At 41.3% G+C, this 250,821-nt stretch overlaps 3 protein-coding genes and 1 non-coding gene across 8 annotated transcripts; 2 read left to right on the forward strand and 2 right to left on the reverse strand.

Annotated features, from left to right (window-relative positions):
• Positions 1-18,580: 18,580 nt before the first annotated feature.
• On the forward strand, positions 18,581-118,368 carry LOC126209776 (U11/U12 small nuclear ribonucleoprotein 35 kDa protein-like). Of its 4 annotated transcripts, none has more exons than XM_049938907.1 (6): positions 18,581-18,784; positions 18,872-18,944; positions 27,935-28,147; positions 36,484-36,697; positions 39,753-39,877; positions 117,489-118,368. In XM_049938907.1, exons 1-5 carry the CDS (start codon positions 18,699-18,701, stop codon positions 39,845-39,847), a joined length of 681 nt encoding a protein of 226 aa, XP_049794864.1. In that variant the 5' UTR covers positions 18,581-18,698; the 3' UTR covers positions 39,848-39,877; positions 117,489-118,368. The 4 variants fall into 4 exon arrangements, with proteins under 4 accessions (XP_049794864.1, XP_049794863.1, XP_049794862.1 ...); XM_049938906.1 differs by lacking the exon at positions 117,489-118,368 and adding an exon at positions 97,263-97,393; XM_049938905.1 differs by lacking the exon at positions 117,489-118,368 and adding an exon at positions 88,700-88,833.
• LOC126209775 (gastrula zinc finger protein XlCGF57.1-like) lies at positions 88,544-195,550 on the reverse strand. Of its 2 annotated transcripts, none has more exons than XM_049938902.1 (12): positions 195,462-195,550; positions 194,978-195,070; positions 160,346-160,450; positions 154,983-155,101; positions 143,212-143,267; positions 129,748-129,965; positions 123,751-124,006; positions 112,947-113,151; positions 102,204-102,392; positions 97,560-97,679; positions 95,863-96,084; positions 88,544-91,497 (listed from the first exon to the last, which is right to left on the reverse strand). In XM_049938902.1, the coding sequence occupies exons 2-12, from the start codon at positions 195,065-195,067 to the stop codon at positions 91,146-91,148; spliced, it is 1,932 nt and encodes a 643-aa protein (XP_049794859.1). In that variant the 5' UTR covers positions 195,068-195,070; positions 195,462-195,550; the 3' UTR covers positions 88,544-91,145. The 2 variants fall into 2 exon arrangements, with proteins under 2 accessions (XP_049794859.1, XP_049794858.1); XM_049938901.1 differs by having other exon boundaries at positions 195,280-195,535.
• Trnat-ugu (transfer RNA threonine (anticodon UGU)) lies at positions 125,174-125,248 on the reverse strand. Its single transcript has one exon. It is a non-coding gene; the product is annotated as a tRNA-Thr (tRNA).
• A 33-nt stretch (positions 195,551-195,583) lies between the features above and the next one.
• Positions 195,584-214,737, forward strand: LOC126209778 (39S ribosomal protein L17, mitochondrial). Its single transcript, XM_049938908.1, has 3 exons — positions 195,584-195,922; positions 196,016-196,226; positions 214,174-214,737. The coding sequence occupies exons 1-3, from the start codon at positions 195,725-195,727 to the stop codon at positions 214,419-214,421; spliced, it is 657 nt and encodes a 218-aa protein (XP_049794865.1). The 5' UTR covers positions 195,584-195,724; the 3' UTR covers positions 214,422-214,737.
• The last annotated feature ends 36,084 nt before the right edge of the window (positions 214,738-250,821 follow it).

Here is a 250,821-nt window from a genome sequence, read left to right on the forward strand (position 1 = left end):
CCGCTGTCAACTGCTGCCCACTGGTGCATGTTTGTTCATAGTTCAGTACTCAAAGAAGAACAGCTCATTGTTGTATTTTTCCCATATTTGTGTTTTAACCATATATGTGTTTGTTCACAATACACAGATATGAGAAAAACATAATACCGCGATGGCCCAGCTCAGGTATCAAACCTCAAACTGACAGGTGCCCTGCGCGTAATTGGAAAGTGGAAGGGCCAACATATGCCAAACAAAGCCACTTATGAGAAAATGACATGGCAAAGTGACAAATGTATGGCAGATGACCAAGACAAGCATACCGTGGATGGCAAAGTGAAGCATGCACTGCAGATGCTAAGCAACGCATGTACGGCAGATGGCTAAGTGACACACATACACCAAATGATGCACATATACCACATGGCTAAGTAGCATGCATATGGTGGATGACTCAGTGACACACATACAGCTCATGGCAAAGCAATGCACATACGGAAGATGGCTAAGTGGTGCATGTACGGGCAAATGGCTCAGTGCTGCACGTGGCTAAGTGATACATGTATGGCAGATAGTTAACACCCAAACCTCCAGATATCAGACACTCAGATCGGTACCAAACATTGTATGTTGATAGGGTATCAACCTAACCTCCGATTTAGCTTGTACTATGTGCTGTTGTCCAGCAGAACACGAGTAAAAGTTGGTTGAAAGTAACACCACTTCTACGGAGTCCATCAAATAACTAACATAAGTAGCTTCTGTGGGGAAGTTAGTAGTGTTACGTTTTTGTATCGATGAACCTGGGTTCAAACCACAATTATGACAAACATTTTTACAATATTATGCATGAAAGTGTTGCGTGGTACAACATATTTATGGTATGTTAAAGGGCTGTTTGGAGTTTACAGCAACATTCTCTTGGCAGTCTGCATTCACTTCATTTTTTTGAAAGCAGTAAACCTGTAGAGTACATCTGCAGTTTCATAGAAAATACAATTAGAACAGAAGAAAAGAATCAACTGCATCACACATGTGAAAATAATAGTAATAATAACAATTAATAATAAACAAAATAATAATATCAATAATAAGTACATAATGTTCAACTAACGAAGCGAAACCAGACTGCCAAAAGAACATTGCTACAAACTCCAAAAAGTCCTTTTACATGTCAGGAAAATGTTCTCCCATATAACAGTTTCACACACAAACAGTTAAAAAATATTGTCATCAGTGGGATTTGAATGCTCTGGCTTCTCACCCATGCATGTTCTGCAATACAATCACTCACAGATAGGCTACACTTTTCCTGTGTTCTGTAGCTCTGGTGATACTTTTCATAACAACTTACACAAGTTTTACTGGATTATAGCACAGAATGCGACCTAAATCAGTGTTTTCATTGATACTCTATTGACATACAACATTTGGTAATGATCTGAGCGTCTCACATATGGAGTTCTGGATGTAAGTGATGCACAAATGGTAGGTGATTAAGCAACAAATTTATGCCAGATGACTAAGTGGTACACGTACAGCAGATGGCCAAGTGACACATACATGGCAGATGGGTAAGCAAGGCACACACAACTGATGGCTGTGTGATGAACACACAGCACTTGGCTATGTGACACACTTACGGCAGATGGTAAAACAATGGACATATTGTGGATGACTGGCTGACACACTTACTTATAAACATCACTGGGAAAAACTGGGAAGGTGTATCAGTGCAGAGTACTTCTTGACCATGCCTCACAAAATGATATCATGTCTAGGAACTTAGTAGATAGGATGGGACTATGGCTCAGCTGACATCACATTTGCAAGAATGTACATCACCTCCACAGTTGCTGACACCCCGCAAGTTGTCTGGGTGTTATTGCCACATATAAAAGGACTGTACCCAACATCACTCTTTTGACATCTCCACCTGGCAACTTCCTATGGAAATGTTAGAAGTTTCTTCATTTGATTAGCATGATGAGATATTGTCTCAGCAAGATACCACATCAGTAAATCAAGTTCAACATGCAAAGGGTACTATCATACATCACATGTAACAACTACTTAAGCATTTAGGTTGATACATTCTGGCAGCTAGAAGATGGCAAGTCTGTTTCTCTGTAAACACAGATCAATCGTGGATGAACAGTAAGTGAAAACCATTCCTGGAACCAGCCAGTAGATTCATGAGGAACAACCATGCAGGAGTGTGAAATTCCATAAATAATGCTAAATGCTGCTTGCAGTGCAGTGATTAAGATGATTATAAACCAATATCTTTCAATGTCCACCTTACTGCCACATAAATGAATGTGGCAAAGTAACTGCTCAAACTGCAAGACAAGCAGAGAGTAACTCTGACTGAATGAACTGAAATTGGTCTTTGTGTTGGATTACAAGTCACAGCATTAAACACCACTGATACTTTTCACACAAAATATGCCCCACATGTCTAACAATAATTGTTGTGTGTGTACTATAGTGATCTGCTACTGGCCTGTCAATAGAAACCTGTAGATATTTCTATTATGTATCTCCCATTTTGTATTTTCAATAATATCCAGTCCTCTCATTCCCCTGAACTCTTGGGTCTCAGGGTTAAACCAATGTCATTCAGCACCATACTGAATCAGAATTTGACAAAAACTGAGATGTCGAGCTATGTTAGTAATGTTTAAACACACACAATCAAAATGAGCAGTATTGGTGGCTAAGGCTACTTTGGCCTAGCTATGATTTCATAAATACAAGATGAATGCAAGCAGCAACTGAAATATGAATGACAAGCCACTACTCATTCAATGAACTGACAGGTGGACATGGGCGGAATTGCCAGTGGATGAGTCCCTTGTTGTAGGTGGAATTCCTGAATAGTCATTTTTCTGTAGTAGGTTCATAAATATGGAGCTTCTTTCTCTAAATGTCTCAAGATCTCACAGTTAGCCTTTGTGTTCATTTAATGCTTCATCTCAGTGCTGGAAACAACTACTGTGTAATTTTTGGTTCTTTCATTTCTATCAAATGCCTTTCATTTTATGTGAATTCACTCTCTCATATGCGCTTTTAAAACACACAATTGTTTGCTTCTCTTTTTCTGAAGTTTGCCAATTCTTTGGACTCAGCAGTGGCAATTCACGCATCCAGCCTACTATGGAACAACTGCTGCACGCATTTCAGTGGAGATGTCTGAGCAGGCTGCAGTAATAAGTAATTATATATCATTGGGTGTAACTAGTAGAGCCATCAAATCTGGGGACTGGGCCGACCAAGATACAGATCCCCTGCATCTAATGCAATGATTTGGAAACAAATTGTTAAGACATGCTGTAATATTTCATGTACCATGGGCTGGACAGCCATGATGTAGGTATCATTGGGTTCCTTCTAGTCTGCAGAGGAATGTCTTCTAGCATCAGTGGAAGATGGTCTGTTAAGAGGCTGCGATACATATGCATGTCCATGTTCCATCTATGAAAACGGGCCTATGAGCTGATGGTTCACTATCTCCACCACATGTTTACACTCCTTGGACATTTGACATTCCACATGACAAAGCCAATGGGGATTGTCAATGGGTCAATAGTACATATTTACCTGGCCATGATTGGTAAATGTGACTTCATCACTAAACAAGGCACATGACACATCTGGAGTATCCTGTCTTAATGCCCTTGTACAGAAGTTAACATGATTTTCATAATCATATCCATGCAGCTCTTGATGGAGAAAGATGTGATAGGGATGGAACCTATGTCAATGGAGAATGCGTAAGACTTTTGTCTGACTCATGCCACTACCTTTCGCAATCGTGCGGGAGCTAACATGCAGATTAACTGCAGCAGCAGAAAGAACATTAATTCCCCCCTCTAATGTCATCACATCTTCACTTCTTTTGTTCTGTTACATTGTGTAGGTGTTATAGTACCAATTTTATGCAACCAGTTGAAGAGGGTGATAAATAATCACTGAAATGGTTGATGTCTATTGGGATATCTTGCTGCACACACTGTACAAAAATGAATTGCACCCTTCCTACACTCTCCATACACAGTGAGCAGGTTGACTTTTTCTGCATTGGTAAATCCCATCATCTACTCACAACCTATTGCTTGGACTGTCACACACTAACTGAATAGCAAGTTGCAGTGCATTCAATGAACACACAAGCACAGAGTAAGCAAACATAATGATGTACCTAGCAACTACACAGGCTCAATAGCACAAACAAGTGATGGTGTGAGTTGCACAAAAATCTCGCAAGAAGCACTGCTGATGTTCTAATATACCCTACTTTTAGCTAGTTAATGTCAATAGGCATTGTTCCATTTAAAAAAGTGTATGTTTGCATGAAAAATACCCTTTTCTCAGTATTATTACACTATGTTTATTGGCTAACAGTATGAGTCCCTAACAATCAATCTAGTCTGTGAAAACTGCAAATCAATAGCACTTTCCATTTCAGCAGTCTTTACGGTGCAAGTTTTAGGTGATTCATCCTGTGTGTGTTTGTCCATAAATAACGCTTTCTCCTTATATTTGTGGTTAATAACAAGAGTGAAATTAAGGTGAACACAGCAATTCACATCCTAGATTATGCATTCCTCTCTGGAATTCAGAACTGAGTTCTGTATTCTGGTGCAAAAGTCTATAATAAACTGGCAGTAGACATCAGGCAGGAAAGTGAAAATAAAATTAAAAGAGTACCACATTAGTCTTTCCTTCTATAATTTATCTGAACACTTGGTCTCAGGAATATAAACTCTGCCTAACTCTAATATTTGTACTTGTCTGATCCTGATTTTGCCAGAATACAGACAGCTAATAACAGTCTGTGTAAAGCTAAAACACTTTGTTTGAAGTATAACAACATGAGCCAAGTAGTATAGAAGGTGGATCAGTGGGTTTTTTCAAGGTAGCTATTCTTCTCCTATCTAGAAGTAACTACTTAATGTATGAGGTTGTTCTAAATTATTTATTTAAAAGTAACAACAAATAATTTTGAAACCATTGACTGATTATTCTCTGTAAGGTCTTCAAACCTCATGCTGTGTTCTCAGGTTTCAGTCCACCAACTCCAGATGTTGCTCATTGTGCAGAAAAAATGCATGGTCACAATAACAATGCAGACATCTAGTGGTGTGGGATGTGTCGCTTGTGGTACCATGAAATGCAGTCACCAACTGTTGTAGGAACATGCTTCAGAATGGAGTATCACAAAGTTCTGCCTCAGGCAAAGACTACTAAAGCACTGTGTGATCAGTTTGTGAAAACAGGTTGTGTGGTACATCAAGAGAAAAGTCCAGGTCATCCAGACCAAACTGTCAAAGCCATGAGTGGAATGTACGCATGGAGTCCAAGGTAGTCCACAGGGAGAGCAAGTTTGGAGTTAAATGTTCCTCAGCCTCCAGTACAGATGACTACAGTGTAGACCACACAAGTTGCAACTACTGCAGGTGATATGTGACAATGAGAACCAGAGAGAGTGTAACATATGTGTGGAGATGATGAACAGGGTGGAAAATTAGGATAATTTTTTTGACAAGATAGTATTCAGTAATGAGGCCAAGCTCCACCTTAGTCGTAACATTGACCACCACACTGTGTGGATTTGGGGTGCAGAGAAACTTACTGAGATATTGGAAAATACACAAAACTCGTCAAAAGTGAATGTATTTTGAGCATTGACTTCTATCTAGATTGCAGAAGTACCTGATGCCACAATTTCCAGAGGACAAGGGTGTTTTCATTTACCAGCAAGATGCTCCCCCCCCCTCCCCCTCCCCCCAACACACACATTACTACTGAGAGGTCACAGTGTACCTATCTTGCATTATTTCCATTTTATTATTATTACTTTATTACTAGATCTGTGTCGTTTACCGGTCATGACTGGACAGACTGCGTCAAGATTAATTACATATATACAGGGCTATTACAAATGATTGAAGTAGCTCCATTCATTGACATATGGTCACGACACACTACAGATATGTAGAAAAACTCATAAAGTTTTGTTCTGCTGAAGCCGCACTTCAGGTTTCTGCGCTCGAGAGCGCAGTGAGACAAAATGGCGACAGGAGCCGAGAAAGCGTATGTCGTGCTTGAAATGCACTCACATCAGTCAGTCATAACAGTGCAACGACACTTCAGGACGAAATTCAACAAAGATCCACCAACTGCTAACTCCATTCGGCGATGGTATGCGCAGTTTAAAGCTTCTGGATGTCTCTGTAAGGGGAAATCAACGGGTCGGCCTGCAGTGAGCGAAGAAACGGTTGAACGCGTGTGGGCAAGTTTCACGCGTAGCCCGCGGAAGTCGACGAATAAAGCAAGCAGGCAGCTAAACGTACCACAGCCGACGGTTTGGAAAATCTTATGGAAAAGGCTAAAGCAGAAGCCTTACCGTTTACAATTGCTACAAGCCCTGACACCCGATGACAAAGTCAAACGCTTTGAATTTTCGGCGCGGTTGCAACAGCTCATGGAAGAGGATGCGTTCAGTGCGAAACTTGTTTTCAGTGATGAAGCAACATTTTTTCTTAATGGTGAAGTGAACAGACACAATGTGCAAATCTGGGCGGTAGAGAATCCTCACGCATTCGTGCAGCAAATTCGCAATTCACCAAAAGTTAACGTGTTTTGTGCAATCTCACGGTTTAAAGTTTACGGCCCCTTTTTCTTCTGCGAAAAAAACATTACAGGACACGTGTATCGGGACATGCTGGAAAATTGGCTCATGCCACAACTGGAGACCGACAGCACTGACTTCATCTTTCAACAGGATGGTGCTTCACCGCACTTCCATCATGATGTTCGGCATTTCTTAAACAGGAGATTGGAAAACCGATGGATCGGTCATGGTGGAGATCATGATCAGCAATTCATGTCATGGCCTCCACGCTCTCCCGACTTAACCCCATGTGATTTCTTTCTGTGGGGTTATGTGAAATATTCAGTGTTTAAACCTCCTCTACCAAGAAACGTACCAGAACTGCGAGCTCGCATCAACGATGCTTTCGAACTCATTGATGGGGACATGCTATGCTGAGTATGGGAGGTACTTGATTATCGGCTTGATGTCTGCCGAATCACTAAAGGGGCACATATCGAACATTTGTGAATGCCTAAAAAAACTTTTTGAGTTTTTGTATGTGTGTGCAAAGCATTGTGGAAATATCTCAAATAATAAAGTTATTGTAGAGCTGTGAAATCGCTTCAATCATTTGTAATAACCCTGTACATTTAAAAAAATATTCACAAAATTAAGATATTTATACTTAATAGAAACAATATTTGTTTGTCCATTCACTTTGATCACTATTAAAGAATTCACCAATGGAGTACAATGGGCGTTCTTTCAAGTCCTGTGCTACTCTCCTTCTGAATGTTCCTAGCGGCAGGGATTGCACTTCTTGAGGCAGTGAGTTGAACGTCTTTAGGGCAACCACTGGAAAGCTGTCTTGTGTTCCCGTCAGCCGACACCTGGGTATTTCGATGCTCCTCTTGTTATGGGTATTGTGATTGTGTATACCTTGCCTCATGCTGAAGACTCCTTGGTATTCCTCCACGCTGATGAGACATAAAAACACATACTGGCTGAAGACTGTCATAATTCCTAACTGCTTGAATATAGGCCAGCAGTGCTCCTGTCTTCTACTTGATGTGATTATTCTGAGAGCTTTTTTCTGTAGGATTAGCACATCCTTACAACCTGCAGAATGTCCCCATAACAGTAGGCCATAATTGATGTGGCTATGGAATAGGGCATAATATACTGTTATGAAATATTGGTCACTCAATACACCTTTTAACCTCCTCAGAAGGTATATTACATGGGAGAGCTTGGAGCACACGTACACTGTGTGTTCGTTCATTGATAGTTTCCTGTCTATCATGAAGCCCAACAGTTTGACAGCCTCCATATTATCATGACATCCGATGTTGTTAAGGGTGCATATCAGATGTTGTGTTTTTTCTTCATTCATTTTCATTTTATTTTTGATGAACCATTCTTTGTTTTGGAAGAGTACATCTGTTTCTTGGAGTGATCCTGCAGCAGTTCTTCCCTTGGCAAAAAGGGTGGTGTCATCAGCAAACTGTAACATATTGTTGTTATAACCCATATAATTGGCATAAATAAGGAACAGGAGAGGCCCTATGATGGACCCTTGGGGTACTCCATATTCCAGCTTTTGTTCTTGTGATGTTGCTCCATGAATTGATACCACTTGTCTCCGGTTTTCCAGACAAAGTGGGGACATAGCTTTGCCACTGCGATCTCCTAGTCTGACACCTAAGACTTTTGCGTGTGAGGATATTTTAAAGACAAATTGTACATTCCTTCACTTCCTGCAACTATTGATAAGCTTTACAAACAGATCAGTGGTGTGCTGGTTGAGGTAGATGCTGGCATGCTCTCACACACATGGCAAGATATTTCTTACAGATGGGGTATCTGTCGTGTGACAAGAGGAAGCCACATGAACATCTCCAGAAAGAAACTTTATTTACTGTCAATTTCAGAAGTAAAAATTCATCATTTCAAGTAAGTAAATCTCCCGCATTGTCTAATGCTACTTTTAGGTAACTAATTTACAATCACCCGGTATAACTTCATTCTTTCCACATCCTTAAAGGCTTTCTTTCAGGATGGGGTTTACGGAACGCAATGTGTGAATGAATGTATGAATGAACTGCAGTAGCAGCCAAGTTCTCCTGCTTTTGTTGTGTCCAGATGAAACTACTTTCTTCTCTGGGTTCTTCAATTTCTCTGGGTGAAGGTTAATCGAATTAGAACACATCAAATAGTAGTTCACTTTATTACATAAATGAATATAAGAATTACTTAACATTGATACAGTTCTTTGCCAAGGGTGGGGGAGGACTAAAGGAGGAAGAGATAGTGACTGCTACTGAAGGCACCTCCCTGTCTGCATCCCAGTGTCCACCATGCGGGCATCCAGGAATACCAGCCGAAAAACCAAAAGCATGGTGCATCCCCGCATCCAGAGAGGCAGATGCTATTGACCATAGGGGAGCGGATCTTCCGTGGAAGCATGAAGACCTTCTGGGGGTGGCACCTCCATGGACATCAGTTGAGGCAGCTGGGTGAGAACCAGTGCTGGTTATGACAGTGGCACGTTCATCTCCATGTAAACCACAGAGGAAGGTACTGACTGCGACTGGTAGAGAGAGAACTTTAGGTGTGGACTCCAGTGACATGCTGGGCCTGTGGATAAACATTCTATGGAAGAATCAGTAACTTGATTGGCGCAGTTGGTTTTGGTGGCACTGCAGTAGCCTAGCAGAACCGTGCTCAACATATGATAAACTTCTGATTGCTTTTGTCATGACTCCATGCTTTCACCACTATTGCTTGTCAAAGGCTTTGTGAAAGACTTCATCATATGGCTGAAATTCGGTCTGACCTTATGGAATCAATTGTGTGTACAGTTGCTGCAGAATATGTAACAGGGTACGGTGCCTTCGAAAGTGAAACAATTCTGATGGTGACATCCCGTCATGTGGAAAGGAGCAGTAGGAGGACCAAAAAATTTTCAATGCATGCTCCCATGTGTGGGGGCAATGTTGAATGTTCAAACAAGCCATTCCGCCTCATTGTTTGAATGGAGGTGAAAATAAGCTGTGGTCACATGGTGTATGCCATTGGTGGCACAAAATTGTTGGAAAACGGCTGACCTGAATTGTGAACCCTTGTCTGAGACAGTGACCTCAGGAAGGTCATCTTACAAGGGAACCTCCCCATCACACCCTCCTCAGATTTAGTTATAAGTTGGCACAGTGGATAGGCCTTGAAAAACTGAACACAGATAAATTGAGAAAAACAGGAAGAAGTTGTGTGGAACTATGAAAAAAATAAGCAAAATATACAAACTGGGTAGCCCATGCGCAAGATAGGCAGCATCAAGGATAGTGTGAGCTCAGGAGCGCCGTGGTCCCGTAGTTAGCGTGAGCAGTTGTGGAACGAGAGTTACTGCATTCAAGTCTTCCCTCGATGTTTTTAAAAATGAAAAGAATGAAAGGAAACCTATCAAATGGACAGCATGTCCTATCAACTAAAAATAAATAAATAAATAAGAGTAAGAAGTACCATAAGCACTCAACAAAAAGTAATATGAAAACTTGTAATTCACAAGCATAAAGATGATTTATTTCTTGTTTTTTTTTCTCAAATAAATATATGGTTACAAAAAAAAAAGTGAAAAGTATACTTTCTTTATTTTCACAAAGTTATGATCTGTCTGTTCGTTTACTGGCGTGTCTCTGTTCACTGTAATACGTTTAGTGTCTGTGTTTTGTGACCGCACCGCAAAACCGTGTGATTAGTAGATGAAAGGATGTGCTTATCCAATGGGAACCTAAAACATTTGATTGCAAGGTCATAGGTCAACTGATTCCTCCACAGGAAAACACGTCTGATATATTCTATATGACACTGGTGACGGCATGTGCGTCACATGACAGGAATATGTTGTCGACCCACCTAACTTGTACACTTGGCGAATGGGTAAAAAGATTCTTCTACCTCGACAATTTAGGTTTTCTTGTGGATGTGATAATCACTCCAAAAAAAGTGATGAAAACATAAGAGTTTGTCACATAAACTGAAAATAAAAAATTAAACTTTTGACTCGAGGGAAGACTTGAACCAAGGACCTCTCATTCCGCAGCTACTCAACACTAACCACGGGACCAGAGCGTTCCTGAGCTGACATTGCCCTAGATGTTGCCTATTGCCTATCTTGCACATGGACTACTCAGTTTGTATATTTTGCTTATTTTTTTCATAGTTCCACACAACTTCTTCCGTTTTCTCGATTGATCTGTGTTCAGTTTTTCAAGGCCTATCCACTGTGCCAACTTATAATTCAATCTGACGGGGGGGGGGGGGGGGATGGGGAAGTACCCTTGTTAGCAAATAATAGAAGATAAATCTGAAACTGTACTTCCAGCAGTGGTGGATGTCAAGGGGACAACTAAAGCAAACTTACTGTAAGCATCTACACTAACGACAGTCAAATGTTCCAGAATGGATCCATGAAATCAATATGAATGACAGTCATGGCCACTCAAAAAAGCATTGCAGGGGAGCTGACTGATTTTCTGCACAAACTTTTGAATGAGTGGTCATTTGCTCAAACTGAGCGTCCATGCCCTGCCAAGTAAAATGATGGTGGGCAAGTTGCTTCGCGCAAACTATGTCCCAGTGATCTTGGTGAAATAAAGACAGAACTGCCTGCTGTAGAAACTGAGGAATCATAATGCATGCATCATCGGTCTCACTATTTAATAGCAGAACACCTGATCTTTGTGACGAAAAGAAACAATGTCACGCCACTGTGACCTGTCTGGCCACCAGTGACTCACAGCTGCATCAGAAGCAACTGCTGCAGCAACACGCCAAAAGTTGAGAGGAAAATTTTGAAGACATTCGATATCCTGAGAATCAATATGAAAACATGATTTCTCAGACGAATCAACCTCTGTCTCATTACTGACCGGTAATCGAGACTACACGTCAACGTTAGAATGTTGGGCAGTGGGCCTGTACAACAACTCATACTGGTAATTAGACAATATCAGAGCCCAACGTTGCAACTTTCACACTGTCCAAGGTAGGACAGGGTTGGCAGTATTGATCAACGTCGTCGAAGGTCGATGGTCTGTCAGCATATAGAACTTCCGACAGTACAAATACTGGCGGAATTTTGTAACACCATAGATAACGGTGAGCGCCTTTTTTTTCATTCTGACTGTAGTTACCCTGCACTTTGTTAAGTCAAGTGAAACCATGAAATCACTAAGTTTAAAGTTAAAAACATGTCATGATCAGCAGTTTGTTGAGTATGTGAGGACATACAAAAAGACTTACCGCAAAGTATTAGCAAAAGCAAAATTATTAAGTAATGATAGATTAATAAGGCAAGCTAGTAACAAGTCCAGAATGATGTGGAAAATGGTAAAAAAAGAAACTGGGGGTCAAACTAAAGAACAGGAAATCAATCTTAAAAATAATGAAAATATTCCCATAGAAAAAGATGCCATGGCAAACTATGTAAACAATTATTTTGTAAATATTCCCCTTACTTTAAGTAGTAAATTTATGCAACAACCAACAGTGACAACTCCAATGGTAAATACCAGCATGATGGCAATGCCAACAAATGAGCATGAAGTTCTAAAAGTCATTAAATGCTTGAAATCCAAAATGTCCTCTGGTTTGGATGATGTACCTGTATCAATAATTAAGAAAATTGCTCCATGTGTTGTCAAACCTATAGTGCACATAGCAAACTTGTCCCTTAGTGAAGGGATATTTCCGGACAAACTTAAAATCTCCAAAGTGATACCTCTATACAAAAATGGTGACAGACATAAAATAGAAAATTACCGACCTATATCTCTCCTTCCAGCCTTCTCCAAAATAATTGAGGAATTAATGAAAATCAGGGTTACAAAATATCTAGAAAAATATAAACTAATAAATAACAATCAACATGGCTTTCGAGCAGGGCACAGTACAGAAACAGCCATATTGGACTACACAACAGAAATAGTAAGAAATTTGGAGTCAAATAAACAGGTTGTTGGAATTAATCTAGATTTATCCAAAGCATTTGATACTGTGAACCATGTAATATTACTAGAGAAACTTGAAGCAATAGGCATCAGGGGTACTGTTAAAAAATGGTTTGAATCTTATCTGCAAAACAGGTCACAAGTTGTTGAGCTGAGGTCATCCAACAATCTTCACAATTTTAAACTCGTATCTGAACCAAAACAAATTGAAATAGGTGTTCCACAGGGCAGCTTTCTGGGCCCATTGTTATTTCTAATTTATATCAATGATATACAGGCTCCAGACAGCTCAGCCAAAATTCTACTATTTGCAGATGACACGAGTATCATAATTAGTGATATAAAAGAATCATTGTGTACTACAGCAGAGAAAACGCTCTCATACATCCAGTCATGGTTTTATTCAAATAAGCTGACATTAAATACAAAGAAAACAAACTTTATACAGTATGGAAGCAAGTGTCAAGGGGAAAATATGTGCCTTATGCTGGATAGCAAACAAATAGAAAAAGTGTGCACTACAAAGTTTCTGGGAATGCGAATTGACCAAGATTTAAACTGGAATGAACACAGTGTGTATCTTACCCAGAAACTTAGCTCAGCATGTTTTGCCTTAAGAATAATATCCAAGGTATGCAGCAAAGAATGTATTAGAGCAGTGTATTTCAGTTATTTCCAATCAGTTGCAAGCTATGGCATAAGTTTTTGGGGAAAAACCAGGTCAAGACTAAATGACATTTTTATTATGCAAAAAAGAGCTATTCGTATCATGACACACAGCCCACCACAAACTCACTGTAGACCCTTATTCAGACAACTAAAGATACTTACAATACCATCAATATATATTTCTAAATGCCTGGAAATGATAAGTAAAAATAACTGCGATCTCCAAACCAACTCAAGCTACCATGATCACAATACAAGGCATTGTAAAGACTTCCACATTCCATATGTAGCAAAAACTAGAAGTCAGAAACATGTTAGCCACTTAGGAATAAAGCTTTTAAATGCACTTCCATCTCAAATTAAAGAATTGAAAGGCAAAAATAATTTCAAGCATGAAGTAAAAAAATACTTGATGGAAAAATGCTTCTACAGTGTAAATGAATACCTGTCTCAGACTGTGAATTGAAACCTGTAGCCTACTTATTTTTTTTTTTTTTTTTTTTTTTTTTTTAAATTCAGACTAATTAAATGATGTTTTCAACTTTGTAATTATGAAATTTAGGAAAAATCTGTTAACTATCCGTAATACATTTTTGTGTATATCCGTAACAAGTTTTGTGTATAAGGCATAGTTCATTATCTAAAAATTTTCATTGTGAGCATGTACTTTTGTTTTTTGGGTAATATGTTGTTGTACACTACTTTTGTACTATGTGTATGTAATTTGTTTGCTGTTTGTATATGTTTGTCAATTTATTATGTGTATGTGTTGTTATGTGTTACGTGTAATCAAATGACAAATCCTATATCACATGTGTGATCTACTGGATGCTAAATAAATAAATAAATAAATAAATAAAGAGATTTCGAGGTAAAAGCAATAGGTCTATCAGAATAACCAATCTTACAGAAGAGCACCGCTCCAATTCCAAAAGAAGATGCTTACAAGGCCAACACGACAGGCTTAGCAAGGTCAGCGTGAATCAAACATCTACGACTTTACAGTGCCTCTTTCAATAGCTGAAATGCATTCTGGCATTCTTTGGACCAAGTCCAAAGCATTGGATGCGTACACTGTACATGTACTACGTGACCTAAATAGTTCAGTTCTACATGGAAAAAGGGTCACTTTCCTTTGTTGCATTTTAAACCAGATGCAGAAAGAAAATGACACAAACAATCTAAATTTGCTAAATTTTCTGCAGGCATTCGACCTGCGACAACAATATCATCCAGATAGGTAGCAAAAGTAGGGACTTTCGCTGTTAACTGTTCCAGGAACCGCTGAAAAATTACAGGAGCTGAAGTACTTCCAAACGGTGATCTTTGAAACTGGAAAAAACCTAAGTGAGTGTTTATCGCAAAGTATTGCTTGGAATGTTTCCCCAGCGGTAACTGTATATACGCCTCTCTCAAATCTATCTTCGGAAAGCATCTGCCCTGTCCCAGTCAGACTGTTAGTACCTCCAGGAACAGGAAAAGAATCCTTTACAGTTTGTGGCTTTACTGTTACCCCAATGTCACAATACAAACATGAACCTACTGAAGACTTCTTCAGAATGACCAAGGATGATGCCCATTAGCTTGCAGAAACGGGTTTGATACATCCACTGTCTTGCTATCTTTGCTCAATGTATTGTAAGGTGGACAGGACGTGCGCGAAACAATAGCAGCTGTGCGTTGTCCTTCACAGTGATGTGCACTTTAAAGTCTTCTGCCTTTCCTTCATCTTGTTCAGATAGTTCTTTGTAACTACTACACAAGTAATGGGAATCCGTTGTCAGAATATCAGTGGTTTGTAGTACCAGTAGTATTTACTTATGATCGACAGAGTTTTGAGTACGACAAGCATAGAGAAGAAGGACATAAAGGTGGTCAACACGATGCCTTTTTTATCTGTTCGCTTGCGCTATTTCCAACAGTGCAAGCACGCATGCATTTTTGTGCATTCAAAAAGTGTTCGACTTGGATGTAGTCATAATGCATTGTTTCCCAGCTTTGGTGGAAATCTCTTGCGTACTTACACTGTTTATCAGACGACAAGGCAGTTAAAGATTACTTCAAATTTTTATTTATATTTAGATTTTTTTTAATTTATTATTTGAATAAAAGTTTGAAATATGTCTATGGTGCACTGCCGCTAAGTATTAGTTTGACTTGGTGGAAACTAAAAATAAGATAAAACGTCTCCGATACTATTACTAAAACAATAAGATGAGCCTTGAAGTAGAAAAACAGAGAACTAGCAAGCAGCAAATCTATTAAAAGTGCGTATGGCAACTGTTAACGAATATTGATGACATGACGACTTTTAATACAACAACTGAAGAACCAAATTCTGAACGAAAGAAAAAAGATTGGACAATCAGAAATTAGAATGAAGGATGTGCAGGAAGAAGTACCAATTTGGAAAACACGATCTTCATTATAGTGGATTCTGGAGTTGATGATATTTTACATTGTGTTGAATCTGGTGATATTAAATCTACAATTATAAAATTATAAACAGCCGACTAGTTGCAATGGATAAAGAAATTCTTTACCTAGGTTTCGACAAATATAAATTTGTCTTCTTCGGAAGGTAGCCTAAGGACAATGATCATCATAGCTTACATTCGAAAAGGTTGAAGCCAAGAATAAATTTCAACACAAATTAGAGAACTCTTGCATTACAGAAGTGTGATAATGATAACTGGTACTTACAATTTTACGTTAGTAAGGACTAATGTATCATCGCCATTTTTACAATTGTCGGCATAGATCCATGTGTCAAAAATAAAATATAGCCCTAGAATTAGGGTTTGTCACGTAAATATAAAATAGCTCATGGATCTTGCAGAGCTCACAACCGACTGAGTGTAATCGGCGAGCGTAGTTACTCTGAAAACAGGGCAGGTGGCGTTCGTGCCGAGAAACATGTGCCAATTGGCATACAAAGGCAACGTGTAAATTATCAATATTAATAACGTCCTTAGGTAGAATAACAATAAAAAAGGAAGGAAATTATGACTCCCATATAACAGTATGGGAGCATTGGTACAAATAATGTAGTTATACACCAAATAAGGCAGGTGGCGCTTACGCCAAGAAACTTACGCCCAGTGACATATACAGCCAAAATATAAAAAATCACATTACTATATTAGTGAAGCCCACAAAAGGTATCAGACCCAGGCAATCATAGTAGGTCGTACCAAACGCTCCTTCCGGCCCCTGGATTTCTCCCTTACCATCTGCACCCGTCCTGTCCACCTCACCCAACCCTCACCTACCTTGGCCTCACCATTGACCGTCACCTCACCTGGATCCCTCATCTCTGCTCCATCCAATCAAAAGCCCACAACCACCTCCGACTCCTCAAACTCCTCTCTGGCCGGACATGGGGGTTGCACCCCTCTACCATCCTCCACACCTACAAATCGTTAATCCGTCCCATGCTCTGTTATGCCAGTCCCGCCTGGATATCTGCCCCCCCCCCATATTCTATAAGTTCCTAAGTTCCTCCAGATCCTTGAGTGTCATGCACTCCGCCTCGCCTTCCGTATACGCCACCTGTCCCCCACACGGATCCTCTACGACCTCATTTCTTTCCCCCATCTGCTCCTATTCCTCGAACATATCCGCATACTCTACACCTCCCACCGCCTTGATCCCCCTTACCCCCTGGTTGCACCTCTCCTCTCCTCTCTCATCCCCGCCCCCTGCCATGTCTTCACTGTTGTGTCCCCCCTACCCTCCATCTCTACACCCTTCATCTCCTTTCCTAAGGTGGCTTCCGTCAACTCCCCCTTCCGGGATGATGCCCTCTCTCCCTCCATTTATCCCTCTGATCAACCTGATCCTCATCCCCCCTCCTTTCCCTGGGCTCCCTCTTCCATCCTGTGTTTTCTTCCCGCCTAACCTCTCCCTGCCACCCTTCCCCCCCACCCCCACCCCCGAATCCTTTTGTATTCCCCTCCCTTGCCTTCCCCACTCCCTGTCGTGTCTGCTCAGCACCCCTCACCCCTCTTATGGGACCTCATCCTGCATTGGCTCCTTTCCCTCCTCCCCCCTCCCCCTTCGCTTTTCCTCTTCTTCCCCCCTTTTTTATTTTCGCCATCATCTGTCCAGTTTCCCCCCACCTGCTCTCGGCTGTGGTATGTCATATGTGTGGCACCTTTTTAGTGCAGTGTTTAAATGAGTGTTCAATGTTGTGCGGCTTTCCAAAGTGTTGCGAACAGAAAACAGACTCTCACCGTGTTTTTTAATTGTCTGTCTATTATTTTCCTGCTTCCTGTGTATTTTATTAGCATCATCAATCCTTTGTTTTATGTTAAGTTCCACAATTTTCCGCCATTTTATTGAGTTTCGATTCCCTCTGAAGGGGGCGGGCTGGCAGCAGCTTAGTACCCCGCTCTTCAGCCTATAGAATTTGTTTTAAAAATATGAAGATAATAAATAATTCTTTTAATTTGTTTTTAAATATTGGTTGCCTATCTGTCAGATTTTGGTTTTCCCTGTGAATGTGTATTAACAGGATCGTGTACCAGTGTTCGTAATGCTTTCTTGACAAGAGCCATTATTGTCAGTTTTAAAGTTCTGACATGTATATCGTTTTTTTTTTTTTTTTTTTTTTTTTTTTTTTTTATATTGAGCAGACTGGCATAAGAGGATGGAACGGATTAAGGATTTGTAGGTGTGCAGGATGGTAGAGGGGTCTGTCTTTCTCGGCACGAGCGCCACCTGCCCTGTTTCCAGAGTAACTACGCTTGCCGATTACACAACCACCTCCGACTCCTCAAACTCCTCTCTGGCCGGACATGGGGGTTGCACCCCTCTACCAAAATCTTATAGCCAGGCAAAATGACATAAGGACCGATGTAGTAGCAAACATACATCGTGACAAAACCACCATTACATAAGGCCGGTATTACACTATCAAATTTCTTTGTAAAAAATATTTGATGGTGTAATAGGAACTTTGTCAAATGTCGTCCAATATTTGATCAAATCTAGGGCCTCGCTGTAGATTTGATCAAAGAAAGGGGTAGTGATCTTAAAGCACTGAAGGTGCATCATAGCTTCCTGAGGAAATAAACAAATTAATATTGAGTGATTTGTTAATTCATCTTGGGTGAACGAGATGATTAGCAGAACGAGACGTTGGTTTGTGGAAAGATGTCACAGCAGCTCGAATTTCTAGGGCAGTTTAAACGTAATAAAATAATAACCAATTTTTTAAAACAGAGCTACGTGCCAGAGAATTGTATGCATATTTTGAAAATTAAAATGCTGGTGTTTCGATTCGGTAGCCATAATCGATTAGTTCGCAAAATATCGATATGGGCCTGCACATGTATTTCCAAAAAAGCAAAATATTGCGGCAAAAGTGTAATGTGTTGTATAGCGTAAAATGTGTTTAGATGTGACTAAATATTTTTGCTACTGTGAAGTAATTTAGGATGGAGAGTAGCGTACACATTCGGAAAGGAAAGCGTGAAAGAGAGATCTCAAGTGAAAAATACAGCAGAGAATACCGGAAAAGAGAGTAAGAGTTTAATTTGTTTACTTAAATTGTTTCTGGACATTGACATGTCTTCACGTAAGAACCCCATGCCCTTCAACCATGTTTTAGGGCTGTAGGCGAATGTTCACGGCCTGCAGAAGGACACAAAAGAGTGATTTCGAGAGACAAGTCTAAACTAGCGGTGAGCCAACATCTGGTTGTTTGTCATTAGATTTATTTATTATATAATCGTAATCATCATGAATGTAAAAATGTTTCAAAGATCTGAGTAGCTTAATAAGGAGAGGTGACACGGTAATTTATTAGGCCTATGTTTTTGTATGTCTGTCTGGTGAAATAATCTCTTTAACCAGCTAATCTTCATTGGAGGAAATACACTTCTGAGATTTCAACGGCAGTGCCCATGTTAATAGCTTGTTACTTCCCTCATTGTCTGTAATGATTTGGGTGTATGTATTTGTAGTTTCGAGGAAAATGTAAGTAATACATTAATTACATGTACACAGGTTACCCACATTTTACATGTGTACAGTAGGTCCAAAATTTAAGGATATCAGAAGTTTAAAATGTGTTAGATTATTGAAACACATATGCCCTTAAAGAATCATACTGTTACAATTTTATATAATCTGGCATTAAATCAATCAGTAGCCTGTACTCTTCCACTGTGCAGTGCACCCACGTTGTCCATAAATTACTTGCCATGTTTCCAATAGGCAGATTGGATTTCAGATGGGGTTACATAATATATCATGGGCTTGAGCGTGGAGAGTTATGCTGATCACCCCAAAAATTCATAGCCTGATATTTAATCAATCACGGAAAAGCCTGACAACTTAAGAACAGAAAACATTTTTTTACCATTTTCTGAATGAATAATGTTATTCTAAAGTTCACAGCAATCTTTGTAATTTACACACACACACACACACACACACACACACACACACAAACACACACAAGCTTAATATCGTTAGATTGTATCTCATAAAACTTGCAGTGTAGGAAGTCAGGAACTTGTGCCAGTAACTACAAACTCATATGTATTTTTATGAAGTTTATCAAAAGAGCTTAGGTGAGAGATAAACAATCATGTTACAGAGTTCTGAGAAAACAGGGTGTGTAGGAGTTCAGCATATGGAAAGAGAGGCAGATAAATGAGACTGGAAAATGTTAGCTCAGGACCATCCACGTGCCGCACTTTGGTGCAGTAGCTGTACAGCAAATGACACACACACACACACACACACACACACACACACACACACACACACACACACACACACCTACTACTTCATATCCAAAAATTCATCTAGAAGGATTTGTCATTCAGAAATTCTTTTAATTTGTTTTTAAATATTGGTTGCCTATCTGTCAGTTTCTATTTGGCAAATGTCCAAAGATTTTTGTGGCAGCATAACTACCCCATTCTGTGCCAAAGTTAGATTTAACCCAAAACTGTGAAGATCATTCTTTCTTTTAGTATTGTAGCTATGTGCTTCCCTATTATTTTTTAATTGGAATGGGCTATTAACAACAAATTTCATAAGTGTGAATATGTATTGCGAAGGTACTGTCAATATCCTGAGCTCCCAAGGTAATCTTGAATGGGCTCCAGCTATTACTCTCAACACTTTTTCTCTTAATGATGAATTACCCCAAAATATGCCATAAAAAAGCAGTGAATGAAAATAGGCATAGTAAGCTAATTTAATGATATGCTTATCACCAAATTTTGCAGTAACCCTGATCCATAATCAGCTAAACATAACTGTTTCAGCTGATCATCAATGTATTTCTTCCAGTTTAGTTTCTCATCAGTGCCCACACCCAGAAATTTTGAATATTCTGCCTTAGCAACAGACTACTGTTCAAAGTCTCTATTTGTCAATGGTGTTATGTCATTTGTATATACCATGTTTTCTCCAAATTTAGTGAGAGTCCATTTGCAGAGAACCACTTAAGAATTTTCTGAAAGAAATTATTTACAATTTCCTCAACTAAGTCGTGCGTGTTGGGTGTGATTACTAAACTTATATCATCAGAAAAAAGAAATAGCTTTGCATCTTCATGAATAAGGAGTGGCAAGTCATTTATATATATTAAGAACAATAGGGGACCCAAGACTGAACCCTGTGGGACACCACACTTGATACCTTTCCAGTATAGGGTTCTGCCGATTTTTGCAGACTACCTGTACTGTTAATTTCAATCTTCTTCATTATTCCAGGTAAATATGAATTAAACCATTTTCGCACCATCCCACTCATACCACAATACTTAAACTTATCTAGAAGAATTTCATGATTCACATAGTCACAAGCCTTTGAGAGATCACAAAATATCCCAATGGGTGATGTTCGGTTATTCAGAGGATTTAATATTTGATCAGAGAAAGCATATATACCATTTTCTGTGGAAAAGCCTTTCTGAAAACCAAATTGACTTTTGTTAATACTTCATTTTTACAAATACGTGAAGTTACTCTTGAATACATTACTTTTTCAAGAATTTTGGATATAGCTGTCAGAAGTGAGATTGGGTGGTAGTTGTTAGCATAAGACCTATCTCCTTTTTTATGCAATGGTTTAACAATGATGTATTTTAGTCTATCTGGAAAAATGCCCTGTTGCAGTGAGCTACCACATGTGAAGCTGAGAATCTTACTTATCTGTTGGTAACAAGCTTTTAGTATGCAACAGCTGTTGGGCTGTCCATCTCACCTTCTCTGTATGCAGACGACTTCTGCATTTCATACTGCTCCACCAGTACTGGTGTTGCTGAGCAGTGCGTACAGGGAGCCATCCACAAGGCGCAGTCATTGGCTCTAGCTCACGGTTTCCAGTTTTCGGTCGCAGAGTCATGTGTTATGCACTTCTGTCGGCGTTGTACCGTTCATCCAGAACCGGAACTTTACCTTAATGATGATCCACTCACTGTAGTGGAGACATATCGATTCTTAGGACTGGTTTTCAACGCCCGATTGACTACGCTTCCTCACCTTCGTCAGCTTAAGTGGGAGTGCTGGCAGCACCTAAATGCCCCCCGTCACCTGAGCAACACCAACTGGGGTGCAGATAGCTCTATGCTGCTACAGCTCTATAGAGCCCTTGTTCAATCCCTCCTCGACCATGGGAGTCTCATTTATGGCTCAGCGGCGCACTCAGTGTTGCGTTTACTCGACCCAGTGTACCACTGTGGCATTCACCTGGTGACAGGAGCTTGTAGGACGAGTCCGGTGACCAGTGTCCTCGTAGAGGCCAGAGTCCCTCCATTGCAGGTTAGGTGTGCACAACTGCTGGCCAGTTACATTGCACATGTTAGTAGTTCTCCTGCGCGTCCAAATTCCCGTCTCATTTTCTCACCCACAGCGGCTCATCTCCCGTATCGGCAGCCCAGGTCAGGGCTTCCAATTTCAGTTCATGTGCGATCCCTTGTTTCCGAACTGGAGTTCTTGCCTTTAACACCTATACTTGAGGTCCATTCGTGTAGACCTCCATGGTGTATATTTAGGCCACGGCTTCGCCTGGACCTTACACATGGCCCTAAAGACTCAGTTAACCCCGCGGCTCTCCGCTGCCACTTCGTCTAGATTCTTGACATGTACCGAGGCCACAAAGTGGTTTATACGGATGGCTTGATGACTGATGCTCACATTGGCTTCGCATATGTCCACGGAGGACAAATTGAACAGCATTCCTTGCCTGATCGCTGCAGTGTTTTCGCTGTCAAGCTGATGGCTATATCTCATGTTCATAAGCACATCCGTTCATGCCCTGGGGAGTCGTTTCTTCTGTGTACTGACTCCCTGTGCAGCCTATAAGCTATTGACCAGTGCTACCCTCGTCATCCTTTGGTAGCTACCATCCAGGAGTCCATCTATGCCCTGGAACGGTCCATTCATTCAGTGGTGCTTGTATGGACCCCAGGTCACGTTGGAATCCCAGGCGATGAACTTGCCGACAGGCTGGCCAAACAGGCTATGTGGAAACCGCTTATGGAGATTGCCTTCTCTGCAACTGAGCTGCATTCAGTACTATGCTGCCAGGTTTTGCGGCTTTGGGCGATGAAATGTCATAACCTCATCACACACAACGAACTGTGTGCCATTAAGGAGCTTACGAATGTGTGGCAGTCCTCCATGCGGGCCTCTCACAAGGACTCTGTGGTTCTCTGCCAGCTCCGCATTGACCACACTTGGATGACACACGGCTCCCTCCTGCGCCGTGATGGCCCACCTCAGTGTCGGTGCCCGGCTGGCAGTGGCCCATATCTTGGTGAGCTGTTCTTCTTTGGCTGCCCTGCTACAGATTCTTCAGTTACTGGACTCATTGCCATTAATTTTAGCTGACAGTGCCTCATCGGCTAATTTAGTTTCACATTTTATACATGACAGTGGGTTTTATCATTCTATGTAAGTTTTAGCATATGTCCTTTGTCCCTTTGTGTTATGCACTTTAATGCTTTTGGGTGGATGTTTTAATGTGTCGCAGAGTGGCTGGCTTTTCCTTTTTATTCTCATGGTCGGCCAGCCACGGTCATCTGCTCTCTTGTTTTTACCCCTTCTACCTGTTTCTGGCTTTTCTCTGTGGTTTTCTTTTCCTGTTTTGTTCATAGTAGTGTTGGTTGTCCTTCTGCCATTCTTCTGGTTCTTCCTTTCTCCTGTTATTGTGCTATGCGTCTCCTTTCCCTTGTGTAATTATTTTACCGGGAACAAGGGACCAATGACTTCGCAGTTTGGTCTCTCCCCCCCCCCCCCCCCCCCTCTTTTAAACCAACCAATCACTGCATAGATGAGACACACAAATAAGGCTGAAAACATTGCTAAGCTTACAGATGGTGTCCTTCTTTGGAGCCACTTGCAGTGCATTTACGTGTTTGTTTATTCTGCATAGTAACAGCCTTTGATCTTGAATCCTAATTGTTGTTTATAATTAAAAGTGTAGGTAATGATTATTTATATGGGGGGACTTCAAAAAGTAAGTTACGGGTTACTACCCACGTCTGGTGCAGTCTTGGTCAAATTGTTGACACTATTTCTCTGTGGCTGGATACGACACTGCATTTGGTCCATATACCTCAAGAATCTCATTTTGGGTCTGTGTGCAATTTAGGTATTGTGTGCATAGGAATCGTATTATCTCGCATATTCTGAGGTACATGCACAGTTGCCACGTGCCATTTCATTCCCACACTGTGATGCACGTGTTATCCATAATCACAGCAGAACTGTGTCTGTGGGAAACCTGGCACATATAGCCTCTTCCGAAAATCTGCTACTCTCATTGGGCGATGGTCTTAGTGCGCAGTTACATATGAACTTACTTCCCATACCTGGTACTTGCACAAAAAAAGAGAGAGATTACCCAACTACTAATACTACTGTTGATACTACACATTCTATGAGTAAAATCAGTAAACATCTGTTTTTTTCATTCCTTTAGGGTACATCTAAATTGTAGATGGTTGTTCCCACTACTGGAGCTACCTTCAAACTATCCCAATCGACAGTTATAGTCTGCTGAATTCCATGGGTATATGGCAGAACATAACCAGCATTTCCACTATGACAATAGATTCCATGATTCACTGTAACATTGTAAAATCAACATGCATTTGCAACAGCCTATCTGAAAGTCTTGAAGACTGTTTCATTCATTGGTCGCTGACCTCAGTTGCCTACTCTCCACCAATGCAGAATGTTGTCTTACCAATATGGGAGCAAGCTGACTTGTGGCTGAATGCCTCATGAAGGACTTTCTCAGCCATTCTTGATTCTACAGCTGTAGTATCATCTGAGATGAGCCACAATGACTCATTCCTGAGTGCTTGTTTGGGATCCATTGTACCCAATACCTGACCACGATTATTTGCTGCATCTTGGTAGACCAAGCAGTCCCACGACCTGTTCTTTGGAATGCCCAAAATGCCACAGGTGCAACTATCATTCATTTGTCTTGATTTTGTAAAGATACAAAACATATGGGCCATGACTGGTCAGGCGACATATCAGTCCACGTGATGGATGAAGTAGTTTCATTTTTATTCTTGTCTTGATGATAAGGAGAAATTCATGTTTTCTTGCCTGTGTCTGAAGTGCCACATTTTGCTGCAGTTGGAATATACAATCTCGTATTAACTTGTTCGTATTGAATATAGTTCCAAGTGTCCTTCATATTTCTGTTTGATTTTCTTGCTTTAACCAATGAAGAATAAATATAAGTGTGCACATTCGTGGATACATTGCACTGGCGGGTTTAGTTCAACTTTCTGCAGTGCCCGTACAACGTAGTTGGCCAGGACATGTGGATACTAGTTAGCACTGAAGAATAATTTCATCGAAAAGCTTCGACATTTTCTTGTTTGTGTGCTTACAGATCACTCAGTGCCTCAGCTATAAGGTGAGTTGTTCTCTCATCTTCTTCCATTATTTATAAATTTGAGTTATTTTATTCCATCTGTAGCTCCATTTTTGATACTTTAAATGTTCTTATGTGTCACTGATAATTCATCAGCAGGTAGCATCCTTATCTATCCTTGATTTAACCTGTTGTTTTCACACTCCATTTTCCATTAGCATAACATATTTGTGAAACAGTTTGTTTTATATCTCATCATTTGAGCATTTTCATTATTTTCAAAAAAAAAGTTTGCTATTGTTAAACCTGTTATTCTAGTGAGGTATTTACACATGATCAGTGACTATATGAAGGACACAAAAGCTATTTCTATAAATTGCATTATCTTGTGGTTTAAAACATGTTAAGAATGAACTCCTTAGAAAAATAAAAATGCTGCTGTTGTATGGCAGAAGAGGGAATTGCTTACATATACATCTACATGTATACTCTGCAAACCTCCGAGAGGCGCAAGGCAGAGAGTACATCCCATTGTACTAGTTATTTGGTTTTCTTCCTATTCCATTCACACGTGGAGTGCTGGACGAATGATTGAATGCCTTTGAGCAGGCAGTAATTATTCTAATCTTATCTTCATGGTCCCTATGTGAGCAGTACATAGGGGGTTGAGGTATACTCGTAGAGTAATCATTTAAACCGGTTCTTGAAACTTTGTTAATAGACTTTCTCGGGATAGTTTATGTCTATCTTCAAGAGCCTTCCAGTTCAGTTCCTTCAGTTTCTCTGCGACACTCTCCCACAGGTTAAACAAACGTGACCATTCGTGCTGCCCTTCTCTGTATATATTCAACATCCCCTGTTAGTCCTATCTGGTACAGGACCCACACATTTGAGCAATATTCTAGAATCGACCACACAAGTGATTTTTGTAAGCAATCTCCCTTGTAGAGTGATTGCATTTCTTAGTATTCTAGTAGTAAACTGAAGTCTACCACTTGCTATAACACGACTGAACCTGTGTGGTCATTCCATTCCATTTCATATCCCTACAAATTGTTACAACCAGATATTTGTATTAGTTGGCCGGTTCCAACAGCAGTTTATTGATATTATAGTCTTAGGATACTATGTTTTTTTGTTTTTGTTTTGTGAATTGCACAGTTTTACATTTCCGAACATTTAAAGCAAGATGCCAGTCTCTGCACCACTTTAAAATTTCATTGAGATTCAGCTGACTATGTATGCAGCTTTATTCGTATAATACTTATTATAGATAACTGTATCATCTACAAAAAGCCTGATTGTACTATTAATATTGTCTGCAAGGTCATTAATATACAACATGAACAGCAAGGGTCCAAACACATTCCTCTGTGGCACGCCCGATGTTACTTCTACATCCGACTACTCTCCATCCTAGGTAACATGTTACGTCCTTCCTACCAAAAAGTCACTTGATATCCCATATGATTGTCTTTTTAAAAATAAGTGTAGGTGTAGTACTGAGTCAGTTGCTTTTCAGAAATCGAGAAATACTGCATCTATGTGATTGCCTTGATCCAAAGCTTTCAGTATGTCTATGTCATGCTAGAAAAGTGGGAGATGCTGGTTGGCATTGAGGATGTCATTACAAGTGATGGTCTTCAATAACATAGGTTAATGTTTTCTGCGTATGTATATTTTTGCTTTCAACTAATTTTACCTTTTTTATGTCTTCAATTAGGTTGATGTAATTGGGATTTTCTGAGATTTCTTCATAATTTTCACCACTTTGTATAATTGGTGTGTGTGTGTGTGTGTGTGTGTGTGTGTGTGTGTGTGTGTGTGTGTGTGTGTGTGTGTGTGTGTGTGTGTTTATCAAATCGTAATCGTCAGTGTGATATGCTGATATCCTTAATTAAAAGCATGCAGTAGAACTGGCAAATCCATATCAGTAACCTATGTTTTATTTTTACTGAAGACTCTGGAACTCTATGAATGTCACTTCAAAGCATCCTGGTACTTGCTCCTTGCTTATAATTAGCTGTTAAGATACAATGGGTAACAGGATTGTGATGATTTTGTTGTATGAAATATTCTAGCTGAACTTTTCGTGTCAGAAAAACTCCAGGCATTTGATAATTTCCACTATTGTATTCACTATGAGAACTACTGACTGTCACAGAGATGGTAGAAATTGACAGAGCTAAATACTTCCTTCAAACAGAAATTACAGCAGTGCCAACAGTGATGTAATGCTGACAGTGTCATTGTTGTCATCACATTGTATAATAAGTTGCATACCCCTCTGTAGTCTTATCTATCAAACCCATGAACATGCACAGACCTTATGTGAATTTAAAAAAACTTTTTAACACAAATTCTGATTTCGATGGCTTCCTTGATGTCTGAGACCCATTGATATGAAGTGAAAACAACTATGGCGTATCTGCTAAAATATGACATACTCTGCAAACCATCGTATCTTCCTCCATCTTTACATTTCTATTGACAACCATGGTCAATACTGTTATAATGACCTTACAATCACAGATTCTCATCTCTATGTTGGTTAAAAAATTTGGACCTTTTTGTAGCAAAGAGATCAAAGTTGGTACCCTCATGATTCGGTTCTCTGATTAACTGCCCAAGGTAGTTTTCAGATAAGACATTTAGAGTAATTTCACATGATAAACCATCACAACTACCAACCGTAATAAAGTCTGAAATTCGTAGTGGTATACTGTCTGTGATTTTAATTCAGTTTTGTTGTGGTGTGAAAAATGAAGAGATATCAAAATTTAGCCTCAAGTTTTTCTCCTTACTGTTGCAGGAAGCTGAACGATGGTCTCCATATGCTTGGAAATTCTACAACCCACTGGCTGTCGGCAGCATAGATGGCACAGACACGGAACCACACGACCGGGGCATTGCACGTGCCATGGAGGCTGAGTACCACGCTAATGCTCGGGTAGTTGGTAATCCCCGCGCAACTCTGTTTCTTGCCCGGTTACCACCTCACACTGATAAGGAAGAAATTCTAAAGGTATCCTATTAACTCAGCTTTCATTTGTGCATTTATCGTGATAATTTTGAGTTACTTGTCTGGAACATTAGGTATTGTATTGGGATCATATTTGCAAACACAATCATGTTTAGATGGATGCACAGCCATGTCATCACGAGTGGTGTCTGCTCTGTCAGATATGCCCGAGACAACACACACTGCTTAAATATATATATGGCTCCTTGACATTTATTTCAGTGCGGACACAGTAATGTTGTACGAACTCGTAACGGGAATCGGTCATTTGCGAGTAGAGGGTTAATGGATGAGTGATGGTGCATCTCAGTGTGCGACAAATTGAAAGTTTGAGTCGGTCGTGGACTGTTGTCCAGTTGATGAAGTGGTTGGGGCAGCTGTTCTTGAGAAGTGTTAAATCTGGTTTTGATGCTGGTAGCCACAAATTTCCACCCATCCCATCCCTTTCTTTACTTATTCTCTATTTCATATAATTATTTCAAATGCTTTTACAGAAATGTCGGAAGCTCATTAGTCCTCTCACACTTAGTATCCACTTCAGTGGATGCCAACTTTACTGTTTAATAAGCTCCTGTTATTGCTCTTTCCAACGCCTCTGTCCTTTTGGGCGAACATTAGCTACTCACTTGTGTTAATTAGCAGCCAGTGGTGCTAGTACTTGGGCTTTTGTTGGTCTGAGAACTGGCCCATGTCAGAGAGACGGTGCCTGGGAAGAAGTCTTCACATGCGTTCACATTTGAAGGCAACTCGTTGTACAGAACGCATTTAAAGGTGGTAAGAAAACTATATTTTATAATATATTTGCGTGCTTTGCAACATCATATTATTGCAGAGAATGTTGTTGTTGTTGTTGTGGTCTTCAGTCCTGAGACTGGTTTGATGCAGCTCTCCATGCTACTCTATCCTGTGCAAGCTTCTTCATCTCCCAGTACCTACTGCAACCTACATCCTTCTGAATCTGCTTAGTGTATTCATCTCTTGTCTCCCCCTACGATTTTTACCCTCCACGCTGCCCTCGAATACTAAATTGGTGATCCCTTGATGCCTCAGAACATGTCCTACCAACCGATCCCTTCTTCTGGTCAAGTTGTGCCACAAACTCCTCTTCTCCCCAATCCTATTCAGTACCTCCTCATTAGTTATGTGATCTACCCATCTAATCTTCAGCATTCTTCTGTAGCACCACATTTCGAAAGCTTCTATTCTCTTCTTGTCCAAACTATTTACCGTCCATGTTTCACTTCCATACATGGCTACACTCCATACAAATACTTTCAGAAATGACTTCCTGACACTTAAATCTATACTCGATGTTAACAAATTTCTCTTCTTCAGAAACGCTTTCCTTGCCATTGCCAGTCTACATTTTATATCCTCTCTACTTCGACCATCATCAGTTATTTTGCTCCCCAAATAGCAAAACTCCTTTACTACTTTAAGTGTCTCATTTCCTAATCTAATACCCTCAACATCACCCGACTTAATTCGACTACATTCCATTATCCTCGTTTGCAGAGAATGAACTTCTTTAAATGTCCACTGCATTGGACTCTGTGCATGTGTGTTGTATTGTGGTGAATTGCTAGTTAGCACTTGACTCCACTTCAAGACATGCTTCAAGACCTACCAGAAGGCTCAGACTGTTCATTGCATGATGATAGTGAAGAACCTGAGGACCGGGAGGTTATGTCACAGGAGGCTAAAATTGTACGCCAGTCAGTTGATTTGAAGTAGCCATGTGAGACTTCTTCATTTTGCTTATAACAGTGAACAAGCACCGATCAGCTGTACAAGATTCTCCCAGTTTTAGATTCACTTCGGAAATCAATTGTGCAAGCAGGTGACCAAGAAGAAAATTGGGTCTGTTGATGAGCAAATTATACCTGTTAAGGATCAAATTACACTGAAGCAACAGGCAGCAAAGAAATGTAAAAGGTGTGGATTTGTGCAGGTAGCTCAGGAGATTTGCACAGATTTGTTCACCAGGGAGGCAGTGGTGGAAGAGAAATATTGAATGCATTAAGTGCCTCTGTAGGTGTCATCCTGAGATTCTGCGATGACATATAACACAAAAACAGTAAAATGTTTTTCGATAATTTGTTCACTAGTGTTCCTCTATTCGAGGAACTGAAGAAATGTGAAATATACACAGGAAAGCACCGAGGAATAGGTTCCTAGGAGCTCGATCTGGGTTTCTTCTGGAGAAGCAATTGAAGAAAAAAGGCTGCATGACATTTTCAGCAGTAGGAATGAAAACAATGTTACAGTGCACACATGGGTGTCATTGATCTAATGGACCAAGGTTTGGCATGGTACGCACGCCACTACCGTGACAAATGGTTGGTACCTTGCGAGCATTTTTTCATTTTCGTGATATGTGTGTAGTAAGTTGCTGGTTCGTACACAGGGCAAAGAAACATACTTTGACTCTTTTTGATTTCAAATTGTCATTAGCAAGAGCACTAAGAAATTTGGGTCACACGATGGAAGCAGTGTATAAGGAAGCAGGCCAGGCCTAACTCTGCCTAAAGTAAAATGACGCCCAGTAACCATATCTGAAGTAAAATGACGCCCAGTAACCAGAACACCAGATGAAATTATCATTGTGCAGGGAACCATTGGCCAAAACTGACAGATGTCAAAAATGCAAATTTCTGTCCTTATTAAATTTGCAAAAGGAAAACAAAATACGTATGTATTAAATGCAAAGAAAGTTTGTGCCCTGTTTGTTTTGAAAATGTTCACACCCAAAAATTTATTTAGCCATCTTTATGAAAGTACTCCATTGTTGCATTGTTCCCACTATAGTCGACATCATACAATTTGATATAATCACCTAAAAATTATCAATAAATGATGTTTGATTACTTGTAACTATTATTTGTTAAAATTAATCATTCATGAAATTGTATTTAATTTAAAATAAAATCATACATGAAAGGGTTGTGGCAGAACCTCCCAGTCCTCATCTGCTACATTATCATTAGCCAGTGAATAGCCTGCGTCCTGTAGTAGGTCTTTTAGTTTGTCCTAAAGTAGAGGTAAATGCCAACTAGCGATTTTCACAACTCACCACAGTCATGACACACGTGGATGGAGTCTACGGTAGTGGACACACATTTTTATTGGGCAGATATATTTTAAGTACAAGCATTTTTTATTTTTATTTTATTTATTTTTTAATTTTTATTTTATTATTTATATATTTATTTATTTTTTGATTTTTTTGTCACTTTTAAACACCTTCCGTAGAACAAATTGTCTTCAGTTGTGGACACGTTTCATACTTCTCTTTGTATTTACGCATGGGTCCAGGCCTAGGGCATCAATTTTTCTAGCAAGAAAAAAAAGGGGAAGAGCAGTAATGGTTGTGGAAATTCTTATTAGTGAGAGGGAAATCGTAGGAAGACGGATGGAGGTGTGCGCATTATGCAACTATCAATGCTGCCTCTGCAATGTTTTTTCGTGGCAAGGATGCATCTGATGCGGAAACAGAAGCTTTGATGTAGCTTGGTATCTTTATTATTGTTTGTATGTATTTCCTCCTGTTTTATTAATTTGGTGAAGTTCTGGTATAAAGTAAACGTGAGTATGTACTGTTGGAAATGTCTCAGTTGCACAGGTTATAGGAAATTAGTTGAGCAAAAGGGGAGGAGGGAAAAGGAAGTGTTCGATCAAATACCAGTGGTAAACACAATTTTCGTTAACAAAGGACTAGATTCTGTAGCTGCAAGTCCTTCCTTCGAGTTCTTCCTTTCCTGACATCTTGAAACCTAGAAATGATACTCAGTGCACGGCAGTTGTGGATGAAAAGCTCAACATTAGTGTTGATAACCAACATATGAAATATTCCACAGCAAGTGAACCAAATTAGGTCTAGGGCTGTTTACAATTGATGACGAGCCCTTCTTTTGGGAAGAAAAGAACCAAAAGATTACATAGTACAAAACGGAATTAATAAGAATAGAATCTTGGATTTTGCAAAGCCGGAACAAAGATATCGTGATAAATGAAGATTTATTTCCAAAGATTTGTTTGAAAGGAAATTGTTGAACGGAGATGTGGTGCAACATGATTACTTGATTTACTCTTCCAGTCTGGGGTCCCTGTACTGTGCACCATGTAAACTGTTTGGGATTTAACCCCAATTTGGTACAAGTGGCCTTAGTGGTTGGAAACACACTAATCAAAGGGTAATTGGGCATAGAAATTCCTGTGCACATCACGAGTGTGTTAAGTTTCAAAGAAAGGAGAAATACTGTATGTTGTGTTGATAAACAATTTATTACTCAGTTGCAAGAAGTAGTAAAGTATTTGTGAAATGTACTTCAGAGGGTGTTGGCTATAGCGGAAAAACTTTCTTCTAGGGCATTGCTGTTTTACGGAGATGAAGTACAGACTGCTTCTTTAAGGACAGGTAATTTTATGATGTGTTTAGAACTGATAGCTGAATCTGATCCATTCTTAGCTGGTCATACAGCTAAATAAGGAAACCCGTGTAAAAGAAACACCTCATATGTATCATTTAGGACTCGTGAAGAAAATATAAATACTATAGGGAAGACTGTCACAGAAGAGATCTTGCAGGAGATAGTCGATGCAAAGTATTTCTTCATTATTTTCTTGTCTACCACTGGTGTTCCACACTGTCATCAGTTAAATTTCATTATATAATATCTGTATAGATGCTGTATACCACAGGAGCGTTTTGTAGAAAAAAATCGAAACAAAGCTTTTTCAGCTGCTTTACAAGATGCCGCAAAGTGCAAGCATCAGTTGTCTATAAAGGACATGAAACCACCATACAAATTGATGACCATTATCACTGGTGAATATAGTGTGACCATTCCAATTCATTAATTTTTGAAATGTCTGCATGCTAAATTTGTGGATGTTAATTTCTACATCTATTTCCATACTCCGCAAGCCACCTGACGGTGTGTGGCTGAGGGTACCTTGAGTACCTCTATTGGTTCTCCCTTCTATTTCAGTCTCGTATTGTTTGTGGAGAGAAAGATTGTCGGTATGCCTCTGTGTCGGCTCTAATTTCTCTGATTTTATCCTCATGGTCTCTTCGCGAGATATACGTATGCGGGAGCAATATGCTGCTTGACTCCTCGATGAAGGTATGTTCTTGAAACTTCAACAAAAGCTCGTACCGAGCTGCTGAGCGTCCCTCTTGCAGTCTTCCACTGGAGTTTATTAGCTCCTTAACGCTTTCGCAATTAGTAAATGATCCTGTAACGAAGCGCGCTGCTCTCCGTTGGATCTTCTCTCTCTCTTCTACCAACCCTATCTGGTACAGATCCCACGCTGGTGAGCAGTATTCAACCAGTGGGCGAATAAGTGTAATCTAACCTATTTCCTTTGTTTTCGGACTGTGTTTCCTTAGAATTCTTCCAATGAATCTCAGTCTGGCATCTGCTTTACTGACAATTAATTTATATGGTCATTCCATTTTAAATCACTCCTAATGCCTACTTCCAGATAATTTATGGAATTAACTGCTTCCAGTTGCTGACCTGCTACATTGTAGCTAAATGATAAAGGATCTTTCTTTCTATGTATTCACAGCACATTACACTTGTCTACATTGAGATTCAGTTGCCATTCCCATCACCATGCGTCAATTCATTGCAGAGCCTCCTGCATTTCAGTACAATTTTCCATTGTTAAAACCTCTCAATATACTACAGCATCATCCGCAAAAAGGCTCAGTGAACTTACAATGTTATCCACAAGGTCATTTATATATATTGTGAATAGCAACGGTCCTACGACACTCCCCTGCGGCACACCTGAAATCACTCTTACTTTGGAAGACTTCTCTCCATTGAGAATGACGTGCTGCATTCTGTTATCTAGGAACTCTTCAATCCAACCACACAATTGGTCTGATAGTCCATATGCTCTTACTTTGTTCATTACGTGTCTGTGGGGAACTGTATCAAATGCCTTGCGAAAGTCAAGAAACATGGCATCTACCTGGGAACCTCTTGTCTATGACCCTCTGAGTCTCGTGGACGAATAGCGCGAGCTGGGTTTCACACGATTGTCTTTTTCGAAACCCATGCCGATTCCTAGTCTCCAGAAAAGTTATTATACTCAAACATAATACGTGTTCCAAAATTCGATAACTGATCGACGTTAGAGATATAGGTCTATAGTTCTGCACATCTGTTCGACGTCCGTTCTTGTAAAATGGGAATGACTGGTGCCCATTTCCAATCATTTGGAGCACTACACTCTTGTAGAGACCTATGGTAGACCGCTGCATGAAGGGGGGCAAGTTCCTTCGTGCACTCTATGTAAAATCGAACTGGTATTCCATCAGGTCCAGCAGCCTTTCCTCTTTTGAGCAATTTTAATTGTTTTTCTATCCCTCTGTCATCTATTTTGATATCTATCATTTTGTCACATCTGGATATTTTGTTTTGATCCACCTACCGCTTTGACGTGAGACCAAAATTTCTTAGGATTTTCTGCCAAGTCAGTACATAGAACTTTACTTTCAAATTCGTTGAATGCCTCTCTCGTAGCCCCCTCACACTACATTTCGCTTCATGTAATTTTTGTTTGTCTGCAAGGCTTTGCCTGTGTTTATGTTTGCTGTGAAGTTCCCTTTGCTTCTGTAGCAGTTTTCTAACTCGGTTGTTGCACCACGGTGGCTCTTTTCCATCTCTTACGATCTTGCTTGGCACATACTCATTGAATGCTTATTGCAATTTGAGTTTCGGTTGACAAGTCCAGTTGGATATAACACCACATGATGCACAGATTGTAATATAAGGTAGTAAGGTAGGCTGCCTCGCGAAACAGCATGTCATGGTCCAAATGTGCAGGTAAATTGAGGAGATACAGTGTATCAAGGTTTTTAAATGTGCTATGTCTTCATTTTGTTCTATAAATGTATTATTGTTTTAATGGTAGAAATATTACTTCTCATCTGTTCTGTTTATCTGATGATTCTGGGGATGGCTGAGGCTGAAACACATTAAGGCGTATATGAAGTCTCCATGGGTTGTCAGCCGAGTAGCGTCGTCATCTCGTAGCAACGTTTCGATGGAATGCGTCTCCATCATCTTGAGGCCTGAAGATGATGGAGACGCATTCCATTGAAACGTTGCTACGAGACGACGATGCTACTCTGCTGACAACCCGTGGAGACTTCATATATGAAATTTGTCGTGAAAGCCTGCACTCACATATAACAAAGGTACTTGAATAATCACAAAATCATATAAATATCATGATAGTCACTTATTTTGGTTAAATCTACAGTCGAGATTACAATAACATTTCAGTATTATGACCAGTTTCGGCTTATTTTGAAGTCATCCTCAGATTTTTTGGCCCCCCTATGGCTGGTGCTTGCAGCTCCACAGTTTTTCATGTGATACCACGATGATGCACTGTAACAGCGTGTGATCTTCGTACCATGTGAAAAACTGGGGACCTGCCAGCACCAGCCATAGGGGGTACAAAAAAACCTGAAGATGGCTTTAAAATAATCCGAAACCGGTCATAATAAACAGATGTTATTGCGATATCGAGTATTAATTTGACCAAAGTATAGCACCAGATTGTTGCACTCCAAGGACAATGTTGTCTAAATTTATGAGTCACATATTTCTTAGTTCACACAGTCCCACTTGTCAGTTGGGAAACTAATGTGATATATGTTCATTGTGGAAACAATTGCAAATCTGAATCATTAAAATGCAAGAAATATGTTACTCTCATGTTTTCTACTTCAAAATTGGACCCATGATGCATAAGATTATTGTATCCCCTCTCTGTCCATGAAGAGGGAACTACTAGTTCTGAAAGATGAGTGTAGTTATCTTCTGCTTTTCAGTATGTATATTGACAGGACTTGCAACTTAACATCGTACAGGGAGGTAAATTCCAGACACCCATTCTGTTTTCTTGTAATTTTACAGTTTTGTTAAGCAAATTTTCCTTTTAATTTAATTAATATGACCTTTCTTTTCTTTTACCATGGCAAAGATATTATGTAAGTTAACAAAAGGGGGAGGGTGGGAGTGTGTTTTCAGCTTTTTAAAAAATTTAATTTATGTTCATGTTAGCATAACTTGTACCATCTTTTTTTTCCCCCGATGGTTCTTTGTACTGAAAGCGTGCTTTCCAAACTGCAGCTGTTAGATTTTTTTCTTTTGGAACTTGATGGGCTTACCCCACTAAATTTCATTGTTATTTTGTGAGGCCTCGGTGCTCTGAAATTAGTCAATTGAACAGGTATTAATATTTGAATGTAATGGACAGTACTGCACTTTGTTTTTCTTCCCATAACTAATACTCTGTTTTTTCTTTCCTAGAAATTTTCAAAGTTTGGAACGATTCGGAATTGCCGACTTGTTAATGACATTGTCACAGGAGCTTTCAAGGGTTATGCATTTATCGAGTTCAAGCACGAGAGAGATGCTGTGTATGCATATGGCAAAGCAAAGGGTCTTCTTATCCAGGGGAAGGAGGTCCTTGTTGATTATGAGCAGGAGAGAATTCTTCCAGGATGGGTTCCACGACGTTTGGGTAAGTAGGCAGCGTAGTACGGTCTTTCACTAATTTGTTGTCTAAATGGGAACAGTCTCACTGGTGATGGTTTTATCTTTGTACTTAACCTTCTGCAGGTGTGGTGTTCTCCCCACCAAGATTGGGTGCAGTGTATCAAATTGATCACATCCCTTTTTCACTTTCTTTTTTTAATTTCAATAATTGAAACCCTTATTAATGGCAAATATCTTTACAGAAAGACAAAGGTGACATTAAGAGCACAACAACAACAGAAATATTAGTCATCACTGTTGGACTGTGGTAATAAACAAGGAATTTTACTGCAGTCAGAGCAAAAAGTTTAATGTGTATTGAACCAAATGGCTTATGACACATTTTGTGACAATAATATATGTCAGTCTTTTCTTTATTGTGCAAGTATTTCACCTTTTATTCATGACCACAGTTCTATTTTCTTCATTTCTTCTTCCTTCTTCTCTTCTTCTTCTTCTTCTTCTTCTTCTTCTTCTTCTTCGTCACATGTTGGCCTATAATGCTTTAGCCTCTGCTGAAGATCCATATGAATTCTTGAGCTGTCCAGACTTTTTCCATCTAAATGAAGCAAAGCTAATGCATTGGATAATCATTTCAGGAATCCTTTTCTTCTGAAAAAATTTTGTGGTTGCAAAAATAAATTACTTGTGTATTGGTTCTACTCGTATTGATTGTTGCCAAAAATTTAATGGTGAGCCAACGGTGAACATTTCTTGCAACATTGCATGAAATGGTCAACTTATCTGTACTCTCAGCTCCACCTTTGCTGATATTGTATAATGTTGCTATGGATGACTTCTGATTATCTTCTATGGCAGCATTTGTTGACTTATTCTCATGCAGGTGTGATGCCAGAATTACACGTCACTTTTTTTAACAACATATGAGGGTTGCCCAGAAAGTAATGTACTGCATTTTTTTTTCTCAGCCTTAAACAATGCTATGAATGTGAAATGTTGTGTATGCATTATTCGAAGTCTCCTGAGGGAGCGTGCCAAGTTTCCATCACTTCTAACAGGTAGCGTAGCTGTAGAAGAGTTTCAAAATGGTGTTTGTATGTGATGTATGTTACAAGCAACATGCTGTCATTGAATATATCACTGCAGAGAAAGAAACTCTGGGGAATATTCATAAACGCTTGTGCAAATTCTGTGGAGCATCTGCTGTCAACAGAAGCACAGTTAGTCACTGGGCACGGATGAGGTCATCAGAAGGTGGTTCGGCAGAGCTCCACGATTTGCAGTGGTCAGGCAGCATTGCAACATATTTGCCCCTCTGTGCTGCACGTAACATAATGTCCTGGCAAGCTAGGGGCAGCAGGTGTATTGTCCACATTTTTAAAGTTATTTAGCTACATTTAGGGGATGGCCACACACCCGTATCATCACCCAGTCAATCGACATACTGACAACACAGAAATTTAAATAATTGCTGGTAGGATTGTGAATGGTGATAAATTTAAATACAATTCACATCTCAGACGAATTGTATTTAAAAATAAATAAAGGTTATTAAATAGTTTAAGTTCCTGAATTCAATTGTTTACAGAACAAAATGCTTTACATCAGATCGCTAAGAACAGCACACCATGTTAAGTTTGATAGCTATCAAAAATATAATGAGTCCACAGCTTCAATTCAGATGTCAAGGTCCTAACCAGGGTAATTGGCAAAAAATTTACAAGTCCCACTCAGGTTAACTCGCAGAAATTATAAGTCCAACTCTAGTTAAGTGAAGAGAAGCAGAAGCTCAGCATTTGCTCCAGAGAATCAGAGGCCCTCCTATGTTAATTATCAAAAATTTGCTAGCTCAACCCTTGCTCACACGAGAAGATTAAAGTTTTTTTGTGAGCTGACGAAAATATTCTAAGTTCAGTGCTGGCATTCAGGAAATCTGTCTGGCTCTGACTAGTGAAAACTTCTCAGTGAATATCACAAGCCCACAGTGCTGTATTGTGAAATATTACATGCCCCCTGACTGTTCTAAGAATAATTCTAAGTTCGCAGTGCTGTTGCTGAAAGCCGACCGGAGTGGCCGAGCGGTTCTATGCGCTACAGTCTGGAACCGCGCGACCACTATGGTCGCAGGTTCGAATCCTGCCTCGGGCATGGATGTGTGTGATGTCCTTAGGTTAGTTAGGTTTAAGTAGTTCTAAGTTCTAGGGGACTGATGATGACCTCAGAAGTTAAGTCCCATAGTGCTCAGAGCCACTTTGTTGCTGAAAATTACTGTAAGTCCATGAAGTGGAACTCTGAAATTTTAATTAACACTTATATGAAGCTACTGATTCATCGCGAATTCAAGAGTAGGTCTGTCCCATGCGGCGACAAACAACAGTGTCCTGAGCCAAGATGGCGGTGGCCATTTTATAGATTGCAATGTAGATTGGAAAACTAGCTCCATAGATGTAATGAAGTGCCTTAGTTCAGGAAGACATTGGACCTTAGGTGCTAGCAATTTAATGTTATAAATTGTAGTTTGATTTTTGGTTGGCCTAAAGTGTAGTTACAGTGGACCTGGCTCTCTCATTGTGTGCTACTATTAACAATTTTTTATCATTGGTCACAGCCCATCGGGTGACAGTATTCAATAGCCAGATCACTTGAGCTTGTAATCTTGGTTGTCATAAATATTTAACTGTTTCTTCTGAATGTTTCTCTGTTTCTAAGGCAGCCTAATACCACAGCTTAAATTGGGGTGGTATAATGAGAGCAATAAAATTTATAATTTAATACTTGGCTGTTTTTTTTTCTGAGAATGTCATGATTTCTGAGGTTGTGGTTAGATTTGGAGTTAACAGAACAGCTTAAACAAATTACCAGCTAACTTCATTTATGAAGGAAAGGAAATTACAAATGGGCAAGGTCACTGGTTACCCAGGTCTTGCCTGATTCATCGTGTTAATTTCGTATCATTCTTTGCACAAACAGTAATCAACTGCAGCATACAACAGAAAATCTGGGTACATAGTGAGTGCAGTTTTATCTCCATTTGTACTGTCACTGCAAATACTCTACAGAAGATGTATATTATCTCCAAGGTGGAGGTTTTGGTGGCAAGAAGGAATCTGGGCAGCTGAGGTTCGGCTGTCGAGATCGTCCATTCCGAAAGCCCTACACATTGTTGGATGTCTAACATTTTGTTGGTTAACCTTCAGACTGCCAGGTAAGTGCTCTGCAAAAGTGACATGTGATATAATCTTTGCTTTGCCATTTTTTAAATGTTACTGATTCGCATTTATGGTCCACATTTCTGGTTATTCACGTGGCCAAAATTGCTTAACATCACAGGGCACAGGTAACTAGCCCCTATGTTTGAAGGACCATTTCTCACATTTTGAACTTCAAAAGAAAGAAAGAAAGAAAGAAAAAGCTCAAAGAATACTTAATTTACAAAAAAGCAGTAAAATGCATCATAGATTCAACTATTGTATTCCATAGAGTTTTTCATACAGGAGAAATTTTAGGGATGTGTAACAAGGCAAGGTACACATAAACTAACTAAAGCACCTGTTGGTGTAACCATTTTGAAGACGCTCATGAATACATTAAAGGAGATGAGCACCATTGATGTTCAAGCACATAATCTACTAATGAAATTGTGGAAAAAGCTGAAAGCAGTGATTACAAATGATCACAAAATCACAATGAGAGAAGTTACTGATGATATTGGCATATCAGTTGGCTCATACACAACAAAATTTGTTACAAAATTGTTGAATTTTGAACAAAACAGTAGCGAATGCAGGTTGCTCAGGTGTCAGCAGTGGTGGAAAAACTGCAGAAACATGTCATAATATGATGACACTAGGGCTGAACATCATGTTCCTAACTGAATTAACAGCATAACCAAAGGAATGTTCATTCCTCAACTAGCTGGTTTTCAACCTGGAGATAGTGCTACAGTCGGATACTGAATCTCACTCAACAAACTAAGAATGGTTCCGAACTTTGCTAGATAGCTGGAGTTGTGTTTGTTGACTTAACAGTTGCCTGTAAGACTAGCAGCCAAAGAAAGTTGCTGAAGAAAATTTACCAGCTCGCCAGTGATTGCCAAGTAATATCCCTCATAGGCTCTCTCCTCCGGAGAAGAAGATTCCAGATCTTCCCACAGGTTAAGAAGGGCTGATGACCCATACAAAAGAACAGCCTACCTCAAGGTAGTATGCTCACTCCTCTGCTTCTTAATATTTACACAAATGTTCAGTCCTCTATGGAACTCTACAGGCATTTCAGCTGTGCTGCTGATACAGCAGTGGCTGTCCAAGGGAAGACATTTGAAGACACGGAAGATAAGTTGATGTTGTTATTGGATATACTTAGCCTTCACTCTGAGGTCAATCGTGTAAGGCCAAATCCCAATGAGACTCATGCGTGTATATTTCACTTCACGAATAGACGAGCTCGGTTTGAAATGGATATCACGTGGCATGGGAAAGGACTTCAACATTGTCCACCATCTGTATGCCTGAGTGTTACTCTTGACCATACACTGTTCTTCAAGAAACATTACTGTAACACCAGGCTGAAGGTCAGTGGAAGGAACAATATTTTGTGGAAGCTCACAGCCACCACCTGGGGAACTAGTCCTCTCATCCTGTGAACCTGTGCTCTTCCTTTATGTGTGTGAGCTGTAGAGGAGTGTCTGGAGTGTGCATGTAGCCACACCAAGCTAGTCAACACTGCAGTCAGTGAGATTGTCCAGATCTTGTCGGGGTGTGTGTTGCCGACACCAGTTGGCAAGCTTTACACAGTTGTTGGAATAGCTTGTGCCCACCCCCTACTCCCATCCCTCCCTGCTGTCAGAAGGGCCACATCTGCTGTTGCTGACAGAATGAAACAGATAAATGAATCCTGTCGTCCACTACATGATCATCAAGTTGCAGTCTGTTGATCGAAATCTAGAAAGAGCTTCTTCTCTAAGGCTCACCACTGGTGGGAACTCTGGAATCTTAACCGCATCACCAGATGGAAAAGTATGCTGCCCATGGATATCCCTGCAAAAGAAGAGGTAGCCCCAGGACACAGTCTGCCCTATCCTGTTCAGAGATCACAAAGTGGTCGTGCCCCTTTGCAAGACCAACATACAAAAATGGGGGGATCCTCCCAACTGATGCAGACCTTTCCTTTGAGGTGGAACAATGCGAGATGCAGCCACTTGCTTATATGCTCTCTACTGGAACAATCTTGCACAACATACAACCTGATTGAGGCAAATAACAAGACCATCAGAGTTGCTGTGTTCTGGAAGTGCTGACCATATACAGAAATGAATGAATGAACAGCTTAATGCATCTTGCGTTATTGCTGCAAGGTTGAACAATCGGTAAGGAGCACTACTTGTAAGTTCAGCACCATATGCTTGAAGCAGTCTGAAAATTCTGTGATTTGTGGTGGAACAATTACTGGCTTTTGTACCATAATAACGCACATGCTCACAGTTCATTGCCAGTTCCTAAATTTTTGAGTAAAAACAATACTGTAATAATGCCCAGCTTCCATATTCACCAGACACAGCCTTATATGACTATTTTTGTTCACAAAAATAAAGAAAACGTGAAAAAATAACTTCTCTAAGCAAGCTAAAAGCTATCTCAAAGATCAAGTTTCCAAGCACTGTAGTATTGTTTGCATAAAAAAAATTATATTTGTAGAAATAAGATGTTTTTATTTTGCAGGTGATTTGTTTGGAACATAAATCTAATTTGCTTCACCCATAATCAAAATTTGATCAGGCAGTGTTAAAACTTAACTTGATGTCCAGGGTTCTTTGTCATAAATATAACCTGACAAATTTCAATGTGACTTTTGATTTATTCTTCATAGATGTGTCAAAAATACTTACAAATTATGTACAACCATTGCTTCATTCCGGTCGTCTAGATTGCCTTATAACAAATTATGTGACTCGTGACTTTAAACAACTTAAACTGAACTGCACTTGTGCCAAAAACTGTACTGTGCAGACTGTCTCATGTGGACGCAACAATTGTTGAATATATAAAGACATAACAGTCCAAAATTACAAATGTGTTATTAAAACAGTTACATTAGTTAACTTACAGTTTACCTATTCACAAATTTTAAGATGTGGCATTATGCCTTAGAGAAAGAAGGAAAATGTTTAACATAAGCTGAATTTGAATGAGATTTTATTTTTTCACTAAATTTTATAAATTATGATTTGTAAACAGTTAGTTATAAAGAATAGATTCCTTCTTAATTACATAGTTAAGTTTACTAACATTTACACCAGATCTTGTTCAGGAGTTGAATATTTTAGTTAATGTTGTTCTGCAATAAGTTGTGGTGTAGTTAGTTACGTGTTCCATAGTTCATGGAATGGTGGTAAGGAATGAAAGAAGAAGCTGCCTGGTAGAATTGTGCACAGAGCATAACTTAATCACAGCTAACACTTGGTCCCAGAATCATGAAAGAATGCTGTGTACGTCGAAGAGGCCTGGAAACTCTGGAAGGTTTCATATAGATTACATAATGGTAAGACAGAGATTTAGGAACCAGGTTTTAAATTGTAAGACATTTCCAGGGGCAGATGTGTATTCTGACCACAATATATTGGTTATGAACTGTAGATAAAACTGAAGAAACTGCAAAAAGGTGGGAATTTAAGGAGATGGGACCTGGATAAACTGAAAGAACCAGAGGTTGTAGAGAGTTAAAAAGAGAGCATTAGGGAATGATTGACAAGAATGGGGAAAATAAATCCACTAGAAAAAGAATGGGTAGCTTTGAGAGATGAAATAGTGAAGGCAGCAGAGAATCAAGCAGGTTAAAAGACGAGGGCTACTAGAAATCATTGGGTAACAAAGAGATATTGAATTTAATAAAGGATAAAATATAAAAATGCAGGAAATGAAGCAGGCAAAAAGGAATACAAATGTCTCAAAAATGAGTTCGACAGGAAGTGCAAAATGGTTAAGCAGGGATGGCTAGAAGACAAATGGAAGGATGTAGAGGCAGGGGTAAGGTAGATACTGCATACAGGAAAATTAAAGAGACCTGTGGAGAAAAGAGAACCACTTGTATGAATATCAAGGGCTCAATGGAAAACCAGTTCTAAGCAAAGAAGGGAAAGCGTAAAGGTGGAAGGAGTGCATAGAGGGTCAGTACAGGGGCGATATACTTGAGGGCAATATTATGGAAATGGAAGAAGACCTAGATGAAGATGAAATGGGAGATAGGGTACTGCATGAAAAGTTTGACAGAGCACTAAAAGACCCAAGTCGAAACAAGGCCCCGGGAGTAGACAACATTCCATTAGAACTACTGATAGCCTTGGGAGAGCTAGCCCTGACAATACCCGCTGCGGGTCTGGGGTAAGAATAGGCCTGAGGTATTCCTGCCTGTCGTAAGAGGTGACTGAAAGGAGTTTCAACCATTTCGGCCTTCAATGTAATGGTCCCCATTGGAGTTTGACCTCTATTTTTCAAAATTCTACAGAAGTACGAGCCTTTTGGGGAAGGGCACCTTACGTAGTGTACCATCGGTCCTCAGTGCACTAAGACCTTGGCACTCATCATCGTAACGGCGTCGTAACTGCACCCACTGTTCATCAATTTGGGCCTAAACACCTGATGGGTTGCACAAGTTACGGCCATAGTGCGTCCCCATCTGCACCTACGATCATGATGGATTTCCATGGCACCCGAAATCCAGCATGGTAGCCAGTCCGTTGTGGTGGGGTCATCATGTACCCTCTAGGTTGTAGCCCCCTCATAACACAGGGATTGTACTGCCGATACTGCACCCTCCCCACGTCAGCCAAGGAGTAGATGCCTGTCTACCTGGGGCATCAGGACTCCTGGCAATGGTCATCCTGCCAGGTGGCCCTTGCTGAGGCTGGGTGGCGCCTGTGGGGAGAGCCCCTGGTCGGAGTGGGTGGTATCGGGGTGGACGTTTCGCAGATAAAATGTCAACATGCATCAGGTCACTCTGCGGCCGCGTCTTCCAACAGGAAAGGTTCTGTCTCTGGTTCTGGTACTTCTGCCTTTTCCCCCCTTGGCCACTCCCTGGGAGGAAGGACAGGCCCGCCGGCTTGGGGCGAAATACTTCCTCCACTATTTAGTCTGTTCTCGGACCGATGGGAGGGCGTTCGCCACCTCCAAGCCCATGTTCTTTGTACAGCATATTGAGGATATCTTCGGAGAAATCAAGGCTCTTAGTAAAATTCCCCTACACAGTCGGCGGCGCTCCAGGCATGCGACCGACTAGGGGACATTGCAGTGTCCATTGTCCCACATCTGGCACTCAATAGGACGCAGGGGATTATTTTCCATCGGGACCTCCGGCTGCAATCTGATGAGGAGCTCAGGGCCAACCTGGAGTGCCGTGGCGTGCATTTTGTCCAGCGAGTCCAGTGCGGCCCCAAAGACCGTCGTGTCGACACTGGGGCCTTTATCCTCGCCTTCGAGGGGGATGTTCTCCCGGAGAAGGTAAAGGTGATGTGCTACCGGTGCGACATGCGACCTTACGTCCCGCCTCGTATGCGATGCTTTCGATGTAAGCGGAAGAAGATAAAAGAATTGAAAACCTTGGACCGTCTGTCTTATTCTTAGGCCAGGAAGAAATATGACCGCCTCCATCCCGTGATGTTGACAATGACATTTGCTTCAGTCATGTCCACTCCTTCCGCAGTATCCTCACCCCTATCCTGTCCCCCCTCTACCTCCTCACCCCATCCGGGGTCTATGCCTCCGCCTCCCAAATCCCTCCCTTCCAAATCCTACTCCCTCGTGGCCCCTGTCCCCTCTGCCCCAGGGTCCACCCTTCCTCCTCCTCCTCCTCCTCCTCCTCAGCTGCCGCCTGAGATGCGATCCTCTTCTCAGGTGTCCATCGGGGAAATGTTACGGACCCCGGCTTCCGAGGTCCAGCGTTCCAAAAAGGACCCAGAGTGTGAGGACTTTCTTCGGGTCCAGCCCCACAGCCCACCATCCCTGTGACTCATCAGTCTTCCAAGAAGGCCTCAAAGAAGAAGTCTTTATCCCCCTCTCCACCCCGGCGCGTTTCGTCTGATGCTCCATCCGACAGTCACTGCTCTCAGCCGTCCTCAGTTTCGCCGGGACGCTCTGCTGCCAGGTGCTCAGCTGGCCTGTCGTCGGCGGACAGTGCTGCCCCTCCTGCGCAACCCAGGAATGTGACCGCAGCTGGTGACGACTCGATGGAACAGGATCCGCCTCCCGACGGTTGTAGTGATGTTCCCTCGAAACCTGGCCCTCCGCGGCTGTCGAGGTGACCAGCTCTTCACCCGTTTTGTTCCCCCTTTCTCTGATTCGCGATGGATCTGTTACATTGGAACATAAGAGGTATTCGATCTAATCGGGAGGAATTACAACTGCTCCTCTGCCTGCACCTTCCGCTCGTCATAGGTCTCCAGGAAACGAAGTTACGCCCAACTGACCGTATTGCTTTTACCCACTATACCTCCGAGTGATCTGACCTAGCCCCTGTGGACGGTATTCCAGCTCATGGTGGGGTCATGTTGCCCGTTCGGGACGATGTCTATTACCATCCCATCCCATTGACCACCCCACTCCAAGCAATAGCTGTCCGTATTACTCTTTCTGCCTTTACTTTTTCTGTTTGTACTGTCTACACTCCATCGTCATCCGCAGTTAGTCGGACTGACATGATGCACCTCATTGCTCAGCTTCCTCCGCTGTTTTTATTGTTTGGCGACTTCAATGCCCATCATCCCCTTTGGGGTTCTCCTGCATCCTGTCAGAGAGGCTCCCTCTTGGTGGATGTTTTCAACCATCTAAATCTTGTCTGCCTCAATACTGGTTCCCCGACTTTCCCCTCGGACTCTACTCATACCTACTCCCACTTGGACCTCTCGATCTGTTCTACCACTCTTACCTGTCGGTTTGAGTGGTATGTCCTTTCTGACACCTGTTCGGGCGACCATTTCCACTGTGTCGTTCGTCTCCTGCACCACACCCCATCCCCACGTCCCTCGAGCTGGAACATACCGAAAGCTGACTGGGGACTTTACTCCTCCCTGGTGACCTTTCTGGACCAAGATTTTCTCAGTAGTGACAGTCAGATCGAATACCTCACGGCTGTTATCATCAATGCTGCCGAACATTCCATTCCTCGTACTACCTCTTCTTCACGTCATGTTTCAGTCCCCTGGTGGAATGAGGCTTGCAGAGACGCTATCCGTGCTCGACAATGTGCTTTACGCACCTTTCGCCGCCATCCTACACTGCCGAATTGTATTGATTACAAATGACTCCGAGTGCAATGTCATCGAGTCATCAAAGACAGCAAAAAAGCTTGTTGGGCCTCTTTCACAAGCTCCTTTAACAGTTTTACTCCCTCTTCTGTTGTCTGGGGTGGCCTACGCCGGCTGTCGGGCATTGAGGCCCACTCCTCGATACCTGGCCTGACTTCAGGTAATGAGGTACTTGTGGACCCTGTGGATGTCTCCAACGCCTTCGGCCGCTTTTTCGCGGAGGTTTCAAGCTCCGCCCATTACCACCCTGCCTTTCTTCCCAGAAAAGAGGCAGAAGAGGCTCGGCGACCTTCCTTCCACTCGCTGAATCTGGAAGATTATAATGCCCCCTTTACCATGCGGGAACTTGAACGTGCACTTGCACTGTCCCAGTCCTCTGCTCCGGGGCCAGATGCCATTCACGTTCAGATGCTGACACACCTTTCTCCGGCAGGCAAATGCTTTCATCTTCATACCTATAATCGCGTCTGGACCGAAGGTCAGGTCCCCATGCATTGGCGTGAGGCTGTCGTTGTTCCCATACCCAAACCCGGGAAGGATAGACACCTTCCTTCTAGTTACCGCCCCATTTCTCTTACAAGCTGTGTCTGTAAGGTGATGGAGCGCATAGTTAACACTCGGTTGGTTTGTATTCTTGAATCTCGACGGCTACTTACCAATGTTCAAAGCGGCTTTTGTTGACGCTGCTCCGCTGTTGATCACCTTGTGACCTTGTCGACGTTCATCATGAACAACTTTTTGCGAAATTGCCAAACGGTAGCTGTGTTCTTCGATTTGGAGAAGGCTTACGATACCTGTTGGAGAGGAGGTATCCTCCGCACTGTGCACAGGTGGGGCCTACGTGGTCGCCTGCCCCTTTTTGTTGATTCATTTTTAACAGATTGAATGTTTAGGGTACGTGTGGGTTCCGTATTGTCCGACGTCTTCCTCCAGGAGAATGGAGTGCCTCAGTGCTCCATTTTGAGTGTAGCCCTTTTTGCCATAGCGATCAATCCAATTATGGATTGCATTCCACCTAACGTCTCAGGCTCTCTTTCTGTTGATGACTTCGCGATCTACTCCAGTGCCCAGAGAACATGCCTCCTGGAGCACTGCCTTCAGCATTGTCTTCACAGCCGATACTCATGGAGTGTGGCTAATGGCTTCCAGTTCTCTGAAGAGAAGACGGTTTGCATCAACTTTTGGCGATATAAAGCATTCCTTCCACCATCCTTACATCTCGGTCCCATTGTTCTCCCGTTCGTGGAGACAACGAAGTTTTTAGGGCTCACACTGGACAGGAAACTTTGTTGGTCTCCGCATGTCTCTTATTTGGCTGCCCGTTGTACACGTTCCCTTAATGTCCTCAGAGTTCTTAGTGGTTCATCTTGGGGAGCGGATCGCACTGTCCTGCTTCGCAGTATAGTCCAATCAAAGCTGTATTATGGGAGCCTTGTCTACTCGTCTGCTCAGCCATCCCTCTTACGCCGTCTCAACTCCATCCATCATCGGGGGCTACATCTTGTGACCGGAGCATTCTACACTAGTCCCGTCGAGAGTCTTTATGCTGAAGCTGCCGAATTACCATTGACGTACCGGCGCGACGTACTGCTTTGTCGGTATGCCTGCCGGCTGTTGTCAGTGCCCGACCACCCCTCCTATCAGTCCTTCTTCACCGATTCTCTTGACCGTTAGTATGGGTTGTATGTGTCTGCCCTGCTGCCCCCTGGAGTCCGCTTTCGTCGCCTGCTTCGACAATTGGATTTTGCCCTCCCTACCACCTTCAGAGAGGGTGAGAGCCCGACTCCATCCTGGCTCCAGGCTCCAGTTCACATTCATCTTGACCTCAGCTCGCTCCCAAAGTAGGGTACTCCGGGTGCAGTGTATTGCTCACGGTTTGTCGAACTTCGTGCGCAGCTTGCCAGTAACACCTTTATTTATGCTGATGGCTCCAAAACTGACGATGGTGTTGGCTGTGACTTTGTCGTCGGGGACGTCACCTTTAAATACCAGTTCCTCGACCAGTGTTCCAGCTTTACGGCCGAGCATTTTGCTCTCAATCAGGCCATTCAGTATGTCCACCACCACTGCCATTCTCCGTATGTACTCTGCTCTGATTCACTCAGAGCTCTTCAGAGCCTTGGAGCTCCAGATCTGGTCCATCCCTTGGTGCAATGGGTCCAGCAATCCCTCCATTCTTTTGCTGATGATGGCTCTCTTGTTAGATTTATGTGGGTTCCAGGCCATGTAGGAGTGCCTGGGTTTGAGGCTGCTGATGCTGCGGCCAAGGCTGCAGTTCTCCTGCCTCGGCCAGCCTCCCTTTGTGTCCCATCGTCTGACATTAGTGGGGTTGTTTGTAAGAGGCTTGTGTCATTATGGTGGGATACTTGGTCGTCACTTCGAGAAAATAAGCTCCGGGCCATAAAACTGTTCCCAACAGCTTGGACAACCTCTTCCTGACCATCTCGGGGAGAGGAGGTCCTTTTGACCAGGTTGCGGATTGGGCATTGCCGGTTTAGCCACCGCTACCTGCTAACCGGTGACCCCGCCCCGCAGTGCCCTTGTGGTCATGCATTGACAGTGCGCCTTCAAAAGGCCAGACATACCAACAATTAAAGGGAACAGCCATGGGTACCAGGATGGCCCCCTCGTACGCCAACCTATTCATGGGTCGCTTAGAGGAAGCCTTCTTGGTTACCCAGGCCTGCCAACCCAAAGTTTGGTACAGATTTATTGATGACATCTTCATGATCTGGACTCACAGTGAAGAAGAACTCCAGAATTTCCTCTCCAACCTCAACTCCTTTGGTTCCATCAGATTCACCTAGTCCTACTCCAAATCCCATGCCACTTTCCTTGACGTTGACTTCCACCTGTCCAATGGCCAGCTTCACACGTCCGTCCACATCAAACCCACCAACAAGCAACAGTACCTCCATTATGACAGCTGCCACCCATTCCTCATCAAACGGTCCCTTCCCTACAGCCTAGGTCTTCATGGCAAACGAATCTGCTCCAGTCGGGAATCCCTGAACCATTACACCCACAACCTGACAACAACTTTCGCATCTCGCAACTACCCTCCCGACCTGGTACAGAAGCAAATAACCAGAGCCACTTCCTCATCCCCTCGAACCCAGAATCCCCCACGGAAGAACCACAAAAGTGCCCCACTTGTGACAGGATACTTTCCGGAACTGGACCAGACTCTAAATGTGGCTCTCCAGCAGGGATATGACTTCCTCAAATCCTGCCCTGAAATGAGATCCATCCTTCATGAAATCCTCCCACTCCACCAAGAGCGTCTTTCCGCCGTCCACCTAACCTTCGTAACCTGTTAGTTCATCCCTATCAAATCCCCAAACCACCTTCCCTACCCTCTGGCTCCTATCCTTGTAACCGCCCCCGGTGTAAAACCTGTCCCATGCACCCTCCCACCACCACCTACTCCATTCCTGTAACCCGGAAGGTGTACACAATCAAAGGCAGAGCCACATGTGAAAGCACCCACGTGATTTACCAACTGACCTGCCTACACTGTGATGCATTCTATGTGGGAATGACCAGCAACAAACTGTCCATTCGCATGAATGGACACAGGCAGACAGTGTTTGTTGGTAATGAGGATCACCCTGTGGCTAAACATGCCTTGGTGCACGGCCAGCACATCTTGGCACAGTGTTACACCGTCCGGGTTAACTGGATACTTCCCACCAACACCAACCTATCCGAACTCCGGAGATGGGAACTTGCTCTTCAATATATCCTCTCTTCCCGTTACCCACCAGGCCTCAATCTCCGCTAATTTCGAGTTGCCGCCACTCATACCTCACCTGTCATTATATATATATAGTGAAAAAAGATGGATACTACTAAAAAGGTGTAATATTACTTTACTAGAAGTTTCAAAATGATAACCCCCTTTACAGGAACATAGATGCACTACAAAATTGAAATAATAAACTTTTAAATTAGTGTTTCAGCCAGACACAGTCTCATGATAAATTATTAACATTTTGTGAAACTGACAAAGTCACATGGTATTTAATATAGGTGAGCATACAATTCATAATTCTTTCATACAATATTAAAAGTAAATGTGGAATGTAGTCACGTAATAACAACATAAACATCACAATAAAGCGTATAAGAGTTCTTCCCTGAACAGATGTATAATTTGTGTTAAATGAGTCTTAATCTGTTACATTATAAACTTCAGAAGAGTTTCATGGACTGAAAAAACTGCTGGCATAAGTGTATAAACAGCTTTCTGCATAGATTGTGAATTAGCACATAACTCTAAGGCTGTTCATGTAAACACTTAATTGATTACTTCTGTTATTTATTTTCGGCTCACAGGAAGAAGTCTGTGGAAGGATTGTGTCTACATTGAAGAGTGTACATGATCTCTCTTGTTCCCATTAATATTGGGGAACTTGGAAATTTTTGTTGAATTTTGTGAAGCAGCTGTAAAGGTGATAGTTTTGTAGTATTTGCACAAGGAGTTGTTACTAAATTGGTGCCAGTATAGTGAAACATTATAAAAACACATCACCCAGTTAAGTAGTCATGTTTTGGAAATCGTAACGCCAAGAAGAAGAAAAAAAATGATGATGATGATGATGATTCTATTCAGTTTTTAAACATCTTATAAGTGATGAGTTGTGCTCTTTGAGCACTATGTCACATTATAACTTCAGTTAAAACACAGTCGCCGCATTGACAGAAGTGATGGAAAAAGTTGGTTGTAGGATTAGTATGTAGAAGTAGTGAAATGTGTTGTGGTAGAATGACAGTGTTGGTGATGTTTTATTGTGTGCCTGGGGGGGGGGGGGGGGGGGAAGAAGGGGTTACATCAGATGTTCTACAGAAACTACCCAAAATTTTATCAGGGCATCTGCTCATCATCTTCAGGTAATGATACTTTGGTGTGCCTGCTGGTGGATGGCTCCAAGACAGCACTTCAATGTTACTGCTAAACACACATTGCAAAAAGAAAAATGGGGGAACATGTACATAGTGATGGTTTTTAGCACATACATAACAGCACATTTTGTTGAAAGTAATGGAAATAGTCTGTCATGCGAGAGATTGCAGAGTATTGGACTTCCTGTTCCTTTTGTTAATTTACAAGCCACTGTTGATACAATATCAACAGGTGCAAGGTCATTTACCATGTCTTTTAGTTAAACTATGTGTAGGGCGTTGTGTGGCCAGCGTTATTGCTTTGATAATGCTGTCCCGGAAAGACGTAGCAGTAGCGAGGGTCAAGGGCCTTGCTGCATTTGTGTGTTCAGCACTTTTTATCCAGGATTACCAGCTTTTTTTAAAGCGGAGTTGGGACATCCCTACACTGAAAAAGTGTGATTTTTTTAACTAACATCTCTAAGCCTATAATTTACACACACAGGTGTAAAATTCAAACATATATTGTACAATTTGTGGTTTATTTTCAATCCTTAAAGTGTTATGACAGCACAAACGGTATAATCTAGGCAAGTTTGAATTGCAGCAAAGTACTGCATATTATGTTCTTGATATTTCTGGCTGCTTTTTAACCTCCTTAGTAGGTCATTCTCTTTTTCCCTGTTGAGAAACCAATGGAAATGATGGCATAGTAATGACTAGTTGTCCTTCACCATTAATTCAGCTTCTAATCTAGTCATTGACTAACAGTTCAGCAGCATTAGGATGAAATACTGATAACATGAAACAGACATCTGTAAACAGGTTCTTGTAGTTTCCACGACAGTGAAATTCTGCGCCAATTTCTCATTACTTCAGCTTAAAAAGGCTCTCTTTCTCTTGCTTTGGAAAAGTGCTTAATTGCACACATTCTTTGAACATCAGATCGTCATCAACATGAAATTTGTATTGACATGTCCCTTCTAATCTTCTATGTGAACAAAAATGGTTTGAAAGCTTGGTTTACATTTTCTCCAAAATCAAAATGTTTGTCAATGCAGTCTATAATAGGGTGTTTTACTGCCACTTCATTACTTTCACTGACTTATGATGAATTCATTTGTGAAAATGTTTTTGTTGTTGTGGTCTTCAGCTTGATGCAGCTCTCCATGCTAGTCTATCCTTTGCAAACTTTTTCATACCCAAATAACTATTTCAACCTACATCCATTTGAAACTGCTTGCTGTATTCAACCCTTGGTCTTCCTCTGCAGTTTTTACCCTAGCCCCACTTCCGTCCAGTACTAAACTGATAATACCTTGATGTCTCAGAATATGTCCTATCAAATGACCCCTTCTTTTAGTCAGGTTGTGCTGCAAGTTTTTTTTCGTCAATCCATCCTCACTCAGCATCTTTACAGTTGCACAATTTAAGTGTTCGAAGAATGTTGGTACAGGACTTCTAATGCCACCTACATGAGTTGCAGATTGTCCAGAAGCCCATTTCCACCTCAGTGGATTTGTTAACAAACAAAATTTTAGATACTGATCACAAGACAATCATATGGAGCTGCGCCTGCATCCACTGCATTGCACAGCAACAAAGTTACTGTGTGGTGTGTTGTGTCATGATATGATGCAAAAGCCATGGTCATGCGATTACAGTCACATTGAATTGTTATGTTGTCCAGTTTGAAACCTTTGTTAGGCAACAACTATAGAGATTTGCAGACGTTATTGGCACAAGCTGGTATCAACATCTCACACAGCACAAATATCAATAGCTGCTGTACACCAATAGTTTGGGGAATGTGCAATTGCGAGAGCTGGTGACATTCGGTGGCCTCCCAGATCCCCTGATCTGTCAGCTTGTTATTCCTTTTAGTGTTCCTTAGTTGACCTGCTACAATTGAAGAATTGAAAGCCAAGATCCAAGAAGCAATTGCCAAAATTTTAGTTGAGATGTTACATCATGCAATGAAGAAAATAACGAAGAGACTGCAGTAATGTTTGCGTAGAGAAGCAGCTCGTCTGCAAGATTTCATCTTCAAAAATTAATTGTACTGATTGTATTCTAAAATGGCATTATTTTTGCAATTAAAAGACATAAATATATATTTTAATTTGGTTTCATGAAATTATTTACTTTTCAAAATTTCCCCATTTCTTTGAATTGTAGGAATGTGTCCTTACCTAGGTACCACACAAAGAACAATGTTCACACATGGTCAAGGAACACATCTGATTACCGATCATGTAATTACAAACAAACACACAAAACAATCTTGAAATTCATAAGTTTCCAACGAAGTCTCAGGCTGGTATGATTGGCACTGGATAAAGGCGCATTGTGGTAGAAAATGCAGACACCGGGCAAGTTGATTACCCGATTGCAGAGCAAAGCATGGTAGGCGCCACACAAAGAACAATGTTCACTCGTGGTCAAGGAACACGTCTGATTACAGATTACACAACTACAAACAAACACAGCAAATAGTCTCGAAATTCATAAGTTTCCACAGCAAAGCATGGTAGGCGCCACACAAAGAACAATGTTCACTCGTGGTCAAGGAACACGTCTGATTACCGATTACACAACTACAAACAAACACAGCAAATAGTCTCGAAATTCATAAGTTTCCACCGAAGTCTCAGGCTGGTGTGATTGGCACTGGATAAAGGCGCAGTGTAGTGGAACAAGCAGACGCCAAGTGAGGTGGCAATCTTGTCCCCGAGTTTCACCAGCATAGTGATATTCCAATGCGGGAATTAATAATCTTTGGCAGAAGACGTGACGTGAAACACCCTCTGCACATCCAGCTGCATAGTAGGAGTAGAGTGGCAGGTCTATGGAGGCAAGGCCTCAGCTTCGTTACAGGTTGACAGCCTTGTGGCCATGTTTGACAGCTGAAAGCGCATGTGTCGGCCTGTGTGAATCACTTGTGCCTTTGACTTTAGGACCGGTGGCAGCACCTGCGGGGTGTGGCACTAGGAGCACGTGAAATAACATTGTTGTGGAAGTGGTGGGGGCTGCAGTGCAGTGTGTTGATGATGTCATCCAGTGTATTTTTTTCTTTCAATGAAATATAGTGTTTTCATCCAAGAAAGTGATGTTTTGGCTTGACAGAGTATTGCACTGTATTCAAGACAATGATTTGTATCATATCTGGTAGAAGATAGGCACAATATTTTATTAGATTACTTTTTCAACAATCTAAGTGATATTTTTTTATCTACACAGAATCATTTGCAGCACAAATGATCTGTACAAAATGCGAACTGTAAGTAGTGTCGTCATTGTGGAAAATCTTTCTCCTCCAACATATCCTACACTTGTCAATATTGATCGACAAACAAGTTAGGGCACAGCCATCTAGAATACGGGTGGTCGTAATTAGGAACTGCACGCAGGTGGGCTGTGAGCAGGGATGTCACAGGTGAGCCTCACAGCATCGAATACCTGAACACAGTCGGGATATTTCATGTTTTCTTATGTGGTCGGTGAAATGGTAGTATAAAGGCTCCTAAGGATGGCTACCTCTTTCAGGTTTTTTTATGTGGTGAGAGGCTTATTGCACACCAAATAGACCTGTGCTGAGGAAAAACCCCTGATAATGTGACAAACAAGAACATAAATTTACAACAAATAATAGAAGAAAAATATGGAAATAACTATGACATAAACACTCACCACATCTTCTCATTCTTAGCATCTGGATGGATACTGGCATACATCTTACAAAGAAAATGACTTAGAAATGAAAAGCAAAAGTACAAAACAGAAATTTTAGTGAACTAAACATATACATACTGTTGTAATCATTATTTAGATGATCCTGAATTGTCACTCGATTCCTTGTCGCTACTGTCATTGTAGAGTGCATTGTCCTCTGTGCCGTCAAGCACATTAGAAACACAGCATCTCTCAAATGCGTGATGGACAGCTTTATACGAGTCTAGTACAAGTGTTTGGCAAATTTAGCACGGTACCAGGACAACATTGCCATACATGTTTAATGAGTCTGCACTTTGATTGTTCCAGCTTCACCATAAAAATTGTTAAATCACTGTCAGTTACTTGCTTAAAATGTTGAAAATTTTCTGTAATCACTCCCACTGTACAAACCGAATGTAATACTTGATGTGTTCGGAGACAGGTTGTGGATAATATGTGAGTAATTTGTGTCAAAGTTGGTTCTAATGAATGCGTGTAATATTATCTTCTTTTACCTTTTAGAAAGGAACACTATAACCAAATTTTTGACACCAGTAGTAATGAGAAGCAATTCAGAAGTTGAAATGTCTCCTATTCCCAGCAAGCTGAAGAATCGCAACACTGTTCACAATATGTTTTTGTAGGCCACAAAACATTTTGACCATAAGCAAAATAATATAAACTATTATCTCATTCAAAACTGTTACTAGCACTGACATTGAAAAGCTACCTTTAACTTTTCTCAAACTTGTAGTTTGTAAAAGGTGTTTGCTGTAAAAAGGCAACCATGCATTAATTAGAACCAACTTTGACAAAAGGCAGCTTTTGTTGGGTTAAAGAAAATGGTTGCTTTAATTGCAATGACTTGTTGTTTTCAGAATGTGTGTAGTGGTGCATTCAAAGCACTGTGGCAACAGATGGTGCCAAACTCTTAATACAGTTTGTTTGATCAGCAGTCTGAAGTTGTCACTCTCTTGTTCAATACAAAAGGGAATGAAAAGTGAAATAAATGTGTGGATATTTAACAAGAAAGTTGCAGCATCTTTGGCATATACTGCAAAGGGTCTAGTAATTTTCTTTAATCATCCAAACACTTACACTGACTTTTGTGAACCCGTTTTTGTACTGCACATTTCATGGTTGAAGCCAATAACAGAACAGCTTGCTGTTGAGGATCTTTCTCTATATTGAGTATATGGAGATGAATTCCTGTATGGAATCCCATTACATGTTCTAGCCATCCCTGAAGAACAGTTTACCCAGTCAGTGAATTTAGTACTCAGGAGTTCGTGGCTCAGGACTAATGTTCTTGTGTTATCTCTGTTTGTAGGAACATATCTGATATCTGAGACTGTGATACCGTTGAGTGCCTTTAAAAATTAGCGAATATTGAATTCAGAATTGAGCATGTCTCCAAGAAGGAATAAGCTTGATGTACTGGTGGTTTTTGTGAAGAAGTTGTCTAGGGTGGTCAACTTATTTCAGTTTATTGCAGCTAGTGCCACAAAGAACCAAGTTATTTAGGAAATACTGGGGAATGGCAAGATGTGACAGAAGAGATTGGAATTTTTCAGGAAAGCAGCAGTGGCAGTTCAGGTGAATCAAGATTAAAATGATTGTAACAAGTCTTAAGCCATTGTTGTTTTGTTGAAACAGAAGGTACCTTGAGTTAGTTTATAAACTTAACTTAAAATACAAATTGTCTTCATGAAAACAGCTGATAAAGTATGTTGCCACAGTTTTATAAATGTTGCAAAAGTAACATAGTGTTAACGTTGGGTAGAGCGAACTTTATGGCTATAACGACAGAGACCTGGACTTCTGATAACACTGGATCATATTTGGCAATAACATTTGATTTCATATTTCAAGATGATGTGTGCTTTTATCATATTTCAACTGAAAAGGTTGCATTTTTCTCTTTCTGGACTAAGCATAGGTAGGTTGCAAATACAACATTTGGGGGAGGGAGGGTTATTTAGAACAGAATTGTTACAATAATTACTGACAATGCAGCAAATATGAAAAATGCTGTTATACCCACACAATCAATTTAACTGTGAAAGAGGTGATGTTGGAAAAAATTTCATTTTTTTTTCATTCCAAAATATTGAAAGAAAAAAAGGTTGAGCCCATGTGGTTCATTTTCAAAGAGTACTTTGGCTTCAGGAAAACTCAAGGGGAGATGGGCCATCAAATTCTAAAAAAGTAATGCAGACTTGTCCAACAACATGAAATTCTAATCTTATTATGATAGAGACACTAAGTGCAATAAAAGAAACCTCTTTCAGCAGTGAGGAACTGTATAATGATCATATCTGGCTTCTGAATGCAGGGGAAGGGAAAATACTAAAAGACAGTGGTTCCCATACTGAATGATGATCAACATGTCAGGCAAAACTTAAATCACAGTGTTATTAATTTCCCTCCACATTGTTATTAATTTCCATACAGATTTGTGGTGTACAACATACAGTGAAAACCATCAAACCCTGTACTGGATGTTTTCAGTTATCTAAGACAAAACTTGTAGATGCCATTTGTAGAAAAGCACGGAACCTCAAAACCGATAAAGTTGTAGTGAAAATACTCCTAGAGCTAAGATTTAAAAAAGTGGGTTTAGGCATAGAAGAAAATGCTGGTAACGCACAGCAATGGGTCTCAGGAGGAGTTAAGTGATGATAAACTCGGCAAGAAACCAGCTGGGGAACACGAGAGGTTGCTACTACTGAAGTTACGACAACACCACCAGAAGCTGCCAAAAAAAAACAGCACTGAATATTTTGGCATTTTTTTGACAAAGTAGCTATAGTCTGGGAGACGAGTCTTTGGTATTGACAGCTCGGTAGCGTCTTTCCATTGCCTAGCGACCGCAGGCAGGCAGCCAATGACGGCCTGACTTTGAGCGGGTAGCAAGGGCCACGTTGCCGCTCTGAAACCCGGTCGCGCGCGCTTATGAAACTTACCAGTGTCTCGCGTGCAGGCGGTGCGGTCGTTCGTCGTTTGTCTGAAGTTGAATTCGCAGTTTACTTCGTTTTTGTTGTTTTTAGTGTTTCTTTGTTTATGTTTCGTTGTAAACAATGTCTAGTGCGGTGGGTAATACCAGCCCAACACAAAAAGTGAAACGGAGGAAGAAAAGTGTGCTACACACCCAGGCCCGTGAATTCGCGTGCTCTGTGAGGGATTACTTTGAGAAAGAAAAGGACAAAGGTGGGCCCTTAATTCCTGTTGTTCAGGTTGTGAAGAGAACTGCAGCAGCATTGAAAATAAGTAAGAACACTGTTGTAAAGATAGGGAAAGAACAGTATAGTGTAGATTGTGACAAGAGTGGCACAACAAAGCTGCACACACCAGGAAAGAAGCGACCAAGAAATAAGCAGGTGACAGCTTTGGACGATTGTCAGAAAGGTGCTATTCGTCGTCATATATACAGCTATTATCAGAGAAGGGAACATCCCACTCTATCTAAATTACAGGTGTCGCTTCAGAAAGACGATCTTTTTAAAGGGAGCAAATTTTCATTGTGTACAGTGTTGAAAGACATAGGCTTCAGCTATTCACTGTTTAACGGACGCAAAATATTAATGGAAAGGACAGATGTAGTTGCATGGCGGTGCAGATTTCTGCGCAGGATCATGGGTGTGGAATTCGAAAGTATAGTGTGGTTAGATGAAACTTGGGTCAATGCCAGCCATTCTTTACGTAGAGGCTGGAATGATGGAACGCCCGAGGGGACAATGGCAGTGCCTGTTGGCAAAGGAGGGCGTATTATTATTGTCTTACATGCAGGAACATCGAAAGGTTTTGTGCCAAACTGCTTGAAAATGTTTCGGTCAAAAAAGACGGGAGATTACCATGAAGAAATGAACAGTGTAGTATTTCAAGAATGGTTCGAGACATCGTTTATGACGAATCTGACAAGTCCATCAGTGATTGTTATGGACAATGCGCCTTATCATTCCGTTGTTCACAATAAGGCACCAACCTTGGCAACAAAAAAAGACAATATCATTCAGTGGTTGAAACGGTGAAAAGTAGATTTCAGAGAAGATTTAAGGAAGGCGGAACTGCTCGAAATTGTGGCACAAAAGAAACCCCAATTTCCAACATATGTAATTGACGAGATTGCTAAAAAGCACGGGCATGAAATCGTTTGGCTTCCTCCATACCACTGTCACTTCAATGCAATTGAAGGAGTGTGGGCGCAGATAAAAAATTACATTGCTGCAAACAATAAAAAATTCACGATCTCTGAAGTGGATCTCTCCTTCCAGCAGCTATCAATAAAGTGACAAGCGAGACGTGGGCTAAAATTGTAAACAGCACTGCAAGTGCCATCAGAGAGGTGGCCAAAACCGAAGGGGTTGTGGAAGAATGCATCGAAAATTTAATTATACATCTGGGAGAGAGCAGTGATAGTTCGAGTAGTGCTGAAGAAGACAATGTCAAATCAGATTCTGACAGTGATGTGAGTGGTGTTTTTGTCGTCGTCTGTTGGGGGGGGGGGGGGGTTGTTTTGGGGGAAGAGACCAGACAGCGAGGTCATCGGTCTCATCGGATTAGGGAAGGAAGTCGGCCGTGCCCTTTGAAAGGAACCATCCCAGCATTTGCCTGGAGCGATTTAGGGAAATCACGGAAAACCTAAATCAGGATGGCTGGATGCGGGATTGAACCGTCATCCTCCCGAATGCGAGTCCAGTGTGCTACCACTGCGCCACCTCGCTCGGTAGTGGTGTTTTTGCATTACAGTAACTACAACGTATTCAGGAATGTAAGGAGGGAGTTTGCTATCGATCTACAACCAGATCATCATATTGTGAGTACTTTCTTCAGATTATAACTCTTAATACACTGACCAATTATTCTGTAGCTTGTAGTAGAACAAATTAATAATGCTAATACTTAACAATGGAAACCAAAACTGCTAATGTTCAACAACTTACGAAAATAGTTTTCATTTCAGTTGTGAAGTTTAACAAATAACTTTATTATGTTTCAGCATCTTAGATACTTGTACTAAATAGCTCTTATCAGTTTTCGAGTTAATATATTTCAAGCATCAACTTTAAATAAATTCACGCGTACCAATACGACTTGTATTTTGTCTCGCTTTTATTTCTGCTGCTAGAGAATGCGTGTAGCAGACAGGGCGCCGCGTGCTGTGAGCCACGTTCGGCAACAGCGCCGTCTGCCCGCCGGAACTGTCAGTACCAATCACTCGTCTCACATGCCACACTTATAACCGAAGGTCTTGTTTCTTGTCAAAGAATATTTGGAGGTACATTACTTGAGAAGAGAGGAAAACTCAAAGAACTTTAGGAAAATGCATGAACTGGTTTTTGCAGAACTGTTTTCCTGGCCACTAATTATCTGTGCATTCCAGCAACTTATGTTCCCTCTGAAAGAGTATTTTTTCTGAAGCTGGACAATTCACTAACATGAGACAAAATTATTTGTCACAAGAAAACTTGAACATGTAACATTGAACTCATATTCTTAAATCATTTTCATGATGTAAATTACTTATAGCTGGAAATTTTTTAAAGAAAATGTCTGTATAAAACTGTACTCAAAGAATGGCATCTGATAGGCGCTGTACTAAGATTTGTGCATTCAAACAAATACTGGGATTATGCAAAACTGTTTGTTAGTTGTTTTAGGAAGTGTTGTCTATAGCGAGACATGAAGCGCCATAATTTGAGGATGAAAAGCAGTGACTACAATAATAGGTATTACTAATTAAATTTTTAATGGCAACTCGCGAAAGTGCATCCGATGGATCTCTAATGTATAGAAAGGCTGCGCAACATTGAATATTTTCTTTGTGACACCATTATTGAAATTTGTGATTTTTATTATGCAGAGTATGTGTTGTAATGGCATTTATCATGAACAATACATCATTTGGAAAATTCACCATGTGTAATAAGTTATCTGAGTTTTAGAGAGGGTCCATCAAATCATATAAAAACATTTGAAGCCCTCTTTAAAGGAGGGGCTCGGTTGTAAATGTGATGACTGACATTTTGGGCAAGAATGACTTGTTCAGCATATGGTGCAGTACCTTGCACTCAGAGTTAAATGCATGAGTTAGTTTTAAAAAATCTCTCCATATGGCAGATGAATACAGCTTGTTCTTTCCTGGTAAGTAGTAGCTGCTGCAAGTATAACATGGCATGTGTGACAAAATAGCTACTAGGAGGCAGTTGGAATTTGAAGGGAAGATGAATGTGAACAATTCTGCAGTATTGTTTCAACTCGATGTTCCTTTTGATTGTCAGTCAAAACCCAAGGAATGAACCTGGCAGCAACCCATCTCATTCCCAAGTCTTCTATTAAAATTCGCTGAACCGAGCTCCAAGATAACCCACTAATCCCTGACAGTTGATCAGTTGTCTGTCGACAGTCTGTGATCAAAAGCTCTCGAATTTTTTCAACATTTTCATCTATTCGGGCGTCGATGTATGTCCAGAATGAAGTTTTATCGTCAGTTGACATGTCGCCATTTTTAAATTGAGCCAACCACTCGCACACTTGAGTTTTCCCATAGCCTCATCTTGGTAAACTATTTTCAACATCATTTTTACCAATAGAAAACAAAATTTCACAGCTGCACTTTGTTCACTTAAATTTCCCATTATAAAAATCAAAACGAGAACAAAACAACGCTAGCAAACCAAGTCAACAAGCCAGGTCAACAACACAGGTGGAAATGAACTGGCAACGAGTTGCGCTATACTTCCCTAGTGGCAGAAATGCGTACTGCACAAGCTCCGCCCACGGCAATGTTATTCCAGGTTTTACCACCTCATAAATATCATCAGATGTGTTATCAATTGGCAAAGCGACCATACAAATTTGTTTGACACAAATGTAGATTGTTTACAGTTAATGTAACCTACTGCCACCCCCATATACGTGTGTGCCAGAACAGTTACACACAGTCTTCAAAGTAGATTTGTCATATAAACACATACGTAATTTAAATATGTATATAAAGGCAATTAATACTCACAAATTGTGTGTTATTATTTCAGTTAGATTTTGTTTGCACATATGAACAACATAATGAATTGAAACCTGACATTTTTGACACTATCATTCTGAACTATGTAAAGGAAGTACTTGGGAATGGCTCACATTGAAATCCATACCCATGGAGGACTCAAACAGTGATCTCTGCTGTCCCAATCACTGACACTGGCCTGAGTCCATGGATGCCAGCTCTGCTGACATCTTACCACACCTGGGCAGACACTGATCCAACCATGTGACATTCACTGGTGACATTTATCGTGTTAACGGGAAGACTCACACTGTTGCTACTTCCAGTACCATCAGTCCTTAAACAGCTTCATTTTCATCAAAACTGCATTTTCGGAATTTTTTCATCCTATTGCATTAACATTTTTGAAATATATATATTTCAATGGAGCTTTCTCCATTTGGTTTCTAAGTGAACAGATCAATGACATTGCCTGAATTCATGTACTGAGGGGTAGCAGGCACAAAAAAGAAACAAATACAAATCTCAGAATTTTTGTCTATAGAAACAAATACACCTACAAGAATTGAGAAGCAAGAACAGAAAACTTGACAGAGATTGGTTCTCGAGAACTCTCGAGAACCAAAACCTTGTTTTCAGATTGTCAGCCATATATATGTCACACTGGAGGTGTTGAATAACCCTTTGTTACAAATGCAATTAAACAGAATTTATGCTGTATTGACACAAAGTGACATTAACTTGACTACAGGCTATATTTACAAAATGGTACACCGATGTTTTGCCTCGACAGAATTGAATTCCTTGTCAAAAAGTGAAAAAAACGGCTGCAGAATTTCATCTTGGGCTCCAGTGCGCATGTGGAGATAGGTGCACGGGCAACAACAGTGGAGGACAAGGGTGAAACACTTCAGAGATCGTAATACAAGCATCCGAGGTGAACCTCATAGCAGTCAACCTAGAACTGCCTCTATGATATGCAACAAAGGAAGAGTTGATAATGAGTACATTGGGAAAGATGGATGTATCACTGTGAATGAAATTGCAATAGCACAGGAAATAAGTTTGTAGCTTGAGTTATCAAAAAACTTGTGTTCATTGGGTCTCATGTTTATCGTTCGAAGGCAAAGTAAAGAGAAAAACAAACAATGGAAACTTCAGGTAGGAATATCAACAATGTAGGAAAAGATAGTTTGCTACTTACTGTTAAGATGATATGTTAAACTGCAGACAGACACAATTAAAAGGAACTTACACAAAAGCTTTCGGCCACAGCCTTTACCATAAAAAGAGAAACACACACCATTCATTCGCGTAGGCAAGCACACCTCACACGCTCATGACAGCAGAATTGGCACTCTGGCCTGAGCTGTCCGAGTTGGCGGTCGTGTGTGCACGAGGTGTGCTTGCTTGTGTGAATGGATGGTATGTGTGTCTCTTTTTCTGACAAAGGCTGTGGCTGAAAGCTTATGTCTAAGTGTCTATTAGTTGTGCCTTCTGCAACTTAACATATCATCTTTATGATAAGTAGCATTCTGTCTTTTACTGTATTATTGTTCAGAGAAAAACAATTAGGCAAACCACCTTCAGAAATTTTACAATGGAGGAGACAATTTTGTGATATTTATTGTAAAGGGTGATAAAAGCTGGTTCCATCATTATGTTCTCAACACAACACCAGAGTATGGAACGGTACCATTTGGATTTGTGGCCAGCTGCCCTGTGTTTCTCAGTTGAGGATCTGTGGCATGTACAGTCCGATCGAGGTGGTCCCACTGTTGACTGGGTTTAAATCTGGGGAGTCTGATGGGTAAGAGAGCACAGTAAACCCATCATGGTGCTCTCCAAACCATGCATGTATGCTGTGAGCTGTGTGATTCATTATGTGAAAAACAAAATTGGATGTAATGGTGAACATGGTTCCCAAGGATAGATGCATACTTAATTGATTCATTTTGCCTACCGGATTGATAAGATCATCCAGGGAATGCCATCAAAACATTGCCCAGATTATGACGCTCTCTACCTGGGCCTGGACCCTTCTGACGATTGTTGCAGGGTGTTTGCTTTCAGAACATTTGGCCAGTGGCCAAATGTTTGATGGAGCATAAAATGTGATTTATTTGAAAAGGCCATATGTTGCCATTAGTGGATGTCCAGTATTGGTATGCAGATTCCATCGTCTGTTGCCAATGAACAGCAGTCAGCACGGGTGCTCGTGAACAAGGCACCTGCCGCGGAGGCCCATGCACGGCGACGTTCGGTGAATGGCTGTTGAGGGGACACTGTTGGTAGCCTCCTGGTTCATCTGGGCGGTCCATTGCTCAACAGTTGCATGTCTGTTTGCCCATACACATCTCTGCAGTCATCGTTGACCCCTTCATTTGTCTACATCTACATTTACATACATACTCCGCAATCCACCATACGGTGCATGGCGGAGGGTACCTCGTACCACAACTAGCGTCTTCTCTCCATGTTCCACTCCCAAACAGAACGAGAGAAAAATGACTGCCTATATGCCTCTGTACGAGCCTTAATCTCTCTTATCTTATCTTTGTGATCTTTCCGCGAAATGTAAGTTGGCTGCAGTAAAATTGTACTGCAGTCAGTCTCAAATGCTGGTTCTCTAAATTTCCTCAGTAGCGATTCACGAAAAGAACGCCTCCTTTCCTCTAGAGACTCCCACCCGAGTTCCTGAAGCATTTCCGTAACACTTGCGTGATGATCAAACCTACCAGTAACAAATCTAGCAGCCTGCCTCTGAATTGCTTCTATGTCCTCCCTCTATCTGACCTGATAGGGATTCCAAACGCTCGAGCAGTACTCAAGAATAGGTCGTATTAGTGTTTTATAAGCGGTCTCCTTTACAGATGAACGACATCTTCCCAAAATTCTACCAATGAACCGAAGACGACTGTCCGCCTTCCCCACAACTGCCATTACATGCTTGTCCCACTTCATATCGCTCTGCAATGTTACGCCCAAATATTTAATCGACGTGACTGTGTCAAGCGCTACACTACTAATGGAGTATTCAAACATTACAGGATTCTTTTTCCTATTCATCTGCATTAATTTACATTTATCTATATTTAGAGTTAGCTGCCATTCTTTACACCAATCACAAATCCTGTCCAAGTCATCTTGTATCCTCCTACAGTCACTCAACGACGACACCTTCCCGTACACCACAGCATCATCAGCAAATAGCCGCACATTGCTATCCACCCTATCCAAAAGATCATTTAAGTAGATAGAAAACAACAGTGGACCTACCACAGTTCCCTGGGGCACTCCAGATGATACTCTCACCTCCGATGAACACTCACCATCGAGGACGACGTACTGGGTTCTATTACTTAAGAAGTCTTCGAGCCACTCGCATACTTGGGAACCAATCCCATATGCTCGTACCTTAGTTAGAAGTCTGCAGTGGGGCACCGAGTCAAACGCTTTCCGGAAGTCAAGGAATATGGCATCCTTCATCCACGGTTCGCAAGATATCATGTGAAAAAAGGGCGAGTTGCGTATCGCTGGAGCGATGCTTTCTAAAGCCGTGCTGACGCATGTACAGCAACTTCTCTGTCTTAAGGAAATTCATTATATTCGAACTGAGAATATGTTCAAGAATCCTGCAGCAAACTGATGTTAAGGATATTGGTCTGTAATTTTGAGGATCCGTCCTTCTACCCTTCTTATATACAGGCGTCACCTGCACTTTTTTCCAGTCGCTCGGGACTTTACGTTGGGCAAGAGATTCGTGATAAATGCAGGTTAAGTAAGGAGCCAACGCAGTAGCGTACTCTCTGTGAAACCGAATTGGAATCCCATCAGGACCTGGCGATTTATTTATTTTCAACCCATTTGTGGCTAGACCACGTGTACACTCTGGGTACCACCCTGCAGCACTTAAACTGGTGGCCCTACACTGCTCCAGGCACCTGTGGGGGAAAATTAGGACATTCAGTAGAAAAGTCTTCTGCACGCTACCGCACAGTATTGATATGCCACCCTCCAAGTGCCAGCATTTGTGTTTTGTAGGGATGGGGGACTGTGTGAAGCCAACACTACAAGATGGCTGAGGGCATATAAGTGGTGCACCTGTGTCTTCAAACAGATGGAACAGATTTACATAACGGCGTGGAAAAAGGTACGCAAGTAAATAGTGACTGTATTGAACATTAGTTATATGATGAACACTGACAAAAGAGAAACAAGGATAATGGTATTTGGCTGAATTAAATCAAGCAATGCTGAAGAACTTTCGATTAAAAAATGAAACACTAAAAGAAGTCAATGAGTTTTGCTATTTTTGCCAGCAAAATACTGGGCAGTGGTAGAGTAGTGAGGCTGTAAAATGCAGACTAGCAATAGGAAGAAAATTGTTTCTGAAAAAGAGAAATTTGTTAATACTTGAATATAAACTGAAGTGTTAGGAAGCATTTTATAAAGGTATTTTTCTGGAGCGTAGCTTTGTATGGTAGTGAAACGTGGACAATAAGTAGTTCAGGCAAGAAGAGATCAGAAGGTTTTGAAATTTGGTGCTACAGAAGAATGCTAAAATTTAGAGGGATAGACTGAATAATTAATGGTGATTTGAACTGAAGAGAAAAGAACTTTATGGTACAACTTGGCTAAAAGAAGGGGCCACTTGATGGGACACATTCTGACATATCAAAAGAATTGGCAGTTGAGGTTTTAAAACAGTAGAGAAAGAAGCCTCGAGTACAAAAGTGGGTCTAAATGGACGTCGGTTCCAGTAATGCAGAGATGAAGAGGCTTGCACAGAATAGTATGGAGAGCTGTATCAAACCTCTCTTCAAAGTGAAGATGACAATGACAACAGTAACAACATAAATAATAATAAAAATTATAATATTGAAGAAGACACATGGCTATAGATTAAGGTGAAGTATGTCATTTGTCTAAAAAAAAATTAATACTCAAACAATGAAAAGTCCAGGTAGAAATATCAACGGTGCAGGAAAAGACAGATCGCTACTTACTGTAAGGAAGACAAGTTAAGTTGCAGACAGGCACAAGACACTCTACCTTGGTTGCTTCACAACCTCAACACCTTTTCTCCCCTCCGCTTCATGCGGTCATCCTCAACATAGCATGCCATTTTCCTAGATGTTAACCACCTCCTCTCTAATGGCTCCATCTGCCGCTCTGTCCACAGTAAACCCACCAACAGTACCTGCAGTTTTGATGGCTGTCATACCTTTCACACCAAAAAAATTCCTCTCATATAGTCTGGCTACCAGTTAACAGCAAATCTGCTGTACAAAAACTCCCTTGCTCAGTATGCTGACAGTCTCACCAAGGCCTTCACAGACAGGTGCTATCCCCCAGACCTAGTCTACAAACAGACCTCCCATACCATTTCCCCTCACACCCCCAATCCTTACACCATCCCCAAGAACCAGCCATGAAGGAGTGTCTCCATCTCCCAGTACTATCCCAGACTGGAACAACTGAACCACATCCTTCACCAGAGCTTTCATTACCTACCATCATGGCCTGAAACGAGGGACATCCTATCCAAGGTAGGTCTCACTTGTCCTAAAGTGGTGTTCTGTCACCCACCCGACCTCTACAACAACCTACTCCATCCCTATGCCAATCCCAAAACACCCCGTTGTCACAAGGATCATACCCATGTCGAACACCCAGGTACAAAACCTGCCCAATCCACCCACCCAGCATTTAAAATATTCCAGTCCTGTGAAAGCAGCCATGTCATTTATCCAGTTTGGCTGCAATTATTGCACAGATTTTACATTTGTATGACTACCAACCCACTGTACGCCACGATGAATGGCTGCCACCAAACTGTAGCCGAGAGTAAAGTAGACCACCCTACAGCACAACATGCAGCTGAACATAACACACTTGATTTCAATGGCTGCTTCACTAACTGAGCCATCTGGATGCTTCTCCCAATTACCAGCTTTTGGGAACTGTGCAGATGGGAGTTATCCTTACAATGCATTTTTCACTCCACATTTATCCCAGCCTCAACCTGTGGTAGCACACTGCCCCACAACCTCCACTTAACAGTTTCCACCTCCTTTGTGCTATTGTCTCCTCCCCATTCTCATCTCCTACCCAGTTTATTTCCCTCCCTCTGCCAATGCATCCGCCTGTCTTCCCCCGCTCCTCTCCTTTTTTGCTCCTTTTTCCTGCGCCTCACTGCCCTACAACCTCCTGAGTGCAGCCTGTTGGCATTCTAGTCCCTGCACACTCCAACAGACAGCATCTGTCTCTCTCCCCACCTGTACGCTACTATCCCTACCCTTCCCTTGCCCCCTCCAGATTGTGGTTTGCATCCTACATTCTGGCCCGAGATGCTGGAGTTGGCAGTCATATGTGCATAAGGTGTGCTTGTGTGTGTGTGTGTGTGTGTGTGTGTGTGTGTGTGTGTATGAATGGTCTGTGTCTCTCTTTTGTTGCTGAAGGCTGTGGCTGAAAGCTGATGTAAGTGACTTTTAACTGTGCCTGTCTGCAACTTAACATATCATCTTTACAGTAATTAACAATCTGTCTTTTCCTACATTGTTAAATAATTAATACTCTTTAACTATGGGTGACTTTTTCATGAACCTCAAAGTGTGGAGTCTGCAGTGTCTTGAGAGGTGTCAATGTGGATGTATTTGATATATCAGTACCTTTGGCACTGAAACAGACACAACACACAGAGAGCCAAGAACGTTCAGTTTCACATCCATACTTTAAAGAATCTGCTGCACCAACTAACAAATGGGTGATTTTGAAATAGCTGTCAAATGGGTGATTTTGAAATAGCGCTGCTTGTTAACAGGAAAATTACAAAAGTGAAACAGGAAAGGAAATGACAAATTGTGGTATAGAGTACCCTCAGCCACGCACCATACAGTGGCTTGTAGAGTATATATGTAGATGTAGGTGTAGGCATTTCACGCCGATGGAATGTAAAACCTGATTCATCTGAAAAGGGTGCTCAGTTGCTCAACAGTTGCCTGTCTATTCAACTATACACATCTCCGTAACTATCGTTCACCTGCCATCTGTGGCCCACGGTGCATCACGGTTGCCTCGGTGCGCTTGTTTTCGATAGCACCATTTTGCCGTGCATGAAACACTTTAACCGTGGCAGCATGTGAAGTGTGCAACAGTGTACACACCTAGCCATTTTGGAAATGCTTCCACCCTTGGCCCGAAAGCCAATGCTCAGGCCTTTCTGGACGTCAGGAAAATCATTCCTATTCTAAATTATGACAAAGACTGCACTGTTATCTGTGTCCCATGATATGCTCTATACACTCTCCACTGCTAATGTTGCCGCTTGCCATCTGTGAAAAGGTTACTGCATGTTGACATCAGACAGACAGTGGTCACATTACTGTAACTGGACCGTGTGTGTGTGTGTGTGTGTGTGTGTGTGTGTGTGTGTGTGTGTGTGTGTGTGTATACTATGCATTTTCATTTGAAGGGTTGGACTGCCACACAAATCAAAACACAACTGGATGAAGTTCACGCAGACTCTGCACCATCACTGAAGACCGTTTACTTCTGAACTAATGACTTTAAACATGGTCAGACAAGTGCCAAAGATAAAGCATGCTCTTGCTATCCAGTTGAGATCACCACACAGGACACCACTGACAAAATCCATGAAATGGTAAGACAGGACGGTCAAATAAAAATTTGTGAGCTTTCCGATACTATAGGCATTTTACCTGAGGGAGTGTAGAATATCTTGCATGGGGAACTTGCTACAAATAAGATGTGTGCGAGATGGGTGCTGCAATTGTACACATTCGACCGAAAGCACGATGTAGCAACATTTAATCACAATCTGTATTGTCAAAACAATGGACAAAAACTGTTGAAAGTGCACCGGAGAAGGCAAAGACCATTTTGTCAGCTGGTAAGGTAATGGCCACTGTTTTCTCAGATTCCTAAGGGATAATCCTCATAGATTACTTAGAAAAAGGTGAACCATAATGGACCCTATTATTCTTCATTGTTGGATCGTTTGAAACTTGCCTTGGCAGAAAAAAGATATAGGCTGGCACACAACAATGTGCTCTTTCACCAGGTTAATACACCATCCCACAAATCAGCAATAACAGTGGCAAAAGTGCATGAGTTGGGCTTTGAATTGATTACTTCATCCCCCATATTCACCACACTTTTCCCCCAAGTGCCTTCCCCCTTTTTGCCTAACCTAAAACTTCGGCTTGCTGGGAAGAAAGTTTCATCTAATGAGGAAGTGATAGCTGTAGAGTTTAGCAGAATCTAACTTCCAAGCATAACACAGTCTCCATTTTATATTAAAAAATATGACCTTTCTCTCATGTGAAATCAATATCTGGAGGTAAAATGGCCCACATCTCAGAACTTGAGGGGTGGGGCTGGTTTGGGGGCAGCTTGAAAGGAGATACAGTTGCAAAAACAACGATTGGTACCTGGAATGTCAGAACACTGTAACAAGCAGGCAAACTAGAAAACCTTAAAAGAGAGATGGAAAAGAATAATATGAACTTGATAGGAGTTGCTGAGGTAAGATGGGATGGACGTGGAGAATTACAGTCAGACAAATACATAATATACTACCCAGGAGAACAAAATGAAAGGAAGGAATGGAGTTGGGGTGATTATGACAAAGGAATTGGCTAAGTTGTGGGATGTGTAGACTATACAAGTCAAAGGGTTATATGTGTAAAACTGAAAGGAGTATTCAGGTGTAGAGGAAACATGCAGCACTATAGAGGAAAAAATGGTAGACAGTCAAGGGTGCTGCAAAATAGTAATGGGCAAATGGTACACAACTGTGTGAGAAAAGAAGGATGGAACCGTAGTAGGCAGTCATGATCTTGTAAGGAGTAGTGACAGAGGTGAATGCCTTATTGACTTCTGCAGGGAAAGATAGCTGGCAGTGACAAGAATCACAGGAAGAGGCTGTGCACTTGGCAATGACAAGGGGTAAATATAAAAACCAATCAGATTTTATGCTGGTGGAAGAAAGGTACAGAAATGGAATCAAGAAGATGCACACATTACCATGTGTAGACATTAATAATGACCATAATTTACTTATGGCACACATGGAAATAAAAATGAAAAAACTGAAGCTGAGTAGCATGGTGAGTAAGTGGGTCCTAGAGAGGATAAGATATGGGAGAGAAAGAATTACGGAAATGCTATCACTTGAACGTACTAATACATTATGAGACAAAGAACCATCTAACAATGTCAACGAGTATTGGAATATGCTAAAATAAGGAGTCATAAAAGCAGGGCAGAAAAATAGGATATGTAAACAGGAAAAGGGCAAAAAAGCCATGTGTTCCACAGGAAATGATTTCAAAGATGGAGGAGGAGAAAATTCAAAAATAAAAACAATGAAGATGCAAGGAAAATGTACTGAAGGCTGAATAATGAACTGCTTAGAGAAACAGAGCACGCTGGGAAAAAATGGCTGAAAGAGAAGTGTGGCTCAATTGAAGAACAGGAGAAAAAGGGAAGAGATAATTTACTGTACAACAGAATGAAGACTACAACATGGGATAAAAACAGACCAGGAAGTGCTACTATGGAAATTCTCGGTAAAGACAAAAATGTAGCATCCAAAGATCGTTATGACATCCCACAGAGATGGGAAGATTATTTTAAAAGAGCTATGTGACACAGATCACAACTTTTGCACATGAATCTGTGAACAATGTAAATGATGATTGGTAAGGACCAACAATCGTAATGGAAGAAGTAAAGAGTGCAGTAGCTCAATGAAAAATGGAAAAGTAGTAAGTATAGATCCAAGACCAGGAAAAATACTAACATATTTGAATCAAGAGGCTATAAGAGAAATACTGAGGTTATGTAACAAAATATATGGCAATGTTTAGTGGCCAGAAGACTTTCTAACAACATTAATGATTCCAATACCAAACCATGAAACACAGTGGGCACTGGATGATTAACCTCTTTCATATGCAGTGAAAATTATGTTAAGAATCATTAAGAAAATACTAGAAAAGGTAACTGGAGAGAGTCTGGGTGAAAAACAACTTGTTTTGGACACAATACAGGTATAAGAGACACAATAGGAATCTCGTCAATTTTGGAAGAGAGGTTTACTGAAAATGAGAGAGACGTATATACGCGATTTATATACCTGATAAAGGCCTTTGATAAGGTGTCTTGGGATAAGCTTGCAATTATAATGAGGGAAAAGAGAGTAGACTGGAAAACCAGATGACTTATAAACTCATTATATTAAATGAAAAAGCATCAGTGAAAGTGAGAGGAGGAAGTACCAATTGGACAGAATTAGGTAAACGAGTAAGCCAAGGTTGCTGTCTATCTCCTACCCTTAGAAAATATGATTGACCACTGTCCACCAGATGACAAGGGGGTAAAAATTGGAGGGAGAAGAATGTGGTGTCTGATGTTTGCAGGCAACATGGTCCGCCTAGCAACAGGTCAGAGAGAATTAAAGGATATAGTGGGTACCATTGAAGCTAAAGGAAATATTTATGGAATGAAAATAACACAAAGAAAACAAAAGTAATGGATCTGGGAGGAAGTTAAAAGTAAAAATAATGCTGAATGAGAAGTATTAAAACATGTGCAAAGAGCTTTAAATACACACATCAAAAAAAGTTTTGCGTCACCTCGGTTCCGAGAGTTCTGGAACCTGTACAGGAAATTGGAATAGAGATCAACATAAACCACATTTCCGCTGTTTTTATTGCTCATGAAAACCACACACTGCATGTTGTACCACCATATAGTGAAACCTTCAGAGGTGGTGGTCCAGATTGCTGTACACACCGGTACCTCTAATACCCAGTAGCACATCCTCTTGTATTGATGCATGCCTGTATTCATCGTGGCATACTATCCAAACGTTCATCAAGGTACTGTTGGTCCAGAGTGTCCCACTCCTCAATGGTGATTCGGCGTAGATCCCTCAGAGTGGTTGGTGGGTCACTTTGTCCATAAACAGCCCTTTTCAATCTATCGCAGGCACATTCGATAGGGTTCATGTCCGAACATGCTGGCCACCCTAGTCGTGCGATGTCATTATCCTGAAGGAAGTCATTCATAAGATGTGCACGATGGGGGCGCTAATTGTCGTCCATGAAGACGAATGCCTTGCTAATATGCTGCCGATATGGTTGCACTATCGGTCGAAGGATGACATTCACGTATCATACAGCCATTACGGCGCCTTCCATGACCACCAGCGGCATACGTTGGCCCCACATAATGCCACCCCAATATAGCAGGGAACCTCCACCTTGCTGCACTCATTGGATATTGTGTATAAGGCGTTCAGCCTGATCGGGTTGCCTCCAAACATGTCTCCGACAATTGTCTGATGAAGAGAATGTGATGCCAATCCTGAGTGGTCCATTCGGCATGTTGTTGGGTCCATCTGTATCGCACTGCATGGTGTCGTGGTTGCAAAGATGGACCTCACCACGGACATCGAGAGTGAAGCTGCGCTTCATGCAGCCTATTGCTCACAGTTTGAGTCTTAACACGGCATCCTGTGGCTGCACAAAAAGCATTATTCAACATGGTGACATTGCTGTAAGTGTTCTGCTGAGGCATAATCCGTAGGCAGCAGTCATACACTGCAGTATTTGCCCTTGGGTGGCCTGAGCAAGGCATGTCATTGACAGTTCCTGTCTCTCTGTATCTCCTCTATGGCCTAACGACATCGCTTTGATTCACTCCGAGACGCCTGGACACTTCCCTTGTTGAGAGCCCTTCCTGGCGCAAAGTAACAATAGGGATGCAATTGAACCGCAGTATTGACCGTCTAGGCATGGTTGAACTTCAGACAACACGAGCCACGTTCCTCCTTCCTGGTGGAAAGACTGTAACTGATTGGCTGTTGGATGCCCTCCATCTAATAGGTGCTGCTCATGCATGGTTGTTTACATCTTTGGGCTGATTTAGTGACATCTCTGAACATTCAATGGCACTGTGTCTGTGATACAATATCCACAGTCAACGTCTATCTTCAGTTCTGGGAACTGTAGTGATGCAAAACTTCTTTGATGTGTGTACGTACCTTGGAGGGGACAGCAGCACAGAAATTAAAACTAGAGCAGCAATGGTGAAACAGGTATTTCATAAGAAAATGAGAATTTTCTGCAGCAATATGGATGAAAATTTAAGGAAAAGGCTAATAAAATGTTTTGTGTGGAGTGTCCTCTTATACAGTGCTGAAAAGTGGACACTGAGGAAGAAAGAAAGAGCAAGGCTGGAGGCTTTTGAAATGTCGACATGGTGGAGCGCAGAAGGAATAAGTTGGATGGATAGAGTGAAAAATGAAGAGGTACTGAAAAAGAGTGGAAGAGCAAAGACAATTACTGGATGTAATAAAAAGAAAGAAACAAAACTGGATTGGACATACAGGGTCTTATAAAAACATTCTGAGGAAAGAAGAGGCAACCAGGAAGAGATTTCAGATTATGGATGATGTGATGGATGGCAGTACATACACCAGCATTAAGAAGGAAGCAATGGGTCGCATGAAATAGAGATGCAAAGGAACTGCTGCTATGGCAGAAAACTAATGATGATTACAGTCAAGGTAATTTGCACAACCCAAGTTATGCTATCTCACTGTTTTTAGCTTAAATATTTGACTTATTGTGTTAATGTAAAAGATTATACCTTTTAATGAGTAGATTATAATAGAATTTTGAATTTGGTCAATAATTATATGAAATACTGAAAATCAAGTGTTTTTTTTTTTTTTTTCCCTGGGAAGTCATAAGCACATGCAGCTGGAACTGGATGACAATTTTGCTGTTTGTAATTGTTGGGTTCAAATTACTGATATCAATATTTTTGGTTATGGTTTGGCAGTGGGTTACGTATTATTGAGTATATATAGGCGGGATAAAATTGTATAGCAGATTACGGTAAAAAGGAGAAGGTGAATACAAAGTGAAACTTATTTTCTCTTTCTGTTTTTGCCAGTAGTTTCACTTTGTATTCACCTTCTCCTTTTTACCGTAATCTGCTATACAATTTTATCCCGCCTATATATACTCAATAATACGTAACCCACTTCCAAACCATAACCAACTTATTTTCTCCTTCTCCTTCTTATTTTCTCTTTCTGTTTTTGCCAGTAGTTTCACTTTGTATTCACCTTCTCCTTTTTACCGTAATCTGCTATACAATTTTATCCCGCCTATATATACTCAATAATACCTAACCCACTTCCAAACCATAACCAAAAATTGATATCAGTAATTTGCTGTTTAGTAATATAGATATATATTGCTAAATAGTCATCAAAAGTACAAGCTTCTGAAACACGCCAGTGTGGGATATTCTAGAACAAACACCAGATATGGTAACTCAACACAAAAGAAATGAGATTGCTTGCACTACAAAGAAACTATTTCTGGTGGTTTGGGGCAAGATGGTTTTCGACTTTTACTGTGTCCTTAAGCTGTGACAAATTTTGCTGAAATAACGTATTAGTTCAATTGCTGTGTATAAGCAATTTACTATGTGCATGTTTTTGCATGCTTTATGTACTACTGGTTACATTAAGAAACCATCTCTTCTAGATAGACTACTTAATTTGAAAGTGGTTTGGTAGTGGAATCATGACATTTACTGGTAGCTACTGATATCTAAGGACTACCAGCAGTATGCAGTGCTGAGTAGCACACATATCCCACCATTTCTGGCTTTGTGAAGACCATTGTAGCTCATGCTTCTTGTGTGCTCCATTGTCTGTAGGATGTCACTTTTCGTGACTGTACAGTTCAGAGAACTTCAGTTTTTCTTAGTAGTACATGTTGACATGTTTTTTGAAATTATGTTTTGTGTGCCTCAAGTCATTACTATGAGACAGTTTTTGTACTTTCTTTTTCTTGTTTTCCTAACATGTAGTCCACCTAGTATACAATCCGCTTTTTCAGGATATTACGAATTTTATTTTATTACTAGCCTTTTTCCCGTGGCTTCACCTGTGTACATGTATTGTCCAAACTCCTCCTCCTCCTCCTCTCTCTGTCCATCTCTTTCTCCCCTTCCCCTGTCTACAAACAGAGGTCGACAAAGCACACTCGTACAACTCCCACAACACGTCTCCTGTGCAACACAGCCTATATGCCAAAAGCTTGGAAATCCTTTTTTCCCATTATGTATAGGCTGCCATCCAAAGCAGGCTGATATTACTCCAAACAACGTGCCTGTTGTGCTGGGCAACCTACACATGGGGGCCGGAAAAGTGTCAAATTGGGCCCACTTTGGTCCAGGGGCCTGCGAGAAGTACTTATGCATCCATATACACACTCAGCCTTTTCCCACAGTTCGACTGCATATGCGTTTGAAACAATATTGCCCACATCATCCCCCCTCTCTGTTTCCATCCCTTCCTCTGTCATTTTGCCCATGTCATCTTCCCCACTCCCCCCCCCCCCCCTCTCTCTCACTCTGTTTCCTACTCTCCCTCTCTGTGTTGCCTCCTGCCCTTCCCTCTGACTATTTCCTCCTTGCCTCTCTTCTCTCTGAACATCCCCTCCTTGCCCCTCTCTCTGCCCCTACCCTCCTTCTCCCTTCTCTCTATGCATCTCTTCCTGTCTCCCTCTCTCCCTATCAATCCTTCCATCCAGGCCAATACAACTCCAGCACAAGACAACTGCCATGCAAGGCAACCTACACATCAGGGACTAGAAAACAGTTTCTTGTCTCTTTTGACTTACAAGCTGCTTACGTAAAGCAGGTTGAGAAGACATGGCAATATTACTACAATACAACTCTTGCTACACAATATGCCAATCATGCAGGACAGCCTATATGCAAGGGGCTGGAAAAAAAATCATGTTTTTGCCCTATTTCCACACGTATTTGAACTAGGAGGTTACAAACCCCACAGTGTTGATACTTGTGAGACCTGCTGTGTCTCTACCAAATTTGGTTGAAATCGATGCAGGGTTTTGGGAGGAGATTCTGGACACACAAAAACACACACACGTACACTTACATTTGTATATAACAAATATATATAGACAGTTTAACTTTGTGGCTGGTTGCCCTTCTACATCTACTTCTATATCTTTACTGTGCAAACCCCTGTGAGGTGTATGGCAAAGGGTACATCCCATTCTACCAGTTATCGGGGTTTCTTCCCATTCCAGTCACGTATGGAGTGCAGGAAGAATAGTTGACTGAATGCCTCTGTGTGTGCGGTAATTATTATAATCTTATCCTCACGACCCCTATGTGAGCAATGCATAGGGCGTTGTAGTATATTCCTAGAGTTGTCATTTAAAGCCGGTTCTTGAAAGTTCGTTAATAGACTTTCTCTGGATAATTTAAGTCTATATTCAAGAGCCTTCCAGTTCAGTTCCTTCAGTGTCTCTGTGATGATCTCCCGAGGATTAAACAAACCTGAGACCATTAGTGCTGCCCTTCTCTGTATACTTTCGATACCCCTTGTTTGTCCTAATTGGTATGGGTCCCACGCACTTAGGCAGTAATGTGAAAACAGTCACACGAGTGATTTGTAAGCAGTCTCCTTTTCTTATTGCACTTCCCCAGCGTTCTACCAATAAACTGAAGTCTAGCACTTGCTTTACCCACAACTGAACCTACGTGATCGTTCCATTTCATATCCCTACAAAGGCTTACGCCCAAGTATTTGTACGAGTTACCTGATTCCAACGGTGACTCATTGATCTTATCGTCATAGGATATTATGTTTTTTCGTTTTGTGAAGTGCACAGTTTTACATTTCTGAACATTTAAAGTAAGTTGCCAATCTCTCTGCCACTTTGAAATTTTGTCAATTATATTTGACTGAATATTTATGCAGCTTCTTTCACACGGTACTTTATTATAAATAACTGCATCATCTATAAAAAGTGTGATTTTACTGTTAATATTGTCTGCAAGGTCATTAATATACAACATGAACAGGAAGTTACTTCTACAATTGATGAAAACTCTCCATTCGAGATAATATGCTGCCTCCTCCCCATGAAAAAGCCCTCAATTCAGTCACAAATTTCACTTGATACCCCATATGATCATACTTTTGACAGTAAGTGTAGGTGTGGTACTGAGTCAAATGCTTTTCAGAAATCAAGAAATGCAGCATATCCCTGATTGCCTTGATCCAAAGCATTCAGTATATAATGTGAGAAAAGTGCAAGTTGGGTTTCACATGATCATTGTTTTTGAAATCCCTGCTGGTTGGCACTGAGATGGTCATTCTGTTCAAGGTACCTTATTATGTTTGAGCTCAGAATATGTTCCAAGATTCTTCAACAAATCAATGGCAAGAATATTGAATGGCAGTTTTGTGGATCAGTTCTACTACCCTTCTTGTAGTCGGGTGTGACCCGTACTTTTTCCCAACAACTGGGCATGGTTTTTTGTTTGAGGGATCTATGACAGACTGTAGTTAGAAGAGGGGCTAACTCAGCCACAAATTCAGTATAGAATTTGACAGTGATTCCACCAGGGCTTGGAGCTTTGTTCAGTTTTAACAATTTCAGCTGTTTCTCTACACCACTGACACTAATACATATTTCATTAATCTTTTCAGTGGTGTGAGGATTAAATTGGAACAATTTATTTTACACCTATTATGCAGTAATCTGTGTTTCTTTGGTAGTTTCTTTACAGTGACTGTATACCATGGAGGTTCCCTCCCATTATGAACTGTTCTGCTGAGTACATATTTATCCTTTGTAAAGGAAAATTTGCTTTTGTTTTGCTACCACCAATTTCAGTTCTTGTCTCATTCACTAGGAATTGGACACTAACTTTGGTGGATCTTTACATATGACCAGAACTTTTTTTTGGATTCTGTGGAAGATCACTTGACAATACTTTGCTATGGTAGTCATTGCTCTCCTGACAGCCAAACATGTTTCATTCAGCATCTCTGTATCTATAGCCCTACATTTTGGTTTACACCTGTTGTGCAGTAATTTCTGTTTCTTTAGAAGTTTCTTTACAGTGACCATATACCATGGAGGTTCCCTCCCATTATGAACTGTTCTACTGAGTACATATCTATCCAGTGCATGGTCAACTATTCTTTTAAACTTGAGCCAGAGTTGCTGTACATGCTCCTGCTCTGTGTTGAAAGTTTCAAGTTCCTTATTTAGATATGACACTACTGATTTTATATTTTGTTTATTACACATACATATTTTTCTGCTTGTTTTAGTTGTTCTTTGTACTGTGGTAATCATTGTTGCCACAACTGTGTCATAGTCACTGATATCAGTTTTGATGAAGACATCCTCAAAGATGTCAGGTCTATTTGTTGCCATTAGATCCAATAAATTTCCATCATGAGTGGGGTTCCTAACTATCTGTTATAGCTAGTTTTAACAGAGGCATTTAGTAATGTTTCGCAGGATGCCTTATCACACCACCACTAACAAAACTGTAATTTTCCCAATTAATTGTTGGATGATTAAAGTCTCCACCGATGATTACAGTATGATTGGGGAACTTATGAACAAGTGGACCAAGGCTTTCTGTAAAGTTTTCGGTTACATCAGGAAATGAGTGTGGTGGGTAATACGAGGTGCTATCCAAAATTTTCGGGCATGGTGCTGCCATCTCTTGAAAACCTTACCTTTGGACTAATGGTCACCATCACCCTCGAAGTAGTTCCCATCTGCACGTACAAAACGGTCCCAGCACTTCTGCCACTGGTGAAACGTTTTCTGGAAGTCCTGTTCTTTGAGGGTGTTTATCACGCCAGCGATGCTTCTCAAATTCTCTCTAGTGTGTCGAACCGACGGCCTTTCAACTTGAGTTTCAGTTTAGGAAATAGTGTGAAGTTTCAAGGTGCCAAATCTGGAGAGTACAGTGGGTGGAGTACAACCACCATGTTGTTCCATAAAAACACGGGAGAACTGCCAGATATCAGTAACGTTCTGCCACGATATTTCGGCTCAGAGTCTTCTGGCCATCTTCAGGTGAATGCCACTGTAGTAGTACTGGCGAGTACGCGCTGAGCTCCGCTATTTAAAGCCTTCTGAGGTGACATTGCGCATGCGCTGCTCAGCGTGCGCATTCGTAACGGCTCCATGCGCTGCGCCTCGCGCCCTCCACTGTGAAAGCCTGGCGTATCGGTGTCAGGTCGATTTCCATCTTTATGCAGATAACTACGTCGACTACGAAGTTTCTCTATAACAGGATTCCAAGCAGAGTTTAGCTGATAACCGCTATCTCGATTGATGAGAGTCTCGTTGTCAGACAATCTTATTTCCACAGATTCATTGATAATCGAGCTCCAAAAGTTTGATGTATGGGCCAAAATTTTTGTGTCGTCGTAATTCATGGAATGGTCTGTGGAAATACAATGTTCGGCGATTGCGGACTTGGTGGGTTGGAGAAGGCGAGTATGCCGTCGGTGTTCCACAATGCGTTCCTGCACAGTTCGTGTCGTTTGCCCTATATATGATTTGCCGCATTCACACGGAATTTTGTAAACACCTGGTTTACGCAGGCCCAGGTCGTCTTTAACGGATCCCACCAGTGATGAAATTTTGGAAGGAGGACGAAAGATGACTCTCACTTGATACTTTCTGAATATTCTGCCTATCTGTGAAGAAATATTCACAATAAGTGGTAGATAAACAGTGGACCTGAAAGCCTCTTCCTCTTCCTTGTTCCGTCGTTTGTAGGTCTTCATCTCTCTGTTCACTTGCCTAGGTGAAAAGCCATTCTTCAAAAATACTTTTTGCAGGTGTTCCAGTTCCGCTTGAAGACTGTTGGCGTCAGAGATAGTATGGGCATGGTGGACCAAGGTTTAGAGAACGCCCATTGTTTGTGCTGGATGGTGACAACTAGTAGCTTGTAGATACAGGTCTGTATGAGTGGGCTTTCTGTACACCGAGTGACCAAGTGTGCCATCACTCTTCCGTCGCACCAAGACGTCTAAAAATGGCAGACAACCATCTTTCTCTATCTCCATGGTAAACTTTATGTTTTCATGTATGGAGTTCATGTGACGTAAAAATTCTTGGAGACGGTCCAGACCATGAGGCCACACTATAAAAGTGTCGTCAACGTACCGCCAAAATACTGTCGGTTTAAAAGTGGCAGAGTTGAGTGCTCTCTCCTCAAAATCCTCCATAAAAAGATTGGCCACCAGGGGAGACAAAGGGCTCCCCATGGCGACACCATCAGATTGTTCGTAAAATTCGTTGTTAAATATAAAATATGTAGAGGCTTTCACAGTGGAGGGCACGAGGCGCAGCGCACGGAGCCGTTACGAATGCGCACGCTGAGCAGCGCATGCGCAATGTCACCTCAGAAGGCTTTAAATAGCGGAGCTCAGCGCGTACTCGCCAGTACTACTACAGTGGCATTCACCTGAAGATGGCCAGAAGACTCTGCACTGAAATATCGTGGCAGAACGTTACTGATATCTGGCAGTTCTCCCGTGTTTTTATGGAACAATCAGTACGCCGGGAAAGCTTTAAACATCAAACCACCATGTTGTTTTTTACCAAAAAGGTCCTGGTGAGCAAGGACATATGACAGGGCACATTGTCATGATGCAGCAGCCAGTTCCTGACACCAACATTCGGGCCGTCGTCGCCACACGGTTTGACGGAGCTGTCACAAAATGTCACAGCAGTACGTGGAATTCACTGTTTGGTTGGGTCGGACGAATTCTTTGTGCACAATTCGCTCAGTATCAAACAAAACGATGTGCTCTTCACCTGTCTCGCTTTTTTGGGTCTTGGAGAGCCCAGGCTCTTCCACTGGGATGATTGTTGCTTTGTCTCTGGGTCACAAACATAAATCCAGTTGAATCATTGCAAGGGTCTCCGTAGCACTTTTCCTGAGATTTGCACATAATTTGATACACATGCGCTGTTCAGTTTGCAGATCCATTGTAAAATCGCCACACCCCAAACACAGAGTATTACGGAAATCACTGTGGACACGCAACACGTCCTCCCAGCTGAATGGCACTCCGCACACTGGCTCATCAGGTACGCAGCTCTCACCACATAGCGGTGCAGAGATCCACTATTCCTACTTTTCAGATGGCAGCCCCAGTCCCGAAATTTTAGATTCCACCTAGTAGAAGGATCCTGTTAGCATTTTATGCCCACCCCTGATACTGAATGTTGCCCAGACAATCTCATACGCAGCTTCAATTTCTATCTCGGTGGATTTTAGTTTCTTGTCTATTGTGACAAATAAAGCACCTCCATTTCCCATATCCTTTTGGTATACAGTTAAAATTTTCCCTAAAAATCTCACTGCTATTAATTTCAGGTCCCAACCAGCTTTCTGTTTCTAGTATTATGTGAGCTTCACTGCTTTTCATGAGCACTTCAAACTCTGGCACTTTGTTGTGAATGCTTCGCTGCAGTGTACCATTAGGATTTTAATACTCACCTGTGGGAGACGTTTCTTTGAATCTTACACTGATACTTCTGGGTTTCCTGCAGCTGTCATTATCTGGATTGGATGGAGAGTCATCTAATCAGAAAAAAACCCTTGGTTGTACACCTCACACTGTCAGCTACCTGAGTAGCTCTGGTGTGTAGTGCACATCTGACCCATTAAGGGGGACTCTACAGTTCTCAACACAATGGCAGAAGTCCAGGAAGTCACCGCCTAGCTCGTCACAGAACCTGCAAAGTCTCCGGTTCAGTCCTTCCACTCGACTCAGAACCAAAGGGCCACGATCAGTTCTGCAAATCGTGAGCTCCGTCGAAACTTCACTCGCGAGGCTGGTCTTCTCAACCGGTCGCTGGAATGACCTCGAGAATGACATCAGAGCCCCGACAACCGGCACCACTTTTCCAACGTGCATCACAATCTGCAGTTAGTTGCTTCCTGCTCCCACAATGGCAGCTGGAATAGCCTCTTCAACATGTTTAATAAGGCCCCAAGGCATACACCTCGAGTGCACCTGGTGTCCTTTCCTGCCCCTTGCTGTCATTTACCTAAGGGATACCGTCATTTGCCGTATGTTTGAATATAGGTTTCCCTAAAACAAGTGAAGTGAGTCCCACTGGCTCAGTTTCAGTGAAAGACAGCACCTCAGACTTGTCGGTTAGGAGGATCGGTGCAACACTGTGAGTCCTCCCTGGTCCCTGTCCTCTCTGTATGTGTAGACCTACCACTGACACGTGACTCGCAGTAATGAAGGATCCTGTACTTTCTGCAGAGGATACAGGATCCATGAGAGAGGATAGTACTTGAGGTGCCTCTGGTACAGGTATACGACTCATTAGAGTTTGCAGTGTCTACTAATCATGTGACAGTAGTTAGGGCAATTTCCAGATGCTTAAGAATGTCAACCAACTCATCCATTGTTTGAGAACGGCATTCACAGTGGGGCTGCATTTTGGCCGGTGCAATGTATTACAAGGCAGGGAAGAAATAACCTTCAATTAAGCCCGCCGATTATCTTTTAATCTGCTGAGCTAAAAAGTTGCTAATTCCCTATAAGAATTGAATCAGATACACAAAACACGATTTCTGTTAAGGCAACACAAAAACCTGTGGTAGAAACTACTAATTTTCTAAAACGTTTTGAAGTTAATTGTAGTTCCTGGCAAAATCAAAACAGAGTTAATTTATGATAAATATAGATAATATATAGGGCTGCCCCTCTTTAAGGGAAAACTAGATGTACCACAATATGTTAGGTAGAAAATCTGCAACAGAAACCAAACCACAAACACTGATCTGCTACAGATTGCTCATAGATTATGCAAGGATAATGGTAGCTTCCAAAAATTCTCAAAAGTGCACATTTGTTTGTGTTCATATATAATGAAGTTCAGGAGTGATGTGTTGTTTGGCAGAACTATGAACCACAAATGTTGATATGCTACAAAATACATTACGCATCCAAAACATTCGTATCAGTAACTTATGAAAATATTGTTCGATAAGTGTCTGAAAATTCTCAAAAAAACCTATTTCTCATGTAATTGTACAATGAAATTAGAGAACAATTGTTTTGAATGAGGATAGGAGTACTGTTCGCAAAAATTTTAAGAGAAAATGCTTAAGTTTAAGACTAAAATTAATGATAACAGTATGAATTTATCACAGCACTTGCAAATGTTCGAAATTGCACAATATAAACAGGTATTGATACAATCGATGAAAGATTACACAGAAACAGAGAGATCAGTAAAATATGTGAATCTAGAACTTTAAGTCAACACGTGATCTTGAACACATGGTCTCACACAAAAGAAAATCCCTAAGTCAGCAGCTTTTATTTATAAATAAACATGTGTAATGCATAGATTTTTCACTCAGCTGATTCTGTGTACACTTCTACACTGGCATGCCAAAGAATAACACTGCAGCATGAGTTTACCTCGATCAAAATTGCTGAAATGTGCAGCACCAACAAAGCACATCATATGCCTATTGCAGCTAACAATCCTGATGCCACAGTCGTCAAGATAACCTAATGGAGGGAAGCTGTGTGTGCCACCTGTTTGCAAATCATGCAAACATTGTTCTGTGTGTTATCATATTTTAATTGTTTGTCTATCATACTCTATGACAGAATTTGGGGAACAGCCCGGCATTTGCACAAATGAGTGTGATAAACTAGCTGAAGACCACACTCAGGCTGGCCCATTACCTGCTTATAGTTGTTAATCTACTACGCAGATTCTATTTGGCTCTGACTCATCTCACTGTCTCACAAACTACCACACTGTGCATTACACTACACAAGCAAGTCTCAGATTTCATACTAAATAAGATAATGATATGTGATTTCAGTTTGTAACCATTGGCAAGTATGAGTCAAGGTATTTTCTCTCGTCAGCCGTGGAATCTGCTTGCTGCTTACCTGACAAACGATATGCTGTACAACATACTGGGTGAATTACCAAGTTGTCAGAAGTCAGTAATCTCAAACAGTGCCAATGAAAATGAAATGATTCCATGGCATAATGTGGTATTTTCATGACATGGCTGTAGTCTGTGTCAGCATAGATTTCAAAGAGATTAATGCAGACAACAGAACAAGTTTAGAGGATTTGCTTTCATTTGCAGGGCTTGTAGTGGCAACATTGTGTTCTTCAACAATGATAAAGCACTATGCCTGATGAGCTAAACTGGTAAATGAAATAATGCAGCACACATCCCTGCACAGGAAACACCAAAAAGGAGTGCATTGTTTGGTACAGTGAGACACCCCATAGTACCAAATGGATGAAGCACACATATGGTGCTGGACTCTGCACAAGTAATGAATTTATTTATTTTGCAAAGTATCACAAAAAGTAAACAATCCCTAGTTTACCAGCAGTTTCGCTATGCAACAACACACAATAAAAATACAGTAAAACACTTTTTTCTTAAAATACTTGTGCTTATGTTAGGGTAATTTGTACTTCTCTTGGAAAATTTCCTGCAGGTAATTTACAGCAACTGTGGTCCCGTATATACAAAATGCTATTTGACTGCACCTATGTTAAGAATATTACAGTTCTAACAAAGATTTTATTGCTTGTATACAAAGGGTTGAAAGTTACCACCATAAACTGAATGAATTTGGTAAATACCCGAGTTTGAAACCCAAGTCTCATTTCTTCCATGTTAGATGTTGCACGTATGTCTTCTGAAAAGAGTGTAAGAACACATCTGTAGTAAACTGCTTGTTCACTGTCAGTGAGGTGATCAAATCTCATGAAATTTGTCGCAGTGTGAATACACACACCATGTTGGGGAAACAGTTGCAGAATAATCGGCAGCAACAAATATTTCCCTAGTAATGTGAGCAGGTTCATTTATTTTATGACATGGTAGTACAGTACACTTGAGACTATTCGGGTACAAATTAACCAGTTTGTGGATCAGCAATTTTTGAAAAAATAAAAGAATGAAGCCTGAAGAATTATTTTATAACTAGAACAAATTTTTGTTTAGAATACACCATTATGCAAGTGACACGACAGAAGATGATGTGAACCCCGATCCCAGTGTTGGGCATCCCTGAAATATTTTTCTATTGTTTCCCCATTTCATCTTCAGGTAGACACAGAGACTCTACATTTGCAACATGTTTGAAGCATATTCACTGATTAAATGTTTGACAAAACCAAAGCAGGAGCTGAAGGTTGATAATTTTCAACCCACTTAAGGCTCATAGTAAATGCAGGACTCCCCCCCCACCACCTTTAGATTTCTTGCTACTTGTTGACATGAAATAAAAGCATACTGCTGGACATTGTCAGTAGGAATGCATTATTATTCACACTTTTCTAGCTGTTGAAATATCTCAATGATACCGTAGCACAGTGAATTTTAGCCTATACCACATTTCTTCTTGTTGCTGAAGTCATGGATGGATTACATGTTCTAGGGATATGACACTTAAATGCAAGTATTTTGTTCTCAAGATTACAAAGAAAGGAAAAGTTAAAGATAAGTTAGAAAAGGGCAAATGTGCAGTAACCTTTCTTGAGAGCTATGCTTTAGGCACACAAACAGTGAGAACCTTAAAAAAATTAAAGACATAAATAAAATAAAATAAAAAATGTGTTAAATTTTGCAACCAATGCTGACAGCTAAGCTGCGTAACTGCCTGAGAACTTCAGCTTTGCAAGACTATATGAAGCAGTGCACTTAATGTTCCAGGCAAAGAGAACAGGAGTTCTCATCAGGTACAATATAGTAGAGTAAGCAGAATTCCATCAGACGTTGAAGACTGATGAAAAACAGGACATCTGACTCAATTTCAGCACTGCTACAAGATTTGAGGAATTTCTATTCCGGGTGAGAAACACGGTGCCAACAAAGATGCAACTGATGCTTTTTGTGATGAATTCTTCAGTTACATGGAACAGAGTTTTTTCCTGGACAAGATGTACCAGGCTGTTTCAACTGGACTGTACTGAAAGGGCATGCCCATAAAAACTTGAGCATCTTGAGCTGCACTGCATGCTGATTTTGGACTATCTGTGTTTTTTGGGTATCTGTAAACTCACAGGATCACATTAATATGGCTCATCAAAAGCTTGCTTTAATTCTTACAATATATGACTCTGTCACAGCCAGCATGGCTTTATACCACAATGCAGCAAGATGTTCACGTACCTGTCTTGTTCGCACCATGTGTACTCAAAGTTAAACATACTTTATGATATAACACCTGGCATGTCACTATAACGGGGCTCAATGTTTTTCATGCATGTTGTAGTGACAGAGTGGTGTAAACATTGTATGATGTAACTACCACCAGTTTTATAGATCTGAGGATGGCAATACATATTGCTAGAACCACTAATCCAGTAATTGTGTTAACATAGGAATCTTGGCAAATAAATTGGTTTTCAAAAGACGACTTAAATGCAAAATTAGAGACCACCTCCTGCACTGAATGAACATTTCAGGAAACCATCTTATAACATGCTTTTTCTTAAATGTTGTCTCTGCAAGTAGAGTCCCTTCCCCCTCCCTTGCACGCACACACGCATCAAAATTCTCAACTTACATGTGGATGGAAACTTGCACTATTAAATAATGTTTTAATAACTAAATCACCTGCAATTCTAATACCAAGTGTGTGGTGGTCTAATATGTACAGAACTAGACTTCAGCCGTCACACCAATGATCCAGTTACTGTTGGTGAGTTTTCAAGTTTACATTGTGATATCTTCGCAGTTCCATAAATTGAACACTTGACTTCTTGTGTACTATTTTGTAGACAGAACGTGTAACTGTAATGTGATTCTTGAAGTACTACTGATAAACTGCATTTACTTAATCATGTCAAACTTATGAGAATTTATTTACCTTGGACCATCTATTGGCATTTTCAAAAATTTCATTAGCTGACTTTTTTGAATTCATATACTTGTGTAATGTAACAAGGACAAGGTCTGCATCTTTTAACAATGGACGTGGAATCTCAGTAATGTATTTTTGTGAGCAGATATGTACAATTAAAACAGAAAGCTGATAAACAAGAAACAAATTTTTTATTTACATATTCCACTGTAATCTAATAATGCACAAAAACTTTAACAGCCAAGAATTTCAGTCTTTCACATCTATCTCTGTATCTGTATGTAATACTGAATGCATGCAGTTTAAACACATATATATTCTATTCCAGTCACAAAAGAAAATGGATGCATCAAAAGCTGGCACAGCGCAAGACAAAAAAATTGCACGACTCCTTCCGGCACTAGTGATGTGACATACAGTAATTAATGTACACGTCAGCTGTGTAACAAAATTACAAACAATAACAACCATCTGTATTTCACTGAGCTTTAGTTCTCTTAATATCAGTTAACACTTACAACAGCAAAGAATTAAGAAAACAATGATAATAACCAAAAAATGTATTAAGAAACTCAGGTAATTTGTTGCCCCTTTTCTGTTGGGCATATTTCATTCCAACAAAGCTGTTATTCCAAACATATGACAATAACAATTAAGTAATTACTAAGATCTGTATTAAATGCTGTGATGTGAAATGGTACATAATAAAGACACCTCTTCCAAATAACTGACTAACACCCTGACAATGTTTATGATCTATAGTACTTTGAGATCATTACATTGACTAAATACAGTTCCTTGCCCAGACATGTTCCAGTACTATTGCACTGTCATAAGGTACAAGATTTATTACAATTCAAATCTGGTTGTGCATGAGGTGTTCCATTTCAGTTGCAACAGGCATGCCTTTACTATAGTCTGTCATCTACAATGGTTTCAGTGATGGCATTAATAAAATTTTGACTACTCACAGCTTACAATAAATTATTGCACTGTACACAAAACCACTGCTATAACTATCTCAATTTACTCAGCATGAAAAAGCTGCAATAAAGCTCCTCTCTGCTATGAAACTGTTTCTGATTCCCAGACAATCATAGCAGACAGCTCCAGCAACAACAAACAAAACCCTCTGTAAACAATTTTTTACTGTAATGAACCAGAGACACACTAGCATCTCAAAAACATGATGATTAAACAAAAATTTAATAACAACACTTCTGAAGAACCACTGCAAATGGTGAACTGTAATAAAAGCATGTCTATTCTGACTTAGTTAGAGAGCCATATTCACAATCAAATGTTTAATAAAATAGTAAAACAAACAACTAATAATGGTAATACAGTCCTCAAAAATATCTTGGCTACAGTAAGAAACAAAAAATTGTGTTTTGCTCTAAGTTATTATTACAAAGCACTTCACTGTGGTACAAATGCAACCTTACAGCTACAAGTTTTAAAAATCAAATATCATTATCCGTTAACACAACATTTAAACCTCTACATTCAGTCAATGGACTGCAGGTACAAACAACATAGTGTAAAAATATTAAGTTCATGCTTCTTTAAGATTAGCAAATTCATAAGCAACAGACAGACAGAAGGTGTGATTCCAACATGCCAAGTTAACTCTTGACCAACTTCATCATTACTATTTCATAGAAACTTCTTGAGCTTCCAGCTGCGTCCAGTGGCGTAATCTTCATCAGCTTCCAGCCAAATATTCCCTGACAGCTACTGACTGTTCTGTGGGTGATGGTATTGTCTTTATAATACCTGTGCTACCAACCATATCATCACTAGCACTTAATCCTTTCATTTGTAAGGGAATGTTCTCACTTTGCATCCACTGTGCAAACTTGTTGTTGGTTCCCATGCTGTATTCAGCTGTCTTTATTGAGGCTATTACTGTTACTTTAACACCTGTGGGTTCTTTTATGGTGGTCCCAGAACCCACTTGTTGAAGACAGGAAACATATATTATGAAGAACAATTTGATTTCTATATTATAAAGCTATTGTACAATGACTCGTTTCACAAATGGACGGGTAGTGCCTGGCTGAAAGCCTATAGGATATGAATCGTTCGGAGCTCAAGAAGATTTCATTAGGTTGCACTTCTGCAAGACTAGGTTTTGCAATCTCAAATTGTCACTAATAGTTTTGGGAAGACTATGACAGGAGCAGAAAATTTTTGACAATAACTGTACATATAATAATGAATACACCAAAGCCAAAAATTTCAACCAGGATAAACATCAAAGACCTCACAAGTCTGTTTCACCTAGTGAATGTAATCACAAAATTGCAGCGATCTACACTGGTTTTTAAATGGCAATATGTATACTTTTTGTTGTTGGTATTTCCCAAGACACACTTCATGTTATCTAGCAGTTCAGTGGGCAATGATGTATACATATATGTAAAGGAAGAAAAAATCTGAAAAATAAGGGCTAAATGCCCCTCTCCTTAGACACATACAGTATCTTATTTAATGTAATGTATTTAGAAATGTGATTTAACTACTATGTCACCCAGGACTTCAATATGCATTAAAAGGAAATGACTCTTTAAAGATTACTGTATTCAAGAAAATAAATATTAAATGGATGTGCTTATCAGTAGATGCTGTGCAAGTTTCTAGCATGAGTTACAACTACAAAGGAATTTATACTCTGATCAGGTACTTCACAAGTTGCTTGTACAAAACCCTGCAAAACTGGTACCAGTAAAACTGTTACCAGATTTATCAGATTGGAATGTGCCATACCCTGCCTAATCATCTGGCACTTCTCCTGTATGTTCCAGGAGGTGATTCGTCAAAATTCGTTTGGTGGGGAACTGTCGCGGGCAAAGGTGGCAGGGGTACGGATTCCCTCCTGTGTGTAGGCGCATGTGCTTTCTAAGTTCGTTGCCCCAAGCAAAACAGCTGCCACACAGGGAGCACTCGTGGGGGCGCTCAACTGTGTGCATGCCACGTATGTGCCTGTACAGGGCACTCCTCCAGCGGAACGTCTTACCGCACTGGTCGCACGTCTCAGTCGGTACATCGACGTGTGTACGCAGGTGCTTCGCGAGGTCGCCATTGCGCCCAAACTTTTTATTACACTGAGGACAGGCAAATGGTCTGAAACAAGAAATAAAAGTGTTAAACAATGAAAAGTCCGGGGTGGAGTAACAACAGTACTCAAAGGATAGATCGCTATACAACACATGGAGGAGGCACTGTGTCACAGACTGGCACAATGAAAAAGAATTGCAGAAATATTTCAGCCTGACTGCCTTAGCACCTCGTGATAGAGGTCATGTGTGTGCGAGTTGTTATTGTGTGAATGTGTGTATTTTCTCTACTTTTGAAGAATGACTTTCACTGAAAGCTGAAATATTTGTTGCATCTTTTTTCACTGTGCCTGTCTGCAACTGTAGTAGCAATCTATCATTTACACAGGAAAGTATTAGTATTAGATACTATTGCACATATGGTGTTAATTTTGATAGTACAAAAGGGAGAACAATATACACAACTTACGGCTTCTGTTCTGTGTGGAAGTTCCAGATCAAGGTACAACATGCAAAGGAGTATCACAGTTCTTACTACTATTTTAGTTTTCTCTCTTACTAATTTTGTGTTGTCACCGCCAGACACCACACTTGCTAGGTGGTAGCCTTTAAATCGGCCGCGGTCCGGTAGTATACGTCGGACCCACGTGTCGCCACTATCAGTGATTGCAGACCGAGCGCCGCCACACGGCAGGTCTAGAGAGACTTCCTAGCACTCGCCCCAGTTGTACAGCCGACTTTGCTAGCGATGGTTCACTGACAAATTACGCTCTCATTTGCCGAGACGATAGTTAGCATAGCCTTCAGCTACGTCATTTGCTATGACCTAGCAAGGCGCCATTATCAACTGCTATTTATCTTGTGAGGCATGTACCGTCAGACCGATGTTCACCAATTATGGATTAAAGTTAAATATTCCAGAAGCTACGTACTATTTTTGCTACTATAAGACCTTGACCTGTTCCAGACCTCACGCCATCCTGCGTGAGCTTAAAAGCGTGCCTTTCGGCTACCTCACAGTGGCTTGGCTGTCTTGCCAAGTCACAACAAATTTCTCAGTCATTCACTCACACTTCATGTTCCATAAATCCATTCATGAAGACGACTTTCCAGGAATATGGAATGAGTCGTTTTAAACTAAAGTTCCACTGTACATATGTATTCTAGCTCGAAAAATGATTCATATGAAATTAGCAAAGTTTTCAGTCTTGTTTATGTGCCTGTTTACATGTCAATGCCTCTACAATTCAGTGAGTTGTTGCCTTTACTCAAGGTACACATTAACAGGCAATGGCAACCAACACAGTTAACTTCTGTAAAGTACGCTAACAACAAATTATGACTAGTGCTAATCTACTCACACTGATAATTACGGAAATTACTTATAGATTAGTCTACATACATAATTTTACCGATTTCAGAAATCAGTATCAGGTGCTTATATATCGGAAAAGTGGAAAACTGCTCAAACTGAACATTTTTGCTGACTTAAAATTCTCATGCATGAGTCTAAATATTTTGCCAAACTATAGGAGTGCTTAATAACGTTACCTTGTTTTTAAATAACTATGGATTACTTGTTATAGACTTTAACACCAGAATCTAAGACTCTTTTCTGAGTACTAGATAGGAATGCATAGGCTATATGAAAATTATTTCTGCTGCTAGTATTCTTCTTCTTGCACCTTTGTTCCATGTCTGTGCAGGGTCGATATGATTATTAGCAGATTTGGTAAGGTTAATTTAAGGGGTGGCCGGATGCCCTTCCTGTCAACACCGCTGGACTGAACATATGCACCTCAACTGTCTGTGTGCAGTCTCATATACACATGAAAGTGCGTGAAAGTTTTCTAAATGTGTGTGAATCGCGTAGCTGAGGTGGTACTTGGGTACCAGTCTGGTTACTGCTATTCAGGTGTAGGAAACTGTCCAGAAGCCATGTCCCGACTTGCCGGTACACCACCCCTTGTCGTTAATCTGTGGGGCAGTCTTGATACTTGGCCAATGCAACACACAATCCCAGAAGTGGTGCTTTAACATGCACGGCTATCAGGGAAGGTATTTTTACTAGTATTGTGGTTGGGAATTTCGCCATTCATCTTCAGTTCACTTTGTTATCAACCACAAATCCGTTCTAAAAAGGTAACGTGGCAGCACGGTCGAATATTTCTGCTGGGGATTTACAATGACTTGTTGAGTCCATGCCACGTTGAACTGCTGCACTACAGTGGGCAAAAGGAGGTCCACCACAATATTAGGAGGTGTCCCACTACTTCTTTCACCTCAGTGTAATGTATTAACAGGGTGAATGGCTCACCTGTACTGTTTGTAAGTAGTCAGTCAATCATATTTCCCTGTTCTGTTATTTTAGCTCCTCTGTTGTTTTCTTTATCTTTTAATCCCATGTTTAGCACCTTTTGCACTTTCTCCATCCACTGTCTTACAATGTGTGAGATGGAGTGACTGTGTGTGTCAACGTGAGTGAGGTGGGAGTGAGTGGGTGTGGGTCATTTTTAACCTTTGTGTCCTTTTTTTAAAATGATGCTGAAAACCTCAACATTCAGTTGCCAAAAACTCAGAGAGCGCACGTGCCGCTCACACCCCACATTCTTCTCCCCCCCCCCCCCCCCCCCTCCTACTAATATCTGTCACACAACTTTGCAATGAACATTGCTACCTGCCATGTAGCTAACAGGTATTTTCCATCACTGAATTTAGATAATGAGATAACTTTTAAGAATGGCTAATGAATAGGAGCCCAAATATAGCATGTATTTTGCAAATTAACTCTTTAAATAGTTCTTATTCTCTATAATAACAGTTTTTTGAGTGGGGTGTGTGCTGTTGCAAAACCTTCAACAACTTTCTCCACCAAATGGTCTTTGCTCAGTTCAATAATTACAGAAAGTGCAGAACACTAATTTTGAATCTATAACATTTAAGCCCTGATTAACATACTGCACAGCCCTTTCTTGGGCATTCACTACCATGTGACTCATCCTCAACAACTCCACCAATACAAGCGAGAAGGTGCTATATTTGCACTTTAGAGTAAGACACTCGACATGGTCACCAATGGGAATAGCTAAATTGATAGAAATTGAAATACTGTACATTGACCGGCTCTGTTTCCTAATCACTACTGATTTTAGCTAGGAGACAAATGTATGTGTTTCTTTATTCTAAGTTACTACGTCTGATGGAGCAATTCTGTTGCCTTATGCAATATGTATCTTACAGAGACTGTTCGACAACCGACATTTCACATGGAACCAAAACGTAAATTACAAGTGCACTGACACGTCATTGTCTTTATGTGCAAGTGTGCTCTATTTTTGCAGATGTGTTCTTACCTATGTTCTCTTTCCAAATTTGAGTTCACTAGATGAAGTGCAACACCAGTAATCAAAAATTGCTCTTCACCTCCTTGGCACATGACAGATCTTCTCAACAGTGATACTGCAGAACACAGAGTGAGAGCACGAAAGATGAAACGTAAGCTCAGCCACTCACACCTTTGCATTTTGAGTGATTGGGCCTACATTTTAGCTTTCAAGTTGAGAGCAGCCACTACCTTACATCCAATCATGGATAAGGTCAAAGAGCAACAGCATATCAAGTCAAACTGTGAAGCCTACACACCTACTTGGCTGCATTATCTGCCGCGTCATTTCCCAATTCCCAAATGGCATAGTAATGGTAAGAATGACACTTATTTTGTCTCTCTCTCTCTCTCTCTCTCTCTCTCTCTCTCAACTCAAGATGGGAATTCTAGATATTTCGAACCATAGATATTTCGAACCATTTTATTTGGAAGATGTAAGTGCTGGATTGTCGGAAGAGCACTTGGGGAATTTGAACAGATGATGAATTTCAGCCACCAAGCTAATTGTAAGTGCTCTGCGTATAGAGATCAGTGTCAGATATCCTAAATTCATTGAGAAGTCAGATTCTGACGTCATAGTCAGAGAAGGTGACAGAGCAACCAAGGCCCCACTATAAAATTTGGTGCTTATTATGATATTAAGAAATTTAACATTTAAAACTCATTTTTGAAGTATCAATTTGTTGTGGTCTGTCAAGTTTGAAATTATCCTTGGTCTTATCATAGCCACTAATATACTTCACCCACTCTCATCTTCACAGCTTCTCTTTCAATAATAATGGTAATTTAGTTCTAGGCATTGGGATGGGGGAAAAGGTCTTTATTTACACTCTAACTGCATTCTATAGTATTGCTGACTTGCAAACTGTCCTTCTCATGGAGTAATTTCACATAATAATCCCTAGTTATTAGGGGAAAGTAAGAAATTAAGTTTCTTACCTTTAACCTTTGTGGCTTCTTATGTCACTGAAGCAAACCCCATGAATGCAGCTGCTAATTAATAATCCCCAGTTTTATTAGAGGAAAGTATGAAAGTAAGTTTCTTACCTTTCACCTGTATGGGTTCTCACATGTCGCTCAAGTGAACCCCTTGAATGCAACTGCAGTTTACAATAGGGGCATTCATTTTCCGCCTCAGCATTGGGTTCAAGATGCCTTCGAATATGAATCCGAAGCGTTGTCTTCCTCAAAAACCTGCGCCCACATGGCTCGCACTCAAATTGTCCAATAGCTTTTGAGGTTGCCCCATGTGCATCTTCCAAATGATATCTGGGAAGGAATAGCAAATGTAATCAAATGAAGAATTAGCTGGTGTAACAAGGTGGAAGTTGATAATCATAGGGGGGTGGGAGGGGGGGGGGAAGCAGAAAAAGCAGGCAAAGGGGAAATCTACAAGGGTGACAAATTTCCTTCGCATTTTTCCAAGGAATTGTTGCTGAATGAATAAAAGAAAGCCAGAACAATCACACAAGATACAACGATTAAACATATATGACAGAGCACAACATGGCCAGCCTACAGCTATTTTAATGATTTATTAATGTTGAACTTTTAATGACTTCCATTGTTCTGTCATTACACATAAAATTCAGAATGCTGGGCCATTCATTCATTCATTCATCATATTATGTAGATCCTATCAAGAAAGAAAACCTTCAGCTATGCAGGACTAGTCAAGGTACACATTCAATTAAGAGATACATAATAATGACAATAATCTATCACTTTATTGCTCAATACAGTTTGTATTTATGCTAGCTGATGGTAATCAAGTGCATTAGAAGGAATGTTACTAAGCAGAATTGACTAATACATGTTCAAAGTGATCGCTGATCCTTTCTGGTGTTGGGAATGTCGTAACTGAACTCTGTGAATGGACCAGAATTAGTCCCTTTATTTATCTCAAAATAAAAAAAGAAAACAACGAGTAACTTATAACACAAAGTAATTGTGTAACAGTTACCGCACAACTGCTTGTTGAGATTCCCAGAATCATAAGCGAGGTAGTTCAGGCCCAACCTCTACCAGTATTTGACACAATTTCAGATAAAAACACTCGCCATCTAAAAAAGATGCTGGGTCCCAGGCTGAGTCCTATGTCGTATTATGCAGCATGTATCGTGCACGGACCATTCAACTGTCTACAACTGGATGGCACCAGAGCTTCAGGCAAATGTCATTATGTTCATGCACTTTTTATTTTACAAACATGTTCTTAAGCATATTACCTTTCCAAATTAGGCTTCACCAGATGTTCTGCAATACCAGTAACCAAACACTGGTTACATTTTCAATGTTTATATGCAGAAAACAAAGCTATTTCAAACTATTCCTGATAGAACAGTTCACACTGATACAGTTTGCTATGAAAATATATTTATTAGGTAATTTTTCTTTTTCACATTTTGAGATATAATTCACATTTATTGCCAATTCCACTTTTTCAGATTCCTACTAATGCCCCTTCCATAGTTCCCATGTGAAATGATCCTGATGGATGTGGAGGTCCTCATGGATATGGAGTAAGTGCCAACAATCATTCTAATGGACATGTACATAATCCACAAATTTACAACATAAGATGCACTGCGACATCTTGGTAACACTGCAGCAAGCCAAATGGAAAGCATTTTGAATACATTATCAAAAGTGTAACATCTAAAGAACAATTATGTCAGAGTGTATAGTAAATACTAATGCAAAATTTCACTTCTAACTGCCACATTAGGAATTTAATACCAAACCTGAGTGCAATCCTGCGATGAAACTTTTCTCCGCATTCGTGACATTCGTACCGCAGTGCTCCTTGGGGAACAGCTAGCTCGGTACAGCTGGCAACATGCTTGTCATAGTCTGGCTTAAACCTGAAACAGATTAGTGTAATTTATGAGATCATGGACACTCCGGTGGCCACTTCTACTGATATTTCCAACTTCTTAATACAAGAGTTCTCTCTCTTCTGACAACTACTTCATCCTCAGCTGATAGGCATCACTGGATATGGATATGAAGGGGCATGTGGTCAGCACACTGCTCTCACAGCCACTGTCAGTTTTCGTTACGGGAGCTGCTACTTCTCAATCAAGTAGCTCCTCAATTTGCCTCACAACAGTTGAGTCCACTCTGCTTGCCAACAATGCTCAGCAGACTGGATGGTCACTGACTCAAGTGCTAGCCAGCGCGATAGTGGTTGATTTCGGTGATCTAATGGGAACCTGTGTTACCACTGCAGCAATGCCAGTGGCGTTCATATCTTGTATTATCATCACAAATATCACAGTTTATTTGAAGCTAACTTCATTACTTTTTTCTTATGTTTATTATCTTTGAGCTGCAACTTGTATTTTATTGTTTGTAGATTGGAGATGGTTTTCGAACAACTCTATTATCAACACTCATCCTGTCCAAACCAAACATACAAATGAAGCAATAAGTTACAAACAGTCAAGATTTACAAAAACATATTCTCCTCTGAATACAAACTTATGTGAACAAAACACACATTATTTATGTTTCAGATGGAAATGAGCACTTTTGAAACTGCATATCTTAGAACGTGTCCTGAATGTATACATTATTACAGAAAGATAACCACCAACATTAAATCTCAGAACATTTCAAAAAATTTAATGTTGGTGATTGTGTTCCAGCAATAATGTATAGTTTGAGTACACACATTCCAAAATAATCAGTATCCAATGTGCGGTGCTATTTGAAGTACAAATATCCCCCACCCCTCCCAGTGAAATTTTGCATTCAGAGAAGAATTTATATTTCTAAATTAAGTCTGTCTGTAAATTGCACTGAATTGGAAGCTTCCTGGCAGATCAAAATTGTGTACTAGACCAGGACTTGAACCTGACACCTTTGCGTTTCATGAGCAAGGGCTCTACAGACAGCTATCTGAGCACAACTCACGATCCATCCTCACAGCTTTGCTTCCACCAGTACGTCATTGGCTACCTACCAAACTTCAGAGAAGGTCCCCATGCTTCATTTGTATTTTTTTTTTTTGACAGGGTGACTGTTGACAATGGAGCTGTTCTGAAACACGTCCAGTGTATGAATAATAAGGAACACATTGCAGCTCAGAGGTAATAAATGTGTCATCTTTTAAATAACTGAAGAGTGGAAATGTCAAATGTTCTAAGTGCCATATTTCTGTAAAACACGTTTTCTTGATACTCTGTCACATGTCCTTAGACTTTTTCCAAGTTCCAGATGTTGTAGGAAATGTTTCAGACACTTGTTAGTGGGCAGTGCATGGCCTTTGTGCCAAATAGTGCTTGCCTCTGGAGTTCTAAGTTTCACTGCATCAAGGTCTTCTCCATGTAATTTATATACAGTTTGTAAGGAAAACAAGGTCCATGTAAGCTTTTGTCTGTATTAAAAGGACTACTTCGTAACTGGAGTAGATAATTTGGGTTTCAAAAACAGCAAAAAAAGTTATAGAAGTGAACAGACAAAACAATGTGTGTCTGGAAAATGTTATGAAAGCTACAGCTATAAACCTATTCCACGTAAGTGCAAGGTATGCAGCTGACTTCTCTGATTTTAAAGATGCTGCTGAAATATTGTTGTCAATACAGGCTACATGCCTCTCCAAATGCAATATGATAAAAATGTCTCAAACGAATCCATCTCAAATAGTTAGTACAAATTCTTACTCTAAAATATAAAAATGTAAATGTACTCAAGGACCACATCACTGATGTATGCCATGCTGTACTTCATCTGAAAGATAAGCCATGTTTATCAATTGCAAAACAGAAAGACCTGTTGTTGATAGTGCCATTTCTTCCTCAACTGCACAGAGTACTAGGGTACACTTCGCAAAGTTTGATCCCATGAATGAAGTTCTACAAGAAACAGGAGTAAATACTGAGAGATATTTTGCTGCATTTAATTTAGTTATTCTCTTGTAAAAAATTTAAAAGATACGAGAAATGGTTTTTGTTGACTATATTTGTACTAGTAAAAATAAGACTCTTGTATTCCTGTACTTGTATTATCACAGATAAAACTGTCTCAGTACTATTGACATTTGTTAGAACCAGTCAGTTCCCTCATATCACACAGAGAATGTTTTTAACAGATTATTTGTTTTCTAACTTTGTCTCATTATTTTTTGCAGTGATGCGGTGAGCACCATAATTCTATGGTACCAGAGTACTTTCTCAGTCTTTCGGATAGAAATAAGTTATGTATAAAAAGACATAGGCTACAGTGTATTTTATTCTCCTGACAAATGTGAGATTAGGAATTGAGAATGTGTGGCTTTTCCACTCCAATTATTGTCAGCTGCAAGGCAAGGTGTCTGCAAAACACTTGATAACTCACTTTTTCCCCTTCATTACAGGCCAGCTATGGACCATGCTTAAACCGCCAAGTCAGATTCATTTATAAGCAACTGCATAAAACCAATTTTATCATGCCATATGTGTTTGCCTTATGGTATGATAAAACTGGTTTTATACAGTTGCCCATGGATAGATCTAACGTGACAATTCTCAACATAATATTACAGAACAGGACAATAAAAGTTAAAGATGTTGCTAAGTTAACTTTAGGATTTCTCCAATATCTTTGTCTGTTTACTTTTCTCCTGCTCTCTTCTGCTGTCCATTTTCGCCTCTGTCTTTTTGGAGCTGTTTTTTCTTTGAAAACTTTCCATCTCTTAATTTTGTTTTTATATTTTGCTGTCTTTCATTTCTTGATTATTTATGCCAATTTCTTGAAGATCTTCATGCATTTTCCTGCACCAATTGGGCCTGTCTTTAATTTTACAAAATGCTGCACAACTTTTTTTATTGTCAGTCTGCTAGGACTTCTTCTTTGGATGCATATAAAGAACATGACCCCTCTTTTCCTAATCTTGTTTGTAATTTTTTCCATGTGACTGTATACTTCTACGTAACTTTTTTATTTAAATATTTCTAATGTTGTCCTATTTCATAAGACCTTCCTCACAATTTCCCTTTCCTTTTCCCTGGTTTCTTCATTTTGTTTCATTGGTCCCAAAAGTAGTGTTTCTCATGCATAAGTGCATTGTTTCCGAATTAATTCCTTAACGAGCAGTTTTTGCATTTCAAAACAATGATTTTTCATTAATAATATCTTTTAAAAAGAGAGGTGTTAAGTCCATCTCTGGTAATCTTGCTGTGAGTGCTTCATTTTCCATCCATTTCATTGGATGACTTCCACATACTTAAATTTTTGTGTTATTCTGGTATTTACATAATTTATATTTCGTTTTGATGGTGCAGCCTTGTTGTTTGTCGTTACCTCTGTCTTTTTAAAGGCAATTTTTTGCCCTGCTTTTCCTGCAGTTTGTTTAAATTTTTCTACGCTTTTGTGCTACCACCATTTTTTTTGCCAAAATTGTGAAATCACCTTCAGAAGCTAAACAATCAATTTTGAGGTTATCTCTTTTCCAGCCAATTTTTATTTTACTTTTGAAGTTAATTTCTGCAAATTTCTTCCTCCATTCATTGACCACTTTTTCAAGTACACAGTTAAACAAGATTGGAAATAGTCCATGACTGGAAATAGTCAATTGCCTTGTCTCTCTTGTCATCATATGAAATGAAGCTGAAATTTCTCTCATGAATTTTATTTTAGATTTTGTATTTTTCAGTATTTCCTTTAAGAGCTGCTGTGTTTTATCATTGATCTGTTCATTCATAACTTAATTATGTACTGCATATGAAATTTAAAGAGTTCATGTACTAAGATGCCAGTGTTACAATTTCAATGTCCCTAATGATGCCTCTACCACAGGATTGGTCATCAAATAATTTATCAACAACTGAGGCACCGCATAATTTCCAGAGTTATGTCTTATTTCAGAAATGTATGTATGATTAATGTTTGTAAGAGATTTCCACTCAGTATTGCTATATCTGACTTAACAATCTCCCCACAGAATATTATTATTCAATAGTGTGAATACAAATGGAAATGATGCAAGTATGAGGTGGTATCCAAAAGTTCCCAAAATATATTAATTAGAATTAGTATGCCTCACCTACATCTTATTCTGCACCATCACCTTCAAAGTCGTCCCCTTCTGAGTGAGTACACTGATCCCAATGTTTCTGCCACTTTCGAAATGGCTTTCTTTGTTAGGGTGTTCAGCACCTTTGTGATTCTGCTTGAATCTCTTTCACTGTATGAAATGTCTGCCCCTTCAATTTCATTTTCATCGTGACACCTAGTAGCATTTCAGTGTACTTGGGATCATTTGTGCATATAAAATGTAAATTTCACAAAATTTCGGATATCACCTCATATTTTCACAACAGAACAGCAAATAGACAGCCACTCAAAACAACTTGCACAGTTACAGAAACTACATAATGTAATTTTAGCCTGTTAGTCGGACTGACCTGAACTTGGCGAAACATTTCCTGCACCTGTATGGCCTGGGCGGAATGACACCTGTGTGTTGTATCTTTATGTGCTTGTTAAGCTCGCCACACCACGCAAAGCGCTTCCCACAGAGGTGGCACACAAAGGGCCGTTCTCCCGTGTGAGTGCTGCGCATGTGCACTTTTGCACACCTTTTTGTTTTGAACCTGCAAGACAGTTATGGTAAATTGTCAGCATTCCTAGAAAACAAACAAAAATTCATATATCTCTCTCTCTCTCTCTCTCTCTCTCACACACACACACACACACACACACACACACACACACACACACACACACACACACACACACATACATGGTCCATTGATCGTGACTGGGCCAAATATCCCAAGAAATAAGTGTCAAATGAAAAAGCTACAAAGAACGAAACTTGTCTAGCTTGAAGGGGGAAACCAGATGGCGCTATGGTTGGCCCGCTGGATGGCGCGACCATTGGTCAAATGGATATCGACTGTGTTTTTATAAATAGGAACCCCCATTTTTTATTACATATTCGTGTAGTACGTAAAGAAATATGAATGTTTTAGTTGGACCACTTTTTTCGCTTTGTGATAGATGGCGCTGTAATAGTCACAAACATATAAGTACATGGTATCACGTAACATTCCACCAGTGCAGACGGTATTTGCTTCGTGATACATTACCCGTGTTAAAATGGACCATTTACCAATTGCGGAAAAGGTTGATATCGTGTTGATGTATGGCTAATGTGATCAAAATGCCCAATGAGTGTGTGCTATGTATGCTGCTAGGTATCCTGGATGACATCATCTGTTCACTGGATAGTTACGTTATTTAAGGAAACAGGAAATGTTCAGCTACATTTGAAATTTCAACCATGACCTGCAACAATGATGATGCCCAAGTAGGTGTTTTAGCTGCTGTTGCAGCTAATCCACACATCAGTAGCAGACAAATTGCACGAGAATCGGGAATCTCAAAAACGTTGGTGTTGAGAATGCTACATCAACATCGATTGCACCCGTACCATATTTCTATGCACAAGGAATTGCATGGCGATGACTTTGAACGTCGTGTACAGTTCCGGTTTCCGCCTTCAAGCTAGACGAGTTTCGTTCTTTGTAGTTTTTTCGCTTGATGCTTATTTTGTGAGATATTTGGTCCAGTCACTATCAATGGACCACCCTGTATATATACACTGGCATAACCAACTCTTAACCAAACTATAATCTTTCAGTCTAACCTAGATCTTGGGCTATGCCTTAAAGAAGTCTGTAACAACAAACTTCATTCATGAAATAGTTTCTCGGCATACTGCATTCACTGGCCTCACTAACTCGCAACCAAGCTATTAACTTTCAAACTAACCTAATTTTATTAATTAACCTAATAAGTTTCAGTCTGATAACACAGTAACCAAAACATGTCATGAAGTAAAGTAATAAATAATAATTTTTAAAAATCATTAAATAATCTAAACAGTATTATTCACAGAAACGTAGAAATGGTTGTAATACTCTGATTTGAAATTTATAGATTTAATAAATCATTATTTAAATCAAAAACTCATTTATTAAATGTAATGTCCATTATAGGAGTATTCTTTTCATTAACTTGTCAAACACCACTATTATTGTTAAGGGTGATTCTTTTAGTTGTAAACAAAGTCTGAAGCAATTGATCAGACAGCAAGCAGTTAACAGCTATATGAAGTGGTCACAGCTGTTGCACAATATGAAAAAGAGGGAGGATGTTTTTGTAGTTTTCTGCTGGTGTTAAGCATAGTCATATCAAGTTTTTGACTACTGGATAGTTCAGAGACAAGTTGGATGTAGTCCATGGGTAGGGATCTGTGCGAGTGTGGATATCTACAGAAATAGTTACCTTGCAGATAATAGCATGTGCGTTTACAGGTATCCATGGATTATCTGTGGATATCTGCAGTAATAAATGCTGTATACTGCAGTGCCCCAAGTAAGGATATATTCGTTGTTAACATCTGCAAGGGTTAAATATGGTGACACGTTCTTTTTCTTGGTTTTCCACTTTTAAATGTGCATTCTGTTTCTGTCCTATAAGCAACTGCCTTAACTCTAGTTAATTCCTGTTTCTTGTGCAGTAACAGAGTACAATAACACAACTAAAAAAAGCAACCACAATGTGATAAGTAGGCCCTTATAATACAAGCTGTCAACTTTTGTGTTAAGTATATTTACAAGTATGCAATGCAGTGCTTGTTACAGTGAGAAGAGTAACTCATCAACATAATTTAGCATTGCGGTAATTGATGTAAGTGTGACTAACATGGGCCATGACTTCATTTGCCTTCCCCTTGCAGCGGAAATTATCCACAGAAAAAATTTCAAAATCTGCTTCAGTATTTTATAACTTTCTGGCTGTATTGAGAGAACAGCATGCCATGATGTAATTCACTATGGTTATCTAAATTACAAGGCCTGTGGATAGAATGGTAAAAATTGGTTATGAAATTTCTCCTCATACAATAGCTTTCTACATAACTAAGGAGCAAATGTGCTTGTGCTACTCTTGTATGAAAAAAAAAAGTAAGTTTAGATTTGATGTAACAGCCATTGAAATATACTCAGCATTAATTCACATCAAAGCTGAGTGCAAACTTCAGCTGAAAAAAATTCAGACTAGGCCCAAGCCTTTTGTCAGAACAGTGATGGGTTCAATTGCTTTGTGAAAATTTAATATATGCAGATATAGGTCTTGCGAATACAGATAGCATTTTTCTCTGTGCCTCTGTAAAGACCATTTACTACAGGGCTTCACAACATACGTGCTCGCGGAGCAAGCTGTGAGCAGCAAGGCGCGAGCACAGAGCAGCGCGAGCACGCTACCCCCACTACCGGACCAGAGCGGAGAGTGGGGAGAGTCACGTGGGGTACACAACAGCTGCCGCCAGTCAATGTAAATCCGCGGCCACCTGCAGGGATATCACTCACGAATTATTACTGCGACAAATGAAACAAATAAAGGAGAATGTACACGTGCCACATAATTTTATTAGCTTAGTGTATGCCTCTACCATCTGTAGACACTGAAACTAAAGAATTCCACGACAATCCTATATTTTCAACACTTTCTTCAACACTACTTAAAATATCACCTCCGGTTGTAGTGTTCTTCATGGCTACTGCATCGAGGAGCTCCTCCCTCACCTGAAGATCTCTATTAACACCTCTAATAAATATGGCAAGCTGCGCTGTTCCAGTGATACCAACACTTTCGTCCAGAGCTAGAGAATACGCCATAAAATCTTTACAGATATTAGCAAGCTGGCTCTGGACGTCGTCTGCCATGTCCTGTATGCGACGCATAATGGTCATGTTAGATAATGGCACAATCCGAAACTGTTCAACTTGAGATGGACACAAATGTTCCGCTGCAACTACCAAACATTCTTTTATTAAACTTCCTGGCAGATTAAAACTGTGTGCCCGACCGAGACTCGAACTCGGGACCTTTGCCTTTCGCGAGCAAGTGCTCTACCATCTGAGCTACCGAAGCTAGACTCACGCCCGGTCCTCACAGCTTTACTTCTGCCAGTATCTCGTCTCCTACATTCCAAACTTTACAGAAGCTCTCCTGCGACCTTGCAGAACTAGCACTCCTGGAAGAAAGGATACTGCGGAGACATGGCTTAGCCACAGCCTGGGGGATGTTTCCAGAATGAGATTTTCACTCTGCAGCGGAGTGTGCACTGATATGAAACTTCCTGGCAGATTAAAACTGTGTGCCCGACCGAGACTCGAACTCGGGACCTTTGCCTTCCGCGGGCAAGTGCTCTACCATCTGAGCTACCGAAGCTAGACTCACGCCCGGTCCTCACAGCTTTACTTCTGCCAGCATCTCGTCTCCTACATTCCAAACTTTATTAAATCGCCATCAGTTAAGGGACGCAGGGATTTTGCTAAAAGCAAAGCAATTTTGTAACCCACTCTGAGAGCTGCCTCAGTTGATTTTTCTTTGTCGTCCAGATCTTCTTCGGATAGCTTCCTTTTAAGTTTAATAACTTCCTGTGCACGATCTGGTCAATCACTTTTCCCACGTCCGTAGTCTTTCGCGTGGTACGACATATAATGTCGCTGCAAATTAAATTTCGTAAAAGAATTCAGCGTTTTGTGACATAGTAAACATTTTGCAACACCATCTTTTTCAGTAAACAGATACAATTCCTCCCAATGGGAGTTGAACTGTGAAAGCATGGTTGGGGTTACACAACGGCGACTTCACATGATTCTTAACCAGCGAAGTGACTGTTAGAGCTGATCGTAGTACTTTAAACGTTACACAGTCGGCGCGAATTCAATAGGCACGCTGCGGCCCTATGCAAACGTGCGTGTGCATTTCCCCTCCCTCCCTACTCCGCGATCTTGAAGCTGCTCGCGAGCACGTGCCTGAGCACACGCGAGTACTCGCGCTCAAAACCGGCCAGTTGTTAAGCCCTGATTTACTACATTATTCTGCCAAAAATACTGGAAACTAAGAAGTAATATTTGCTATTAGGATGACCAGATGCAGTTGTTTAAAAAGGAGGACAAACAATTTAAAAAAGGAGGACAAAGGAAGAAAAAAAAAAAGAGGACACAAACGGGTCAACTGCAGATGAGGATACCACCCGTCGGCTTTGGACAAGTCAAATATTTTACGTAACTCACTCGGTTAAATATTACACTCACAAATCACACGTGCACTACAGGAAGCCATGCCAATACAGAGCGAAGATACGTAAGGAAATTTTAAATAATCGATTATTTGCATTCGCTTATACGTCGATCAATGATAACATCGACGATCCTGGTGCCACCTACTAACACCGCCTTCCAGCGTTTTTATCCCGAAGGCTGTGCCAATAGGTAAAGTATTTAAGACAAGAGCAATAGAACGGGACGAATTGTAAATTTAGCTGTATTACACTCAGCTTTGCGAAAAAGCCGGACACTGTAAAAATCCGCCTGGACCCCGGACAAAGAGCTAAAAAGGAGGACATGTCCGGATAAATCTGGACGTTTGGTCACCCTATTTGCGATGGATGGTGTCTGTTGACTGGAGAAACACCTGGAAGGATGTTTCATCGCTGTATTTGACAATGTTTAATCTCAGTCCACAGGACTTTTGGTGCAGCTAAATTGTAGATTAGATGAAGTGGCAACCTGGGAACTTTCCCTCTACAGCACATAGAGCACCAAAGCATCAGTTTTGTACAGCCAAAGAGAAGATATTTTAGATAATTAATGAGTGGTGACAAAAGATGCAAGTATCTCGAATGCCGAAATTGAAACTGTCCAATGCTTTTGGCTCACTGTTTGCAGTATCCTTCAATATTTGCTGCCACAACTATCATGTTTTTACTAATTGTTTGGAATAATGTTTGTGGTGTCAAGACTGGTTTGTAGGATAACCCATGGTCTAGGTTAGTTTGAATATTAATAGTTGGGTTGTGAGTTAGCGAGGCAAATGAATGCAATATGCCAAGAAACTTTCTTGAATGAAGGTTGCATTTACAGACTTAGCCATAGGTCTAGGTTAGATTTAAAGATTCAAAAGTGGAAAATACAGTATGGAATGCAATGATATTAAAAGGATAGTTGCTGCTCACCATATAGCAGAGATGCTGAGCCACAGATAGGCACAACAAAAAGACTGCCAGAAATTGAGCTTTTGGCCAAAGAGGCCTTCGCTGCACATAGAATGCATGTGTGTGCATGTGCTTACACTCCCCCCCCCCCCCCCCCCCCAAACACACAACTGCAATCTCATGTGCATTTGAGTTGCATTTGCGTGCCTTGTTGGCCGAAAGCTCATTTTCTGACAGTTCTTTTTGTTGTGCCTATCTATGACTGAGCATCTCTGCTATATGGTGAATAGCAGCTATCCATTTCATATAGTTAGACTGAAAGATGGTAGTTTGGCTGACAGTTGGCAAAGCCAATGAATGTGACTTTATGACAAGACACTCAAATATATTACTGAACATTTGAATTAGTTACTGAGAAAACAACGCATGTCACTGGCTACATATGTCTCCCTTTACTTTACACAGATAGTTTTGCTGTATGTATTGTGCCACCAATTTATTGTTATCACGGTGATGATTTCTGTAAATTTTGTATTGGATTGGTGCATAAATTTGTAGAGTTTTTCCACAACTTTAATAAACACAACAAATACACACAATAGAGACTTTGTTCATCAATAATATATTCTCCTTTGCTATTTACACAGTCTGTCATCAATGGTGGGACAACTTTTTGATTCTGCGACTGTGGAAATCGGGTGGTATTGAGGCGATGATCTCGTCAAGCCATATTCAGATTGCATTTTCAGCCAGAAAGGAAATTCCTTGAAGGCTGTTCAATAGAGAGTGGGAAAGGTAAAAATCTGAGGGTGCACGATCAGGTGAATAAGGTAGGTATGAAATGACTTCCCAACCACTTCTGTATAGTGTTTTCCGTCAGTCTAGAAGAATGTGGGCGGGCATTATCGTGGAGTAGCATCACTTTACACAGTCTTCCTGATCGTTGTTCTACATCTCATTTGTCAACAATAAATATCAGCAGTGATTGGTACACCTCGGGGGAGCAATTTGTAGTACACCACACTGTCGCTGTTCCACGAGATGCATAATATTATCTTTTGTGGATGCACATAGGTGGTTTGTTTGGGCTCAACCATTGCTTTCTTCTCCTCATGTTAGAATAATGACACCATTTCTCAGCACCAGCAACAATACAGGACAGGAATGGTCAGTGTTGTACACGAGACAATTGATGATGAGCAAGAAGAGATGTGAACATAGCCACCCGCTGTTTTTGTGATTTTGGCTTAGAGCATGCGGTACCCATACACCAGATTTTTGAACCTTCCCCAATGCATGCAAATATTGTACAATGGTGGAACCACCACAGTGTATCACATCTGCCAGTTCTCAAATACACTGATGTGGAACACTGTGGATTAATGCGTTTAAACAATCTTCATCAAACTCGGAGGTCTTCCTGACTGTGGAAAATCACTAATGTCGATATGATCCTCCTTAAAACAAGAAAACAATTTACTTGCCGTGTTCTGTCAAATGGATTTATTTGCCATAAACAGTGCAAATGTTTCTGGCTGCCTGCGCTGCTGTCACCCCTCTACTGAACTCAAACAGAAGAATGTATCGGAAATGTTCTGATTTCTCCACTTGGCACTCCATTTTGTAACATCCACAGCTCCACTCACTATCACCAAATGACAAAATGACAATATGTAAACTCAAATAGCAAGAGTGATCGACAAATAAAAAATGACAATTGATAAATAAACCTATAGCAACCTTAATACCAACATGCAAAACAAAAACTCTACAAACTTATGCACCAATCTAATTTTTCAAATACACTGTATGTTTCATCTTTATATTTATGACAGCATCTGATACAATTGCTTCGTGTCATTGTTATAAAACACGTCATCTCTTTGCTCTCTCTCTCTCACTGACTACTTACACCAGCTGCCAACACACCCCATGCATTTTCACAGCTCACAGCAAATACTGCCACCACTGTTCTGCTAAACACATAAGTAATATCTCCCTTTTTGTTCTTACTTTTTGACACTGATTAGGTACACTGAACAGAACCTGGATCCATCATTACACATCAGAGTCAAAACAGCAGTAAAAAGAAAATGGGAAAAAGTTGGTGAAATTGTGTTCCAAAGAAGGAAAATAGAGTTTTGTCAGCTGGTGAGGTAATGGCTACAGATGACGTTGAAGTTAAGTGTGACAGTGAAGTTATCTTGTCGCGTGTAACAGGTGTAGGTGAAATTAAGTTTTTACCGGCCACCTGATTCTGTCATTCAAAGAAAGTCAACAGTCAATAGCACGTAAATACGCAGGTATTGCAATACTAGTTGGAAGCAACTTTAACCTGCTGAGTACAGACTGGGATGTCTATGGATTCACTGTGAGGGTTACAGACAGACAGTCATGAGAAATGCTTTTGAACATTTCTGAAAACTGTCTTGAGCAGTTAGCTCAGCAGCCCACACACAATGAAAATATTTTAGGCCTTGTAGTTACAAATAGGCCGAACCTTATTGACAATGTCAATATAGAAACAGGGATTAGTGATCTGGATGTCATTGTAGCAGCTTTGATTACAAAAGCTAATAAATCAGTCAAGAAGGCTAGGAAAGTGTTTCTGCTAGACAGAGCAGATAAGCAGCTTTTATTATCTCACTTAGACAATGAATTCACATCACTTAGTTCCAGTAAGATGGGTGTAGAGGAATTGTGGGTAAAGTTTAAGCTGATTGTAAATCTTAGTCTGGAGAGTTATGTGCCTAGTAAGTGGTTAAAGGATGGAAAAGACCCGCCATGGTTTAATAATGAAATTTGGAGGATGCTGAGGAAGCAGAGGCTGTTGCACTATCAGTTTAAAATGGGACACACAGATGACGACAAGCAAAAGTTAGTAGAGATTCGTAGGTCTGTTTTCAGAAAACTGTCTTGAGCAGTTAGCTCGGCAGCCCACATTTTTGACCTTGTACCTACAAATAGGCATACAACAACTATCACTGTCACATCCTAGCAAAAGATCCGGAGAACACGAGGAAATTATGGTCTTATGTAACATCGCTAAGTGGGTCTAAGGCTTCCATACAGTCCCTTGTTGACCAGTCTGGTGTGGTAGTTGAAAATAGCAAGAATTTTGTATTTGTGGGGATCCATAGCCTCCACAGGTTTAATAAATGTAAACATGGTCCGTAGTAGACTGTAATGCAATTTTTATTTAATCGTGTGATTAGCTAATTTCGACTACTTGCCATTGTCAACCACCTGTAAAACCAACATGGAAAAGCACTATATAGTCTGCATATACCACCATGTATAAATAACACTTTACGCACCTCACATTAAGATAAAACATTACTGCACAAATTTCTTACAACCACATGGCAAGTTCCGAAATTCCCCTTCTTGAAATAATTCATATAGGAGAACTGTACAAATGTACCGTCATTTGAACCATTGGACAGCCTGCCGTATGGACGACAGTAATACACACCCCTGGCATAGAGAAACAACTGAAATACTCAAAAATAAATAAATCACCAGGTCAGGATGGAGTCCCAGTTTGATTTTACAAAGAGTGCCCTATGGCTTTGGCCCCTTACCTAGGTTGCATTTATCACGAATCTCAAGCCCAGCATGAAGTCCCAAGCAACTGGAAAAAGGTGCAGTGACTCCAGTATATAAGAAGGGTAAAAGAGTGGACCCGCAAAATTACAGACCAATATCTCTAACTTCCATTTGCTGCAGAATCCTTGAACATATTCTCAGTTTGAATTTAATAAATTTTCTTGAGACTGAGAAGCTTATGTCCATGAATCAGTACAGTTTTAGAAAGCATCGCTCGTGCGAAACACAGCTTGTCCTTTTCTCACATGATATACTGTAAACTACGGATGAAGGGTAACAGACAGATTCCATATTTCTAGATTTCCAGAAAGCATTTGACACAGTGGCCCATTGCAGGCTGTTAATGAAGGTACGAGCATACGGAATAAGTTCGCAGATACACGAGTGGCTCGAAGACTTTGTAACTAAGAGAACTCAGTATGTTGTCCTCGATGACGAGTGTTCATCAGAGACAAGTGTATCATCAGGAATGCCCCAGGGAAGTGCGATAGGATTGCTGTTGTTCTCTATACACAAAAATGATTTTGGGACAGGATGGGCAGCAAGCTGCAGCTGTCTGCTGATAATGCCACAATGTACGATAAGGTGTTGAAGTTTAGTGACTGCAGGGAGATACAAGATGACTTAGACAAAATTTCTAGTTGTGATGAATGGAAGCTAGCCCTAAATGTGGAAAAATTTAAGTTAATGTGGTTAAGTATAAAGGTCAAACCTATAATGTTCAGATACAGTATTTCTAGTATCCTGCTTGACACAGTCAAGTCATTTAAATATCTGGGCATAATGTTGCAATGCGATACGAGATGGAACAAGTATATGGGAACTGTTGTAGGGAAGGCAAATGGTCAACTTCGGTTTATTGGGAGAATTTTACGAAAGAATTGTTCACATGCAAATGAGACTGCACATAAGACCCTAGTGTGACCCATTCTTGAGTGCTGCTTGAGTCTTTTGAATTTGTACCAGGTTGGATTGAAGGAAGACATCAAAGCGATTCAGAGGTGGGCTGCTAGATTTTTTTTTTTTCATTCTGTTTTATAAATATGTTTTTATGATTGCACTGACTCATGAAAAAGATAAATGCCTCATCTGACATAAGTTTCTCCTTATTAAGCCCATTCTCTAAATTTTCTCAATAGAGTTTCTAAAAAAAAAAACACCCACACCATCGCATTTCCTCCAGGATGTCCCATTTGAGCTCCTCTGTAACACTTATTACATGTTGTTTGAACTGGATCAAATGCAGTCATGGATGGATATTATATTCAGCTATAAAGCGTTTTTTTTTTTTTTGTTCTAAAAGAAAGGTTCACCTCATTTTCCATCACATTTATCAAACAATCTATTTATATTTTGTCTCTGTATATGACTCACTCTTACTTCACAGTATTTATGAAATGTATATTGCTGATAGGTAAATTATGTCGTCACTAACACAGTTCGGGCTTAGGAAAGCTTGGTATGAAACACACCAAATGAGCGACACGATGAAGTAAAGAGCGAGGCCATTGCTGAGTTAACTAACCCTTTGTTGCAGACGGCACACTTGTAGGGCGTTTCACCAGCATGTTCCAGCATATGAACAGTGAGCGAGCACTTGATACGGAAACGCTTGCCACATATTTTGCATTCGTGCGGTAGTTCTCCAGTGTGCAGCCGAATATGCACTGTCAGATTGTGCTTGTTGCGGAACCGATTCCCACACTGTGTGCACACAAATGGCTTTTCACCTGTCAACAGAAAGGAAGTCATTATGAGCAAGCTACAGAGGATGAGGGCAATTCCTGCTTTTACTATACTCATCCCTTGTATGTGAAGTTCTCGATCAGTTGCCTTCCTATCTGTTAGCATTTCAGACAATTTTTTTCTATACTGGCATGTCTAAAACTTCTCAATTGACCTACTATTTGATTCAAATATAAAATTTTTCCAAGCAAATTTTTCTCACAACAAAAATAAATGCATTTACAAAATAACAATGACAAACAATACAAATAAAAAATTAAGGATAAGATTTGAGTGAAATGTAACTGCCTCAGGGGAAACAATTGATGTGTTTGATACCTTGAATTTGTATAGCACCCAATACATGCTTAATGTTTCATTCTAAAACATATCTTTCCACAAAATTTGCATTTTTTATAAGGATTTCAGTGAATATTTAACTTTTCTGGATGACAATATGAAGCTTCCACTTTTCTTCAAAATTATTTTTTCTAAATACAGAAGTGCATGGTATGCCAAGGCAATATAGCTCCCTTCATTTTATTACTCCCACATTTCACCATAGTCCCAGCAAAATGGAACATGAACAGATGCTAGCATGATTTTTAATTTATGTCATTCAAGATAAAGAAGGAGAAACAAAACACAGTGAATTCAACTAATTAATTTAAAAAGTAGCAAATGTGCGGTGTTTCACAGCCTATTTCCAGATCTCTATAGTGATTCTGAGAAATAATTCCAGTACTTTTGAACAAGTGTATCAGCATTCGATGAACTACATGGGTACTTGAGGATTTGTTATGATCCAAGAATCCATCCTTCAGGGAATCTACTCAGTCTATACTAATGATGGCTGTCACTATCAAGTATGTGAAATAAAAATACTATTTCAGTATGTGGCAAGGTCTTAATGATTTGTACTGGGAACATCATAATTCATTAGGTAACAACTGCAGGAACAGAGGAATAAAGAAAAATACAATTCAAAAATTTCAAAAGCAATTTGTTCATTTATTTATATTTAATACTGTTAAAGAAGGAATCACAAAAATACAAAATTTCAAACAAAATGTACCATTTGTCGATTAGCAAAATTGTAACAAGCATATGATATGCGACTTTGGTGGATTGCAACTTGGTCGTGAATGCTGCAAGCCTACAATGCTGCAGTACTGAGGGATTCCAACTGCTGTAGACATCTGTTCATTGGTAGTGTTGTTGGAAAGCTGAAGTAGCTGGTAGGAAGTATGAACAGGAGTAGATGAAGTTGGTGTCTGTCTAAGCTGCGAAACACTTACAGCTTCACTAATACCTCTTGATACCCTTCTTCATTTGTAACATTTGCCATGATCTGAAGCACACTTAGATGAAATTTCACTACCTCATTATTGTCAAATATCTCTAAAGATGGAATAATGCCTCTGAAAAAAGATACATACTGATGATCTGCTTTTTGTTTAAAAAGGTTGATCACCTCCAGTTCCACAGGATCTGTTTTACAATTTTATCTTCTTTTCAGTTTTTTTTCTGAATTCATCATCTTCCTCTCTGCGAGAGTCAGTGTCACAATGAGCATCTACAGACTGTTCATTACGGATTGATATGCCGGCTTTTGTAGGTCGTCCACCAGTTCCTTTCTTCAAAAATTGTAATTATTGTCCATAAACTCAGCCTGGTTTAAAGGAAGACTTACACAAAACAACTGCTTACAATTATTTCTTACTGGAAGAAAATTTTCCACATTGCACTGGAGCTATTGATGATAAATGTATTCGAACTGTGAACCCGTCAAATTTGATGTATTCCAACTACAAAGGATATTTGTCCATAGTGTTGACGGCAGTGGCAGATTCAGATCATCAGTTCATATATGTCAGTATTGAAAGTTATGGAAAAGATTGTCACTCAAACATATTCAAAGCCAAGTTCCAAGTGGAAAACACTAGTAAATAAAAAACTGGACATTCCTGAAGAGAAATGTCTTCCTGATACAACATGCCATGAGATAACTTTTTTCCATGAGTATGAGGCTTTTGCACTGCACAGGCACCTTACTCAACAATATGTAGGGATATGCAGACAGTGGCAAAGGTCATTTTCAGTTAAAATCAAACAATGGAAAATCCAGAATGGAATGTAACTGTATTATGAGCAGGAAAGTTGCTACTCACCATATAGAGGAGATGCTGAGTCACAGATAGGCACAACAAAAAAGCCTCTCACAATTAAAGCTTTTGCCACTGGCCTTTGTCAACAACAGACACACATACGCGCACACATACATTCACACAAACGCAACTCACACACACAACTGCAGTCTCAGGCAATAGTTGCCTGAGACTGCAGTCGTGTGTGTGAGTTGCGTTTGTGTGTGTGTGTGTGTGTGTGTATTGTTGATGAAGGCCAGTGGCCAAAAGATTTAATTGTGAGAGTCTTTTTGATGTGGTTATCTGCGACTCAGCATCTCCGCTATATGGTGAGTAGTAACTTTCCTTCTTATAATAGAATTTTCAGTTACTGTCTTTCATGAGCTTGGAGGCACATAAAATGTGCCTTGGCACACTGAGCAACAAATAGTGGATTTTACAAAGACCTCTGAACTTGGATCAAGATTTTTCTGTAGATACTGTAAAAATCTTTGTTATTTTGCATAATGCTGTGCATGGCAGAGACAGCTGTGAAAATGAAGAAATTTTATTAATAATTATTTGACTTTAATTAATGCAGACGGCTAGACAGGTAAAGAGAGAACCTCAGAAAACAATGTGAGAACACAAAGATGAAAATTTAATATTTGGAAAGGTTGATATTGCTCTGTTTGCATTAAACACATTTTTGGACATGACACAATAACATATCTTTAAGTATTTGAACAACAACTTGTTTTTATGCATACTATTTAATATCCAGTCCAAAAAATTGATGTTGCTCTGTAAATGTTGCTTTATATCACTTCTAGAGTAGTGTTCAGTAGAGTATCTTACATTACACCTATAATATTATGAGCAGAATACAACTATTTAACTGAATTTGCTCACAAATAATCTGCAAATGTCAGTTTACACAGTCAGTTAATTGTAGATGAAAAATTTTAATTCACTTAAGGTTAACATATTATATCTCACATTAAATAAACAAAAAAATTACAGATTTCAATTACAATGGAATGGAACAATTTTTATTAAACATATCTAATTACAGTTACAATTTACAAATTATTTCTCAATGTAAAATTTACAAACAAATTCTAAATGTACAAGTTAGATATTCCTCATTGGTCCACAGTTAAGAAATGTGTGACACTGTATGACCCAGAATTTTTTACCCGATATACGGTAAGTACTGTTCCTGAATTCTGGCAGTCCTAAACATCAGAAATATTGATGCGTCTCATGTGTTCCAGGCCAGACAGAGTTGGTGATGAGGTGGCAGGGTGTGATGAACCACGTCATGAGTGTGGGAGTTGCTGATACGTAGCCAGGTTTTCAATTAAGACCCGTTCCAACTCCTTTCTAGTGATTAATTTCAGGTGCTGTGGTATTGCACGTAAATGTGGTAATAAACTCATGAGAAAGAAATAGTCTTCACCATACTCTTCACACTTTTGATTCTTGGAAGTCATAGCTTCTAGGTATACTAGCTTAGTTTTCTCCAATTGTATTAGATTGTAAATTGGATCTCCTTTCTTTCGACAAATTTTTTTTGCCAATTTTGGCAGTTTTTGTGCCGTAATACATTTGTCTGGAGTTAAACAGTGGGTTCTTTCATCATCAGCTTGTTCTGAAAATGAATCCTCTTCCAGTTGTGTTCCTTCATTATACAATGCATCTCGTACATCTGTCTCGTCGACCACTGAGTGTGTTGCATCGGTTCTCTGGGGTTTTGAAACATTTCCAACAACATGCTTTGAAGCATGTGTGTCTTTTAAAAAGTGTATTTTGTGGAAGTACTTCCGTTTAGAATCACTGCCCAATGATGGTGAACCTGTTGACAAATTATCTTTCAGAAGCTCGCATTGGTATGCACCTTAAATTCTGCCATTTTGCTTTCACTCTGGAAGCTAAATACACACATATGATAAACCAGTTTTTATCAAACTGTTCACATAAACATTTGTAAAATGGTAACACAATAAAAAGAGATAGCTAAAGTGCAGATGGGTGAAGAAAAGTATTGTGGCTTTATTGATTCTGTGTGGATATGTTAATGTTTTGTCAAGTTAGAGGCAGCCAATGGAAGCACAGCACACATTATTAACGTATCATTCATGATAACTGCACCTCTTAACCCATAAGCACTTTCACCCAAGATACTTAGTGACATAAACAAAATTCTATTTCAGGTAACTTTCTACAGGAATAGCCTTCAGATCATTGGCATTATCATTCAGAAGAACACTACATACAATCACCAGCATTGCTTATGAAACATGTGAAGCCATCTGGGTGAAATTGCAAACAAAACACATGCCTTTTCGGACTACAGAAGATATTTACAAAATTGTGAATGATTACGGGTGTTAGGGGAACTTTCCCAAGTGCATATAAAGCACCGATGATAAATGCATCCACATAAGACAAACAGTACTTCTCTATCAACCTTCAAGGCATTGCAAACGTCACCTAAAGATTTATAACAGTGAATATACAAGCATATGGGAGTCAGAGTGACAAAAGTGTCTTTGCAGATACTTCTCTCTATCACCACTTGGAAAATACTGTGTTGAATAACAACTCAGCAAACCACTGCCAGGAACAGAAGGCACTCTCGACTTCATATACTGCTTGGCAATCAAGGATAGCCTCTGAATGAATACTTGATGAGGGCATATCATACTGGACACAATATGGATCATGAAAAGGAAATCTTCAATTACCTCCTGTCTAGAGCCAGATGAGCAACTGAATGTGTCTTTGGAATCCTTGTAAGCTGATAAGAGATATCTGAAGACAGAGATTCAATTTTATCCTGGACATGTTGATACTATTGTTTCCACCTACATAGCATTGTCACCGATACTGAAGGAATAAGTGAGAGCAAGTCTCTATGAGTGGATAGCAAAACTAACCAGTACAAGAAAGATGATGATAAAGATGTTGACAAATGTATCATCCATTTTAATCGGTCTTTAAGGAGAGTATATGAAATGTGTGAAGCATTTAAACAATATTTCATTGGCAAAGATGTACCTCAACATAACAATTTAGCTTAATCTTGCTCTGGAACACTGAATTATTTTTGAATTACATTATGTAAAATGTTTTTGTATCTATGTATTAAATGTTCTCATTATGCAATTATAAATTCTGTTTCTGTGATTGCAGAGAATAATGATTAACACTTTGGGAGATCAGGTACTTAGAAGAATACCAGATCTAGGAAACTGGGCGTTTACACTGTTATTTAAATCATTACTAGCACATATGTAACTGATGTATCTTCAAGAGTAATACAAACTAAGAAAGGACCAATCATCAAAATTTATTTTCACATTTACTTCAGTTTTTTAACAGATTACCAATTTTAAAATAATTATCACATAATGTATAATTATACCCCTAAGAAAAAAGTGCAAGGGGCCTACTGAGAAATTTCTTCCTGTTGAGCTTCCCAAATTTCTTACTCGGTCAACAAATGTGATGTATTTATAGCGAAATTATAGCAAACTGTAAAACATAAAGAGTTGTTGTTGTTGTGGTCTTCAGTCCTGAGACTGGTTTGATGCAGCTCTCACTCTATCCTGTGCAAGCTTCTTCATCTCCCAGTACCTACTGCAGCCTACATCCTTCTGAATCTGCTTAGTGTATTCATCTCTTGGTCTCCCTCTACAATTTTTACCCTTCACCCTGCCCTCCAATACTAAATTCATGATCCCTTGATGCCTCAGACCATGTCCTACCAACCGGTCCCTTCCTCTAGTCAAGTTGTGCCACAAACTTCTCTTCTCTTCAATCCTATTCAATACCTCCTCATTAGTTATGTGATCTACCCATCTAATCTTCAGCATTCTTCTGTAGCACCACATTTCGAAAGCTTCTATTCTCTTCTTGTCCAAACTATTTATTGTCCTTGTTTCACTTCCATACATGGCTACACTCCATACAAATACTTTCAGAAACAACTTTCTGACACTTAAATCTATATTCGATGTTAACAAATTTCTCTTCTTCAGAAACGCTTTCCTTGCCATTGCCGGTCTACATTTTATATCCTCTCTACTTCGACCATCATCAGTTATTTTGCTCCCCAAATAGCAAAACTCCTTTACTACTTTAAGTGTCTCATTTCCTAATCTAATTCCCTCAGCATCACCCGACTTAATTCGACTACATTCCATTATCCTCATTTTGCTTTTGTCAATGTTCATCTTATATCCTCCTTGCAAGACACTGTCCATTCCGTTCAACTGCTCTTCCAAGTCCTTTGTGTCTCTGACATAATTACAATGTCATCGGCAAACCTCATAGTTTTTATTTCTTCTCCATGGATTTTAACACTTACTTCGAATTTTTCTTTTGTTTCCTTTACTGCTTACTCAATATACAGATTGAATAACATTGGGGATAGGCTACAATCCTGTTTCACTCCCTTCCCAACCACTGCTTCCCTTTCATGCCCCTCGACTCTTACAACTGCCATCTGGTTTCTGTACAAATTGTAGATAGCCTTTTGCTCCCTGTATTTTACCCCCGCCACCTTTAGAATTTGAAAGTGAGTATTCCAGTCAACATTGTCAAAAGCTTCCTCTAGGTCTACAAATGCTAGAAACCTAGGTTTGCCTTTCCTTAATCTATCTTCTAAGATAAGTCGTAGAGTCAGTATTGCCTCACGTGTTCCAATATTTCTTCGGAATCCAAACTGATCTTCCCTGAGGTCAGCGTCTACCAGTTTTTCCATTCGTCTATAAAGAATTCGCATTAGTATTTTGCAGCTGTGACTTACTAAACTGATAATTCGGTAATTTTTACATATGTCAACACCAGCCTTCTTTGGGATTGGAATTATTATATTCTTCTTGACGTCTGAGGGTATTTTGTCTGTCTCATACAATATGCTCACCAGATGGTAGAATTTTGTCAGCACTGGCTCTCCCAAGGCTGTCAGTAGACCTAAAGGAATGTTGCCTACTCCCGGGGCCTTGTTCCGACTTAGGTCTTTCAGTGCTCTGTCAAACTCTTCACACAGTATCATATCTGCAATTTCATCTTCATCTACATCCTCTTCCATTTCCATAATATTATCCTCAAGTACATCGCCCTTGTGAGATAAGCCTCTACATCCTTACATTTGTCCTCTAGCCATCCCTGCTTAGCCATTTTGCACTTCCTGTCGATCTCATTTTTGAGATGTTTGTATTCCTTTTTGCTTGCTTCATTTACTGCATTTTTATATTTTCACCTTTAATCAAGTAAATTCAATATTTCTTCTGTTACCCAATGATTTCTACAAGCCCTCGTCTTTTTACCTACTTGATCCTCTGCTGCCTTCACTACTTCATCCCTCAGAGCTACCCATTCTACTGCTACTGTATTTCTTTCCCCCATTCCTGTCAATTGTTCCCTTATGCTCTCTCAGAAACTCTGTACAACTTCTGGTTTAGTCTGTTTATCCAGGTCCCATCTCCTTAAATTCCCACCTTTTTGCAGTTTCTTCAGTTTTAATCTACAGTTCATAACCAATAGATTGTGGTCAGAATCTACATCTGCCCCTGGAAATGTCTTACAATTTAAAACCTGGTTCCTAAATCTCTGTCTTACCATTATATAATCTATGTGAAACCTTCTAGTATCTCCAGGCTTCTTCCATGTATACAACCTTCTTTCATGATTCTTGAACCAAGTGTTACCTACAATTAAGTTAGGCTCCGTGCAAAATTCTACCAGACAGCTTCCTCTTTCATTTCTTACCCCCAATCCCTATTCACCTACTATGTTTCCTTCTCTCTCTTTTCCTACTCTCAAATTCCAGTCACCCATGACTATTAAATTTTCGTTTCCCTTTGTTACCTGAATAATTTCCTTTATCTCACCATACATTTCATCAATTTCTTCATCATCTGCAGAGCTAGTTGGCTTATAAACTTGTACTACTGTAGTAGGCGTGGGCTTCGTGTCTATCTTGGCCACAATAATGCGTTCACTATGCTGTTTGTAGTAGCTTACCCGCACTCCTATTTTTTTCTTCATTATTAAACCTGCTCCTGCATTACCCCTATTTGAATTTGTATTTATAACCCTGTATTCGCCTGAGCAAAAGTCTTGTTCCTCCTGCCACCGAACTTGACTAATTCCTACTATATCTAACTTTAACCTATCCACTTCCCTTTTTAAATTTTCTAACCTACCTGCCCGATTAAGAGATCTGACATTCCACGCTCCGATCCGTAGAATGCCAGTTTTCTTTCTCCTAATAACGACATCCTCCTGAGTAGTCCCTGCCCGGAGATCCGAATGGGGGACTATTTTACCTACGGAATATTTTACCCAAGAGGACACCATCATCATTAACCATACGGTAAAGCTGCATGCCCTCGGGAAAAATTACGGCTGTAGTTTCCCCTTGCTTTCAGCTGTTCGCAGTACCAGTACAGCAAGGCCGTTTTGGTTAGTGTTACAATGCCAGATCAGTCAATCATCCAGACTGTTGCCCCAGCAACTACTGAAAAGGCTGCTGCCCCTCTTCAGGAACCACACGTTTGTCTGGCCTCTGAACAGATACCCACTCCTCTGTTGTGGTTGCACCTACGGTACAGCCATCTGTATCACTGAGGAACGCAAGCCTCCCCACCAACGGCAAGGTCCATAGTTCATGGGGGGGGAGAGCTCGTGGAACATGCATAATTATGCATGAGAAAATCTCCCTTATTACTTTGAAGACATGCTGCATAATCTTAAGACTGGTATTTGGTATGCAATGTCTGCTGTCTGCGTCATAACGCAATTCTTTCATGAAACTGTCAGTGCTGTGCAGTATGTCCAGAAACTGATTAATCCATATGTGGATCAACTCACAGAATGTGACTGACTGTAGGGATATTTTCAGCAAGACAGGTCAACAGTAGACACTACCTTGACAACCTTGTGACAAGTGCGTACAGTGTTCCACGGGGAGAAGACAATCAGCAGAGACAGTGCAATCTCCTGGCCATCTCGATTGCCTAATCTCTCTCCTTGTGATATTTACCTGTGGCGTGTATTCAAATAATCCTCACACACTGGAAGAGCTACAGCAGAATGCTGAAAATACTACTGCTGCTATCGCTCACTCAGAACTGCAATGTATGTCTCCAGTTTGACAAATAGGATGTAGTGCTGCATGGATGTAAACAGTGGCCATTTGCAGCATCTTCTATGAGTAAAAAAGGCCGGCACTATGTCACAGTAGTTGTACAAGGCACATCACATGACAGTGTACGTGTGATGTGTTACGACAGGCCGACCGGAGTGGCCGTGCAGTTCTAGGCGCTACAGTCTGGAACCGCGCAACTGCTACGGTTGCAGGTTTGAATCCTGCCTCGGGCATGGATGTGTGTGACGTCCTTAGGTTAGTTAGGTTTAAGTAGTTCTAAGTTCTAGGGGCTGATGACCTCAGCAGTTAAGTCCCATAGTGCTTAGAGCCATTTGAACCATTTGTTACAACAGTGAACATGTTTAATTTTTTGTCAAAAGAAACCCAAAATCATGTTCTCAAATAGTGTTTTGTTTCTCCACTACACAGTTCCACAAGTTCCTCCAAAAATCGTAACACAACACACACACAAATGTCATACTAACAAACATAAATCCACATGATGATGGAGGTTTAAACCTTTGAAACTTGTCGTGGAGATAGATAAACAGTGACTGGTAACAGTAAACTTGTTGTTTTGTTTAGAGTATTGTCCTGTTGAAAAATAGCACAATACGGTCGCACGAGTGGTAACACGTGAGGGTGTAGGATGTCTGTGACATACTGTTGTGCCAGAGTTCCCTCAACTGCTACCTCAGATGTCATGTGCAGAAGTAAAGGGTTTACAATAGCCTCGGTGTACAATACAGTGATCCTACCTTATGGTGATCAGACTTGGACAACCGGAACTTTGACAATGAGTATGCTTGCTCTCATGTTTCCACATTGTCCAACTTCAAGCCTCTGTCACATCCAACTGCCACAAAAATCTGAATATTGTACAATTTGACCTGCTGGCCAAGTGGAGACCCACAATTAGGTCTCTCTCTCAAAATTTCTCATGTACCAAAAAAGCTGTCTCACATGAGAATGTGGCATATCTGTGTCCTGTCCTTCACAATGATCAATCAACACACAACACTGTTCAATCCCCTTACATACCCTACCAGCCCTGGTAACAACACTAAACATAAACAACACGAATGCACTCTGATAGCCACACTCCCTATCAGAGAGAATTGCAACTCCAATTGTTTACACACCCACTGATAGTGTGTACGTGTATGTAGTTATGTTGACATCCAACCATGTCCTCTTGGTGCTTAACTTTTTGTCAGACAGTGTATTTGAAATAAAAAAACACAGTCTGTTTTTCAACATTACATATGAAACTGTTCTACTGAGAACTGATGAAAGATTCCACAAATACGACTTACCATTATGCTTGAGAAGGTGAGTCTTGAGTGCGTTCTCACGTGTGAAGCACTTGGGGCAGTACATGCAAGGGAAGAGTCCCCCCTCCTTGTGCATTCTTTCGTGGGTCTCTAGGCGGCAGCGGCTGTGGAACACCTTGTTGCACTGCGAGCACTGGTACTCCTGCTTCTCACCGGGGCTCCGCTCCCTCGCTGTGACGGTAGGCACGGCCCTGCGGACGTACGGGCGTTTTGTCCTCCTCACTGGAGCCATTGTGTCCTGAGAAAAACAGGCAGTATGATCTAATGTATTCGAGGAAAGGCTCAGACGGCACTCACAAAGAGAAACAGAAACAAAATCTCAATGGAGATTTTCCACCAGATTAAAACTCCGAGCATAAGTGAGACATAAATTTTTGTCTTCTGTGCGCACTAGTGTTACCAACTTGTTCATATAAACATGCCTCTCATTCAGACTTAAATGTCTGCTCTGCTATTACATCTGTCTTACTTTTTCCATCTCTACAGAAACAGGTTGTGTACTTTGCTAAACTATGAGAGTATGCAGAAAGTAAATGATGCCAACAAGAAAGTGAAAAAATAGTATGTTTGAAACATTAGGAGTAGATATTGCTACGTTTTCAATTGGGTTAACAGAATTTATCGTATGAGCGCATCACGCGCTTACAGTAGCTACATACATTGATAGAGGAGTACACTTTATTACATCAGTAACAGAAATTATTGCCATACCAAAACAGGAATTAAGATGATTAGTTGCATTTTAAAGAACAAAGTTAAAATTTAATTCCCTATTTTATGAGCACTTGGATTAATTCTCTACATTTACAACTGGAGGGTTAATAGGTCTGGTACCAGAAAATTCATCTCTTGAAATTGTTTTATACCACAGTTGGTACATTGCTGCACACTTTGACTATGTATTATCTATAGGAGCAGTATTTGTAAATATAAGAGGTGTCATCCAATGACATCTCTTATTTGCAAGATTAACTATAAAGAAAATATGACTGAAAACGCTATTCACAGTTATATTTAATAGAATAGAGTTAGCATTATTTCCCCAGCACATCCTAGGATTAGCATGTATGCCTCAATGATACTCAGATGATACACATGCCTATTTACAAATAATTATATTGTCAACTATTGGGCCTAGCATTTCAATTGTTGGGATTATTATTATTATCAAAATAATATTACAAACCATGATTACAAGCCATGCAGTTATATTCTGAGCTAATGTAAGTAGATCAATAGAATGAAAAACAACCCTCCAACAAGAAACAGTTATTCAGAACTTCCATTAACTTCTACATTTTAATATGGCAGATTGGTACAGTACAGTTATGAAATGATAATTAAATGGACACCCTAGCTGCAAAGAGGCATTGATGTACTTCATTGGGAACATGTTGAAAATGTGTGCCCCGACCGGGACTCGAACCCGGGATCTCCTGCTTACATGGCAGACACTCTACCCATCTGAGCCACCGCGGGCACAGAAGATAGTGCGTCTGCACGGACTTATCCCTTGCACGCACCCCATGAGATCGACATTCCCAACATGTCCACACAACTACATTTGTAGTGCGCCTAATAGATGTACAGTTAATCTTTACAAATAAAGATGTGACCTTGTATTAGGAAACTAATGGCAACATGATAAACTGCATCATCATAATGTGGATCATCATCATTAATGGAGTAATTATCATTCTTTGATGACCAGATGATAGTTGTATTATTATTAATGAGAATAATGGTACGCTATGTCCTTAGTTATCGGTTACACAAACCAAAACATGCTTCATAATCATTTAATTCAAACCCTCTGAACAGCTCTATCTGCCATTATATTATTTTTTACTGTTTTACCATCACTACAACTATTATATATATTAGATGACTCTGCTGATGCAACAATCGCAGTTAAAACTATAGGACGACAATGATACTGGAGTTGTGAATTTCAGATTTTTTAGATTTTAAATTTGATACTGACGTAAATCCAGAAAGAACTCTAGAAACTGATGGGTTTGGATCACCAGAATTAGATAACCACACAATTTTACATATAAATACAGAAGTCTAAACTGTAACCAGAGCACCAGACATGTTACATTCCTGAGTGATACCACCACAAGGAGTTACAACTGCTGCAACGCCAGGAAGATTAAATCAAGGAAAATTCACAATAAATTGTCCCAACTTATTCAATGTTCAGAAATTTGTGGAGGAAGTCATAAATTTTTAACACCTACTATTGATAAATCTTCAGTAAAAATATTTATTTAATGATTATCTATGATAATTTAAGAAGTTTAGAGTGCAGTCTAAAATTGCTAAAAAATTAGTACAACTGGAATATCAGATGACTGAAATAAGTAATTGCCTCTTAATTAAAAAGTAATAAATTGACACCTACTTCAGATACGGGAATTGTTGTTGTTGTTGTTGTTGTGGTCTTCAGTCCTGAGACTGGTTTGATGCAGCTCTGCAAGCTTCTTCATCTCCCAGTACCTACCGCAACCTACATCCTTCTGGATCTGCTTGGTGTATTCATCTCTTGGTCTCCCTCTACGATTTTTACCCTCCACGCTGCCCTCCAATAATAAATTGGTGATCCCTTGACGCCTCAGAACATGTCCTACCAATCGATCCCTTCTTCTAGTCAAGTTGTGCCACAATCTCCTCTTCTCCCCAATTCTATTCAATACCTCCTCATTAGTTATGTGATCCACCCATCTAATCTTCAGCATTCTGCTGTAGCACCACATTTTGAAAGCTTCTATTCTCTTCTTGTCCAAACTATTTATCGTCCATGTTTCACTTCCATACATGGCTACACTCCATACAAATACTTTCAACAACGACTTCCTGACACTTAAATCTATACTCGATGTTAACAAATTTCTCTTCTTCAGAAACGCTTTTCCTTGCCATTGCCGGTCTACATTTTATATCCTCTCTACTTCGACCATCATCAGTTATTTTGCTATAGGGGAATTAATACTGTTTAATAGCACAGACAGATCAAGCAAAGAGTGAAATTTAGTCCACAAAGGGAAATAGAAATAAAATCTCAATGGGAACTTTCCAATAGGTTAAAACTGTATGCTGGAGAGGGTCTCAAACTCTGATCTTTTGTGGGCAACACTGTTACCAACTGAGTTATTCAAAGATGCCTCTTGTTCAGACTTGCAATTTCCATTCTGCCAGTACATCTAATCCTACTTTTCCACCTCAACAGAAACAGCCTGTGTACTCAGCTAAACTATGAGGTAGTCTCAGAAAGTAAATCACATTGACAACCTGAACAGCAGTAACACCTGTGAACAGTTCTGAACTGCAGCATGTCCTATGTTTATTGGGCTACTTCTGTACATAATTGCCTACAGATTGTACACATACATCAGAAGTCAACTTCTATTCTTTTATTTTCATAGGCACTGTTATATTTTTACAGGTTACTACCAGCACTCTGGAAATCTTCCAAAAGGGCAAAGATGTGGAAGTTTGATGAGATCAAATCTAGACTGAATAGAGGCTGACTGAAAAAATGCCACAGTCGTTAACACACTAGACTCTGACTTGAGAGGAGTATAACTGAAATCCCTAAGTGACCACCAAGGTTTAGATTTTTCATAGTTTGCTTGGATTTCTTAAGGCAAATTCTAGAGTAATTTCTTTGAAATTGATACATCACTGTTTAATGAGGTAAAACATTCTTTCAGACAAATTGCTGTTATCTTTCTGTCTTCTTGTAGTACAATAGCTGTCTTAGTACCTCTAATTTGAGATCTCATGCTGTGCAGCCATATGAAAGTGAGCATTATGGGGGAATACCCACTGTGTGAAAAGTGTCCAGCTTTTTTTTCATATGGTAGACTTAACAGCTTCCCTTTAGTGAACACCACCAATCAGTTTGGATCTGCCCCAAGAAATGTGCCATTCCAAAAGATCTTCAGCACGGTTTTTCCTGTGAACACTTGTGCCTCAATTATTTGTTTCTCTTCAGTGCAGAGACAGTGAGTGTTTCCAGTCCATTGGTTGTCTCTTACTCTCTGGTTCATAGTGGTCCTCTGATGGCCTCGTCTCTCGCAACAGTTTAAGTGTGAATGGCATAATCTTCACACATTCCTCCAGACAGTCGGCAGTGCAGACTTATGATCATCACATAGCCACCTTCATCAGATGGCCATTTACACCTTTTGCTATAGCCACGGTTATCATGTATGATATATCCAGGCCTGTGATTCCTGTTGTATTCTGCAACAATTTCATCAACAATGCCAAACTTGTTGGCCAAGATTCATTGTTTAACCTGGTGTTTCACTGTAATTGTTAGCACGCTGATGGATCTTCCGGTTGCTGTCGTCACTGACCTCGTGCCTTCAATTTTCTAAATTCTTTTCATACATTCAAACATGCTTCCTTTATTTAAACACTCCATACTGCAGCCACATGATGAATTAACTATTATCAGTGCATTATAGCATCCATTCTCAATGAACACTTTGATATGTAGTGCTAGAAACATATTGGACGAAAACCACCTCAGCTCTGAAATAAATCATTTAACCTCTTTGTTCATACAGTATGGCTATTGGGCACTTGAAATAAAGTTAGCTCTCTTTGGCATAAAGCCTGTCAAACAACAGAATACTGTTAGCATATGACATTCTTTCCATTCTGTGTAGCAACATCGAGTAAAACTGTACTATTCTAAACAACTATGGGATTAAAACTGAGTGGTGTGCCCTGTGAAAGATTCCACGTGAATGTGCCAAAACATTCCACATGGGAAAAATATATTAAAAAAAAGATGCTGTGACTTAGCAAACGGGAAAGCGCTGGTAGATAGACACAATAAAAAACACACAAACACACACACAAATATCAAGCTTTCGCAACCCACGGTTGCTTCATCAGGAAAGAGGGAAGGAGAGGGAAAGATGAAAGGATGTGGGTTTTAAGGAGAGGGTAAGGACACACACACACACACACACACACACACACACACACACACACACACACACACACACATATCCATCCGCACATATACAGACACAGATATGTCTGCTTGTGTCTGTATGTGTGCGGATGGATATGTGTGTGTGTGCGTGTGTATACCTGTCCCTTTTCCCCCCTAAGGTAAGTCTTTCCACTTCCGGGATTGGAATGACTCCTTACCCTCTCCCTTAAAACCCACATCCTTTCGTCTTTCCCTCTCCTTCCCTCTTTCCTGATGAAGCAACCGTGGGTTGCGAAGCTTGATATTTGTGTGTGTGTTTTTTATTGTGTCTATCTACCAGCACTTTCCCGTTTGCTGTTGCTCAACACTGTCTTACGAATTAGCACAAAATCTTGTTTGAACAGACACAGGTTCTAGACCACACGTCAAACTACTGGCACTCAATCATCAAGGACGCTGGGAAAATCATGGTGTGCCAACAATTTGAATAGAGATACAAGATTTTTCCTCAGCAGTATGTGCAAGGGAAATTCAATACCAAGAGCCTGCATATGAGTATGTTTCATATTATACATTGTGACAAGAACAAAAATGCTCCGAGTAATGTTTCACTGTTGGCACCAACACAGTCTCTGGTTGCCGCGGGCAATGCTACATTGGTAAATCTGTGTAATTCTGTTACCTCTTCAACAGACAGTTGCTTCCCCGGACAAAAAGGTGGTGTTTATTGCCAAAAGATCAAATTTTCATAGAGAAATAATGTGACGAGTGCACCAAAAACATTTCATACAACTGTTCTGATATGGTGAGTAGGGACAGTGTCACTACCGTATTGTACGCACGTGCCTACTTTACAATCAATGATGCAGCTTCACGGAATACTGTTATAGAACTGTGGTTGCTCCTGTAACACAGTACCTTGTTGTGACTATATCTGCACGGAAATTATAATTCAATTGCAACTGTCTGTTGACCTTACCCGTGTAACTCCAGCAGTCTGTCGTACGTTCTGAAGTGCTCACCTCGGGCGAGGCGGAAGAGGACGGCACCCCGGCAGCCGGCATGTCGACGGCGTGTGCAGAGTGGAGGTGGCGCATGAGCATTACGGAGCTCGAGCACAGCTGGCCGCAGAGCGCGCATGTGAGGCGGCGCTGCAGCTGGTGAGACAGCACGTGGCGCGAAAGCGACGCACCGTCCGGCAGCTGCAGGTCGCACTCTGGGCACGACGCCACCCCAACTGCTGTGTAAGAATTATAATCGTCGATATGTGAAACAGTACAGTGTGCGGCAGAAAGAACTCGCAGATTTGGTAAGCTAACATCTGTAGCTGCTGGGTGGATATAATTAAACTGCAGCTACTCATGGAGGTCTACTGTAGGCTGTAATTATGGTACGGCTACAAAACTTGGTAGATATGCTAATGCGTTAGCGTGGAACTGATCTGCGCTGGAAGAAAGTCAGTTTGAGTACTTGCCATCAGGTACAAATCTGTGCTGTACACAGTTTATATGACAGTATGACATCCACGCTGTCATTTGACAAGCCATAACATGCGTGAACGGTACGGCTATCGAGAAGAGAAAATGTGTGCTATTAGTGAAATGGTTTTATGTGAACAACAGGAATTACAGTGTTGCACTGAAAGTAAGACGTGATGAGAGGCCGATGTCATTAAATGGTTTAAAGGGGGTGATAATGAAATTTGAAAATATAGGTGAGTTTGGTTTGGCACCTGGAGGAGGAGGGTGTCCTCTACATCTACATATCTACGTGATTACTCTGCTATTCACAATAAAGTGCCTGGCAGAGGATTCAATGAACCACCTTCAAGCTGTCCCTCTACTGTTCCACTCTTGAATGGCGTGCAGGGAAAATGATACATAAATTTTTCTGTGTGAGCCCCGATTTCTCTTATTTTATCATGATGATCATTTCTCCCAATGTAGGTAGATGCCAACGGAATGTTTTCGCAATTGGAGGAGAAAACTGGTGATTAAAATTTCATGAGAAGATCCCGTCACAACGACAAACGCCTTTGTTTTAATGATTGCCACTCCAATTCACGTATCATGTCTGTGGCACTATCTGCCCTATTTCGTGATAACACAAAACGAGGTGCTCTTCTCTGAACTTTTTCAATGTCGTCCGTCAGTCCCACCTGATGCGGATCCCACACCGCACAGCAGTACTCCAGAACAGGGGGGACAAGCTTAGTGTAAGCAGTCTCTTTTGTAGACCTGTTGCACTTTTTATGTGTTCTGCCAATGAATCACAGTCTTTGGTTTGCTCTACCCACAACACTGCCTTTGTGATCATTCTAATTTAGATTATTTGTAACTGGAATCCTTAAGTATTTAGTTGAATTTACAGCCTTTAGGTTTTTGTGACCTATCACTTAATCGAAATTCAGCGGATTTCTTTTAGTACTCATGTGAATAACTTCACACTTTTATTTATTCAGAGTCAATTGCCACTTTTTGCACCATACAGATATCGTATCTGAATCATTTTGCAATTTGTTTTGGTCACCTGATGACTTTACATTATGGAAAAAGACATCATCATCTGCAAACAATCTAAGAGGGCTACTCAGATTGTCTCCTATATCATTAATATAGATCAGGAACAATAGAGGGCCTATAACACGTCTTTGGGGAACGCCGAATATTATTTCCGTTTTACTCGAGGACTTTCTGTCTATTACTACAAACTATGACCTTTCTGCCAGGAAATCGTGCATCCAGTCGTACAACTGAGGTGATATTCCACAGAGTTTGGTTTGAAAACACTTGTGAGGAACAGTGTCGAAAATCTAAAAATATGGAGTCAATTTGACATCCCCTGTCGATAGCACTCATTACTTCATGAGTATAAAGAGCTGGTTGTGTTCTGCAAGAACGATATTTTCTGAATCCGGGCTGACTATGCGTCAGTAAATCGTTTTCTTCAATGTACTTCATAATATTTGAACACAATATATGTTCCAAAACCCTACTGCAAATCTACGTTAGTGATATAGGCCTTTAATTCAGCAGATTACTCCTATTTCCCATTTTGGGTATTGGTGTGACTTCAGCAATTTTCCAGTCTTTAAATACGGGTCTTTCTGCGAGGGAGCGGTTCTATATAATTGCTAAATATGGAGCTATTGCATTAGCATACTTTGAAAGGAACCTGAGTAGTATACAATCTGGACCAGAGCCTTTGCCTTTATTACGTTATTTAAGCCACTTTGCTACACCGAGGATATCTACTTCTATATTTCTCATCTTGGCAGTTGTTCTTGACTGGAATTAAGGAGTATCTACTTTGTCTTCTTTGGTGAAGGAGTTTCGGAAAACCGTGCTTAATAACTCTGCTTTTGTGACCCTGTCATCAGTGTCTTCACTGTTGTTATCACGCAGTGATGGTATTGATTGCGTCTTGTCACTGGTGTGCTTTATGTATGACCAGGAGCTCCTATACTGGTGGAAGTTATGGATGAGGTTGCTGTTGCTGTAACTGAATGTGCAGCACGTGGCCTGAGCAGTGCTAGTGCTTGTTCTTTGCGGTCTATTTTACCCTGGTATCAGTATAAAATCCAGACAGTACAGCAACTGAAACCTCATGAACCAGAGCAACATTCTGAATTTGCTCTTCGGTTTCTGGCATGGATCAAAGTTGAAGACACGGCCAGGAAATATTCTAACGAGTGAGGAGGCACATTTTACAAGCTACAGGGTGCAGTGAATACACAGAACTGACAAATTTGGGGTACTCTTGAACCACGTGTTGTGTACGAAGGGCCACTGCACTCACCTTATATGACTGTTTGGTGTGGATTCACAAGCACCTTTATTCTCGGTCCGTTCTTCTTTGAAGATAATACACACGGAGGACCTATCAGGTGTAACGTTACATCTGCACATTATCGAGACCTCCTTGTACAGCATGGAATACCTGCTTGCAAGAGAGCATACTCCTATTTGAACACACTTTTTGTATCGTGGCTGCCAGTCCTTGAACATGCGATGCAGGCCGTAGTTTGTCAGGTCCTTGAGAACTGCCTTACTTTTCTGGAGAACTGCTTCTGAATTCTCAAAACGAATTCCACGATGCTTTGCCTCTAGTGATGGGAAAATAACAAAATCACAGTGTGTAAGCTCAGGGCCGTAAGGTGGATGGCGTATACAGGTAACGCCGGATCGAGCTAGAAACTGCACGAGTTGATTTGCTATGTGAGGCCGTGCATTATCATGATGAAGCCACCACCTAGTCCGAGTAAGTTCTGTTCGTATATTTGCATTGTACTTCCTCAATTTAGCTAATACTGACATGTAGTATGCTACAGTAATAGTAGGGTGAGGCAGAACTGTATGCTGGCAAATCATTCAATGACAGTCAAAAAATGTGATTGCCATCACTTTCACTGCAGACAGAACAATTTTCCCATTTCTAGGAGCTGGTGGAACTAGGCGTTTCCACACTGTGCTGGCCTGTTTTCCTTCAGGATCATAAAGATGCAACCACGACTCATCACTGGTAACAATCGATTTGAGAAACACGTCCCCTCCATCAGCAAAGAGATACTGCTCCTCACAGCTTGTCTCCATTCGCACAGCCTTTAGTTCGAGAGTCAACAGACATGGCACCTACAGGAACAAATACGAGTCACACGGAGATCATCAATCACAATCATAGATACTCCACATGAAATTCTCAACACTTCAGTGAGGTTACGTAATGTTATCTGCCGATGCTCACGGAAAACCATAGCTGCTGTGTGATGTTGGCTTCAATCACAGCAGAAGTCAAAACACCAGGTTCACCTTGCTTAACATAGGCAAGTTGGCCTTCTTCGAAGTCCTCAAACCACCTAAACAAATGGTTCAAATGGCTCTGAGCACTATGGGACTCAACTGCTGTGGTCATAAGTCCCCTAGAACTTAGAACTACTTAAACCTAACTAACCTAAGGACAGCACACAACACCCAGCCATCACGAGGCAGAGAAAATCCCTGACCCCGCCGGGAATCGAACCCGGGAACCCGGGCGTGGGAAGCGAGAACGCTACCGCACGACCACGAGATGCGGGCCCACCTAAACACTGTTTCACGAGATAGTGCATCTTCACCGTATGCTTGCTGCAGCTTTTCGTAAGTCTCAGTGGCTGTACGATTTAAATAAACACAGAATTTTATTGCGTCTTACTGCTCCTCTCGCATCCCCTCCATTGTTTGGTAAGAAAAATATAAAGTGTGTCTACAAAATAGAGTATTACTACCAACCTACCGAAATGAGAGTGCTGCTGCCTATGGACATTATGCATAAAAACTCACTCTTTTCAAATATTCATGGCGCTGATAGGAAACTATCACTGTAGTTACAACAGGCAAAAATCAGTCTCAGTGTTTGTCGATCGGCCCTCGTACATCAGGTGTGTATTTGTGGAGAGCCCAGATAAATAGGTGGTTCCTGAAGGTGGGCAGCAGCCTTTTCAGTAGCTGCAGGGACGACAGTCTGAATTAGACTGTTGCAGCTCGAGTACCCAATGGCGGGCATGGGCACAGGTAGGCAGGAGTAGACAAACAGGTCACGTGCGAACAGTCTTGCAGCCAGACCATAGTGTATGCGATTGTGCTCCACTCGCCACATGCTTCGGGCAGGGGCAGCCGAGCAGTTCACATATGTGGAGAATGTGTGAAATAAGACCACCTGTAAATGCCTGTCCACAAGCACTATGAGGGCATCATGGAACTCATTGGCCCATGGGGCAACATTGGAACACCCTACTCTGGATGGTTTACTGATCTAGCCTTGCAACCATTTTGTCTTAGCTTCCCTGCACTTACTATTTATTTCATTCCTAAGTGATTTGTATTTTTGTATGTCTGAATTTCCCTAATTTTTTTGTACTTCCTTCTTTCCTCAATCAATTGATGTATTTCTTGTGTTATCTACGGTTTCTTCATCGTTACCTTATTTTTACCTATGTCTTTGATTCAAACTTCTGTGATCCCCCTTCGTAGAGATGTCTATGCCTCTTCAGCTGAACTGCCTACTAAGCTATACATTGTCACAGTATCTATAACCTCAGAACACTTCAAGTGTATCCCCTCATTCCTTAGTACTTCTGTATCCTATTTTTTGGGCATTGATTTTTCCTGACTAGTCTCTTAAGCTTCAGCCTACTCTTAATCACTACTAAATTGTGATCTGAGTCTATATCTGCTCCTGGGTACACATTACAAGATTTCAGAATCTCTGTCTGGCTATCATGTAATCTAACTGACATCTTCCCATTTCTCCTGGCCTTTTCCAAGTAAAACACCTCTTCTTGTGCTTGTTGAACAGAGAATTCACTATTAGTAGCTGAAATTTATTGCAGAACTTAATTAGCCTTTCTTCTCTCTCATTCCTACTACCCAGCCCATTCTCTTCTGTAACCCTTTCTTCTAGTACTTCCCTTACAACCACAATCCAATCCCCCATGATTACTATATTTTCATCTCTCTTTACACTCTGAGTTGCACTTTCAATATCTTCATATACTTTCTCTATTTCTCCATGTTCTGCTTGCAACGTTGGCAAGTACACCTGAACTAATGCTGTCTGTGTTGGTTTGCTGTTGATTTTGATGAGAACAACCCTACCACTGAACTGGTCATATTAACTCACTCTCTGTCCTACCCTCCTATTCATAATGAATCCTACTCCCATTACACTATTTTCTGCTGCTGTTGACATTAGCCTACACTCATCTGGCCAGAAATCCTTCACTCCTTTCTGTTCCACTTCACTGACCTCCACTATATCTAGACTGAGCCTTAGCATTTTCCTTTTCAGATTTTCTCGTTTCTCTATGTAACAAGACATCCTCCTTTAGTATTACTTTTCCTCAACAGTAGTTGTAGATACCAGTATTATTTTTCGAATTTTGAACAGGTCAATATTATCTCAGTCGCTTTTCTGAAAACTTTCACATTATGTTATATTTCAATCTAAAATTTATGAAAAGGAATTACTTTATAAAATATTTTAGTTTCGATGTTATAATAGATAAGTACCAGTTCTGAGTGAAGGTCATAAGCTTGTCTTTGATGAGATTGGACATATTTTTGTATTTTTATGCAAACAACATAATTTCAGCTTTGTTAACGTGAAAAATCAAAATACTATATGATATACTAAAATGTGAGAAAATATAATTACATAAAAAAAGGCTGCAACAACAATCTTCAGATCTATTTAGTTCAAACCACCTGTGAGGACCTGATGTTAGATTATCAGCTTCAAGATCAGACCCCTAGACACGAAGAACTGGAGCCATCTCAACATGACGTGGTAAGTAAACTAGAAAGTTTATTACAATCTTTGCTCCTCTCAGATCTTCATAAACTGGACTTCTTCATAAACTTGGACTGGACATTGTTTAATGTGGACAACAGATGGAAGTAGGAAGGAAGGGGAAGATTACATCCATCATGTTCAAACTTTTGACATTCGACACCCCAACTCATAAAATGTTATCCGTTCATTGGTCATTCAATCTTTTTCTCGTGGTCACCTCCCCCTTGGCAGCCCCTCCCAGAGATCTGAAGGGAGACTATTCCGATATCTTTTGCCAATGGAGAGATTACCATGACAATTTTTCAATTACAGGCCACATTTCCTGTTGATGCATCATACATGTCTTTAATGTACTGGTTTCCATTGCCTTCTGCATCCTCATACCATTGATCATTGTCGATTCTTCCACCTTTAGAGGCAGTTTCCCACCCCAAGGACAAGAGAGAGTGCCCTGGACCTCTGTCTGCTCCTCCGCCCTCTTTGACAAGGTCATTGACAGAATGAGGATGACTTCTTATCCCAGAAGTCTTCAGCCATCAATGCTGATGATTTTCACTCAAAATTGAAGAGGTGGCAGGGTTCAGACCGGGACTGAGGATGTTTTGATTAGTAACCAAATACGCTACTCCATGACCTGGAGCTATGCCCCTCATAAATTGGGGAATTCTTGCAGCCACACCTTGCAATTCATAATGGAACAATTTTCAGTTCTTAATTGTTGTGGCTGGTCATATGTTTGGTTTTGGTTTTGTTTTGCTTCAGGGCACATAGAACAAATGGGGTCATACATGCCCAAGTCAAAACTATAGAACACAAAGACAGCGAGGAGTTAAAAAGTGACTTTAAGTCAGTCCCAATTGACATAACAGGAGACAGCTAAAAACAGTTAAGTGGATAAAGGGCTAAAAAAAGACAGCATACAGAAACGGAGGTCCAGAACTAAAAATTAAATGGCATCACCATATTGCTTTGGCAGATAAAAAGTAAAATGCAGTTGACAGCCCGCGCGTCATTAGCTAAAATGGCCGATAGCTCAAATGGCAAACCCAAGTGAGAACGTAAATGTTTAAAAAAATTGGCATTCCATCAGGTAGTGGCAGACAGTTAAAACTTGTGCGCAATGTGTACAAGGAGTTGGGGCAGTGCCACTTATCAAATGACGATGGCTAAAAAGGCAGTGCCCAATACGCAGCCTAGTTAAAATGATCTCCTCCCAGCAGGAGGGTCGAGAGGAGGTCGTCCGAGCCGCTGGGAGAGGCTTAATAAGCCGGAGCTTATTCCCGTGAAGGGAGGACCATTGGTGATGCCAAAGGGACACCACCTCCTGACAGATAGCAACACAGAGATCATGGGAGGGAACACAGGTACTTGCAGGCTGAGGTACGAGGACTGCAGCCTCGACAGCAGCGTCAGCAGCCTCGTTTCCTGGCAGATCGACATGACCAGGAACCCACAGAAACATCACACTGGCTCCACCAAGAGTGACCAAGAGACAGTTTTCCTGGACCCGCTGCACTAAGGGATGGGCAGTGTACAGCGCACATAGGCTTTGAAGGGCACTGAGTGAGTCTGAGCAGAGGACACAATTGAAAAGGCTGTGTCGCCGGATGTACTCGGTGGCCTGATACAGGGCGGAGAGCTCGGCTGTAAATACTGAGCAGCTGGAAGCCGATATTGAAAGACTTGGGTGCCAATGATGAAGGCACGCTCAACCCCATGATCAGTCCAAGAGCCATCAGTCTAAACAAAGTGCCACGAGAAGGTTACGAAACTGAAGGCAATAGACTGAGGCTGGAGTAGATTCCTCAGGAATAGAATGAAGGCCAAGGTTAACACGGGCCGCTTCATGAAGCCAGGGCGGTGAAGAGTTCACACTCACCGGGAAAGTTGCAGGTAGTGTGAAGTTAAGCCGCTGTAGCTAGTACCGAAAGCGGGCTCCAGGAGGCAACAGAGAAGAGGGACGTGCCCCATACTGGTGACCAAAGGAGGCGGCATAGGATCTGTGGCCGCGCATGGCAGACAAACGCATGCATACTTCCTGAGGAGAAAGTCATGGTGGTAGGACAGCAGTAGTTCGGCAGCTTCAGCATAAGGACTCTCAACTGGACTAGTGTAAAAGGCGCCCATGGCCAAACGGATGCCACGATGGTGAATAGTGTTGAGACAGCGTAAGAGGGATGGACGTGCAGGTGCATAAACAAAGCACCCATAGTTGAGTTTTGAATGGACAAGGGACCTGTACAAATGGAGGAGGGTGGTTCGATCGGTACCCCAGTAAGTACCAGTGAAGACACGTAGGAGACTGAGGGAGGGACCAGGTACAGCGGGCTGCCAGGTAAGACACACGGGAGGACCAAGAGAGTTTCCTATCGAGCATCAAACCCAGATGTAAACATGGTGGAAGAAACCAATTGCGTTGCCAGAAACTCATACAAACTGTTTTGTCAGTGTGGAAAAGTGAGTCATTGTCAATGCTGCAGGAGTAAAGACGATCAAGATATCGCTGAAGATGCCACTCAGTGAAACAGGTCTGTGGAGAACGGCAATAGGTGGCAAAAATCGTCAACAAAAATGGAGCCGGTGATGCCCGGTGGGAGACAGACCATTATAAGGTTAATGGCGATAGCAAAGAGGACAATGCCTAGGACGGAACCCTGAGGCACACCATTTTCCTGTTTAAAGGTGTCTGACAAGGCAGAACCCATGCGCACCTTGAAAACTTGGTCTTTTAAAAATGCCTGAAGGAAACGGGGCAGGCGGCCACGGAAGCCCCACGTGTAAAGAGTATGGAGGATACCAGTTCTCCAGCAGGTGTCATAGACCTTTTCCAAATCGAAAAACATGACCATAGTCTGTGATTTCTGCAGAAAACCATTCATGGTGAATAAGGTAGCGAGATGGTCAACTGCAGAATGCAAAAATGGTTCAAATGGCTCTGAGCACTATGGGACTCAACTGCTGTGGTCATAAGTCCCCTAGAACTTAGAACTACTTAAACCTAACTAACCTAAGGACAGCACACAACACCCAGCCATCACGAGGCCGGGAATCGAACCCGGGAACCCGGGCGTGGGAAGCGAGAACGCTACCGCACAACCACGAGATGCGGAACTGCAGAATGCCACACTCGAAATCCACACTATGCATTCGTCAGTAAACTGCGAGACTTGAGCCACCATACCAGCCGGGCATGAATCATACGTTCCATCTCCTTGCAAATGCAGCTAGTAAGAGAGCTGGGGCAATAGCTAGAAGGAAGGTTTTTGTACTTACTGGGCGGTTTTTGTACTCACTGGGCTTAGGTGTGGGTATGACGGTGGCTTCACACCAGCGTCAGGAATTGTGCCCTCCAACCAGATGTGGTTGTATGTGTTAAGCAAAAAGTGCTTGCTCACAAGGGTAAGGTGCTGCAACATCTGAATGTGGATAGCATCTAGCCCTGGGGTGGAGGACCAGGATGAACTGAGAGCACGATCTAGCTTCCTCATAGTAAAGGCGGCATTGTAACACTCATGTTTCAGTGAAGAGAAGAGTATTGCCTAAGCCTCTTCCACTCATTTCCGATGGAGGAAGGCAGGTTGATAGTGGTAAGAGCTCGAAACTTCCGCAAAATGGTGGCCCAAGGTGTTTGAGATAGCAATAGGGTTCACAATGACATCGTCTGCTACTGTCAGGCCAGAAATTTGGGAATGGATCTTGGTCCCAGAGAGCCGTCGGAGGTTGGCCCACATGACAGAGGAAGGGGTAGAACTGTTAAAAAAAACTAGTGAATGAAATCCAGCTAGCTCTTTTGATATCCTGAAGAATGCCTCGACACTCTGCCTGCATATGTTTGAATGCAGTTTGCCATCGTAGGATGACTATTAAAAATGCAGAGAGCCCATCTCAGTGTGCGAATTGCGTCGCGGTGTGCCTCAGACTACGAAGGAACTGGGACACGACGTGGTAAAGAGAAAGTGTGTGGAATGGAATGTTCTGCAGCAGTAAGGATAACGTTTGTGAGATATTCCACCTGGTCATCACAAATGGGGAAAACGTGTTCTTCAAAGGTTGCCAGGTAAGAGTAAAGCTGCCAGTCAGTCTTAGTAAGCTGCCATTTGAGTGTGCACGCAGGTGGGGTAGGAGTCAGCAAATGGATAGCACACGGGAAATGGTTGCTCGAGTAGGTGTCAGAAAGAATGGACCTCTCAAGATGATGGGCAAGCTGAGCAGTGCAGAAGGATAGGTCCAAATGGGAACAGGTGTGTGAGGAGTCGGAAAGGAAAGTGGGTGCTCCAGTGTTAGGGCAGAAGAAGTTAAGTTGATTACAGGGCACCTCTCTGACAGGTCCTGGGAGAACTCCAAAGGGGATGATGTGCATTAAAGTCACCGAGTAGCAAAAATGGGGGAGATAACTGCCCAATACACTGAAGGAAGTCTGTCCTGGTGACATCGAATGACGGAGCGACTTAAATGGTACAGAGGGAAAAAGTCTGGTGGGGAAGGAAAAGGCGAACTGCAACAGCTTGAAGTCAGCGAGATGGGATGACTATGAATGTCATCCCATATGAGCAGAACGATGCCCCCACGAGACTGAATGCCAACCTCAGGGAAAAGGTCAAAACCAATCGGTAAGAAATGTGAAAGCTCAAAGCAGTTGTGAGGGCGAAATTTTGTTCCCTGAAGGCAGAGCACAAGGGGATACTGTGATGCTAAAAGCAGCCACAAATCCTCTTTGAGAGACTGAAGCCTGCGAACGTTCCATTGCAGGAGAGTCATGACGAGGAACAGATGTAGGGGTGTCACCTCGAGGGCTGCCGAGTGACAGCCGGTAAAGAGTTGCAACTACAAGGCACAGAAGCAGGAGGATCGTGCTCCATGGGGTCCACAGAAGCATCGGCTTGGTTGTGTGGTCAGTCTGTGGAGTCCAACGCTGAAAAATGGTTCGTGACGTGCACCAGCAACACAGAGGCCAGCCGGGCTAAGGTATCACGTGGCGACACTGTTGAAGAGGATCTTCAAGTTGGTGAAGAAGAAGAATGTTTGCCTTTGGTGGACTTCTTTGAGCCTTCCTGGTTAGAGGAAGACTCGGGTGTTGTTTGGCTAGAGGGACAGAGGAAGTCTTCACGGGGATGGTGACTTCAACCCTTGAGGTGAGAGTTGGATGGCTTGTTGCACAGCTGGACAGGGGGATGTCACAACCTTGACACTGGGTGATTTCACAACCTATGAGCTGAATTGGAGGTCGCATGTCTGCGTGGCCTGTCCTTCATGGAGCGAGGGGTAACAAGAACAGAACTGTAGGTGCCAGACGGGAGAACGCAGGGTTTGCGACTAGCCAGTAACTTGTGAGCGACTGGATAACACACTTTTTCCTTTACCTGGATCTCTTTGACAGCCCGCTCATCAACATACACGGGACAATCCCGAGAGGAGGTGTCATGGGCACCACTGCAGTTGATACACTGAGGAGAAGGAGGCGGACAATCGCACTCATGTGCATCCCTACCACAGGTTACACATTTGGCTTCAGCAAGATGTTCTAGTGTGGATGAAATGACACTGATAGCAGCGCATTGAGTTCAGAATGTACAGCTGGACTGTGATAATTTCATGGTCCACTTTGATCTTGGACGGAAGCACCACTGTATCAAAGGTGAGAAAAAGAGTGCGGGTGGGCACTAAGGAGGAATCTACCTTTTTCACTACATGATGGACAGCAACGACACCCTGATCAGAGAGGTAAGATTGGATTTCAGCTTCGGTTAGAGCGTCGAGCAGCCTAGCATAAATTACACCACCGGAAGTATTCAAATTTCTATGGGCATGAACAGGGTAGCCGTGGAGAAGTGAGGCAGTAAGCAGTTTTTGTGCTTGAGAATCAGAAGTAGTCTCCAAAAGCAAAGTGCCATTCTGTAAACAAGAGCAGGATTTCACAGAGCCAGCAATTGCATCAACACTTTTCTGAATAATAAATGGATTTACCATGGCGAAGGACTGACTGTCTTTAGTATGTGAGACCACGAGGAACCATGGTGCAGCAGAAAGAGTCTCTGAATGATTAGCCTCATTATGTTTACGTTTCATAGACATTGATTGGGAAGATGATTGCCTCATTGTGAGAAAATCCCCCACAATTGCCAGCGTCTCCGATGGCATTCCCCTTACAACTGGGGCCCCCTTCACAAGGGGGTGCACCTGCCTTAGGTGATTGTTCACACCTCCCAAATACCTGACACAGGGACCAATCAGCAATTTGGGAAGGTTGCAGCTAAGGCAATCAGCCCTCCCTGCGACTGGCCATTACCAGAAGTAATGCGTGGACCCCACCTGTCGAACCAGGGCCGGGAATTACATGTTACCCAGTCACCTGTTATGCATCAGGTGCATGGGCCGGCCTTCAGGATCACACAGGGAGGAAGAAGAAAATGAGGAACCTCAAATGCTGAAGCAGAGGAATGAGAGGAGAAGGGAAACAAAGAAAGGAAAGGGGAGCGAAAAACAAAGGTGAGACTGTTCTTGCATCAGTAACAGACAACACAGAACATTCCCAATAACACCCCATACATGTTCCCAAAGGAAGGGGAAAAAGAATAGCAAGAGGATAGACATGCAGCACAGAAGGTAAAAAATGCTGCAAAGGCTGGGGCCCCGAGGTAGCCAAGCACGAACCCACCAAGAAGTGGTGAGCCTCCTAGGGGACTGGTCATATGTCTGTGGGTGCATGGAACTGAGGCCTTTAGTGTCCCTACTACAACTTTACGAGACAAGTATACAGTACAGCCGCACTATTCCGAACTAACTGGGGTCAAACAATGTTCAGTTTGGCAGGAATTCGGAATAGGCAGATTCCATTAATAATATCAATGTATAGACTTGTTAAGGTATAAATTAAGTGCGAGGACATCTGCTAGTGACCTTCGATGACTCGTAGCACAGATCCCTTACCTATCCCTCTCCCTCCTGCGTTCCAAACACATTAATGAAAATTTACTATTAAGCTTTCATCTGTAAGTGTTGAGTTAACTTTTATTTCCCACGACTCTATATTCATCACTTTCAAGTATTCTTTGTTACCAATGGTTTAGACTCAGTCAGGTAATTAGAATGCCGGTTAAGAGTTCCTACACAGTTCATAAGTAATAGGAAATGGACAAACGGCATCAAGTAGACAATACCTGTATCACAGCTTTCTACAACATCCTCTGCATCCCATTCCTGCTTGCACTCTTGGCTGTAACAAAAGAAATACATGAACCAATTATTGTGAAGGTACATACATTTAAGAAAGTAATTTACTCTGATGAAAAAATATTGGAATACAAACATAGGCAATGCCAATCCTGAGGATCCACTTTACATGCAAGAACAAGTAACACAGCCAGTTAAAACACCTTAGGGTTCTTAGCACTCGCGCACTGGTTATTGGAATTCAGTTCTGCTTGAGAGCAACATTACTAATTAACAGAGTTAAATGGTGCTCAAATATGAAATAATCAACAGTCAAGCAGATGAACTGGAGACCAATAGCATTAAAAGCAATCCATTAAGCAACTAAAACCTTTGATGATTTTGACAAAATATTCTTACTCTCTGAGATTTTTTCAGATAAAAATGCCATGTGACGATGTGGTTGTGTTAAGCATTGAGAAGCCAAAGTGAGGATTTTTTATATTTAGTCTATAACTGCTGCATGTCCTAATTATTATTATTATTTGTGAAAGTGCACTGCACATCATACAACTGTCTTATGATAGAGACACGAGGTAATTAGCTTCAATCACCAGTCTGCTGCTTTCTCATTGGTTATCAAACACATCACACACCCTTTAACATCATTTCCTGTTTGCATCTGCGAGCGTGTACTACGTATGATGTGCGAGTCAGGAACTGTTTCCAGTACTGGGGGGAAGGAAGCTTCGTCCTGTCCGAAGAGAATGGGCCAATGGGCCAATCTTTCCTTAATGCTCTTTTCAAAGGTGAGTGAATTTCGCAACGTATTTGGTGTTTTCCAAGTCGTGGAAAGGGACTCTGCCCCTGACATGAAGCCACTTTTGCCTGGAAATCTTGTGATGTAATACACTGCCAATGTACACAGCTAATACAGCTTTATTAAATGTCATTTTATTTATCTAATACAGTTTATTGTATTTACTGATTCTGCAGGGTGATCCAAAAGTCATATCCCACAGGAGCGATCATCTGAAGCAAAAGTGTAGTAAATGATGGCTCTAAAATTCATAACTTAAAAGCTACGAGCAATTGTTCAGTAGAAAGGAAGTGTTTTGCAGTATTGTAGATGAAGGAGTGCTCACAGCTCTTAAGGTATTTTAGAGCCTATGCTTACTAGACTTCTTTGCTTCAAATAATCGTTCCTGTCACACCCCTGAATTCGACTTTGACTTATGGGTCAAGACTACTAAATCATTAATGTAGACTTTGTCGCATGGGACATGACGTTTGAATCAACCTGATTACTGCTACTTTGTTGTTTTTCTGTGTACATTGCATCAGTAGAAATGTGTAGTAATTACTTCACAGAAATTGTAATCATCAAACAGGGTATATAATCTTACCTTTGTTAGGCAGATAATTTGTAAAACTTCGAATTTATCCAGATGCAATAAGTTGGGGAATCTCCCTATAAGGTAGAGAGATACACTGCAGTTTAGTAACAGTGCAAAAAATGTCACTGCGCAACAGTTGATAGTTGTGCTCTTGGAAAGATGAAGCTGTTCTAAGCTGCATGTGAGACACAAAGAAACCTCACAAGGAACCCACCCCTCTCCTCCCCCTCCAAACCTTAGCATTTGATGTCACTTCACAGAGGGCACTGTCATTATCATCTGTTTCCCCAACTGTTTTCCTATGTTAAAAATATGGTTCAGATTGTTCTTATTCTGGATGATTATAACACTCAAATAGCATTTTTGATCAGTATTTTCACAAAATATCTTATTTTATGTAATTAGAGCTTAAAAAATAATTGAATATCAAGATCTGGTCATGTGATCAAAAATGCTACGTTAGTGGATGTAGCTCTGATGACATCACAAGCTAGGACTGAGACAAAGCTATACATGTGTTACAGAAGTGTTAGCTGAAGTTACTAGTGTTTTTCTGCACTTTTTCTGCAAACAGTTTAGTTATTTAGTGATGGAAAACCCATTTACAACTATTAAGGAGCAAAGGAAAGGAATTTTATGAAGGATGACGCTGAATCCCTAAAATCTTCTGAAAGTTTATGCATGGTCTCTTTGTTCTTCAAAAACAACACAGATTTTTATGTTTTGGAAATAGGAAGCCTGAAAACTGCTTTGTATGGTGACTAGGATGAATGTACTGTCACACAGCAATAAGTCACAGAATTGTCCTACAACTAAGGGAATCTGGAACTGGATTATGTGTTCGTCAATGCTGAAAATGTTTTCCAGGGCAACTTGTAAAAGCGTACACAATAAAACACAGTGTATTTTTTTCATTCAAAAAATAATTCTGATTGTTAATTGCTGTAGTTGTTGTCAGAACTCCTACTTTCTTGTATGTATCTTTTTTCTCAATTTTCAGGTATTCAGACCACATAACAACACTCAAGGAGCTGCAGAGCATCATTGTGTTTGCCTTCAACAGCTTTACACACTGCAGTTTTTCTGTTCCTCTGGTCATTAATTTAAACCACTGTAAAATTATGTCCATAAAATACTCAGTTGATGCAGCAGAACCTTAAAGTATCTGTTGTTCTAACACATACTTAACTGCAACTGACACAATATAGAGATTTAAAAGTGTTTAAGCAGGACCAACTTTCATTTTACTGTAATGGTCTAGTACACTTCCTTGTAGGTTCCAAATGTTCAGTTTATCTCTCTGTCAAAAACACACAGCTATATAACAGGCTCAATAGAGACAGGTGAAAGCAGCAAATCGTTATCTTCAATGACTTATTTGAGAAGGATGACGTGATCGGAAATTGTCAAATCGTTTCTCCGATTTTTCAGAATAATAGCTATATCGGGCATGAAATACAGTTTCTTAACAGCATCTTTGTGATTCATCTCAAATTGATCAGTTGTAAAATAAAGCTAAAAACGAAAATTGATATTAAAAGTAATATGATACCGAATTTAAAGTTCTTACATAACTGTTTTATGAATAAAGTAAACTTAAGAAAGAAGCAATATTAAGTAGGAAAAACTTGCTTCTGATCAGGATCAATCTCGCAAGCATTACATTAGCAGCCCAGCATATAGCCTGTTACACTACAAACGACACTGTGTTTCTGTGGAGTATTTACTTACATCACAATGATCCTCACAGAAATAAACACACATAGTGAACACTGTCTCATTTGGATCTCTATGAGCAAGCTGCAACGACACTTTACACATATTCTCATTATTTGGAACACTCAAAAACACTCTTTCAGGAGTTTTTATAGATATGTTTGTAAATGTGGTACTACACATCATTTGTTACCACATTTTCCAAAACGTAAATTCCAAAATCAAATATCACTGTGAATGAGCTTTACGACAGTTGGAGCAGCATGCTAGTCAGTGATATCACAGGCATCACATGACTAAAATGGTGCATTTTAGCGGTCTTTCAAATTCTTTAATTTCATTTCCTTCTTTTTTTTTCGCGGGCTAGTTCCGCAGGTATCTCTGGCAGATCTGCATCCTGCCAATCTGAGGCCCGTCATATCCCACTACTGTGTAGACCTCGCCCATCAAACCTAGCACCATGCCCATCTGCCCATAGCAGATTTTCATGATTTACGTGCAAATCCAGGATGTGGTGCAAGCACAGCAATCCAGAGCAATGGTACCCATGCAATAGTTGGTAGGGAGAGGCCTAGACTTGAGGGTAAGGTATATTTTTAATATTTTTGAAGACAAATGGCATCTTGTAAGTAGCCATAAAATATTTTCAGAGCTGACCTCATTAATATCCTGTGTGACATTGACTTTTAAATCATTTCATTGGAATGAAAACACCTGAATACACTATTTTTTTTCTTGTCTGGGAGTCTTGAGAAGGATCTGATGCAACTACCCTGTTTAGTGCTTTCAGTGGGTCATTACTGTGCGGCAACACTCGCACACGGCAACAGAGTTATATAAGGAAGAGATTATTTTATTATTGTTAATTAAACAGTGATTTAGCTCACATAATGTAACTTTATTTTCTCACTTTTTAATTGAACTATTAAAAACTGTGATTTTGTTCATACATGTTTAGCTTGGTAACAAAGATGGCTGTTCTTTACACGAGAAGAAAGTGCGCACCGCGCCCTCTTGTGTTATACGAAATGGTGCGTTTGCTTGGGGGTTAAGAATGAGCCAGTATAACTTTGACACACTTTTCAGTGAGTGCTTTTAATTTTTGTTAGCACTCATTAGTTGACATATAGCACCAAAAGCAGCTAATTGTACTTTATTGCTATTTTTTATTTTTAAAAGTGATGAGCCCCGTGTTGATACTGTAATGCATGTAAGTATTTTACCACAACAAAGACTGCCCAATCACTTAGATATACAGCTACCAGTTGGAGTTATGAGGATTTAAAATTAAAAACAAGGATCGCATTGTTCACGAGACCTTGAAGGATAAATACATGAAGGTAAGTGTATAGACGCAGTAAAATTTAGAAAGCAAAGTGCATCTGTATTAAACAGTGTACATACATATAACAATATAAGTAAAGGCAAACAATAAATTTCCAAAGAGGAAAAGTACTGGTCGTTATATTTAGTGCAGCTATCACTAAAGTCCAGTGTGGGCTGCAAATATTGTATGGCAGCAAAACGTGGTAGATAATCTAATGCAATAATGTGGAACTGATTAGTGCTGAAAAGAAATTAGTCCCAGATTTGGCCACCAGATGCAAATCTGGTGCTGTCAGTGCAAGAAACGTGTCTATGAATGTTTCTATATGTAATGGTTTATGAACGGGATGTGTGCAGAAAAGACCAAACAAGTGAGAAAAGTATAATGTTTATGTTATTATAAACTGGTGCTGACAATTTTTTCAATATGAGCACTGGAGAGATTGCAGCATCCTGTCATTTGTACAACGACATTATCAACAGTTGGTCACAGCACTTCCGGTGGACTCTGAGCAATGTGTTTCTGTATACTGGTCTTCAGATCTGGTATAGACCAAATGTGTCCTTGGTGAATATTTTCTTTAAGTTATCACCAGAGCCAAAAGTCACATGGATTTAGATCAGGTGATCTTGCACTCCATGCCTCTGGAAAACTTCTGGATATAGCACGTTTGTGGAAGGTTGCATTGAGCAGATCCTACACTGGGTGAGCGACATGAAGAGGTGACTCATCTTGTATGAAAACAGAGGTTTCCACACAGTTGCACTCTTCCAAAGCAGGAATCGCCTACTGTATAAGGTCTCGATCACATGCAGCCATCGAGGTACATCTGACAGGACCTCTGGCTCTATTCTCTTGAAAGAAGAATGGAATAAGAATAAATGTGCTTGTGAATCCACACCACACAGTCACATATGGTGAGTGCAATGGCTCTTCCTGCACAATGTGTGGTGTAAAAGCACCCAAAATTTGTCAGTTCTGTGTATTCAGTGCACCCTGTAGTGTAAAATGAGCCTTGTCACTCCACAGAATACTTCCTGGCCACATGTCACCATCTTTGATCCGTTTCAGAAACCAAAGACCAGTTTCAGAATGTTACAGTGATTCATGAGATTTCAGCTGCTGCACTGTCTGGATGTTGTATGGGTATCAATGTAAAACAGGCCACAAAACTTCTCACACTGTTGACCATGGTATGGGCAACTGTCACGAGACTGCATGAGCACTAGCACTACTTGGGGCACGTGCTGCACAGTCAGTTACAGCAACAGCAAACTCGTCAATAACTTCCACTGGGATATGACACCTTCCCCTTCCAGGTACTACACCAAGCTCACCTGTGTTCTTGAATTTCATTATAAACTTCTTTAAATGACTTAATGACATTGGGTCTCTCCTCAGGTCTTTTAATTGGCAATACTCTCTCAATGCAGCACAGTAATTGTTGCTGTTCACGCACAACAGTTTCACTAACAGCGCACAGTCTGTATTCTCGATAGCTGTACTGTTCACTCACATTACAGCTTGTCAAATGACAGCAGGGATGTTGTACTGTCATACAAGCACTGAACAGTGACATATATGCATGCAATCAATGACCTCACTGTTTGGTCCCCTCCTCCAAATCACCCAAACCCAATAGATATGCACCTGGTGGCCAAAATTTGAACTTTTTTTTCTTTTTCCCCAGCATAAACCAGTTCCGCATTAATGCATTAGCGTATCTACCAAGCTACACTACCATGCAATAATTACAACCCACACTGGACCTCTGTGATTAGTTGCACTTAATTATAACCACCCAGTATTAACCAAATCCTGCATGAATGTAGAACAATTTTAAAGTAACTAATGTTGTACCAATTTCAACACAACAAAAGGAGAACAACAATTTTGGTAATGGAATAATTTTTTTCACTGCTGCCCAAAACTTGAGTCACTATATATTGACAAAGAAGTTGACTAATCAGTGTGGGATGATCCGTAAGATGCACTGAGTGAGTTGTGCATATTCGGAATGCAAGGAAACTTAAAACTTTTTCACGGCTGGTCTTTCATATAGATCTGTGTTGTCTGTGAGTTCATTCCTGATTCCATTTTACACAACTTTGCTGAAACGTAGTTTCCAAGAGCACTGCAGTCATCCGTGCTTGATGACAGAGCCGTAGCGCATGCTCTCATGAATGTGGCGAAGTCTGTCTCCATCTCTTCAATCCGCATTTTCTTCATTTGTTGTGCTTTGAAAAACTGGAAACCAAATAATAGATCTGCACGAGTCTACAGAATATACTTTTGGACACATTTCTTGTTTCAGCTGCCTCATATAAAAAATTAACGGTGTGCTGGCGTAAGTTGGTGCCAGCACACCAGGCGGCAAAGGGGTTGCGAGAAGATTGATTTTAGGCACTGGAGCGAGTGAGTCTGTCAGGAGAGACGCCAACGACAGACTTGCAAACAATGCGCCGCCAATGCCCTCTCGGCCACTAGTATTTAGATCGTCACAGCGGACCCAGCCAGTCATCCAGTGAGTCCACAAGTCGAGACATCAGTCGCAGCCCAGAGGGAGTTGCAGTCGCAGGTAGCTCAGAGTCAGTCAGCACCTAGCGACCAGAGAAGTGTATACAGTGGAATTGTACTTCACTATCAGTGAAGCTAATGTGGACTATTATGGAAGACCTTGTACCACAGCACAAGGAAGCTTAAGTTAAGCAGCTCTTTGTTTGTATAAATAAGGAACTCTATTAACACATGCACGCAGTTTGTGTTAAGAAAATGATACCAGCCACCAAACAACATCCTCTACTTGCTTCCCATGGTACAAGCCTACAGTGACAATGAGACGACACAAAAAACGGAAAAAAGATGCACATAATTTCATGAAGAAATGGCAGGTGATAAATTGTGGAGGATTCACTGATAGGGAACACATAAGAATTGTGAAAGCAAGAAACATTGAAGTAATGTACTACAATTATAAGAAGTTTTATAATATCGTTTTGATGGCTATTATTAGTGCTGACTATTAGTTTATATTTGTTGATATGAGAAAAATGGAAAGAATATCAGGTGGAAATGTCACAGAAGCTATGACATTTTATGAATGCTTAACAATCAGGAGCATTAAATTTTCCAAACAACAAAGAGACAGATAAAGGACTAAACTTTCCATTTTTAGGAGATATGGCATTTGCTTTGCATATCAATGTTTTGAAACCATATGCTCAGTCAAACATCATGAAAGATGTGTTTTCTACAGCTCATCACTTGTGAGAAATGCAGAAAATAATTTTGAGCCAATGGTGTCCAGGTTTTGTACACAAGCATTAGCACTGAACCTCAAAAGATTAAATATGTTGTTATGGCAGTGTGCACTTTGAATAACTGTTTGATGTGTTTGAGCACTGCACACTGCAACCCTCAGGTTGTTGACTGAGAAAATACAGTCACTCATGGATTAGAGCTTTGTTCGTGGAGGGCTGTCAATGAAAATGAATTTATAGCACCACTGCGGTCCCGCACCGTAGCTCAATTACGTGCTTCAGATGCTATAAAAAACTGAGAGTAGTACCTGCTTTTTTATAATAATAGAGGAAGAGTGTCTTGGCAGGATGAAACGATAAATGAAAGAAAAGTTTAACTTTGCACTTTCCTATGTGTTAATTATTAAAAAACTACCTTAAAGAATGTCTGTAGTTTAAGGTGGTTGAAGATGTAAAGTAAGTTTGTAGACATGATGCAGTATTTCAGAAATAAACTGACTCTAATGAAATACTCACTACCTGCTCATGTTTTCCTGTCTTGTTCTGTGTCCTACTTCCTTCATTTTCACTATCTGCAATTGGCTCATTAACATCAACATCAAAGTTCTCTTCGTTTCTCTCCACACTGCATTCAGAATTGTCAGCAATCCCCTGAGAACTTCCAAGCTTTGATAAGCTTGCAAGAGGGTGTTCCTGTTATTTTGTAAAATGCAATAACTCATAATACCTGTAAGATAAACGATGTAAGATATGCGTAATACTGTACAATAATCAATGTAGTATAAGAAACTTTTTATTGGCACTCACCATGACGACAGTTTGTACAGTTCATCTTCCCCTTTCCCACTTCTTTCAGAGGCCTCAACTTTCCTTAGCTCTTTTCTGTATGTGGATCTCAAATTATGTATCTTTGTTTTTATTTCAGCTTGGTCCACATTTGGAATAATTACTAAAAGATTGTCAAGAATTTCTTTGTATGCCCTGTTTTTTATATTTTTAAGTGTAATGTTCAGGGGTGATTTTCCACAAATAATATCTTTCACGGTACAATTCAATAAGTTTTTCTGTGTGTTCATTGGCCCACTCCTTCACCACAATTGCAGACGTACTAAAAAGAAAAGGAGAGGAAAGGCACTGTAATAAAATGGAGCAAATAAATAATGAGACACTCGCATGCTGCAAGAGCGATGGAACCCAGTTTGTGGGCAGAAACCAACTTGACAGAGTCCCCAGAGCATTGTGGCCTGTCGCAGGGTCTGCACACGTGCGTACCTGCTACAAGGCTGTACCAACAGTCCTGAGAACTGCAGATATGGTATTAAGGTGATGCTGCCACTAACACACAGGCAGGGACAGCAAGTGTCCAAGAATCCGGTTGAGATATCCATGGCCAGCCAGGGCAAATTCACTCATGCATGGCAAGCTCATATAAGCGATCAAGGAATAACGCATTACAGAAAGCAAACAAAAATGTTTAAAAAATGAAATCTGCAAAATAATGCACACCTTTTTCGAAAATATTTAACTGTCTATCAACAGTTCTGTTTTGTTCTTCCAGATGCGATAAAGAAGAAATTATGTAAATAGAGGATGCAGCAGAAAAATGGGCTGTTTTAATTAATCTCTAAAAGTTGAATGATAGTATTGTCAACAAAGAATGTTTGTCGTACATTTCAGTTAGATATGCCATTTGCTGAGATGGAGTGCTGGAGCAGGCGTGAATGTGCTGTGGCTGTGAATGCCTTTTACAAAAACAGTGACTGTGCTGCCGCTGTTAGACAGGAACGCTATATTTATTTCAATCTTCCACGGAATGAACCTGTATCGACACATGCAATAAGCTATTAAGGGTGAAAACTTTGAAGCAACAGAAAGTGCACTTAACATGAAATCACCAGGAAGGTCCAGAAGTTGTCGCTTACAGGAACAAATAGAGGAGATGCTAAATGTTGTAACCGATAGTCCAAAGCCCTCTGTGAGAGAAACTGCAGCAGTAGTGGGAATGTCCAGTCCAGGGTGTATACGCGGACAAGGAAAAAAAATTCCCGGATTTTTCCCGATTTCCTGGTTAAAAATACACTGTCTCCCAGGTGAAAATACACTTTTACCGTGTTAAGTGATTGTATACTTTCCCTCAGAACTGTAAAATGTATCAATCCTTTGATTATTTATGGTTTTATTCACCAGTGTAGAATTTCCCGGCACTTTAGAAAACGAAACTCAGGAGAAAAAGAACACGTTTTGGAAAGATCTTTGTTGTGCAGCAACATGTACTCTGCACATTTTTGTATTATGAAAGTATGAATTCGAATTCCCCCAAATACCGCATGTTACTTTCCGAAGCATTGAAATCGAGGCTGCGATGCACTTCGGTAAGCCAGTCATAGCTTATGTCACGTGATCTCACCAGCCGACAACAGCGGACATTCAGAGCATAGGACAAGTGATGTAGTCAGCCAATATCAACATCACTGTTAAGTAGCGCGAACACACAATCAGGAAAAGTTAATGGTTTAAATTAATATACATCGTGTTGCTACAAGAAAAGCAAAGCTTTCACATAAACTGTTCTTGAAGATTGATAAGCTGCAAGAGAAGCTAAGCTTTCACACGTAATGTTGATCTTTTTTACGCATGTTACTCTTTAAGATATATCACACAAATGTGCCAATAAAATTTTTAATAACGACATAAATGTCTGATCTTCTGTGCTCGAAATTCTTCTAAATGACTCGTCATCAAAGAGTTGATTTTTAAATGAGAGTCATTTAAGAAATTCATCATACATTCTCGCACATAGTTCATCTTGCATAAAAAGAAATTTACTTTGAATGTAACGCTTTTCAAACCAGCATTCACAATATTTTCCTGTGACCTGTTAGAAATAGGTTCGTTTCAGCAGTTGCCACAGCGTGCCAGATAACAGGCGTCACCGCGCTTGCGCAGCTACGATGGAATATCCTTTGTTATAGTATTGGTTCTTACCAGTCAAAAATTACAAAAATTTAACTGAAAACTAAAACAATGAATAATTCCTGGAATTCTAAAAAAATCCCGGGTTTTTCCCGGTTTTCTCCCAGATGAAAAATTCCCGGGTTTTTCCTGGACCTCCCGGGTCGTATACTCCCTGCAGTCACAGAGTGCACAAAATTTTATGAATGATTTCAAGTTGCAACTGTACAAGGTACAGGTTGTGGTACAGTTAAATGAAAGTGAGTACGAAATCATGAAAAGTAGATGACCATCTGTTGACTAAAATTAGGGACAATGAAGGCTTCTTAAATTTCCTAAGGATGAGTGATGAGGCACATTTTCACTTCAGTGTTTATGTCAACAAACAAAACTAATGTTAGGCCTACTGGTGCAAGGATAATCCTTGTGAACTCTGTCAACACCACTTACACATCCAGAAGGTCATAATGTGGTGCACTGTCCCTTCAGTGGGCACAATTGGCCCTTTCTTTTTGTGGAGGAAAATGGACGAGCAATCACAGTCACAGTCACATCTCAGTGGTATGTGCCAAGCTTGACATATTCCTTGCACATGAACTATAAAAGTTTCCTGCAAACGAACATTAGCTTCAGCAAGATGGTGCTACATCTCACTGTGCTAAAATTTCAATGGTGGTAGTGTGCGGAGTGTTTAGTAACCACATCATTTTGAGGAATGGGGACATTTTATGGCCACTCAGATCTCCTGATTTACTGGTCTGTGACTACTTTTTTCAGGTTTCCCAAAACACAGGGTATATGCTTGATGTCTACAAATGACTGCGGAATCGCAAGACCCATTAGTGCCGAAATCTGGAACATTCCTCTACAGATTTTTGAACATGCCACGATAATTTGTATTGCAGATCGTCTGAGTGTCATTGTAATAACTGTGGCCACCTATAAAATAATCATTTTCAAATATGAACAGTGCATGAAATGGCAGTACACAAGGGTTTCGTTATTGTCACTGAAAATGTTTTACAATATATTCCTCAGCCTGCTTCACTGTAGCTAAATTGGTCTGCTTTTTGCCACATCCTCTAGCTAATCTTAAGATCTGCATTTTTAAGTAAGGCACAACTTACGTTTCTACTTGCACTAGGGGTTCCATCACATTGTGAGGGAACTCTTGAACATCTTTCATTTCACCGTCCTGTAGGTGATCGTCAATGTTTTCAACATCAACTTCTTCATCCTCAGGATCCTAAAATAATAATAATAATAATAATAATAATAATAATAATAGTGCTGTGATGGCAACAAAAATTACATGGCAGAATACACACAGTTCCTTTTCAAATCCGCTTTTACAAAGTAGCACATGGCAAACTTCTTACCATCAGATGCACACAAGTTTTAAAAAACATACAATATTTCCAGATTGAAATTTTCACTCTGCTGTGGAATGTGCACTGATATGAAGCTTTTTGACACATTAAAACTGAGTGCTGGGCTGAGACTTGAGCTCAGAACCTTTGCCTTTCACAGGCAAGATCCCACCAACTAAGCTATCCAGGCACGACTCACAACACTTCCTCACAGCTTTACTTCTGCCGGCACCCCATCTTCTACCATCCAGGCTGTGGCTAAAACTTTCCTCCAGGACTGCTGGTCCCACAAGCTTCACAGGGAAACTTCTGTGAAGTTTGGAAGATGAGGCACTGGCAGAAGTAAATCTGTGAGGATGGATTGCGAGTCATGCTTGTTTAACACAACAGTGAGCACTGGCGCGTGAAAGGTAAAGTTCACGAGGTCGAGCCTTGGCCCAACATATAGTTTCAATCCGCCAGGCAGCTAACATATAAAATGTTTTCATTTATTGCCCTTCGGCTGTATCCATACAGCCAGTCCCAACATGCGTTATCTTAGAGTAATATTGAAAACACACAAACACAAACACAAACACACACACACACACACACACACACACACACACACACACACACACACACACACACAAAATTATGCTGAAACTTCCTGAAAAGTCAAAATTTTTTGACAGACCAGGACTTACGGCACTTGACTTTTGAGGCAATGCTCTTACTTAGTTTATGCTTGCACAGATCATTTGCACAAAGATACTTGACAGTCACTGAGCTGACAAAAGTCTCGAGATACTTTCTAATATCACGTGGGGCCTCCTTTCGCTCGGCACAGAGCAGGAACTTGATGTGGCACGGACTCAATAAGTCGTTGGATGTCCCTGCAGAAATATTGAGCCACGCTACCTCTACAGCTGTCCATAACTGCGAAGGTGTTGCCGGTGCCACATTTTGTGCACCAATTGTGTTATATCCTAGCCAGTAATGCCAACCGAGCCCGCTGCCAAAAAGGTTGGCAGCATCAAAGTCCGGACGCCGTCCGCATAAGCAGCGCCAGCGATACAGGAAATCGCCGCTAGTCTGCGCGCGCCACCGCTGGCTTCTGGCTTCTTAAGCGCTGGAGTCGCGAGCGCTAGCACAGTTCTGGATTCGCCGCTCAGTTGTATACTCGCCACCGAATTGTGTACCTGCTAGTCAGTTGTGTGTTCATCGCAGCAGAGTTGTTGTTTGTCGTCAGCCGACGCTGACCTAGCCGCCCCGACTCGAACTAGACAGATTTCTGTAGACCGTGTTCACCACTGTGTTCTGTATCGTCGTTAATAAAGATAAGTACCGACTTTCATTTAATCCGAGTGTTTGGGGTTTCATCTTTCTGTTCACTGTTCCAGCGGACCGGTCGGCCCGCTATTAAAAGTGTGGCGGTGACTTCGTAGGCCGTTTCTACAGCGAAGTGTTGTCGCTACGAAGGCCGCCACAAAAAATTGACCTCTCAATTATGCCCCACAAATATTAGATGCGATTCATGTTGGGCGATCTGGGTGGCCTGGTCATTCGCTCGAATCGTGCAGAATGTTCTTCAAACCAGTTGTAAACAGTTCTGCCTGATGACATGGCACATTGTCATGCATAAAAATTAAATACTGTCTGGAAACATAAAATCCATGAATGGCTGCAAATGGTTTTCAAGTAGCTGAACACAACCATTTCCAGCCAGAGGACCCTGTCTATTCCATGTACACACAGCCCACATCATTATAGAGTCATGACCAGCTGGCATAGTGTCTTGTTGGCAACTCGGTTCCACGGCTTCCTAGGGTCTGTGTCATACTCAAACCCTACCGTAAGCTCTTACCAACCGAAATCGGGATTCGTCTGACCGCGGCACAGTTTTCCGGTCATCCGGGGCCCAACCGGCACGGTCACGAGCCGAGGAGATGTGTTGAAGGCGATGTTGTGCTGTTTGCAAATTCACTCACACGGGTTGTCTGCTGACATATCACATTAAAGCCAAATTTCGCTGTACGTTCATCGTATGTCCCACATTGATTTTTGCACTTACTTCACACAGTGTTGCTTGTCTGTTAGCAGTGACAACTCTACGCAAACGCCACTGACCCTGATTATTAACTGAAGGCCGTCGGCCACTGCGTTGCCTGTGGTGAGACGTAATGCCTGAAATTTGGTATTGTCAGTACACTCTTGACACTGGATCTCGAAAGATTGAATTCCCTAATAATTTCCAAAATAGAATGTCTGAAGTGCCTAGCTCCAACTACTATTCCATGTTCAAAGTCTGTCAATTACCGTAATGTGATGATAATTATGTCAGAAACCTTTTCACATGAAACACCTGAGTAAACTGACAGCTCTGAAAAGGTCCTGCCCCTTTACACCTTGTGTGTGTGATTAATATTGCCATCTGTATATGAGCGTATCACTCTCACCTCAATGTACCATCTTAATATAAAGAGATACAAAATGAAATAGTCAAGTACTTCACAAATGCAGTCACATTATTACAGACAGGTTTAGATGACAAAAAACTTATACTTCGTGTACAATCATTGGCCGTATAGTAGTACCAGTATCTACTATTTAAGAAATATGTTTTTGTAGCTTTTTTAAATATATGGGTTTTATTATAGTTGTGTGTGTCAATTGTCACTCCTCAGTTGCAAAATTGATCATCAGTATCATCATAGTATAAAAAACTGCCTCTGCGACTAAGTAAAAAGTAAAAGGCTCTATGTTTGGCTTCCGTACAGATTTCGCTTCTTTTATTTTTCAAACAACTTCAGTGGAAATTCTGTGTATTTCTTTTCACACAAGTGCCACAATGGAGCAGTCTTATTTTTATATACAGTTCAGGATGTCCTATTCTTGACATTTGTGGAAATACGACTGCCATGTCTCGCAAAGCTTTTACATGGTATGTATCTAAAATGTTTCACAAATATAATTTTGGTTTTAATCAGTGTGTTTTAAAACATGAAGCAATGGAAAATCCAGGATCAACTACAATAAAACAAATTAGAATAGACTGCTATTCACCACACACAGGTGGCACTAAGCGGCAGATGGGCACATTCAAAAGTAGACTAAGCTATCGGACACTGATACACAGTGAGTAGCAACCTCTTGTACTTCATATTTTTGTTTTTCAACAGCTGTATTTACTCTGAATGTTTATTAGAGCAAATACACATGTTATGAAAGGAAAGTGTCCAGATCTGAGCAACAGTTCGGCACACATTGTGAGGTTTGTTACATAACTGTTTTAAGGAATAATGCCATCTTTGGTGTTATGACATACTGATATTGTATTCCTTACTCATTGTTGGCTTCTGGAATTTTTGAAGCTGAGCGTGTCTTTTCTCTGGCGGGGGCATTGTCTTGCAACTTAACGCCAACAATGACCGAGCACTAATGGCCAGTCAGTGTGCAGAGTGTCATCATTTGGGTTACGTAGAGAGCAGTTGGAACAGCATCAGCACAAATAGTATTAAGCACTTGCTAAAGAGTATAATTAAGAGTTGAAAGTGTTACGTCAGCATGTTTGTGAGATTCCGTATATTCACAGAAAGGCGTGCAGAATTTTTACTGAAAACTGTGAATGAAATGGTGCTGCAGTTGATGATTAGTCATTTCATTATTGGAATATACTGGGATTTAAACTGGCTATGTAAAAGATCAGTGATTACCTGTTTAATTAATGCAGAAATGAAACAAAGCATGGTTACTTCAGTATGAATGCTGACAAACTTAATGCTAACAGAAGAGTGGATGAATTTTGGAACTGTTAGGTAGTGTATTATAAGCCACAGGAACAATAAAACAAAGTAATACTGTTCTGCACTGTTATTATTTTAAAGCACTATTTTTCCATTTCATAAGTGAGAAACTAACCTTTGGAAAGTATAAAAAACATGTTTGTGTTAGGCACATGGTCAAGTTATTTAATAATGAAGAATCAAGTGCGTTCTCTCTGTAAAGCTCCCATACCCGAATCAAACAAACAAAAAAATAATAGCTTTCAGTCAATCAGGCTAAGCTATAATTGTGTGAATCTTTTTATTGTGCCTATAGCAACTCAGCATCTCCACTATATGGTGAGTAGCAACTTTACTTCTCTGGTATTGTTACATTCCATCCCGGATTTTGCATTGTTTGATTAAACAAAAAAAATAACTAAGATGGAACTTCACACAACGAGCAGCTCTGTACTGACTGCATGAAGCACAGTTTAAATTGCACAGAGCAAAGCCTCACTAGCTTGCTTCTGGGCAAATAAGATGTATGCATGCCTTTGTGCCCACAAGTGTATCAGTAATGTTAAAGTGAAGTGAAACTGTGAAAACAAATGGTGTATTTTATGTTACTAGTCCAGAGACAAACAGTATTTTCATTATCTGTGTCCACTTTCTCGCCCCTTCAGCACCTGTGTATCTTCCTCTTCTTCATGCCTCTTTCTCCATGCACAAATTTCAGTGAAGTCTAAATACTGCATATTTCAACATTGTGTATTCAGATTACTAACTTAGATGCAATTCGCTTTTGTACAAAAAGGTTCTGCAACTCATTCAGAAACTCAAAAATATACCATAAAGTATTCACGCTGACAAAAATCACAGAAATGACGTTGTGCAGTTTATTGTAGTTTTTAACTCAGTGTTTCAAGTATGCTCCAGTAGCTACTGTTTTATCAACTGGTAAACATAAACAACTCTTCTATCCTAACTACTCAAAACTTTAGGTTTAAAAATTACATCCGTAGCTTGTCATCTTACGACCTGTATCTTGTCATCTCTGAAGCATCTTACAGATCCTAGATATTGTATAAGATGTTTATTCATTACTGTTGTTACTTGCCCAGTCATTAAAATTGACCACGATTGCCGTTACATAATGTCTGCTAATGAAAAATTTTCGAATATTATAAGCACACGTTTCACTTCCTTTATCTTTTATATGCATTCTCAGAGGTTATTATTAAAAACAGATGTCTCATGTGGGTGTGTGTACTGTGTCATATGCCGAGTTGCCTGTACATTTCACTTGATTCGAGTAACAATCTAATTCAAATGCATCAAAATACATGGTTGGCAGGCAAAGGAATCATTACATACCTTCACTACCAGTTCCTCAGTAACCAAATCTTCTTCTTTGATGTAGATACAATTTGGAGGAACATACTCCTGCTCACAGCTACTACTGAAAAGTGCCAGGAACTCCTATTGAAAACAGAAATGGCTCAGTTAGTAAACGTATACTGGACATGGCATCACTTATTTACAAACATTGTGGAACTTTGTAAGAATGCAAAGGCTCACAGTAGTAACATTGAATGAAAAGTTAAAGAAAACCCACCCACACTGATCTGTACTTGCACACCATCAGCTATCACCACCCCGCACAGAAGTGCACTGTTTTACAAACATTGGTGCATCGTGGAAGAATGACATCAGATGCTGATGACTTGCCCGTGAGCTGAGCCACATACGCAAGGTCTTTAGCAACTGTAGCTATAATGTTCATCAAATAAATGAAGTGATTTTAAGCAAAAATCACAAAAGTCAAGCCACAAATGACGTTAACTGTCAGTGGACATCAATTTAAATCAATGGGAAAAGTTGAAAATTTGTGCTGAAGCGGGATTAAAAGCTGGTTCTCCCGCTTACTAGACAGATGACCTGACCACTGCGCAATCCGGACACATTTGCCATCACCACTGCATGGGCTACCCTAGCAGGATACCCATTGGACCCCAATTCTCAACTTATCCACACTCACTCACTGCTGATGTAATGTCCTTTGCCCACTATCCTGATCATTTGTGGCATTTTTGACAATTCGGACATGTCCCATAGAAAAGACACAATTTCTATCCCGCAGCCATTATGAATCAATCAAGACACAAAGGAATTAATAATATTAGCCGCCAGTTCTACGGATCGGAGCGTGGAATGTCAGGTCCCTTAATCGGGCAGGTAGGTTAGAAAATTTAAGAAGGGAAATGGATAGGTTAAAGTTAGATATAGTGGGAATTAGTGAAGTTCGGTGGCAGGAGGAACAAGGCTTCTGGTCAGGTGAATACAGGGTTATAAATACAAAATCAAATAGGGGTAATGCAGGAGTAGGTTTAATAATTAATAAAAAAAACAGGAGTGCGGGTAAGCTACTACAAACAGCATAGTGAACGTATTATTGTGGCCAAGATAGACACGAAGCCCATGCCTACTACAGTAGTACAAGTTTATATGCCAACTAGCTCTGCAGATGACGAAGAAATTGAAGAAATGTATGATGAGATAAAAGAAATTATTCAGGTAGGGAAGGGAGACGAAAATTTAATAGTCATGAGTGACTGGTATTCGACAGTAGGAAAAGGGAGACAAGCAAACATAGTAGGTGAATATGGACAGGGGGAAAGAAATGGAAGAGCAAGCCACCTGGTAGAATTTTGCACAGAGCATAAGTTAATCATAGTTAACACTTGGTTCAAGAATCATAAAAGAAGGTTGTATACATGGAAGAAGTCTGAAGATACTAGAAAGTATCATGTAGATTATATAATGGTAAGATAGAGATTTAGGAACCAGGTTTTAAATTGTAGGACATTTCCAGGGGCAGATGTGGACTCTGACCACAATCTATTGGTTACGAACTGTAGATTAAAACTGAAGAAACTGCAAAAAGGTGGGAATTTAGGGAGATGGGACCTAGATAAACTGACTAAACCTGAGGTTGTACAGAGTTTCAGGGAGAGCATAAGGGAACAATTGACAGGAATGGGGGAAAGAAATACAGTAGAAGAAGAATGGGTAGCTTTGAGGGATGAAGTAGTGAAGGCAGCAGAGGATCAAGTAGGTAAAAAGACAAGGGCTAGTAGAAATCCTTGGGTAACAGAAGAAATATTGAATTTAATTGATGAAAAGAGAAAATATAAAAATGCAGTAAATGAAGCAGGCAAAAAGGAATACAAACGTCTCAAAAATGAGACCGACAGGAAGTGCAAAATGGCTAAGCAGGGATGGCTAGAGGACAAATGTAAGGATGTAGAGGCTTATCTCACTAGGGGTAAGATAGATACTGCCTACAGGAAAATTAAAGAGACCTTTGGAGATAAGAGAACCACTTGTATGAACATCAAGAGCTCAGATGGAAACCCAGTTCTAAGCAAAGAAGGGAAAGCAGAAAGGTGGAAGGAGTATACAGAGGGTCTATACAAGGGCGATGTACTTGAGGACAATATTATGGAAATGGAAGAGGATGTAGATGAAGACGAAATGGGAGATACGATACTGCGTGAAGAGTTTGACAGAGCACTGAAAGACCTGAGTCGAAACAAGGCCCCCGGAGTAGACAACATTCCATTGGAACTACTGACGGCCTTGGGAGAGCCAGTCCTGACAAAACTCTACCATCTGGTGAGCAAGATGTATGAAACAGGCGAAATACCCTCACACTTCAAGAAGAATATAATAATTCCAATCCCAAAGAAAGCAGGTGTTGACAGATGTGAGAATTACCGAACAATCAGTTTAATAAGCCACAGCTGCAAAATACTAACACGAATTCTTTACAGACGAATGGAAAAACTAGTAGAAGCCGACCTCGGGGAAGATCAGTTTGGATTCCGTAGAAATACTGGAACACGTGAGGCAATACTGACCTTACGACTTATCTTAGAAGAAAGATTAAGGAAAGGCAAACCTCTGTTTCTAGCATTTGTAGATTTAGAGAAAGCTTTTGACAATGTTGACTGGAATACTCTCTTTCAAATTCTAAAGGTGGCAGGGGTAAAATACAGGGAGCGAAAGGCTATTTACAATTTGTACAGAAACCAGATGGCAGTTATAAGAGTCGAGGGACATGAAAGGGAAGCAGTGGGTGGGAAGGGAGTAAGACAGGGTTGTAGCCTCTCCCCAATGTTATTCAATCTGTATATTGAGCAAGCAGTAAAGGAAACAAAAGAAAAATTTGGAATAGGTATTAAAATCCATGGAGAAGAAATAAAAACCTTGAGGTTCACCAATGACATTGTAATTCTGTCAGAGACAGCAAAGGAATTGGAAGAGCAGTTGAACGTAATGGATGGTGTCTTGAAGGGAGGATATAAGATGAACATCAACAAAAGCAAAACGAGGATAATGGAATGTAGTCGAATTAAGTCGGGTGATGTTGAGGGTATTAGATTAGGAAATGAGACACTTAAAGTAGTAAAGGAGTTTTGCTATTTGGGGAGCAAAATAACTGATGATGGTAGAAGTAGAGAGGATATAAAATGTAGACTGGCAATGGCAAGGAAAGCGTTTCTGAAGAAGAGAAATTTGTTAACACCGAATATAGATTTAAGTGTCAGGAAGTCATTTCTGAAAGTATTTGTATGGAGTGTAGCCATGTATGGAAGTGAAACATGGATGGTAAATAGTTTGGACAAGAAGAGAATAGAAGCTTTCGAAATGTGGTGCTACAGAAGAATGCTGAAGATTAGATGGGTAGATCACATAACTAATGAGGAGGTACTGAATAGGATTGGGGAGAAGAGGAGTTTGTGGCACAACTTGACCAGAAGAAGGGATCGGTTGGTAGGTCATGTCCTGAGGCATCAAGGGATCACCAATTTAGTATTGGAGGGCAGCGTGGAGGGTAAAAATCGTAGGGGGAGACCAAGAGATGAATACACTAAGCAGATTCAGAAGGATGTAGGTTGCAGTAGGTACTGGGAGATGAAGAAGCTTGCACAGGATAGAGTAGCATGGAGAGCTGCATCAAACCAGTCTCAGGACTGAAGACCACAACAACAACAACAACAACAACAACAACAGTGGGCACTGATTTAAATCAAAGGGGAAAGTTGAAAATTTGTGTCAGGCCAGGATTCAAAGGCAAGTCTCCTGCTTACTAGATAGCTGTGCTGACCACTGCGCCATCCAGACACAGTGGTCATTGCAACTCCACATACTATGCTAGCACACTTCCTGCCTCACCCAAATTCTTCTCAACTTATCCACACACTACTGATGTAGTGCCCCTTCGCCATTATCCACAGTACTTGTGGCATTTTCCCAATTCCTGTAAGAGTGCAATAAGACCGCTGATGAGGAGCAGGAGAAAAAACTTGCTTTCTTGCTGTTCTGTGGCTCGTGTCAGACCAGAAAGCCACATGCTGAAAAGGCACAAGATCAGATCAATCTTCAGGCTTCCGACAAAAATCCGCCAGTTAAAAATGAAACAGGTCTCAGAACACCTTGGGTCTACAAGATACTTTGTGAATGTGGCCAGCCTTACGTCGGACAAACAGTATGCACTGTGGAGCAACACAGGAAGAAGCACAAGAGGTTTTATCACCTATGGTACCCAGAGAAATGGTCTTTAGTTGAGCACGGTTTAGAAAACTGACACCGGATAAAATATGACGACGCACACATTGTGGCTCACACTAATGGCTCCTGAGATTGTGTAATTAAGGAAGCCATGTACATAAATATCACTAACAACACCCTAACTAGAGGTGGTGGCCTGCAACTCAACACAGCACGGGATCCAGCGATCGCGCAATGGGCACATCAAGCGCCACATTTGGCAATGCCGCAAGCACCAGTCAGGTCACAGCTGGCAACTAGTGTATACGAGGGGTGTATCAGCAGTCCATTGGTGATTGTATCATTTCAAAATAGCCAAGAAGTGCTTGGCCGAAAGCTCATGTAATTTTAATCGCTTGATGTGGTTGGAAATCTGAGAATTTTTTATTCATTGTGGGAGTCCACTTATTAACCTACAGACTCTGTTGCATGTATATTTTAAATTACTGGGATGAGATAATGGAGCATGTATTACTGCATTTAAAAGTATTTATACAGCAATCAAGTTTGCTTTGTGCAGATGTATATACAACTGCTCATGGCCAATCATTCAACACGGACACAAGCAAAGAGTCACAAAAATAGTGCCTATTTTACCAGTTGAAAGAAAGGATTTGTCCTGGTTTAACGAATTATCATTGCCTCAAATGATTTAGAGAAACCATGCAAAACCTAACCAAGTATGATTGAAATGGGAAATAAATCTCTGTTCCTCCTAAGATAAGGGTATTTTAAACACGAAGATTTAGACAATTAAGATGAGAATACCCCTATCTCTATCAGAGAGAACACTGATAAAGATACAAAAATAGTAATTAGAAAGCATGACAAAATCTCTAGCTTTTGGAAAACTCAAAAGTTTCTTCATCACAATAAATATAGGAAACTGAAAACAGCAAAAGTAATAGAAGTACGGGATGGGTGAAAGGTACTTTGACAGACCTTGGTTTCAAAGGCAGCAATGCACTTTTCACATTGGGTACCTTCTTTGTCTGAGCAAAAAGGTAACCTTTTCAAAAAGAGAAAGAAGGTCAAAATAAAATGTGTTGCCTTCAGTCTGAAGACTGGTTTCGTGTAGATCTTCATGCTAGTCCATCTTACATCCAATTAAACCTGTTTACATAAGCCAAACCTAGGTCTCATCCTATAATTTTTATCCCTCACACTTCCCCCCTTTGGCATGTTAATTATTTCTTGATGTCTCAGGCGAAGTTCTATCACCTGATCCCTATCTATCAGTCAAGCTGTGTCATAAATTTCTTTTCTCTGATTCAGTACCACCTCATTAGTTACATCTGATCTACCTATCAGATTTCAAAAGCTTATATTCTATTCTTGTCTGCAGTGTTTAAAATCTATAATTTGTTTCTTCAGCTTCTATCATTATTGTAGAGAAAGTTGTGACTCATATGTCTCAAGGAAAATTTAATTATACAAGATCTACAGATCATCTATGTTTCACTTCTGTACATCTGCATCTACATCAATACTCAGCAACTTCACCTTACAGTGTTTGGCAGAGGATACTTCTAAAATCACTAACTCGCATGTTCCACTTGCGAATGGTGCGATAAAATCATGGTAGTTGGGAAGCCTCTGCATCGGCTCCAATTTCTCAAAATTTCTCATCGCAGCCATTCCGTGAGATGTATGTGGGAGGAACCAATCTGGTGTCTGTGTCATAGTGGCCCCTTATCAGTTAGATGACCCGTACAGTAGACAAGCAAAGTGGGCTACCGACCTCCCTTCAACAGCTCAGATCAAAACATCACGAGTGAATGTAAACATCAACAGACTTGCTGCATAAACACAGCACTACTTTGTGAAAAGCCATGTGACAGAGATCGATCAATTGGAACTAGTGTGACTAACTGTAGCACTCCGCAGAATCGGTGTTATAAGCAAGCCAGCAGAGTCAGACTGGCAATGTGGACCTACAACTAGGACAGTTCCGACCAATACCTATGTCAGTTCTAGCCCAGCAAACACTCGCCGCAGTCTTTCTGTAGAAAGCTGTACCTTGTTGGTCATAACGCCACTTTGTAATTGTGTAGTGTAGAATTTTGGTTATTATTTCTTTTCATTGTATAGTACTCTTATCTGGCTTTTGCCACCAGAAGAATTATTGTTTTTTGTTGTTCCTGAGATTGGAAATTAGTGCAAGCCAAGAAAGAGTTTTAACTAAATAAAGTGTGTTCAAACTTGATCATTAGTTCTTTCTGGCTGACTGCAGGACACTACAGTTATTGGCGATGAGGATAAAACTTTCATTTTAAGTCAAAATGGCTTTCTTAGAGGAATTTCTTCAGTCCTTGACGGAAATTCTACAGCAGATTCAGGCAGAACTCACAAGGTCGTAACGTTGCCCTCACTCCCCAGCGTTGCAAGATGTCGCTCAGAGAGTTAATTCCATCATGGGTAAATTGAATACTTTTCATGTGGCTCCACCAACGTTTCCGGCTTTTGATAGGTCTGTCAAACCATGGTCAAATTATGCCGAACGGTTGGAACAACATTTACTGGCATGTGGGATCCAAGACAAAAATCGAAGTCGGGCTTTTCTTTTAGCAACAGTCAGTCCACAGGTGTATCATTTAATTCAACAACTGAACCCTGAGCAGTCACCTCGAGATCTCTCGTTTTTATCCTTAATAAGGGCTGCCTTTTTGAGTACTCACAAATACATGTCATCTCCGCCCATAAGACTTTCTTTTCTTGTTGAAAGTCCCCAGGTCAGACATATCAGGCATGGATTGCAATGCTCCACGGTCTCTCCCGCAATTGCAAATTCTGGTGTGCCTGCAAGCAGTCTTATGCCTCATCGTTGATTCGCGATATGGTGGTGTTTCACACACCAGATGAGGGTCTTCAGGCTGATATTTTGAATTTACAGGATCTGTCCCTCAACACCTGTCTGCCGATCATTTGTGCATTTGAACAGTCTCACTGGCTACAACGCCGCATCTCGATACGGCTGTTTTCACAGCTCGCCAGATGCCTAGCGCCGAGTGGGAGTCTCGTCTGTCCATTGGTACAACACGTGACAAAGTCTTTCGCACATTTTCCTTCATGTCCGGACTGTTTCCAGAATCACCAACGGCGAGCAAGATGCATGGCTTGCAGCCAAGCAGGCCATATCACCATTGTGTGTCAGGCTTTGCAGAAACATTGTGTAGATGCCGCACTTCCTGCAGACGCACAGGTTAGTCCCGAATCGTCACTACAGGACCTGGAAGCCTCACATTCCATTGGTGAACAAGTATTCTCCATCATTTCCCAGTCGGGAGCCTGTTTTCTCCTTACCTTGGAGGTCTTGTATATCCCTACGGTCTTCCAAACTGACATGACATCTTCCGTTTCTATTGTGCATGGTGCCACATAAACAATGCTTGGGCTCGCCAGCTTTGTCTCCATACACTCGCACCTTGCATAGTTTCAGCAATCACCATATACCAGCCGACAGTGTTTTTTCAACACAAATCTCCTACAATGGCCGATCCTTCACCACTGAGTTTTTGGTGGTTGGCTCCCCCAGCACTACTAACCTTCTGGACGTTTTTGATCATCTGAGTTTGTCAGTGCAGGAAGAGATACAGGCAGTTTTGATCCATTCCTTGGATACCAATCTCACCCCGTTGCTCAGCAACTATGAAACGTTGTTCTCATCCCCCATGCCAGGAGTGAAGGGTTTCACTGCACATGTTCAGCTTCTTCCCTCTGCTATCCCTTGTTTTTTTAAGGTCCACCTGGTCCCCTTTGCACTCCGAGACAGGCTCCAGGTGGAACTGCACCACTTACAAGATGAAGGCATTCTTTCTCCCATCACGCACAGTCACTGGGCGGTGCCTATCATGTTAGTCGAGAAGCCGAACGGTACTCTACGCATCTGTGGCGATTTTAAGGTCGTGGTAAATTCTCAGTCCGCCATCAATGCCTATCGTATCCCATCAGTGGATGACATACTCACATGTGTTGCATGCTCAACCATTTTCGCCAAAATTTATTTGTGCGATGCTTATTTACAGCTGACATTGGACGAGGAATCGCAGCAGATCCTAGTCAACACACCGCATGGCCTTTTCTGGTACAACCACCTCCCATTTGGCACTGCCATTTTCCAGCATTATTTTGAACATCTCACAAGTCAGGTGCTCGGTGCGGCAAATTATCTGGACGAGGTCATCGTCGGTGGATCATCCACAGTGGACCTCGCGGACAAGCTGCATAGGCTGTTTCAAGTTTTTTCCAAGCCTAACCTGCATTGCTGGAAAGAAAAGTATGACTTTTTTGCACGCAAGGTCAGTTATCTCGGGTTCACGATTGATGCCCGTGGCCCACACACCTTTAAGGAGTATGTCGAGGTGATTGAAAACCTGCCTCCTCCCACAAATGTGAAGCAACTGCAATCCGTCCTACATCAAATTAACTATCATCAGTATTTTATATCCTAGCCCGCCGAGATTTCCGCACCCCTGCCTGGGCTGTTGTGCAAGGGTGTGCATTGGGTTTGGAATGCAGTGTGTGAGTAGGTCTCAAGTCGGCTCTCTCCTGACCGCCTCGTCTGGCTGCTTACGACCCTTCCCTGCCCCTCATCGTCACTGCCAATGCATCATCAGACTACGGCCTGGGTGCAGTCCTCTTGCAAGTAGTAACTGGCACTGAGAGGCCGGCAGCTTTCGCATCCAAAAAATTGACTGACATTCAAACCAAATATAGTCAAATTGAAAAGGAAGCTTTGGCACTGGTTTTCGCCCTAACGAAATTCTACGATTTTGCTTATGGTCATCATTTCACTCTGCATACTGACCACAAACCTTTGGTTTCTTTGTTTCACCCAGGTGCCGCAGTGCCCACCCGGATAGTGTACTGCCTTCAGCGTTGGGCAGTCGTCCTGGCAACGTTCTACTTCGATATTGTCTACTGCACCTCTGAAAGGCACCCAAATGCCGATTTCCTTTCCCAGCTGCCCGCCAGAGTGGACTGTGAGTTTGACACCTCCCCCTTGGTTTGTTTCCATGTGGAACAAGATGTGGACGCAGCTTTGGATGCACTTCCGTTTGATGCCTATGCAGTCCAGGGGGCCACTGCTCAGGATCCGATACTGCAAGCTCTCTGCTACAAAACCGCTGCAGGTTGGCTGAACAGCCTTTGTAACATCTGCAATGCAGAAGTCCAGCATTTTTGGGATCATCGGCACAGTCTCTTCTTCTGCAGCCGCGTCATTCTTTTGCATAGTGAATCAGATGTTCCCTGGGTGGTCATACCACATGCATTGCACCACTGTGTCCTCAACCTCCTCCTTGCTGGCTACTGGGGAATCATCTTCACCAAACAGCTGTCCTGCTTACACCTTTATTGGCATGGATAGGATAAACACATTGCCTCCCTCATGTCGGCCTGCACCATACGCCAAAAACATCAGGCAGCACCCGAGCGCCAGTATTTTTCGTGGCCAGATGCAACTGCACCGTGAGAACGTCTCCCCTTGGATTTCACAGGACCGTTTCATGGATCCCAGTGACTCATCCTGATGATCGATTCTGGGTCAGGATAGCCTTACATATCCCGCATGATCAACACCACTTCTGCTGAGACTATCAGAATTCTACGGCACCTCTTTGCTATCGAGGACCTCCCCAAAATGATAATTACGGATAACGGTTCACAATTTCCTTCAACTGAGTTTAAGCAATTCTGTGCTGCCAATGGGATTTCCCTCGTCCACATCAACCCATTTCACACTGCATCAAACAGCCGGGCTGAACATTTTGTGCGGACATTCAAGACTCAACTTGATAAGCTGCTGAGCCATCACCTGCTGGAGGAGGCTGTACTTCTTTTTTTGGCTACATACCACGCCACCCCGCATGCCGGTAAAAGTCCAGTGGAGATACTTAACAGTCAACCATTCCACTCTCCCTTAACTGTTATTGTTCCCGAGACATCTCACCCTCCCGCCCATACTCCGGTGCACTCCTTCTGCGTCGAGCAGGAGGTCTGGGCGTGGATTTTCTGTCATCCGTGGGCACGCTAGGCCCCTTCCGCCGTCACCAAGATCTGCGGCCAGGCGATGACATCTTTCTGGGGGGCCGACGGTTCCACCGCCAACCAGCACCTCAACCAGCTCAGCCCCTGTCTGGTAGACCACGACTCTCTGGGGAGCTGCCGGTGCCTGTCAACTGCCGCCCCTTGACAGAACCTCCCCTTCTGCCCCCGCCTCAGCCACTCTCAGCTACCCATGCTGTGTCGCCATCTTCAGTCCCTGATGGCCACGAACCTACGGACGTCAATTGGGACGCCCCCGCTCCTACGGACATTTGTATACACAGCAGTGAACTCTTTTTCCAGGGGAAGGGCCTGCACAACAGACAAGCAAGGTGGGCTGCCGACCTCCCTTCAAGAGCTCAGATCAAAACATCGCCAGTGAATGTAAACATCAACAGACTTTTCGCATAAACATGGCACTGCTTCGTGTAAAGCCATGTGACGGAGATCCACTAAAATGTAAATATGTGCAGCACTCTGCAGATTCGGTGTTATAAGCACACCAGCAGAGCCAGACCGGCAGCGTGCACCTACAGCTAGGACAGTTCCGAGCAATACCTACACCGGCTCTACTCTGCAGACACTCTCCATAGTCTTTCTGTAGAAAGTTTTATCTTGTTGCGCATAATGACACTTTGTAATTGTGTAGCGTAGTATTTTGGGTATTATTTCCTTCCGTTGTCCTGTACAAGAATTATTGTGTTTCTTGTTGTTCTTGAGTCTGGAAATTAGTGCACACCAAGAAGGAGTCTTAGTTAAATAAAGTGTGTTCAAACTTGATCATTAGTTCTCTCCTGCTGATCACAGGACACTACAATCTGACTATTCACGGACAGTGCTCTCTCGAAATTTCAATAGTAAACCTCTCTGTGATGCATAACTCCTCTCTTGTAATGTCTGGCAATGGAGTTTGTTAAGCATCTCTGTAATCCTCTTGCACCGACACAATGATCCCGTGACAAAATGCACGATTATTTGTCGTATCTTCTCTATTTCTTCTATAAGCCCTATTTGGTAAGGATCCCAGACTGATGAACTATACTCAAGAATTGGTCAAACAAACTCATTGTAAGCCACTTCTCTCATGGATGAATTACATTTCCTTAAGATTCTTCCTGTGAATCTCAGTCTGGCCTCTGCTTTTCCTGCCCTTTGTTATATGGGGTCACTCCATTTAAGGTTGCTCTGGACAGTTATTCCCAGATATTTTATGGTGTCTACTGTTTCCAGAAATTTGTCATCAGTAGTGTAATAGTACAGCAGTGGATTTCTGTTCCCATGTATGTGCAGTACATTCCATTTACTGATGTTCAAGGTTCAACTGTCAGTACCTGCACCATTCATCAATCCTCTGTAGGTGATTCTGCAAAGTGATACTATCTTCCGGCATTGCTACTTTCTTATAGACAACTGCATCATTTGCAAACTGTCTTACAGAGCTACCGATGCTTTCTACTAGATTATTTACATACAACGTAAACAGTAACGCACCTACCAAGGTCCTACAATATTCACAAAAAGACTTCCTAACATTTAAATTTATATTCAAAGTTATCAAATTTCTCTTTTACCGAAAAACTTTCCTTGCTATTATCAGTCTGCATTTTACACCTATATTTTAAAACCATTTCAGCTTTTCTAGCTGAAATTTATTTCATGTGAATATTTTACTGGCAGAAGCTGACTTTGAGCAAGGACAGTTCGGATTCCAGAGAAATATAGGGACCATGTAAGGTAATAGTGACACTATGAATATTACCTTAGAAGATTTAATGAAGAAAGGCAAACTTATGTTTATAGCATCTGCATATTTATAGCTGAAAATTTTGGAGAACGTAGTGATTAAATACATGGAGTGAAAGATTATCCACTGCCTGTAGAAAAACTAGACTGCAATTATAAGAGTTGTAGGACACAGAAGGGAAGCAGCAGTTGAGAAGCGAGTCAGACAGGGTTCTACCCTATCCCTTATGTTATTCAATCTTCACACCAAGCAATCTGTAAAGGGAACCAACAAAAACTAAAGTTCTGCAAAATGAAATACTACTTTGATGTTTGCCGATAACACTGTCATTTAGTAAGACAAGGCAAATGACATGCAAGAGCAGTTAAATGAAATGGATATTGTCTTGAAAAGAAAAATAAAACAAACAAAACTAGGAAAAAGGAGATATTAAAAGTATTCAATGAATTTTACTATGTGGGCAGCTAAGTACCTGATAATGGCTGGAGTAGAGAGGATATGAAATACAGACTGGCAAATAGCAACAAAACTGTTTCTGAAACAGAGAAATTTACAAACGCTGAAAATAAATTTAAATGTTAGGGAGTCTTTTCTGAACGCATTTATCTGCAGCTTAGCTTTGTATGTAAGAGTGGAAGACCAAGAAGAAAGTGCTCAGATTAAAAAGGGTGTAAGACAAGGATGTAGTCTTTTGCCCCTACTGTTCAGTCTATACATCAAAGAAGCAATGATAGAAATAAAAGAAAGGTTCAAGAGTAGAATTAAAATACTGGGTGAAAGGATATCGGTGTTAAGATTTACTGATGGTATTGATATCCTCAGTGAAAGTGAACAAGAATTACTAGATCTGCTGAAGGGAATGTACAGACTAATATGTACAGAACCTGGATTGAGAGTAAATCAAAGAAAGACGCAAGTAATGAGAAGAAAGAGAAATGAGAACAGCAAGAAATTTAACATCAGAATTGGTGGCCACAAAATAGATGAAGTTAAGAAATTCTGCTACCTAGGCAGCAAAATAACCAATGACAGACAGAGCAAGTAGAACATCAAAAACAGACTAGTACTGGCAAAAAGAGCATTCCTGGCCAAGAGAAGTCTACTAGTATCAAGTACAGGCCTTAATTTGAGGAAGAAATTTCTAGGAATGTACTTTTGGAGCACAGCATTGTATGATAGTGAAACATGGGCTGTGGGGAAAATGGAACAGAAGAGAACTGAAGCATTTGAGATGTGGTCCTACAGAGGAATGTTGAAAATCAGGTGGACTGATAAACAAGGGAATGATGCGATTGTCCACAGAATTGGCAAGGAAAGGAATGTATGGGGAAGAAGAGACAGGAATGTAGGTCATCTTTTAAGACATCACGGAATAACTAGAGGTTAAAAACTGTAGAGGAAGACAGATTGGAATAAATGCAGCAAATAACTGAAGACACAGGTCAGAAGTGATAACTCTGACATGCAGAGGTAGGCACAGAAGATGAATTCGTGGTGGGCTATGTCAAACCAGTCAGAAGATATACGTACACAAACAGCTGGGGAGTATAATTAATAAAGATGGAACATGTGAAGATGGCCTAAAAACCAGACTGAGCTCAAGGAGAGCAACATCAGAAACTGAACGCTCCCTAGTGGTCTGCAAAAATGGGATTAAAAACAGTATTTAATACATGTAAAGCCACTACTGAGTCAATTATCATCTGTAGTTCAGGATGTTGGACAATTATAGAGGAGAAGCACAAGAAGACTGAAGCTGTAGAAATGAATTTTGCAAGACAAGCATTGATGATCCCTCATTTGGACTGTAAAACTAATGAAGGTGTACAGGAAGTCAAATAATGGCAACTCCACATTGGAATAATGTAAGGAAAAGAAAAACTTCTTATCATAAAAATGACATGTTAAGTTGCATGCAGGCACAAAATTAATTTTTGGCCCCAGCGTTCAACAGAAAAAGAAAGAGAAAAACACACACACACACACACACACACACACACACACACACACACACACATAAGCAAGCACTCCTCATGCACACATGACTGCCATTTCTCTGACAGCTTGGTCCAGAATGCAGTTATCACATGGAATACGAGCAACAGTCTGGAGGGGTCGGGGGAATGGTTAGCAGTGTATGCGTGAGGGGAGAGATGAGCACTGTGTGGTGGAGTGTGCATGGACCAGACTGCAAGCAGGCGCAGCATCGGGAGGCTGTGGGGCAAGAAGGTAGGAGAAGAGGAGAGGAATGGGAAATGATGGCAATGGCAGAGGGTGACAAAAAAAATGGTGGGAGATGAGGATAGCAAAAGTTGAGGACAGAGGGGATGGAAAATGCTGGTTTGAGGATGTGGGGACAGTACATTACCATAGATTGAGGTCAGGATAATTTTGGGAGCAAAGAAAGTGTTGGGAGGATAACTCCCATCTGCACAGTGAAGAAGCCATTGAAATCAAGCATGTTATGTTCAGCTGCATGTTGTGTCACTGGGTGGTCTATCTTGCTCTTGGTCATTGTTTGGTGGTGGCCATTCATCCTGGTGGACAGCTGGTTGGTAGTCAATACAGCTTTGTATATTGCGATATCTACCCATCAGATGTCCACCAAGATGAATGGCCACTGCCAAATTGTGGCCAAGAGCAAGGCAGACCACTCACTGGCACAGTATGCAGCTGAACATAAGAACCATAACTTCAATGGCAGCTTCACAATGTGAACCAGCTGGACTCTCTCCACCACCAGCTTTTCTGAAGTTCACCAACGATAGTTATCCCTCCAACAAGTTCTCCGCTCTCGAAATTATCTGGCCTCAACCTACGGTAACGTACTGTTCCCACACTCTCTGCCAAACAGTTTCCACCCCCTCTGTCCTGTCACCTCCTCCCCACTCTTGCTCCCACCCTATTTTTGTGCTGCTCTCTGCCAACGCACCCGCCCACCTTTTCCTGCTCCTCTCCTTTTTTCCCTTCACGCCCCCCTCCCCTCCTCCAGACTTCTTCCCCCCTGCCCCACAGCCTCTGAAGCTGCACCTTTTGGCAGTCTAGCCCCTGCACACTGTAGTAAATTGATTATTCCTTGCTACTGTAGTGTTATCTTGAAGCTGTGAGAAAGGAGGACAGGCGTTCCAAAGCGCGGATCCAGAGACGATGCTGAGGGCAGACGAAACTAGGAGAGATATTGTTGCATGGTGGAATTAACATGTAACTTCACATGTTGTCTAGATGCTTTAGTAGGTTGTCACCATAGAACTTTGTAACCAACAGGCACGTACTAGCGTATACAGCCAGCTTGATACCAGCCCTGAGAACAGCAGCGTCAATAGGCTCACAAGGGTTAGAAAGAGAGTGAAAACGCCAAAAACTGTTGACCTAGCAGTCCCTACTTTGGGGAGCCCAAGGGGTGGGGCAAAATGACGTATAACAATAATGTTGCAAGTCTAATTTGGCAGAGCAGTTACATTTAGCTTTCAGGTGAACAATGTTGATACCAAATACGGATTTAGTGCAACTGCATTAACATCCCTGCCTTAGGAGCAGTAGAGGGGACCTAACTAAACCGTGATTGGCAGGCGCCTGCAAGAGACCTGCGGGATTGACTGGGTGGCTTTAAGTGGGAGAAACAGTGCCCCACACGACTCTTTAAAATCCCTATATTCCGCATTTTGGCAGAGTTCTCAGTTAGATGAAGTTGTTGTTGTCGATGTTGTTGTTGTGGTCTTGGTTGTGGTCTTCAGTCCTGAGACTGGTTTGATGCAGCTCTCCATGCTACTCTATCCTGTGCAAGCTTCTTCATCTCCCAGTACCTACCGCAACCCACATCCTTCTGAATCTGCTTAGAGTATTCACCTCTTGGTCTCCCTCTACGATTTTTACCCTCCAAGCTGCCCTCCAATACTAAACTGATGATCCCTTGATGCCTCAGAACATGTCCTACCAACCGATCCCTTCTTCTAGTCAAGTTGTGCCACAAACTCCTCTTCTCTCCAATCCCATTCAATACCTCCTCATTAGTTATGTGATCTACCCATCTAATCTTCAGCATTCTTCTGTAGCACCACATTTCGAAAGCCTCTGTTCTCTTCTTGTCCAAACTATTTATCGTCCACGTTTCATTTCCATACATGGCTACACTCCATACAAATACTTTCAGAAACAACTTCCTGACACTTAAACTCGATGTTAACAAAATTCTCTTCTTCAGAAAGGCTTTCCTTGCCGTTGCCAGTCTACATTTTATATCCTCTCCACTTTGACCATCATCAGTTATTTTGCTCCCCAAACAGCTAAACTCCTTTACTACTTTAAGTGTCTCATTTCCTAATCTAATTCCCTCAGCATCACCTGACTTAATTCGACTACATTCCATTATCCTCGTTTTGCTTTTGTTGATGTTCATCTTATATCCACCTTTCAAGACACTACCCATTCCATTCAACTGCTCTTCCAAGTCCTTTGCTGTCTGGCAGAATTACAATGTCATCGGCGAATCTCTAAGTTTTTATTTCTTCTCCATGGATTTTAATACCTACTACGAATTTTTCTTTTGTTTCCTTTACTGCTTGCTCAATATACAGATTGAGTAACACCGGGGAGAGTCTACAACCCTGTCTCACTCCCTTCCCAACCACTGCTTCCCTTTCATTCCCCTCGACTCTTACAACTGCCATCTGGTTTCTGTACAAATTGTAAATAGCCTTTCGCTCCCTGTATTTTACCCTGCCACCTTCAGAATTTGAAAGAGAGTATTCCAGTCAACATTGTCAAAATCTTTCTCTAAGTCTACAAATGCTAGAAACGTAGGTTTGCCTTTCCTTAATCTATTTTCTAAGATAAGTCGTAGGGTCAGTATTGCCTCACGTTATCCAATATTTCTACCGAATCTAAACTGATCTTCCATTCGTCAGTAAAGAATTCACGTTATTATTTTGCAGCCGTGTGTGTTAAACTGATAGTTCGTTAATTTTCACATCTGTCAACACCTGCTTTCTTTGGGATTGGAATTATTATATTCTTCTTGAAGTCTGAGGGTATTTCGCTGTCTCATACATCTTGCTCACCAGATGGTAGAGTTTTGTCGGGACTGGCCCTCCCAAGGCTGTCAGTAGTTCTAATGGAATGTTGTCTACTCCCGGGTCCTTGTTTCGACTCAGGTCTTTCAGTGGTCTATCAAACTCTTCACGTAGTATCATATCTCCCATTTCATCTTCATCTACATCCTCTTCCCTTTCTGTAACACTGCCCTCAATTACATAGTCCTTGTATAGACCCTCTATATACTCCTTCCACCTTTCTACTTTGCCTTCTTTGCTTAGAACTGGATTTCCATCTGAGCTCTTGATATTCATACAAGTGGTTCTCTTTTCTCCAAAGGTCTCTTGAATTTTCCTGTAGGCAGTATCTATCTTACCTCTAGTGAGATAAGCCTCTACATCCTTACATTTGTCCTCTAGCCATCCCTGCTTAGCCATTTTGCACTTCCTATTGATCTCATTTTTGAGATGTTTGTATTCTTTTTTGCCTGCTTCATTTACTGCATTTTTATATTTTGTCCTTTCATCAATTAAATTCAATATTTCTTCTGTTACCCAAGTATTTCTACTGGCCCTCATCTTTTTACCTACTTGATCCTCTGCTGCCTTCACTACTTAGTCCCTCAAAGCTAGCCATTCTTCTTCTACTGTACTTCTTTCCCCCATTCCTGTCAATTGTTCCCTTAAGCTCTCCGTGAAACTCTGAACAACCTCTGGTTTAGTCAGTTTATCCAGGTCCCATCTCCTTAAATTCCCACCGTTTTGCAGTTTCTTCAGTTTTAGTCTACAGTTCATAACCAATAGATTGTGGTCAGCGTCCACATCTGCCCCTGGAAATGTCTTACAATTTAAAACCTGGTTCCTAAATCTCTGTCTTACCATTATATAATCTATCTGAAACCAATCAGTATCTCCAGGCTTCTTCCATGTATACAACCTTCTTTTATGGTTCTTGAACCACGTGTTAGCTATGATTAAGTTGTGCTCTGTGCAAAATTCTATCAGGCGGATTCCTCTTTCATTTCTTACCCCGAATCCATATTAGACGATCTGGGCGCCAAATCCACGTCCGTCGACTGCAGCCTCGATCCAGCTCCGAATAAGTCTGCTCTCTCTCTCTTGGAGTGCCTCAGTGAACAGTGTCACATTCAGTATGTTTTGTTTTGCAACTAAGTTGTTGCCTTAAGATGCTGCTAGTGTTTGCTACTGTGGTTAGGATCCACTCCTGGGACTTCTGCACTGGCTTCTGTTGTAACAGTGTTATTCATGCTTTTTCTAACCCTAGAAATAGCCCCCAGTGTATTAGTTAGTCCTGTCTGGAATAAACAACTATTTCAAAACCCTGTTTGTCCAAGAGTCTCCATAACGAGTTCCCTACCGAGTCTCACCACCTGCATTTCTAGTAAATGCCTGTACCAGTGATGGCTCAGATAGAAGGAAACAATCGAATGCCTTCACTGTGAATTGTCCTTCTGCCTTCTGCTCTGTACCACTCGGGAGTGCAGACTGACCAGTAACCCCCTTTTTTTCCCCTCTCCCACCTATGTCAGGACATGACAACACACTGCCAGATAGGGCTTCTCTCTCCCCGCCCCGTACCACTGCTATCCCTTCCCCCTCTCCACAGCCTCCAGACTGCTGCTTGCATTCCAAGCAACACATTCTGGTCCGAGCTGCCAGAGAGATGGCAGTTATGTGTGTGTGAGATGTGCTTGCTTGTGTGAATGTATGTGTGTGTGTGTGTGTGTGTGTGTGTGTGTGTGTGTGTGTGTGTGTGTGTGTGTGTGTGTGTGTGTGTGTCTTTTTTTTTTTTTTCTCTCTCTCTTTCTTTTTCTGATGAAGGCTGGGGCCGAAAGCTAATTTGTGTCTTTTAACTGTTCCTGTTTGCAACTTAAGATGTCATCTTTATGGTAAGTAGCAATCTTTCTTTTCCTTACAATGTACGGGAAGTAGCACACAAGAAAGATAACATATGGTAGAAATAGAATGCAGACATTTTTGGCTTGGGCACTTAATGACAATGGCACAAGAAAGAATACCCAAAAATATGTTTCAATGTAGACTTACAAATGAAAGGCACAGGGCAAGACTGTGACTTACATGGATTCAAGGGACAGAAATTTGACCACTGAAGGCACACAAAACATGTTAATATGGAAGGTGAGGTGCAGAAAGTGGCAGGAGCTTAAGGAACACCACCACAGATCTTTGTATCACAACTTGACTAAGATAGATTCGTTGATAGGCCAAACCTGAAGCATCAAGGAATTGTCAATTTCGTACTAGGGTGGAGTGTGGAGGATAAAGAGCGTAGAACAAAAATAAAACTTTACTACAGAAAGCAGCAGGTTCAAAGGAATGTATGGTGCAGTAGTTATGCAGAGATGAAGAGGCTTGCATAGGACAGAGTAGCATGGAGAGCAGCATAAAACCAGCCTTCAAGCCAAAGGCTGCAGCAACAACAACAAAACGAGTATTATGGAGTAAAAACTCCATTTTATGGGGATTGAAACGTGTAAACTCTAAAGATATAACTATCTCTGAAATACATACAAGTAAATAGAAACACACACTTGATGGAGTTTCGTTCATAAGATCTATAATAAAAGATAATTTTATTTCTGTTTGTTGAAAACAGCTCTAAGCTGATCTGGCAGCTATTTCCGTTTCCAGTCCATAGGCCAGTATAGGTAGCAGGCACATTTAGTAGGTAGGCTGATGCAGGAATGGTGTGTAAGTGTTCTACCTCCAGGTCTCCAATGTAGATTTGGAAACCTTTTGTAATGTACTGCCAATTTCAGTATACTAGATCTACATACACAATCTGCAAACCATTGCGGAGCACATGGTGAATGGTACTTAGCACAGTACAGCTTATTAGGATTTCTTCCTGTACCAACTGTGTATGAAACAGTGGAAAAAGGACAGCTTAGATGTCTCTGTGTACACTTTACGATCCTTGCGAATGTGATATGTAGAGAGCTGAAGAAGATCTCTAAATTTTCTGTGTAGTATTGATTCTTGAGATTTTGTTAAGTATGATTTCATGGGATTACCGGAGTCTCTCTACCAGTATAGATGTTACAGCATTTTCATGATACTTTCCCACGAATGGAACAAACTTGTGACCTAACTTTGTATACATTCAGTGTCCCCCTTTAATGCTTTCTGATCTCAGTTACACACACTGGAGCAGTTTTCTAACATGGGACACACAAGTGATTTCTTCACATTCCCCTTTGTAGACTGACTGGTTTTTATCAGCTAATGAACCACCTGCCTTACCTGTGACTGAGCCAATGAGATCATTCCATTTTACACCCCTACAATTTGTACTAGTCTACTGATTTCAGTTGTGCCTCATTGATCATTTAATCATAAGTTACTACTTACAGTTTCACATTTCTAAATAATAAAAACGAGTTGCCAACTTTTGCACCCCTTCCAATATTATAAAAATTTGAGTGAATACAGGGTAGATCAAAAATATATATACAAACTTTAAACTGGCTCTACAAACGACACTCTTTGAAATCACAATAGGTATGGGTCAAATGTATAGAACAGTAGTTGAGCAACAGAAGACAGTAGAGTTGTGACACACTAATATCAGTCTACAAAGTGAAACTATGGCACAACCAGGACTGGCATTTGAGCAGCGAAAAAGCATTTTCAAATGGTATTGGAAGCTGAAGAGCATCGGTGAAATGCAATGACATCGGCGGCAAAAACATGGAACTGAACCACCACCACATGTGAGCACTGCTTGCCTTTGTAAAAAGTTCGAAACCACTGGAAAAATTATGGACAAGCACAAGGGAATATCAGGCCAGTCACATGCAGAAACAGGTGAAGAACCTTCTGCACTGGTGTTAGATGCATTCATACAATCACCACAGAAATCAACAATGTGCATGTGAACGAGGTGTGAGTAGCGTGAGTGTATATCATATTTTGCACAGAGTAAAATGCAAAGTTTACATTCTGTAATTGTTACACGCACTGAATGAGAATGACCAAGGCAGACGACGTCAGTTTAGAGAATGATACCTTGTGTGGGTGAAGATTATACCAATTTTGTTCCCAAAGTGGTGTAGTCTGATAAGTCACATTTTAAATTAAATGTTACAGTAAACAGGCACAACAGTGTGTACTGGGTATTGCAAAATCTTCACGCTTATGTCGAGCGAGCGGTCAGTACTCCAGGACTTGATGTCTGGTGTGGATTATCATCAAGAGGATTGACTGGGCCTTTCTTTTTCGAAGGTACGAATACTGGCAGGAGTTACCTCAAGATGCTCGATTAATTAATTTTACTGTACATTCGTGCTTTGATTGGTGATGAACCAATTTTCCAAACAAGATGGTGCTGCACCCTACTTTCATAGGGGTGTGCATGCCTTTTTGGATAACAATGCACCAGGTCATGGGACTGGATGAAGAGGTCCAACCAAATACCCCAAACATTCCCCTGATTTGACCAGATTTGATTTTTTAATTGTGGGGTTCCCTCACGAATGGAGTGTACAGTAGACAGCAACGACACTAGCGGAACTGTTTGATGGGATTGTAGCTACTCTGGCGGATGTGACATTGAATGAGTGATATTGTGTTCACAAGTGTTTGGAGGTGGGTGGTTTGCAGTTTGAGCACCAATTGTAGTTGTTTCACTTTGGGTCATTGTAATACTGATGATATATATAAACCTATCTTAAAGAAAGCAAGTATACATTTTTTGATCTACAATGTATTTGTTCTGATTTCATCACACAGCACTTCATTACAGATAATTGCATAATCTGAAGAAAGTCTGAGTTTCTACTCTAATTAATACTGTCTGCAGGGTCATTAATATACAAAACTGTTATAACTTCAAGTAGAACAAATATATGTCAAGGAAGATGCAATACATGAAAGACACAGATCAAGTAAACAGAGCAAGACGTGTGTAAACTTTAACAGTCAAATCATAACTGAGTCCGAGTCTAGCGGCCGCTGGCTGGCTGGCCACTTAGGTGGCACAGCTGCTGCATTGCTGGCAGACAGCGCCGCATGTAGAGGACGCGCGTAATTGCGCGGCGGCACTTTGAAAGATCAGCGAGTCACAACACTATTCCCCCCTTTGAAGTTTTTGCACAGGTCTTGATGGAGGTGGCCTGTAGATTGCTAATGTCCATAGGTGTTGTATGACTGGCCTTAAAGTCTCGAGGAGGAGGCTTCCCGTATGGATGGAAGTGTCCCCGTTGATAACGGGTCGAGATGACAGGAGACGTAGGGGTCGAATCTGCTGGGACCCCGTGCACCAATCTGCTCGTTGCGGCAAGTCCGGTTGTTATAACAGGAGACATGGGCGATGTGTCCGTGCCTGTAGGAGAAGAAGGCGAGTAGAGTTGCTCCGACAGATGATGGTCATATGGTTCCTGCATGGGCACGTCTCCTGGTGGCGTCAGTTCTTGTGCTGGCACCAAGATGATGGTGAGAGGACTGCGTTGTGAGTAATGAGAGATTCCAGTATCCCAAGTGTCAGGTAGAGCAGAAGGTAGTGTAGAGGCATCCGGAACAGGCGTTGCCGGCACACAAGGCCGAAGCTGGTCCGAATGGCGCACTGCAACACCTGTATCCATCTGGATTTCATACAGGCGTCGGCCACGGTGTCGTAAGATGCGGACAGGACTCCATTTTGGCCGCCTGCCATATCCCCGTACCCATACAAGGTCATCGGCGGTGAACCGGCCAAGCGAAGGCACCCGCGGCCATGAGGTGGAAGGCCGCAGAAGATGAAGTAGCGTGCGGGGCTGTCGGCCATGTAAGAGCTCAGCCGGGCTGCGATCGCCCATGGGGGTGGAACGGTAAGAAGCCAGAAATTGGAGAAGCGCATCATCAGGCGCAGAAGAAGTCAGGAGCTTCCTCTTCAGAGCCTTAAATGTGCGGACCAGTCATTCAGCCTCACCGTTTGACTGTGGATGGAACGGAGAGGCCGTGACGTGCATGACGCTGTGACAAGCACAAAAATCTGTAAAATCGGAAGAGGCAAATTGCGGACGATTATCAGCAACAAGAGTAGAGGGAAGGCCTTCCAAAGAGAAAATGCGAGCTAGAGCATTGGTGTTTGCTGCGGTGGTACGTGACGTGCAACGGACAATGAAAGGAAAGTTAGAGTAGGTGTCAATAACGAGAAGCCAATAAGTACCTAAAAAAGGTCCTGCGAAGTCAGCATGAATACGCTCCCAGGGCTTCTCAGGCGAAGGCCACGGTGACAAAGATGACTTCGGGACGGCGGCCTGTGATGCACAAGGGCCACAGGCAATGACCATGTGTGCGATTTCAGAGTCTATACCAGGCCAGTACACATGACAGCGCGTCAGAGATTTTGTGCGAGAGACACTCCAGTGCCCTTGGTGAAGGAGGTGCAAGACCGAAGCACACAAAGACGCAGGTACCACAACACACGGCGAAGCATTTTCGGTGGAAAGGAGGATAACACCATCCCTAGCCGTGAGGCGATAATGCAAAGCATAGTAGTTCCGCAACGGATCAGAAGTCTTAGCGGACCGACGATCTGGCCAACCCTTCTGAATAGAGCGTAAAACCCGGGAGAGGGTAGGGTCAGAACCCATAGCAGCCACCAGCCGGTACCCGGTGATGGGGAACCCGTCCACAACCCGCTGCTTGGCGACATCCAGGTGGAAACACAAAAGTTCGTCCCTATCGAATGCCAGATCAGGACCCATGGGAAGAAGAGACAGTGCATCAGCATTCGCATGTCGAGCCATCGGCCGGAAATGAATCTCATAATTGAAACGAGACAAGTAATGAGCCCAATGCTGGAGGCGGTGTGCAGCCTTGTCGGGAAGTGACGTTGATAGATGAAACAAGGAAACAAGTGGTTTGTGATCCGTAACAAGATGAAATTTGGAGCCATAGAGAAAAACACCAAACTTATGAGGAGCATAAATAATGGCCAAAGCTTCTTTTTCAATTTGAGAATACTTTTGATGGGCATCCGTGAGCGTTTTGGAGGCATAAGCAATGGGTTGTTCAGAACCGTCAGAAAAATGGTGCGCAAGGACTGCACCGACCCCGTATTGAGAGGCGTCCGTGGCAAGAACAAGATGTTGGCCAGGTCGAAAAGTAGCCAGGCATGGGGCCTGTTTCAGCATAGTCTTCATTTTCTAGAAAGCCGCATCGCATGACGCGGACCAGTGAAAAGGCACGTTTTTATGTAACAGGCGATGCAACGGCTGAGCCACCGAAGCAGCAGATGGTAAAAACTTGTGACAGTATGCTACTTTCCCAAAGAAGGCCTGCAGTTCCTTAACAGAAGTAGGGTGAGGAAGGGAATCGATCGCAGCGACAGTTTGCTGAAGCGGACGAATACCATCCCAAGAGAGTTAAAACCCCACGTATGTGATAGATCCCTGAAAAATTTTTGATTTCTGAAGATTACTTAAGACCGGCAGTCTGTGAGACATGAAAAAGTGTGCGGAGATTTTGAAGATGTTCGTCAGTGGTGGAGCCAGTGACAACAATGTCATCCTGGTAATTTATACACCCAGGGACAGTGAGCAATAATTGTTCCAAGAATCGCTGAACGAGAGCAGGGGCACTGGCAACTCCGAATGGCAATTGTTACTATTGATAGAGGCTGAAAGGCGTGTTTAGGACCAGAAACTGCCGGGAAGCAGTGTCGAGAGGAAGTTGATGATAAGCTTCTGATACAGGTCAAGTTTAGAAAAATACTGGCCTCCAGCAAGTTTAGTGAACAATTCTTCAGGTCGAGGCATAGGGTAAGTGTCGAAAAGGGATTGAGCATTTGCAGTGGCTTTGAAATCGCCACGGAGACAAATATCACCATTTGGCATAGCAACGACAACGACAGGAGAGGACCACTCACTGGAAGTGACAGGAACCAAGACCCCTGAAGCAGTGAGACGATCCAGCTCCCGTTTGACCTGATCACGAAGGGCCACAGGAATGGGCTGAGCCCGAAAAAACTTAGGCCGAGCAGTGGGTTTGAGCGTGATATGAGCTTCAAAGTCGTTTGCACGGCCTAACCCGGGAGAAAAAAAGGGACGAAAATGTCGTCGACAAGGAATCCAATTGAGCATAAGGAATAGCATCAGAGACGATTTTGACAGATTCATCTATGGAGAACCCCAAAACGCCAAAGGCATCGAAACCAAAAAGATTCTCCGCGTTACTATGGTTGACCACAAATATGGGAACAGTGCGAATGACAGATTTCTAAGATACCTCACCATCAAATTGTCCCAAGAGAGGAATCTTCTGTTTATTGTAAGTCCGTAATTGCCTAGTGACAGGTGACAGGATTGGAGAACCCAACTGAAGATACGTCTGAGAACTGATGATAGTGGCAGCAGAACCAGTATCCACCTGCATGCAAACACCTCGACCAAGTATTTGGACAGTGAGGAATAACTTCCCTGAAAGGGAAGAAGTACAATTGACAGACAATACAGAATCAGAATTAGCGTCATGTTCATGAACATCATGTATGTGGCTGGATTTGCAAACGGATTACACATGACCCATTTTTTTGCATTTGTGACACACGGCCCAACGTTGTGGACAATCTTCTCGTGAATGTTTCGTAAAACACAGCGGACATGAAGGACGTTGCCGGGGGTTTTGCTATAGTTTCTGAGAGGTTTGTTTACGGCTAGGCCGAGGCTGCGCGTGGGAGTGTACTGCGGCCACGTCGGCCGGCGGGGACACGCCGCACGCGTCAACATCGCACAGAGGTTGTGCTTCCCCGACGTCACCCATTCCTCTATTTGCGCTCCAGCGGCGCGAGAATTTTCAAAAGACTGAGTGATGGATAGGACTTCATCTAGAGTCGGATTTGCCAACTGAAGGGTACGTTGCCTAACTTCTTTGTCGGGCGCCGATCGGATAATAGCATCCTGTACCATGGAATCGGCGTAGGATTCTTACTGAACTTCAGTAACAAATTGACACTTTCTCCTGAGGCCGTGAAGTTCAGCAGCCCAAGTGTGACAGGATTGATTCGGTTGTTTTTGACAATGATACAAGGCAACACGAGAGGCTACCACATGCGTTTGCTTTTGAAAATAGATGGACAGAAGTGAGCACATTTCAGCAAAGGACAAAGACGCAGGATCTTTCAAAGGATCCAATTGCGACAACAACTGATACATCTGAGGTGAAATCCATGAAAGGAACAGAGACTTACATGTTTGTTCGTCCGCGACATGAAATGCCAAGAAGTGCTGTCGAAGACGTTTTTCGTAATCAGACCAGTCTTCCACCGTCTCGTCGTAAGGAGGAAAAGGAGGTAGAGACGACGACGAGAGACGCCCCCGCATTTGATGCCGCGACGAAATCACGAATCGCATTTGTGAGAAGCTTTTGCTGTTCTATGACACCTTGCAATAGTTGCTCTAAAGTAGCCATGGAAACATGTGGGGTCAACATGGAAAAGAAAAATCACTACCTCTTCGCCAATTGTTATAACTTCAAGTTGAACAAATATATGTCAAGGAAGACGCAATACATGAAAGTCACAGATCAAGTAAACAGAGTAAGACATGTGTACACTTTTAACAGTCAAATCATAACTGAGTCGGAGTCCAGCGGCCGCTGGCTGGCTGGCCGCTTAAGTGGTGCTGCTGCTGCACGGCTGGCAGACAGCGCCGCATGTAGAGGACGCGCGTAACTGTGCAGCGGCACTTTGAAAGATCGGCGAGTCACAACAAAAACACACAGAAATGCTTCCAACACACTTCCCTGGGGCACACCTGAAATTACTTCAACATCTGTCAATTACTCTCCTTAAAAGATAACATACTATGTCATTCCTGGCAAGAAATACATAACCCCATTACAAATTTCTCTTGATACTTCATACGAGTGTGCTTCCAATAATATGTGTAGGTGTGGTACTCAGTCAAATGTCTTTCGGAAGTCATGAAATACTGCATCCACCTGACTGCCTCGATAAATGGCTTCCAGAATGTCACACGAGAAAACTGCAAGTAAGATTTTGGGTAATCAATGTTTTCATCTTTTTTAAAAAATGGTAAAATCACTTCCTGTTTACAATCACTGGGTATTACATTTCATTTCTAAATTTTGCTGGTTTTGCTACACAGATATTACTGATATATCTGTAACAGCTTTGTATTCTGCTCATAATGATGATGTAAATCTTTTTTTTCTTTTTTATAGAAACCATAACCTTAAGCTGTTACATAGCCCACAAGTTCTAGGAAATATGCAAGGTTACACGCCACTGTCCTTATTGACATACAATGAAGTTGCAAGTCTTTATCAGAACTGCAAAATGCAGGCTTCCAAGGCTAGTCTTTACTTCTTACAGTACTGCTATTTTCTTTGATGAGGGACTGTTGTACTAGAATAAACATTTGAGCTAGTTTACCAGTAAAGTGTATAAGCTGTTCTCATATGAAAGCAGTAAATGTCAGAAAATCTGACCACCTACATCCTTAGCATCTAAAAATGTATTCTGTAAAAGGAGATGAAGCATTTGACAGGAGAAGAAGAAGAAGAAGAAAAATACTTTAGATCATTGTAATGACAACATTTTTACTTTAAGACAACTAAAGGTAAAGAGACTGGAGAGGAGTCTGAGTAACCATTTAGTGTTCATAGACCTCTAAAAGGTGTACGGCACAGTGCCAATGAAGAAACTGTCCAGAGCAAGAGTAAGTTACAAAACACATGTTAGAAGCACATGCAACCAACTAAAGTTTGCAAAATGTGTAATCAATATAGGGAATAAAATTTTGTCACAGCCTTTCAGAATTACAAAAGGATTAAATCAGGGAAGCTGCTCATCTCCTATATTGTTTAAAAATACATCCCAAAAGCCTTAGATCCATGCAGTAGGAACTGCGCAGGAATGGGCATTCAGATTACAAAGGCTCAAATTTAAGATTGAATAACAAGTACACTGTTTTTGTTCTACTGATTTTTATTTATTTCGAACTAATATTCAGCTTATTGGTTCACCTTCAGGAAGCAACTGACAAGCGCCTGAAAGGGATACTAGTTCTTAAGTAACCAAATGGCTCAACTGCCTGTACACCTTGCTCTTCACAGATGATCATATAGTGGAAGCCAGTGAAGAAGATATTTGCTTTATGCTAAGAAAGTTATTAGAAGAATATGATAAGCGGGCACTAAAAGTAAACTTTCAAAAGACTGAATACCTACACAGTGGAGGAACTTAATAGTAGAGGGCACGTGTATCAAGGCATGTAAAAAATTTACATATCTGGGTAGCATCCTACTGGAAGACAGAAAAAGTAATTGAGAAATACAGCAAAGAGTAGTCCACGGAAAAGCAGCAAACCACGAACTAAACCCTCTGTTACGGGCTTCTAAGATAAGTTGGAAAGTGAACAAGATGCTCTACAGAAGTACTGCAGTGTCTCAGATATTGCACTGACAGTCAACAGCCACATTCAGTTAAGAATGAACTCACAAACTGCAATTATTATTTCGCATCAGCTGTGGAATGTTTCAGAACAAACAAAAATTTGTGCTGGACTGAAACTCGAACCTGTATTTCCTGCTTGTTGCAAGTGGTCACCTCAACCACTTCAGCTATTCGAGCATCCTTCCAGGAATGGTCCAAATCTCCGTTCGACCTGGTGTCTGCTCTCTCCTGTGCTCACATTATACCACCATGATAATCACAAAGGGTGAGATGCTATTTTTTTCCTGTCATTGTCTAGCTAAAGAATGAAATGTCGGAATCACAGCAATACAGTGTGAGCACAACAGAGAGTAGACAGGGCAAAAGGAGAGTTGAGCCACTCCCAGAAGCATGCTCCAACAGCCGAAGTGGTTAAGCTCGCAACAAGTGAGAAATTCAGATTAGAGTCCCGATCCTGTACGAATTCTCACTTGTTCAGAAATATTCTACGGCTGATGCAGAGCCATAATCACAATTGGCTAGTTCATTCTCTATAGAAGTACTGTAGAGCCTGTAATGACTAGGGACGTTAGCACTGAGAGCTTACTGCAAAAAAACTTGTAGGAATGGAGTACCACAGAAGGTTATGTAGACTATCTCAGCAACACCACATAAGAAAAACAACAATTAGGGAAATGATCCAAAATCATAAAGCATACGATAGACCAGAAGGGTGGCAACTCACCTGGTATGGCTGTACAATGCAAATAACAGATGACCAAAGAAGATCTTGATGTACCATTCTCAGAGAAGAAAGAGAAAATGAATACCAGAAGTAGCCTGGTTAGACGGGATAAAGAAGACCATGAGAAAAAGGAAACTGACAAAGACGAGGAAGTGTGAGGTGACAGAAACCGATAGAGACAGGTATGTGGGAAGTGGCGGTGACAGCTGTACGATCACCACAGGAGAGGGAGAGGGAGGAAGGGGGGGGGGGAGGGAGGGAGAGAGAGAGAGAGAGAGAGAGAGAGAGCGAGAGAGAGAGAGAGAGAGAGAGAAGCGGTGGAAACAGTGGTCCTACTCTGCCTTTGACAGCAAAGGTAGTATCACTCATGTTAATAGGAGGAGGAGGAGGAGGAGATTAGTGTTTAACGTCCCGTCGACAAGGAGATCATTAGAGACGGAGCGCAAGCTCGGGTTAGGGAAGGACGGGGAAGGAAATAGGCTGTGCCCTTTCAAAGGAACCATCCCGGCACTTGCCTGAAAGGATTTAGGGAAATCACAGAAAACCTAAATCAGGATGGCCGGAGACGGGATTGAACCGTCGTCCTCCCGAATGCGAGTCCAGTGTATGTTGTTAATAACTACACATGCAACAATACAGACATGAACTTCCTTAATAGCTATTCAATAGTACTTAACAGTACTTTCAAATGAGTCAAATTTTCTGCTTCCACAAACAAAAACTTTTTGTTACTTTTTCAACTGATCTGGAATTGCAGACAGTTCAACATCCTTTCTCTGACAATCAGACAGTGCAAGTTGCCTCCTATTATAACAGAAGACTACATGCATATATGAGGGGCATCCAATAAATAATGCAACACTTTTGTTTCTTGGTTAATTTCAGTTGAAAAAATGTGGAATTTGTTGTGGGACATTGTGGAACATTCTCACTTCAGCCCCTCCAGTTTCATGAAGTTCCAATACATGGCAGTGCTATACCAAGCCTTTAAAATGTCATCTGTAATGGAGGTGTGTTCCAATCAGTGAGCTGCCATTGAGATTCTTCCAGCATGAAACCAGAGCATTGCAGATATTCAGAGGCACTTGAAGAATGTCTCTGGAGACCTGGCAGTGAGCAAAAGCACGGTGAGTCATTGGGCGAGGGGTCTGTCATCATCGCAACAAGGTTGCACAAACCTGTTCCATCTCCAGCATGCCGGCTGGCCGTTCACACAACTGTGACTCCTGCAATGTTCAAATGTGCAGATGCTCATCCGAGATGATCGACAGATCACAATCAAACACATCGCTGCTCAATTGGACATCTCTTTCGGTAGTGTGGGCACGCTTGTACACCAGTTGCGTCACTCAAACGTGTGTGTCGGGTGGGTTCCTCGCTGTTGAACAGAAGATCATACAGAGCAATGCAGTATAATCTGTGCAGAATTTTTTGTGCGTTATGAGGCTGACCGTCAGAATTTTTTGTCAAGAATGTTAACAGGCAATAAAACTTAGGTTCATAACTTTGAACTGGAAACAAAACGGCACTCCACAAGTGGCACCACAGCATTCCTCCTCCAAAGAGAGAGTTCAAAGATGCACCCTCAGCTGGTAAACTCAAGCTGACAGCCTTCAGGGAGTCTGAAGGGGTTATCCTGTTTGATGTCCTCCTCCTTGGTATGACAATCAACTCTGAAGTGTATTGTGCTACCCTCAGGAAACTGAAAAAGCAACTCCAGCATGTTCATTGGCACAAAAATGCGAACGAACTTCTCCTTAATGAGATTTTCACTCTGCAGCGGAGTGTGCGCTGAAATGAAACTTTCTGGCAGATTAAAACTGTGTGCCGGACTGAGACTCCAACTCGGGACCTTTGCCATTCACGGGCAAGTGCTCTACCAACTGAGCTACCCAAGCACAACTCATGCTCCATCCTCACAGCTTTACTTCCACCGGTACCTCGTCTCCTACCTTCCGAACTTTACAGAAGCTCTCCTGCTAACCTTGCAGAACTAGCACTTCTGAAAGAAAGGATATTGTGGAGACATGGCTTAGCCACAGCCTAGGGGAGGTTTCCAGAATGAGATTTTCACTCTGTAGCGGAGTGTGCGCTGATATGAAACTTCCTGGCAAATTAAAACTGTGTGCCGGACCGAGACTCGAACTCGGGACCTTTGCCTTTCGCGGGCAAGTGCTCTACCAACTGATCTACCCAAGCACAGCTCACGCCCCATCCTCACAGCTTTACTTCTGCCAGTACCTCATCTCCTACCTTCCGAACTTTACAGAAGCTCTCCCCTAGGCTGTAGCTAAGCCATGTCTCCGCAATATCCTTTCTTTCAGGAGTGCTAGTTCTGCAAGGTTCGCAGGAGAGCTTCTGTAAAGTTTGGAAGGTAGGAGACGAGATACTGGCAGAAGTAAAGCTGTGGGTACCGGGCGAGAGACGTGCTTGGGTAGCTCAGTTGGTAGAGCACTTGCCCGCGAAAGGCAAAGGTCCCGAGTTCGAGTCTCGGTCCGGCACACAGTTTTAATCTGCCAGGAAGTTTCAAACTTCTCCTTCTCCATGACAGCACAATGCATCACCCAAGTCTGTACATCCGATAGAAGCTCACAAAACTTCACAGGACTGTTCTTCCTCATCCAGCCTACAGCCCGGATCTCTCACCTTCTGACTCCCATCTGTTTGGTCCAAGGAAGGACGCACTCCACAAGAAGCAGCATGTGGATGATGGCGAGGTTATTTATGCAGCAAGACATTGGCTCTGACATTGACCAGTAAAGTGGTACCATGCGCACATGCATGCTCTCCCAGGAAGGTGGTGTAAGGCCACTGTATTAAATGGAGATTATGTTGAAAGACATGGTTTTGTTGTCACAAGAGTGGGGAATAATATGGTGTACTGGAATCCTAAATAAAAATAACTTACTTTCAGAAAAAAAATGTGTTGAATTACTTAATGAATGCCCATCATGGAAGTGATTGTGTCATTTTTGTGTGTAAATTACTGTGTCCTTTACAAAGAGGTTTCGCTTGTGTGACGACTATAGGCAGAAGGCATATAAGTGACAATGGCAATGCAAGGTGGCATTTTGAAGGATACTGCGGATGAAGGAGAGTCTACTAATGAAACTGAACAAGAAGAACCTCTTCCTCTGTGCGGTGATATAAGTGTCATTGGATTTGAAGTTGGCAAGGAAAAAGAAAGTGATAGTAGTATTGTCTGTTCCGTGTAAATGAAAGGTTTGTCATGATGGCAGCAGGACTCTTGTCAAGTTTCCGTACTTCGTGGTTGCTTGGAGTAATCAGCACACTGTGGAATTTGAATTTTCCTATTTCTTTCTTTATAGATGACCTTCCTCACAATATGTTTCATAAGAAGAAATGAAGACATTTCTTGGTATAACAGTGAACATAAATTAAATCCAAATGTACAATTATGTGACTATTCTTCAAAGATGTTTGCTCTCACCCCCGATCTCTTCCCACACGAAATAAATATCAGCTAGGAACAAAATGGTTGGCAAAATAATGTAAGCAGAATGGGTTAATCCAGTTGAGAAACAGTATTTAGAAGTACAACTGTGGATTCAGCCTATGAGAACACATTCAGCAATACTCAATGGGATTTCTCAGTAAGGCAACGCACCTTGCCACACCACGAGAAGTGTCCACAAATGGCTGGATGAGCACAATCAAGATTCTTAAGCACAACCCTCAGCCACAAATTCCCAAGACCTTTATGCAATTCAACATTGGCGAGATCACTTCAGTAATCAAGTCAGATGTGCAAATCCTCTGCCATGAAACCCACAATAGCGATGTTGATCTGTGAGCACCAGGCTGAGTCATATCCAGCTAATCTACCTGCCTTCTATACTGCAGTCAGCAATTAGTCTGGATGCTAGTGGACATTCAAAACAGCAGTTCTGTAATGTTTCTGCTTTTAGTCAAACTTGCATTTATTGTTGTCTCTTAAAATGCAGTTCACACTTAAGTTCCTTGATCACAGAACAACATTCCGTTTTCATCCTCATCTCAGGAAACCAGTGGGACTCTCCGAACTCTGTAGGCTCAAAGGTTTATTGCTGAATTATTTTCTGCACATGTAGTCTAATTCTATAGTAATGGAACATCCAAGGTCACGGTATGTCTACGATGAAGATCAGCTTGTACTGCCTCTACTGTTTGTAGTAATTGTTAATGGCAGTGGGGATAGGGATAGGGGAGGGTAGCAAGAGGAGTGCCCCTACGGCAGCTGACACAACATTGGTTTCTTAAAATCAAACCAACCACAAAGCAAATAATTATCAGAACTAAGTAAAAACGCACATTTAAATATACATGTCACTACTGAGACATTTGGCACAGGAGTAATATGTAAATAACGTAATTTGAAACCTGACAAGTCGCACAATAAATGAAGAGCATATTATTGCGTCCATGACATGAATAAATCTACAGCTAATACTGCTATTTTTCTGGCTAGTTTTTATTTTATTTATTTACTTTTGCCAGTGGCAACTACTTAATACAACTGGATGGGTAAGTGGGGCAACAGCCCTTTAAAGTGACAATATTTAACAACTTCGTGTAGACAAAAAATAGCTCCAGGGTAGCTACTCAAACTTCGGGGAAGGTTCCCTGAGAATTCCAGGTATGAGTAGAAAGATGCTGAGATAAGAATCATACCACGATAATTCCTCTCAGCTGGGATATATCGCACTAGCCATAAGCAGTAGTTTAACATCAGCTTTTAAACACTGATAAATTATATAAAATAGTCAATAAAATTTAATTTTAACGCTAGGTTAAAAAACACAAAATTCACTGAGATTTGACGAAATTCCCTAAGATTTCCCCGATATTTCAGAGTAAAATATAATTCCTTGAGAATTACCGGTTTTCCAGAAAAATCGGCAACTAAAATCTAATAGGGTATTTAAAATTGATATTTGGCAGATGAGCTGATGCTTTGGCTGGGACTCTGGGAAATATGAGCCAGAACAATTTGTTTGGAAAAAAAAAAAATTGCAACCAGCCTGGACAGACACATCCTTCCACCTACATGAGCAATTACCGTCGTCAATCAGAAATTGGATTTGAAATATAGTATATACATGACAGTGACAGCTTAGAGTGGTCATCATTTAGGTGTTCATTTTTGTCCACTAAAATGGAGAAAGGTGGAAACTGTACAGAGTCGGGAAACGGGCTTTGTTTCATGGCATCAGAACGTGAAAAAAATTGACTAGGCATTTTCTTTTAACGACCATCTAATCCATATTCTGGTCGACATATGACAAGTCGTCTGCATACCGCACAGAGGGCTTGGTAAGTTTGTGTCGAAAAGCAATAATTAATTATGGCTAAAATTGAATAAGTTAATTTTTCGTTAAAGTATATTATCTCATGGATACATGCTCACCGAATATTCTTCTTCCTTTTTAATTTGAATGCCATTTTCGTTCATACCGGTAGCTTCTTTTTTATGAAATTCTGTTTCGGTTCTCTCCATACCCTGCAACAAAAATTTTTAACTACTGGTCAAATTTTTGGAGACAGTTTCTTGTTATCCTTCATTGCATAATACGAATACGTGCGTTTAGACACTTCGTATCAAATAAGTATTATGTAAACAAACTAAGGAACTTCAAATTAACATACGACGGAGACAATTTTTTTGGTGGTGTTAAAAATGTTGTAACGCCGTTACATTGAGAAACTTACAATTACTGTCTCGCGTTATCCACAATTTAAACAGCAGTAAAGGATGGTTTCGTTTCTTACACACAATCAGGCACCACCATCAGTACATGATTTTCAGCTTTGAAATCCCGGTTGCCTGCCTATAGCCTTCTGCGGTCCAACCTTTGAACCCTCAAACATATGATCGAATTCACTGCACTTACAACGGGAGTCGTCAGCGAATACTTCTTTCACTGATGTTTACTCCGGCAAAATTTCTATTTTCGAAATCGACGTAGAGACGCCACTAATATTTTAAAAACAATATCGCTGCTGTTTTCTGAAGATCTCTGGTCCAAAGATGTCTTAAGCAATGCGGTTTGTGTTCTGTGTGTGTGTGGTAAGATTTGTTTGTGTATACTACGAGCAGTAAGAGACTAAGTGGGGAACGCTGTGAAGGGAAGAGAAGAGAAAGGGTGTTAATAAAATGAATCAAGCAGATATTTCGAAGGTAGTTTCGCGTCTCAGAATTCCCGTCAAACCACGGCACAGGAACTTAAAGAATGTGGAAGGCCCTGAAGGACGATTAAAGAAACTGCGTAAGACGGTTACTGCGCTCGTAAAGTTTGAGAGAATCGAATTAAATTACAACAGAGCAGATGAAGCCAGAGGATATGCCGAACGTGTATGCTAGTTTAATATACGTAACTACTGAAAGTTATTTACAGCATAATATAAGTGTAAAGCGTATGTCATAACATTTACCTCTGTGTTTCAGCTCATATCCGAGGCTATTAGGCACGGCGACTGTCATAAACCTACGATGGAAATTGCCGATTATTGGTTATTAGAGAAGCAACTTGTTCACAAACTCTTCAAAGTTCTGGTACCGCGATATAAGGATTATACAATTTCATACACGCGACTGCTACCAGCACCGACAATCTATCCAGGATCGCACTTAGCCAGATCTGTTTTAGAACTTAGAGGTAAGTAGGTCTAGACGAAAAAAAAAAAAAAAAAAACACCAAACTATTTTGGCGTCAGTCCATATGAAATCAACCAACGATCTGGTTCTTGGCATCTCAGATTTTAACAACACTTTGTACACTTATAGTAATAGTTTGCTTGATAAATTCCAAATTAAAAAATTTTCGGACCCATCATTTTTGTGTTATTTTTAAAACATCGAAAATCATGCGTCTCTTGTTACGTTTTGTAATCATAAAATCACCATATGTAAAAAACTATTTGACTTTTGACGAATCCCTTATTGGCCGAAAGCTTTATTTATTTGTGACAGTCTTTTTGTTAAGCCTATCTGTGACCCAGTATCTCCTCTATATGGTGCGTGGCAACTTTCCTTTTCACAATATTTGTTATGTTCCATCCTGGACTTTACAAAATTATATTTTGTTTACAAATGTGATGTTTAGTTGTAGTGCACTATGAAAGTGTCAGCATGTAAATTCATTCATCATGTTCGTTAGACCACACTGTGAAGGAGAATGACATAAGATATGTGTTAAGAAAATGAAGAAGTTGTTAGAAGCTGTGTTAATAATGAACTATCTTCAGACTGCTGTAAACTGTTTTTGCTTTTTTTGTATAAAATCAGTGATTTGACCCTTCATGACTTCTGCGTCTGTGTTAATATCTTCCTCTCAGAGTGCCACTTGCATACCATGTACTTTATTATTTGTTCTGTGTGTTCTAATCTCCGTCTATAGCTCACTCTTACATCTGGTAATCCCGCGTATTTTAACGCATTATATCATCTCCTGTCTCTTATTCTGATCAGTGTTTTCCACATATTTCATTTGTTACCAGTTCTGTTCTTAGTCTGCATAATTTTTCAGCGTCCTTCTGTAACTTAAAGTACACTTACTGTGTTGGCAACCCTTCTGTTGCTTGCTGGTGTTGGCAATTAGTTTGTGTTGGCCATACCAATTGGTTGATAGGATACAGTAGCCAGTGAAAATTGCTGATTCTAATTACTTGTTTTGGTGGAAGACATGATTGTTCTGGACAAGGAAAGTACAAGATTGGCAATTGTTGATCTGGCTATTGTGGATTATGATGTTGATTTCTAGTCTTTGTATGTATTTCTCGTATTATATGTTGCTCAGAGTGTGGCAGGATTTATTGTGATATTTTTGTGTGTTCCAGTGTTGTAATTTGGTTGAATGTGACTTGAGGAAAATTGGCTGTATTAAAAAAGACGTGATCTGTAGTGTAGCCTGAGATGTAGGTTAGGTTGAAATGTTACAGTATGATTGGGAGTTGGCAAAGCCAATGAATTGAAATATGGCTGTGGTGATGGACTGAACTGAACTGTAGCATAGCCTAAGGTATAGATTAGGATAAATGCCTGCCCAAATATCCAAAATTCATAAATGCCCACCATTTACGCATGTTAAAGATTAATTGATAAGCAACACTTATAAAAAGAATTTAAGCTGATATTTTGTAGGCCTACTGGGAAAAGGTGTTTTGCAACACTGCTACTTTAGTGGTTGGGTAACCAAGTTGAAAAACCTGTTTGAGTGTTAGTGGGGAGTTATTAGATGAAGTAAACTGGATTGTAAACACAGCTGTGTACACCTGTAATGAGATCAAGTCTTGGCGTAGTACATAACAAAAAAGAAAACAATACTAAAGTCTGAGTAATTTTTGAAATAAAGTATAGATAGTTCATGTTAAATAGCTAGCCTGTAGGTAGAACTTTTTACCGTACTACTGCACAAAAATTAAAAAAAATTGTTCTCAGTTGTTCTGACTGCACCTCAGATTGAAGGGGTGCTCTATAGCAGCAGATGTAACTGGTGTGCCCAGAATTTTTATGGCAACTTCTGCCAATTCATAAGTTCCTCCTCAACCTCACACCACAATAAAAGGATTTAAGCGATGATTTTTATCTTCCTGAAAGTGAAGGACCACCCCTCCCCACATGAATTGTTGGGACCAAATTTCTTTGTCCCTATAATCAGCCAAAACCTGAATAACATTCAGTTCATTGTTCCTTGCTGTCCCACAAAGCAAGCTCATAGCATCAAGTGCTTCCATAGGCTTGAGGATACTATCTTGTACTCCTCAATCAAGAAGATTAGCTCCAAAGTGGATAGAAGATATACTGAATTCCTTCCTAACTTGGAATTAAGATAAGATTGACTTTTCTTCTGCAGATAGCGATGGAGAGGATGGTAGTTTCTCAATGAGAACTTCATCCGACTTATTGAACTTTGTAGCTGTTTCATTAACTTGAGGCTCATTTAAGTCTAAAGCTATAATCAAATGAACAATTTGGTTCATGAACTCTGTAATTTTTGTCAATTTTCACCCAGAAATCATCATCCAGAACTTGCTTTGAAATGCCTGCACCTTTTTATTTACAACTAAGGTTTGTAAGACAACTTTGCTTGACTGCAAACTTTAAAGACAAAAGAGATGGTTCCTCAGTCTTGTCTTTCCTGGAAACTTCAGTGAAATCATACCAGCCTAAAATATGAGCACAACAAGTTTTAATAGGTGAGCTAGGCACCCAAGTGAAACAGTGTGAGGGACTTGAGCCTTTACCAGATTGAGTGTAGCTTTCATGTTTGCTCCATCATCATCTATCACCACCGGAGACTTTTCTGGTCCATGCTTCTCAAAAACATTTGTGATAAGCTGAGCAAGGAGCTCGGCACTGTGGCTGTTGCTTTTAGTCATTACAAACTCAACAAAAAGTGGTTCAGGCTGTGAAACTACATGGTTAATAATGGATCCAATTTTTGAGATTGCTCCAGCTGCCACACTACAGAAGTTTTCTTGCCTCCTTTACATGCTTATTTGCATGACATTGCATTTATTCATACTGTGCATCTAAGTAAGTAGAGGATAGGCAATATTTTGAAGGTAATTGGAAGGAAGGTCTGATTCTTTGGGAGGGAGGGGGGGATGTATCCATAGTGGATGTTCTACCATGGACAAGGGAGATCCACTGACAAATATGGCTTTGGCTCAGCATCTCCTTGGGGGGGGGGGGGGGGCGGATTTTGACATGGTGTAAGACTAAATAAATGTGACAAGCTAAAACTAAAAAGCACATGGCTAAAAATCTTGCCTTTACACCATCCCAAAAAACTAACATAAAAAATACAGCTGTCTAAAAATGCAGTGAAAGTATCTCAAGGACAACATTATTTGCAGGATTTCAGACACAGAATTTGTAATCATTCCTCTGCAACATTAATTAAAATTGTTGTTATATATTTAAAGTAAACATCAGGTCCTGTTTATTTTACATTTGAAAGAAAGCCTTTGGATAGATAATAGTAGGGCTGATGTGGCCTCGTGTTTTGAATCCCCTATCCTTGTCTGCATAATGTTTGTGTGTTTTAAATATTTGTACTTATGTTGCTTTAGTATCCATGAGGTCAGCATAGGATAAGATTCTCTTTGGAGTTGAGGACAAAACAGGTTGTGGAAGGAGCTCACTGGTTGAATTTGATTTAAATGATTGTGGTGGGCTTGGTCCTGGTTCCGACTAGTTGAAATTTCTCACTTCAACCAACCAGGGTTTATTAGGGCTTTTCCTTTTAATAGGCTTCTCAGTCATTGTACCTAACTCAAGCATTTTTTTTTTCTTTTTTCAAATTCTGAGGGGACTTGAAACACTTTATCAATATCAAATTTTCAATTTTGTTGTAATGTGACCATTTATATTCCTTAAAATTAAATATTTACAATAGACTCCTTTCTCTTTTAAATTGAAGAAGTTTCAGACAGGTCTTTTTTTCTTAACCGCCTTGAAATTGTTCAATGGCCTATGGTCTATAACACGTTAAATATGTTGCTTCTCACCCAACAACATAGACTTGGATGGCTGTCAGTCAGTCAGAGCAGTGTTGCCAATTCCAACTAACTAAATAACCTGCAGAATTGCATGATTTAGCTAAAATTACCAGCCACTCACTCAAAATTTCATCTACTATTTGCAGGAATAGCAATATCACTAATCAGATCAGATCATCTTGGACAGTTTCCAGCCACTGGCTGGGTCTGTCGGGAACACAAGCCTCTTCATCGTGTTCTGTCTTTCCACCATTCCCCCTCTTCCACCTTCATCCAGTTCTCTCCTCTTCTCATCACACATTCCTTCACTCCCTTCACCCATCTATCTCTTGGTCTTCCTCTGGGCCTCTTCCCCTCCAGTTGCAGATCAAACATCTTCTTTGGAATTCTTCCCTCATCCATTCTCTTCATGTGTCCATACCACTGCAGTCTTGATTTTTCTATCCTGCCCTGTACTGGTTCCTCCTTTAGTCTTTCCCTCACATACACATTTCGCAATCTGTCTCGTCTTGTTACACCCAACCTGCTCCTCTGGAACTTCATTTCACTAGCCTGTATTCTACTTTTGTCGCTTTTGTGCATTACCCATGTCTCACTTCCGTATGCCAATATGGGGACAAAGTAGGTTCGGTATATAATTCCCTTGGATTTCTGTGGCACCTCCTTGCTCCAAATAAGCCCCCTAATGCATTTGTAGAACTGCCCTGCTTTTCTGCACCTTTCATTTATTTCCATTGCGTTTCCCCCCTTACTTTCAATCACGCTTCCCAGGTACTTGAAGTTCTCTACCACTTGTAGTTTTTCCCCTCCACAAGTTATATCCACATTTGGCCTATTCTTCTTCCTTGTTGTGACAATTATTTCACTTTTCTTTGCAGAGAAATGCATTCCATATTGTGCTGCCGTTGCCGCCCATGCATCTAACTGCTCTTGCACCTCCTCCTCGCAATTTCCCCATAACATCAGGTCATCGGCAAAAAGCACTGCTTTCATTTTATGATCTCCAATTGCATCTGATACTTGCTGTAGGATTTCATCCATAACAATAATAAACAATAAAGGCGAAAGTGCACTTCCCTGTCGCAGCCCATTTTCCAGCTTGAACCATGCAGTACGTTCCCTCCCCACTTTCACACAACTGTCACTTCCCTCATACATTTTTCTGACTTTTCGTGTTATCTCTTCATCTATCCCTTTTGCGTTCAGCACATCCCAGAGCTTGTCCCTACAGATACTGTCATACGCCTTCTCAGTATCTAAAAAGGCCATGATTAAGTCCTTCCCGTACTCATAGTGCCTTTCCTGCAGTTGCCTTACCGCAAATATGAGGTCTGTTGTTGATCTTCCCGGTCTGAAACCGTACTGCTCCTCTTACAGTCTACTTTCAATACTGCTTCTTATTCTCTTCTCCAGGATCTTTTCATAGATTTTTCCACAGTGGCATAGCAGGGTGATTCCTCTGTAGTTCTCACATCTCCTTTTATCCCCTTTCTTGAAGATCGGGACTATAATTCCTTTCTTCCAATCCTCAGGAATTCTGTTCTCCTTCCACACCACCCTCAGCATTCTGTATAGCCACTGGGTTCCTACTTCTCCTGCTGCTCGTATCATATCCACTCTTACTTCGTCCCAACCTGGTGCCTTGCCCCCTTTCATCCTCTTTATGGCTTCTTCCACTTCATTCCAAGTTAGATCATCAATTTCCCCACTATTATAATCGTCTGCTGCCTTAGGCTCTCCATCGCTGTTAGTTACCCGCTTGGCGGCATTCAACAAATCTTCAAAGTACTCCTACCAAATCTTTTTGAGCTCATGCATTTCCTCCACAACTCTTCCATTATTATCCATGATCCTCAGGCACCCGCTTCTGTCATTCCTCTTATTTCTTACCATGGTGTAAAGTACTTTTTTGTTCCCTTCACTGTCCTCTTCTAACATTCTTGTCCATTTTTCCATCCAATTCTTCTTCTCCGCCCTTACTATGGTCTGTGCCGCTTTCTTGCTTTCCTTATATTTTACCCTAGCTTCCTCTGTTCGGGTCTGGAACCATTCTCTGAAGGCTTTGTTCTTTCGAAGTACTGCCTCTTCACATATGTTGTTCCACCATGGGGTTTCCCTACTTCTCCTCTTTGTGCTAGTTCTTCCGCACACAGTCTCAGCTGCCTCAACTAGAGCCCTCTTAAAATCTCCCCATTCTTCTTCCACTGTTCTCTGATCTTCCTTTGGCAGCTTCTTCCTGATCAGTGTCTGGTACTGGGTCCTCCGTTCATCCTCTTTCAGCATCCATGTCTTCAACCTTTTCTCCTGTATATCTGTTGCCCTCCTATCTTTTTTCTCTCTCAGGGCGGCTACCAACAGTCGATGGTCACTGTCTAAGGCCTCAGATGGAATGACCTTAACATCTGTGAGGCTGCTCATCATCTGCCTATCCACTAGTACATAGTCTACTACTGAAGTTTGGGACCAGTCCCCACTGTACCAATTTATTTTGTGACTACTTCTCTTCTTGTACCAGGAATTTGCGATCGCCAGCCCATTCCTCTTGCAGAATTCCAGCAACAATTTTGCTTCTCTATTTCGGTTCCCCCAGCCCTCTGGTCCCATTATCTCCTTGAATCCTTTCCTGTCTGTGCCAACATGTGCATTGAGGTCCCCTATTATAATCTGATTTCCTCCATTTAGCTGCTTTTGCATGTCATCTTCAAATTCCTCCTTCTCCTTTTTTGTACACCCCACCTGTGGGGCATATGCTTGGATGATTTCAATGCTTTTTCCTTTCACCCGTACTCTGGCCTTTATCATTCGATCATTGATACCTTCCACCTCCTCCTGCAGACCCTCTCTGACCACTATTGCCACTCCATTTCTTCCCCTCTCATTCCCTATCCAGTACAGTTTACATCCTTTACTTAGTGATTTTTCACCAACTCCTCTCCACCTAGTCTCAGCAAGTCCTAAGATGTCCAATTTCCTCCTTTCCATCATTTCTAAAATTTCTTCTAACTTCCCAGTTAGAGACCTTACGTTTACGGTGCCCAGTCGTAAACCATCTCGTAATCCTTTTACATTGCTTGGTCGGTTTCCTTTAAATCCGTTCCGTGATCCGAGGCATGTTCCCTTTTTAAAAACAGTTGATTTATCCACTACTGGCTTGCTAGGCCTATCGCAGCTTCACCAGAGCCCCGTTAGCCGTCATGTTTCAGGGTTCCCATAGGGCCTTCTCAGCTACCGTAGCGGTCCTGGGGCACACGAAGTCCCCGCTGTACATCGCCCCTATAGGCAGTCCCCTACTTTGTGCCGTTGCCCATCTCCCACGACTTGGACGAGGGGTTGGACTTATGGGAGACAGCAATATCACTAATATTTACTTAAAATAACTGGAATTGGAGTAAAAAATTTTTATCCATTATGATTTTAATTGGTGATGTGTCATGTACCAGTTCAGATTCCACAATTCTCTAGGAATTAATTAGTATTGGAACTGAACGATTTTAGCATCTTGGGCATAGATTCTTTGTTATTAAAACTTTTTATGTTTGTGTTCTCATTGTCTCAGTACAGCAGTGCATTCACATAAAAGTAGGTAAGAAGGAGCAGAATAGAAAACTATAGTCTGTCTGTCTTCTTCTTCCCACTGAAAACAATTTAACATTTAAGAATATATTTATCATCAAGAAACACATACCAGCTGTTTAATACAGTCAGTAATAATTTTGCTATCAATAACCATTCTTGATTAATATTCAGAGATATGACATGGATTATAACGTGTCTAACATTACAAAGTGATGACATAAGGACAGTGTTTTTTTATACTGACTTATCATTATTGTAAGTTTCTTTTCTTTCCTTTTGTTCTTAGTACTAAAGGCAGTGAATGATATATGTAGTTTTAAGCGTAAACCTTTTTCTAACTTTTAACATCAGGAGAATCATCCCATCCATTATTTTAACTGATAAATGATACATTCTAGCAGTAGAAACTTCAAAAAGTACAGATTTAGGGCATTTAAAACTGCTTGAGCCATTTCCAGGGTAAATGCCCTTTTATAAATTTCCTGCCCAATGGGCATTTGTGTGGTCCATATCACTGTGCAAGAACTTAAGACTACTGTTTAAATTTTAAGGGGGGGATGTAATGGATTTTGGTCCAAAAAAATCGATTTTTTAAAAATTTCATTTTCTTGATCTACACAGTTTAATCTATGTTGAGTGCGAATTTTGTCATGATAGCAGCTTTAGAAATGCATTTAAATTGTTAAACTGATTAACTCTACCCTTGCGGCCACTCCCACCTTTTCCGACATTTGGGAAACTGCTTGCTTCAGCGGAATTTTAGTCAATGTGAAGGCTATTTTTCTTTTGATGTCATTGGCTGACATCAATATCTTTACGTGAAAACTTTCTTGCATATGGTTTATTTACGTCAAGACAATACCAACACTTATTAGTAGGGGGAAGGTTGAGTTTGCAAACCTTCAGGGGGGAGTCAAGATTTATGCATAATGGGTGCTGGAAAAACTGTGTTTATGAAACAGAGGTTTCATGGAAATCGGTTTACCAACTAAAAAGAGGAAGCAGCTCGAAATGAAGAACATAAGCTTTCAACTACAGGAGACAGAAGAATTGTACAGGTGTGTGAATGATGTTGATATGGATTCCACTGGATTTAGACTTACTGGTTTAGATCTTCTCTGCCAGGCTATAAAGTTTTCAGTTTCATGTGTCAGCTTTAAAAATATGGATTGCATGATTGTTGTTGAAGAAAGAAGAGTGGGAATAGCTTGTGATTTTAAATTAATTTGTAATTCCTGTGGCTATGAATTTTCATTTTCCTCCTCAAAAAAAAGAAGAGAAAGAAAGGAAAAAAAAAAACACTGACACTGGTACCTATGAAAGCAATTTTAGGTTAGCATATTCTCTGAGGAAGGTCTTTCATTGTGTGGTTTTGTGAACATGCCTCCACCTTGTGCAAGGTTTGAAAAAACAAATAAAGAAATGTCTGATGCTGTATGTGATACTGCCAGAAAGAAAGCAGTGGAGGAATTGGTTGAAATAAACCAAAAAGAAATAGATCCTGAATCTCCTACAAATGTTATTGACCTGTGTGTGCCTGTAGATGGGACCTGGATGAAAAGGAGTGACACATCTCTGTATGGAGTTGCGTCTGTTTGTTATTGGTATTGACTCAGGTAAAGTTTAAGTTGTATACATTATTTCTAAATACTGCCACCAGTGTGCAGCAAGGAAAATGTCCAACAATGAAGGCAGTGTGAAACTGTGGCAAGAAAAGCATGCAGTAACATGCTCTAAAAATTATAGTGCCTCAAGTGGGGGCATGGAGGCTGCTGCAGTTGTGAGGATGTTCTCCAGATCTGTGGACTAGTATGGTGTTAGATATATACTAAATACCTTGGTGGTGGGGACTCCTCTTTGTTCAAAGCTGTAACACATAAAAATCTGTGGAATACAAAAATAGAAAAGTTGGAATGTGTTGGCCACATCCAAAAGAGGCTTGGTGGTAGGCTTCGTCACTTGCTGAAAGAGAAGAAAGGTAAAGTACTTGAGGATGGAAAACCACTAGTAGGAAAAGGCAGGCTTACTGTGAAAGAAACTGAGTCTCTTCAGTTATTTTAAGGGACAGCTATCAGAAAAAACACAGATAATTTTGAGGCACTGAGGCATGCTGTGTGGGCAGTTTTTTTCCACAAACTATCCACTGACCAGCACCAATGCACAATCTGTGTCCAAAAGACGATTGGTGTAAGTTTGGTAAGAGAAATGAGACGTGTTCACATAAACACTCGTTACCAGAACCTGTTATAAATGCAATTAAGCCCAATTCTTGCAGATCCTGATTTATTGAGGAAGTGTCTTCACGGAAAGACACTAAATGCAAATGAAAGCCTCAATAATTTAATTTGTATTAGATGCTCAAAAAGGACATTCTGTGGACTTGAAGTACTCAAAATAGGTGTCTATGATGCAGTTTTATGTTAAAATAATGGAAATAATGGCAGAATTGAAGTGCTGAAGAGATTTGGTATAGATCCTGGTGTGTTTACAACAAAAGCATTTTACACCATCGGCGAGAGCAGGGTCAAGAAAGCTAACAGATCAGTGTCTTACCTGCAAGTACAGGCCAGGTGGATTCAAAGAGGAGAGAAGAGAAGCCTGGCGGATGAGGAGTATCAGTATGGAGGATTTTAAATTTGAGATAAGCTTATTACATATAGCAGTATGAGAAGAACATCTTTGAACGTCATTTTAGTCAAATGCAACTTGCACACATGTCTGCAGTCTCAGAGAGCTGAAACGACACTGCAAGCAGCAGCACCAGTGCATGATGGGAGTGGCGACTGGGGAGGGTAAGGAGGAGGCTGGGGCAGGGAGAGGGAGGGATAGTATGGTGGGAGTGGTGGACAGTGAAGTGTTGCAGTTTAGACAGAGGGCAGGAGAGAAGGTGCGGAGGGGGTAGGGGGTAAGTAGCAGAAAGGAGAGAAATAAAAAGAAATTGAAAGACGGGGTGTGGCGGTGAAGTGATGGTTGTGTAGTGCTGGAATGGGAACAGGGAGGGGGCTGGCTGGGTGAGGACAGTGACTAACGAAGGTTGAGGCCAGGAGGGTTAGGAACGTAGGATGCATTGCAGAAAAAGTTCCCACCTGCGCAATTCAGAAAAGCTGGTGTTGGTGGGAAGGATCCATATGGCACAGGCTGTGAAGCAGTCATTGAGATGAGGGATATCATGTTTGGTAGTGTGTTCAGCAACAGGGTGGTCCACTTGTTTTTTGGCCACAGTTTGTCGGTGGCCGTTCATGCGGACAGACAGCTTGTTGGTTGTCATGCCTACATAGAATGCAGCACAGTGGTTGCATCTTAGCTTGTAAGTCACATGACTGGTTTCACAGGTAGCCCTGCCTTTGATGGGATAGATGATGTTAGTGACCGGACTGGAGTAGGTGGTGGTAGGAGGATGTATGGGACAGGTCTTGCATCTAGGTCTATTACAGGAGTATGAGCCATGAGGTAAGGGATTGGGAGCAGGGATTGTGTAAGGATGGACGAGTATATTGTGTAGGTTCGGTGGATGGCGGAATACCACAGTAGGAGGGTTGGGAAGGATAGTGGGCAGGGCATTTCTCATTTCAGGGCACGACGAGAGGTAATTCAGTTGCTCCAGTCCCAGATGGTACTGAGTTACGAGGGGAATGCTCCTCTGTGGCCGGACTGTGGGACTTTGGGAGGTGGTGGGAGACCGGAAAGATAATGCACAGGAGATTTGGTTTTGTACAAGGATGGGAGGATAATTACAGTCAGTGAGACCCTCGGTATATTTTGAGAGGGACTGCTCGTCACTGCAGATGCGACGACCACAGGTGGCTAGGCTGTACGAAGGGGACTTCTTGGTTTGGAATGGGTGGCAGCTGTCTAAGTGGATGTATTGCTGGTGATTAGTAGGTTTGATATGGACGGAGGTATTGATGTAGCCATCTCTGAGGTGGAGGTCAACATCTAGGTAGGTGGCTTGTCAGATTGAGTAGGACCAGGTGAAGCAAATGGGGGAGAAGTTGTTGAGGTTCTGGAGGAATGTGAATAAGGTGTCCTCACCTTCAATCTAGATAGCAAACAATTTGCTATCTGGATTGAAGGTGAGGACATCTTATGTCATCAATGAATCTGAACCAGGTGATGGGTTTAGGATTCTGGGTTTTTAGGAAGGATTCCTCTAGATGGCCCATGAATAGGTTAGCATAGCCATGCGGGTGCCCATAGCCATACCGCAGATTTGTTTGTAGGTAATGCCTTCAGAGGAGAAGTAATTGTGTGTGAGGATATAGTTGGCCATGGAGACTAGGAAGGAGGTTGTTGGTTTGGAATCCATAGGGTGTCTGGATAGGTAGTGTTCGATAGCAGTAAGGCCATGGGCATTAGGAATGTTAGTGTACAGGGAGGTGGCATCAATAGTGATGAGCAGGGCACCGTGTGGTAAAGGGACAGAAACTGTGGAGATTCAGTTGCGATGATGGTTGTTATCTTTTATATAGGAGGATAGGTTCCAGGTATTAGGATGAAGGTGTTGGTCTACAAGAGCAGAGATCCTCTCAGTGGGGCCACAGTAACCGGCCACAATGGGACATCCTGGGTGGTTGGGTTTATGGACTTTAGGAAGCATGTAGAAGGTGGGAGTGCGGGTAGTGGTAGGGGTAAGTTGAGAGATGGACTCTGGGGAGAGATTCTGGGGTGGGCCTAAGGGTTTGAGTAGAGACTGGAGATTCTGCTGGAATACTGGAATGGGATCACTGTGGCATGGTTTGTAGGTGGAAGTATCTGACAGCTGATGGAGTCCTTATGCCACGTAATCCTTGCGGTTCTAAACAACGGTCCCAGGCCCTTACCTTTATTAAGCAGTCCCAACACAACTGCATTTTGTTATGCACGGACTCGATGAGTGGCTTTCTTGCTATTGACCGGTGTTCTTCGCGCCATCCCTTGGTCTCTGCCATCCATGACCATCTCGCTGATATTCACCGTGCTGCTTGTTCCATTGACTTCCTTTGGGTCCCTGGCCATGTGGGTATCCCGGGTAATGAGCTCGCTGATCGTTTGGCTGGGGGAGCAGTTACTTACCCCCCATTTTCTGTAGCCCCTCCTGCAGCGGATTTACGGCTTCACATCAAATCCCACTTCGTACAGTCATGGGCCAATTCTTGGGAGGCTACTCCCCTGTCTAATAAACTTCGTGCAATTAAGGCGACACCAGGCCCATGGCGTTCTTCCTTTCGCATCTCCCGAAAGGACTCGACCACACTGTGTCGTCTCCGCATTGGCCATACTCGGCTGACCCATGGTTTTCTTTTGCGTGATGAGCCACCCCCACTATGTGGTTGTGGAGCCTCCCAGTCAGTAGCCCACATTTTGGTTGAATGCCCCCTTCTTTTGGCTCTGCATGCTAAGTACAGGCTCCCCCACACTTTACCTTTGATGTTGGCTGACGATTCCCAGATGGTCTCTCTGGTTCTCGGTTTCCTCCGGGAAAGTGGTTTTTATTCTCAGTTTTAAGGTTTTTAATCTCTCTCTGGTGTTGGGGCAGGGCGGTGAGTGTTTGGGTGTCTCCCACTGTAAGCAGTGTTCGGAGATTCCTTATTCACCTCCCTGACCGAAATCCTCTTTTCTTCCCCTTTTACTCTGTTTATTTTTATTTTATTTTATTTTTTTTTTTTTTTAAAGGCTTGGTTAGTCTTTCTATTCCCTTGCATACTTTCTACATTCTAGCAGTTGTACCTTTTAAGTCACAGGTGGTCTTGCCTATGCTGCTTCCGCATAGTGTTGGGTTCGTTCTCTTGCCGACTTCCCTCATTTTGTTTTTTACCACTGACAACATGACTGCCTTTTTACGTTTTTTCCCTTTTTCTGTTTTATTGTTCTGACTTTACTGAGTTGTCCCATTAGCGGAATGGCGCATATTTGAAACAAGGGACTGATGACCTTGCTGTTTGGTCCCTTAAACCTCAAACAACCAACCAACCAACCAATCTAAACAACGGTGGTGGAGCCTTTGTCAGCAGGTAGGATTATAAGGTCAGGATCAGTTTTTAGATCGTGGGCTGCTGTTCTTTCTGCAGATGTAAGGTTAGTTTGCATGTTGAGGTATTTGGGGGATGATGTTGAGGCAAGATTCAAGGTTAAGAAACTCTGGAAAGTTAACAGGGTGTGTTTTGGATGCAGTGGGGATGGATCACGGTTGGATGGAGGAGTGAGCAGAGTTAGGCAAGGTTCAATATTGGTGTTTGGTTGAGTCTGATTGGTCAGGTTGGTGACGAAAAAGTGTTTCCACTGTAGGGATCGCACAGGTGGGAACTTTCCCTGCAATACATCCTATGTTCCCGTAACCCTCCTGGCCTCAACCTTCGTTAGTCACTGTTCTCACTCATACAACCCCCTTCCTGTTCCCATTCCAGCACTACATAGCTGTCATTTCACCGCCACACCCAGTCTTTTAATTTCTTTTTATTTCTCTCCTTTCCGCTACTTACCCCTTCCCCCCTCCGCACCTTATCTCTTGCCTTCCGTCTCCGCATCTTATCTCCTGCCTTCCATCTAAACTGCAACACTTCACTGTCCGCCACCCCCCTCATACTATCCCTCCCCCTCTCCACCCCAGCCTCCTCCTTACCCACACCCAGTTGCCACTCCCATCATGCACTGTTGCTGCTGCTTGCAGTGTGGTTTCAGCTCTCTGAGACTGCAGACGTGTGTGCATGTTGCGTGCGCGCGCGCGTGTGTGTGTGTGTGTGTGTGTGTGTGTGTGTGTGTGTGTGTGTGTGTGTGTGTGTGTACTGCTGACAAAGGCCGTAATGGCTGAAAGCTATAATTGTGTGAATCTTTTTGTTGTGCCTATCACGACTCAGCATCTCCTCTATATGGTGAGTAGCAACTTTCCTTCTCTGATATTGTTACATTCCATCCTGGATTTTCCATAGTTTGATTTCTGAATGTAATTTTCTCTGTTTTACATTATTAGAAGCCTTTTCTGAAAAAGTGTATGCACTAATGCTATGAAATTTTCATGAACTGTTCGCAACGTGTTGCTATCTCCCTGGAACTAAAAAATACGTGATCCTGCAGTTACAGTCTGATTTTTAGATGATTGTATGTAGAAAAAAGTTTATTTTGGGTGTGCAAAATGAAAAACTTTGTCAATGATACAATAATAAATTTTTCAGATTAATTGCATGATTAGAATTTGAGTTATGGCTCTTTTATAAAAAAAGGCAATAAAAAATTAAAAATTCAAATTTATGGCAAAATATTAATCCTGCATATTTTATTATATTTTTCCATTAAAACACAGCCTTTTTGCTTTACGCATACAAAATTTTAGATTTGTACATTAATAAATATGGCTGTAACGATATTTTTAAAATAAATGTTTACATTTTCCGTTGCATCCCCCCCCCCCCCCCCCTTTAAGGAATAAATTATACGGCAACATTCTGCACAGTATATTCCGTTATGCTACCTCATAAATTCAAACACTCCACATCTTTGATGAGGTTTATCTAACACTATTTCCTCATTCATACCACAATCTTGTCTAATCATTAGTATTGTTCACTTCCCATCATTCACTATGCAAAAAGTTACCAGCCGCAGCACAGTACACAAAAACTGCTGGCACTATAAATGCAATTTTACATGTGTCTTCTTAAACACCGATTTTCTTCTTCTGGTTTTCCTGTACTTAGCGATTGAATCCAGATGTACGTTCTAAGAAATTTCTTCTTCAAATATAGGCTGATGTTTGATACTAGTAGACTTCTTTTGGTGAGAAATGCCCTGTTTGCTTGTACTGGTCTGGTATTTATATCCTGCGTCCTTCATACATCATGTGTCATTTTGCTACCGAGGTAGTAGAATTCCTTCACTTTTGTTCACTGCATGGTCCCCGGTTTTGATGTTAATATTATGATTAACCCCAGTTCTGTTACTCCTCTTTCTTTCTTAATTCTCTCAAACTATATTCCTTGCTCAGTAGATTTTTCATTCCATTCAACAGGTTCTATAATTCTTCCTGTGTCTCTAAGGATAGTAATGTAATCAGCAAATCTTATAATTGATATCATTTCGCCTTGAATTTTAATCCCTCTTTCAAACCTTGCGTTATTTTCTTCATTGGTTATTAGATATGTAATTTGAACAATAGAGGAGGAAGACAGCACCCCTCTCCCCCTATTTATGGTTTTTTTAACCTTAGCACTTCTCAACTGGACTTCCATTTTTATTCGACCCACTTCTTTTTTGTATGCATTGTATGTAATCCATCTTTCCCTGTAGGCTTTTGGACTTTTATTGTTGATTCCTTTGTTTTAAATTCACTCAAAGTAGTTTAACTTTTCGGCTTATGCAAGCTAAATTTAGCTACTTTGTGAAACTGCTGCTGTTTCTGCAGTTACAGCAAATAGCTGCTGTTGATCTCTCCTGATAGATGGGTACCTACATACTGATATTATCGTGTATCAGTAGTTATCTACGTTCCTAAAGAACAAGTCTGTTTACAAAGTTTTGTAAGACTTAAAAGTGAACTCCACAGATTGGCCCTCTTAGTTTTTCTTCATAATTATAGAATTTGAATCTGTGTCCAAACATCAGTTTCCTAAAGTAGTATGATGTAATGATTGGAACTGAATAAGACAAATTGCGAGTCTGTTGTTGGTAGTGAATTAAAGTCATTGTTAGTAATTTTCTGTAGTAGTTCGTAAGTAAAGGTGGGTGGGATTTTGTTATATTGGTTTAAAATTTAATGATATTCTCACAATTTTTGGCTGAGTTGCAAATAAAGCATACAAGCAGGTAATTGTTATGGTGATTGTATATCTCAGGAAACACTACACTTCAGTCTATTACGGCAATCATATTTTTGTGTTGAGATTCGTTGGCTTTGCCAACTCACAACCAAACAATCGTAGTCCAGCGTAACATAGACATCGGACTTCACTACAGACCAACTTTGATAGCACATCCAGTCTTTTATATTCACCAAATAAGTAAAAAATTAATAACCAACCTTAGAGTTCATAACAACCAGATCAATAAAAGGTATTCTGGCCCTCTCTGCGTCGGAAATAATGTAATCAGTTTGCATCTTCTGCCGAAAGAAGTCTTTAATGTCAGCTTTTGCTACAACCAATGTCAACAAATTGCCAACTTAACATGCAAGGAACCCCTTGAGTGCGAAGTCGCAAGTTCAGTCTTTTTGTGAGGCTCATTTGAAAGTGTTGTGTTGACAGTTATGACAGGAAAAATAATAGCTGCTAATGACTCACCATTTGTATCAGAAGGGCAACAGCAAATGAGTTCCGAGAGGTGCAGAGATGGACATTTTGACAATCGATAAATGTTCAGAACAAACCATTAACTATCATGGAACACCAAATGAAAAATGGCATGCCACAGTGATCACAAAACTTCCCACCGTCAAGACTGAAGGTAAAATACTTGTGAGTGACAAACGATGCAGGCCATTCAGCTAGGTATCCTCTCTTAAAGAATGCATACAGGATCATATTGGTGTGATCGCCTAGAACCTCAGACAGATCCACATATCGGACAGTACCAAGCAGGGTTCAGGAAGGGAAGATTGTCCAAAACATATGGTAACTTTGTCCTGGTGGGGTATTCAAACTACCATCATTACTTTGTCTGGATGCATTTCATTGTCATCTCACTGACAATGTAAAAAAAATTGATGTTATAGCCCTTGACCTTGTGATCATTCCTGCAGGAATGATTTCTGTGTTACAACACCTGGACGTTAGTATACCTAAATATTCCTCTTGTTTAGGAACAGTACAAAAAGTGGTTTTGTGAGCCAAGCTGTGAACTGACTCTGCCAGGAAAAATAAAATGTCCTGCCACCCTCAGTATTGCACAGTGGGCTTTGGATGGCTGGAAAAGCATTGAAGCACCAATGATGGTGAAATCATTCAAGAGATGTTGTATTTCAAATATTCTGGGTGGCAGTGAAGGTGATGTGCTGTGGAACGACACCAAGGATGATGGGGAAAGAGGAAATGAATGTGTTTTTGTCGCAATCCACTCTGAGGTTACCAGTAATGATGACACTAGTGTATGATGATGAGTAACCTCTGTATTTTATGTCTATTTTTATTTGTGTGTCGTTTAGGTAATCATGTTAGGTGTTCTTTTTTAATAATGACTGTGTCACAAACAGTGGGTCACTTAAAAATTGTTGTTTTGGTAGTTCATGTATACATCTATTGTTGTGCAAAGTCAATTTAGCCTACTAGTGATGTACCAACAAACTCTTCGTTTTATGATTTTAATTTTTAAAATGGGGGTGGCATTACATTCCATGGTGCATTAGATTCGTGTAAATGCAGTTTTTCCCTATAGCGTTGTTCACAAAAGGTGGTGCTGGTTTGGATCTGTGACTGACTATCAATAAAAAAGTTAATAAGGGAATTAATATGTTATGAAGCTGCTTTCTGTTCAAGAACTATTTGTGAACCTATTATTTGTCCATTGTGTTACGACGTGTAGAAAACATTATAGCACAGGTTTATATAACTGATTTTCCAGGTAATATCTACCCTCCTTTGGTGCCAGATACGACCTCAAATCGTGGCCTCCTGCACAATGTTCTACTGGATGAGGCACGACGAGAGTTTCGCGCCAAGAAGTACGCCGAGATAGCTGCTTCTGTAGGGAAGAGTTCTGTGAAAACCCCATCCTCGCACACAGAGGCACCTGTGAAAGACTCCAGTGTGTCTTCTGGTGAAAGTCCATCTTCAAAACCTGAGGAAGATGCTCATCCATCAGCTGTATAGTGTGGCTGCCAGTTAACTGTGTGTAATTTTTTCTAGTTGCAGAGCAGGTCTCAAAACATATGTAGTTATAAAAAAAAGAAAACTTATATGCAGTCACATAATTGGCAGTTTTACTTACATATAATTTTTTAGGTCATTGTAAGAGTGATCTGTCTTTGAGCGATTGATTGTTTTTCACCATTCAGCTAGGTAATTTTGTAAAGAGACTACAAGAAAAAATGTTTCTGCTACATGCAGCTTTTCTTCCTATACTACTGCTATACTACTGAACTGTTTCGAAAATGTGTGTGTTGTGTAAATAAATTATTAGACTGTTTGGAGTTATGTGCATTATGCCCCATATTCCACTTTTACAGTAAAAAATGCCAACGATAATTTAAGAGCATTTGACATTCAGGTAGCTGCTGGTTGAAAGGTTGGTGTTGAATCTTTTTATTTATCCCTGTTGCTGAAGCGAACCTCAGTAAATCAGATGCGAGACATTCTCACTTTTTATGCCGCATCATATATGGATAAAATCTCGAGTGTTTAATGATCATCTATCACCATAGCCTTCACCAGCAGCAGCCTATTTTCATGGTTGCCACCACGGCAACAGCCACAACAATCAGTTGCTACTGGGATTTTTTGTGGCATCCACAGTAGATTGGGCATTGTCAGAGAGCAGTGTTACATTCTCTTATGTAGAGGAGTTTTACCACACTTGTTGTGGAGAAGTGGGATTATTGGGTAACAGGCCTTGTGCTACCATTGGTGGGCTGTCATCATTGACAAGGAAGATAATTTACCAGTGCTGATGCTGAAGAAGTGGGTTACTGACTAACAATCTTGTAGCTATCATTGGTGGGCCAGCGTCATTGGTTGGAAATCAATTTTCCGCACTTGTGCTGGAGAAGAATTATTTGATGAAATTCCTCCTGCTGCTATTGGTGGGCCCATATCATTGGCTAGAAGTGAAATGGTCAGAGCATGAGAGGTGGAATGTTTATCCAAAATATTACTGACCACATAGGTGGCTTCCAGGGCATCACACACCGTGGCCACGTATTCACTTCCTTGATGGCTGGGAGTCACATTGTTGGAAGTCTGTAGCTGCCCTTTATATTGAAGTTACATGTGTTCTAAGAAATTTCAAACACTTCTCGGACTTTCCTTTTGCAAATGTTGGTTTCCTTAGCCTGCACACATATGTTATTGGAAACTATGTCAAGGCCACAATTCTCGTGATATTCTGCTACTGCTAACTTCATACTTTGTTTCAGCCACTTTTGGTGTTAATGTTTCTTAATATGTTCTTTAACAGTCCGCCCTATTTAGCCAACATATACTTTGCTGCAGCCACACATCATTTCATAGACATGCACAGTGTGGAGGGAATCGAGTGCATCTGTTTTCCATAAAGTCTTTTACTTTGTTTTGACTGAAAAAAGTGGTCTGAATACCATTTTTCCTTAAAATTCTGCTTATGCGGCCAAAGCGCCAGAAACAAGCAGTAACTTAAAGGAGTGAGATGGCGGTTCCTCATTCTTCCTATTAGCATCATTAATATTTCGCTTGAAAGCCCTGTTGGCAATGTGCACATGTTGTGGACACATTTCGTCTGAAATATCCAGATGCCACAGTGCTGAAAAGTTCAACAATAGCTAGATTAATTGTCCATTTCCAGAAATGTGGATCACTTGCGGACAATTAGAGAACCAGGAGACCCAGACATTTTGTTGAATGCTAAACTGGCTAAGGGGAGAGATGTGATGTTGCTTTTGCCGTGAAAGTGTTTAAGGAGACAATAGTTCCAATCTCAGATTTTATATGGTACTGACCAGAAAGTGGTGCAGAAATTAAAATATCATGCTTAATCATGTTCGTAGTATGCAGAATCTCAAAAGTGCTAGATATAGAAAAGTATCAAGCATACCGTACGTAGTTTTGGTCATTTGGTAGCATTAATTGAATCACAGAAATGGACCATTTTATCTGCACTGATGACGTGCGGTTTCACCTTAGTGAATACATGAAGGGTCGATACATGAGAAAGTGGTCAACTGAAAATCCATCTATGTTTCATGTAAACTTAGCCCAGGCCATCAAATCCTTCCTTCCACCACTAGCTTCTCTGCACTACACACATCCTTACAACACATCCTCTGCTCCTGTAATCATCCTGGCCTCAATCTCAGGTAACCCACTGCCCTGCACCCTCCACGCAAGAGTTTCCCTTTCCTCTGTCCTGTCACCCCCCTTCCAATTCACACCCCCATGTTGGTTTCAGCACCCACTATTCCCCACCGACTCCTACAATTGTGCGTTACACACCTAGCCCATATACCTGCCACCCCTCCCTCCTACAGTCCAAAGGCTAGCAAGTTTCCTTTTTTCACTGTGTGCTTATGAACAATTTGTTTGGAATGTGGTGTGCTCTATAATACACATCTAATGAAATGATTCGTTTGGTGATTAAATCATCTGTAAAGGATTATAGGCACCGCATTCTCATAATCTTAAACTTCACTGTATTACATTATCCTGCTTTTGTAATTACTTGTGTTTACATTGGGACACAGTGGATGAAAGTTATATATATTTATACACTTGATTGGTTTTTGATATGCTTGACTCTTTCATCACCCTGTACCAATGTAAACATGAGTAATTACAAAAGTGAGGTCTTGTGCCACAGTGAAGTCCAAGGAAGACACATGCAGGTAGACTGCCCTATCTAGGGGCTTTGGACTTTGAAATTTGTGGAAGGTGTGGTGCATTTGGAATTTATCCACAAAGGCATCACCATAAACTCTGCAGGGTGTTGCAAGACCATCAGAAAACAAAGCCAGATTCGAAGAGTTCGTCCACATGTGGAGTACCCACTCCTTCAGCATGGCAATGCTAGACCATACAATATCACTGCAGCAATCCAATGCTTTGGATTCACTTTTCCCAGTCATCCTCTGTACAGTCCCGAATTGGCCCCATCTGATTTTCATCTGTCTCTGTATCTCAAAGAACGCCTTCGAGGACATCACTTTGATAGTGTTGAAGGGGTGCAAGCAGAGGTGAGGTGGTTCCGTCATCAAAGTCAAACATTCCACGATGACAGTATCAGCAAAGTGGTTTCTCATTGGGAGAAATGTGTTCGTCACCAGTGTGACTATGTTGAGAAATAAATATGTAGACATGAAGAATAAAAATGTAAAATGTTAATAAAGTTTGTTTTCTTTTAAAAAATTAAGTGTTTTCACATTAAAAATTTGGAGATGTTACATTTCAGCACACTGTCATATGCAGTATGTGATCGAAAGTATCTGGACACCTGAGTAAAATGACTTAAAAGTTCATAGCGCCCTCCATCGGTAATGCTGTAATTCAATATGGTGTTGGTCCATCTCTAACCTCAATGACTGCTTGCACTCTCGCAGGCATACGTTGAATCAGGTGTTGGAAGGTTTCTTGGGGAATGGCGGCCCATTCTTCACAGGGTGCTGCACTGAGGAGAGGTATCAATGTCAGTCAGTTAGGCCTGGCATGAAGTTTGTGTTCCAAAATATCCCAAGGGTGTTCTGTAGAAATGAAGTCAGGACTGTGTGCAGGCCAGTCCATTACAGGGATGTTATTGTCGTGTAACCACTCTGCCACAGGCCATGCATTATGAACAGATGCCCGATCGTGTTGAAAGGTGCAGTCGCCATCCTCGAATTGCTCTTCAACAGTGGGGAGCAAGAAGGTGCTTAAAACATTAATGTAGGCCTGTGCTGTAATAGTGTCATGCAAAACAACAAGGGGTGCAAGCCCCCTCCATTGAAAACACGTGAACACACCGTAACGCCACCGCCTCTGAATTTTACTGTTGGCTCTACACACGCTAGCAAATGATGTTCACCTGGCATTCACCTTACCCACACCCTGCCATTGGATTGCCACATGTGCATGTGTGCCATGATTCATCACTCCAATGTTTACGCTCCTTACACCGAGTGATGTGTCGTTTGGCATTTATCGTCATGATGTGTGGCTTATGACCAGCCGTTCGACCGTTAAATCCAAGCTTTCTCACCTCCTGTCTGTCATAGTACTTGCAATAGATCGTGATGCAGTTTGGAATTCCTGTGTGATGGTCTGGATAGATGTCTGCCTATTACACATTATGACCCTCTTCAACTGGTGGCGGTCTCTATCAGTCAACAGATGAGGTCGCTTTTGTGCTGTACGTGTCCTTTCACATTTCCACTTCACTATCACATTGGAAACAGTGGACCAAGGGATGTTTAGGAGTGTGGTAAACTTGTGTAGAGACGTATGACACAAGTGACACCAAATCACCTGACCACGTTCGAAGTCCATGAGTTTCACAGTGTTATGTCTGCATAAGCAGAAGAAATTAACGATCAAAGTCTGAAAACAATTTATTGGACTGTTCGATTAACCAAAACAATTCTCCAAGTATAACACCAACACAAAACAGTGATCAGTCTTTGAATCACAACTACATACAAGAATAAGATAGAAAACAACTGAAATAATTTCCTACTAGTCTCCACCAGAGACTTCTCCGAAATACCAAGCCTAATCCAGAGATTAGCAAGAACATCCATGCCGGGGCGGCAGCTATCCAAGTCTGCTGGCGGTCAATTAACTGCCGATGTGCGTCCGAGCGCCAGCCTTTATAGCGCTTCGGCGGATGAGTACCTCGGAACTATTTTCCCCTCACGTGGTTTGACGTGTGAAAATAGTTGCGGGATCTGCAGCAACCTCTTCCTTATGTTTATGTGGGCCGGTAGTGGCCCCTGGTGCCTTTGCTGTGGTGTTGTTGTTGTGGTTGTTGCAGTGGCCATTCATCAATATTGCCTGTCAGTTGTGTAGTGCTTCGGTGTGCATGCGAGGTGGGCAACCCGCGGCTGCAGGCTTTCAGTTTGGTTGCTGATACTCGAGGCGCTGTGATGTCTGGTGGAGAAGGCCACAGCACACGGAGTGCTCCATTCTGCTCTCTCATGATGTGTAATGACTACTGAGGCCGCTGATATGGAGTACCTGGCAGTAGGTGGCTGCACAATGCACCTGATATGGAAAACATATGTTTTTGGTGGTGTCCAGATACTTTTGATTGTATAGTGTATATGAGGTGGTATTTTTTTAACTTATTTATTCACATTTTAATCAAAGTACTCTCTACTTGCACTAATACAATCCTATAACCTTTTGTCCAGTGTTTCAAAACAAATCATCTTTTGTGACGCTTCACAGCATATCCATCACTTTCATCTCAGCAGCATCGGGAAAATGCTTTCTTTTCATATGTCTTTTTATTTGTGGAAACAAAAGAAAAGAAGTAGCACGAGGCAACAACAGGTAATTATGGGGGGTGATGACAGGGGTCATATCATTTTTGGTCAAGAACTGTCATACAGACAGGGATGTGAGGGAAGGGACATTGTCATGATGGAAAAACCATTCACCTAACTACCACAAATCAGGCTGCTTCTGTCACACACTGTTGTGAAATCCTTTCAGAACTTCCAAGTAGAAAGTGTAGTTAGTGTCTGACACTGCAGAACAACCTCTGAATGAATGACTCCTGTCAGATTGAAAAAACAGATTAGCATTATTTTAATGTTGGGTTTCACATGATGAGCTTTCTTGAGATGAAGCTAATTTGAAGTATTCTACTGGCTATATTGTTGCTTTGAATTGGGATTGTAAGCATGGCACCAAGTTTTGTCACCTATGACAATATTTGAAAAAAAAAATTTGGATCATTTTGGGACTCTTTTCAAATCATAGGTTGCTTCCACACGACCTAGTTTTCGTTCAGCAGTCAGCAGTTGTGGCATGAATTCTGCAGCCATCCTTTCCGCTCCCACACCTTTCGTCATAATTCACTGCACTGAACTCGAAGGCACTCCTGACACCTCCACAATTTCTTCAATGGTCCAGTGTCTATCTTTATTGATGACTGCAAGAATGTTTAAAACATTTTCACATGATCGGGACCTGGAAGGAAGACCAGAACAAGGTATATCATTAATTGACATTTCACCGTTTTTGAAACAGGAAAACCAGTGAAACACTTGAGTTTTCCCCATAGCATCATCCTTATATGTCATTCTTAACATTTCAAGAATTTCTGTTCCACTTTTCCGAGCAAAAATTGGAATTTTACGACTGCATAGTTTTCATAAAAATCAGCCATTACAAAAACGAGAATCACGCAAAAAAGTTGTCACTATAAACTGTGCCGAAACTACTCCCCACCTTCTTCAGCGACAGCACCCAGTTTACCGACTAGAATGTTCATTCTGTGCACTCCTAGTGGCAAATTGTGGTACTACAAGAGCTCTGGCCACCAAAAAATTAGTTCAGTTTCTTTTCAGTACTACCTCACACATTTTTACATCATACCTAATTGTGTGTTGTGCATCATTTTGCTGACACACAATTTCCATGCAAAGTAGGGCTCACTTATGCAGTCAAGAGTATATCACATGAGGCCACTTTGTGTGGCTATTACTGGTATTAGAGGGTTATGTATTGTTTTCATGACGCCAGAACGGAGCAAAGTCAGTGTTACGCAAGTGTGAAAATATTTAGGTAGCTAAATATGGTGAGTAAAATTTCAGTCAAATCTTTGCAAGAAGATTGTTTTACACCTCGTGTAAGTAGGAGAACTGTCTATCAGCATGTGTTGGAATTCGACAGCAGCAGAATTGTGGCCTATCAAGACTGCACTTTATCACTGTTTGATATTGCTACTCGCGTAGGTCACAAACCCACAACAATCTTGCAAATACACTGAGGGGACAAAAATCACAGGATAGTGGCATGCACATATACAGATGGTGGAAGTATCACATACACAAGGTGTAAAAGGGCAGTACGTTGCCAGAGCTGTCATTTGTTCTCAGGTGATTCATGTGAGAAGGTTTCCGACATGATTCTGGCCGCATGGCGGGAATCAATAGACTTTGAACACGGAATGGTAGTTGGAGCTAGACGCATGGGACGTTCCATTGTGTGAATCATTAGGGAATTCAATATTCCGAGATTCACAGTGTCAAGAGTGTGCCGAGGTGGGCCGGCGCAAGGCACGTGCGAAACGAGGGGCGGCAAATCTGCCGTCCCTCCCCGGGATTCGAAACCAAACCTCGGAGGGAGCGGCTTCGGGAACTGTGGCGTGGCACCTCGACTACCTGCCGGCCGCCCCTGTTGAACAAGGGGAGGGAAGAGGACTAATTTCTTCCTCGCCACTGTGGCAGCACCGTCGTGTTTACGCCGGAGGAACAGAGAGGGGGAAACAGTCTGGCGTACACGCCAGTATTCTTAAGGCCGGTTCCCACTAGGGCTGCCGCGCGGCAGCGGCGTGGTTGCCATGGAAACGCCGTCAGCGGCTTGGCGTCGCGGTTTGTCCATGTCGAATCGCTGCCGCGTGCCGCGCTCCAGGTCCGTGCCGCCAATCACAGAACGCGCTAAGCGTGACGTCAGGTACGGAACCCCGGGCCACACGAACTTTCGCCGAATCGCTGGCGCGGACGCGGCGGCAGCTATGAAATACGTATCATCCGATTCCAAGGAAACTATTCGGTAGAATAATTTGATTCTTGTGCATGTTACAGCCTGATATCTTCTCTCGATAAAGGACCATTTCTTTTCGTTATTCGTCGTGGTTACTTGCTGTATCGCATTTACGTAAACCTTTACACGAAATTTTAATGAGTGTGCAGAGGTAAAAACGCACTGCGTGGACTTTGCGTACAGTTCACATTATTGTGTATGAAATTTAGTCAACATATCGAAATTGTTTGTAAAGCTGAGAGCAGAACGATAGCTATCACCGTTCTCGAGATATTGAATGATATGTCGGCGGACGGGCTGTGCGGTGACCGCGCGCAGTCGCGATGCGACCGATACTTTGTCCTGCTCGTCGTAAACCATATGGTTGTATCAACCGCAAATTTCGTAAACGGTTCAGGAAATCGAAACGTGGCTTTTGCAAACGATAACTTGTAAAAAGCTATGTATTTCGTCGCATGATAAATATCCAAAATCTATTTATCTACCGAGATGTGAAAGTAACTACAGTATTTCAGAAGGGATGGATGAACTTTTTTAAACGGCAGTTAGTAGCATGTGGAATGAGAAGTTAAACTGAAACAATTTGCTGGTATGTCATAAGATGTAATTTCTAAGTATCTACAGCTATTGATTATTTCCTTTGGTAAGTAACAAAGTTTTTTTCTTGATCCAGTGTACTTCATTGGTTCAAGATGCGTATCGCCTTTTACTTTAAGGCATCTTCGGTGGAATCGAGAGTGATTCAGTTTTGTTTTGATATGTGATACTTGCAGATTATAAGGCAGTTCACATCTTTTTTTACGTGAATAACTGATTACTTACAGCGAATCGAGCTTTTGGCGGACATCTGCGTTTCCCCTAACCTGGTCACATGCTGGACGTTGAACTAAAACTTTGATTATGGAAAATAAGCACATTTTCATGTTCGTTTTTTCTTCTTCTGTCACTAGCTGTAGACATTTTACCGAAACTCTGATTTGAAGTCGTAACTACAGTGTGTTCACCTAATGTCCCTTCCTGTTTGGTTTGTTTATGTACATGTTGCCAACCTAAAGAATTATATGCTGAAAACTAATGTTTGTTTATTTCTGTTCTCCTTATATCTGCATGTGTGCGTGGCTAGCCAGTGATAGTTATAGAAAGTTGAAAGTGAATGCAGTAGTTGTCAGACAGTAGTTGAAAGATTTGGTGTTCAGCTGATTTCAGTTTTGGTTTAAATGTTTTGTGGAGGAGTGCATGGAAGAGTAAATTCACTGCTTACATTAATAGATAAAATAGTAGAATAGCATTTCAACAGATGATTATTATCAGAATACTATCACTCAACCCCTTTGTCCTCACTCTTTGACGCCTCATAATATGTCCTTCAACTAACCCCTCTTGTAGTCAAAGTTGTGCTGTAATTTCCTCTTCCTCCTCTATTTAATTCCGTACCTCTTCTTTAGATACACGATCCTCGTATTTAATCTTCAGCATTCTTATTGATCACCACGTTTTGAAAGCGTCCATTGTCTTCTTGACAGAACTGTTCATCGTCCACGTTTCACTTACATACAACACTGCACTCCACACAAATACCTTTGTAAAATAGTATCCAACCATTACAATTTATATTCGATGTGGACAAATTTTCTTTTTCAGAAAGCTTTTCTTGCTATTCAGTCTTCATTTTATATCCTCTCTACTTCTACCTTCTCAATTACTGCTTCCCTTTAAAGTCATTTATGTCTTAGAAATGCAGTTTGGTTTCTGTACAAGTTGTAGATGATCTTGTGGCCCTGTGTTTTATCGATGACATCTCCAGAGCTTGAAAGAATATTTTAATTAAGATTGTCAAAAGCTTTCTCTAAACACGCAAATGCTATAAACACAGTTTCGCAGTTCTTCAGTGTGTCTACTTAGCTAAGTGGTAGGATCAGTATTGCCTTACGTGTTCAGACATCTCACAGGAATCTAACATTGTGCTTATGTTAGTTTGTACAACCCCTCCCCCTCTCCTCTCTACATATTCCTTCCACTTTCTAGCCTTCTCTTATTTGCTTAGTGCTGGCTTGCCAAGTGAGTTCTTGAGTTGCTTCTGCTTTCAGCAAAGTTTTCTTTCTTCTTTCTCATTTTCATTCTCCTATGTTTTCCAAGTGCAAAATCGCGTTGCGTTTTTGGACTTTCTGTCAACGTCATGTTTAGACATTTCTATTTCCCATGGCCTACTTTATTTGCTGCATTTTTATATTTTTCCCTCTTGTCAAATTTAATATATCACTTTTTATCCAACGATTTCTACTGTACCTTTTTCCCGTTCACTTACTCTGCCACGTACACCACTTCTTCTCTCAAAGATCTCCATTCGTATTCTAGTGGATTCCTTCCTCTGTTTCAGTCAGTCGTTGCATTACGGTAACTTTAAGATTATCGAAAAACTGTGGGTCTTGACTTATTCAAGTTCCATTTCCTTAATTTGCTACCGTTTACTGTCTCTTTGGTTATAAACTGCTGCTCGTAACCAATAAATTATTGTAGGTTTGCGTCTGCACCGGGAAATGTCTTATAATTTAAAATCTGGTTTCGAAAACTCTGTTCCAGATATATATTATTCTTTCGTGATTCTTAAGCAAGGTACTGGCGACGATTACATTATGCTCTGTAGGAAATTCTATCAGGTGGCTTCCACTTTCATCGCTTCCCCCAAGCCTTTGTGTTCTTACTGTCTTCGTGTACCTACTACCGTACCACATTTTAAATTTTTGTCTCACTTAACTATCTGAATAATCTCTTTTATCGTACATCGTTTCAATGTGTTAGGAGACAGTGAACAATCATGAACGGTAGTCATGAAATCTGTTTATGGTGAAATGAGAAAACATGAATAATGAAATATGTGAAAGAGTACATTGTACAGAAAATGGAAAAATTGGTATGTCTTCACCCAACTTCGTCTTTCCTTCATGTAGGTGTAAGATACAGTTAATCAAACGCCGCGGACCTCAGTGGCTGTCCCGTCATTGGCTACCGCTCGCGTCTGCCGCTTCCAGATGGGGAACGCCAATTCCGCGAGCCGCCGCGTCAAAGCGGAAAACGCTTGCCGCTGCCGTTGCCGCACGCTGCGCTGTAGTGGCAACCGGCCTTTAAGAGTGGAGCGCTGCCAGCTTGTTACACGCCGTGCGTTTACTCACAACTAATTTTGCAGAGGACGAAAACTAATTTGGAAATTCGAATGCAGTGTTCGATACTGCGGTTACATGTTAAGCCTGGAGCAATTTTTCTAAGCCCTTCAATGTCAGTTTCCCAGTGTTTTGTTCTTCCCGCATTACGGAAAAAAATGGTTCAACATTACCACAGTGAAACATATTCGACACCTACAATAACTAGAAGATTCTGAATGGGTACATAGGCTGCGAGTAATTACAAGGGATAAAGACATTGCTAATAAGCCTGGCATAAGTTGGGTTTCGACGTATTTTTGAAAATTTTTGCTATCCGTTTCTGAGTGATAGTCGGACGTTTTGGTTTTTGAGCCGTGTAACACCTGTCTCCGCCTGCACGAATAACAATTAAACTCTGACCGGCACTTTTGTTTGCCTATACTACTCGCACACTATCACTTTGCCATTTATTTACTGTATAATGCGTGTGAATCCATGTTTCATCTTAGTTAACTACTGGTCGCTTTGATTCTGATGAAAACCTGACAAAGTATGGTCTTTCAGCAACAATGCCCTCTCGTCTGCACATAACAAAACGTTAATTTTGACACCATCTAAAACGAAAATTCTTTGACAGAACATTGCTTCTTAAGGTTTCCTTGCTAGCTTTGAAGCTCATTTCTGTTTGAAAAATGTTCTGCAGTTTTCACAAAGTTCGAGATTCTTTCTACTGTTCGTAATGCCATAGAAATTGCTGCCTGATAATACATTTATACATGTCATCGGTCACATACTTTCTGTGAGCTTCTTACTTCTTTTTCTTGGGCGCTAGTTTAACCGTAGCCTTGCTGTACCTCGTCACGTGACCTAGTACCTGGCACTGCCGCGTCACCACTTCGCCTTTCCAGGCAATTGGTATTGTTGCGTTCCGTACAACGAAAACTACAGAATTCGTTTCGGTAGTTGGCCGAGGGAGTCAAGATTGGTCAGAACCACTTCAATTGCTTTTCGTAAGAACAGAAGAATTGGTGCGTCCGAATTTCTTGCAACTTGGGATGTAATAGGTAAGTGCTTTTCATATAACGTACAATTAGTATTGCGCATGGACGTTACTCATAAGTTAGAATTTTTCTCCTTCAGGATTGCAGAATAGGAAAATTTATTTTTCTTATGATCTGTTACTTCAAAAATTGGCAAGTCGCCAAATGAGCACGCGTCGCCCCAATAGCTAGAATGAAAATAAACCGAAGAAAAGTGAAGTGATACAGTGATGACTAATTTGTTACCCTTATTCCATAACCAGACACGAAAGAAGTGACACATGGAAATTACGACAGATGTCAAGTGACAGTTCTTTGAAATGAACAACCGCAGGTCAGTGAGTTAATATATTTCGGCTAGCATTAGTACCCGTCGATGCGAGGGTGTGTATTTATTGCATTATTATGTTACTCCATCTCCTTATTCTTCCTCTCTCCACTGTCTTCCGCTCCACTCTTTGACAATTTCACCTGCGTCTGTAGTGAAACTCGGCCTGAAATTCAATTTCACGCGGTTCAGTTCTTATGACTTCATCTCCTGAACAGTGTATCCTACACTAATATACTTTTCCGTTTACGTGCAGTGGAATATCAGGAAATTGTCTGCGAAGTGTGTTGCAAATAAAGTTAGTACACTGACATCAACAGTTAGTTTCACGTAATCGTTCTTTACAGGGTGGTTTGAAACATGCCCGACGGTAGAAAAAGACTGTCTGGCAGTGAATATAGGAAAAGACGGGCGCTGAAGGAAGATGACGATACGAAGCAAAGGGAAGCGCACTACAACGATATTTCAAGCAAAAAAAAAAAAACAAAAAAAAAACGAAAACGACCTATCAGCGGTGAGGGTGGAAAAATAGATCCTGAAAGTACAGAAACTAGTGGAGCTACTGCAGCTACATCTTTATCTTCAGGACATGACCAGAAAGTTGACGAACACAGTACTGCGACCACTGCATACGGTAGCAATGCTGACGGTGGGTCGTCCACAACATGTTCAACAGACCTCGTCTGGACTCAAGACCTGCGTTGCGACGAAAGCTCCGAGACTGAAACATCAGACAGAACTGAAATTAGGCGACCCGATTCGGAAAATACCGGAGGAACATCAGCTGAGGTAATCACCACCGCAGAAGGGATTGAAGGCGAGCCTAAGCTGGAAGACACAATTGGCTCAGATCCCGGAAGACGGCCGGAAATTATTACCAACTGCATTCGAACGACTTTGGTCATGCGAGGTCCTCCCGAGCGCATTAAGGAAGCTGAAGAATGTCCTAAAAACGCGGACCACCGACGTTTCAGCCCTGTGCACTACAGCTAATCTTTGAAGAATTTAGAAGAAGCAGGTGGTTGGTGTACTCAAAGAGCAAGGATGCTGTGTTCTGCTTTTGTTGCAAACTTTTTTCGTCATCTACAGTAAAAATTGCAAAGAATGGTATATACGACTGGCGGCACCTTGCTTCGTATCTTGAAAGTTCAAATGGCTCTGAGCATTATGGGACTTAACATCTGAGGTCATCAGTCCCCTAGAACTTAGAACTACTTAAACCTTACTAACCTAAGGACATCACACACATCCATGCCCGAGGCAGGATTCGAACCTGCGACCGTAGCGGTCGTACTGTTCCAGACTGAAGCGCTAGAACCGCTCGGCCACACCGGCCGGCATCTCTAAAGTCACGGGAAGTCCACCAAGCAGTTGAATTCACATAAAAAGTGGATCGTGTTTTCCGAGGGACTAAAAAAGTCACGAACTGTCGACGCCCATCATCAAAGACTTCTGAATACTGAAAGCGAACATTGGAAAGATGTTCTTGAGCGCTTAATAGCAATAATTCATTTCCTGGGTCGGCAGTGTCTGTCTTTGAGAGGAAGTACAGATACACTCCTTCAGCCTGACAACGGAAACTTCTTGAAACTGTTGAATTATTCGGAAGGTTCGACACTGTGATGATGGAGCACCTGCACAGAATAAAGCAAGGTGAGAACAAGGGTCATCATTAATTTGGAAAAGAAAAACAGAATGAAATAATTCATTTTATTGGATCATCTATAACCAACAACATTCTATTAATGATGAAACCTGCAAAGTATTACAGTATAATTCTGGACTGCACACCAGATATTTCAAAAGTTGAGCAGATGACAGTAGTGGTACGTTTCGTCCAGGAGACAAGACTCGACAGGGTATACGACGTCCGAATCCGGGAGCATTTCCTGGGATTTCTTCCAGTGCTCGATTCTTCAAGCTCCACTTCGACGCAGGTCGTACTCAAGTTCTTGAAAGATAAAAAATTCCTACTGTGTAATATGAGAGGGCAAGGACACGACAATGGAACAAAGATAAAAGAAGTCTGGTCTCCACAAAAGAAATGCAGATATGAACAAGAGAGCATTTTATGTACCATGTAGCAGTCACTCATTGAATCTTGTTGTAAACGATGCCGCTATGTCTTCTAAATATGCTGTTTCCATGTTTTCGACAGTGAAAAGCTTGTATGACTTCTTCTCGTCCTTCGTTCGACGTTGGGATGTCTTGAAGTATCTGCCTAACCTGTCGCTGAAGCCACTGAACGATACTAGGTGGGAAAGTCACATCGATGCACTTACTCCCCTGAGGTTTCAAATTGGAGACGTTTATGATGCACTGGTTCAGATATCAGAAGAATTCGATGATATGACCGCTCACGAAGCAACGCCACTTGCGAATCAAATAAAAAATTACACCTTTCTCACTTCTCTGGTAATCTGGTACAACGTTTTGCTTCACATCAGTGTCGTCAGTAAGACCCTCCAGACCATTGACATAAATGTTTCTGAGGCCGTGGAAATGCTTGAAAAAACGAAAACATATTTTGAGACCTGCAGAACAGAAGAAAAGTTTGTGTGTTTCTTGACGGATTCCAAAGAATTGGCTACAGAATTAGAGCTAGAAGATCTAACGTTACCACAGATAAGTGTTTCCCGGCGACGAAGTAAGAAGCCAATACACTTTACCTATGAAGAAAGGGATAAGACAATAGATGACGCAACAAAACGTTACAAGATTGAATTCTACTATTATCTATTAGATATAGTAACCACATCTTTGGATGAGAGAGTCAGTCAACTGAAATCTCATTGTGATTATTTTGATTTTCTTTACGACATCGGCGAGCTGAAGAATGCACCTCCTGACAGCCTGGACATAAAGTGTAGAAACCTCGCAGCGATTTTGCAAGATCATGAGTCATGCGACACTGATGCACTGGAGTTGAGGGAAGAACTAAAAGTGCTTTCAACATTGTTGAAACCTGGAATAGGTCCAAAAGAGACTCTGAAGTTTATAGGAAGACATAATTTTTGCCCTAATGTTAACATTGCTCTGAGAATTCTCCTAACACTTCCAGTGACAGTTGCGAGTGGAGAGAGGAGTTTCTCAAAAGTGAAACTGATAAAGACATACCTCCGATCAACGATGAGCCAAACTCGTTTGAATGATCTTGCAACAATATCGATTGAGCGCGAGTTTCCAGAGGACTTAAATTACACAGATCCTGTGCAAGAGTTTGCACAAGCAAAAGTCAGGAAGGTTCGAATTGTCTAGTATTTTTTTTTTAATTTTTATATTATGATCAGTTTCTTGGTTATTTACTGTGTTGTTTCTTATTTTGTTCAACATTAAATAGTTATTGTAAATATTATTGTTCAAACCAAATTATCGTTAAATTGTAAATATATTTTGTTTTCAAAAATTCAAATGGCTCTGAGCAGTATGGAACTTAACAGCTGAGGTCATCAGTCCCCTAGAACTTAGAACTACTTAAGCCTAACTAAACCAAGGACATCAGACACATCCATGCCCGAGGCAGGATTCGAACCTTCGACCGTAGCGGTCACGCGGTTCCAGACTGAAGCGTCTAGAACCGCTCGGCCACCCCGGCCGGCATATTTTGTTTTCCGTTGGATACATTATATGTTCACAACCATTGAAAAATGTTTATTTACGTTAACTGTAAGTTCATGCCGCGCGGGATTGGCCGAGCGGTCTAGGGCGCTGCATTCATGGACTGTGTGGCTGGTCCCAGCGGAGGTTACAGTCCTCCCTCGGGCATGGTTGTGTGTGTTTGTCCTTAGGATAATTTAGGTTAAGAAGTGTGTAAGCTTAGGGACTGATGACCTTAGCAGTTAAGTCCCATAAGATTTCACACACATGTGAACATTTTCGTAACTTCACAAGGCTTATTAAAATTAGCTAGATTTCTTCAATCAGGTTTGACTCCATTTTTGAGCTGGTGCCCAGCGACTGTTTAGTACAAAACTGTAGAGAATATCACCAATCAGTCGCAATTTTTATTTTTATTTTCCAGATCTACATAGATTCCGGGCACAGTGTGGCTACTCTCAATGCTTTGAGTTATGTGTACATCTGTACCGTTATACTGAACTTTAACTGACAACATGACGGCTCTCCACCCTGTGACCATCGTACGTTGGCTGGGGCGAGGCAGCACACACAGGGTTGAGATAAGTAACACTGACTTGGTACATTGTTGTTGTTGTTGTGGTCTTCAGTCCTGAGACTGGTTTGATGCAGCTCTCCATGCTACTCTATCCTGTGTAAGTTTCTTCATCTCCCAGTACCTACTGCAACCTACATCCTTCTGAATCTGCTTAGTGTATTCATCTCTTGGTTTCCCCCTGCGATTTTTACCCTCCACGATGCCCTCCAATACTAAATTGGTGATCCCTTGATGCCTCAGAACATGTCCTACCAACCGATCCCTTCTTCTGGTCAAGTTGTGCCACAAACTATTCTCCCCAATCCTATTCAATACTTCCTCATCAGTTATGTGATCTACCCATCTAATCTTCAGCATTCTTCTGTAGCACCACATTTCGAAAGCTTCTATTCTCTTCTTGTCCAAACTATTAACCGTCCATGTTTCACTTCCATACATGGCTACACTCCATACAAATACTTTCAGAAATGACTTCCTGACACTTAAATCTATACTCGATGTTAACAAATTTCTCTTCTTCAGAAACGCTTTCCTTGCCATTGCCAGTCTACATTTTATATCCTCTCTACTTCGACCATCATCAGTTGTTTTGCTCCCCATATAGCAAAACTCCTTTACTTTAAGTGTCTCATTTCCTAATCTAATTCCCTCAGCATCACCCGACTTAATTTGACTACATTCCATTATCCTCGTTTTGCTTTTGTTGATGTTCATCTTATATCCTCCCTTCAAGACACCATCCATTCCGTTCAACTGCTCTTCCAAGTCCTTTGTTGTCTCTGACAGAATTACAATGTCATCGGCGAACCTCAAAGTTTTTATTTCTTCTCCATGGATTTTAATACCTACTCCGAATTTTTCTTTTGTTTCCTTTACTGCTTGCTCAATATACAGATTGAATAACATCGGGGAGAGGCTACAACCCTTACTCCCTTCCCAACCGCTGCTTCTCTTTCATGTCCCTCAACTCTTATAACTGCCATCTGGTTTCTGTACAAATTGTAAATAGCCTCTCGCTCCCTGTACTTTACCCCTGCCCCCTTTAGAATTTGAAAGAGAGTATTCCACTCAACATTGTCAAAAGCCTTCTCTAAGTCTACAAATGCTAGAAACGTAGGTTTGCCTTTCCTTAATCTTTCTTCTAAGGTAAGTCGTAAGGTCAGTATTGCCTCACGTGTTCCTATATTTCTACGGAATCCAAACTGATCCTCCCCGAGGCCGGCCTCTACCAGTCTTTCCATTCGTCTGTAAAGAATTCGTGTTAGTATTTTGCAGCTGTGGCTTATTAAACTGATTGTCCGGTAATTGTCACATCTGTCAACACCTGCTTTCTTTGGGATTGGAATTATTATATTCTTCTTGAAGTCTGAGGGCACTTCACCTGTTTCATACATCTTGCTCACCAGATGGTAGAGTTTTGTCAGGACTGGCTCTCCCAAGGCCGTCAGTAGTTCCAATGGAATGTTGTCTACTCCGGGGGCCTTGTTTCGACTCAGGTCTTTCAGTGCTCGGTCAAACTCTTCACGCAGTATCGTATCTCCCATTTCATCTTCATCTACATCCTCTTCCATTTCCATAATATTGTCCTCAAGTACATCGCCCTTCTATAGACCCTCTGTATACTCCTTCCACCTTTCTGCTTTCCCTTCTTTGCTTAGAACTGGGTTTCCATCTGAGCTCTTGATGTTCATACAAGTGGTTCTCTTATCTCCAAAGGTCTCTTTAATTTTCCTGTAGGCAGTATCTATCTTACCCCTAGTGAGAAAAGCCTCTACATCCTTACATTTGTCCTCTAGCCATCCCTGCTTAGCCATTTTGCACTTCCTGTCGATCTCATTTTTGAGACGTTCGTATTCCTTTTTGCCTGCTTCATTTACTGCATTTTTATATTTTCTCCTTTCATACATACATATGTACCGTATATTGGTAAAAAATTTTTATGGGGTCTTGCCGCTATAGGTGTTGATTTTAGCCTTTGACTATGCCTATTTAGGCAGGCTGTTTTATATTTGTTCTGAAGAAGGCGTGGTTATCCACGCTGAAACCTAGGTAAACACCAGGTAGTTTTTGCAGTCGAGGCAGATTTTTCGTAATTATTTCGATACTTAACGATTGCTGACGCGCTGTAATGCTGAAAGGACCTAGGGATGTTTAGGAGTGTGGAAATCTCGCGTACAGGCGTATGACACGACCACCCGATCACCTGACCACGTTCGAAGTCCGTGAGATCCGCGGAGCGCCCCATTCTGCTCTCTCACGATGTCTAATGACTACTGAGGTCACTGATATGGAGTACCTGACAGTAGGTGGCAGCACAATGCACCTAATATGAAAAACGTATGTTTCTGCGGGTGTCCGGATACTTTTGATCACATAGTGTACGTAGCGTTTCGCATTCGTGGCATTGTGTTCCGCTGAGAAAAAAAAAAAAATGCTGTGCATTACTTTCTGGGTAACCCTCGTAGAAACACGTCTAATAATTTTCGTTTATGACGAACAACTCTTTCTTGGTGGCGCAACTTTTTTTCTTTCCTGTCAGTGTATGTCTCGCGTCCGTCGGCCGTCGTAATTTAATATATTATTTGTTGGTCACGTGGATTGTTGCCGACTTACGTGGTGGGCCTCAATCAACATATTTCATTCAATTTTGGTTTACAATTAAATGCTTTTGTGAAGTTGTCTCCTTTTTTTAACAATATTATTCTTCAGTGGAAATTATTTGTTACGTTAAAGAACGTTAGACTCGCTGAATCTTAAAACATGAGCATATAAGTGGAACAATGGAATAAACTTTTCATATTAATTTCCTCGGCTAGTCAGTTCACTTTAAAGCAAAAAATCTTTAGTTATTAATTACAATTGCGGCCCACACACGCCCGAGAGTATTTTTTCTTACCTCCGTTAACCATTGTATTGTAGTCGGAGTCCTGGCTCTGGCTCTCGGCTGTGGTACTGAAAATAAGACTCTTAAAGCTACGTATTTTCTGCAGCGCTTTGCGACTGTGGAGAAAAATGTATATTATGTTAATAGCGGGCGAGTTTTTCGCTTATGCAAAAATTTTTTATAAGTTAATATCGCCACGTAATGGCGTCGTTGGCTGCATCGGCCGCTGCGATTGTTGAACTGTAAATTACTCGAATGCAGGTTAATACGAGGAAGTGCACAATAACATTAAATCAATATATTATTTGCTTAATTAGTACAAATATGCTTACATTTGCCAGCACTCGGAAGATGTCCGTCTACACGCAACCAAGACAAGAGAAGAAGTGAAGACGACTAAAAAACAAAAGAGCGTATCTTGTCGTCTCTTTAGACAATTTTGTTATATTTCTTTGCCCTCGAAACTTACACAGAGAAATTATTATTTTATGGGCACATGAGAAAAATGTATATTATTCAATTTTTAAGTGTCTCTTCTTTATAAATACTCTTTTTTAAGTCTTTTCGTATTATTTCACTGGGGACGCTATATATGCTAGCTGTTCAATGTCGCATTGCCCGAGAATTAATTTTCCCAATTTTCTATTAGAAACGAAAACAGAAAGAGAACTGTGTTTGTAGTGAGGTATCGAAAAAAATTCATTTCCGTGTATTCTTAAAACCACCTTTGAAATTATGAAACAGTCGTATATAGAAATGTGCATAATGTACAAATTTTTAAGTATGTTAAAAAAAACATTATGTCGGACAGTTTTTTTATGCTGGATGCAGCTGCTTCGACTGTCTACAAGGTGATTTGGTAAACGTCTCTATAGCAACGGCTCTTCATTACTCTATATTCGGCTGTTGTTTTCGCCTACAGCCGTTTGAGCTTCGCAGTTGAAAACTGTGAAAGGCACTGCCACGTGTCAGAGATTTTCTTAATCTCATTCTACTGTACGCGAGTCTTAGCAGTAAAGAATAAATGTATTAAAACGTCATGCACGATGCGCCATTTTTGCACGCATCTCAGTGTTCATGAGGTTATATCTCATGTCGTACATCGCTGAATTAGTGTAGACACATTGGGCGACGGACATGGGTACTGTCATGTTAAGAACAGAGTTAGTAGAGAAGAAGCAGTAATTTTAAGGCCATGCACAATGGGGCAGTTTTTCACGTATATCAGTGTTTGTGACGCCATACCTCCGGAAGTATGTGTGGTACCATGATATAATTTTGTAGGTGCGCTTTGCGCTTAGCGGAAAATGTGTCTGTGAAATTTATGGCAAATACAGTTAGTAACATAGAAATAATACATTTAAACGTCGCGTATGATGCGGCAGCTTTTCACACATCTCGTTGTTTATGACGTCACATCTCATGTCGAGCAAGTCTTTATTACCTCCACAGCGATTGTTGCCTTACAGCAAAGGATATGTGTGTCAAGTTTGGTTGAAATCGCTTCAGTGATTCAGGAGGAATTGTGGAACACACACACACACACACACACACATAAACATATATATTTTTATAATACAGGGTGTCCGAAAAGTCTTCCCTTATTACATAAATTGATAACTCAGGCTAGAAGTAAGACACAAATATGAAACTTGTGTCGAATTGTTGACACGTATCAAAGTTTTTTTTCTGTTTTAGGTTGTTAGTACGTAAGTAGTGGATGAGGTGCAGTGCCCAAGAAGCCATGTTAACCAATCAGGAGAAGGCACAGTGTGTCCTGTGGTACCATGAGACACGATCACCAACCACAGTGCAGAGACACTTCCAGACAACATTTGGAAGAAATTCACCTGATGTCAAGAGCAAAAAAACAAAAAACAAAAATTAGAACTACTTAAACCTAACTAACCTAAGGACATCCCACACACCCATGCCTAAGGCAGGATTCGAACCTGCGACCGTAGAGGTCACGCGGTTCCAGACTGAAGCGCTTAGAACCGCTCGGCCACACCGGCCGGCTGTCAAGAGCATTAAAGCCTGGTATGAGAGGTTCAAGAACACAGGATCGGTTGCTGACCTTCCGAGGTCTGGTCGACCAAGAACCTCAGCAGACAGGGTGGAAGCTGCAAGGCAGTCTTTTCTGCGAAGTCCGAAGAAATCGGTGCGCAGGGCCTCAAGTGAATTACAGATGCCAAAAAGCTCTCTCCATGACATCTTACACAAACGTTTATTGTTACGTGCATACAAAGTGCAAATCGTTCAGGCCTTGTTGCCCAATGACAGTAAACGTCGATATGACTTTGCGGTCGAAATGCTATCACGTATTGAGGACGATGATAGTTATCTCACACGAATTGCCTTTTCCGACTAAGCGACCTTTTTTGTCAGTGGAGTACTGAATCGCCATAATGTGCGCATATGGGGTTCACAACCCCCTGGCGAGGTCATGGAGTGCACCAGAGGCAGTCCAACGGTGAATGTTTGGTGCGCGCTATTGCACGATCGAATTATCGGGCCATTCTTCTTCGCTGAGGCTACCATCACATCTGCAGTGTATCTGGACATGTTGCAACTGTATGCTGTTCCTCAGCTGCTTCAGTATCACCCCGATGTCTTGTTTCAGCAAGACGGTGCACCGCCTCATTGGGGTTTGGGCGATATGACCTTTCCTGGGCGATGGATTGGTCGTGATGGGCCAACGGTTTGGCCTCCACGCTCTCCTGACATAACCCCATTAGACTTCTTTTTATGGGGTTATGTCAAGGACGAGGTCTACCGAACACGTGTACCAGATCTTGAAACCCCGCGGCAACGGATAACCACAGTCGTTGAATCGATCCCTCCAGTGATGTTGGCTAATGTGTGGACGGAAATTGAATATCGCCTAGATGTGCTACGTGCTACCAAGGGTACTTATGTGGAAGTTTACTGATGTATAAAAAACAACTTAGATAGTTTGTAAACAATTAGACACCAGTTACATATTTGTATCTTACTTCTAGCCTGAGTTATCAATTTATGTAATCAAGGAGAGACTTTTCGGACACCCTGTATGTATGGATTATGGCAGTGGTGGTGCAATATGCGAAGAGTGTTCGTGTTTTCCAGTAATCTGAATATCTGTGGATGTGGTTACCCCTGATTTTCAGACGCTGGAGGTGTAATTAGTTTTAGACTTGTATTCCCTGGTGGCTGAGTCAATCCTAACGGCTTGGGTTCGATTCCCGGCTGGGTCGGAGATTTTCTCCGCTCAGGGACTGGGTGTTGTGTTGTCCCAATCATCACCATCTCATCCCCATCGACGCGCAAGTCACCGAAGTGCCGTCAAATCGAAAGACTTGCACCCGGCGAACGGTGTACCCGATGGGAGGCCCTAGTTACACGACAGTTACATTTTAAGCAGTCTATAGAGGGTGAATTGTTTCCGTCTAAAGCCATCAGACAGGCATTACAAAAAAACAAAAACTGGTCAGGCGTGAGTGGGACACGCACTAAATAAAATTGTCGTGTGGCTAGGGTCTCCCGTCAGGTGGACCGGTCGCCTGGTGCAAGTCTTTTTAGGTGATGCCACTGCGGCGACTTGCGCGGCGATGGGGATGAGTTGATAATGATGACGACAACACAACACCCAGTCCCTGAGCGGAGAAAATCTCCGACCCAGCGGGAATCGAACCCGGGCCGCTTTGCATGGCATGCCGTCGCACTGACCACTTTTTTTTCATTGTTGTTCGTTGTAGGGGAACTCGGGGCGGAACGGTATACTTAATGTTTAACAATTTCTATAAAATAAGGGAACACAAGGAAACACTTCTTAAAGTGATAAAAAAACACCTTGTAGTGTAACCTAACGTACCTTCTTTTAAAATCACTTAAAACAATACATTTGGCATTTTTTACAATTTTTCAAAGAAAGTCTTGCATATTTCCCGTTCCGCTCCACCCACGGGGCAGAATGGGATAAGGGTATTTTTTGTTAAATTATTGCATAAACGTGGAATTTGAATTACGAATATTGTATTAAACTATGACAAAATGTTGTATAACAGGCAATTCAGACTAAGGAATGTGTAATTTAAACAATTAAAATGTCATTCTTCAAAATAAGAAAATATTTTAATGTCATTCTGAAAAATGTACAGTGCTTAATAACCACCAAACCACTAACTACTAGCCCTTTCAACAGTAGTCACAAATCAGTATTTCCTCTTCATCTTCACTGTCTATGCCAGCACATGAATTTTGTGCCCACTCTGGCATGCGACCCAGCCCTCATTAGAAACGGAGTAGAAGTCCCCACAGTAAAGATACTCAGCATCCTCTCTCTCTGATTCTCTCTTCTCCATCATCTTCTTCCTTTTATTTATTTATTTATTTTTGGTGCACAGTTTGATATTTTTGTCTTAAGTTGCATTGCACCTGACGTCTCTGTCCTGACATTGTTCATATTTGTGCACCCTCCTCCTTTCTGTAGGCCTACTTTACGTGCGACAGCATTCTGCAGTTCCTTCTTATAAGGAGAATCTGTTAATACGACGGTTTTTCCTTTTCGTCTTGTTGTCCGCAGAGTATTTTGACAGATTAGTCGGATTGGAATGACAGCCTCGGGCTATATCTGGAAAGCTGAGTTGTTCGGCGAACATAGCTGGTTGGGAGAGCCTGGCATCCATGAACATCCAGGCTGGGTTTGCTTTCTACTTGCATCCAAATATGACGGGGCAGAGCGGCACACTATCCCATTCTGGCCCGTCCCGTTCCGCCCCAAGAGCACTTTTGAGGTTAACAACTTTTATGGAGCGCAATAACTGACGTATTTAAACGCATTAAACAACTTAAGTATAACAAATGTCATGCACTTTAAGGGAATGTGTCATTTTAGGGCATACACTTAACAATTAACAGCTTACCTTGCTTTGAAATTCACCAAACGTTAGAACAACATAAGCGGTAACGTGGCGGACAACAATTCACTTAGATCTCGCACTTCAGACTAAATCAGAATGGCTGCCCTCACTTCCCTTCCATTCGGAGAAATAGTTACATGCCCATACAACAGGTTGCAACACTGTCCACTCTAGAAAAGAGCAATTCCCCATTGTGCCCCGCTATCTCGTTCTGCCCCGAGTTCCCCTATTTGGTAGTAGCGGACGTAACGTGACATCTACTGAAGTTCGGTGTTGATCCTTTCACATTTTTTTTTTTTTTTCGGGTACCAGGAAGGTTTCATCGAGATGGACGGACATGCACTGAGGGTTCGGTAAAAACTTAATTATGCATACAGATAGTTCATCCATTCTGGGAATCGATAATCTCCACCATTTTTGGCTATTGTCGACACTGATACTGGCAAGATATCGGTCCCAAGGTTCAAATGGTTCAAATGGCTCTGAGCACTATGGGACTCAACTGCTGAGGTTATTAGTCCCCTAGAACTTAGAACTAGTTAAACCTAACTAACCTAAGGACATCACAAACATCCATGCCCGAGGCAGGATTCGAACCTGCGACCGTAGCGGTCTTGCGGTTCCAGACTGCAGCGCCTTTAACCGCACGGCCACTTCGGCCGGCCGGTCCCACGGATTTCAAGATATTCGGTAATGTTCTAATTTCAATAACATAAATGCGACACGAAGACATGCATCAGGCAGGTGACCATCATTATAATAATCAGTTGTTGAGCACTTACGCTGACTGGGTCGTAGCGGTGAAAGTCAAACGTCAGGTAAGGAACGACTTTATTGCTCACATGACGTGCTTCGTAGTTTATCAGTTATCAGACATCGAGGACTTGTCTGCGAATATTTGTTTCATATACAAATTAAATGCACTATCTACGTGCAGTAATCGTTCCTGGAAACCTGATGATGGATAAATTTGGAAACGCGTCATATGATGAATGAACTCATTCCTTTCCTGATCTTTGGCTTTTGCCATTGTTAACCAGTGAGCTTGAATGTAGAACTACTGATTGTTTTCATTTCAAGATTGACCTCGGCTAACAAATGACTTAAGGAATATTTTTTTCGTGTGATGTAATTAGAAAATAGCAATTTTCGGAGTTTTTCATTACTTGTTATGTGCAACCACGCTTCTTGCCTAATTTCATGAGTCGAGGTGATCGGGAAGTACCCTCCGAATTTTGAGGAGTGAGTTTGCGAGTATCAAAATATGCGACATAAATGGCCGTACCTTTTGATTGCACTGATTTAGAAGCTGACATTTATTTTACTGGCAAGGAATCATAGACCTCAGTATGTGGCATAAATTTGAACTTAATACGTCTACCCATCCCTGAGAAAAAGTGATCTTGATACATGGACGGACAGACAATCTGATAACAAATTACAATTTTTTTTTCCTGTGATGTGATTACAAATTTACAGTTTTCGGATTTTTCCTGTGATGCGAAACTTTGCTTCTTGCCAGGTTTCATGAATCTAGGCCAACGAGAAATTCCCTAAAGACTCCGATGAGTCAGTTTGCGAGTGTGACCTCAATAGCCTTATCTTCTTGTTGCATCCGCTTAGAGGCTTACATTTATTACATGGCCAAGGGCTTATAGTCCTTAGTATGTGACATAATTTCAACATGATGCGTCTACCCATTCCAGAGAAAAAGAATTTTTAACAGTAAAACAGACAGACGGGCAATAAAGTGTTCCTTTGATGATTCCGTTTTTACAGGTTGAGGTGCGGGACCCCAAAACGGGGTATTTATTGCGAAACACACGCCAGAAAAGATACCAGTTTCATTGATCATTTCAGACTGGAGTTCATACTTTCCTCCAGCGAAGTGATTCATTTCGGATACAGATCTATTGGCTATTGGTATCCAGCTGAGCGAATTTCATTACAGATTATTTAAAACAGTATTTCGTCTGCTTCAAGGATGAAGTCCGACTCACGCGGTTATCACTATAGGACACACGCTGATGCATCAAGAATAGTCAGTTTAGTAAGGCAGAGTAGTGGGGTGGTTGGGGGGGGGGGGTAAAGGGAGGGATTGTAGAGGGTGACCGAGACATGAATGCAGCAAGGAGGTTCAAATGGATATAGCATGCAGTAATTATGCATTGATGAAGAGGCTGGGGTGGAGAGCTGCGTCAAACCAGACTTCGGACTGAAGACCACAATAACAATACATGACCAGGGGTCCCTCATATCAAAATATTCAGGAAGTAGGGGAAAGTGGCCTCAAATGACATACTAAATGGTTCATTGTCTTTCGCATTTCATGAGTGCCAATTAAAATTATATCAAAGCAATTTTACATTAGATGAGGTTTCCAGAGTAGAATGTGCATAAAAAATTCAATATAGAATAGTTAGTTTCGCTATGAATTCCCAATTTCAAAAATGTTGTCAGCGTTTCATTTTGGGCTATCTGGTGGGGCAAAATGACCAACCTTTTCTCTTAGCAGAATTATTTCTATCTTTTTGCTATTAAAGTTGATAGTCTGAGCACAAATTGTATTGACAAACAATATACCGTAATTAAATGTTGGACTGTAATCCTAACAAAGTAACAATGAGAGTTAGTAAAACATACCAAAATTATGTCAGTTTTTTCCAGAAATTTAGTGTTTTAAAGATCAGGTATAAAAAATAGTATTTGTTGTTGGTAGTTCCTGTTTTAATTTCACTTAGGCTATTTATAAACAAAGACACCGCATTTCAGTAGTCGATAAGGTATATGCTGGTGCAAAAACGATGTAATTCTGTGCCACTTTGCCCTCTTCACCACAAGCGGAATCTTTGGTCATATCCTTGAGAGCTAACAAATACAAAATCAAAATATTGCCTCAGATTTAAGGACTTACAGTTATAAGACCTTCCCATGATAATATATCTTCCACTGAAATAAACGACACTGCACATTTTTAAAAGTTTACTAACAGACTTATTGGTTTCATTGACTTCGAAAATGGTTTCCCACGTCTGATGTCACCAAATGGAAGAGAGCAAAGATTGAAGGCTTGTGAACAAAGTATTTCTACCACAAACAATCAGGTGAACTAAAGGGATTTTTTTTAAAAAAAAGGCAAAATTAAAAAAGAAGGTATGTCGTGTTGCCCTTATATGTCATTTTGAGCCACTGCCCTCTATCACAGAACAGTCTCCAAACTTTCGTAGGTAGATACCGTGTTCACATTGTAGAAGCAGTAGACGTGGTGGGGACAAAGTAGTCGTTAAAACTTATTGAGCGTCGAGGTAACCTCGGCAGGAGTATCGAACGGCGGCGGTGTGAACAGGTGTTCTGCCGGCGGGCGGCTGCCAAATTAAATTGCGTGCGCGCCTCGCCAGATGGGACGCCCCTGGGGACGCGCCGCCGCCTCCACCCCCGCCGCCTCCACGCCCCCGCTGTATCGACCGCCGGCCCTGCAGCTTCCCACTGCAGCTATGCACCCTAACGCGCGCGGGCACGGCAACTGCAGCGGCGGGCGCTGGCCACGGAGCGTCTCAACGGCCGGTGTCCCACAGGGGTCTGTGCTGGGACCTCTGCTCCTCACAATGGGTAGCTGCAGTCTAAGTGGAGCACAGGGGTCCAGTGTGAGCTGTAATTGTCCTATGGCTGAGAAACTTGGTAAATATTCTAATGCGTTAATGCAGAACCGATTCACGCTGGAAAAATTAGTACCAATTTTGGCCACAAGTGACAAATGTGGTGCTGTGAATTCAAGAAAGACGTATGGAAATATTCCTATATGTAATGGATTAGGAACAGGATGTGAGCAGGAAAGTTCAAACAAGTGAAAAAGGCATAACGATGAATTTATTATTGACTGCTGCTTACACAATTTGTTCAATACGAGCACCAGAGATGTCGACAATATGCTTCATCTCCGATGTGATCAACAGTTGCTCACAGCAGGTCTGGTAAAATCTGAGCTATGTGTTCCTGCGTAGTCGCCTTCAGATCATGCATGGACCAAACGTGGTCCTGGTAATTATTTTCAACCATAATGGCTATGTTTGTGCACTGTGACTGTGAGGGATAATTATTTATTTCAAGTTTCTGCTACCAGTCACTTTTTATTTTATGCTTAATCTAACATAATGCAACGCGTTTCGAACATGTTCTGTTCATGTTCAGGCGTTTATACATACATACATACATATATAGAAATGTTACTTAAAAATAAACAATCTTAAAACTAGATTAATCTAGAACTCCATCTAGTTTAAGACTGTTTATTTTTAAGTAAAATTTCTCTATATGTATGCATGTATGTATAAACGCCTGAAGATGAACAGAACATGTTCGAAACGCGTTGCATTATTTTAGATTACACATAAAATAAAAAGTGACTGGTAGCAGAAACTTGAAATCAATAATGTTCCTGGTAAACGCTTCCTTTTAGGCATCCCCAGAGCCAGGTGATTTTGCAGGCCATGCATCTGGAAAAGTTCTCGAGATAATGCATTCGTGGAAAGATGTATTAAGCGTATCTTTCACTGGGGGAGCGACATAAGATGTTGCCCCATCTCGCGTGAAAACATTGGTTTCCACACAGTTGTGCTCTTCCAAAGCAGGAATCGCATGGTGTACAAGGAGATCTCAATAATTTACAGAGGTCACGGTACATCTGACAGGCCCCTGCTTGTATTCTCTTCAAAGAAGAATGGAACAAAGCTGCCTGTGAATTTACACCACACAGTCACATATGGCGAGTGCAATGTCTCTACATATACAGCACGCAGTTTAACAGTACCCCAAAGTCGGCAGTTCTGTGTATTCACTGCGCCTTGTAGCCTAAAATGTGCCTCATCACTCCATAGAATGTTGCCTGGCCACATGTGATTAACTTCAAACCGTGCTATAAACCAAAGAGCATTACGTTGCTGCGGATAATGATGTTTTATTTGCTGGATCATATGTATCTTGTGTGAGTACCAGTGTAATTTATAACGTAAAACGTGCAATACATTGATCATGGGCTGCATACTCAGTTACAGAAACAGCAAACTAATCAACAATTTTCACCGGGATAGGACGCCTTCTTTTTCCAGGTACCACGCCAAGCTCACAAATGTTTTCCGAATTTCATTGTCATCTTCTTAAACCACTTAATAAGTTCGGGCACCTCCTCAAACCTTTCAAGCTGCGATTCTCTCTCAATGCATCACAGTAACCGCTAGCGTTCACATAAAACAGTTTCACTAATAACGCACGGCCATATTGTTCACTTATATTATGGCTTGTCAAATGACAGCATGGACGCCATACCATCATACAAACAGTGTACAGCGCCAGATTTGCACCTAGTGGCCACAAATGGAACTAAATTGTTTTACAGCGTAAACGTTGGCATATCTACTACGTTTCAGTGTCGTACGACAATTACAGGTCACACTCTACCTCTGTGAGTAGCTGCATTTTAATCACAGTCAACCAGGACCTGTCTGGAAGTCACTGTGGTGGGTGCTTGCAGTGTCCTAAGAGTAGTCATAAAACAAAATTTTGAAAAACACTGCCCTCAGTCGCGAACACAATTAATTTATAACCTAGGCTTCGGTGTCACAAGGGACACCTTCTTCGGACAAAATTAAAACTAAATGTTACAGCATAACGTACCAAAAAATACGAAAGCTGCAGTCATACCTGACAGCGTCAGAATTAAAATAAAATGCAACAGAGGTGCAAGCCACTAGGGGCTGCCATGTGTCCTCTGCTACAGTCTAAACAAAACTGAAACATCATGTGACTTGTGCGCCACGCCAACTTCAAGACAATGCCGCCATCTGGTGGCTAATTTGTAAAACAAGCTATTTTGTAAACATGTCTCGTAACTGCAGAGAGGGAAATAAACAAACAACTGAACGGTGTTCAAAATGGCTCTGAGCACTATGGGACTTAACTTCTGAGGTCATCAGTACCCTAGAACTTAGAACTACTTAAACCTAACTAACCTAAGGACATCACACACATCCATGCCCGATGCAGGATTCGAACCTGCGACCGTAGCGGTCACGTGGTTCCAGACTGTAGCGCCTAGAACCGCACAGCCACCGCGGCCGGCACCTGAACGGTGTACATGAAGTAATTACAATAGCGGGATACTGCACGATGTAAAATACAACTAATGAATGACTGGTTGTAGTACAAAAATTCCAGAATAAATGCATAAAGTAGACATATACGAGATAATCCATTAAATGACATTACTGCTTGCTATAATACACTCCTGGAAATGGAAAAAAGAACACATTGACACCGGTGTGTCAGACCCACCATACTTGCTCCGGACACTGCGAGAGGGCTGTACAAGCAATGATCACACGCACGGCACAGCGGACACACCAGGAACCGCGGTGTTGGCCGTCGAATGGCGCTAGCTGCGCAGCATTTGTGCACCGCCGCCGTCAGTGTCAGCCAGTTTGCCGTGGCATACGGAGCTCCATCGCAGTCTTTAACACTGGTAGCATGCCGCGACAGCGTGGACGTGAACCGTATGTGCAGTTGACGGACTTTGAGCGAGGGCGTATAGTGGGCATGCAGGAGGCCGGGTGGACGTACCGCCGAATTGCTCAACACGTGGGGCGTGAGGTCTCCACAGTACATCGATGTTGTCGCCAGTGGTCGGCGGAAGGTGCACGTGCCCGTCGACCTGGGACCGGACCGCAGCGACGCACGGATGCACGCTAAGACCGTAGGATCCTACGCAGTGCCGTAGGGGACCGCACCGCCACTTCCCAGCAAATTAGGGACACTGTTGCTCCTGGGGTATCGGCGAGGACCATTCGCAACCGTCTCCATGAAGCTGGGCTACGGTCCCGCACACCGTTAGGCCGTCTTCCGCTCACGCCCCAACATCGTGCAGCCCGCCTCCAGTGGTGTCGCGACAGGCGTGAATGGAGGGACGAATGGAGACGTGTCGTCTTCAGCGATGAGAGTCGCTTCTGCCTTGGTGCCAATAATGGTCGTATGCGTGTTTGGCGCCGTGCAGGTGAGCGCCACAATCAGGACTGCATACGACCGAGGCACACAGGGCCAACACCCGGCATCATGGTGTGGGGAACGATCTCCTACACTGGCCGTACACCACTGGTGATCGTCGATGGGACACTGAATAGTGCACGGTACATCCAAACCGTCATCGAACCCATCGTTCTACCATTCCTAGACCGGCAAGGGAACTTGCTGTTCCAACAGGACAATGCTGGTCCGCATGTATCCCGTGCCACCCAACGTGCTCTAGAAGGTGTAAGTCAACTACCCTGGCCAGCAAGATCTCCGGATCTGTCCCCCATTGAGCATGTTTGGGACTGGATGAAGCGTCGTCTCACGCGGTCTGCACGTCCAGCACGAACGCTGGTCCAACTGAGGCGCCAGGTGGAAATGGCATGGCAAGCCGTTCCACAGGACTACATCCAGCATCTCTACGATCGTCTCCATGGGAGAATAGCAGCCTGCATTGCTGCGAAAGGTGGATATACACTGTACTAGTGCCGACATTGTGCATGCTCTGTTGCCTGTGTCTATGTGCCTGTGGTTCTGTCAGTGTGATCATGTGATGTATCTGACCCCAGGAATGTGTCAATAAAGTTTCCCCTTCCTGGGACAATGAATTCACGGTGTTCTTATTTCAATTTCCAGGAGTGTAGATACGTTACAAAAACCAAAAAGGTTTTTTTAATTTACGTATATGAGCCGTAAAAAGTAGAAAGAAAAGGTATCTCTGAATTTGCAAAGTGTTAGATCTCGTCAAGCAGCGGCTTTATATCACTGAAATAACTTCTTCCGCACAACTGCACCTGCTCGTTGAGGAAAAGTCCGTCATTCGAAAGTGAATGCTTGAAAATTTCCAGCTCCTCCAAAATGTCAAGTTTACACCCCTTTTTTTTTTCAATATGCAAAATTTCCAACTTCTCAACCCCTTTAGGAGAGTGCCCTGTGATTAACAGGTGATCTGCAAAAGAAGAATTAGGGGCACACGAACCGTTTTCCCTCAGAAAATGTTCTTTACAGCGAATTGAAAAGGCACGTCCTGTTTGACCAATATAATAGCCACCGCAAGTGTCACATGACATCTTGTAGACACCAGAATTCTGCAGAGGGCTAGTAGTTGACTTTAAATTATGGATGACATTTTTTCTCAAGTTGTTGTTTGTAGAAAAGGCAATATTACATTTGTATTTAATCCGAAGCAACCTTTGAATCTGGTATGACACTGAACCTAAAAATGGAATTGAGAAGAATTTTTTCTCCGACTCTCTTGGGACGTTGATGAAAGAACCAAGTGTAATACCCGTCTTGTCAATCTTCTTACTGAGGATATCATCCACCAACCGAGCTTCGTAACCATTATTGGCCGCCATAGTTTGAATGAGATTAATGTCATTCTTAAAGTTTTCTTTCGAGAGGGGAATGGAAAGTGCTCTGTGAATAGCCGAGAAAAAGAAAGCATTTCTGTGAGTGGGTGGATGCGTAGAAGAAGCTGGATAGATTTGATCAGTTTGAGTCTCTTTACGGATGGTTATTAGTATGCTCAATATGTGAAGCTCTTTCTTTTGTATAAATCATCCAATTTTTTTCTGAAATTGTAATCATTTGTTTGTTCGCAAATGTACATCACATCTACAGATTTAAGTCCCATTCGGATAATTCCTTTGTGGCGCATTGTCTCCTTTTTTTGTCTTAGAGAGCACATTGGAGTAACTACCTTAAGTGATCTAAAATGGAACGGCGATGGAATGACGATACAAAACAATAGTTGGTAATGCTTGACAGAGTCGTAGAGAGAAAGTTAGGTAAAGGTAAGTCATTCACGAAAGAAGTGGCTTCCAAAATTCTTGTTCTACCGTTTTGTAGACTGAGTGATGTGTACGCCACTTCTTTCGTGGATGAATTATCTTTCCTTAGAAATTTTCAAATGAATCTGACAAGGGGACCCTCCATATTGTAAACCACGGATTTTGATACACTTCAAATACGTTGTAGAGGCACTTGCCATGAGTACCTGGGTATCCGGTTTTTTAGCGACGGGCCTTGGTTTTTGAGAAAATCAATTTTGAAGTTCATTATGTAAATTCCGAGCAAGTCAGCGTAGCGCAGCGTTAAAGGTTCACGACTACCGCTCTGGAGGTACCGTGTTCGAGTCCTGCTCCCCTATGTTTTTTATGTATGCAAGAACCGTCCGGAAAAGTTGGTCCTAACGTTCAAAAACGAGTAGAGTAATTAACTGGGAAATACAGAAATGTAGTCACGTCCTGCACGAAATCCGGGAAGTTCACGAAACGTGTACGAAGAATTTTTGCGTTCTGTAATTCTTCCGTACGTGGGACAGAAATTATTTTTTGTACATTATCGATTTGTGGGGATGACAAACCGATTCAACTTCATACAATCATCTATTCACTCGTGAAAGGAAAGCGAGAACCTGCACCCTACAAGTGGTTCCACCAAAGTGCACTCCTTATTGCCAGCCTTGCGATGTTTATTTTTACCGACAGTGAAAATCTTCAGGAAAATTATTCAGAATGCTTCCGACATGATGAAAGACAGTAGAGAGATAGCTTCTAGGGAAGATTCGATAAAATTACATTCGCAAATCCTACATCAATTCAGCGCATTTAATTTGCAAAGCATGATTAGATGTGCATGGTTCGCATCGAAATTAGCGGATGAAAGAGAAATCTTTTTCCCAGTATCGCTCATGAAGAAACCGTGCGCCTGCAAGACGGTTGCTTTCATAAAATGCGCGTGGTGCTGCGAAAATTTGTGCTTCGGTTGTTTCTATGATAAGTATATTGTTCTGGCACATCAAGCAATGTGGACGAAGAAAAATAAGACTTTGTAATATTGTATGACAGAAAAAATTAATAACTGTATATGTATTTATACTTTCGCACACCTTACACTGTTTGTTGATATTATTTGAAATAAAATTGAAAAATTCGGTCGATTTTGAAAAAGAAAATTACACGAGAAGGATTCGAACACGGTACCTCCGGCGTGTACTTTTGCCGCTGCGCTAACGTGACTTGCTCGGAATTTATATAATGGTAGGGTTATACAAAGCGCGCAATGAACTTCAAAATCGTTTTTTCTCAAAAACCGAAGCCCGTCGCTAAAAAACCGGATAGCCAGGTACTCATAGCAAGTGCCTCTACAACGTACACTACTGGCCATTAAAATTGCTACACCAAGAAGAAATTCAGATGATAAACGGATATTCACTGGACAAATATATTATACTGGACCTGACATGTGATTAGACTTCCACGCAATTTGGGTGTATAGATCCTGAAAAATCAGTACCCAGAACAACCATCTCTGGCCGTAATAACGGCCTTGATACGCCTGGACATTGAGTCAAACAGAGATTGGATGGCGTGTACAGGTACAGCTGCCTATGCAGCTTCAACACGATACCACAGTTCGTCAAGAGTAGCGACTGGCGTATTATGACGAGTCAGGTGCTCAGCCGCCATTGACCAGACGTTTTCAATTGGTGAGAGATTTGGAGAACGTGCTGGCCAGGGCAGCAGTCGAACATTTTCTGTATCCAGAAACGCCCGTACAGGACCTGCAACATGCGGTCGTGCATTATCCTGCTGAAATGTAGGGTTTCGCAGGGATCGAATGAAGGATAGAGCCACGGGTCGTAACACATCTGAAATGTAACGTCCGCTGCTCAAAGTGCCGTCTATGCGAACAAGAGGTGACCGAGACGTGTAACCAATGGCACCCCATACCATCACGCCGGGTGACTATCCCGTGATAGGGGGGAGAGTTTCACTGACATGATACAGGATTTGAGATGGATAGCACTAAAGCAAAGGCGTTTGTCGTTGGGGCGGAATCTTCTCACGAAATTTCAATTACCAACTTTCTCCTCCAAATGCGAAAATACTTGTTGGCGCAGACCTACATAGAGGGATACGATCATCATAACAGAATAAGGGAAATCGGAGCTCGCACGGAAAGGTATAAGCAGCAGCACTCCGTCTTCAGGCCACAAGTGGCCCATCGGGACCATCCGACCGCCGTATCATCCTAAGCTGAGGATGCGGATACAAGGGGCGTGTAGTCAGCAAACCGCTTTCCCGGTCGTTATGATGGATTTCTTTGACCGGAGCCGCTACTATTCGGTCGAGTAACCCCTCAATTGGCATCACGAAGCTGAGTGAACCCCGAAAAATGGCAACAGCGCATGGCGGCTGGATGGTCACACATCCAAGTGGCGGTCACGCCCGACAGCGCTTAACTTCGGTGATCTGACGGGAACCGGTGTAGCCACTGCGGCAAGGCCGTTGCAAAAATGGCTCAAATGGCTCTGAGCACTATGGGACTTAGCATCTGAGATCATCAGTCCCCTAGAACTTAGTACTTAAACCTAAGGACATCACACACATCCACGCCCGAGGCAGGATTCGAACCTGCGACCGTAGCGGTTGCGCGGTTCCAGACTGAAGCGCCTAGAACTGCTCGCCCACACCGACCAGCAAGGCCGTTGTCTACGGAAAGATATAGGTATTCGTTTTTACCGCGTGCTGTTCGACGTTCGAATAATTGAGTATTATTGTGAAGGTGGTACGTTGAACCCTCTGCCAGGCACTTAAGCGTGATTTGCAGAGGACCCATGCAGATGTAGATGTAGAAGTCCGATAACGTTCAGGCCGATCCGTGTGTCAAAACTCATAACAGACCACGCGACCTAAACAACGTACCTATCGAGTTGAAGCAGTTCTCACACGGGACGAGGGAGCTAGCGTTGACATGGAGCTGTACAAGTTTTGTGACGTCACTTCCTGTTGTCCTTGCCACGCATGAGACACCGAATAAGTTCTGCGATATTTCGGCAATGTGCTACGTAAATCTGAATCAATAAGAGGCAAGAACACCCTGTACCTCACAGTCAGGCCATATGGTATTTGTCGTTGTCAGCTGAGGCCACATATGGTAGATTTTATACTATAGTGTACACCATGTTAAAAAGTGCTGTTTGTAGGCGCCAGTACACAGAATCTCGCGAAAGCGCTTCGTTGTTGGTGCGATAAGTTGTAAGGAGATGGCAGGATACAAACATATTGGAGCTTAAGGAATGTTCGTATTTAGTTATTTTCGTGTCATAACCGGCATCTTATGAAAGTGCGCCATTTTAAATCAATGGCAATTCGAAAGTTCGTCAAAAGTGCGTCGTTCTCGGTAAGATTTGGTATAATTAAATGTCACTCAGTAACGTATCGGCGATTAAAGCTTTCCGAAGATCGTAACATAAAATAAAAGCTCAGTTTTCGCAGAAGTTCAGTGTACTGCTATCGGTATGTTGTTG

This window comes from Schistocerca nitens, chromosome 10 (genome assembly GCF_023898315.1).
Source record: "Schistocerca nitens isolate TAMUIC-IGC-003100 chromosome 10, iqSchNite1.1, whole genome shotgun sequence".
NCBI classification, from domain to species: domain Eukaryota; kingdom Metazoa; phylum Arthropoda; class Insecta; order Orthoptera; family Acrididae; genus Schistocerca; species Schistocerca nitens.

Coding starts and splice junctions, on each gene's coding strand:
- LOC126209776 (XM_049938907.1), top strand. CDS start 18,699: ATGGAGAGTAGCGTACACATTCGGAAAGGAAAGCGTGAAAGAGAGATC. Junction 18,945..27,934: donor GAGACAAGTCTAAACTAGCG/GTGAGCCAACAT, acceptor TTACTGTTGCAG/GAAGCTGAACGATGGTCTCC. Junction 36,698..39,752: donor ATGGGTTCCACGACGTTTGG/GTAAGTAGGCAG, acceptor ATTATCTCCAAG/GTGGAGGTTTTGGTGGCAAG.
- LOC126209775 (XM_049938902.1), bottom strand. CDS start 195,067: ATGGAGAGAACCGAAACAGAATTTCATAAAAAAGAAGCTACCGGTATG. Junction 113,152..123,750: donor TCACCTTCTCAAGCATAATG/GTAAGTCGTATT, acceptor TTCTGTTGACAG/GTGAAAAGCCATTTGTGTGC. Junction 96,085..97,559: donor CATCGCAGGATTGCACTCAG/GTTTGGTATTAA, acceptor ATTCCTTCCCAG/ATATCATTTGGAAGATGCAC.
- LOC126209778 (XM_049938908.1), top strand. CDS start 195,725: ATGAATCAAGCAGATATTTCGAAGGTAGTTTCGCGTCTCAGAATTCCC. Junction 195,923..196,015: donor CCAGAGGATATGCCGAACGT/GTATGCTAGTTT, acceptor TCTGTGTTTCAG/CTCATATCCGAGGCTATTAG. Junction 196,227..214,173: donor ATCTGTTTTAGAACTTAGAG/GTAAGTAGGTCT, acceptor CTGATTTTCCAG/GTAATATCTACCCTCCTTTG.